Genomic DNA, 241,432 nt, shown 5'->3' on the forward strand with positions numbered 1-241,432 from the left:
CAGGCATCACTGGCACATCTCCTCCCTACTGCTCTAATAGCAGAGGAGAAAACATGTCTGTGATGCCTTGATTTTCAGGACATTAACTACAAATAAAATAGCACATTGCAGCCACTTGCCAAGATAAATCCTTATAAGCAAGTTAAAATAAGATCTTACTCATTGGAGTACAATTTGAAGCTTAAGAAAATGTCATCCGTAAGGCTTCTGTGTAAAATAAACCCAGGTCTAGTTTAAAAAAAAATTACTTCAAATACAAATTAAATACATATTTCACTAGGGATTGAGCTTTTCATAATATGCAGAGGTTACAGGATCAAACCTTAACAAGTTCAAATGTAGAAACTATGACAATATCTCTGATGTCTTTTTGGGTGTAGAGCAGGGAAACAATACGGAGTGAGGGATTTCTGCATTTAGATATCTACAGTAGAAATCCAGTAGCCCAAATATTCTACAATGGGGCTAATTTCTTGTTTCATTTTCCATCTTTACATGCTCACTTGAAGGCTTCCAGCACTGGCTTTTCAAATTGGTCTGAGAGGCAGTCAGCTGAAATGATACATAATTCTAATCACACACAAATAAACTGGGCATAGGAATAGCATCACTCCTAATCAGCACGAGTAAACATTTATCAACACTATAAACAAATGTTTCCAAATCAATTAATTTTCATATTATTTGGAAACGGAAACAGCCTTCCCTTTGGTAAATAGGCAGTGCCTAGAAATTTTGCTGGGTGTTTTCAGAGAAATTCTCTTATTTGAGATGGCACAAGTTTCCTGGTCAGAGAGCCTAATACTGCAAATTTAAGCATGACCAAGAGCTGTCAGAAGAGGGGATGAAGAACCTGGGGGTGGGGACCATGGTGACATTAACTGATATGGGTGGTTGGGAGAAGTGCTTGGTTCCTTCTCAGCCTTCCCCTGTGTTCAGGAACGTGTCCTGTCCCCCCAGCTTGCTCCTTTGGCACCCCACCAGACAAGCACTCAGAGAAAGAGTTAATTCATATTGTAATGTGGCATAAAGCTGAAGCAAATAAATGGGGATTAATGTGTTTGCATTGTGAGCAGGCTGGTGAGAGGGAGTTTGAGGAGGGATTTAAAAGACAAGAGGTGATAAACTGAGCAGAATTAGCAAAACATTTCCTTATGGAGAGGTGGCACAGAAAAAAAGAGAAGAGAACATCAGTCTGTGTGAGCCTGGAAGGAGCACCAGGGGTGTGTGTGTATATATCAGAGATGGTATTGGAGTCTGATGAGGCCAGGGCTGGATTTTCAAAGGAGAAGCAAGAAGCAGATCTGAAGATGGTGAAGGCATTTATACTGAGGTCACAGGGACCTAGGGCAGCTCCCACTGATCTCAGGCTTACTCTGGGAAGCCCAAACCTGCTGAAGGTTGGATGAATCATGAGGAGCTGTGGCTTTGAGGGATCCCAGAGTTGGGCAGTTTGAAAAGAAGCATTACAAGCCAGTGGGGTGGCCCAGAGCAAGGGTGGCAGAAGGGGTTCCATGCTGCAGTCACAACCAGGTCAGCCCAGATTTCTCAGTTGAGTTGTAGAGAAACATTGGAGCCTAGACACATTTTGGGAGGACAAAAAGGGTAAGAAGACATGGAAGTTACCTAATCAGAGAGCTTGAATGGAGGGGAGGTGGTGAGACTACTGGCAGGAATGGAAAGGAAGAAGAGGCAGGTGAGCCAAAGTGCAGTACAAGGCACAGCTGCTTCCCGGTACTGCTTGCATGAGCTTGGAGGACTTTGGTGTCTGTCTGTCATCCCACAGCCTTTCATCAACCTCATTTAAATTTTAAAGTATATTATGGCTCTTGTATAAAAGTAACTCCATGCTACTCTTTCTACATATTTCTAACTCATTTTCATAAAGATAGCAGGTTTCCAGTGAGTACTGGCATTCAGGCACATATGTAAGGGAGTTAGTCCCCACGAAACAGATGTACACAGAACCCAGCTGTGAAGGTGCTGTGACATTTAGAGCAGACATCTGTGCTATTTAACAGGAGATAATCCCATGCACACCCAGCTACCATGCTCACAGCCCTTTCCCAAACTATGCTGGGTGCTCAAATGTTATGATTACTCAACAGAAAATAATCCAACAATTTCTAAGCAGGTCTTGATTCTGGGTTGAGTGAAGGAAGTTCATTTGCATTTAAATACCCTTAAGCCCCTGAAAGAGTTTAAGTTTTTCATTATGTTTGGAAAATAGCTTGTGCTGATTTTTTAGGCCTCAAATGTTATTCTCTTATTTGCAACCAGCCCTGGTCGTTTCTCTGCAAGTCTGCTCATCCACAGGCTGGTCCTTTGCATGCTATTTCTTTCTTAAGGTGGCGCCTGTATACAGATGTCTACATATTCTCAAATTTAGCTGTGTCAGGCATGTCTGTAAACTTCTTCCCTATGGTATGTGAAAAATATCATAGGTTTTTCTAGACCTTTCTAAGACCACCTTCACTTGAAAACTTTTTCTTGTTTTGGTGTAATGCTTGTTGTACACTGCAGAGCAACAGTTTATGGGTGGGGTATTCATCCTGGTGGGTCCTTTGTGATACCTCACTTAAAACTGCTGTTTGTGTTTGCCAGGATGATTTTGTGGTAACAGGTTTTTATTATGAAAAGTACAGCTGACCTTTAAAGTCCAAAGGCCATATTTATGAATGACTCAGCCTGTTCTCAGTGTGGCTGAAGCTTACAGTATGCAAACAAAAGCCAAAGCATACTTCTCCCATGTAACTTTTTGAGAAAGCAGTATTTGCCTCTGGCATTCACCAAGGGAGCTTTCCCTTTGTGTGCAAGAGGAAAATTGGGCAGGCTACAATAAAAGGCATTGTTGGTCCCAGCATGCAAAGAATGATGATCCAAGAACTGAAATAATAGAAAAGTGTCGGGAGGGAATTTATTTCACAAACATGTCAAGATAGCTTCAGGCTTACTCAAGTTTTAATTCAAGCTTCTCATTCTTCTTAAATTCTTTCCAGGCCAAAATGGATTAAGTAGTTGCTAATCTTCAATCATTCAGCATTTCCCTGGGATGGGGGTTTGGGGATGGCATTGGCATGCCGACATTTCAGCCTCCAGTTCTTTAATGACAGCAAACCCCAGGGAATCCCAGAGTATGGGCTCTGCACTGGGATTGGGCTCTGTCTCCTCAAATTCCATTGTCAAGGTCTGGGCAGGAAGGGCCTTCTTGCTTTGTGTCCTGGAGAGTATCTGTCACAATAGTCAGCAAGTATGATCAATATTGCACCCAAAATGTTCATAGGAGGTTATAAGCTATCGTTTTTTATGGAGCTGGTTTCCAGACCCAAATATTGCCTGACAACAGTGCTCACAAATCATTGCAAATAGGAGAAGAAAACTGGTCTTGCTGTGACATATCTCGACAGATACTGCCAGACTTAGACCTTAAAAAAAGAAAAAAAAAGTTGAAATTGTGTCTTTTGGCACACTAGTCCCATTGGGATGTTGTCCAGTTGAACTGACAACAAAACAAAAATAGTAATAATAAAACATTCCTATATAGACATTATTAATTCTTTTTCCTAAACCTCCCTTTTTAAAAATGAAGTTTCTAAGAAATTCAGAACATGTATTTTTCCCCCCTCTTCTTCCTCATCACTGCCAGAAAATCCCTAGGAGCTAATGTCAGTTAAGAATTTGCAGTGGCAGCTAAATGTAAAACTATGTAATTTATGTCCTATGGCCCTATCAAACATAACTACAAACCATGTTCACAGCACTGCAAATTACACAGCACCTCACCAGGGTGAGAGATGGCACGTTGCTATTGTGATAGATGATCCTACACCTAGAACTGACTGGGAGCTTTTATGGAATACCAGGGCATCCCTTTGGTGCCTGACTGATGCAGGACAGCTGGTCTTTTTCTCCTTCAAGGAGGATTCCCCTCAGGCTTTATTTGCAATGGTTTATGTGCATGTGAATTGTTTGTATTAAAAGAGAATTAGTATGGCATTTATTGGTGAACTAAAACACATTGAAATGAAGTGAAATTTTAAACTATTTTTTGCATCAACAATAGAAGCAACTGTTCAATATTTTACCTTTCTCTGGTAGTGGAGACAATTTGCATTAGCTCTAAGGTGCCCCTGTGCTTCTGTGGCAGTATAAATTCATTTATGCCTGCCTTTAAGGCCTCTCTGCCCTTCCAAAGCAGTGCACCAGAGGCTGAGAATAAATTGCAACCAAAATGCTATTAAAGTGGCCAAAAAAAGTGTAACAGAAGCAAATACTTTATAATGTTGACAATACTCCTTTAACCTTCCTCTTCCTTAGATGTAAATGAAAAAGTTATGGGTGGTTCACAGGGACTGATGGGTTCCCTCTGGCCCTTTCTCTTCTCCCTTGATGTTTCCCATAGCTTAGTTGTTACTTGGTGAATATTGTTGAACTCTGTTCAGCTAGTCTTATTTAATAGAATCTAACCATTTTGTGCATAAACAAAGTGATTTATGCAACAGAATGTTTGGGCAATGTGGTCGGGAGCTGTTGGGCTTCGGTTTTTTGGAGCTTTTTAGACCTCTTCCTCTTGAATCCATAGGTACTAAATGGGTTTTCCCAAAATGTAATTCATAATAAAATGTTAATCATCATGATAAAATAAGAGGTCGAAAATTTAGTGGTTCTTTTCATGATCATATTTTGCACAGCTTCACTAATAATATTAGATTCAGACCTGACTTTTTGAAAACTTCTGGAAAAAATGCATATTTTGGTCAAGGACGATCAGGAGGAATTCCTGGAAACTGTTTCCACTGCTCAAACTCAACCCTCCATAAGTTACTTTTATTTATACAGTTCCAAAACCATGCCAGGAAAATTAAAGTAATTATGAAATTCTATCAGAAATTTTTGCTATATTGTTCCTTATGAGGGAAGTAAAATCTGCTCCTTTCTCAGAACCCAGACCTGCTTCAGTTCACAAAAGATGGAGGAGCACTGTAATTAGCAAACACATGAAAGGTTTGGCTTCAGTTCCAAGAGGATCAGACAAGTCCATCCAGGTGCAGTCAGTCTCCAGTGCCTGTGCTGTGTCTGCTGGGGGTTCCCTGCCATGCAGCTGAGTGTCCTGCTGGGTGCCCTGCTGGGTGTCCTGTTTGTCAGCACTGCCCCTCAGACACAGCCCACCCTGGGCAGCAATGCAGCTCCTGTGCAGGCAGGGGATGGCTGGGAAGGACCTGGGGAAGCTCATTGTGAGCAGAATAAACAAATGGCCATGCATGAGTGGTCAGCAGGGGAGTGATGAATGGGAAGTAACCTGAACAAGGGAGGGTGAGCTGAAAAATTCAATGGCGGGTGAAAAACACTGGAAATGCAGTGGATGAGGGAAAACACTGCCCTGAAGGACCTTGTGAAAATCTCTGTGTGGCACAGAGGCTGGTGATCACCACAGAGCATCTGCAGTGCTTCAGGAGGATTCCTCACTGGCAGGGCTGGGTGCAAACAAGGATTTATTTGGGAGTTTTGTGTTAAAATATACATCAGTGCCAGCAACAGCAGGTCTGACTGTAATGAGCCTAATGAATGTGGCACAAGGGATGTTTCAGGTAGAGGCAAAATGTGGGATTTCTTGTTTGTATAATTAGGACACTTGGCAGCTGGGTAGGCTTTAATTGCCATCCAAAGCTCCTGATCTTGCCAAAGAATGAAGAGTGTGAAGAGAGCTATTGATTTCCATCTGGACAAACAATTTACTTTTTAGTGCTCATCAGCCTGATGTGTATCTTCATTCCCTGTCACTGCTGTGATCAAGCTGAAGCTGCTTTTATCGGCAGATTTCAGGTGGGATTTCAGCTGAATATGTGGTTAGAATTGCAAGGCATTAATGGCAAAAACTGTCTCACTCACCACACTGGCAGTGCTCAATGTGCTGTTAGTTTTGAAAATCTCCACCTATCTAGGTCCTCACATAAAGTGTCTCTTTGTTGTAATGTCCAGTTGTGTCCCAAAAATAAAACAGGCACAGAAGGAGCTTTCTTCTCTCCCTGCTCAACAGGAGAAAATTAATGTTGATTTTATATGATGCATGTTTGTTTATAAATGTGGTGTTACTGAGCAGAGGATTAGATCAAAGAAGTGGATTGTGCATTTCTCTTTGAAGACACAGATGTCCATAGTCAACATGAGCATTTCTGGGGGAGGCTTCCAAATTTCACGGGCTAAATGGCACATGTTTTTCCTGTCCTTGACAGTTTCATTGTTCCAGGGGGATGTAGCTGGTGCAGGTCATGATCTTGAAAGAAAGAAACAAAGAGAAAACTATTACATAGTATTATGTAGTAATGCCACTAGGAAAAAAAAAATAAATGGAGTATTTGGAAGAAAAGGTTGAGGAGAGAGAGAGGAGGTAAAATTATTTTTGCAAAGTGATTAAAAACCCACACTTGCTGCAGTTTGCAATATGCAAATAGCATTGTTAGGCACCAACATTTTTATACAGCTACTCAATCTAACTTTGTGCATGTAATGGAGATTGGTGCGCCCATGCAGGGTAGATGTGTGCACAGCTTTTTCTGATTTACCAAGAAAGAGCTCCTTTCCTACAAAGACAGGCTGAGAGAACTGAGGTTGTACAGCCAGCACAAGATAAGGCCCAGGGAGACCTCACTGTGGCCTTCCAGTGCTTACAGGGGGCTTATAAAAAAGAGAAAGAGCAACTTTTTACATAGGTAAGATAGGAGGCAAGAAGGAATAGTTTTAAACTAAAAGCAGAGAGATTTAGAATAGATGTTTGGAAGAAATTCTTTACTGAAGGATGGCTAGTCCCTGGAACAGTTTGTGCAGAGAAGTTGTAGATGTCCCATCCGTGTCAGTGTTTAAAGTTGGCTGGGGCTTTGAGCAGGTGTCCCAAGCCATGGCAGGGGAGTTGGAACTAGAAGATTTTTAAGGTCCCTTCCAGCCAAGGACCTTCTAGATTCAATTCTATGAATCTATAAATGTCTAACATGGATTAATATGGTTATTGACTTGCCATGTCTTGATATATTTTTTTTTCTTTCTTTAGGAAAGATTTAACTTGATGCCTAGGGAAAAAAGAATAAAATTCCAATAGGCCCTATTGGAAAGAGTTGACTTTAGTAACTAATCCTGCAGCCTGTAGTGGAAAGAAAGCCTTATATATGAACAAGAGAATAAAGATTAAAATGGTGAATTTTAGATTCATATTTGCCAAATTTTAAATAGGAAAATGATGTATTTTCAGTTGGCTGATCTTGAATTATGTCTTGCATTTTAGAATATTTTAGAATCACTACGTTACTTTTGTGTGTGTATATTTCTTTCTAATCAGAAGGTGACAATATACACAGCAAAAGTCACCTGGTACCTCAGACAGCTGTTGAAATCAACAGTTATTGATCCTTGTCCCCTTTACTAATCAGGGTTGGGTTATAGTCTCATTTTATAAACAGCAGTCTTATTGTTGGTTACAAAATGCTTGCCACATGACACTGTCTTATCATCTTCACTGTTTCTGGAGAGAATTTGAGAAATGAGTCATGGTGTGGTATGTCCTACTTAGGATACTTCAGATGTTGCTTTTTACAAGTGCTTCTCCAAGCTTTGACTTGCAGGTCTTGAAAGAAGACTACTCAGAAGTGTAATCACCTGAAACCATTAATTATCTTTAAAAATGTGTCTTTCTCCTGTGAAAAATAAATGAAAGAATGCTTTCCCCTATGCTATTAAAAAGCTGATTTATATTATTTGCAACTGAAAAGAATAAGTAAGTATATAGTTCCATTCTTCCTGTTAATGTATCTGTTAAAGTGAGCAGATAATTATACTTTAGACCTATCTATCCATACTCTAAAATTATGATCATAATCATTAAATAATTATATTTTCTATAGATGCACAATAAAATTTCTTCCATCCCCACTTACTGCACTTATTACCATATGGTATTTCTTCCTTGATCCTGAAAGGAATAAGAATATGAGCATTTTGAGGCACTAGTCTATATGTATTTATAGCAGTAAGGAGTGGAACTGCCAAAATGTATGAAATTTTCTGTTACAGCTTTCAGAGAAATCAGTGAGAGGTCTCTGCTTTCAGTGCTGATTTTATCTTTGCAGTTAGATTGTTAAAGGCATAACTGGTCCTCTGCATTTGATTTCACAAGTACATTACAAACAGACCTGAATTTACCTGGTCAGCAAAGTTACTGGCAGACATTCACTGTGTGAACCGACTTCTCCTGGCTGTTTATTGAAACAACACTCATTTCTTTCCAGTAACGTGCTTAGCAGTGTTTGTATGTTGACCTAAAATTAAAGCAGTTGGATTTCCACAAAATATTAAGCTGCTATCAAATGTAGAAGGGCAGAGAAATCTAAGTATCAACATATCAGACAGAAGTGTCAGCACTGGTGCAGAACACCTGCAGCACACAGGAAACAGTAATTTACAGGTCATCACAAGTTCTCAGGATTTCAGGGGGAAAAAGGGCTCATAGCCATCAGTTTCAAGACAGGACAGGAAAAGGTGATTGAGATATTTTATTGGTGTAACTAGACATAGGTCCCTGGAGCTGAATACAGGCATATTTCCATGGAACTAAGAGGAAGCAGCTGATTTTGGCTAGAATTCTTCCTAAACAAGTGAAAAGATGGTAGGGTTAGTATTATGTATAGAAGGTTGCTGTTGAATTCAACAGCAGTAAATCAGTTTAATCTACCTTCTTCTCTTTGTGGTTTGAATATGCTCGATGTGGAAATCTTCATTTTGAGTTGTACTGATTGGTGGAAGAATTCAGATGGACCCTGTGAAAACTGAGCACTGGGCTAACAGCAACTTCAAGAAGGCCAACAAGGAGAACTGCAAAGATTTGCAAATGGATAGATCTGTACACCGTAGGAGCTAACCAGGAGCCGTGCAGAAGAAGACCTGAGGGTTAGTGAGGGCTCCAGACTCAAAGGCTGCAAATAGTGTACTGGGCTGCACCAGGATGATCATGGCCAGTAAGCCAAGAGAAACTGTTATCCCCACCTACTTGATACTGATGAGGCCATATCTGGAATGCTGTCTCTGGTCTGGAGCTGCCCCATGAAAAGAGATTGAGAAACTGGAGGTTGCCCTGCAGAAGACTACCCTGGTAATTAGGGGTCTGAAACATGTGGCATGGAAGGAGATTTGGAGAGCAAGGCTTCTTTGGTTTGGAAATGAGAAGGCTAAAAAAGGAACTAGAAGCAACCTATGGGTACTTGAAAGACAGTTAAAACACAACGGAGAAAAATTCTTCTCAACAGATATTGAGGGTAAATCAGGCAGAAGTTATGCTTTGAGAGGTTCAAATTGGGCATCATGACAAAGCTTTTGCACTACAAGGATACACGATTCTAATACCAAATACACAGACATAAGCTCTGGTCTTCTTGCTGACATTTGGAAAACAGGCTTCAAAGCCCATAGATGCTTCAGCTCAGCAACCCCTCAGAATTAAACATTAGGTCCATCAAGGGAACAGGTTTATCTGCTGAAGGCAGTGCCCTGCAGGTTTATCTGCTGCAGATTTATCTGCTGCAGGCAGTGTCCTCTGTGCTGCCTCCAATCTCTGTCATGTGTGGTGGCACTACTTGCCAGTGACATTGTTGGGAGTAGTTTTGCCCCTTTCTGAACTGCACAATTCTTCCACTCTATTTCAGCTGGTGAGTTATATGCTATGTGTTTGATTAGCTACAAAAGCTAATTCCACTTTAACAAGTTTCATGTAAATTTAAAGATTCATAGTTGAATTTGCAAGTTGTTGACCAAGCCAACACAAAAAATGTACAAAGCTTTTATAAATCAAGGCAAAAGATGCCTAACTGAAAAGAAAGGCGGTGAATTAATTTTCAGGCAGCTGGCTGCTAGAAGGAATGAGAAATGCAAACCATGAAAAGAAAAAAATGCTACAGCCAAATGTCACTGCCTCTTCCTGCTGAGCTTGTGAGGGCTTTTCAGGCAATGTGAGGGAAGGACAGCCTGCCCCACCTGCAGGGTGCTGCCAGCTGGTCAGCTGGCTCTACAACAGGCAAGTGGAGACTTAGGATAAACATTAAAGGGTAACTCAAGTTACATTGCAAAGGGCTTGGATCCTTTCAAAAATACTAACTTGCATCCATCAGCATTTTTAAGCACTTGCTTTTTTAGGCAATGGAGACATAGTTTTGGTGATAGATATGAAGGGAAGACAAGAACACAGCATATGCATTTTTCCTCTTGTATCAGTGCAGCCCAGTTTAGCAGCAGTGATTTAGCAACATGCAAATAGCATCATTAGGCACCAACATTTTTTTACAGCTACTCAATATCCCACCCTTCCCTCAGGAAGCCCCACAGTGGGCACCTACAACTCTTCACAGCTGGTTTTGGATTCATAAGACCCAGTGAACATAAGTATGGGTTATGAACATAACCCAGCTGCATAAGTATGAGTGCCATGAACCATTTCTGCTTCTGTTAGAGCTGATGCTTTCTTGCCAAGCTTATAAAATAGCATACTTTATTAAAAATGCTGTTGATAGCAGAAATATTGTTGTGTTGCAGTCATAACAAGAACCATTTGCAAGGCACTTACCCTAGCTCTGTCTCCTCCTTCTCTTAGCTGAAGTAGCATTTCTGGCATGTTTCTGGGAAGTCTGTCCATCAGGGACACAAATGGTGCATTTCTATCATTTTCTATAAGAGATATGTTAACTTATGTAATTCAGTATAAATTTCCACTGACTACTAATCTCATTTTTCATCTCATACCTGTGATACCTAACCTATGTTTTTTTTAAAAATTCAAGGAGTGACTTTTCTAGCATAGAAAGAAGAGTAAAAGTGGACATAAGGCACAGTGAAGGTGAGGAGATAGGAGCACAGAGGGTAAACAGTCAGAATCCTGCAGCTCTTGCCTCAGTGATCTGTTTGCTCAGCCAAGAAAATCCAGAAGCTGATTCTGGTTGTACACAATAACTGCAACCTATTGTAACACAACACGTGGGAAGACTACAAATGTGAAGAATGCCCCGTGCCTCTGCATGTTGTCCAGGCTGCTTGGTGCCCTGTCACAGCAACAATGCTGCCAAAGCTGACTTGCAAAGAATCACCCTCTGACTGCTTTGTCTCCCAACAACTGGTAGCTGTCAGTTCATGGGAATTCCTCCTTCTCTGCAGGATGCAAAATGCCAGCTGAGGAAACACCCAGATCATTATCCCACAGCAGACAAAATAAATATTGTGTTTCCCCTGAACCAGCTATATATAGAATTTATCTGACCCCAGTAAGACACTGGGATAGCATGGGTTCATCTCAGGCAAGGGAAAATGCTGCTCCCCAAAAGGTTTTCTCTACAGGCTGGCAGATGCACTCTTGATTGATGGCATCCAGAAGAAGTTCTGGACAGCATAAACGGTCTCCTTCCAGAAGTATCTGTTACGGAAAGAAGAGATGGCAAACAAATCTTTTCAGCATTTGGAAAATGTAAAAGCACTTGGGAGCTTGTCCGTGCAGTGGGGTGAAGTGCCTTGTTCAGCTTCTCTAAATGATTATTATCTCTTAATGATTATACTTAATTATTTAGCAGAAATACTGACTCACTGAGTCACTGTGGTTTTTTTACAGTAGAAGAGCAGAAAGAGAAAACTTCTGACAACTATCTGAGTGAAAACCCCTTTGAGTCGCTGCTAGTGTATCTAAGGCATGATTAAAGTAACATTTTTCTCTTCTATGGCTGTGAGTTAAGACCTGTGGTCACGTACCTCTTCTAAAAGCATGATTCATTGATCATAATGGGAGCTTTTCCAGCAGATCAGTGTTAATAATGATGTTTGGCTGTGCAGTGGTTGCACAGTTTTCTATCGAGCTGAAGAAATCACTTCAACTTGTCTTCCTTTTCAAAGTGAAATTCAGTGTCTTTCCGTCTTTCTGGTGCAGATTCCCTTTCTTACAGTGGGATGTGCTGGTGACTAAATGGTTCACTTGCTGTCTTGTCCTAGCTTTTCACTCTCTAGAGTTTCAAGTAGGATTTCATTAATACTGTGAGAGATGTCCATTAAGGTTTTAGGGACAGTGGTAGTGTTCCAGCATTTCCAAGCATTGGGAAATGTTTTCCAACTTTGCAGCTGCCTATCATGCCTGAGCAATTGCCTGTGTGGTATGCATTTGTATTCAGCAGTGATCCTTTGTCATGGTCACACAAACTGTTCAACAGCAGTGGCCATCTCTGACCTTCAGTGAACCAGGTAAAGGTTTGTTCTTTTGTACTAGTCTCTCCAGCAGGACATAGTTGCAGGGAAATACTGGATATTCAACAAGGTAGAGAATATTTAAATACTATGTTGGTGCCTGTAGCTGACCTATTTTGCATTACTGCATATGATGAATTTTAACAGCACTCCCATAAGACTATGTGAACACATTTTATTTTGTAACACTAATTTGTGAGTAAACTGATATTTGGATAATCTTATTATAAATATGCACCATATTGCTCTGAGTGCATCTGTTCCTAGATTGTTAATGATGCCTTTGTATTCACCATAAATAATAGAACAATAATCACAATCAGAAAACAAATCTTAATTTGTATTTAAACTGCACAGTTTTATACATTTTTGGGAATACAGATGACTTTTTTCTGTAGTCATTAGTTCTGAAAACTTGTTTAAACAGCTACGGTATGTATTTCCCCCGGGCTGGGGACAGTGCCTCTGGGGCAAGCCTCACTGTCCCAGGGAGCATGCCACCTGTGTATGAGATCCCAGTGTAGCATCACCTCATAGCCTGTAATTTCAGTGAGATCTAAAAATTGTCACCACTTACAAATACATAAAGTGATTGTGGATGTCAAAAACGTCTGCATTGATTATAACTTTCCAATCCATTAGCTGCAGGAAACCCTAGCAAGTTTTAAAATTACTGGATAGTAGCACTTTTTCTTCTGTCTGAAAGTGATGCCAACTAAAAGAAAGCCAAACTGTGCCAATGGCTATATCCCAAATATGAAATAAGTCCAAATAGGCTTTGACAATGGTGGAAGGATTACATGTTCTACCAGATACAGTACGATACTACTTGTAGAGGTTTTTCAAGAATTTGAAATGTCCTACATGATAGCAACTCAATTACCTGTCCATTTCTTTAAGCAAAATAATATTTGCACATTATTCAGTGAATGACATTTATTCAAATAACTGCACCTATGTGCATTAAGTAAAAGCAGCCTTTACAGAATATTTGGAAAATATTTCTGTGGAAAATGCAGATGAAAATCTAGTGAACTGCCATTTTAGAAACACACTTTGGTATTTCCTTTGTGCTGTTCATTAACCATATTCCCAAATGCTGAACATCTGCAGATATCAGTGACAGCGTGGCCAAGGCAGCTGCCTGGGTTTTGTCTGAGCTCCGAAGGGGGAACACAGAGCTGTGTGCTAGCGGGGTCCCCTCCATGACCAGAGGGACACTTGCAAAAGCCTTGCCAGCAAAAGCAGAGCTGGAAGGAAAATTCATATTCCTTCTTTTTTTCTTGTCTGCTCTGGCGAGGACAAACCTTGGAGGTACCTGGGTGGCTCGGGAGCAGGAGCAGTGCGGCTGAGGACTGGTGCTGTGGATGCTGCCTATGGCGTGAGGTGTGGCACAAAGACAGAGATGTGCTCTGGCAAGGGCTGGCCCTCCTCCGGGATAACCTCCAGTCAGGGTAAAACTAGAGAAAACGAAACCGAGGGAAGTGCTTGTTTAGGGAAAAGTGTGCGAAATCCTGATTGTTTCAGTCCCTGAGGCAGAGGTGGAAAGCACACAGAGGTGGAAACTTTAACAGCATGAAGGAGTGGGAGCAGGTGGACACGCTCTACCCGTGAGTGCCCTGTAGAAAGCCATGACATGAGAGCCGCCTGGGCTTATTTCCTTAGGATTTGTATTTGGAACTGCCTTTGTCATGGGATGTTTTTCCTTTGGTCACCGACATGAACCGCCTGGTCTTCAGCTGTGCCACCAGGGAAGGGGAAGGCAGCGGCAAACGGTTCGCAGGTGGCCAAGCCAAGGCACCCTCGAGCCCGAGGGTCATCAGCCTTCCCCCTGCCCACCGCAGCTGGAACGAATGTAAGAATGCGCCTGGACGCGGGGTTAGAGCGCTGTGAGCACAGCCGTGCCCCTGCACAGACCTTGCGGAACGGGGCCGTGCCGCCCCGCCACCCCTCAGGCCACACGCGGGGCCGGCCGGGCCCGCCCGTACAGGTAAAGCGGCGCCGCGCGGGGAGCGGCCAATGGCGCGGCCCGGCGTCGCCGCCAACCAATGGGGGCGCGGCGGCGGCGGCCCCATGGAAATGTGCCTGGTGGGGAGCCAATGGGGCGCGGCCGGGCCGCGGGCGGCGCTTTATGCGCTGCCAGCGCCGGCGGCGGCCGCGCGTCCCTCGTCCCTCTCCGCCGTTCCCGCTGTACGTCCCCCGCGTCCCTCTCCGCCGTCTCCGCCGCGCAGCATGGCCGGGCTGGGCGGCGGCCTCGCCGCCTTTGGGCGCTGCACGCACGCCGTGGTGCGGGCGCTGCCCGAGTCGCTGTGCCGGCAGGCGCTGCGCAGCGTGGCGGGCCCCGAGGTAGACTTCGCCCGTGCGGAGAGGGAGTATCAGCTGTATGTGGGTGTGCTGCGGGGCAAGCTGGGGCTGCAGGTGCTGGAGCTGCCGGCCGACGAGAGCCTCCCCGACTGCGTCTTCGTGGAGGATGTGGCCGTGGTCTGCGAGGAGACGGCGCTGCTGACACGCCCGGGCGCGCCCAGCCGCCGGAAGGAGGTGAGGTGCGGGGCGGTGAGGTGAGGCGGGCTGCGGTGCGATGAGTGCGGTGCGGGCCGGGGTGCCGGTGCAGGTGAGCTCGGGGCGGCCGCGCCGTCGGGCGTGTCCCCGGGCCCGCCCCAGCCCCGGCGGGAGCGGCGGAGCGGGGACCGCGCTCGCAGCCGCAGCCCTGCCCGGCGGGAGCGGCCCCGCGCCGGGGCTCAGCCCGGTACCCGCGGCCGGCAGCCGAGCTCGCTGTGCGGCGGAGCCCCGCTGTGCTGGGATCACTGGGGAGCGATGCTCCGCTCCCGGAGACAAGTGGATGGGCAGTGTAAACTATGACTCATCCATTCTGGGGCGTGCGGGCTTTCGCTCCGTGTCAGCGTGCCCAATCCGTCCGGCGGGAAGGGTCGCTGGCGGCTTGTGCGGGTTTGTGTCCGCGGTGCAGCCTTGCTCAGTCCACAAACCCCATATTCGGTACACGTTGAACCCGAGCTCAGCCCCAGGCACTGCATCACTGGTGCCTGTGATAATTGTATGTACTGGCCTGTGCACAAGAGCTGGTGTGTGTTTTGCTGTACTTGGTGCCAGCCTTAATGCCCTTGAACCTGATGTTGCCTTCCTTGTACAACCATTGCAGGTTCCCTTCATGTATGTGGGACTCAGGCCATTGAAGAGAGGTGTGGTGGATGCACATCCACAGGAGCCTTACTTTAGGTCTTCTTAGTACTTTCTTAATGTCTTCAGCCCACTCATAAATTAGTTTCATCAGGCAGTGCATGCATTGAAGTGCCACCCAGTTATCTTCTCAATGAGCAGTGACCACCTGCCTTCCTGTAAGCGTCTTTTAATGTAACCCTTCTCATGTCTCTTTCAGTTCCCATCATTGGTACCATAGTGCATTGTGAGATCCACAGGCCTGTGCTGTTCTGCCTGTGGGACAGGCCACTAGCTCTAGTACAGCAATAGCTCACTCCTCTTGGTCTTGGAGTATTTTACATAGTGCCTTTCTCTTATCAATTGCAAAGTTTTCTTAAATTCTCCCCAGCAGTGTAGTATCTGACATACTGTATACAACTTGTACATGTGCACTTCGTGTGCATAACCATGTGTATTTACTCTTTGTAACACTCTGAATGCTCTTTAAGGTGACAGCACAAGAGTGTTTACCACATGCTACTCTCAGAAGCAGCTGTTTCTTAGCCAGAGTCCAAGTGAGTTTTCACTGGTCCTTCCCATGACACACTGATATGTAGCTCTGTGAGTCCTGCTGCCATCTGTACCATTTCCCCTTCAGGAGAAGGGATTTACTTGAGTGACTGGTCCAGGCAGAGTCACAAACGACAGAGACAGAGCTTTCAGGCGTAATTTGAATATTATTAGTGTTCTTGAATGATGGAGCAATCCCTCCCTTGAGTTTTCTATGAAGTAAAACAAACAAAAAAAAATGGAACAAGTATCCTTTTAAAGTTATAACAATGCATGGCACTGTAGTGTAGTGCTTGTCTGAACATTTAACTCTTATTTACAACAATTCTTCCTCCTGGTAACATCATTACAGCCATGTCTTGTGGAAAGGGGGATAAGGGGCTCGTTTGTGCAGGATGCTACCTGACTATTCCTGATCTCTCTCCTCTCCAAGGCATCCTCCCCTTCCCAGGTGGTTATTGTCAGTTTTGTTTTTCTGGAGTGTCTGTGTTGAGTAGTTGGTGACCAGGATGTCATATGAAAACAGTGAAATGGCAAAGGCTTTAGAAGGCAGGAGTGCACACATGCCTACTCAGAGCTCTGTGTGCTGTGGCAGTGTGTGCCTTGGACATCTTTGCAAACATCTGTGATAATGTCACTTTCATAGAGCCCCCAGAAAGAGCTGCATGTTGTAGCTGCATGAGAGTGTATCCAGAGCTTCTCTGCTCTTATTTCCTCCAATTTTGGTTCTGGAGATATCAACCACAGGTGCTCAGGGAGTCCAGGCACTGATGTATGTGGGCACCCTGTGCTGAGGGAGCCCAGCAGCTGCTCCTGACCCTCCTGCTGATCCCAGTGAGTGTCTGTTAGCAGCCTCCCAAGATAATTTTCTGAGGTTTACGTTCAGTCTGAATTCCCCATTGAGATAGTCTCTGGAGTCTGGTGGCAAGTGATGTTGCTGCAGGGTCTGTCCTACCATCTGTCTTGTCAAATCTGCCTTTATCAGTGACCTAGAGGAAATGGAGGCATCTTTATTGAGCTGTGAGTGGCCCCAAACTGGGGCAAGGTGAGAAGTGATACCATTGAGGTCTAGGCTGTGCAGAGGGTCCTTACCAGGCTGAAGGAAGGGGCTGACCCATGGAGACCTCATGGCTGTACAGGGACAGGTGCCAAGTGCTGCTCAGGAAAGGAAGGATCCTACATCTGTTGGCTGTTATGAAAGTGAACCAAGGCTGTTGCAGTGCACTGTCACTTGTACTGGGTGACAGGGAAGGAGGGTGGAGGCAGGCTACGTAAGCACTGGTTTCTCAAACTGCAATCTCTTATTCTTTTTATGTAACATAAGTGCAAACCCATGAATATTTTAGCAGTACAGTTGGTGTATGCTTGGCTTAACCCAGTAAAGCCCAACTCCTGATCATGCACTCCTGAGCTGGCCCTCCCTATAAAGCAGGACTCAGCTGGACTTGCCTTACTGGTCTCTTAACTGTTGGATGTATTTTTGTCCAGGGCAGGCAGGGGCAGAGGCAGAAGGAAAGGATGAGGGTCATAGAGCACCATTTCTGTCAGTAATTAATAGAGGGAGGGTTTGTGTCCAGGAAGGCTGCCAGAGAGGCATTGGTAGGTTGAGCTCTGAAGCCTGGTCAGACCAGTGAAAATTGATGAGCACAGGGATTGCTGAGGTGCATCCCAAACACAACAGCCTGGTTGCATTCACAGCTGAAGCAGTGCTGTTTCAGGTGTGTTGTGCCTTCTGATAAACTGTCTGCCAGATGCATGTACTGAGCAACACTGTCTTAATCTCCTCTGTTTCATGCTATGAAAACCTATAATGCAGTATTCAGGAAGGATCCAGCTTTTTCTTTCACTGACTAGACTCCTTATTCAGAAGGCTTGTCACCAATTACGGTAACACTATGCAGTAGACAAATTTCTGCACTAGTTTGTAATAGCATTGATTGAGCTTTCAGGCTTTACAGATATTATTGCTTATCCCCCCAGCAACACTGGATTCTTTACTGATTGTCTGTCTGGAACAAAACATAATAAAATCTAGGGTTATGTCTGTTCTTGCTCCAAGTTATTGTAAGGAGAAAAAAAAGAATTGAATTAAATTTGGTCATGTTCAGGCAGTGCTGGGAAAGAGCCCAGTATTTTTTTAGTAAAGTAGAAAAATTAGTCATGCATTTAATGATTTGTTTGCAAATCAGACTTATTGCAAGGGATTATGTTTCTGTGTTATAAGCTTCTGAAGTTACTTTAAAATTCATAGTTTCTGTGGAGTTTTTATTTGGCAGAAAGGTAAAGGCTTTTGAAGTAAGCCAAAGGTAGATTGCTAATATGTCTAAACTGGTGTTTTGCTTAGCTCTGTGCAGTGACCAGTGCACTTGATGCTTAAGTTGAGTAAGTCCAGTGGAAATGTTGTGATCATTGATCAGATTGCCAGTTCCAGCACCTTTTGTTCCAGCAGTATGTTCTCAATTGTTTATTCCTCCTGTATAAACTCTCAACGTCACCTTCTGCATACAGCAGGGTTAGTTGCTGTGAAGAGCCCTCATCAGCACATTGCTCTTGCAGCCTAAGTTGTCTTAATGTGCTTGGGATAGCACAAACCAGCATTTCTACCATTTCTGTGCTTATGCAGACTGATGGAAACCCAAAAGCTCAGCAAAATGCACCCACAGTGACCTGGCCTCTTCTCAGCTGCCAAATAGAGAATGGAGAATTAGTTGGTGCTGGGAAAACTACAGGAGCTGCTGCAGAAGAGCTCAGTGTATTTCCTTCCTTGGTTAAGAGGAAACTTCTACCCAAGACTTTTGTTTTTCCCTACACCCCCAAGACACACTGGGAACACTTGTGACTGTATTCATGTAGTGTAGAAAAGCTGATCCTTTAGCAGTGAGGGACAGAATTAGCAGTGAAGAGCTGTGGTTGTCAAATCCCATTCTCTCAACAAGAATTGGAGAAACCACCTAACTGCTTTTTCAACATCTCTTGGTATCTCCTCCCAAATCTACTTGCTGTGTGGCAGGATTTTGTTGACAGCCCATGCTGTGCTGGGCCAGGTAACCTGCTCCTCAGTGCTGAGCACCCTCAGGTGACACCCCCTCCCACCCTGTGGAGCCTCTGCATGGCTGTGTAGCTGTGTATGAGCCATAGCTTGCAGCCTGCACTGGCCCCTGGTCCCAGCTGCAGCTTACTGATTGCAGGGATAGTTCTCACACCAGGAGGTAGAGGTTTCTAAAAAAAACCAGAAGGTTACTAAGTTATTTATGTATTGTATACACTAAGGTAATACAGAATAGCTGCTGCTAAGTACAAGACACTTTTTCCACTCTCTCTGTAGGTATAGATGGTCCTGCAGGTTAATGATGTCTGTTTCAAAGTAATAGAAAAGCTAGGCTCAGGAGAGAGATTTAAGGCTCTGCTGGGCTCCTGAACTTAATTAGGTTATGGGGATTTTGTTTTACAGCATACACACGTGAGCCTTTAGAATCCTTTAAGTTTGAGAAGACCTTTAAGGTTGTGGAGTCCAACTGTTAAGTCAGCACGGCTGAGTCCACCACTAAACCATGTCCCTAAGTGCCCCATCTATGCAACCTCCAAATACCTCCTGGGATGGTTATTCCACTACTTCCCTGGGCAGCCCAAAGCTTGACAACCTTTTCAGTGAAGAAGTTTTCCTAACATCCAATCTAAACATCCCTTGGTGCAAGCTGAGGGCCTTCCCCCTTGTCCTGTTGCTTCTGACCTGGGAGGTGAGACTAATTCCTCCCTCACTACAACCCCTTTCAGGTATTTGTAAAGTGATGAGGTCCCCTCTGAGCCTCCTTTCTTTCAGGCTGAGCCCACCCAGCTCCCTCAGCTGCTCCTCACAGAACCTGTGCTCCAGACCCTTCCCCAGCTCCATGCCCTCCTCTGGGCTCACTCCAGCCCCTCAATGTCTTTCCTGAACTGAGGGCCCCAGAAATGGACACAGCCCTTGGGGTGTGGCCCCACCACTGCTGACACAGGGGGACAATCCCTGCCCTGCTCCTGCTGGCCCCACCACTGCTGACACAGGGGGACAATCCCTGCCCTGCTCCTGCTGGCCCCACCACTGCTGACACAGGCCTGGAGGCCATTGGCCTTTTGGTCACCTGGGCACAGCTGGCTCATGTTCATGTTCAGCTGCTGCCAACCAGGTCCTTCTCCACTGGGCAGCTTTCCAGACATGCTGTCCCAATGTTGTGCTGCATGGAGTTGTTGTGACCCAAATGCAGGATCCAGTACTTTGTATTGGTGAACCTCATAGAAGTGGCCTTGGCTCATTTGGTCCAGACCCCTCTGGAGAGCCTGCCAGCCACAGGCAGTTCAGTAATGCCTCCCAAGGATTCCATCAACCAGTCCCTTAAACAGGCCATTTTCTCCAATAATCAAAAAATATTTCATTATTTCAGTTCCTAGGGTGGCCTTCAGCCTCCAGATCACTCACCAGTCCTTTCTGTTCACAATCACCATATCCAGAGGGACCTAACACATCAGTAACCCTTTGCTGCCACATGGATCTGCATCCCCTGCTTCCACTGAGACAGCAAATGGCTGTCTCAGCAGCTTCACTAAGCACACCATCCCTCAAACATTGGTGTGCTGCCCCTAGGCTTATCTCTAGTTAGCCTGGATTTTATCTCTTTTTCTCTTCAAATCTAGTTTAAAACTCTAGGGCTCAATGAGCCCTGCCAACTCCTCTGCAAGGAGAGAGACAAGTGTCTCCAGCAGGCCTGCTGCTGTGTAAACCTACCCATTATCAAAACCCAAAAATTCTGCTGGTGGCACCAGGCTCAGAGCCAGTATTGATCTGCTGGCTCTCCTGTTTCTGCACTCATCACTCCCTGCAGTTCCAAAGCTTGTGCTCCTGATCCTTTAACCAGTGGTCCCAAGGCTCTGAGCTATTTTGGTTGCCCTGAGACTTATTGTTGGGACTTCATTGCTGCACACCTGAAAAATCAGCAAGGGATAATAGTCTGAGGGCTGTAGCAGGGGAGGAAGCTTTCTCTTCCATCTTTAACCAGGGCCCCAGGGGGACAGCAGGCTTCCCTAACAAGTGAGTCTGGTCTGCATGGGGGGCCTTCTGTTCCCTTCAGAAGGGAGTCTCCTCTCTCATGTCAGTGGCCTGTCGTTTTTCCCTTTATGGTGGCAGATTTGATGCTGGGCACAAGCTGACTAAACCTCAGCAACACCTCCAAGCTGGATGAACCAAGCAGAGGAGCTCCTGTGCTGGGCACCCCTCCCACAGGGATGCTCAGTGCTGAGGCCAGCCTGGGGGAAGAGCAAGGCGCTGCCTGCAGCCCAGCTCAGGGTGACAATGTGCTCCCACTGGGCTCTGTCTGGGCAGCTCTATCAGTCATGTGGGTGCAGAGCTTAGTCAGGCTGTGCCTTTCTGCTCCCTGCTTGATCTGCCACTGTCAGGAATCTCTCTCCTTTCCATGGAGGATTAGCACTGGCTGGTCACTAGAGAAGCAAAAGATTAAATGTTTTATTACCATTTTAAATAATTCATGGTTCTTTAAACTGTCACACAAATTGTGGTAGTCCTTTGTTTTCACTAACCCTTTTGTACATCCTTATCGTGCTTTACCCTTGATAACCCAGACCACCTTGGTGTTCCACCTCGAAAACTTGTGATAGGAAGCACAGAGGGTACCACAGTGTAATTGCTTGGTAGCTAAAACAGCAGGTTAGTAAACTTGGGCAAACACTTTACATGAAGGCTGACAAAAATTGGAGATGTCACTAGGTATCTTTCCACCTTCTTATTAGACTGGGGTTTTTAATACCTTTCCTGTTCTATACTGAGCCATATATACATACTCCTGTAGCCTATCTTTTCATCATATTCTCTAACCTTACAATTAGAGTGAAAGCATGCAAGATACTGTCAGCATTTTTCTGTCATTCTGAAAACAAGTTAAGAAGTACCAGCCAGACTTTGGATAAGATGCATACCTGAGTTTTAATGTGGGATTTGGTTGTTCTTTGGACCTATAATTGGCAAACCCAAATGTAATGATCTTCTACAAACTTAGTGTTACTTGGAGACTTTCTCCAGGATGGTGTGTGATGCCCATCATGGGTTACAGAAGGCAGTGAAGTAACTGATACCAGAATCTGCTTCAGTGTTTTCCTTTATCATATCAATAGCTTTAATTTTCAGTGTATTCTGTATTAGTACATAAATTAAATGAAAAGCATGCAGTTGAGGAGAAAAGTTTCTTAAACAGTACTGAGAAGTTTAAAAAAACCCCACTCATTTAGGTAACATCAGGTAGACCTTTATCAGGAACCAGTGTAATTATCAGTATACATGAGAATGGGTGTTTTAGCCTCCTAAAGCAGACTATTTAAAAAATCATCTGCTTCACAGTTTAAGTGATGCCTTGTGGTTTGGGCATGCAGTTCTTTGGTCTTAAAGATCATGGCTGATGTAGCTCTGACCCTGCATTAATAAGGCTAACACTGTGGGTGAACTGGCTATGCCAAGAACTGCATTTTTTCATTTTCAGTTTTCCTTCTGTGATCCCCTATTTAATGAAAATGTTAGGAAGTAGCTTCTAGTCAGATCAATATAAATGGACTGTATTCATTATAATTGATTTCTATTTATAGAAATGTAAAACAATCTTAAAGAACAGTCCAGGAGCAGCTTGGGTTTCATGCTTTTCTAGTAGAAGCCATATTTAGACCTTGTTATTGAATTGTGATGTCAGGATTCTCAGAAATATCCTGAGTTGCTGACCAGAAGATTAAAAAAAGTCAGAACCCAAATTAAATGCCTGTTTTTTAATCTCTTGTAGACACTTGATTATTATTGTGCAAGCCTGATGTCAGCTTCTGTACTTTGTTAATCACAGTTCCTTTAGCTGTGATAAATAGCCCTTGGTGATCTTATGGTTCAGTAGAAATGCTGAGTGGTTAAAGGTTCCCAATAACCATAAGCATTTCCACCAAGTAAAAAGATCCTGTGCTGCTGCTCTGACTTATACATATGGCTTGGAGCTACCCTGTTCCTTCCCCCAAGAACTTGCTGCTTGGACTTTCAAATTTAACCTAAATAGTTGATGTTTTGTAGTTTTTTGTTTGTGTACTTTGGTTTGTTTTGGGGTTTTTTTGCCTTTTTTTGCGGGGGGGGGGGGGGGGGCGGTTTGTAACTGCCTTACTTAAAAACATTGCAAAAACTAGTTTACCACAGTTACTTCTGGAGTTGTGGTTTCAGGATTCAACGGTGAGTTCATAACATCCCCAGTGTAGTCTGCCTGGTCAGTTGTGTGCTTAAACTTCTTGTGTCCCATCATCCCTCCTGGTGGAGTGACTGGGGCATGCAGCTCTTCAGCAAGCCTGGCTGATCTTAGCATGGGTATTTTTCATTAAAATAAACACATGCAGACTTTAATTTCTACCACTATTACTGGTTATTTTGAAGTGATTCTGGAGCAGGTGCTCTGCCTCTGCTGCAGGCTCAGCATGGCTCTACTGAGGATGCTGTGGGAAGTGACTTCAACAGCAGGTTTTAACTTGCAATACTCTGTTCATGCTGAATATTTAGTGAGCTTAGCTGCTCAGTCTGGGAAAGCAGTGTCTATGCTTGTGTTTGTCAGTTTTCAGAGGCTTTCTTGTCTTTGTCAAAAGTTTCCTAGTAAATAATGCTGGATCAAAAATGTAGATCTGGTCATTAAATGCTGACCTGAAATGAGAGTTATGTATACAAAACAGTGTTCATTAATCATAAGTTCCACCAGTACACACACACATCTGTGTAGAAGTCATTGTTTATGGCAGGCATGCCAACCAGAGGTTGTGACTACAGAAAATATGTTCCTACCAAGAAAGACATTACTGTCAGTAATTACTGATCATTCATCCCTTTGAAAAATAAACCGTTCTGCTTTTTTTTGGTATTTATTATAGAAGCATATCCCTAATCAAGTTTATGGTATAAGAGAGCTTCACTCTTGGTGTCAGATCTGGTCAGTCACAGTTGTAGGGTGAAGATAAATGATGTACCCAGAGCATGAGGTGACAATATCTTTGATTGCTGCCCCTTTTATAGCAGTATCAGGAGTTTGTCTTCCAGAAACAAGAGTGAAATGTCTTATGGCTGAGCTGTACCTGAGTCAGGTCTTGCATTCATCCAAGGCCAATGATCACCTAAACCACTGTGATGTGCTGTTTTTCTGTCTCAGAGTCAATATTAAAACCATGCAAGTAGATAAAAATCAGCTCATTCATGACTTGCAGAACTCATTTTCATGTCAATAGAGATTCAGTACTTGGCAGCATCTTTAAAAAGGGATTGTGATAATTTGTTTCTGGAGGGTTCATTATGTATGTTCACAGCAAAGGATCTGGCTATCCACGCCTGTCTCCGGATGCCAACTGAAGTTCTTTGGCAAGATGAAATCATCTATCTCAGTCCCAGCTGGCCACTGAAGCAAACCAAACCAAAACTGCTACATAATTGGACACTGTTGACAGTGCTGTGATTGATTTTGCATTTCTCTTTGCTTTTTCTGAGGCTTTTAATGTAAGAGCTGTCAGGAAGCTGAATCCTGTATGTCAGAGGGGGTGGTGTTACAGGATAAGAATCCTGCTTGTGCAAATGTCTCTGCATTTCAGTGTGGTTGATGTCCTTTGAGCTGCAGGCCAGCAGCCATGGAGATGGTCATCTCCATGCAAACCCAGGCTAGAAAGACAAGTGGTTTAGAGATAGAGCTAGTTTTTGACCTGCTCTCCAGAAATAGCAAGCTATGTTTTAAAAAATAATTTAAATGTTAGTGGTAAACTGCAGACCATGTCTCTGTGTAGAAGTAGAGACATTTAGCAGCCCTATAGGAGTTAATTTTGCAAATATTAAAAGGACTTTGAAGCATTTCACCTACTGAAGTACTGAGTGTGTCTGTCATCACTGTGCTTAATATAGTAAAAGTGATGAATCTGACATTCTTCTGACATTTTACAGAGGAGAGGTGGCATGGCTATTGCTGGTCACTAGGTATTCACTGAGGTTTAATTCACTTATTCTTTGAACCTGCTAAAAGGCTCTAATGGAAATACTTGTGCCTGTGCTAGCAAGAGCTGGAGCGAGCTCTTGAGAGGCAAAAATGAACTGATAGAAACAATAGATAGTGATGGAGGATGATATGAATGGAATGCATGTATTTTCCAGTAGAAAAGTCTCATTGAGGGCTTCTGCAAAGTTTGCCAGTTTTTTTTGCAAAGTGGTTTTGGGTGACTCCTGTAGCCAGTACTCCTGTATTCAGAAACTTCAAACTATGGTGCTTTCTTGGAGTAGAGGGTGTTGGACAAGAAGGTGGCACAAGGTTGTCATAACCCTTTTCCACATTCCTTCTGGCTGCAGCAGCTTGAGATGTGTGCAGAGAAAGGTGGTTTTGGTGTAGGTTTCCAAAAGAAATCAAGCAGACACTACTCTGGTGTTGCCCTTACTGATATTTGTCCCATAGTTCTCGATCCCTTTGATCTGAAAGGTTGCCCCACCAGCATCAGGGCAAGGAAAAGTCAAGGCAGAAGTCAGTGTAGGAGAGGCTTGCTGTCAAAGGAAGGGGTGGGGAGTGACCTCACTGTCTGTGTGGGGGAGAGCCCTTGCCAGTACATCATCTGTCATACAGGGTGCCATGTCTTCACTGATGATGCCATTCCAGCTGGGGAAATCTAATCCATACAGAATGGAGCTTCTGCATTGCCATACAGAAATCTCTTACCTTTATGACCCTTAAAGCAAATGTTTCTGTTCTGGATTGTGATCTTATTGTCACATAAGATAATGTAAAATTAATAAACCATAATAAGCATATAATAATAAATAATAAGCCAACATATAATAAACACATAATAAAGCAATCAGCTGCCTTGACCAGAGAGCTCTGGCTTAGGACAGTTCCTTCTAGATCAGCACTGTATACCTCCAGTATTGCTGAAAGGCCATTTTCTTGACTTGGCTCAAATGATTATTCATCTGGACCTAAAATGCTGTGTGAGGTTCTGGTTACCCATTTTGGAAATGTAGAGTAAGCAGAAAAGGTGTGTGGATGGATGAGAAGACCTTGCTGCAGTGTAGAACTGTTCCTGGATGAAGCCGCACTAATTAGATGCCTTCAGCTCAAAGTTATTTTGGGGATGGGAGAAATAGGAGAGTTCTACAGTATCTCAGATGGTACAGAGCAAATGAACTGGGAGTGACAGTATGGAAATGACATCCAGAGCAATACCTGGGCAGCAGATTCCAGCAGAAGGAAGTTCTTCATCATGCAGTGCACAACTGAACTGTCAGAGTCATTGCCAGGATGTTGCAAGGTTGGGGGGTGGGGGGACAAAAGTACAGCTGGGTGTCACTATGAAAGAGATCTCCATCAAGAGCTGTTTTAACTCTTTGATCCAGATGCAATAGCTGGCTTTGGAGATATGTGCATTACCTCTTACAATAAGCTGGGGACAATATACTGGGGCCAGCAGCACTCTGTGCTTGTTCTCTGTGCTTGTTCCCTTCAGCTCTCAGTCCTGGCTGCTGCTGGAGTCAGGCTGCTGGGATGTGCAGTTCTGTGAGCCCTAAGCTGTTCATGTATTATGAATAAGCTGTAATACTGATAGCTGCTCAGCACACTCCTAGTGAGTCCCTTGCTGTGATCGTGAAGGTCAGAGCCGTTCCAAGCCTGTTTGGGAGGCAGATGCCCTGCCTTAACCTTGCACAGATCCTGCTGGTGTTTTCCTCCCACCTGGCAAGGGAAAGCTTGTGTTCAGCCTTAATCAGGGTGTCCAGTGGCATAAGATGGGCCATCACTAGCACCAGCAATGGGTGGTTTGTGGCCAGATGTTGATTTATTTTTTCTTCCCTGCCTCAGGATATCCATCCTAGAACTGATAGCAGGAAATGGAACGATTCCACCATGAAGACAGGCCGAGATATTTTATGCCAACAGTATAAAATAATTCTGCAGCCCCCCCTTGCCCTTAGCAAGTCAGATTAAGCCAAAGAAACAGTGCACACTTTGTAAAGCAGAGATTTCTCATTGGGAAATGTTGTTTCTAGCTTTTGCACATCAGCTGTGAAAACATACTGCCATCCAAGCTTTGCAAAATGATTCTTAGAAAGGCCTAGGAGTGAATGCTTGGCAAATAGAGGTTTAATATATTGAGAGTCAGGCTTAAAGGCTTAATGTTATGGAAGAGAGTGTCCTAGAAGAGCCTTTGCAGAAAGCTGCCAGGGGAGAAGAGTCTCCTGTGGACTCCTGGGATCTATTTTGTCATGGGACAGCTGATGGCAGCTGATGATCTGCTGATTTGTGCTGTGGAAATGATCAATGGGTTTTTCCTGAATAGCATTTTATAGACTAAATGAGCCTGAAAACACCAGCATTGGTAATAGGAAGTAGGTATTCATTTTCTGGGTGCAAGGAGCCACTTGGAAACGGTGTCACTTTTTTCTGACCTTATGCTCTGGCTTCAAGGATAACCCAATCACAAAAAATTGCAGACTAGACCTGCTGGTCTTTTTATGCCTGCAAATGGCAGTAGTGGAGCTGTTTCTGGGTGGGTTTGATGAATAGCAGAGTGCCAAGGGTGGCATTTCATTGTATCTGAGATGATGCCATGAGCAGCCTGAAAGCCATTTCTGACAGGAGAGCATCACAGCAGCTGTGCATGGTGCAGGGCTGGCTGGAGAGATATTGCAGGAGCAGGAGTAGAGCTGGCATGGCCAGCATTGGATGGTGAACATTTTTCTGTCCTTCCAAAGTCTTCACAGACACCAGCCTGTTGTGCTGAAGCCTGGTGTGGACCAATGACATCACTGATCAAACTGGGGTCATGAGAGCCTTGGTCTCACAGGGCAGGGAAGATGGGCCCTTGTGTTACCCCTCTGCTTTGGTGCCTGTCACTTGGCTGCAGTAACCCTCCCAATTGTTTTGCCTGACCCAGCAGCTGGAGCCCTAGCTCCCCTGCAGCCCACATTGCTGTGGCTCTGTCCTGGCCATTCAGGCTGAGTGGGGAGTAGCAAAAGTAAATGCAGGGGAAGGTGAAACAAAGAAATCCAGGCACTGAACTAAGGCAGCGGTGTTTGTGGCACTGATGGGAAAATACTCCCATGGCCATGTCCTCTGCTGGCTGCAAGCATGTCCTGTCTCTCCTGGGGCTTGCTGTTTCATGGCCTGACCTTGATTTTTCCTGAGCATGACTTTATCCTTCTCATTTCTCCATCCTTAGGGGAACTTTGGCACAGATGTCAGCAGCCACCAGAAACCGCCAAAAGCTTTTGTACAGTAAAGATGTGCTCTGTCCACGCTTCATCCTAAGGACTAAAGGGACTGCTTATAATTCTGCATCAGGCTTCTCTGAATTTAACCTAGTTTCCACTTTGCTTAGTTTCCTTACCCTCTATACAAGATTGCTGCACACAAACCAGAAGCCTAATGGGAGCTTCTAAAGGCCTGCCAGTCCTCTAACATGCAGCAGGAGTCCTAAAGTTTCTTAAGAGATGGGTTTGTGTTTTTCTGGATGGAATGTAAACCAAGGGCAGCTACTAATACAGTATGTAAGGTCTTATTCAGATTTATGTAAACCCTGAAACTGTGTCTAAGAATAGTGTGTTGTTTTGCATTCTTGAAAGCAGATTCACCACAAACCTGCATATGCCATGAACTGCTGTGCTGGTCACAAACTAGACTTCTCAGGAGTTGTATGAAAAGTACTGAAAACCCATTTTGATTTTATTAGTCCTACAAAATACACATGGACAGTCATGTTAAATATGATAACACTTGGAATGAGCTGCAGCTTGGTTCCAGTAGGAGGCATAGGATATGGGAATCTTCCTAGAGGAGTCCATCGGAGAAGTGCAAGCATTGATTGCCTGGTCTGGAGTAGGAAGGAGTATGGGGCAGCTGGATATAGATTTAGCAAATCCTTTCAGACCAGAAAGAGTGAAAGAATAAAAGCAATTGGTGTGTATTCTATGTGTTATGTTAGGTTCCAAGAGAAGGGACTTTTTCTTTTGACTGTAAGGCTTGTGCTTGTGACGCACATGTGTAAGTAGATGGGGCTTAATCCTGTAAGGTGCCAGTGCTTTATGTAGAGCTTGTAATCAGTCTTACTAGTTTAAAGCACTTAAACTCCTTCCTCCCTTGTGTCTGCTTACTTACTATCTCTCTAAACTGGTCTCATGGTTATGTTTTTCACTGCTGGAAAGTCTGAGGTAGTGTGATGTTTGAGACGTGGCTGTACCTTTAAAGTGTTTCTTAGCCTTAAGTATTGGCTAGGCAATTTTGGGCTGCAGTGTGGTGCCTGTGAAAGCATGTGGTTAATAGCACAATAGCACTCACATCCATAGTAATGCTAAATAGAGCATGTAGCAATGTGAAATATATCCTGCAATTAGTTGTAAGAACAAGCTAAATCCACTTGGAGTGTAGGTCTTTAAAGAATGGATAATCTTTGCCCCTTGCTTTTTGTATTCTCTCCAGGGCTGGGAAAGCTGTCACGTCATTGTTGATACATCAAGCATCTGACATGTCTCCTGTATGTGTTGGCTGGTCTAGTAATGAGATTTTCTGTAGGTTTGCCCCTTTATACCTGGTAGAAAATGGATGCCCTCGTTTGGCTTTTTGGGAAGGCACACCCAGAGGAGATGAGGAGGTGATTGCTGTCAAAATCAGCTTTCCTTGTCTTGCATACTCTGTCTGGTGCAAGGCAGTAACAGACAGAGGCACAAGTGATAACTCCTGTCGATGAGATCGTCAACACAATGGTTTTTAAGTGTTTTAACATGCCTGAATAGCAGCTCACACCGTGGTGGTGTGTGTCCTTTGACCCGTGGCGAGTGCAGGCTCAGCGCTTCTGAAAGTCAGGCTCTTTACTCCTGAGCCCTGTACAGGATTAAGGAGCCCAAACCAGCTATAAAATCTCATATTGGGAAGTTTGGGCTCTGTTTCTAAACTCATTCTAAAAATATGAGCTTCCTATATGCTAGGGGTGTCATTTTCATGTTTCAAAAAAGTGCTCTTGCGCCCACTTCTCCTGTTTTTGCTACTGTAAGAAAGCTAAGCATGAGGCAGAGGAGCATGCAATCACATGCTGGAGGTTGGAAAGGTGTTTGGAAGTATCTTCACTGCTGCTTAGATCAGCACAGTCTGTAGGAAGCTGCATTTTCAGTGAATAACTAGAAGAATGTCTGAGGGTCACCCCTCTTGAAAGGTGCCAGGATCTTCCACGCTTTCCATTGAGGTCTTTGCTTCATGCCAGTGGCATGGGCATACATCCAGACTCTATCTACTGCAAGGTGAGACCTGGGATGAGAAGAAGGTATTTGTTTGAATGTATCTGTATGTGACCCAAATTCTGAATTTTCAGCAAGGCTTTTATCCCAAGCTGATCTGTCAGTGGGAATTACATTGGTCCAGCAGTGACACCTTGAAAAATGTTCTCTGAAGTACAGGTGTGAGCTGTAGCAGCCTACAAGTGTCTGAAATATTTAGTGTGAGACATTAGTCACACTGAGGAATGGCCTTGTCCAGCTGTAGTGCAGGCCTGCATGGTAAGTCAATAGAAGAGACCAGAAAATATGGAAACTCTGGCTGCCTTGGTTCATCATGAGTAGCACTTTGAGGAACATGCATGACAGATCTGTAGATCTTGCCTGAGGCTCCTATGCAGTTTTCCCCAGCTAGGTCATCTTTATTGAAATGCTTACTGGAAGTATTCCAGGGCTCGTGGAAAACCTAATTCAGTGTACTTGGAGGGTCAGGCATTTGTTCTTTCCATAGTGTTTGCTTCTCTGGAGCAAAGTGCTCCCCCGCCCTCCTGTGCTGCTGTCCCAAGCTGTTTTCTGGGAAGCACATTTTTTGGTCATACCTTCAGCACTGTAGTTTCCAAATTCAGTTAATCTCAGTGGAAGCAGTCTTGGAGCATGGAAGCCAACCAGACACCCACGGCAGCATGGGGAAGAGCTATTTTAAAATTCTAAAAATTAAAAAGTGTTTTTTTCACTTGCATTCCTGGGTCTTGGCCTGAACAAGGAGTAGAGGTGCCAGAATACTGCGAGAGTGTCTGTTGTTGCAGTATGTCTGGCTGAACCAGAAGCAGGAAATTCTTGTGAGAGCCTGTCTCATCAGATTGCCAGCCAGCTCTGAGCCTTGCTGCTTGTGAGTGTGAGTTGGTGAGGTGGGAATGTGGTTGAGGGAAATATTTGAAGGTAGGTAAAATGGTTCATTGGTAGTGATAGCACAATATGTGTGTATAGCATGGTGGTGGTTTTCAACATAAAAACAAGAAGTGAATACATGAAGCAAACTTGCATCACCCTCCTTCTTCTGGTGGAGGAGGAAATAGGGAAAACCCTTGTATGGGTTGAGTGCTTCTCTGCCAGAACTGCTCTGCCTCTGAGCTCTGCCTTTGGGTCTCCCTCTGGCTTGAAGGGGACCAAATCCAGCCCTCTGGTTCATAACTTCCTTCTTAAAAGTTGTAGGGCAGGAATTTTTTCTTACCCTAGGCTAGACTCTGCTCTAAAACTTTCCGTGTTGTTGTGTGCAGAGCTGCCTTGGCAGGAGCAGGGATGCAGGCACTGCAGTGAGAGTCCCAGAGTTTAAACCCCCTGACCAGCAGAATTATTCCACCTTGGCTGCATTTCAAGACTATTTAAAAGACTATAGCCAGTCTGTGCTGCCCATTTCAGCATTGCTGCTCCTGGTGGAGCTCTAACAGTGGGAGACTTTAAAGAAAAAGGACATAATGGAAGCTGATTAGAAAAGTGAAGAAAGTCTTGGGATAGAATAAAGCATTGCTTAAGGAAAGGCAGGAGGGTGGGTAAGGTGAGCCCTTAAAAGGTGTGTATTCCATCACAGCAGGGCAGGAAATAGCTTTAGGAGAATTTTTTCTTTGGTCCATTCATAACCTGGTTTGTACCTCATTAACTTTCTGTTAGTGCTTTTTTTCTTCTGAAATCCAGGGTAGTTTATTTCCACTGAAGTCAATGTGAAGAGTCATTCAGCACCGAGCACATGAATCCTTTCGTGCCAATTAAACAAGAGAAGCTCCCAGTGTTGCTTTCATGCTAAAGGATGAGAAGCACATTGAGGATGTGCTGATGATGCATGCTTTATTTACCCCGTTTCCGTGGAGCTACAATGAGCTTCCCAGAGGTGCCTTTCCCAGGGTGCTTGCACCATTTTTCTGTAATTTACTGCATGATCAAATGACAATCCCTGTGAAAGCAGTTCCACTCTTGCCTGTGGTTGCATTAAGCCTGTTAGATTGTTAGAACCTCCTGGTTTATGAAGGAATTGCCATAAAAGCTGCATGGCTTAAAGTGTGCCTGATAGAAAAGTGTCCAAGATCTTAAACACTGTCAGCCATTCCCTGTTTACTTAACAAATGCTGGATTTATGAACTCTTGTTCTGCAGTGCTAAAATTGGATTCCAGGTAGCTGAAACTGTGCTTCATTATATCCTTCAAGAAAGACAGCTGGGGTTTTGTCTTGCTGATGAAGCCTAATTTGAATGACTTTCCTCATCAAGCCCATTTAATTAAAGATTCATTACACTCTGTGTAGTGTAACAGTGAAACACAGAATTGTCCTCTGGGCAGCCAGCTGCCAAAAAGGAGGGATTAACTGTAGCTAAGATAGGGTAAGAAGTTGTGGTATTAAAATGCAGCAACGTGCAGGTTTGAGGCTGGGGCAGAATGGGAGGGACAGTGAAGTGCCACTGTGTGTGTCTGGGGCCCTGGAGAGAGGGTTCTGTGTGATCTGTGGGATGTGCTTTCCCTGCTGTGCCTAAAGGGCAGACCTCATGCTGTCTGCTGCTTTCTAAGGTTTATTGTAGACAGAAGGAAGAGGATGGACTCTAGCAGCCTTTTGCAAAGCCTGTATGCTTTGCAACCCAGAAGATGGACAATGGAAATCCATAAAATGATGCTCTGAGTTTGCAACAGGAGCACTGGTTGTACACCAACTCCTTGGCTTAGTTTTTGTCCCCTGTGTTTGTGAATGGGGAAAAGAATGGTTTGTCTACTTGTTGTTCAGCAACAAACACTTCCAAAACCACTGAAAATGTTTTATGATGGGATCCTTAGTGGTGGTGGGCTCTACACTGGGGAAATTCTTCATACAATTCCTCTGGATGGAGCAGTGGTACCACTGGAGCATCCATCCGTGCTAAGTTGTAGATCCATCTGCTGCCCCAAGAGAGCAATGCACAGTTATGACTTGTTTGGCAGCAGAGGGGCATAGGTTAGGGGGTTTTGTTTGTTTTTCTGGTTTTTTTTTTTCTTTTTCTTGAAAAAGAAGATTGTATGGGTCTTATTTACATCTGAAAAGAGGAACAACTAACTTGGAGAAGAGCATTTTGCTATAAATCTCATGAGCCTGTAAAAAATTCAAGGCTGCAATTAAAAAGCTTGTTTGTACTCTTTCTGAAGTGCCTGTTCATCTTGTTTGCTCTGATCAAGAGGGAAAATCTTATATTACCAAACAAACCATGAGAAGGCCTACCATTGCTGGTGAGAGCTGCCATTCTGTAAGGAACCCACTAAAAACCAACACTTAACTTCTTCTGATCCCAGTTCTTTCTGTCTATTGATGACTTTTGTTGAATTGAATAGCCTTCCATAGTCAGAGCAGCAAAACAGTGGCACAGGTTCTTCTCTAACATGACCTTTATGGCTCTCACTTGGTTCCTTAGCACCTTTGAAGGTGCTTTGGTTCTCTGCCTGCAGAAGCCACCAGCTGGTGGCCAGGCTTCCCCCTGCCAGCTCTCCTTGAGCACAGCTGAGCACCTGTAGCTTCCCTTGACTGAGTCAGCAGGGCAGGGATGCACCATTTCCTATCTATCCTCCCAAGATAATGAAGCTCCTGAGCTGCAGGGCTGGGGAGGAATCATTAATTTCAGTAAGGGCACTTGAAAGCTGTTGTTTTATGTGCCAAGTGTTTGTTGATGTGACACTGGAGTTGAGCTGTAATTGGGAATGGAGAGATGCAGTTATATTTTGGTTCTGTAGTCTGAGCCTTCCACAGCCAGTGTCTCTGGGTGAGCTGAGGGTGTTCACAGTTTCTTTGGGGGCCTTAGCATCTCTTGGATTTTGGTAGGTGACAGTGTGCATGGAGCTCCATGTTACTTTTAATGCTGTAACAGTCAGTATTTGGGGTCTGATTTGGTGTAGCACAAGCCCCCAGTCATTTGGATTAGAGGGCAGAGCATGAGCTTGTCCAAAGATCAGCAGCACTGTTTTTTTCAAGGAAAGATCATGTAGCATTTCATAACCAACACTGAAAGACCTGTTGGAAAGCTTAGCCAATCATACATTTTTTTCTGAGATTTTCTCAATTTTATTTTTAACCAGATGAATGCAAACTACCAGTGTCCCAGGCACAAGTGCTGCTCCAGGTGCCACTCCGTGGAAGAGGGGGCAGCTGGAAAATTACATATCTGAAACTTTTCAGAGCATGATCTGAACATAGAGATTTCAGCTAGAGGTAAAGGAAACACGAAAATAGTGTTTTTCTGTTGAAAGCTCTGGCATAGTACTGTGACAATGACATGTGGTGCATCTCTGCTAGCACGGGGTTGGTTACATCAGTTGTGCTCTGTCTTGGGCAGCTTCTTACAGACTGTCTGTTGTATGCAATGGGAACTTGCTGTTCCAGGTAATATTGAAAATTATGTGACATCTCTTAGCTTGTGAAAGCTCACTTATCATTCCCACCCCCATCTGAAAGGGTCTGCTAGGTACATATGTGTGTGTTGATGTACACATGTGTGCATAGTGTATGTAATTACGTATATGTGGGGCTCTTTTCATTTCATGACACTGCAGGAGCTGCTCATATACGCCAATGTTTGCTGAGAATTAAGCTTGTCTTTGAGAAATAGTTTAGCTCTTGATCTTAGGCAGGTCTTAAACCTGGGACTCAAAGGTAGGAAGAGGAGTGTGCTCAATGATGACTGTAGCTAATTCTCAGAAATAGCATGGTGTTCTTTCTGCCCACCTTTCTCTTTCATCCTTCTCCTTGACTCTATTCCAGGACGTCTTGTGGAAAAAGGAAAAGTCGTTTCCGTTAGAACTGGCTGTTTTCCTTCTTTCCATAGATGTTTTTTTACCCCTCTACTCTCAAGTTAAATGGGAAAACAAAGTATGCAGTATTTCTGCTGCAGAGTTAAATATTGATGAAGATTAAGATGCATTAAAAGACTGAGGAAATTCATGGCTCAGGAATAAAAATAAGCAAAACTCAGAAAATTGAAAAAATGTTCAAGTTTATGAATAGCTCTTTATCTTTCTACCTTCCAGCATTACTTCCAATAAAATGTTTCAGCATCTTGATGCAAACATTCCAGTTTCACTGAGCTGGGGGCAAGAAAGTGCTGTACAGTAACAGTTATGGGGGGAAAATGTTCTGTGCTGTGTTGGTCTTGGACTTCCTTGGAGTATTTTTGTTCCAGATGTTAAAGTGCTGGTTTTTTCAGAAGCCTTGTTAAGTTGCCAGAACATTAGGGGGTTTTTTTTAAAGGATTTTCCGAACCCCAGCTGATTATCACAACACACAAGAATCCAAACTTGGGCTCGGCTTTGCTGAGCTGCAGCAGCTGCAGCAAATCTGTGCAAAGGCGCAGCTTTACAGCGCCATCATGGAATGCCCTTATAGGGTAAAACTGGGAGCGAGGGAATTCTGCTCTGCTGCCTCTGCAGCGCAGGATTTACGTCAGCCACTGAGTAACATCAGGTTCCCCAAAGCACAAACAGCCTCACATACACGCTGGGGCCATGGTGGTAGCAGAGCTCCCAAAAGAGTTACAGCACAACAACTCAGGGATTGAAGGAATTCTATCCCTTCCGCCTCCATCCAGGCAAAGGATGATGGTCTGCTCATAGCAGAGGCAAAATCAGTCCCTGGTGTGTTTTGTTTCCGGCTATTACAGCATTTTTCTGGCTGACAGCACATGATGGTGCTGGTAGTCCATGGCACAGACTGCACATTGCTGCTCTACTGAAGTCAAAATGCCACCAGTGACTCCCTGACCCAGTGCCCCAGCTCCCCCTGGCCCTGTTGCTCACATTCTTTTCAGCCCTTTGATCTAATCCTTATGGAAATAGATGGAAAAATCTCCTAAGCTGTTTTGTCTAGTGAGAGTTGTCAGTAGGAAACTTCTCTTTACAAAAGCAATAAATGGATAAGCGCCTTCTACTTTGCTTCTCTCCTTACCTGCCTAATTTTTGTCTTTGTGCATCTACAGAAACTCTCAGCTATGGTATTTTTGCACTTGATGTGTCTTCCCAAAGCTTACAGTACCTCCCCTGCTGCCTTCATTTTGCTTTTAAAGGATTGTCAGCCCATATGAGCAGAAACCTGTGAATATCCTAGTATTAAAGACAGCATGGAGCTCAATGTGTTCAAATTCTTTTCCCTAACCACAGTCCTCTTTTCAGAGGTGAATTCTGCCAACCAACTTGGGTGACACACTCTACTGTGCCAAAGAAAGCTGCTGACTTAGCCAAGCATATCTGCTGTACCTGGAAAAGGCTGCTTGAGGCTGCTGGAACAAGGCTCCTGCCTTCTGCAGGACAGATCCCCAGTCTGGGGGGGCTGGGGCAGCACTGGGCTGCCAGGGCACATTGCCCAAGGGTGAGCAGATTTAGCACCCAGCAGTGTTTCACTGTCTTGGGTCTCTGCCTGGCCTGTGAGGGCCGTGGCTCTCCTTCCTGGCAGCGAGGTGGGGTCACAGCCCTCGTGTGGTGCCTGGGATGGGGGTATGGCTGGGGCTCCCACTGAATGGCACCAGGCTGTCCCCTGCCTCAAGAGAGAACCACAGAACAAGGCCTGCTGAAAAAACTGGCAGGGAAAAGTGGCTAGAAGTCTGTATTTTGAAATGGGGTTTTGTTTGGTGGGTGTCAAGAGAGTGGCAGCTTGAGGTGGTTAAAGTAGGAAGATAACAGTGTCAGCTCTCTTCTGCTGTCAGTATTGATGTCTCAAGGAAGAGATGATGAAAAATAGAGTCCAAAATATGAGATATGAGCAGATGAAATGGCTCAATCACTATAAAATAGATCTGAAAAGCTTTTCAGATCTCCAGAGCTGAAGTTTGTGCCACAGATCCAAAGGACCCTTTGCTGTAATGGCATTAAGATGAGACTGGGATGTTAGGGGAGGGCTGTCCCCATCTCCTGGGACCAGGCACTGTTACTCACAAGGGGTTTCACCCTGGTGTCTGGTGTGCCACAGGAAAAGCTCTGCTCATGATTCATGCTTGTAACTGAAAGGCAAGAGTCAGTGACTTACCCTGTGTCACTCTGTGCCCTCTCTGTGTGGGCCTAATCCCAGGGAGCTTTTCCAGTTTTGTTTATTTTTTCAATAGTATTTCGTAAAGGATTTGCTTGAGTCTGGTTTTGTGTAGGAAGATAGTCACATGGAGACCAGAGAGGAAATTCTTCCAGAGGAAAATCTGAACCTTGGAGTGAAAACTGGTCAAAGAAGGCAGAAATTTGGCTGTAGAAGTACAAACAATCTTGTCTCTGCTGTGGCAGCCTGATCCTCAACTGGGCTTTGGAGGGTGATAAAGGGAGGATAGCAATGAGTCAGGATAGATAGTTGCACTCTGTCGAGGTCCTTCCTGCTATTCCCCTCTGACTCATGGATTGCACAGAAATCTCTAAATATTTCACATGCCAGTGGCCCCTGCAGCAGTAGGCGTGAGATTAAGCCCATTTTTTAATCACTGTGACTCTGGACAAATTACCCTCACTAGCATCCTCAGACTCTTCCTATTTCAGAGCAATGGAAACAGAAGTCATCCCTCATTTACCCAAACTGATAGATTTGAACAGTTCTTCTTGAAAGGTACAATTTTCATAATTAAGTGAAAACAACCACCAAAAAGTCTCAATTCTCTTAAAATCAAGATGTTGCAGTTCAATTGTATTTCCAGACTCGGGCAAGCTGCTGGAATGCATGCAGTTCAACTTTCCTCTATGATATAATAGTTTAAAAGAGATCAGGGTACATTTTACCATAGTGTCTAGCAATGTGAGTTTATTCAGACTTTTGGCAGGCAGTTCTGCACACTCTTGCTAAAACTGTGAATCATCCATTGTTGGCTGATTGCACTCCAGTTGCTAAGAGATCTGTCAAGTGCATACTGAGGCTTAATTCTACATTTGCTCTAAGAAGGGCTAAATGTATTAAATTGGAGCATGTCACATCCTTCCTAAACAAGTAATTAAGACACTGCTATGAGCCTGTCTGATGGAGAGAAGGAGCTGGGAACAGCTGGAAGATTTAACTTGTGTTGAGGTTGATCTCTCTGTCTGGGAACACTAGACTTATTGCATGTTGGATTTTCACAACCTGATGCATAGTGGAAATAGAAAGGGGAGGGAGACATTAAAAAAATAGAATTTGCAAAAGAACTTGTTTTTCAGTGTCCTTATATAAACCTCTTAAAATGATCTAATGCTTTTTCACAAAGTGTAATTTTTAGTAATGGAAAGACAATACGTCAGTGTTTCCCGAGCTGCCTTGCCCCCCGCCCCTCCCAAGTGAACTCTGCCACTCACACTGCTCCTCCCCAGCTATCCCACCACTGGGATGTGTTTTGCAATGTGTACTGCAGATGCCTGGTGCTTTCACTCAGGAGTGTACTTTAATATTCCTCTTTGCTAAGTACACCTGCAGAAGTGCTGAGTAAATGGTACTGTACGGTATCTTTAACCACCTTGTCTGTCCTAAATAAAGCTTTTCCAGGAGACCTTTTAGTACCTGCAAGAAGAAAGAGGATCCATTTGTAGGCAGTGAGCAGAGCACATTGTCTAGTTCTGTGAACCTACTCCTGCCTGTGCGAGGATTTATAGCAATTATAAAAAAAAAACAAAAGTAAATGAAAAAAAGTTCTTTAGTCAAGATTTTGAGTCCTCTGTTCCTAAAACTCTACATAATTTACACTGACATTAGCCATGTGCAAGTGTCTTAGTTTCTCATCAGGCTCTGTATCTTCTACCCCATCACTGAACAAGAAGAAAAAGTCATGGAGTTGTGGTGTCTGCCAGTCTTCTCTGGTACCCAGACTGGTGATGAGCTCCCAGGTTCAGCACTGCATATATCACCTCCCAGATCTGTGCTGTCATATTGGGATTGGGCTGCTTGCTGCCCATGGGTGGCCCTCTGCTTGGGCTCCAAAGACAGGAGAGAGTTAAACACAATCCTTGCTTAGTTGTCTAAATGATAAATGATCTTCCTTTTAGAAATGAAAGTACTATTCCTGCATCAGCCATGGCTAATGATTTGACTGTGCAGTGCTTCTAGGTGCTGTATTTTGTCAGAGCTTGTTACTGAATTTTGCTTCCTTGTGTAGGTCTTCATAGACATGAATGAAGACCTTTATAATCCTCTCTGTGATCCCCTGAAACAGATTGAGCTCTGTGAATGCTGTTAGATGGGGATTTTGGGAATGATGCATTCTTTCTGGTGGCTGCTCTCCAAGCTGCCTGTGACTGTGGGATGTTCTCCCTGGCTGGATGTGGCACTGAGAGCAGCTGTGGCACTGGGGATCCACATTGGGATGGTGGATCTGTCCCTACAGCAGTGCCCTGCCTGTCTGTCCCGAGGTCCCTTCAGGTGTGGGGCAGTGCTTGGAGCCCACGTGCAGACAGGGATCCTCTGTGGTGGCTTGGCTGACAGACTGAGCAGATGGGCCATCCCTGGCTGTGGCCCCAGGCCCTGGGCCAGCCAGCAGCCTTTGCACTGGCCATATGGCACCCTGGCTTGGTCACTTGTGCCCCCTGGGCTGTCCCTGCCTGTGACCTGGTTTGCTCAGGTTTAACACTGCCTTGGTGGCTGGCCAGTGATCACTGTGTGCCCTCAGGCTACTTCTGTGAAACTTGGGTGACCTTGCACGGAGGGGCTTCTGTTTGAAACACACCTACTCAGCAGTGATTTTCATTCTCATCAGGTCTTGACATGTGTGCAAACATTCTGCTTGTATCCCAGCAGCTTTGTCACTTGTATCCAGCTTAACCTGCTACATCAGTGCTAGTGATGGTCAGCATTTCATCCAAAGCTGTTGTAAACTAGATGAGACTGACTTGTTAGAAACATATGATGATTGGTTGTAATAATTTTTTCCTTCTGTTTCTTAGTACTCCCCTGTCAGTCATTTTGCAGATTTTTCCAGCATCCCCATAAGGATGATGAACACTACAGAGCTCTTACATTGGTAGGAATCATCCTGAGCTGCTGTTTTAAAACTGCTTGTTAATAGCTGCTGTGTCTTCCTGTGTTATGGAAGGCATGGGATGAGAATTACTCTTTCTAATACTCTCTGAATATTTAACTGGCTTTTTACCCATGCAGAGCAGAAATATTTTCCTTTTTGGCGTGAATTTTGAAAGTTTCACCTTTTCCAGGTGAAGGGTAATTTCAGGTAGTAATAAATCAGCATTACTGTTGCTCTTCCTGTTGTTCCTAAAGTAGGGAAATGAAGGAGGGGAAAAGAAGATTCTCATGCATATTGATTCTGATATCCAGAGGTTTTTGCTAGGTCCTTTTGCTTGTATAAATTCTTGTAATTTCTGATACTTTGTGCTAAAACTTGCCATAATTGTTTTGAGGTTTATATCTGATTTAATTTCATCTCTGTACCAATTAACTTAAACTTTATCTCTGATCCTTCATCTAACACAGCATTATTTTTCACATGTGAGAGTGGGTTTTCTGGTCATTTAATGACATTTTCTTAAAACTGCTCCTAGGCATCACATATTTTTAGTGTGCAGATTAGCTGCTCAGTGATTTAGCTCAAGTATTTCAGCTTTGTGAAAATAAGGCTTTTGAAAATTATTAAGTCTGTGTGTTATTAGGTCTGTGTTATGTAACCGCTTTTACTTACTAGGAACATCCATTTTGGCTATGGAATCTGTTACATATTGGGTGTATTTTTCACTTCATCATTTGGTCTGAAAGAGAACGGGTGCAGAGTATCATCTGTGCTCTGAACAGTTTATCATGCCTTTGTAATGTATTGCCCTTCAAACATGGGTTAGGTTTTTCAGGAGCAAAATCTTTGTGGTCATTGTAACAAGAGGTTTCTGAGGGAGCAGCTGAATGTCTTCAATGAGAGCCAAGGGAGTATTGAGAAGTCCTGATGTGTTCCAGTGTGTTGGAGGCTTGCTTCCTATCTTTGCCCTTTTTATCAGCCTGTTACCTGCTGAAGTGGAAGCTGAATGTGAAGCAGACCAAAGAAAATACCACGTTCTTTTTGCTCTGACTTCGCAGACTGTGTTTTTTTCTTCAGCTTCTCTTCAGTGTTGCATAACTGCAGTTATAACTTTATTTTGCCAGCCAAAACAGGTAGGAAAACAAGATTTCTGTATTTGCCTTGAGCTCTTATGACTTGGAGGACATGAAAAGCATTCAGCAGTAGGCAGAGACAGTAGGTAGTACTGACATCTACAAAGAATATAGCAGTCATTATTTTCCCAGGTTTCCACCTCATTGCTTGACCCCCAGATCTGTAAGAGTGCACAGTGTGGAGTCACTCTGGTCAGCAGAAGACTCTTCTTACTGAAGATGCTAAAAAAACTTGCTGTACAGCATATGCTTGTCTCTGGTCTCTGAAGTGTAACTCAGTGAGTGTGAGGAGTGAATGAGGAACTCCTGAGCTGTCTTCCTTACTTGGGGCGGCATAAATAGCAAGTTTTAAAGCTATTTTTAAAAGATTTGTTTTCTTCTCCAGGGTGCTTGCAGGAGATGCACTGAGTGCTCAATGCCACAGTCAGAGGCAGCTGCCCATGGGTCAGGCGCTCATGTTAATGTTCCCCATGCTTGCAACACGGTGCAGGCATTGTTTCCCTCCTAGGTTGGGTGGCAGGGCAGGTACACAACTGAGTCCCTTTGCTGAAGGGCTGGGCCTTGCCTGGCTGGGACTGTGGTCCTCAGGGAGGCTCAGCCACCTTGCACAGCAGTGACAGCTTCCCCAGTGGGGCAGGGAGTAGTCAAAACCAGGAACAGCTGCCAGGTGCTCCTCGTGGCAGGAGTGCACTCAGTGGTTTTCATTTAACTTTTTCATGAGTGACTGTCACTCCAGCCCCAAGCTCACCTTCTGTTTGCAGCAGGTAGCTTGCATCCTCCTTGCCTGAGAATGCTCCAGTTACAAGCTGTCAGGTTTTTTCCAGGCCTCTGATGGTGTTGATAGCATCTGCTTAGGTAATAGTTTCCATTTGGTAACAAATATATAAATTCCAGTGTTTCTCTTTATTTCTGTGTGGTGGTGAAGTTGTGTAGGACTGTGTGGAGAAAGGAAAAGCCATTAGAGTGGCTATAAAGTAAAACTGGAGTTTGATGTATGGTCAGCTCTTGGCTGCTGTTCCAGCAGATGTGCTCCCTGTTCCCACGGGAGTCTGGAAACAGGCTGGTGTTGCGCTGTGTCCGTCAGTCATGGCACTGCTGCTTGCTCTGTGCCATGGGGTTCCTGCTGAGCTCCTGGATGGCAGGGGTCACTCCAGACAGCACACTGGATCATGGCATCACCGTGTCCCCAGAGCAGGGCTGGCAGCAGGAAGGCAGAGCTCGGGGCTGCCCTGTGTAATCCCTTGGGATCATCGCTGCTGCTCAGCAAAGGGCGCCCACTTGGGTGCAGTGAAACCTGGGCATGTTCTGCCTCAGAGAGAGGAGACATAATTAGGAAATGTAGGTCATCAAAGGCAATTAGCCCAGTGCAGTGTAGCTGGGAAGAGTTCTTACTGTATTTACTTCCTCCTCAGGATAGTGCTTAATAAAGAATGCTCCAAGTGAAACCATTGCTTCTAAGATGCACTTTAAAGCCTGCAGAGAGATACTTCCCTCCCAAAATAACTTTGCAAAATGAAGTAGGCAGGTACTGAAGCTGTGTCTATGGTGCCCCAGGAGTGGGATTGGTGAGTGAGTGAAGGAGAGAGGGCTCAGTTGGCAAATACACACCTTTTTAAAGGAGCATGATTGAGTTAGGAGTCTCACGTCTAAAGTGTCTTTCTACTACAAGAGCTATAATTAATTTTCTCCAGGTTATTTTCCCCTACATCTCTGTGCATTACAAGCTTTCCTTTGTTTAAATCCACTTGTATTTTATGCATGAATACTGAAAGATGTTCCTACAGCAGCAAAGTGCGGACTGAGTTCCAAACATGGCAAGGAAATGTAGCTTGTTAAAATGTAACACTGTTTCCACCCCCGATTTCTCGGTACAACCTAAACTGACTGCAATATTTAGCTCAATTGAAAGAATGTGGTCTCAGGATCTGTAAAAGTGTGCAGCAGCTTGTTTGGCAGGGAAAGGAGCAAAACAATGAACCACATTGCACCTGTTAGTGCTCTGCAAGTGCTTTCCTTACAGGCATGCAGACATTTGCATTCTGCATTTATTGTGTTAAATGTAAAGGGGCATCTTGAGTGGGGGGAATTCATCCTCTTCTACCTGCCTAGAGCTCAGGTCCTGTGTTCAGGTTTGGGCCCTCCTAATTCCCACCTGCAAACAAATGTTCTCCTGACAAATCTGTGTGGAATTGCAAGCATCATTAATGCAGGCAATCAAAGTGTCCTCTGAGAGTTGGAATGACACTGACTTGAACTTAGAATGAGCACCTAAGCAATTTCTTTTTGAAAAAGCAAAAAAGTATAGTATCCTAATCTAGGTTTTGGGTTGAAACTTGATCAGTACATATCCGTTGCTATGTATTAAAAGGATGTGTGCTGCATCTTAAAAAGAATATTTCAAGTTCCCTACCCATATGCCTATATTGCAGAAACTGTTTGGGCAAATTGTTTAAATGTCAGTACATTGAAACTCATGTAGACTTAAAGATATTTAAATGCATGGGGGCCTTGAAGGAATTCCTTTGGCTTGTACCTCATCAGTATTTGTGGCACAGCTCAGGGCTGTGTAGGTCAGAGTTTGTGCGTGTGTCCCTTTTTGGCTGAGTGAAATATCACTGTGTCAAGAGCAGGTGGCTGTGTCCCTTTTCCAAGGATTTGGATGTTTGTCATAAATCAGAAATCCACAGTTCTGCAGGACTGCTGCTGGAGTATCACTTACATCCAAAGTGGTTTTCAGGGCAGACACGTCTTTCACAGCCCTTTCAGCGGAACGGTTTTGGAGAGGCTTTGGGAAGGCTCCCGTGCTCCCTCCTCAGGGCTGAGGCCATGCTTCAGCATCTCGAAGGTTGCTGTCCTCTCTTGGGCAGGAGGACTGAACCTTGTCACGTAGGAGCTTTAATCACCATGAACTCCCTGTTCTGTAACTCTCTGGTCTTGTAATTTTTTGAGCAACAGTGTTGCAGTTCCCCTGAGACATTGGTGGGGGAAGGAGGGGAGGCAGGGTCTGAGCAGGCTGGCTGAAAAGCAGGAGCTCACTTTTGTTATTGAGCTGTGTTAATATAATGAAATGTCCATTGCAGTGAAGGTGATCTATGTGCAGTTGTTGATGTTTTTAAATTAATTATTGTCTCTAGTTTTACAGCTTAAAAATGCAAAAGGTGAGGAGGAGGATGAACTGCAGACCTGTCTCCAGACGCACAGGAGGGTGAAGGGTGTCCTGGCAAAACAGCCCAAGAGGTGCCATTGTCCCTCTCTGCATTTGTGGGGTGCACGGGAAGCTTCTGGGGACAGAGGTTTTTCCCAGCCCTGTGCTGTGGGCTGGGCTGAACTTGTGGTGAGCCTGCAAGGAAATGCAGGGCAATACATTGATTAAAGTTCCCATCTCTTAAAAGATACTGCACCAACTGCTGTGCCTTGCATGTGCTCTTCATGTTTTTCTGCTTGCTGTTTTATCCTTGTTCCCTTCTTATGACTGTAAGCCTCAGATGGGAAGCTGGTGCCAAAGCAGGACTTGGAAAATTGTCTCTTTCTTTTCCATAGTCACTGTGAGTTCAAAGAACAATAGCCGTGTTACTTACTGCATAGTTTTCTTTAAGAATTTATTAAAATTGTCAGTATAGTATTAGACTGACAACAGTTATTTTCAGGTTGAAATGTCCCCCCTAGCCCTGTGATAGCAAATTTGATCATTAGATGATTCTTTGTTTCCTTTTTTTATATTGAGGTGTATTATTGACTTTTAAAAACCATTGGTGTGTCTTCAAGGCTTTAACTCCATTTCATGGCTTCCAGCAAACTTCCATAGGCCTGCTGGCATTACACTTTTTTTGCCTGCCGCTGGAAAGCTTACTAGAACTAGCTGGGAGAAGGAAAATGGTCAGAATCTAAATTTACTGCCATTATTGTTGTTATATATGTCTAGACACCTCAGGGCACTCTTGCAGCATGTGTTAGCATCGCTAAAATACGACAGACAGGTCAGCTTCTCTGAAAGCATGAATGAAACCTATTATTAGAGGGGAAAATGCTGGGTTAGTATAACCTCTGCCCGTGGGGCCCTTGTTATAAAATAACATGGGAGCAGCCGGATGCTCCTCGTGAAAGGCTGCCTAGTGAGTGAGTGCAGTGGGAAGAAAAATATTCTTTGTTGCCTCTGAGGATGGCCATTGCTCCTTGAGCTGAATGGTTCCAGAGGGAGCCAGGACAGGCAGGTGCCCTCTGGAGCAATTGCTTCTCCTCCCTGCCCATCCCTGGTGTGTGGCAGATGGGGTGGCAACCACTGGGTCGGGTCTGGAGCTTCCCACCAGAGAGACTGAATAGGGTCAGATGTTTGTGATGATGATTCTTGGCCATTTGTGCAGCTGAAATCTACAGGTTGGGTCCTACATACCTCAGAGAGATGATGGGAGATGTCAGAGCTGGGGTGTGATGATGCTTCCCTGCTGGGATGGAGCTGGATGGGAGCTGCTTTTCAGCAGAGTTGGGTTAGTCAATATAAGATTAAAGCTTTTAAATACCCTCTGAGAATGACACTGATATGCTTTTCAGTGTTAAAAACTACAAAACTTGGAGCCTTGTTGGTACAAGGACATGTGCACACAGCAGATCAGCAGGCAATGGCAGACCTGCCAGCAGCTTGACAACTAACTGTGAGGAATCTAACAAAATCCATTTTAATGCAAAAATGCAAATACTCTTGAAGTTTTTTAAAGAAGTTTTTGGTATTTGATTGATAAAACTAAGATTTAGTGAAGAGAGGATGAAATGAGTTGCTGAACTGCAAACTCAAATGAAAATTCATCGCAGACCGAGCACTTGGCTGAGCACTAGTGAAGCTGGGAGGTGCTCATACCATTTACCACTGTGTTCAAATTGTGGGCACCTTGCTCAAGAAGCTGCAAAGCCCCACTTTTCCCTGTTGAGAGTATTTAATTATTTTTCATTTTTCCTTTGAAAAGACTTCCCTACCTTAAAATAAGCAGAGTATCCTTGCCAAAGATCTTTCAGCCTCTTTAGAATAGGGCATTTAGATTACTGGGGACAAAGTGAGTGTCTTGAATGCTCTGTGTCAAGGCAGGAACAAATGGCACAGAAACAGTAGTACAGTACAGAGTGAAACCTGACAACTTGGTGTTAAAGGAAAGGAATGCTACTGTATGGTTCGATTGTGATCAACTTATCTTCAAGTGGGTTTATTAGCAATTTAATGGAATATTGGTTATTCAAGAGCCATAATAGCCCTGGTTGAAATGTCCCTTCTGCACGGTTTTCCCATACCCTGTGGAATGAGCAGAATGTGACAGTTGAGCTTTCAACAGGCTTCATGAATTTTAAATACTTTTCAGCTGTAAAATGGGGCACATGGCGTTTGGTCAATGATGGACAAGGAGCTGGCAGCCGCTGAGGGTATTATGGGATATTGGGTGTCTGGGAGATAATGAATGCTTGGCTTATCCAGGTGCATTCTTGGCCTGCTGTGCATGTCCAGACAGAATGGAATATATTTCTCTGTCCAACATTTAACAATTGATCATTTTGTAATTGTAAGCAGAAAGTATTTAGAACATTATTTTCTCAGCATGCCTGTGTCCGACTTAAATTTCATGTCATCATCTTTATCCGGCAAAATCTTCTCTATTTTTCTCTAGCATTGCATTCATGCCCCTTAAACTTTGCCACTAACCTGATTTTATGCTTAGTGGATCTCAGAGAGTCTATTCTTCTAGTGACTTTAAATCTCCATCTTTTTAACATCCTTTTTTGTTTCCCAGTGAATTTTTAAAACCTGACTGAAATTATTTTCACTTGTTGTGGGTTGAAATTTCAGCCCAACTTTTTGTAGTCAGCTGGTTGCTGGCTCCTGCTTTATGGGAAATAGTGTTCTTGATTTTAAAGGGTAAATGGTGAAAGAGGGGAAGGAGAAACCCAGGCATGTTTTACTCCTGTAAACACCTCAGTTCTGCTTAGATATTAAAACACAAAATGTTCAAAGGACAACCAGATTAATTATGTTTTAACTGTACATACATGGAAGAGGAGGTTGCTGCTTGAATTCCTGAGATCAGTCAGATTGAAGCTCCCTTCTTGCTTGATCAAGAAGCTTTTCTAGGACGAGGAACCCCTTATTTTGGTTTTCCTGCATGTGCCAGTCCCTCTCTGTGGTGCCCTGGTTTTTCCATGTGCCCCTTTCCCTGTTAGTCCCTGGTATGGGACTGTGCTCAGCCCAGTCTCAGGGTGCTCTCCTGGGGCAATGGCCACTCTGCACCAGGAACATCAGCACATCCCTTGAGACTGGTGCAGGAGTAGGGCACCAAGTGGGTTTGGATCCATAATTAGCAGTGCATGGGCAGTAACAAATGGGATCATTATCTCTGGCCCTTTCTGAACTCCATGGTTCATAAACACCCAAAACTGTGCCAGAAACTGCACCTGCTTTTGGTGCAAGCTTTGATTAAGCATGAGACCATCTTAGAGCTGCAATCTAGAGGCATTAGTGTGGGATCTGTGTATGAGGAGAAACTAACAAGCTGTCATCTCCTTGAGAGTACAGTTCAGGAGTCCCTTGGTGCTCTTCCTTGTCCCTTCTCTGCCCTTGTTTGATGAAAAATGGTTGAGGCTTGAGGACAGGCTGTGCTGGTTGGTATTTTGGCACAGCCCCTGAGCCAGGAGAGACTGATTGATGCTGCTGTGTAACCACCCCACCACCTGGTAAGGGCCTGGCCTTGGACCTCCATGTTGGCAGAGTGGCAGGCTATCATCAGCTGAAAGGCCAAAAAACCCTTTTTCTGGGTATGTGATGTTCAGCCCAGTTTAGTGAGGTCATGCTCAGATTGCTCAGAGCTGAGCAGAGCAGATGTGGTTTGTGTGGGTGTCTTGGAGCAGCATACCCACCCGTGGCATCTGGGAGCACTGCTGAGCAGTGCTGATCCACTTTGGGACCAGGCCACTGCTGGCCTTTTCCTTTTCTCCCCTTCTCAAGAGAGGCAGTGGGGTGGACACAAAGGCCCAGTGTGGATGAAAAGGGAGCTTCATTGCCAAAGGAAGCCTGTCAGCTGGTGGAAGTGGGAATGGCAGGTACAGCATGTCCTTACCAGGGTGTGCTGGTGGCTGTTTGTAGGACAGAGCTACCCTTTTTGTCTTGCTCTTAACACACTCTTACTGCATGACCTTCATTGAATAGCAGTTCTGGAGCATCTTGTTCTTACGCTCTTTTCCTGATGAGCTTTCAAGAGCCAAAGCCCTTTCTGGTATCAACACTGGGAAAATGAGTTGGAAACTCTGCCACAACCAACATCCCACAAATTTCTGAGATCCATATGCACGAGGGTGTGCATCTGACCCACTTAAAGCAAGAAAACAACCAGGAGTGGGTTTTTCTTCTCAAAACCCCTCAAAACTACTGCAGCACTGCTTTATTTTCTTTGAAGCCTGTGCAGGTCCAGAAGGGCAGTGCTTATCATCAGGAGACAGACTTCCCTCATGTCCAAATGGAGCAGATTCAGGCAGGCAAGAACATGGATTATGACCAACATTGGTATCTGGTTTTGCAAAACTGAAGTCTACCCTGTCCTGGCCCCAGATCTGTCCATCTCTGTTTATAGCCTTTATTCAGAACCTTGCTGAAAAATGTACTATATATGGACAGTGGCACTTTGTGAACTCAGAGCTAATGGCTCCAGAAATAATCACCTTTGAGATTATTATAGTCTAACTTTTGCGTATGTTAGGTCTGACATTTGATTTGCACAGCTATGAATGCCTGCTTAAAACACAATGAAGTAAAGTCTGAAATGCAGTATTTGTGATTTAACAAGCTGGAGAAAGGGGTGGTGGATGTAAACTTTCAGGAGACAGTGCAGTAGTGTGTCTTGGACTGAGAGCCCTTTTTGTTGGAGCTGTGGTTGGTCTCTGGAGAGCTGAGCTGTGAGCACAGGGAGCTGAGCTCTGCTAGCTTAGGAACCTCATTTCACCTCTGGATCATGGGATGGTCTTCTGCCCTCTGAATCCCTCTGCATCCTTTTCTTTAAGCCAGAGCTGGAGGCACCTTCCCTCTTTCACCAAGAGCTTGGAGACAAAGGCAGATCGGTCACTGCAGTCATTAGAAGATGCCTGATTTGATACCATCTGCAGCCTCTGCCAAGCCCCAGCTGTGCCCCTGCCCACGGGACATTTTGGGAGCCTGAGTGGCGCCTCACCCATGGCCCCACCACCCAGGGGAAAAGCTGCCCTGCTCTTGGCAGGTGTGAGATGGTGGCTTGCAAAATTATTCCCCTGTTTCCACTGTCTTTTGAAAAGATAATTTCCTTCTTCTGTCAATAACATAAATCCCATAATATGGTTAGTGCACAGGAGACCAGTAAATAATTTAGGAAGCAGCCTATGTTTAGAGTGCATCAAGTACTAATATAGAGAAGGAAAAAGTCCCCACACATTAGTTACAGTAATTGGTGGAAGGCACCAGTCCGAAGGGTAATGAGCTCCATTTTTAAAGCACGAGGAAATTAGATTTTTATAAATGTCAAACACAGTTATTGTCCTCCTTCCTTGAAACAGAGCTGAGCTGGCTGGAGCCCATTGTCTCTCAATCAGCTTTGATATGGATTAGACACATCCCATCTCACACTAGGAATGTGCTTATTAGAAAAATATCACTGCACAAAGCATACAAGCTTTAACACTCAGCCCATGTACTAATGGATACACATACAATGAAACCCAATATCATGTTACAAACCTTAAGCTGACCTGAGATAATAAGGTACAGAAATCTGAAGGGTTGCAGATGAGTGCTCTCTTTGTGTGCAACATTTCTGACTACCTGGGATTTTAGTTTTCAAATAAAGGAGATAAAGTGAGGGAAGGTGACTTTTCCTCTTGGCTGCTTCTAAAAGAGCAAGCAATGTAAGTCTTCTTCATGGTGACAATGCTTGTAATCAGGTAGTGTCCAAATATTTTGTGTATTTTACTGGTGTCTCCTGGGTAACTGTGGTTCCACAGGGGACTTTTCCATTCACTGTTTTTTAGTTCTTTCCCAGAAAAAAGTAAGAGGTGGTTATTTGTTTATACATCAAAGGTTGCTCTGTGAGTTAGTCTTTTTATTCATAATGAATGAAAAACACTTCAAAAAATGGCTATCAGTTATTTGGAGAGCATAAAGTGTGAGCAGAATAGAGGGCTTTGTAAAACCAACCCTCTTTCCTACATCCCTTTTTAAAACATCTTCCTTGAGGATATCAATCATCTGGCCATCTTTAGCTTGAGATTGTATCTTGTTCCCATCTGTGGAAGCTCTGTTAGAAAGTAGCACAGTACTTCATGATGTGGGAAGGTTTAAGGATGGAGCCAAGCTTTAGAGTCCCTTTCGCAGTGATGAGATAAAGACTCAAGCTGCTTGTGTGGACTTTATCCCATGCTAACCCAGCCCTGAATGCTGCATGTGCTGTTTCCAAGGTGGGACTGTGTCAAAGACATTCCATGGACAATGCTGTGTTGGAGACCCAGCTCAGGAATTCTGCAGGATGGCTTTAGAGATCTATGGTGGGGATCATGTGAGTCTGTGCTGTCCCCTCTACAGGAAATTCAGCAGATGGGCTATTCAGCCCTGGTTGTTTTTCTGGAATCCTTTATTTACAAGTGTGCTTCTTTATGGAGTTTTCTTTTCAGTTGTCTTTTTAATAATGTCAAATTTTCTGTTCAGTCTTCTTCATCTCTTGTGCTTTTTTCATCTCTGCTTCAACTGATTGAAGTTTCTGGTGTTGGCCTATAGGAAAAAAAAAAAAGAGTAATTTGAGACTTCTGTTTTACTCAAGCAAGGGATGTTGAATGATATTCCTAACATGTGCCACAGGAACATCCACAGCTCTGCTGATGCTTCTGCTTCTGGAGATGTGGTCAGGGAGGAGGGCAGGAGTGCTGTGGGGAGTGGGGGCATGGCAGGGCAGCACCTGGCTGGATTTTCTCTGGCAGCCCAGACAGCTTCTGCTGGGAGCACCTGCCCAGCAGCACATCTCCTGAAAGGGCTTTCTCTTCCTGGTGTTTTGGCTTTGGAAGCTGCAACAGGTTGTAGATTAATTGGAGATGGGTGACCATGCAACAGGCTGGGTGAAGCTGTTTTTCATTGTCATTTGGCCTTCTGCCTTAAATACTCCCATCTGATGGTTTTATTTCTTTCTTTCTTTATTATTTATTTATTTATTATTTATTTCTATCTGCCTGTGACTGGTGTCCCAATGGGGAGTTTGCCTGTCTGCCTCATGTCAGCACAAAAGAGTGAATCTGTGTTCTTGGAATGGAGCCCTGCTTTTAACATGCTGCATCTCCATTACTCCATATTAAACAATTGTTTTCTTCTTTGGGTTCCATTGACTCTTATGCATGTAGCACCTGCACAGTAAAACTCACTGGGCTTCACAGACAAAAGAAATCTTTCTGCTCTCAGCACAGGGATGTTATGAAATGTTGCCATGTTTGTACAACAGCAGTTTTCCAATATTACCTCAGCTGTTCCCCATTTATTTGTAAAACACCATGTGTGTCCAATCCACATTATAAACCTAATTTTAAAGAATGCTGGAGGTTAAACAACAACACTAAGGAAGATGAAGCCTTTCTGCTAAGCCTGGAGACTCTTGAGTGCCAGGTTTCTGCCTGAAGTCATTTTAACATCAGATGAAAGACAGAGGAGCAAAAGAGAAGTGTTACTTGTAAATGGCATGCTGTAGGCTCATTCCAGGCTGCATGCCAAGGCCTTAGATACTTCTCTGTGCATCCCTTGCTATCAGAATCCCCCTGCATACAGCTCTGAATTGCACTATAACCCATCAGAGTTCTGCAGGTGGCACAAAGATCTGTCTCTGTCCTTCAGAAGTTTTAACTGAGGCACCTACTTTAACAGTGTGCTTGTCCAGGGTTTTTTCTGTCCAGTGACTGGAGAGTGAGAAGATGCTAGAGGAGAAGAGAAACCTCCAGAGAGCAGATGAGGCCTGGATAAAGTGCTGCCCCAAGTGTATCCCACACAGACCCACATCACCTGTCCTGGCAGCCCATGGGCACCTGCCCTTGCCTTTAGGGCTCAGGGTTAATGGGATCACTCACAAATGCCACATTGCCAGGTTATGGAAAATGAGCAGGAAAAGGAAGCTTAGGTGGATCATGTCTGGCTCTTTCCTTATTCCCTGAAGCCAGCACTGCTCTTAGGAAGGTGTCAGCCAAACTGTGTGCTGCTCTTGTGCTGAGGCTGCTACAGTGAGAGTGAAGGACCTGTCACCATCAGGTGTCCTTCCTGCCGTGGCAGGGGTAGTTTGGCAGAGCCCAGGAGCAGGGCTGCTGGGACTGCCTCTGTTGTTGTACAGTGCTGGAAGACTAGTATGGTGTCACTTGTTTTAGCTTCATGTGGTTTTTCTAGAAATGCTTAATTTAGCCCCTTAAATAGAAGAGTGATCTGTGGGACATGCAGAATATAAAAGGAGTTCACTGTGTTTGCCATGTTTATTCATGCTTTCTGGGCACCTCTAGTTAACCATGGTGGGGAAGTTTCACTGAACATGCAGATGCCCCTGTGTGGGATCAAGTTCACATTTCTGTGGATGAGCTCTTATTTTGGACATTCTGCAAGGTATAGGCTTATGCTTTTGGTGAGCCGTTGGTTGTAAGTTCTTCTTTTGCCTTACAAGGCACCACAGTGATGCTGTTTGAGCACAGCCCCTGTTCTGGATGGCAAGTGATATGAGCCTTTATAGAAACAGATTCTGCTTTAGGCATCCTCAGCAGCCCTTAGTGGGAAATAAGGAACCTACTGAAGCTGCATTCCCTGCTCCTGACACAAGCTTCTTTCAGCAGGAAACAGGCTCTGACTTCAGCAAGCAGGAAGCCCCACAATGTATAGGCATGAATTGTCTTGTGATTCTGAAGCAGGGTAGCTCAAACATGCAAGAACTAGTGCCTAGTAAAATTGCAAAGCCATAAGGAATTTGAACATTTACTGACTAGGGGATTTTTTTTCCTTTGGGCTGAAGAGGGCCTTGGGTAGAGCTGGCACCTCTGTGGCTGGCAGAGCCACCTCTTGTGTCTGAGCAGAGTGGAAGGAATGAACCTCACTCCTCTGCTGCTGCTTCTTCTGGCCCAAATCTGAGGGACAAGGTTTGCAAGAGGATATTGCTGTGCAGAGGGACTGGACTTAACATGTGCTTTGGAGCACTTGTCTGTGCCTCCTGAATGCTGCACTGCAAAGACAAGAACCTGATCTGTGCCCCTTGCCAACCCATCCCCCAGACCACAGAGGCCTCTGACCACAGGTGGGGAACTGTGATGGGCAGGGCCACGAAGGACCCTGCCACCCATCTTGCTAAAGGTGCATTAAAAGGCTTTAATTCTTATTAATTATATGTATTTCTGGCAGGTTTAAAATTTTTTTTCAACAGTACAATATGTCCTTAATAACTTTCTTTTAAACAGGTTGAAGCCATGAAGAGAGCACTGGAAAGTCTCAACCTTAATATAGTCGAGATGGTGGATGAAAATGCAACCTTGGATGGTGGAGATGTCTTATTTACAGGTATAATAATCACAGGGAGTGAATTTGCTGTTTACATGTTCTGGCTGCCTTAAAGACTGCATGTTGTCTGATAGCAACATAATAAAATGTCATTCCTGTGGTTTGCTGAATCTGTTGTTTGCTAAATGTCATGAAGGTTGCTGAGAGATGAGTTCTCAGTGCAGCCTTCAATGTCCTGCCTAATACCTGAATAAATGGAGTAGCAGTACACACACTACAAAGAACAGCACTGTGCATACAGATTTTATTTTAGCTTGTAAAGTGCCAATAAGAAAAATGCTTTCAGTAGTCAGCTGTCTGGGGTTGTTTCATATTTCTTATTACAAGCAGCTAACATTCACCAGACTCATTTTCAGGACTTGTAAAAGCTTGATGCAGACAATTGTCACTAGTTCAATGAATTAAATGGAAAAAAAAAATTTACTTTATCAAGGATGTGGTAGAGTTGCCTGTCAGATGTCATGAGCCTTACATGCATGGCTGACTTCAAAGATGAAGATACTGCCTGTGTTTTTTATGTCATTAAACCCATTAGGCATTTTCTCCCATTGGCTGCACACAGCGCTGCTCCCTGCCCGTGCTGAATGAGCCTGTTTGTTTTGATCAGCATCACAGGAGGCTGCCTGCCTGCCTTGGAGCACCACAGGGAAAGAAGCGTCTCCTACAGAGGCAGGCCAGCAAGGGAGGCCTTCCTCAGGCAGTGCAGATCCAGCGCTGATTTTCTCTGGTGCTGGAGGATGCTGATGACTGCAGATCTGCCTTGAGACCAGAGGAAATCTCAAAGGGCGAGGGAAATGGTTAATCAGTGGTGTACTAATCCAGCCCAGCTGTTGTCTTTCCTGACCCAATGACCACTGGAGAGATTTAGAAGAGGAAGCTATTTATGCTTCTGGTTAAATATCTCTTCTGGCAAAGGATTAATTGCTTTAGATTGTCAGCTCACAATTGCAGGTTGCATTCTTTTATGCTGAATTTTCAGTTTAAATACTCATCTTGAGAAGAGAAACATATAACATGAAAATCCTTGAAAGATTGCTTCAGAATGTCTCTAAAGCTAGTCTGATTTTTCATTCCAGGCAGAGAATTTTTCGTAGGTCTCTCCAGGCGGACAAATCAACGTGGTGCAGAAATTCTGGCTGACACATTTAAGGTTTGTAGATTCCTTCATGCCACAGGAAATAGGAGCTGTCATTCACTGAACTAATTGAACAGTTGTACTGGCTAAGATGTTTGTCATACTCGTGTACTTTATTTAAGACCTAATTTAAAGAACCCCAAAGGTCCAAGTTGCTGAAAGGTTTGAGCATCCTGTAAAGTGATAGATGCTGAAGTTGGATCTGAAATGTGAGATTGCTGCATAACAATTAGTTGGATAGTGGGAGGATGTTATTTTTTGAGAGCACATAAACACTCACGTTCTTCATGTTCTCATGTATCAGCCTTGTGTTCTTATTGCTGGTTCCTGGAGAGGTTTTATGTACCTACTGTTTAATTAAGCATTTCAATGTATTTCTTTATGGTTGCAACAATAGAAGTATTTGAAACATGTTCTGGATTTTATGTCAGTCTTCAGACAATACAAGCTGGTCCAGAGGAGAGTGTCATACTTAAACAGTTGACACTGTGCCCCGGGGTAGATAATTTGCAGAGAGTAAAATTAATTATGGAATGTCTCCATATAATTATGGAACTAGGACACTTAAAAATATTTATAGCACCCTTCTTTACTCCCATACAGGATTATGCTGTCTCCACAGTCCCTGTTCATGATTCTTTGCATCTGAAGAGCTTTTGCAGCATGGCTGGACCAAACTTGATTGCTATCGGATCAAGTGAAGCTGCACAGAAAGCCCTCAAGGTAAAGCACCTAAGGAAATATTCTAAACAGCACATCTCTTTCTGCTCTTTTTAAAATATCTGCTTAAGGATGCTGGAATTTTAAAATACACATAGATCAGTGAAAGAGGAAACAACAACTTCATGTTAGGGTCTCCTGTGTGTGCAAACCAAAAAGAATGTCTCTGTCAGGCAAGAGAATTGTGGTGTTGATTTAACTTCATTTATCTTAATGGAAATAAACAGAATATGCAGGTTATTATTTACAGCTTTTTAGACTAAAAATCTGATAATTTGGTGTTAAAAGGGAGGAAGGAGATATAGTCAGACCAGTGGGGATGTTGCCATGAGGAAACTTATCTTTTAGAATTCACAGAGGGGAAGTAAAGGTTCTGTCATGAAAGAAGGAGGAGGAGGCCCTACACTTGTATACAGTGTTTATAAACATGAGCAAAATTCAACTACAATACTGGTTGCTCAGTGCTGCAATTTGAATTTGAGCCAGGGCTAATCTGAGAACTCATCAGTTTGATTAAACCCTTCTGCACTGCTCGGTTAATCATGTTAGCATCAATTTAGCCATTGTAACCAAAAGCATTTTTTGTCTAACTTGATCAAATATTGCTGGTAACTAACCATCAAGTAAACACCAGCATTAATCAAGGTAAAGTAATAAGCAAATACATTTTTAAAAGGACATGATAATTACCAAGATAATCTAGCAGTCTCTGATTATTGGTGGATATATTTTTAAAAATAAATCAACTGTCAGCCTTCAGTATGTTTCTCTGCACTGGACATTTGCATGTGTCTGAGGATAGCGTGTGCTCACACCCTGCCAGCTGAGGTTAGGGATTCTGGGCTGGAGCAGGGTTTTGTCCCCTGGCATGTGCTCTTCTCATGCTCCTAGAGAGCTGACAGGTTACATCAGGCAGCCATGTCACAGCAACATATGGAGTTACCCAGGACATGTTCCAGTGAGTTGGATCTGGCTGTTTGTCCAGGAGTCTAAATCTCCTATGAGAAACTATTGGCAAACAAATGGGTAAATTTTCTGTCTTGGAAATGATGGCATTTGCAGTGCTGCTGATCACCAGCTTCCCCTAACATTTGAATTCTTGCTTTCTGACAATGTATTTGTATTTGTTTACTTGCCACCAAAGCAAAAAAAATTGCAATCAGCTTCTTGCAGTCTTGTGGAAATACAAGTGCAAGAGGATCTTGGAGGAACTGACACTTGGAATTAAAAGCTGTTCCCTGGATTTCAGCAGATGAGCTGAGCTGCAGCAGTGCTGTCAGCTGCTCCTGTCACCCAGCAGAGTCTGTGGCAGTACAGTCCCCTGAGCTCCTGCCGAGTCTGTTGCCTGGCACAGCCCAGCATGCCACTCCTTTATTGTAATAATTTGTTATTTTAAACTCCTCCTTCATGTTGCCATTTTTTGTGACTGGAGATGCACTCATACAAGCAAGATGACTGAGCTGTCTTTAACCATCTCTGGTAACTGAGTTGTTTTCACATGTCATGTTAGGCAACTGCTTCTAGAGAACTGCTATATCGTGCTACTCTAACATTTTACATTTAAATTGGGGTTTATCTGCTTACATTCTTGTTTGAAAGAGAGATTTTTCTTCATTGTTCTTACTGCTGCAACTTATATATCCTTACAGTACTTCAAAAATAGAAAAAGAGATTGCATCTGGTGCTCACATATGGCCAAGTGCAATTGATCTTGAGTTCAGTGCAGTATGTGTAATGTAAAGCTCTGCAAGTGAGCTGGGAAATGAATCCACAGAGTTCAGGATAATAGACCGCATGCTAGAAGCAGATAATAAATCAGAAATGACATTTTAACCATTAAATCCTCTTCAGGTTTTGGCAAGTGTAGTGTATTTATTTGGACTGCAGCTGAAAAGTGGCACTTGAGGAAACTTGGTGAAAGAAAGAGACAGATGAAGTGCAGAAAGTACTGGGGCCTCTGGTGACTATCACATCTGAAACTTTAACTTCCCTCTGCTGTTTTCAGCATGCATTTAATTCCTTCTTGTAGTTAAACCTGTTTATAATTCCATACATGTAATTCCACATTTGAACATCAGCCATGGCTGTTGAGAGGATGAAGCCTGGGATTATTTCTCAGGTCCCTAGGAGAAGGCAGGATTTCCTGTATACATGTCACCTTTGGGCTATGATCAGGCACTGCCAGAGTTGCTGACCTTTCCTGTGAACGTGAATGAGGACGGATTTGGGCTGTGACAGTGCCAGTCCCAGTGTAGGGAGTTGATGTGGCAGTGCTGCAGATGAGCACCCTGCACCACTTTTCCCCAACAAGGGACATAGCCCTGGGGTCTTGTTGGGACAGCAGAATAGCAGGAACTGGCCCAGGACATAATCCAGTTCAGGTTCCAGCAGCAAAGGCAAAAGCTAGGCAAGGTGACAATGGGAGCTGTGACACAGCATCTGTTGCACACCCCTTTCTGCATTCTCTTGCTCTATACCAAATCCAGAAGAGGCACATTTGTGGCTGTTTGTATTGGTTGATACAGAGCACAATTTCCCTCCACTTTGTGATGAGTGAAGATTGGACAGCAGCAGATGATTGTGGACACAGTCCTTGATCAGACCATCTCTGTCACCCTTTGGATAATCCAATAGTAATCCCAAAGCATTTGAGGGTCACACATATTGTTCCTGGCTTTGACAAGCTCAACTATTCCCTTGCAAGCAGTGTGGATTGTATCTGTAGCAAGTTCCTACTAAAAAGGTTGTCATCTCACTGTTGAGAAATGAGTCTGTCCTTTGGGTAGGCTCTGGTAGCAGGCATTGACCAAAGGAGCAGCCCTGGGGTGTCCCCCCAGGACTGGCAGGGAGAGCCTTGGTGTGCATGCACTGCTCTGGGGTGATGCAGGGTGAGGGGGGAATGCTGATGGATCTTGGCAGGGAGGGCACTCATCCCTCCATATGGCCTGGGCTCAGCCCTGCAGTCAGCTGAGTCTGGCCTGTTTCCTCTGAGATCTGGAGTAAGGGAGTGGCATGTGAAACATCTGGGATTTCAGTTGGTCACTTGAGAGAGTGTGTGCTAATTCAGAGGCAGTGTGGCTGTGGCAGATGTCAGGACTGAGCAGCACTGCCAGTCAGGGTGCAAGACAGAGCAGGTGATGCAGCTGATAGAGTAACCCCTCATGTCCCCTCACAGACTTGTCCCAGCAGGACCCAGAGCAGTGGTCACATCTGCACTTTGGTGCTGGTCCTTGGTATCTTGGAGTCCAGCCTCATTATTCAATGGATTTCTTTATGGTCAGGACTCTGTTGGAATATCTGCAGTAGTGCAATGCCATGACTTCAGCAATATACCTCTCTTTGTTCCTCCTACTTTCAAAAAAAGGATTGGACATGATTGTCCTGCCTTGTTCTTGACTCCCTCATTCAGTATCTTCTGTTGGGAGTGGAGCTGCTCATTCTTCCCCTAAATTATTCCCTGGGGGATGCTATTGATAATGCAGTTGTTTTGACAGTGATCAAGAGAGGCTTATCAAAACCACATCTTAAGGATAATATAGAAAGAAATCCCTTTTGGGTAACTGTGCCCTTGGTGTCTGTCCAAGCTGTGATCAGTGCAGAGCTTTTAAAGACTTGAGCACAAGGAGTTGTTCTCACATTGGCAGTTGCCCCCATTCCTTTGATTAAATGCCTTTTGTTCTTACTCCATCTTGTGTAACTGAAGTGTCTGCAATGTGCCAGCTTTTGAAGAGCTGAGGAGTGTTTCCCTGCATGACAGGAGGGTTATAGTGCCTGGATAAAGCAGAGGGGTTCCCAGCTCTGCCGCAGAAATGCCTCCAGACACCTAAGGGACAACTTCATCTCTCTGGTGTTCTTAGAAAACAGTCTGTACTGCCATGCAGCAGGAAAAGGCTCAGCTAAATCTGCTTTTCCTATATTCTGTCTAGCAACTGTCTTTTCTAGTAATGCACAAGTTTGCATGAAAACATTATCTCTTCTTCCTTAAGAATTCATCATTTGTGCCTCTGCTTATTCCCCACATGAAGTCATAATCCTCTATTTATGCTATCACAATGGGTTGCTGTGGAAATCATTACTAATATTAATAACCCAAAGAAGATGACATCAGGTAGGGAATTAGCAGAAAGTGCAGATGAATGCTGACTTTTTTGTAATGTGGGAACAAAGAAAGTTTAGTGAAATACAAAGAAGTGTTGGGAACTTTCCCCTTTAAGTTAAACATTAAAAAATGAGACTTTGGTTCTCTCAGCCTTGTAGACAGTAAAATTAATCAATTTATAATCAATCAATACATGAATCAACTTATAAAATTCTATGTACTTTCCCTTATCTCCTTCGGATTCTTCATTACTTTATTAATTAGGGGTACCTACAATCTCAGAGGATGTAGGTCTTCACTGAGTGCCAGATGACCTCCTACCTTAAAAAGTCAACTCGTTGTCTTTTACTTTGAATTAATTTTAGATGATGTAATAGCCACTGCACTTATCTGAGTGTTAGTGCTGTTCAGTTTGCATATGTGCAGAAGTATCTTTGGAATATAAAGACTCAAAAGTATATATTTATATACTAGAGATTATTTATGAATCAGTTTTGTTTGTTTGTTGGTTTTTAAAGGGTGACAAAGTGTCCCTTTCAGTACATGTTTTTCCTCACCAGTAAGGCACAGGAGCTGGGTCAGAGGCTGACTGAGGAGATGTCACGTGCTGTGCGTAAATGGGGACTCATGTTTCTGTTCTTTGCTAATTTTTTTTCTCTTTGACCATTCTCTCCCTGGGTTCCTGTTCCAAATGACAGGATGTTCATGCTCTTGCCTTCTCCACTGAGAACAGCAGCCCACGTAATCCGCTTCCTTTGCTCCTTCTCAGGCCGTGGTTTCCCTTTGCATGGTCCTTGGCAGAGCTGGCAGGCAGGGGACAGTGTGGCCATGAGGGACGGTGGCTCAGGGGGACACAGCAGTGCAGGTGTGCACGCCAATGACACTCGGTGCCCATCGCATGTGTGGTGACGCAAAAGGTGTCCTGTGCCAGGAAAAGCCGAGGAGCAGGGTGGGAGAGGCTGCTTGTAAGAACTCTTCCTTCTGGAAAACATGACTGGGAGGGTGCAGCAGGGAGGCAAAGCCCAAAGCCCAGCTGCTGGGACCGTGGGTGTTGGGCAGAAATGAAAGCAGCACTCTGGCCGTGGGTGGACTGAGAAATATGGCGTGCTGGCCAAGGCACTGCTGGCTTCACAGAGATCCTCATGTGGTTTGTGTCTGTAGGTCTGGGCTGTCCTGTCCTGGATCCCTATCAGACTTCTCAGTGCCTGACAAGGAGGCTTAGATCATTCTCCTTTGGTTTATGCTGCTCACAGTGGCTGTGATGGCCCCTTCCTACTGAGTCTACTACGCTGTTGTCTCTTCTGCCTGTATGCGTGTCAGGGGAGACACTCCTGATAGATCTTGACATTCCAGCAAGGTTGCTGGCTTTTCCAGCTCTGCTCTTCTGTCCCCTCTGGCCAGCCTAGCCAAGGGTTTCATGGTCACTGCTTTGTTTAAGGAAACTCTGAGAAGCTGCTGAGTCCTGTACGAGGCACCCGGCATTGTGGCACAGCTCATCAGCTCCACTCTGTCCTGCACTTTCTTGTGCTGAACCCAAAGGCTGCTGCTTTCTCTCTCCATGCCAGTTGTTTCTCTAAATATGAAGAAATGAGGAAGAAACTCAAAGGACAGTCAGGGCAATAAATCAGTGAATGAATTTTGGTTTTAGTGTAAAGTGATGTGCAGCTGGTATCACTCTGTATGACAGCTGATGAGTTGAGGTCCTGGAAACCACGCACCAAATCTTGGTCACCTCCACTCCCTATGTTGGGATGCAAAAGTGGGTACCTCTCACCTGAGACTGGAGACACCCTCCCATGCAGCACTAAAAAAGAAGCTCTTCTGGGTGTTGTGAGAATTTTTAAAAAAACAGATTTGGCAATCAGCAGTATTTTCCATTTGCAAGCACTAATTTACCTTTCTCAGCTGTCCCTCCAGATGGCAGTGGACTGGTCAGGTGCCTGTCCTCATCTTTTGCCTTTGCTGCATGATGACATAGCCTGACACTGTTCCCAGACAAGTGAGAAAAGAAACATGTTGACCTTCCAAACTCCCATCCAGCCTATTGCTGTTATTCTTCTCAGCAGTTTTAGTTGCCCTGCACCATAAAAATACTTCATTTTTGTCATTGTAGGTGAAACCTTGACATAGTGTAATCTTTTCTCACACCTTTCATTCTCTTGGATCACAGGCCAAAAGTTGTTTAAGCATCAGTGTCAAATGGGCTGAAGTTTAATGTGCTTAGAAAGAAAGAAAAGAGGTGGGATGCAAGAATTATCTTAAATAGTTTGACATGACTAGTTTTCTTTTAAGAATACTTTGACTTGAAGGATTTAAGAAAAGATAGCTGAAAACTGGTGAGGGAATGATCCCATGGGTGCAGCTCCATTTGGGCTTAGGATTGATTTTTCTTTTAAGTGTTGGCAGTCAGGAAAACAGTGGTTAATCAATACAAACATCAAACCCTGGAAATCTGGGCTTCTCTGTCAGCATCACACAGGCAATTTAAGTGTGGTGCTCAATGCCCTGTTAGCAAGAGGAACATTCAGTGTGTGTTTGGTTCTGCTTGTGGGGAGTTGGGGATAAAAATGTGCATTGCAGGTGGGTTTGGTCGCTCTCTGTCCTGCAGCAATCTGGATGTGAGTAGGTCCCAGAGTGAGCAGGAAGCAGGGCTCAGACTGGGGCCTTCCTCATGGAGGGGGGAACATTTGTAGTTAGGCTTGGCCTCTTTTAAAAGTCCATGCAGTCATCTTAGTTCTGTCAGAGATAATGGACCCAAAACACATACACTTTTTCCTTCATGTATAATGCTGCTTCATAGTTAGGATTATTTAGCTTATCCATTACCTCAGTTGTCTGAGGACACACTGTAAAAAAACTATAGAGAGGCATTTTAGGCTATGTGGATGACTTCAACATAAGGAAAGCATGACTAAGGGCTGAGAGAATGTGCAGTGAAAATTGCCCTCTTTAGGCTGAGGAAAATTCCCAGAAAAACGAGGCACGCGGGAAATGCCTGGCTCTTAACACAGCTGGTTGTACAACGTTTGTGCACAGAGAGCCAGCCCTCTGTATATAAATGCATCATATTTTGGGATGTATCTGATAGAAAATACAATCAAAGGACCTTGCTTTTATCTCCTTTTCTCTGCCCTGGAGTCAATCTGGCCAGGCACATGTACTTAATGACTTCACATAATAGAAATACAGAAAACCACATGGGTCTGCAAAATGCCCTGATTGTGTCGTGTTGATGCATTTCTGCTGCATCCACAGCCTCCCTGTGGGGCACGTTTGGGGTGTTGTTGCCTGGGCACTCTCTCAAGTAAGTGGTTTTTGAAATTTTACTGCAACAGTCAGGCATAGTTATAACAGCGATGAAAGCTTGCAAATATTATTTCCTTTTTATCTTAAGAGCTGAGGAAGAGAGTAATCTTGTGTTGTCAAACCTCCAGTTAGTAATAAAAGCTTTCTTGTGGTGGTGTTCCAGCTAGCTGAGATCCCAGTACCACTATCACAGCTGTGTCCTCAAACTCCTGTGCTACTTTGCCTCACTTTCTCACTCAGGCTTTCTGATTTGTTTCTGAACTGATTCCACCACCGTTTGTGTGCTTTTTAATACTGAAAACAGTCCTTTTAATGTGCCCTTGGCATCATCTCCCAGGATCCCAAAGCTGGTCCTTGAGGCACAGGGGCCCTGCCACTTGTCCTTTATCTGCTTGCTGGTGTATTTCCCACTTCAGCATTTTGCAGAAGCAAATGAATGGGAGACTTGTCTTTACCCTTCTGCTTAAGAATTCTTTCATCATTTCATATGGAAACATTTCACAGAGATTCACAATGTATTTCTGATGTTCCTACAAAAACCTACAATATCAAAATTCTGTTTTCAACAAGGAGTGGAGAGAGAACATCTGCTTGTGAGCTTAGTGAAGTCCAGACATAGTGGCTTTTCTTCTACTGATACATGTATTTTAGTGCAGATTGAATGAATGTTTCCTTAGTCAAGACTTAAAAACATTGTATAGGAAGGAAAAGGGAAGCTGCAGGTGGAGGCTCTGGTTTCCAGGTAGAAGAGCCACACTAGGTGCAGGACATCTGCAACATCAAGGAAACAGAATAAAACTCATCCTGGCAACATAACAGAAACAAAATTATAAAAAAGAAAATCAACTGTGCTAAGCATACAAAAATACAAAATTACATCTGGTGAAGTAAAGGTGCAAGGATTTTTGCCCAGAGAAACACATTAACCTTTTAAGGAGGTAGATGTGTCCTTGGGAACTTGGGAAAGTTTCATAACATGAGAAGGAACAAGAAATGACAATCTGATAACACTTCCTCAAGAATGCATGGCATTCTTTGTTGAGAGTTTCATGTTCTCCACGGGATGTGGATGACTCAGGCTAGAACATGAAAAATGTGGACCTATAAAGGAATTACTTACCATAGGTGTGGGCAAGCATGAGTTCTTTGTTACTTCCCAGTATGTTGTGTAGACCCTGTTCTGAATCAGCTACATTTCCTTAGTAGTATTTCTTTAATGAATGAGAAGTAGTACAGATGAATGACCTTAGAAGCAACTTAATGGCAAACTTAACTGTGCCTAAAATTGAAGTCTGCTTTCTGCTGTGTGATATAAATCTCTGGGTTCTCCCTGAGAAGGGAATTTAGTTGAAAAATGTTGTTAACAAAAGACCAGGTTTTTCTAAAGATACTGTTAATGTGAATATTTTAAGTTGAAAAAAAAGCTTTTTCTTTCTGTTTGCATCTTTGCATGTATGTGGGCACACAGGTGGGCTGGAGGAGAAATGGAAACACTTGCAGTTTGCTTAGGCTTTCAGTAAGACCAAAGTTTTGGACTTTGAGTCTTGTTCAGTTCTGTGTTATTCTTGGTCTCTGTGAGCCTGAAGCTGATGTAAAGCTGGAATGCTACAACTGGGAATCAGGCATCTTGTCTTCAGGCTTTTCCCATCCTTAGTAAAATGGATCTGCTCCAAAACATGGGATTGCATGCTTGTCGTGCCCTGAGTGTCTCTGTCTCTGAAATTCCAGCCAGCCAGGGTCTACATTTGTGTATTTATACCCAAGCCTCTGCAGGCCAGCAGCTCTCCTGTGCAAGGCAGGCATTGTGCTGTCCCCCTGGGAACGAGGATTAGCACAGATGTGCCTGCTCACCCCCCAGCACAGGTGCTTAGTGAAAGAGAAACTGCCTGCAAGGCAGAACAGAGGTCCTTGAAAGGAATTAAGATTGGGCTGATATCCAAGCTGGGAACCATTCCTGTCCTGTTTGGTTTAATTCATACTCATTACATAAATACTGAACAATGGTTGCTTTTTTTAATAGGTGCTGAGCACCTAGAGTCTCAATCAGTGTCAGGAGCAGTTTTGCATACTCAGTGTGCAATCCTCGAGGAAAAGACCCCACAGAGGATGCTTACCAAGTGCCCTGCTTAATCCTGCTGCTTGCAGGAACCATTGCGCAAAGGTTTTTTATGGCTCTTTTCAGTTAGGTTTAGTAGATTCTTCCATAAAGGCAGAGATAAAAGGAAATATCTGTACTTGCTGCACAGCAAAATGGCCCTTGACTGCCCTGGCCATCACAATTAGCTATTTCTGTTCTCCCATTACTTTGGGGTTGCTTGATTTGATGTAAATAGCTGCCCTTTGTCTCCTGGCAGACCATGCAGCAGATGAGCGACCACCGCTACGACAAGCTGACAGTGCCTGACGACGCGGCGGCAAACTGCATCTACCTGAACGTCCCCAGCAAGGGCCACGTGCTGCTGCACCGCGCCCCCGAGGAGTTCCCGGACAGCGCCAAGGTGAGGGCTGCCAGCCAGGGACGGGGTGGTGTGAGTGCCACAGCCAGAGGGCCACGTGTGCCACCCTGATTTTTAAAGATTTTCTAGGCCTTCTGATGTTTACATTCTTGTAGCAAACTTTCTCACACGCTTTCTGTAAATAACTTATTGTTTTGCATTCTTTTATGGAGGAGGAGAAATTTGATGGACTGTTGGTTTGTGCAGTGTCATTGGAGAGGTGGCACTTTCACCCTCCAATCCACTGTCACTTTTGGAAAATTGTAAATGTTGGAGTCAGAAAATAAACTTCCCTTTTCTTCACTTTGAGAGCAGCAGTGTGTGCTCTTGTATTGTTTTGTGTCCTGTAGCGACACATGTGCACCATGGATGTTCCTGCTGATTAACAGTGTTGGGATGGCTTGGTACCTGCTGGCAAATCCATGTTCTGTAAATACTTAGAGAAAGGGGAAAACAGAGGTGTAAATGTAATGATTTTTCCCTTACGTTTTTTTTTTTTCCTGAACAGGTATTTGAAAAGCTGAAGGACCACATGCTGATCCCAATAGCTGCCACAGAACTGGCCAAAGTAGATGGGTCACTCACCTGTTGCTCTGTGCTTATTAACAAAGCTTCAGAATGATGAGTTTACAGAGTCCCTCCCTTGTAACTGGCAATAATGTTACACACAAGGTAGACGAATCTGTATTCACACTTTTATTGTTTTTATTGACAATCTACTGTACCACTGTGCTACTAACCCTTGTTTACAGATTTTTTGCATTGTGATTTTTATTATGTCCTTGCAGATGGTATTTAAGGTGGATGTAGGGTTTGTGGGGAGCACATAACTCTGAAGTAAGTTAGTCCCATGGGCTAGCAGAAGGCAATTATAATGGCTAACCCTTAACTTTAGTGATTTAACATATCTGTGTGAAAATTTCATGAAACCTGGCTAATTCTCAATATTACAAGCACCTCTATTGTCTTTACACTGTTCTCTTCTGTCTTCTTTTCTCTTGCTTCCTTGCTCTACATGTGTTTTTCCTTCCTCAGTCTCCTACTTTCAGTGGTGCAAAGTATTAGGGGGACTGAAGAAAACTCAGTGGGCTCATGAACCTTGTGTGGTAGGGAAGCTTAGCTGGGACACTGGGCAGGGGATTGTGCTCACTGTCCTGGTCACATCACAGTGCTGCTGCTGGGCAGAGTTGTGGCTGGAATCCATTTCAGACACCAGGGACCAGCTTTGGAAAAGCTTCCTCTGATGGGAGCATCCAAGGGCAATGCCTGCCTGGGAAACCTGAATGACAGGAGAGAGTAGTGCAGCCACACAAGTTGTCTCCTGCAATTCAGGTTCCAGTTTCCTGATAAGACCATGACTTTCAATGTGGTGAGAATGGAAGAGGAGGTTTTTTAAAAGGCCAGATCCTAGGAAGCCTCTGGACCACAAAAATTAAATGCAGAGATGCAAAAAAAATCTAAAGTATGGGGGAGTCAAATCTCTTTGTTTACATCTTAAAATTTGTTTCTCCTTTCTGTTTTCTCTTCATTTGGAGGCCACTTACTAGCAAAATTCAAAAGAAAAGGGTGATAGAAGGAGTTGAAGGACAGCTATTCCTGGATTATGCCCATGAATAAGGGAAACTATTTTTTCCTGGAAGATTGTAATTTTTTCTTTATCTGCCCTTGGGACAGTTTTCCTTGGAACAATAACATCTTATATTTTTTTTTAGTGGCATGAATATTCACAGTGGTATTCAGTTAAGACAAATATAATTTTTGTAGCAAATTCCTCAACATGTTTACCCACTGAGTCATGGCTTTTTTTATTTTTTTTTTGCCACTGCAAAGTGAAGCACACACCATTGTATTCACATGCTTCTTATTAAATAATTTGTAAACTAAGGATAGGAGCAATTCCCAAACAGAGGCAGCAGTGGGAACTCTCCAGAGACTGACAAATAGTCTGAACATGTTATCAGCTTCCTAGACATCTCCTCCACCTTTCCTGAACCACTTGTGGTGTGTTGCTGAGGTACAGTAGGAAGTGAGTGAGGGGGCTTGGGCAATGTGGTCTGCAGGAAAGCAAACAGAATTAACCAGATGCCCACTGGGATACCCTTTGGAAACCTGTTTTGTACAGCCATAAGGAAGGAAACACAAGTCCTCATACTTGTAGGTTCTCTCTGGCATATCTCACACTGCATCTCAGTTGTAATGAGATGAAAACCTCCTGGCAGCTGCCAGAGTACACCTGATGCTTCGTGGGTGCTCTGTTTGCTGTGATGACACAAGAGAAGAGAGCAGTGATGAGTGAATATAGTGTATGTGTAAAGAACATGGCCCTAAGGAAGTTCTTCAGGCAGCCAAACAGCAAGTGGGGGGGGTTTCCTATTTATGGCTCTCCTGTCCCAAAGGGTGTTCCTAATGTTCCCTCTTTATCTCTTCCATTCCCATGCACCATCATTTAAACCTGAGCCAGGTGATCAGGCTCTCAGGATGTAAATGTTGCAGTGGGGAATCTTTTTTCTGCCTTCCCTTGGTGCTTTTTAAATATTTGATAAAGTATCACACATTTCAAAATAACCTGACATTAGACAGAGATTTTGTGCCAAAAAGTGGCCCTGCAATATTGAGCTGTGAGCTCCTAAAGGCAAGCTGTGCTCTGTTAAAAACCTGTGCAGCTGTGGGAGCTGTCAAAGCTGAAACAGCCCCCCCATCCTGACTTGTCCATTTGTCCCTGGCCCCCATCCATGTCCTTCAGTCCCTCTACCCTCCTCTTGCTAGGGAGCCAGAGCATCCAGCTACACTGGTAGAGTTAGGCTGTAGGATTTCTATTTTATTTATTGTGAAATATTTCTGTAGTGTTGGTTTTGGTTTTTTCTTCCTCCACCCTCTCTCACCTCTCACCTGTCTCCTTCCTCAGACTCCCATTTCTAGTTTGCTCATCAAGGCATGATGAGCACTTTTCTCGTTTAATCCCAAGTGATTTTACCTTCTTGCCTCAGTTCTTACTTGAGTCTTTTTCTTCACTTCTTCCTCACTGTTCACTCCACAGTATCCCAAGCCATGATGGACTATCCTAAACTCACTCCCTCCTTGAGTAGGTGCCAGGAGAGAGGAAAAACTGAGGGGTCTGCTTTGGGTCTGAGCAACTTCTTTTGAGCTGGAGGGATGACAGTCAGCAGGAGCTGTACCCTTTTATTCAGAGGGTAAAAAGGGTGACTCCTCTTTTTAAGATTTCTCCAGAAAAAAAGAACCATTTCTGGTGACAGTGCTGTCACCCTGTGTCCTTGAAAGCCAAAGAATGTGTGACAGTGAATTCCTCTGATTCCCTAGGGGAGGGAGAGGAGGAGTTGGGATTTCAGAGCTGAGAAACAGCTGTATAGACAGAGAGATTGGTTTTTCACCTTTTGCCATTTAGATTACTTTGGCTTCAGGGCTGCATTTTGGTATACAGAAAGCAAGGGAGCAGCTGAGGGATCTGAATTCCTTTAGTTGTTGTATTCAAACTGTCTAACTTCAGGCACAAAATTGAGGTGCTCTAAAACCACACCTGCTTTCTCTCTCTTGGCCTCAGTAGGAATCACAACCGCTTAACATAGATGCTCTAAATTACATCTTAGTCTGATGCCAAAAGTTACCTAAGCTGGTTAGGGGGATCACCCTCACCTCACAGCTTCTCCTGTTAATCTTTATTCTGGCATTAGAAAAAAAAAATATTATGAACACTTCAGTTTATGTATTTGCAGTATGGTACTAAGAACTAAAATCATGTCAAATGCTTCTTGTTCTTGCTGTTTATTTTTCTGTTGCCCAAACAAAGAATTCAGTTGTGAGGACATTTCTGCAGTGACACATGTGCATCTAATGCATTTCCAGTACATTTTGTCACCAGAAAATTTCTCAGATGCCTGATGTAAATCATCATCCTTGATTAATATAAATAATAAAATAAAATCCCAAACCAAAAAAAGGAGCTGAGACACTGAACACTGATAGCTGCCCACATAAAACTCTTTGATAACAACTGTCAGACTGTATGACAGAGCAGACCCGTACTGAAGTTCTTGTGGTAACAGCTCAGCAATGGGGCTTGAATTACTCATCAAAGGATTTTTCCTTTCAGCAATCAGTTTAGCTCAGTTGAAATGAAAGAGCCAGAATGTGCATTATAGGATGTTATCTTTGCTGAGAGTTTAGGGAGATCTGTGATATGTGGGTTTCTTTCTTCTACAGAATGTGAATACAGTGTCTCTCTCTGTAATGAAAATGTGAATGCATACTGTACCTTATGAGATAAACTTGAATTCTTCCATTTATGTATTCTTGTGTTTACCATGCTAATATTCAGTTTTAAATAGATGCCACTGTGTGAAGCTATGCTCTGATTTTTTTTTTGTGATTTCCATGTGATAGGAATAGAGCTCATAGGCACCACTATGTCCAGTTTTGGAAACAAAAAGCCAGTATACAGAATGCTGTTTGTTCACAGCAAATTGGAAAATATGGGGAAAAAAAGCTTTTGATTTTGTTCAGCTTCATATATGTTTTATCAATGAAGTCAGAGCCAAATTAATAGAAAACATCAACATCCACATGGAACCATTTGAGGAAGATAATTTACTATTTAAGATTGTCTATTTTTGCTTTTATCAATAAGGAAGCTGAAAAGATAAGCCTGCCTAAACAATGGTAATTGTTAAGTGATTGTGAACAAAGTATCAGTGGACCTCATGTATTTCAGAGAAGTTTTAACTGGACTGTGATGTAAATTGTATGGAGTTGTATGTGAATCGTGTTAGTCACTGTTTTACTTTTATTGTTCTGCAGTGCACAAATGTGACTACTGAGCACAGAAGCATTACATTCATTAAACTTAATCTTGTTGCAGTATATAATTCCCCACTTTTTGTGCCAAAAACATCAATACATTCCATAATCAGTTCTAATAGAGGTTTGCACTTTGATTTAATTTTTTTTGTGATTCTTGCAGTTTCAATACTATATATCTCCATCATGAAGGAATAAAGTGTCAGTTGTACCCTACCCTGTGTAGTTCATGCTTCTTCTTTTGGAACTGAAAGTTTATGTATTTAATTTGATAGTGTTTCATGCTGTCTTTTTATTTCCAAGCTTATTTCATACCTAGAAGTAAAGCCAATTATAGACATTAGCACTAAAACCCTTAATTCTGTTAGAGGAAATCTTGACTCTTTAAAAACAAATTACTCTTAAATGTAGAGTCTACAATTATAATGTGTAGAGAGGAGATACAGCCTGTGAGTGGTCATGGTTAATTTTATTGCTGTCCAAGGTAACAAAACAGATGTTAGCATAGTACAGTATGATTCTCTGCAGTGCCTGCCTTTACTGTAACTTACAAAAGGTGAAACTACAAAGGTTTAGTGGCATTCCATTATGGTTCAATTACTCACACAGCTCTTGTGTCTTTTCTCCCCCACAATCTCAGGAGCGGCGATTGCACTGCAGGCATTGCTTTGAGGTAACCTGGCAGAGAACTGCATGTGTTATATCTAAACACTCCCTGTGGTGGGCTGCAGGCTGCTCCTGGGGCTGCTCTCTGCCCTCACCCTGGGGCTGCAATGCCAGCAGGGTACAAAGCTGGGATCCAGAGCAGGGTGACCCTGCAGTGACTCAGGGCTCTGTGTGTGCAAGGGCTCGTGGGCCATCACTGCCATCTCCTGGCAGCCCGGGAATCACTGGTTCAAGGCCTCAGTGTTGTTCTTCCAGCTTTTTAAGAAAACCAAGATAATTTAACAGAGTAGGAATTCCTTAATAAACTGTAGCAAAATAATTACATTACTTTCAAACTGTATTTTGCTAGTATAATAGGACTTTAAATAAACCATCATCTATTATTCTCCTTGCCAGAGAAGTAGGGACAAAGGATCTTAAACACAGCCTTCATACTGATTTTACAACATTGGTTACAAGTATGATTTTTAACTAATGTGTTTAAATCAGTGCTGTGTCTAATGTGAATACATTTAGTGTGATGCAATTAGTATTTTAAACTACTTCATTTACATGTCTACAGAAGAGAGTTGGCACCAATTTACCTGAATTTGTTTCTTAATGGCAATGATTAGATGAGTTTTGTGCAAAGGGAAGCCTTCCTGCTGCCTGCACCATTAAAGCCTGGTAGGGTGTTTTGGCATTAAGTCAGCTAAAATATATTCTGCTCTTGTATTTGCTAACCACATGCTCTCTTCCTGACTGCTGAAGTGAAATCATTCCAGTTTGTCTCCTACACGGCTCAGGAATCAGCAGCCTAACCCTCCAGACATCACATGGCTTTGAACTGCACCTCTTGCTGAGCAAGGTTATTAACAAATACTCGAAATCCAGAATGCATGAGAGATATTTTTATCAGCAGTGTTGTATGGAGCCAGCAAAGTCCACAATATAACTCACCTTGAAGAGGAAGAGCTGAAAGGCATGTGATATAATAAACAGGGGTGGGAGTCAGGGGCTGGGAACACGCCTGGCTCTGTTTCAGAAGTGCCACAATCAGTTCTCTTGGAAGCATCAGAGAAGCTGAAAGCTTTCCATGTATTTTGGGTGCCTAGCACAGATTGGGGAGGATCAATGTAGGCACTTGAACTTGGGAAAAAATGGTCAGCCCTGCATCTCTTTGAGCAGGAAAATGGGAGATGAATAGGCTACTTTGCAGAGATACACAGCTTTGAGAAATTCAAATGCACTACAGAAAGGCTTCTTGGACTGGGAATACCAGGAGGCCATGGGCTGTGAGCAGGTGTGCCCCCAGGTGAGCAGCAGCCAGGGCTGTGAGGGGAGGGTCAGCCTGAGAGTTTGCACTGGCCAGAGGGGCCCTCACAGCAGTGGCGGGGAGTGGAGCTGGCTGGCAGCAGTTTGAGGATTGGCCCTGATTGGAACATCCAGCTCTGCAGAGATCAGCCCTCTCCGCAGGAGCCTAGTCCTTTATTTTTCACGTGTTCTGGGCAGGATCTTCGTGTTTATTTTAAAGCTGGGACTGCTAGCACTGGAAAACAGGTACTGTCATAATTAATAATTAGTATTTCAAGTACTATTGCATTAACAAAGCATGTCAATCAAAGACTTTGCAAATATGTAAAACTACTATAAAACTGGCAGGTTTTCCCTACTGACAGCAAACCTCAGTGTTGATCGCTTCTACTTATGTTCATGTTTATCTGCTGAAAGGACAATTTTAGGAGCGCATAAACAGCCCGAGTTCCACCCGTGCCAGCTGCCAGAGCCCCGATTGCCGCAGTTCAGCGCTCCCTTTCCCTGAGGAGGCGGCGCCGTGTCCCGGCGGGGCCGCGGCTCCCTCTGCTGCTGCCTTGGAGCACGACCCCGTGCACGGAGGGGCTTTGGAACACCGAAACCGGCGGGCACCGCCAGCCGCTGTCATTCGTGCCAGCACGCGCCGCGGGCCCGGCACCGCTCCGCACGCTCCAGCCGCGTTAGCGGAGGGGCTGCCACAGGTCCCGGGAGGCCCGGCGGGGTCAGGGGCGGCTCCAGCCCCAGCCCCAGCCCCAGTCCCAGTCCCAGTCCCGGCCGCGCAGCCCCCGCGCCCAGCGAGCCGCGCCCGCCCTCAGGCACCGGCACGGCCCCGCGCACGCGCCACTGGGCGGGGCCGGGGCGGAGCGCGGCTCCTCAGCGCTCATTGGCCGGGCGGGGCCGAGCTGGGGCGGGGCCGCGGCCGGTACCGGCTGGGGGCGGGGCGGAGCGCCTGCTCTGAGCGCCCATTGGCGGATGCGGGCGGGGGCGGGGCCCGGGCGGAAGCGCCGCCCCGCGCGGGTTTCCCCAGCGGCGCCGCCGAGGGTTCCGCCATGGAGGGCCCGGGGTCGTGGTCGAGCTCGGGCGGCGCGGGGCGGCCGCTGACGGAGGACGAGATGGCGGAGGTGAAGAAGGATGTAAGTGGCGGGCGGGCCCGGGGCTGGGCGCACGGCTCGGGCGCGGAGCGGCGAGCGGGGCCCGGGCGGGGGAGCGGAAGCGCTGTGGGAGCGGGCGGGGGACGCGGCGCGGGGGCGGCGGGAGGCACCGGCCCGGCTCGTGGCGCGTCCGGGAAGGCGGCGGCGAATCTCGAGCGCGGCTCTGCCCCCCGGAGCCAGGCTGATCATGACCCGCGGACCCCGGGCCGTGCCCGGCCGTGCTGTGTGCCGCTGCCGCCCGCTCGCCCTGCCGGGGCGCGCTGCGGGCTCGGGCTGCGGGGCTCGGGCCGCCCGGTGCCTGCGCCGGAGGCAGCAAACGGGGGGAGTAACGTGAAACCCAAAGCTTGGCTGAAAGTGCGTGTGCTGTCCTGGTGCCTGTAAAACTCTTAGTTAGAAAGCGTGGATTTCTACGTTATGTATACTTAGGGATTTTTTATTGAGGCTTATTGTTCTTTATTTTCTTGAGTTTTCCCCTATACTTATTCATTGATGTCTGGAATCTGATGGAAGACTTCATCCTGATTCGTTCTGGATTAATTTATCTCAACGTGAGACTGGGAAGCAATGTACTAACCAACCTCAAAAAGTGATTGCTTAATTAAAAAAAAAAATAAATGTAAAATCGCTGTTTGTCACTTATTTATTGCCTATCCACGGTTCTGTTTATAATTTACAGTCTCTTATGTTTGATTCATTGGGATTTTTTAATACTCTTTTAAAGTACAGTGAATACTGCTTGTAGTTTGGTTTTTGTTTCTTTTTAGTTTTATGCTTAAGTGATTTCCTTTGAATGCTTTGTCATAGTTCTGTGAGACATGTTTTCAAGCCAGTACTCGTTTCCACAGGGTAATACTGCAATAGGTGGCATTGTGTAGTTACACCAAAAAAGGATAAAAGCCACTTGAGTCAGACACTGTAGGTGTAACACGGCAGGTGTGTTAGTGTGGGTCAGTGACTGAACCCAGGGCTGCAGCTCACAGAAATGCACGACTGTCACTTCAGCCCTTAACCTTACACGTCCTGCCACAGTACTTGGAGGGGAAAGGATGGAAATCTTAGGTAGAAACAAATAACATTTTATCATCAAAATGCAGTCCCATAAATCTGACTTTAGAGCTTCTGCAGTCACATTTTAAATGTTGTGGCTTCATGACAGACTCTCAGAGCTGTTCAGGTAACACCGATGGGATCTCTGCAAGCCAGGGTGCTGTGTCAGCATTAGCACTGTGTGTGACAGGGGACAGCACACCTCAGGAAGCTACAGCTGGCAAGGACATCTTGGTCTGGGCAAGCTTGTCTTGAGGAGGAGTTATAAAGTTTGGAGTCTTGCAGTTAAGAGCTGAGAAGGATAAGGGTGAGCCATATAAAATCACTCATACAATGGAATAGGGTTACAAAAGACACAAAGCAGCCACTAATGTTGTTGAGAGTATGTACATTTATGGATGAAAGTGCATGTGTTTTGGATGTCAGTAATTTGTTGAACCTGTCAATAGTATAAATAATTAGGCTTAAATTTTGTAAATAAATATGTTTATTTACAAACATTTTGAACTGTGAGTACATTCATGCTGCTGCTTTGAGACCACTTTTGCTCAATGCACAGAAAACATCAGTAACTGCAGTATTTTGGAGTTGTGTCTCAATGTGGCAATCAGATGATCAGTGAAAATGGGTGTATTTGTAGACAAAGTGAGTAGGTGCTGTTTGCTATAATTTCATTTTTACTTGACTGTTTTGAAATGTGCTAACCTCAGACCTTATGTAATCACATTTTCTATAAGTTGTCACTGTATTTCTTAACAAGCATTGGAGCTCCTGAGTTCAGTCCAAGAGTTAATGAAAGTGATAATTAGGGAACAGTTCTTAAAAAAAACTTTTTACACTCAGAAAAATCTCAACTAAGTAACACAGCAGCAACCTTAAAAAATCTCTTGCTAACCTGCATCAAAATCATATAGGTTCCAACTACAGGCTTCTAAATGATTTGAAATGTTGGTTCATAGCAGTTTGTTTTGCTTTTCAGGCTTTGGAAAGGATGCGTCCTTACCTGTGTGATAAGATCATAGCTGAGAGACACTTTGATTACCTGCGCTCCAAGAAAATACTCACCAGGGAGGACACAGAGGAAATTTCTGCTCGATCTTCCAGCAGGAAAAAAGCTGGGAAGTTGTTGGACTACTTAGCAGAAAATCCAAAGGGACTAGATACTCTGATTGAATCTATCAGGCGAGAAAGAACACAGAACTTCCTGTTACAAAAGATAACTGATGTAGTGCTGAAAGTCAAAAATGAAAAGCTTGAAGCTCTTAAAGGTAACACATTTTTAATAATGTTGTGTAAGACATAGGTTTTATTTGGAGGGTCTGCAAAATTAAAATCCAAAACTAAAATCTTCCTCTGGTATTTGGAACAACATGTTTGGAAATATTACCAGTTTGTGTTTAAGGTCCTAGTGCATGTACCCTGGCTTTATCTGAAACATCCACCATAATAACAAGTAGCAAAAAAATCCCCTATTGTATTGTTATGATGGATGAATCTGTCTCCACATTTCAGTTTTGCTTTTCAAAAATGGGTGGTTATGTTCCATTTTGCATTTCTCTTCAAGCTGTTTGCTGCAGGGGCAGGATGCTCTGGTTTAGTTAAACTGTGTCTCAGCAGATGTGCAAGCAAATGCAGCTTGAGGGGAGTTCCCCTGTATGCCTTCACTGCCACAGCTTTAAGGAGACACTGTAAATACATGTGTGTGTTTTTCCATACAGGCTTAGAGGTTTTGTTGACACCCAAACCTTGAAGTGACTGTGTGCACTCATAGTTTAGGGCAGAGAAAGAAAGTACAGGCTTTCTACACCAAAAGTGTTACTTCCCCTTCCACACCCATCAAAAGGCAAATAAAGAAGGAAGAAGTATGGTCTAACCACAGAGATGAAGGGCCTGAGGTTTGCTCTGGCTTCAGGTAAAATAGCCTTAAATGCTGTCCATGTTGGAGCAGAACCAGCAGGTGAAGCTCTTAAAAGTTTGAAGAACACAGTGAGAAAAATCTAAAAAAAGTTGAGCCAAAGGGCTAAAGTGACTTTCTAAAATGAACTTTTAAGTTACAGTGCATTTTTGTCAAGCACTATCTGGTACTGAGTACAGAGAAACCATTCATATCAGCCTAGATAACCTGCATGTTTGTTTTCTAATTTGTCAGGAATTCTGGATGTCACAGATGAGATGAAGGGTTAATCTGTTGAAAATATGGACAGTTGATTTTTGACAGTCTTACTGATATTAAATCACAGCACAGTTTAAGATGTCCTCATACTGTAATTAAATCCACTATCTGTTTTTTTTGTCTTAGGTTTAAGCTGCAGCACCTGTATGACCTCACTGTATGGAGGAACAAATAATCTTTCTAGATCATTTTCTGATGAATCAAATTTCCTGGATAAAACAAAAGACAAAGAATCTACCCAGATACATCACCCAGAAGAAGATTATAGCACCGCCGCATTTGTGTCTGCTGTGTCTCTTCATTCAATGAATTTGCCAATTGCAGAGATGGGAAGTTCACAGTGCAGTGTTTTCTCAGCCACCCTCCCGGGGCCTGGGGACCCTGGTGCACCCCCGCTGCCCCCAGAGCTGCAGGCAGAGCAGCAGGAGCCATGCACCAGTTCAAGTGACAATTGCTTTTTGCCTTTAAGGTCACGTTCTGTTCAGCCACAGTGAACACAGAGACTTTCCTCTGTTCCTCTGAATGGTACTGAAACTTTGTGGGATGGCTCATAAAGGCTAAAAAATGTTTTCAAACTGTTAGGAAAATTGGAGGAAATAATCTATGCAATTTCTGTTTTAATTTTGTAATTGTGTGATGCTGGTGCTGCTTGACTTTTTTGTTTTGTTTTTAGGGAGCTTTGTACAAAATACTGTGGTGTTACAGCAACAAATGTTTGTTTTTTAAACCAGTGTGTATAAGATTTCACATTTAGTGTATATTGATTTCATACCAGCAGATACTTTAGCTGGAATTACAGAACAAATGGGTTTTTTCTTTCTGCAGAAACTAACAAATCAACTTTTCTTAATGTTTCTAGGAAAGATGGTTAGGAAAAGTCCTGAATATGGAAAAAAATCTGAACTAAAAACTTAAGCTTACTTACCAAAAAGCTTAAAGTCATTTACCAAGTTAAATGTTTCTCACTAGGATAAATTCTGCTCTCCATGTATATGTGTGCTGCTCCACTTGCAAAAATCCTCACAAATCTGGCCAAATCATGCTTATTAGCAAGGAGTTTCTTCCTTGTGTGAGCTTTGTCCTACTGGTACATCAAGAGGCATCAGTATCACAAATACACTTCTGCAGCCCTCAGCCTATTCTTCTTGTGTATTAGTTAAAGATTCCAGATTTGAGATGCACTTTAAATATAATTTCTCTTTAGTACTGGAAAAGGAATGTAAACTGCTCTACTGGCATTGTGAGGGCTGTAAGAACACATTACTGTAGGATGCTATTAAGGAGCAAAGCTTGTATGCTTTGTCCCACTAGGGAAGTGGAGGAGAAGCTGTGTGACACAAAAGTATCTGTACCTGAAGGACTCTTGGAAATGTGGCACTTCAAATACCTCCTCTTCAAAGCAGACAGACAGGTTTACATTTCAAATTGTTTAGAGTCAAATGCATTCTTTTTCAACATGGGAAGGTTCTCATTTCTTGCCACCATGTAACACTGTATTCCTCTCATACTGGAATTGTAGCCTACCTTTTGTGCACGTGCCTACAATAATTTCAAAATGACCTGGTGGATTCTTAATTTGACATGTATACAGCTGTGTTCTGCAGTACTACACTTTAAAGGGATGGGATGTTTTCAGTATATCAAAGGGTAGGTTTGTATTGAAGGTCCTCAGTTATTTTGGCTCTCATAGTGTGTACAGCCATGGAATGTAATGGCACTGCACACCAGGGCAATATAACTAAACTGTTCTCCTTGTGTGGAGACAAGCCACCTGCAGGACCTCATGATAGTCTCTATAAACTGTTCTTCACAATTATTCTGTTTTGAAAGCAGATTAAAATAAAATGCAATGTTCAACTACCCTCCATCCCGAGTGTATGAACATCTTACACGTGAGAAAGATGTGTTTATAAAAATCCTTGTTTTTCTTGTTTCCTTGTTTCTACATCTACAATCATATAGTGTCCAGGCAGTGAAAATGCTTTTCAGTGGAACTGCTTAGATGAGATGGCACTCTGGAAATTAAGTGCCTAAATATGCAAGCCAAACTTTGTTCTTTAACAAGAAATTAAGGATAAGGGTGAACTCCCTCTCCCATTAACTTGAATTGTAGTTGCCTGTACTTGGGATGTCTAGAAAGTGATTTGTCTAAATGTAACCACTTAAAGAGCTCTGCTTAGGCTTGAGTCCCTTCCTGGGTTCTTGTAAAGAGAAGAGAGTGAGCAGGGTTGGCCTTCACAGAGAAAATGCACCAGCTCAGGGTGGAGGCTGCCTTGCTGCTCCCCATCCTGTCCCGTGCAGTGTGCAGGGACCACTCCCAGTGGAGCCTGCAAACCTGAGACCTTGAGTGAATGTATTGTCTTTCCAAATGTCTATAATGTGCCTTTTTAAAACGTATTTTTATCACAACTTTTGGAATAAATTCTTTTCTACAATTGCCTGTTTTTCTGTCCGCCTCTCTCATTTTAAAGATGTACAGGTTGCAAGAGCAATTCATGCCATTACCTTGATGTGTGGTTTTGGTTTTGTGTGTGCGGGAGGCTTTTGTTCTCCTTGTCTTTTTAGAGAAGTCTGGTGGAAAGAGTGACTTGATGTGAAATGCCTGTGCTATGCACTCAAGAGCAGTCTGTAAGGGAAACATGCATGTGAAATGAACAGCTCTGCTGCTTAAGTAGTTTCTGCAGTTCATGACTACTATTACTAACCTGATTCTTGCTTTTTTTCAAATGACTCTATTGCTCAACTTCCTACGGATGTGAGAAGAGTTGCTTCCAACCACGCATACCGATTTCATTCTTAAATTAAGTTTTTTATTAATAGCAGGGGAGAAACAAAAACTTTGAGTGCTGAGAAGCATGACTTGAAAAAGGATTTGCAAATGCTGCAGGCACTGTGGTGTCTCACTTCAGCGACTGTTTTCATTATACTTTGTGTATAGGTCTTACTTCAAAATAATGACATGGTATTGATTATGAGAGATCGGCTGGATATGGCTTAGCATCTTTACAGTTAAGGAAGTGACCTTAGTATAACCAAAACCCCTTCCTCAGATCTTATCCTGCTTCTGGTAGTAGAAGTAATCTGAACATAGAATCATAAAATATGCTGAGTTGGAAGGGACTCATGAAGATCCCGGAGTCCAATTCCCAGCCCTGCACAGGACATCCCCAAGGGTGAGTGGCACCCTGCGCCTGAGAGTGTTGTCCAAGCCCTTCCTGAGCTCCGTCAGGCTGTGCTGTGACCGCTGCCCTGGGGAGCCTGTCCCAAACACGCTCTAGGTGAAAAAGCTTTTCTGAACCTGCCCTGCCCTCCATCCCCTTAGAGCAGCACCAGTGTTTTAGCTGATGCAGTAATGTGTGCATGAGTCAATCACAAGGGAGGTCTAGTACAAACTTGGTCCAACAATTTTGAAAAATCTCTTTTGGTAAAGATACCTCCTGGAGCTGCGCTGATCAGCGCTGTGCCTGCCCTGGGTTAGCCGGTGGTCGGACATTAAGGAAAACGTGTTTTCCCTCCGCTTAGCCTGCAGGTGTGGAAAGGGAGAAATGAAGGTTGGCTCGGTTTCGTGTCAGATTTTCGCTCTCTGGTCACTGGAAGGGAAGCCCCCGGTACGGCGGAGCCCTCAGACCCCGTTTCCCGCTCCGCTCCGCTAGCCCCGCGCAGCCCCGGGCCGGGCTCTGGCAGCCGCGGGCCGGAACCCTCGGCGCGGGCGCGGTTTCCGCGGGCGGTGCGAGGCGCGGCCCCGCCATGGCGGCGGAGGGGGAGGACCCGCTGGGCTATTTCGCGGCCTACGGCAGCTCCAGCTCCGACTCGGAGCCCGAAGAGCCGCAGCCCGACGAGCGCCCGGCGGGAGCCGCCGCGGCCTCGGGGGGCACCCCGGGGCGGCCGCGGCTGCCGCCGCCCGACGAGCTCTTCCGTCGCGTGTCGCAGCCGCCCGCCTTCCTCTACAACCCGCTCAACAAGGAGATCGACTGGGAGAGCCGCGTGCTGCGGGCGCCCGAGGAGGTGCGGGGGGCGCGGGGTGAACTCAGGCGGCGCCGGGGCCGCCACGGGCCCCCCGGGCCGCCGTGACGGGCGCTCTGCTCTCTCCCGCAGCCCCCCAGGGAGTTCAAGGTGTGGAGGAGCAACGCCGTGCCCCCGCCTGAGACCTACAGCCCGCCCGAGAAGCCGCCGCCGCCGGCCCCCACCCTCGACATGGCCATCAAGTGGTCCAACATCTACGAGGACAATGGCGACGACGCGCCCCGCCAGGCCGGCAAAGCCAAGTTCCTGCCGGACGAGGAGCAGGAGCCCCTGGAGTCGGGTGAGCCCCGGCTGAGGCGGCTGTGCCTCACACGGAGGGAGGCTCGGGCGCTGCCGGAGCCCGGCCGGGCGGGCGGGAGGCTGCCCCGGGTCCCGAGGGAGCTCTGCCGGCCTCTCCTGCTCCGCCGCTGCCCACGGCAGAGAGCCTGGCCGCAGGGCTGGGGCACTGCAGGGCCGGTGCTTTGGCTTTGCTGGATCCAACACAGACCCTCGAGCAGCCCCTCTTCTCCTCTCCCCCTCTGTCAGTAGCAGGGAAGCGTTAGAGTCTGTGGCGCTGTAGTTCTGTGAAACCAACAGGTTCACTCATGGTGCTGCTAAAGCAGAAGGTGGTGTAAAAGCTTCAGGTGCTTTACACTAAGGTGTTGGCCTTAGTTGTAGATGTAGGTCAGATTATTTCTATAATGTTTGCAAAACTTGGGGTCCAAAAGAGGAATCAAATGGAAGGTCCGTGGGACAGATTACTGAAGAAAATATTTGCTATCCTGTTCACTTTCTGTGATGGTAAAAGCTGTAATGGTAGTTTAGGTAATAAAGAAATGTTTGATAGGTGGGTGGATTTTTTTGTTTTTAATTGCTGGAGAAAGAGAATAGCAATAACCAAGAGAACAGAACCAGAAGAAGAAATTCTGAGCTTTCAGAACACAATGCTTTAATTCATTGGTAAAGTTGTGAACAAAGCTTTTCCAAAAGAAGGATTTTTTTGCTGTCTTGCCTGATCTTTGGTTCTGGGTGTTCTTTCCCAGTAGCAGTTTTTGTTTTTCTCCGTGTGTTCTATGTTTTCCCTGTCCATGCATTTCTCTTAGTCAGCCTTCATCCAAAGGAAGAAGGTAAAATGTTGATTTTGACATTATTTCCTGCTTCAAAAATGTAATTTTCTAGCTTTTTCTGTTAGCTAGTCAAATAATAATTTTTTTAGAACAGGTACTGTACAGTATCATAAAGCCTCTTTTCAGTTACCTGCAGTGGTTTGTGGCAGTGGTAAGAAGTAACCATTCCTGTTCTGCCCACATATTGTGTGCATTCAAAAAATGAGGATGTTGTCAGTTAATGCTACAGTGTCTTTTTTCAAGCCGTCTCAGATGTGGTTAAGTCAGTTATTCTAAGACAGGGTGGTGTTTAAGACAAAAAACTGGCTTTGCTGATCTTGATTAACTCTTTCTTTTATTTAAAGATGGTGAAAAAGACGAGGAACCAGCTTCTGCTAAGAAACGTAAAGTAGAGTCTGGAGAACAGGCAAAGAAGAAGAAGAAGAAGGTATAAGCAGGATTTGTTTTGGATTTAGACATAATGAGAATTTCAAGGAACTTGGATTCCTCTGCTGAGATGGGAAACAAATACTGTTTACTGCATTTCTCTCTCGGGTAGGGAATTTTATTTCTGTAGTGTGCTTGCCTTTTGGAAAGCACAAAATTAAATGGACAGTGTTGTGGTAGAACTTGTTTACTGAACAAAATTTAAACCTGTTTATTTGAAACAAGGATTTAGATGAAAGATTCATTGCCATGGATACTTGTGCTCATGCAGGTTACAGGGCTTCACAATATTTTGTTTATCAAGAAACCTGGTAACGTGCGTTCTTCTGGACTGACTTTTCCATTGTGTCAAAACCTTTTATAAAGGAGTATATACTAAAGATTTTTTAGGTACTGGTCCGTGATATGTTCACATAATGTTGTTTTTAAATATATGTATAGACTGCAAATAGTCACTGGAATAAAACTACATTTGAAAACATCTGTGGTATAAATATTGCATTGCATGCTTGGTGAATAGGAGCAATGAATTGTGTATTATATGCCATTCACTGATATGTGACTTAACAGATTCCTCAGGGCTTTTTTGTTCAAATAAATACACAACTACACATTGAAAAAAAAATGGACCTAAAACTGAATTTAATATTTTGTAGTTATTTTAATGTTATGGTATGTTCATCAGTGAAACATGAGACTAACTGATGGAGGGAGAATTGAAGCATGTAATGTGTTCTTCCAGAAACAAAAAATAGAATCAAGATATTTATGTGGACAAAAATTATGACAAAGCTGTGATAGAGTCTTTGCTGCCAAATTGTATTTATTTCAGTACAAACAGTTGGTATTCTTCTCAAAGTGCTAGCCAGTGTATGTTTCATTTGTGGTATGCTGCTGAATGGGGTTTTGGGTCTGTATATGACAAGGTACCAGCAGGTACCAGCTTGCACTGGATTGGAGAAAAGGTTGCTGTATATTTTCAGATAAAGATTCTGTGCCTTAGAAAATCTGCAGTGAGATTAGTGCCTGCTAATAGAGATTAATGTAATTAAATTGTTAATGTAAAAATTTTTGTTTTCTATTTTTCTTCTGTCTTGGACTAGCTTTACTTTAGCAGAACAGATTCTGTATACATATGTGCTAATATGATGTTAATATTTTTAAGTGATTTTAAGAGATTTTTTTAAACGTCAATATATAGAAATTGTGGTGTATTAATTTTCAGTGAATATATGAAGTGTTAAGAAGTTATGAGTTATGCAATTCTAGCCTTGGCAGTGTGATAATGCTTTCTCTGGATCCTTGTCTACCTGCAGACTGCATCTGCTCCTTGCCACTTTCACAGGCTGTGGGGCCAAATCTGTGATATTTGACACAGATGAGGGCTCCACCTTTCCTATTGCAACCCAGACACCAGCCACTGTCCTAGCAAGCTGCAGGGTGAGGGATACTGTCATGGCAAAGCTTGTGGAGTGCCAGCTCTCTGTAGGATTTCTCAAAGTACTCCAGCTGCATTTTTGGGTTTTACAGTAGTTGTGTTTGCTAGTGCAATGCTCCTTGAAGAGTGTTACAGCTGAAGGTTAATGTCACCAGCTCTGGAGATAGGATGCATTCCCATGACTGCTGTGACCAAGGAGGCTTTTGTCCATTTATTTTTTGTTATTCCACAGGGCAGCTCAGGACGTTATCCTGCCAATTGCTCCTTTTGTTTTCAGACCATGTGATACATGTAGTATCCGGTTTTCTTGAAGATAACACCATCTGATACTCACTTTCCAAGGAGAAAACCAGCCTGTCTAGCTTGGGAGAAGAACAATTAATTGTATTTTTTGCAGGTTGAGGGAATCTTCATGATAAGCAGAGACCATGGCAGCTTCCCTGTTTAGGAGAAATGGCACAAAAACTCTTTGCCTTTTTCTGAAGTAAGACATCTGAAACAAGGTTGTGAGAGCCTGTGTGAAGCTGAATTATCTGGATAGATTGGTTCTGTAACTGGAAGTTTTTTGGTAGAGATGCTTCAGTGCATCTTCAGAAAGAGATGATGAGAGAAGTGGTACAATGCTGCAGCTTCTGAAGCAACTCAAAAGACTTCAAGAAACAGAATTTTATTCAGTTTAGGACAGCTAATAATGAAAATTTGTCGACACATCAGGCACTGTGAAATGTGAGTAAACACCAGCTTAAACTGATAGCTCAGATGTTCAGAAAATCTCTGACTATAGAACAGTTTATCCTGGATTATCTTTCAAGGGAAGACTGTGATAGTGAACATACACCCTTGCTGACAAATTGGGAAGATTGCCTCTGAAAATTAGTGCTCTATTAACTCATAATTCTACTATGTTTATGATGAATCAAGTATGGTTACAATCATTATGTGTATTGGGGGAAAAAAGGCAGTAAAATTGCATACAGGTTTGATTTGAGGAAATTCTCTTAAAAATTTGTCAAAATCAGAAAAATAGTGTCTGGAATGCAATTAATTTGCAGTGAGCACATTGCATTGCTTCAGATGGTGGCACAATAGCAGCTGCAGTACTTGGCTTTCCTGGAGATGCAGGATGATCTGGAAAAGAAGAATTCATATACTTAGTATAGAAGTAAAGGTAATGGTGAGGGTAATGGCAGGCAGTGCTCCTTCCCAGAAGAGCTGACAGGGAGGTTGTGGAAAAGCATCCCTCTGTTACTGTGCTGTTCCTGTTCTTGATGCAGACCACTGCTCTTGAAGTGCTGATTTGTTAACAGATAGTTTGGGATAAGCTTAGTGCAGCCAATATGAAAGTAAGCCCAGAGAAATGTAGTGTGTTCCATGAAGAGTGATTTATTGTGAACCTGGAGCCAGCACAGGAAGAGGGGTTTTATCATTGGAGAGAAGGAGAAGCTGTGCAGTGCTGGCTCGGTCTGGTGACAGGAAGCTCCTTTGCCAGCTTGCTAATCTTAGAGAATCAGGACAAAAAGATGCAATGTTTTCAGTCTTTGCAGGCTTGAAAGGTTCTTGTTCCTGTTTATGTGTTAGTTTGCTCATTTTATCCAAGCCCCTTTGGCCACTGGGCACAGATGTTTGTGCTTTTGCTTTGGGTGTGGATTGGATGTGAGAACAGTGCAGGTCTGTCTTAAAAGCACGGAGGATGATTACAGCTGAACTCTGTGTTCTTGCAGGATAAATGGTTGTACCAGGTGAAAGGGACCCTGGCAATGGCTACAGCTGTGCAGCATTTCCATTTTGAGAAATGTTGTTTAGGGACAGCCACAATTCCTTGTTAGACTGGAAGAATCTGAAAGGTTGTTTTCCCAATGCTGGACAAACGCCAGGACCTCGGGCCTGGGCACAGCCATGGTGGTACCAGTGCCCTTACAGAGGGGCACTGCTGACAGGCCAGTTGCTCTTGCAGCAGCTGAGTGGGAATGGCTGTCCAGGCATGCTCAGGAGGAGATGCCAACCCCTGTGTAATTCACAAGAGGGCAAATGTTAGAGGAAAAGAATTCTCAAAAACACTAGCACAAGATGTGATTAGAAAACCCTTGAGCAAATGGAGGCACCTTGCTAAGAAATCTGATTCCATTACTGCCAAAGGCATTTTCTGGCTGCACTGACTGAGGTGAAGTCCAACAAATGATGTAGCAAGAGGCAGTTATTAGCTGGGCAGGCTGTGGCTGTCTCAGAATGTCAAGACTGAAGCAGAAGCAGGATTTTTGTCCAACAAAATATTGACAGAAAACTGCTGAGAAGAAATACTGTGTCTTCATTGCACAGGAGGCTTCCTGTGAGACATGGGAGTCTCAGGGAGTAGTTCTGGGACAAATATGTTGGTAGCAGTGGGCTGCTTTCTAACAGTTTAAAAGTCATAATCAGGAACCAATAAATAGCAGGAATAATGGAGGGATAAAGATTGCAGTGAGCTAGTTCTTTATGCTGAGAGTATCAGACCAAAGGAACATCATCTCCAGAGGAGTCCACAGAATTTGTGTCACTGTTAGAAATGTGCAAAGATTGTTTGGGGCTGGAAGGCAGAGTCACAGCAGAGATTGGAATAGGTTTGTGCTGCTGAGTCCTTTGAACTGTTTTCTTCAGGGCACTTCTGAAAAAAGCAGGAATTTTCAGGGAAGCCTGTGCCTGTGGAGCTCAATTGATGTAAGAATGTAATGAATTCAATGAATGGAGATAAGCATTTTTTGTTCTTATCAAATAATTTTATCAAGGCTGTTCATTTAGAAGATGAAGTGGTCTTCATCTTTAGAATGCTTTAGTCTTGGTAGCTTCAGAAGCCAAAGATGTATTTGCTTTGCTGCAGCTGTGAGCAGCAGCACAAGAACTCTGTATTTTCTTGTCTTCTTACAAAGTAAACTTGTTCTAAGGAGCAAACCCTGATTTTCCATCCCTTCCCATAACTTCTCCCACCCTGTGTTTCTTGCTGCAGATGGACTGATACAGAAGCAAATAGAGAATTAATACAGGGTAACACCAGGAAATTGTAATGGGGACTTAAACCTGAACCACAGCACTTCTCAGGGGAGGATTAACACACTGTCCTCAAACCAAACCACCAAACAAACAGCCCTGCCAGCAACAGGCTCACAGCAAAAGTCATTGGGGAGTCTTTCTGTTGGAAGCAGAACATGGTCCAGCTTTGTTAAAAAAGTATCTTCTCTGACACTGGTGAGGGATGTTCTGAGGAACCAGGCCAGGTAATGTGAGAGACTAATTTCACTTGTGTTGCAGAAAGGATCACTGCTATTTAATGAAGAACCTAAAGAAGGGGTTTTTTTACACACACAAAAAAGTTTCTCTGTTAGGCTTCTGATCTAGAAATGTATCACTTTCTGTGGTAATCCCTTCCTTAGGATTCATAAAATTGTATTCTGTGAGACTAAGAGTTTATACATTGTCTGAAATGATTCAGAGTTGCATTATTTAATGCAATTACAAGGTTGGTAATGGCAAGGACTAGTTCAAAACATAATGTTTTAATAGTTAGGGATAGTGGGGTTTGTACAAGATCTAAGGTTTGCTTACATTAGTGGCTTGTTCTCCCAGGAACATTTATGCATGACTCTTGGGTCCTTGTAAAGAACCTGTACCTCTGGCAGCTGTGTCACCATGATCTTTGGCAATAGTAATGAAATACTGCTTCCCCCTTGAAAACCTATTCTTTTTAAAGTATCTCTGTAAAGGCTGTTTGCAGGTTTTCCAGCTGTGCTGCTCCGGCAGAGAGCGCTTCTGTTACTGCTGGCACGGAGCCTGTTGAATCATCTGCAGCTCAGCTCCACTCTACAGAACCCAATTCCCTTCTAATTTTCTTTCTAATGCTTGGTTAAGTGTCTCTTAAAACAGTACGCATCTATTTTGTTTATTTTCTTGATATCTTGCCCTAGACAAAGGCATTTTCAGCAGCTTTTGCACTGTAAATTTCACATGATTTTTGAAGGCTGTGTGGAGAGATTATGGTAATCTTTGCTCTTAAAAAAAATAATTCTTATATTGATGGATCATGGTGAAAAAAGTTATTTGGCACACAATTTTAGTCAGATGTGTTTGTCTCAACCAAGCAGTGAAAATCAATATGAAAATAATGAATGGTTAAATGTCATGCTAAGTGTCTATTTCAGACAAACTACAGAGTTTCAAGGTTTCTAACTTAGAAGAGGAAAGCCCAAAAAGGGGTTTTTGATCTTGTGCTTGAAAAAGGTATAGTTGGTTTAAATTTAAGAATACTCAAGAAAAACTCTTCTTTCTGTAAAATAAGAAAGTGAGGAAGAATTGGCTTTGAAAAATCGCATTTTTCTTATAATAGCATGGACTTCTTCTTTCAGGGAAGGTTACAAAAATAAGGCTGGAATGTGCCTTCCCAAGGTGACCCAGCCCTTGGCTGCCCCAGGCCAGCCAGGCCCACTCCATTCCTGTCAGACCTCCTGGCTTTGAAGCAGTGCTGGAAGGGGAGGCAGTGATGCAGTAACAGTGACTGCTCAGAAGGGCCCCAGCAGCCCTTCTGCCTGTGCTGGCAGCTAGCTGCTTTACTGAATCAGTAGAAACCAGCAAAAACATGCAGTTGAACTCTCTCTAGCAACTCCAAGTTTCCTTGGAACAGATTTTTGCTGAGGATTGTGTTGCTGCTGAACTGGGGTATCTCTGGACAGCATTTAACACTAAGGCCCTGCAGTTCACTCAGAAGTTAAATTTAAAACCAACTTTTTCTTCTCAAGCTTATTCAAAAGGAATGAAAATACCATTATACTTGAGAGAAGCAGTGGGGATTGTAGAGATGAAATAAACCCACTATATGTGTTTAGTGTTTTAATTACAGGACCCAATTTAGTTTTTCACAACATATGGAGCTGAAAGATAATGGTCTTGTTCACTGAAAATACCTAATGTGATTTGCTTATAGGACAAATGCTTCCAGGGCTGGATATGCCATATGGTAGGAAACTTCACCTGATGGCTGCTTTGGCTGCAGCAGGGCAGTAATGCTGGGGGTGATGCAGCTGTTTTCATGGACTGCTCTGAAATTCTGAGTTCAGCCAATAATGTGAAGGGGCTTAGATTAATCAGCTGGTTTATAGTGGGAATATATTGTAGACCCTGATTTTTTCTTTTCCTTCTCATGCTGCAAAAATCCCTTAGATTTTAATAGCATTCTGCTGAAGTTAACCTGAAAAACGATCACATTTAATAACAGCACTAATTCCCATGAAACTCTTGCAGATTTTCTATCAGAACTGTGTTTATATCCCGGATTGTGCATACACACTTGAGCATTAAGAACCAGAAATACTAGCAGCTGGGAAATTTGCTCCCCTGGCACTTGAGAAGTAATCCATTTCAGATGATCAGTTCCATCTTGAACATTTGTTTGTTTTTTCCATTATATTGCTTACAGCTTTTGTTTGCTAAATTAGTAGCTCTTCTGTTTTATAAGAATAAGTTTTACTGACTCTCCTGGTTAATGCTATAGGGTTTGGGGAAGCTCTATGTGAGTGGTTCTGTTTCTGATATCTAAAGGATGCTCTTTAATCTGGGGCTCTATTTCCCTTAGTAAGTCGCTCAGCACAACAGGGGAGTGTCTGTAACGTGACCTCGTCCATGCTGGGGGCTTGCTCAGCTTTGCTCCCACAGGACCAACACCCAGCCGCCATCCAAGTGCATTCAGTGCCCTCCTAGAGTGCATCCTCTGATGGGAGTTTCATCTGAAAGGAATCCAGCTGGTGCACTCTGGAAACCGAAGTGGAGTCTGCCAGGCTGATAGGGAGAGTCACTTCAAAAGCTGCTCCTGCTCCAAAGCGAAATACCTGGGCAGGCACACCCTGCCCGTGCGAGGGCCCCGCTCGCTCGGCACCCAGCCCCTCCAGCACGCACCTCTGCCCCCAGAGTACACCCTGCTGGGAAAACAGCTCTCTTCTATGTTTCTGCTCTTGGTAGCACGCCAATACCGCCCTCTAAAGTCAGCTCTTTCCTCACCTTAGCTTGTCTCTTTCATAGCAATTGATTCACCGGTTCTTATATTACAAAGGGTGGTGGAGGAGAGTAAATTGCAGCACTGCTCATTGCTTGTGGGTTCCCTGAATGGTAACGTTTTCCTTAGAGGTGCTGCATTCATTTCTGCGAGAATCTACACATGTGGCTGCAATTCAGCTATGTATTAATCCCACCACAGGCAGTGGAAATTCTGCTATCTATGAGCTAATTGCACATGAGAATTTACAGTGCTGGGACGATAGCAGTGAGCCTCTGTTTCTTGAGGGGGCTGATGCCTTGTTGTGCACCTTGCAGCAGAGTAAGGAAAGGGATTTGTGCTTTTTTTACTCCTAGAAAGAATGGATTCCTTTACCTTTCTATGCTTTCTTCTCAGGAGAACTTCACTGAATTTTGCAAGCTTACAAATGCATTTTTCAATTTAATATAGATGTCTTAAAAGATTAATTTCTCCCTGAAGACATTTGGGCAAGGTGGAAAGAGAGATTGATCATTTCCAGATGTTCTTCGCTGACAGGCAAGAAAAATTCTGCTTCAGGTTAACGCTTGCGAATGCATTTTAAAAATACACATTTTGTATACAGACCTGCCATGGAGAGCACAAGCCAGTGCAGCAAGGACTGAGATGCACAGATTTGCAGTGTCATAGCTGCATTAATAAGGTAGGGCTTGCCCCTGCTGACTGGGCTAAAAGCCTTGGGAACTTCTCTCCCTGTAATCTCCTGGGGACTGGCAGGGGAGATGCATGTGCTTTTCAGACAGAAACACCACGTGCAGTGTGCTTTGAGGTAGACACTTGGCTCCATGGTATTTGATGAATCAGATATATTAAAATAGATAATTCACTGTTTCTTTGATATTTTAGGAACATTTCATACTAGGATTCCTAAACATGGCACACTACATTCTGGCAAGACTTGGCCCAGTGAATAACAAGTAGTTTGACTTCAGGCTTCTGGGAAGTACCTCAAATTAGCAAAAGCAGGGGGAGCTGGTGTCCTACATGTCCTACATGTCACCTGGGAGGTCAGGCAGGCCCATGGAGCAGCTGGGCCCTGGTGTCCTGCTCCCTGTGTGTCTGTGTGGCTTCCCGAGCAGCACTGCAGCATCACCCCTGCAGTTCCTGCACCATGGAGGCTCACCCTGGCACTGGCTGTCTTGCCTTGCAGTAATCTCCAGTGGCTACAACCTGAGGACTTCTTAGTGGTGAAAGATAAACATCAATCAGTTCTGTAGGAAACGCTGGGAAGCGCAGATTCTTCTTCAGTTTGTTCTGGTCTCTAAGGCAACAGCAGCCTGATCATGAGACATAACGGAGCTCCTGCCTGTCAGCAGCAAAGAAAGTGCCTCCTTGGGAAGCAGTCCTTCCTCACAACTGTTGTCCTTCTCAAATGGTGTGTGGAACCAGAAATGCCACTGGAGATCAGGATGCTTTCATGAGTCACAAGCTGGTTTTCACTGGGTGGGCAGAGGAGGTGGGGGCAGTCAGCAGAACCAGCCCTGCGTGTTGCCTCCATTGAATCCTGAAGGAATAGGTTCCATTGGAAGCTCAGTAAACCTGTCTGCTTTCTGAGGTTGCTGACTGCTAGGACTGTTTTAAGTAACTGACAGACAAAAGACTGATAAACCCATTTTCCTGCCTACAGAGGCCTCTGCCCCTGTGAGGGGCAAAGCTCAGAGCTCTGGGAGCATTACAGGCAAAGCCTCTCTGAAGGCGTAAGGAACAGGAGTGTGAGGACTGCCATGGATGTGAGGTCTAGAGATGGTGAAAGTCCACTTCAGGAAATGAATCTTCTATGGAGATGTGTCATGGCACGTGTCCCAAGCCTCAGATGTGACAGTAAGAGAGAGAAAGGCAGGAAGTAAAACTAAGGGGGGCATGATTCTCTGGGATTTTTCAGGTAAACATCTACGGGTCTTCACTGAGCCCCTATATTCTTTAGAAAGGAAAAATATGCTAGCTTAGGGCATTAATTGATTTCTTGTGTCTCAGGAGCGGGCAAAGTAGATGGGGAAGATGACTTTGAAGTCAAATTTTGGAGTGTTTTCTATAAAAGAAAGATGTTGATAGAAGGGGCAGGACTGGGGAAGTAAAATGAACATTCCAGTTTTTGTCTGTAAAGGACAATGTGCTGTGCAAAAGAGAGCTTTGAATCCTGAGACAAGGTGTTGATGATACTGAGGTGTTAAAGCTCTGAGACTTGATACAGTAGTTAACAGAACATCCATTTTACTGCCTCAGTAGTGTTGCTGAACTGATTTGTCAGTTTTGGGATTGTTCAGAGGGCAGTGCAGGAGGCAGTCTCTGGTGTTTGCTTAGGGTTCTTTTTTTCCCAAAATATGTGTATGAAGATCTGAAGAAGCACATTCAGGGTCTGTTTCCTCAGGGTTTTCCTTTCTCAGCCTGCTGTGCTGCACCAGTAGCTGCCCAGGTGGGGTCCTGCCTGTCACACACATGTGCAAGGTGCCAGCTCAGAAAGGTCAACTGGTGATGGGCTCTCAGTGCATGATTCAGCCTGTGACACCTGATGAACTGGATGCACAACTAGAATGTGCTGTTTGGGGATACATCTTCCAAAATTTGCAGCTTTACAATCGGACCTGATTTTCTTTTGTTGCTGGTCATAAAGACAGAAGGCACTACACAGTTAAAATCTGTTTTGTTGTGTTTGGTTGGGTTTTATTTTGGGAAGAAGTGGGATAATTTTAGTTCTTCAGCACTAAAAATTAGATCAAAATCCTGGCAACTGTACAACATAAATGAGCAACCTTGCAATAAAGGGGTTTTTGTCACCTTGGAAACACAGTTTGAATAAGCTACTTGGAGTAATTTTAGTTTCAGGCTTTCCTCTGCCCTTGTCCCTCCCGTGCAAATTCTGGTTTTACACTCAGTATATCCGGTTTAAATGTGTTTCTTTCATAAATAGACAACAGGGGAATTTGCCAGACAAAAGTGGAAGTACACTGAAAATGACCTTGCACATGATGTTTCAGAGCAGAAACTGGTGTTTGGAAACATACAAAGTTAAACCCATCCAAAAATAGATTTTAAAATCAGTCATTTTAGATCTCAGAGCTCAATGTAAAAAACCCAGAAGCTTAACTTTAAATTATTGTTTTTTATATACAGTGGGTCTTGTTATTCTGGAGAATATGGTATCTAGGAAACAAATTTTAGCACTAAGAAGCAAAGCTGAGGGGTTAAATAAGGAGAAATACACATTGAAAAGTTGATGTAATCTATTAGATATACATTCTTTCAGAATCCCCAATATTGTGATACTGTGATATTGTGAAATTTGTTGTATTAAAATGCTGTGGGTCTCTGTTGTGAACGTTACACAGATTATCCTGGGGCATAGCTGGAAACTCAAGTAATTAGAGAAGAGATTAGGATAAAGTAGTGCTTCTATCCACTAAAGAATGTAAATATTTTGAATATTTTCAATAGCTCCCACTTCTCTAACAGGTCTCACCTGAAGAGTGCCCTTACTGTGAGTGCCCACTAGAGAAAGCATAGAAGCCTTTGTAGCCGTTTCTGAATACTTGATCAGCTGAGACACAGTGACTTTCCTCTCCCATGGAGACAATATTTCAATTTACTCTTTTAAACAATTGATTTTCAATTATTTAAAAGAGTAAATTGCATTTGAATATAGATATTTTTGTCCAGGTGATATCCCCGGAAGCTCAGAGGAACCCATGCAGGGCTGGCTGGTGGTGCCTGTGCCAGTGCCTGGTGTCACCTCTGCCCCCAGCAGAGTGGTTTGCCAGGCTGGGCAGGGAAAGGTGCCACCCAGGACCATGTGCCACGGCCTGAGCAGCCACAAAAGACCAGCAGGAAATTACTCCAGTTCATCATGAGACACGATGAGACAGAACAGCTGACTAACATTGGGTTAAATACTTGGAAATGCTTCCTAACTACATGACCACCGGATGAGGCGAGGTTGTTGGGATAATAATAGGACCACATAACTCGAGATATTTAAACCCAGATTGATTTGAATATGAGCAAATGGAGGAGATGTGTGATTAAGGGAGCACAAATGAGATTCTAAATCTATTTTTCACCTCCATTTCCATGGATTCTGTTTTGTCTTCCAAGAGTGATTGAATGTTATGATGGACATCAATAATGCAAAGAAGCTTGACCATAGCACCTTCCCATGAGCTGCTGGCTTTTACCATTCCTTGTTATCACAGCAGTGAGTGAGTGCTGGGAGCAAGCTGTCAGCAGACAGTAGGCAGCAACTCTGGCAAGTTTGCAAATAAGGGACTTTCCCTGCTGCAGCCAGCTGGCTCAAGTATTAATCTCCTTGCTGCACTGCTCTTTACAAGTCAAAAAAGCTCATCAGGTCAAAACATGTATCCTATACTGGCTGTCCAAAGCAGGAAAACCTTTTCTCTGATGAAACACAGTTTTACTTGATAGGTGCACTCCAGGACATGCAAAAATCCCTCCATGGTTCCTCACCATTAATGTCTCTGATTGCTCCATTTGACACACACACAATAGAGAGAATGAAGAGAATATTTCAGGTATGAAATTCCACAGATCTCTCAGCAGCCTAAGGTGATATGCTGTGTTTCTCTGGCTTTTTCCCCCCCACATTTGTTTTGGCTTTCTAACATACAGGATAACTATAATGAAATTATCTTTATGCACACTTGTAAAGTTTTTTGAGTAATAAAATTATTTAACTTACGTAAAAGAGAAAAATAGACTAGGTCCTTTCACCTTTTAAAAGTCATTGCCAGATTTTGCCTACAGAAACATCTGTTACTTAAGATTTAAGATTATGAAAACACATCTTTAAGGCATCCTTGTGATTATCTTAAGTCAAGTATTTTGAGCACCACACAGTATGTACTGTTCTTTAAAAGGATCAGTCTTTCAACTGAAGGATGTTTCCACTTTTTTTCCTATATATTGCTTTTCCTGATAGCACATTCAGAAGTCTCTTATACTTTGTGAAACTTCGTCTCTTATTCTATGTGAAACTGAGAGTTTGAAAGTTGATTATTTGAAAAATGGCTATTTCTAAAGGTAGAAGTGGAAGAAAGGGGAATCTACTTTCTGACAGTTCCTAAGAAGATGCTCATTAACTGTGTTCCCCCAGTCTGGCATTTTGTTGGCTGATAGTAGGTAATTGGAAGTCATTCAATTCGTACAGGGTTTTAAGTTTTGCAGACTTTTTAATAAATAAATTTTGCATATGCTGCATGCTTTAAGGCCCCATGCATAATGTCATTTATGACAGATGTACCTTGCAACATCCCCTGGGCAGTGTTAGGTGGCCTGGCAGAGCCAGCTGTGCTAAGGGGTCTGCAGGTGTTACAAGCTGCTGTTCAGTATTACAGGGACACAGCTTGAAAACCTTGTAGCTCCAGCTAGATGGGGGATGAGAGTCACAAATATTACATTTAATCTAAATTTGGATTAACAACCAAATTCTCTGAGAGCCTGAATGGTGGTGGAGACTTTGTGAAGGCACAAGGCCAACTAGAATGATGGACCACAGGTGTAGATGGGTGAGAGCTCTACTTCTTCTCTGCCCTCCTAGGGCAGAAATGGCAGGACCATGAATATGACAGACAAATGATTTTTTACTGATTTCATTTCCATCACAGAGAACCTCCTGATGTTTTGAGCAAAAGTTTGGAGCTGTTTTTCTTTTGACCAAATATATTACACTATTTTCTAGTATTTACTTTCACTTCAAGCAAGGTTGAGTGCCACCAATCTGCTGTTTTTGTCTCCATGTTAGGAGAAGGTAATTGTGGTGATGCTCATGATACGGACTATTTTTACTGTGTGGGTCATGCTTTGGCTTCTTTATACCCAAAATACTTTGGTATTTTTAGCATATCTTCAGTGAGACTGACATCCTACCATAGCACTGGCATGTTGTAAGACTGCAGGCAGAGGTGGTAATGACAGCCCTGAAGTTCAATGACGTGTTTTGAAAAAGTCATAGAGATGTAAACTTGCATTTTCTAAAAAGTCAAATGCTAACTTAAAAAAATACATGTAAGATGCTAAAAAGAGCATGAATTACTGTCTTATTTCTGCTTAAGCAAAGCACAGAAGGCAGAGCTGTGAACATTCCAGCTGGTTAAGTTAGCTGATAACTATGAACAGAAGAATTTCCATCACATAGCTCATTTGACTCTAGGTTTACCTTATATGGCTGTTCAAATTCTTTTCTGTTTCATTGTAATTACAGTTTACCAGGACACGTAGACCATGCCTCTGGAAGTGATGGGCTCAGTACTTCATGTAAAGGTAAGGTAGCCATCCTGATGCTGTAGGTCCCATTGCCAGAGCCCAGGTGGCCCATGCCACTGGGGTCAGAGAAGGACTGATGGTGGCAGTGGCTCCTCAGAGATGTGTTACCTCCTGGTGACAAGGCCACCCACGTTTTGTTGGACATGGCCAAGCAACAACAATACACGTGCAGCACACCAGGTGTAAGATCTTGACAGCAGTGCCTCAAAGCTGTTCTGGTTCAGGAAGGTGTCTGGCAAGGATGCTGTCTACAAGGAGGCAGTGGTTTGAGCCAAACACTTCACTGCTCTTGGAGTCTCTGAAATCTGCTTTTCAAAAGGGTACTCCAACTGCAAATACTTCCAGTGACCAGGAAGCAGATGGTGGACCCATTTTGGCAATGAACACCTTCAGCTTTGTCAAGCCTGTTGTCTATCAACCTCCTCAGGTTTAGAATATAAATGTTTTATTCTCCCATTGGTTTGTCTTCCTAAGCTAAGTAGCTGTATTCTGGGCCTCTGGGGTGCCTTGGCTGGCCAGTTCAAAATAGGGTATGGGGGTAACAAAGGTCTGGATGACTGTAGTGGTGTCTAGGTCTGAGAGAGATCAGTCATTTGGCAGGCTGGAGATAAGACACACAGCTATTAGCTGCCTGATAGAGTTTCATGGGACTCTGATTTCAGTCCATTTTGATGTCAGGAAGGCAGACGCTTTCAACAAAAAGAGTGCTCATAGATTTTATTGGGGCATTCAAATGCTTCCAGTTCCCAGCTGTCATCAGCTCCACTTTAGTCATATAGTTGTCACTTTATCCCTCTGTCTGCAACAGGTCTTGAGAGAAGAAAGATACTGATTTGTTAAGCTTTAATGAAAAGGAGACTCATTCATGTTTGCAGACACTTTTAGCTTTACTCACACAAATGAATCCCACTGAAGGAAAATAAAGTACATCTTTCCACAGGTACATCCAAAATTAATAAGAAACTATTATTTCAGATAGATCTGAGGAGATCTTGTATGCTGTGAGGGATGGAATTTTCTGAAGTCAGACCGGAGCAGTTCAAACCCAGTCCCCAAGTGTGTACAGAAATGAAAGCCTGTGTACTTAGGAAAGCACAACTTCTGCTGAGGCAGAGCTTATTTCTGGTGCTGTCAGCAAGGCTGGAAAAGGTTATTTTTCAGTCTTTCATGAGGAAATATTTAGCTGCATAATTTCATTATTCAGCTATATCAGTGCCCAAACATTGCTGCCTATGCACCAGCATCTTCAGCAGGGATATCCTTCTGATAAATGCATTTTTTTTTCAACTTAAGTTGGTCTTTTTGCCTGTTCAGTTATGTACAGTTCTTACATTATCAGCTTGGAAAAAAATAAGTAATTGGTGAAATCTCAATCTGTTAATGAAAAAAACTTTTAAAAAGATTTCTCTTTGTACTATCAGAGGAATACTGTTTTCTCTTTGCTAAAAGTTACACTGTTTAATTGGTCCTAAATATTTGCCCATCTCCTGACAAGAAGCCCCTTCAAGTCTATGCAAGCTCTAGTCCCATTCTCTTAAAGTAACTTTTACTTTTTGCAGAAGGCCAAAGAAAAGGACTCACATTCAGCACTGTGTGCTTTGCAGCTCCTGAACAAAACAGGCTGAGCTGAAAACAAAAGCTCAACTTTGACTCTTACTCCACTGGCTCAAGTTAGCTCCAGCCAGATCCTTAATGTTACTTTATCTGCAGGTTTGGGGTTTTTACGTGTGATCAATGCCAACACTGTTGGACAAATACAGGAAGCATTGGGATGTTAAAAAAATCCAGCTGCCAACAAGAAAAAGTGCTTTGTAACCATAGTTTGGAATGGAAACAATTTTCTAAGATACAGATCAAACTGTGTTTATAGACTCAACTATTGGCAGCTTTTCACCAAGCTATTTCCTGTGTGCCTATTGCATAGAGAAATAATCTAAGTGCTTAAACTAACTTAAAAACCATACAGAACATGAAGGAAATACTGTGTGAAGCAGCATGGAAAGCACAATGGTGTTGAATTTTCTTTTGTTTTCATAGCTAAAACTGATGGGAGAAGGCAGTAAGTACTGCACACCAAATGCCAGTACTCCAATTCTTTACAGGATTTGGTCCTTACTCTGGCCAGTACTTACTTTCTACTAGTGTTTTTGTAGTTTTAATTGCTGAAATATCCAAATAACAAGCATTTTCAAAAATGCTTCTTAAATTAGACAAACTTGCAAAATGTTATATAGTTGCTTTAAGTGCAGTAAGTTATTACTCCTTAGAAAAATAATTCAGACAATCAAATGTACACATGAGCAGAAGGAATCTGATTTCCCATTAGAACGGGTGGAAAATCTGAAGGTCTGAAGATAAGACTCAAGGTATACATAAACTGGTTTGCTCAGTTTGAAATGGTTGCAGCAAAAGTTTCTTGCAGAAAAAGCCCAGAATTCAGCTGGTAGCTGTTTGGAAGCTGTTTGGAAGCTGTTTGGTGTTTTTCAGTGGGGCAGGTTTCCTCTCCCAGATTTCAAATGCATGCCCTTTGCTTCAGGCATGCATGTGCTGGTGGCACATCTCACCTCCTGACAGCACCTGTAAGGTCAGGGCACTCAGGCTGTGGTGCCCATGCAGAATTTTAATGGGGTTTTTGTTGCTGATGTTCTGCTTGGCTGGGCTTCATGCCTTTATCCCAGCCATGTCTCAGCTAGAGAGCATGGCAGCTCCAGCAGAGGGAAGCTTTATGGTTAGGGGAGTAATTTAGGTTGGATGAAACCTCTGGAAGTTGTCTGGTCAGCCCCAACACAGAGCAGGAACCATGCAGGTGACTTTGGCCAGGGCCAGGCAAGTTTCCAATGTCTCCAGGATAGAATTCCCACAGCTTTTCTGGGCAACCTGTTTTGGCATCTAATTATGACATGCACAACAACAACATCAAATTTGTTTATACTTTCTTCTTCCTGTATCCTTACAGATCAGTTCTGGGAGGTATAGTAAAAGGCTTAGCTTTACATACAGATTCCAGCTAGAAATTTTTGTTGGGAAAGAAAACCACCTAAACAGGTAAGATCAATTCAGGTGACGGGGTGCTGGGCTTTTCCTTTACCTGGGCCCTTGTATAATGAAGAAAATATAATTGTGGATGAATTTCTGGGAGACAGATGCATGCTGGAGACAGACATGGACTGTACACAGCAAGTGTGCTGTCAGAAAAGCATTGCCAGTTTTGGCTTTGTGCAGTTCTTGCACTCTGATTTGCCTGAGATGCAGTTCCAAACCCAGTCCATGGGTGCTGCAATGCAGCTGCCAGAAGGAGCAGGATCTGAGGCCACGGGGGCAGATCCATTGGGACTCACAGTTTCCCATCTGCACAGCAGTAAGTATTGGGATCATTCCAACCACCACCATTGCTTCTGGGATTTTTCCCAACCAAAGGCATTCTGGAATGGTTTCACATCTTGCTCTGAAATATGTACACAGTTATTTCACAATATGTGTATTTAAAGGAATGCAAATGGCTTCAAAAGACTGGATGGCAAAATAGCATTTCAAGTTGTTGTGCTGTGATATATGGTAACTACTGTGAGATTTATTTTAGATGAAGAGAAAACACAAGTACTCTGTAATAAGTTGTTTTTACTTTGTAGAAATACAGGTATTACTGGGTTTCTACTGTTGGTGTCTCACATTTAAAGATTCAAAAATTTAATATAATTTGGTTCTTCAGGAAGATTTAGTTTCAGATGAGCAAATTGTTAGACCTTCCTCAAAATCTAGTAAGAGAGGAAATCTATGAATATGTGAAATGCTCTTATGTGGCATGGTGCTTTCTCCAGAACCAAACAAGCACTTCCTTTGGTCCAGGACTTGAGCGCTGTGCTGGGCATGCAGAATGCATGGAATGTCTGGCTGCTCCTGGCTGCCTTCCACAGCGAGGTGACAGCCAACGGGTAGTAGATGGCAGTGGGTCCTGTGCTCTCACCCACCACAAGACAGGTGTACTGCAGATTGTTTGTAAACTAAAAAGCTGCAAAATATAGTCCTGAAGCTGTTTATAATGAAATTTAATGTAGGAGGTGTAGACTCAGGTACACATTAACCAGCAAACCCATCTCAGGACTTTATCTTGGTAAAAAATCAATGCCATATCATCTCCTAAGATCGGTGTTGAAGGGCTGTGCATTTGCTAATGGTACCGATGCAGGATGTAGCTGAGCAGCACGTATACCATAATTGCATTTTTGCCCACTCGAGCAGCCTGAGCACACTATTTGCCCTGTCCTAATGCAGTTTGTCTTCTACCGGCGTGGCATTTGGGCTGGGCCAGTAACAGCTGCTGAGAGCGAGGCCAGCTCCATCCCCACACGCCAGGCCCTGCGATGAACCTGCCGGGAACTGAGACCTGCCACACGCACAGCCTGAGCCCAGGGGCAGAAATGGGCTTTCAGCCCATGGACTTGTTCCTTTGGGGGCAGGGGGAGCCAACAACAAGGGAAAGCACGTATTTAAAATATGCTGCGATTCTTTTGGCCTTGGTCAAGAAACGCCACGCACATGGTGGCCGAAAGAGATGATGACGCTTGGGGCCGCCGTGGGGAACGGGTACCGATGAGGAGTCTGTGCCTGCTCAGCGCCCGGGCCCCTCCGGCGGGCACTCCCGGGCCCGTCTCGGCTCCGGGGGCTCGGCACTCCCCCCGGCGTACACAGCCCGCCCCCCAAGCCAGCCCCCTTCCCCCGGGGCGACCCCGCGCGCAGGCGGGGCGGGGCGCCGGCGCATGCGCGGCGCGGGCGCCCTCTCACCCCGCTGAGCTATGCCAAGTATGTGCGCGGCGGAGCCGAGGCCGGGAGCGCGCGGCGGCGGCGCCATGGGGCGGTCGGGGCCGGGGCTGCCGGCGGGGCGGCCACGGCGCTCGGGGGCTGCGCGCTCCCGCGGGCCGGGGGGCAGCGCCCGCTGAGCGCGGCGCGGAGGCAGCGCCAGGCATGGCCGAACCGCTCCGCAGGACGCTCTCCAAGCTGCGGGGCAGAAGGTCCCAGCGAGGCGCGGCGGCGGGCGCCGGGCACCGCCACGGCGGGGTCTGCGCCCCGCAGGGTAAGTGCTCGGCCGCGAGGCTCCGGCTGCCCGCCCGCGGCCGCTCCTGCTCCTCCACCTGCCGGGCGGGGGCTCCCGCGGCACCGGGATGCTCCGTGCCCGCTGCCCGGGGCCGGCGGGAGCTTGGGTCGCGGATGGCTCCTCGGCCGCGGCTGCGTGCCATCGCTACCTGCGCTGCTTCTGGGAGCGGGAATTCCGTGAAAGCGAGAGCTCCTGGCGCTCCGACCAGCGCTGGGTGCGCGTCCCTGCTCCTTGTCCTGGCTCCCACATCTGCTTGTCACTCCTCGGCTGCTGTTTGCCCGCTGGGCTCGGTTGGTTTGTTCGCTTTTTAAAGATGCACTCGGAATCTTACAGATCAATTTTCAGTTTTGTCGGTGTTCCGTTTGAATATATAGTAGTTGTATCTTATACTTTTGTTAGGAAACTTAGCGAAGGAGAACGTGTTTAAATATCTGCCAGAAGAACTGAGAGTTGTTTGATCCATATATGGAGAGGCTGGATAAAGCTGTTCCCTGCTTCCATGCAATCTGCAAAGCAAGGCATGGGATCGTGGTGAAGTATTTTCTGTGCCCACGGAGTTGGCATAAGGTCAGCTTTGACTGCAGTAAAGTTGAAACATTGTAGCTTTGATTTCTGAGCATACACGTGTTGGTACTATTATAGCTTAACTTGAAGTACTGATATATTTAATTTTTCTGTCAATGGAGTGAAAGGTGAAGGAAATACCTGACTTTTTTTTTTTTTTCTTGAACACCATATTGAAGCCTTTTGAAAAGGAACTGTTGTCATGTTTGGTATTTGTGTGGAGACACGGTCTTAACTATATTAAATGTAATATTAAATAAGTATGGGAAAATGCTAATAGTAGGTAGCATTCTTCTGAATGAAGCATTACTCTAGAACAAAAAGTATGTTCCTGACCTGTATGTCTCTCAGAGCTTTGTATTTATTTAAAATTGACTCACTCCTGTAACAGCTAACAACATTGAAAACTAGCTCTGTGATATTGAACCACTGGTTGTGCAGATACTTGCATGTGAACCAGTTTGTTACTAAAATAAACACAGGCATAAGGGCTTTCAGGATCAGGGCCAAGTTCGAATAAAGGCAAAGCAGTGCTTGCAAATACTGCTAGCAATTGCAGAAACTGCAGCTGGGAGATGTAAGTGTATAATGTGGATAAGTTTCAGTGGGCATTTCCAATTGATGACCTCTGGCAGCATGTGGCTGATGAGTTGGGATCGTCCTGAGTCCTGTGGAAGGTGGAGTGTCCCTGTGGGCAGCCTTGGCGGAGGAGGCTGGAGGCTCTGCATTGATGGCTCTGCACTAAGCTTTTGCAGATGGCTCGTTATGGAGATACCTGGGTGGATGCTGAAAACAAAGTTTTCTGCTGCTCGGGCTGAAGGGCAGCCTGAGGCTCACACCAGATGTGTCCCTGGGTGTGTGTTTAGGCACACTGTGCTGCTCAGGAGCTGTTGTTTTGGGAATTGCAGCCTGCCCTAAGCAGTGCGGAAGGACCCGTGTTTGTGCAGCAGAGCAGGAAGTAGCAGATATTTTTGTTTGTGGAAATACAGCTCTCGGATGCTCCATCTATTTATGTCACCAGAGCAGGGACCAGCCTTGGAATGAAGCAAGGACTTTAGGATATTTGTCACTGGCAGGAAAATGCCTGCCTGAGAAGTCCCTGACCCAAAGAGACTTCTTGGAAACGTAGGCATAGCCCTGTGCCTGTTGCCGATTAGTTTCCTATCCTTTTGGTTAGTTCTTACGTGAAATTGTAGTGTGACAGTGTGTAAGGAGGAACCATTACAACAGCATGCTTCCATTTCCAGGCTGTGGGTGCGGGAAGGAGCATGATTGCTGCCAAATCACTGAAACTTTGACAAGACATCTGCATGCACATTTCCCTCAGATTCTGCTATCTGACTGACTTAGGCCCCAAGTGTAGCAAAGCACTTCAGTGGAGGAGTGCAAAGGCTTCAGAAGGAGCATGATTAATTTTGTTAATTCTTTGAAACAAGTTAGTTCTTCTCATCACAAACAGTGATAACACTGCAGTTGAGCTGAACAAGCAAACTGTATGCTTTTGAAAAATCACCAAATGATGAATCTTTCATCAAATAAAATGGTGGTGTTTCAGATCTTATCAAGGATCTCTTCTATCATTAAAGTACAAACCTAAAAAGAGGGTCAAAGGGAAGGTGTTCAAATGAGTCTTTTTCATGTCTCCCTTTCTACAGCAAACTTGGCTGGATTTACTGAGCTGCTCCATGAGTCCTCCAGAAAGGTGCCCATATTTTAACATCCATTATTGATGTGAAAATAATTCTTTGCTAAGAATAATGTTCAAGCAGTAATGAATAGCTGCTTCTATCTCTAATATCCAGTTGCAGGATGCTTCACATGAAAAGAGGTTGTCTGTTTATGTGAACCCAGTTACCCCCATTCAGCCTCAATGGCTGAGAGAGCCCAGTGTGGGTTGTCCTGGTGTGCAGAGCAGCATGAGGGTTACCTGACCTGCTCCCTGATTTTAATTTGGATGTGTTTGCAGCTTTTCTTCCAGTCCCAGTGCAGGGGTCACAGCTCCCCGATGTGCTGCAGCCAGGGGGGTATGGCACTGCTGCTGAATGGAGCTTGGCTCTGATCTGACAGGGGGCTCAAGTGTGAGCAGCACTTTTCATGGACAATTAAATGTTTGTTGCTTCAATGAAACTCTCAAGTTTTGGGAACAGTCAGTGGAATTTGTTTACTTCTTGCGTGAAATTTTTGTTGTTTAAAAACTTCTCTACATTTCTTCTTTCTCCTTCCTTATTTTCATGATGGTGTGTTTTGTTTTATTCCCCCCAAATCAAGGGATGCTTCTGTCTTAATTGTTGGATAAAGCTGGTAAGGACAGGAGGCTGGAGGTTCTGGTGTAGGACATATCATCACCTTTATACAGAAATCTAGAAATTAATCTATGTGGGGATTTTGTAGCCATTTAAGCAGTACATTGGGACTGTTTCTTCATTGGCATAAGTAAACTGGAGAAGTACTGTGTAGTAACTTTTCAGACCGATTGCACCTGAACTTGGCAGAAAAAAGCAGCCATTTCTGTGGAAGTATGCATGACCTTTCAGCAGAGCTATCTCACTGCCATTTATCTAAATTACGTGGTGTTAAAAATACAGCCAAACATGCCTGGCTTTTTATTAGCTATATTAGTGCACATTCTGCTTTGATGGGCTGAAATCTAATTTTGTGCTCATATCACCTTATCTTTTGTCCTTTCGAATGAGGTCTGATGCAAGTGTTATATGACAGCAAATGTGTTCATCTGTCAAAAGCCAAACGATATTCTAAACATTTGTGTTTCCCTCTCCTTTTGCCTTCAGATTTCATAGAAAATGTTTACATAGCTTCGAGAAGCAGGAAGGAGCCTGAGTGCCCCCAGGCCGGCGAGGTGCCCGAGCACAGGCCGCAGGTGAACAGCATCACCGTTTCCAAGAAACGCAGCTGGCTGCAGCAGAGCACCCACCGGCGGCCCCCTCCTCCCCTGGAAGAAGAAGATGCCTGTCAGGAAGTGCCCGGGGCCGTTGTCCCGGTGCCCAGGTCTCCCGTGCCGCTGCCGGAGCCCGCCGTGCCCTGGGCTCCGTGCAGGCCGGCGCGGAGCTGCGCCCCGCCGGGCCCGGCCGCGCTGGGCAGCGCCGCCCCCGACTGCGGCGAGGACGGCGACGCGGATGATGAAGGAGAAATATGGTACAACCCCATCCCTGAAGACGATGAGCCCGACTTGCCCGGGGTGCACCCTTCTGCTGTGAATAGCCTTGTTGCTGGGGGCTCCCCATCGGTTCGGTACAAAGCCCACACCGGGGGTGACTCTGGGGCGGCCGTGAGTCCCCATGAGGGAGCCGCACGCCCCGCGGAGGGCGCGGGGGGCGGCCGGGCGGCACAGCCCGCTGAGGGCAGCCCGGCGGATGGCGCCCAGCCCGGGGAACACCCGCAGCAGCCCCTGCCAAGGTTTGCCTGCAAGGCTCCCGCTGTGCCAGCAGCAGAGGACAATCCTGCCTTCAAGTGTCCTTCCACAGGTAAGACTGACCAGGAACATAGGTGTTCCTTGGTTATGTCTCTTTTCTCTTTCTCCGCCTCTTACGTTATCAAGTAAACTTCTGGTGGAAGTGCATGTCGAGTGCATTGAAAGTGACTGAGGTTGTGAGGCTGATGCCTGCTAAGTGCAGAGGTGCACAGTTGTTTCCCAGTCAGTTTGTTCGTGGCATCTCCAGGTGTGCTTGGCCTGGGTTCTCTCTGGCCCCCACCTCACTGAAGACAAAGGTTTTACAAAATGAGCCTGGTAATGTGAGGACACACTGGGTTTCCTTTGTCAGCTGGTGTCTAGCCCTGGCCTTGGATTCCTGCCTCAAAGCTACTTAATGTCTGCAGAAGTTTCTTTAACTTGCTGTCTGGGACTTTTTAATAAAGACCTTTTGGTAGACCATGTAAATGCTATTCATCACGTCCCTTTTTGTAATTACTGTCTTGTTGACTGTCTCAGGCTAATCTAATAGACTGCAGAAGAGTGGTTTTCACTTTCAGAAGGCAGTCTCTTTGTTCCTTGTTATCTTTGGCTGAGTGTTTGATAGTCTCGTTCCCATAATTCCATTAGTGTGTGAATTCAGCATCATATTAAGGATTTTTCCCAGTCTGTTAAAGAACCCCAAACAAATATAAAACCACACCAAACAAAAATAGAAAAAACTCTCCCAACCCTTTCCAAAAAGGTATTACTTTTAATTACTTATGTGCCTCATATTATCTCAACCTTAACTCTAGTGTCCTATTCAAAGTTAGAAACAGCATAAGGTTTAGGAGACAGGGAATGCCAGGTTTCTTTCTTTGGAGAAAGGTTACACTTTACACTGACATTTAAGAGCCTGTATTTCTGCCTGGTTCATCAGAAAGGACCTGAAACATTGGTGTGGGAGCCCAGGTGTGCATTGCCTTCTGGAGGAACTTCTTTTTGGGTTGTCCCCATCCTGGCAGTCTCTGGCCCCACGTCCCTGTGTAGTGGGAGCTGCTGTGCCTGGATTCCTGGTGTAGAGATATTCCTTCTGGGAACAGGGTTTGTTTTCAAAGCACCAGAGCAACTGCTGTTAACAGCAGAAGAAAAAACTCTTGGTCTTCTGGGGCTCACATTTTGTTCTTTTCATGGAAATGCTGCAGATACAGGCATATTTTTAGTTGCAAAGTGTGTTAAAGTTTTTGGGCATTTATGACAAATAGCTCACTTTATAGCTGTTTTAAATACCTAGACCAGTTTTATTTGCTTGCAAGACAGATGAGATAATATGTTCTTTGGTAGATTTTTGTCGTTGTTGGGGCTCTAGATGCTTTGCAGAGGTCACTAAGTGTGGTTATTTAGGAAAGCTGTGTGTGTCCTGCAAGCTGCTTGACCTCCACTTAGTTGGTTAATCTCTCCGTACGTGGGTGACTATTTCTTTTTCAAAAGAAGCTAGTCCCTTTCTGTAAGAAGAAAAATGTCAAACTTGTTTTCATACTGCATTTATTTCTGAAAGCAAAGTTGTTGATTTAAAAGTTTCCTGAACCTGGGAGGAAGTAATGAATTTCACCTGATTGTTTGTTATGCATTTAGTTAATTAAGGTACTTCAAATGCAGCTCTCCTTCTCCATGTGTTGGGTGGTGATCACATTGAATAGATTAATTGATGATGAAGTGGATCCCTGCTGCTTGGTAATTGGCTTTATTATGGAGAAGTGGCTTAGTTCTTTTTAATCCAGTTAAAGTATCTACAGTTATTTTCAGTCAAATTTAAAATGACAGCTCATCCATATAAAATTACTACATGAAAGGCACCATGGCCAATTTCACTTTATTTGTGATAGGACCTTGTTTGAATTATAGAGCTGGTATGAAATGGATGTCTCTGTTTGCAGAGAGCTGGTACATTAAGCAGTAACTCCTGTCAAATAAGAAATTAAAGCTTTGGGGAAAAGTCTGCCTACCTTTCTTATTGATGTCATATATAATATGTCAATACTGGTTAGCATTGGAGCCTAAATGTTAGATTTCTGGAAGCACAGACAGAAAAAAGTGGGGCAGTAGAAAATCCAAGAAAATAAATATATTTGTTTATTTTGTCATTTGGTATTTTGCTCTTTGGACAATGGAAACAATTTTACCTTTAAAATTTTTGCCTTACTTGGATTTCCAACTTTGTAGAGTGAAAATAGTAATGCCTTTTTTTTTTTTTCTTTTTGCTTGCTTTTTTGAGTCTTTATTAGACAGGAGATTTCTTTATGAAAAGAATAAATGATAGAATTCTGTTATTGTGGGTCTTTCTAAACAGAGCACCAAATAGGTATTTCCTGTAACTGGAAATACTATTTCCAGTACAATGGATCATAGTTGTAGAGGTGCTAATTTGTCCCATAGTCTTAATTTACATTGCTAGCTCCTGGTATTAATCTGGTTACTTTCTACAGTAAATGCCATTTATGTTAATAGGATTTGTCAGGTAATTCCTTAGTGAATAATTCTAGCCTTGTTGGCTTTAAAAAAGAAACTGACTAGAAATAAGGCACTCTTATAGCAGAGCTTGGGAAAAAAAAAAGTATTTTCTTTATAACATGCATTCAAAAGATAGGAGTAAGAAGGTAACTCGGTTCCAAGTTAATAATGTAGAAACAGCCCAGCTTAGGGTCTTAGGTCTGTGGGAGAAGAATTTAAGTGGAAAGAACCCTGGAGGCTGTTTTTAATTATGTGTCTCTTTGCACAGACAAAATGGTTATGATTGAAAAATAGAATTTTTTTTTTGTTACAAATGCAAGATGAGAATTTTTTCACTGTAAAATGTTGAAGTAAATTTTTTTTATAACTCTTTAGGACTGAGCTCTTAACTGTGTGTTTTTATTGCTGTGTGTATCACCTGCAAATTACTGAAGAAAAGCATCCCTTTGTAATGTTGACTCCTGAGACAGATTTACACCACAGAGCTCTGAATAGTGCCTTCTGTTTCTTACAATATTTACAATATTTTTGCATTTGGGGAGGATAACTGTTGGTGTTAGTGCCTACCTAAGGAGTGGAATCATCTCATGTATCTGAGAGACATCCTGGTAGGATTGGTGCATTGAAGGCTGCCAGGAACTAGATTGTGCTTTTGCTACTAAAAATGTACTTGAGTTAGTTGTCTGGGTGGAAAATCCTGGTAAGAGTCACTGTAAACAATTTCTTTCCAATGTTATGGCAAGTGAAGATGGATCCCATATTCCCACTTAACCCTGATATGTGCCAACTGGAACTTGGCTTAATTCCTGTTAAAACTGCAGGGCTCTTTCTCCACTTAGGCTGTGACCATTATCCTGGTTTCCAAATACATCTTTTGGGGCCAGTGTATGCAAATATTTCGCATGCTTACATGATGCAGGCAAGCTTCCAGCAATATATCTGAGTGTACTGGGCAGCAAATGCTTTCTACACCTTTCCTTCCACATGTTACAAATACTATTTTTGAAATTTAATGCTTATTTCCCAGATGGAAGATGCTTTGTGGTTTACCTGTTTTTCAAGTGCAAGGAGCTTTGGTTTCACAAGACAGAAGTGCATTAATGTGAAATAGTTGCACAATGTGTGAGATACCAGAATGGTTAGGGATTTGGCAGAAAGGTCCCTCTGCTCCCTCTTTTTCCTGCAGAGGTGAAGCCAGTTTTTAGGTGGGTTTTTGGGGAGTTTGTGCACATGCTTTTGGAGGTCAGAGGCTCATTCATGCATTTGTCTTGGCTTCATGGGGTGACAATGCCATAAAGACCTGCTGGTGAGAGAAACAACAGGATGTAACGTGGAGTGGGAGCAGTTCTGTCAAAGTAGTTATTGCCTTTTTCAGTTTCTCATTTGTCTTGAGTAACTGTTAATATCCTCTGATGGGTAAATAGGGGCAGAGCTGCTTTTCATGCTATGAGAGACCCAGTGAGGAGAGGAAATGTTCATGAGAGCAGCCTGAGCAGGCAGTGCCTGGCATCACTGCCATGCTCCAGCCTTGGAGTGCCTTGGTGTGGCTGCAGCGTCTGAGCAGAGCCGCCTGTGGTTCCTGTGCAGGGTCACTGATGTTTCAAACATCTGCAGCAAACTCATGCTGCTTTGGAGATACTGAACTCTTTAAATCTGGTCAGTAAAGCGCTGTTACATGTGCTTGCTCCTGTCTGCAGTGAGATACCCCATGGTGGATGCTCTGAGGATCACCACCAGGATGAGGAGCAGGCACTGGTCACCCCCTTCACCTCTCATGCCTGAGCCTTGGAGGGGCTGTGCTGTAACCACCTCCCATTTCAATTTTAAGCAATGTATTTTCTGTCTTTTGCTCCTATAAAAGTGATCCCTGAGTTGATGAGTTCATCACAACCTTATTAGTATCAGTGTGTATAGTAATCAAAGAAAACAAACTATCTTTACAAAATTCTGAGATTTTTTTTTACCATTTTAATAATTTCTCCATTCCTTGACTCTGAAGCAGTATGTGAGATAGGGACTGCATTGGTCAAAGTAGTCATTTATATAGAGGTTAAAAAGACTTTTCTTTACATGTTAAATGCAGAGATTCTTCTATTCAGTTAGATAAGTAATTAGGATTTACATAGAAATAATTGTTTTTTACACAGTTTTTAAAAGTGCTTTTTAGTTTTTTAATTTTCTTTTGCCCAGTTGCTGATGTAGATAGAGGTGATGCTTACCTTACATCTTAATTGAAGTTGCTTCAACTTGATATATCATGAGTTGTTCTCTCAATGCCATTTACAGTTCTGCTCTGAAGTTTTATATCTTTATGCCTGCACCTGAGAAACAACCTTTGACATCAGTAGAGCTGGTGTGCAGTGTGTCAGCTGAGGATCCACATCAGTATCTCTTGTGGATTCTGCCACAGAAAAACACCCCTCTTTCACCTATTGTTTGCTACAAGAATGGATTTGAGATATTTGGGCTCTTCTATTTTGATTTGCTGCTTTTTCACTTTTAATACATTAACTCAGCATTTTCATTAGGTGTGAGAGTGGCTGTTTGATACTTAATAGCTTGGTGTAGTAAGCAACTGATAGCTTTCTGACCAACTTATTCCCCTCAACTTGTTCCCCAAAAATAAGTTGCAGGTTTTCTGAGTAACTTTAAAATAACTCAGAAACCCTATCTTAAGCAATGGGGAATGTGGCATATATGACAGGGTAGTCAAATGTGCCTGTAAAACGGCATGTGTTGCTGGCAATGGATGTGACAGTGATAAATGTGCCCAGACACATATAAAGTCCATTAAACAGGGACAGACAAGCATGTTTACTGTGCTAAATCACTGCCCATGTCTGGCAGGGCCTGTGTTGGAGGTGCTTGAGTCTGAGCCCTCTCTTCCCTTGGGGCAGTGTTGTGTAGGGGTGTGCTTGGCTGAGGGGACACTGGTGACTGTCCTGTGGACACCTGGATGGATGGGCGGGCAGAGGGGCCTGGTTTGTGAGGCACTGTGGGCTCTTCGTGTTTCTGTGGCCATGGAAAGGCTCTTTGCTTTCACAGAGCCACAGTGCTGAGCAAAGTAAAGGGTGGCTTTCTGCTCAAGCTGAATCCACAGCTGATGTTACACACCGTTGTTTAGGGTGTCTGTTTGTTTTGACTTGGATTGCATTGTCCTGCAAAAGCTTTTTTTTTTTTCTGTATTCATACTGCTGAAGTGTCAGAAGACACAAGGCAAATATATTAAAGCCAGTATAATAGAACAGCCCAGGCTGGAGAGGGATCAGATGATCATCTGGCTCACCCTTCAGAGGAACAAGGAGCCTAAGTGAGACCACCTACCCCACCCTGTGCAGCTGCAGCTTGAAATCCTACAGGAGTGAAGACTCTACTGCGTCCCTGGGTGTTTCCAGGGGTTGAATGTTCTCACTGTAAAATACAAACATTACATACACATGGTCAGCTGTGTATATAAAACTGGCCATCCCTGTGCTGTCCTGGTGCAACAGGTGCCTCTTATGTTTTGTCTTCTGTCACCTCTCTGTAACAATATTTTTAATGTCTGCTGTTTGCAGCACAATCTTATAACTTGGATGAGAAAAGAGGTGCAACTCAGTTTTGCTGTCACCCTTGTGAGAAAGCTGGGTAGGCTGGGCAGTGCAGTGTTACTGGACTGTGCTACAACTCCTCCTGCAGCTTGTTCAGAGCTGTCATGTACACTCTTTTAAAATTGCATGCATACCTCAGCACATTGCTGGCTTTAGTGGAACAACATGTGGCTCAGTGCTGATGGGAATACCATCCTGCATAATGCTCCACTGTTGAGTTTCCTCCAGCCGCATATTTCACTTTAACTGTTTGCTGCTGAACGCAGCACAAGTTGGACACAGAAAAGTCATAGTGTTAGAGTGACTCTTTGGTTTTAATGAGTTGGGGTGAGGAAAGTTTAATTTGCTGGCTTGCTTTTGCAAGCCTGTGCCAGAGAGTTTTGACAGAAAGGGGAGATTAATGTTAGAGGCTGCAGTGTGGCAGTGATTGCTATAGAGCGCTCCACGCCAGCCCACCAGTGGGACCGTGCGGTGATTTGCAGTACAAGGGAAGGCTTTGTCTGCCTTTGTCAAACACCACATTTCTAACTAGCTGCTTGCCAGAAAAGCACAGCAGGCGTGCTAGAAATAGCCCTGCCCCTGCAAGGGAACTACTTCCATGAGATGCAGGATTAAATGAATTTTCTTCTGTTCCTCTGGAAAACAGATTCTATGCATTATTCTTCGTAACTGAAACTTCCTTTTCTAAAGGTACTCTTTTAAGCCACCGTCTGCAAAAGTTACTTAATCCAAACTTCTGTTGAGACTAGAGCTAGCCTTTGTAGGGTTTTTCTTGGAAGGGGGCGAGGGAACCAAAACCACAGCAGATGACTTTGGTCAAAGACCAGATTGCCTGATTTAGCTGTTAAGGCTTGGTGAAGTATAAAAAGTACATTACAGTCCAGTGGTGAAAATTAATTTGAATGCACAAAGCACTTGTAAGAATCACTTGCTGTGGACTTGAAGTGGTTAGTTTAGAATTAAAGTAGTAAGTCTTTGGCAAATCAGAAGGAGAAACTCCTTTAAAGTATGGTTTACTAAGCATCTTGTGAAAACAACCCTTCTTTCTGTCTTTTTATATGCTGTAAGCAATGTCCTTTTCTGTGGCTAGCAAAGGGGAATGATGGATGGATAAAGGTGTTTGAGTCTCTGTGAGCTGCCTGGGCTAATTGCTTCACACAGGGTTGGTGTGTTTAGGGGCTCTGTAGAGCCCCAGCCTGCACAGGCGAGGCTGCCCAGTCCTCTTGGGAGCTGCTAACATTTGAAAATAGTGATTGGGATGGCTGTTGCTAGCAAGAGGCACTCTTTTTTTCTTAAGAGGAGGAAAAGTGACTCTAAGTGAAAGTAATAATGTAATTTTATTAATATCTATCATTTTTCCCTCAGCTTCCCTTCTGCATTGTTTCTTAACTAAGGTAAATTGATCAATTTTCCTACAGTTATTGCTGCCTCATGCTGGTAAAAGTGAGAATGACTTAAGCAAAACTTGGTATTTGCATTTTCTTGGGTATTAGAGCATGAGGTGAGCCACAGGTTCCTGTCTGTGTGCAATACTGACTTATGTCTAATTGTGTTCCTTAATTAACTGTTCTTTGCTGCTAAATTGAGGAAGTGTTGTTGGTTTGGATTTTTTTCTTTTGCTCTTTTTAGCATCAGTGCTTGCTGTTACATATTTTTTTTCCTTTTTGGTACCTTGAAAGGGGGGTGATTTCCTGTGAGGATGTTACTTGGGAGCTGTCTAACTTTAAAAACTCTTGTGGGGTGGTAGTGCCAGGAAACATGGAAGGTTGCTGGCAGGCAGTGAAATGAGGCAGTGCAGGATGCAGCTTTTGGAAGGAATAAATCTTACATCATGCTGTAGAAAGGAGAGGCTGAGAAGAATGAAAGAAAAGGTGTGAGACTGCCTGCATCTACACAGGAGAGATTTAGGGCTCTTTGAGGTAATAGAAGGACTCAAAGAGCCACATTCTTTCCTAGAGACAAGTGTCTTTCCTCTAGACATTAGAGTGACAGTGCTGATGTGTTGGCTGTGTAGCTAACTGCTCTGCAGACAAGGGTGCCTTTGCCATATTTCCAGGATTTTTTCAGTCTGGTTTCCTTGCACTTGTGCCCCAGGAATGTGGCTGTGTGTGCGTGTCTGGGGGATGCAGCACAAGTGGCTCAAGCTGAATGCAGCGGGTGCAATTGCTCATTTGTTTATATGAAGTTTCTGGCCCTTTCATCTCCATAAAGCAGAACAAATCTGGCTTTTGACAGTGAATTGCCAAGTTTGGCTGATTGAGTCAGCAGAGCGCAGCTTTCTGAACACTTGTGAACATCTGAGTGAATGAGTGAAGGGTGTCTGAATGAATTGTACTTACCAGGTTATGACAAATCATACATGTTCTCCCCAAGTTGAAGTTTTATTTTTTCATTGCTGAGAATTGCAGTTTGTAAATGATTATTCCTTTTCTTTCTTTCTAAAGGGTTTGGAGCTGCTCTTGCACGCAAACCTGATATACCCTCCACAGAGGTTTCTCCTCCAAGTCCTAGTCCCCTGAAAAAAAGCGGATCAATCAACTGGCCTTTCCCTGATAGAATTAAATCTCCCAGGACTGTGAGAAAGCTTTCCATGAAAATGAAAAAGCTGCCAGAGCTGAGCAGGAAGCTGAGTGTGAAGGGAAGTTCAAGCCATAGTAGTTCAGATAATCCTCCCTCCCTGCTGAAAAGTAGCTGCCGGGATACAAGCCATACAGTGTCTTTGCCTTCCTCTGGAAACTCCACCACAGCTGCCAGCAGGAATGTCATAAGCCGTTACCATCTTGACAGCAGTGTGTCCTCACAACACACCTACAAAAAGAAGAGCTTGAGGAGCTCCAAATCCTTCAACAAAGGTGGTTACCTCAGTGATGGTGACTCTCCTGAACTTATAACAAAATCAGGTAAACACAGACATGACACCAAGTGTGGGAAAGGAAAGGAGAGCCTTCCAAGTAACAGTGGTAAACCTGAAATAGATATCGATGCCTTCAGACACTACAACTTTTCTGATCAACCCAAGTGCTCTCAGTACATCTCTGGACTCATGAGCATTCACTTTTATGGTGCTGAAGACTTAAAGCCACCACGAATAGACTCAAAAGATGTCTTTTGTGCAATACAGGTTGACTCAGTAAACAAAGCAAGGACTGCCCTGCTCACATGTAGGACAACATTTCTTGACATGGACCACACATTCAACATAGAAATCGAAAATGCTCAGCACTTAAAGCTGGTGGTGTTCAGCTGGGAACCCACCCCACGGAAAAACAGAGTGTGTTGTCATGGAACTGTGGCTCTTCCCACTCTCTTTCGGGTCACCAAAACACATCAGCTGGCTGTCAAGCTGGAGCCCAGGGGGCTTATTTATGTCAAGCTGTCACTCATGGAGCAGTGGGAAAACTCTCTTGATGGCCTTGACACTGACCGTGAGCCTGTGATGTTTGGGGTGGATGCTCGGAAAGTTGTAGAGAAGGAAAATGCAGGCTTGATGGTGCCACTTTTGTTGCAGAAATGCATTCTGGAGATTGAAAAGAGAGGCTGTCAGGTACTGTGCATATTTTTTAATCTCTTTTGTCAATATTTCTGTGTAGAGATAGCTGTTGTTGCAGTGTAAATAGCGAGTGGAAATGGGGGGAATTAAAAACGTCTTTACAAGTCAATTTTTTTTCCTTTGCTCTTGTGTGTACTGGCTATTGTAATGTGGGAAGAATAACAGGACTGTGTGCAGTCAGCACTTCCAGCTTGGCCTTTGTAGAGGAGAAGTACACTTGCTCGCAGGAACTGCTTCCAGCAGAGCTTTAGGAGTGGGGTTTGTGAAACAAATCTGCAGCCCCCAGTGTGTAGAGTCACCCTTGGAAAGCAGAGATCAGCTGAGAACTTGAGATTGTCTGATCCCTGAGACATGGGTCAGTCTGTAGGGACACACATCTAAATGCCAAAATGATATGGTGGAGTGTTTGCTCAGACCCAAAGCTGAGACACTCTGTGCAGGGACACAGTGAGCCCATCTTTGGGTGCAGTCTGAAGCCAGTGTGCCTGAGACCCATCTCTGTCACCACTTTGTACACAGCATTAGGGTGAGTCCCTGAGGGCCTGAATTAGTTCTTTCCTCACACCACTGCTCCTTGTCTTTCTACAGGTTGTCCTCAAAATTGGGAGTGCTGCAAAGCAAAAGTGCCCAGTGGTTTTTTTTTCATCCCATTATTGGTTGATGTAATCTAATGAATAAAAATATGCGTGAGAAATGAGGTATGGAAAAACATCACTGGTTATGGGTGCTAGACAAGAGGTCTGTTAAGAAGGACTATGCAGAGTCTTAGGCTCAGATGTTCCCCATGGCAATTTGTTTGAAGCTGGTGGGAGGACTCTTGCCTGCTGTTCCACAGCATACGTGAGCCCTCCTTGTCTTTTGCACCTGTTCTCACTCAGGTGAAACTGAGAAGTAGTCACACCTACCAGTGTTACTATTTTAAATTGCTGACAGGTTTGGATATGCTTGCAGGTGTGATGAGATTAGCTCTGCTGTTTATAACCCAGGTCATGAACTATAGAGGGAAATGGAACTTCCACGTGGCTCTTTTGCTGAAAGTCATCATTGCTATTAGCTGTGTGATTTTTCTTGTGGGTACTTCTCCTAACATGCAGTTACTGGAAAAGAGAAGTTTTATTCTTTCTAGTATATGTGTCCTATGGTTTCAGCACTTTATTATGGGTTTATTAGCACCTAGTCATGCAAATGATATTGGGTAATCAAGGCAACACTGGTAATGAAGCAATTGGGATTTGAGTTATCTGAATGTACTTGATGCTTTTCACACCGCAACAAGCATGAAATCTATTTTTGTATTTGCACAGAGAGAACCAAAACTGCAAAATATACTGTTAACTTCTTCTTTTAACCACATGCTTGTGTGACATTTTTGACTTTCCTATAGACTAGAAATACTGTCATGGTGCATAATCTCCACCTGAATTTCAGATGTGGCATTAGGAAACTTTAAATTTTTAAAAGAAATTTTCTTAGGCATATACTAGGTCATATTTGGTCTTGAGAATGGGGGATACAAATTCCATTGGGTAACTTTCCAATTAATATATGACCAGAAAAATGCTTTTGCTTTCATACCTTCATTCTCATGGTTTTAATACAGTACAGGTGGGGTTCTTTTGTTTGGCTTGGTTTTGGATAATTTTTTGTATTGAGTCCATGGTACTTTTGAATTAATCTTTTACTGCTCAATACACCTGCCCATAATACTAATTAAAATAAAATTAATATTTCTAAGAATTAGTTTTGTAAGATCATAGTAGTACTTTACATAAATGGTGCTGATGAAAATAATGATAAAATGGAAAATTTCAATACACGAAAGTGCATTATTTAAATGGCCATTTAGTTGAAGAATGGTGCAGGTTTCACTCCTGTCACCTTAAGCATGCTAAATAATAGCTGTTTTGCAGAAAATTTTTAATATAATTTGAAACACATGGAAGTCAGCATCTTATCAACTTTTAAAACAACATCTTATAGGTGTAATAATGGAGTAGTCATAATTTTCTTGAAATTGGTTAAGGGTATAAAACCAAATTTTTTATTTTTTACTATATAATATAATACTGTAGGAAAATGCTTTCACTTATTTTGGGTTTGTGTTGGTATATTAATTGATTTGTAACTTTGCCCATTTTTAGTATGGAGTCAGTTGTGTGACTTTTTCTTCTGCTGATGATTAATGACTGTATTTGTACTGCAATTTTGCTTACATAAAGCTCTAAACACTTCTCACTTCTTTCTGCTGATGTTTGAATTCTATTTTGTATAATCAAACAATTATGCCAGGAAAAATAATGATCTGCATAAGTAGGGTGAGAAGCAAATATATGCTTAATCTGTATTTCTTTCCTGATTCTGCATAAAAGCAAAACATTAAGCCATTCCAATTTAGGACTCGTGTTACATCAAAAAAACACTGCTCAGCACGTTGACTGTTGAGAACACAGGAGCATCCTTCTCTGAGTGCTCCCAGCTCCTGTGTCCTGGGAAGTGTCTGGTCCTGTGTGGGGTGATGGCACAGCCTAACTGTGCAAGCCCAGCTGCATTCCCAAACAGCTGCTGCTGCTGGGCTCCCTTATGGCACAGCACAGGGTGCAGTCACCAGCTGCTGCTGCTGAGCTCTCTGATGGCACAGCACAGGGTGCAGTCACCAGCTGCTGCTGCTGGGCTCCCTGATGGCACAGAACATGATGGCAATACCAGCTGCTGCTGCTGGGCTCCCTGATGGCACAGCACACAGGGCATCACCAGCTGCTGCTGCTGGGCTCCCTGATGGCACAGCACAGGGTGCAGTCACCAGCTGCTGCTGGGCTCTCTGGTGGCCCAGCACAGGGTGCAGTGACTGGTCCCCAGGCAGGCAGGGCTGACATGGCTGTGCTTTGTGCTTGCAGGTGGTGGGGCTGTACCGGCTCTGTGGCTCGGCAGCGGTGAAGAAGGAGCTTCGAGAAGCGTTTGAGAGGGACAGCAAGGCTGTTACTCTCTGTGAGAGCCAGTACCCAGATATTAATGTCATAACAGGTAACACATTGACTTGCTTTTCTTCCAACAGAGTTGTGCCGTGTTCCTCACGTACCTTTAAAAGGGGGAAATTGTGCTTTGAACTCTTTTTCTGTTGTCATTTTAACAAGCTTTTAACTTCTGCTGAAAGCTGGGTGGGAATGAGTGCGGTTACTTTGGGGATGTGTAAGTATGGATGAAGCAGCAGTGATTTTTAGGGAGGGGAAGACATGGAAGGACCTGTTTTCAGTAGCTGTTCCACCAGGTACAGAGGGAAGTGGGAGTCTAAAAGGAGCTGGGGTCCTGGAGTTGGTTAAACCTCTGCCATTGGTTTGTATTGGAGAAGATCTGGAAAAGCTTGGTTGTGATCAGGCCTCTCTGCTCTGCTGGTGGATCCTCACCACGTGACCCAGGGCTGCCTTGGACCAGCTGTTGTCCCCGTTATGTTGGAGACTGCAGGAGATACGGAAGCAGATTTCCCATTGTATTGTGCAGGCTAGTTAGAACTGCAGGAAAGTGCCTTCATTTGATCACTGCTTTTTTAAAACCTTGCTGGGCTTTCTCCTGCTCCCTGGAGTGGCCCTTCACTTGGTGTCACTCAGCAAGCTCCAGGCAGAGGTAAGGCTGCTCCTGGGCAGCCTGTCTGCATCAGCTCCTTACATGGCTCTCTTCACAGGAGTTGCACTGCAGAACTGAACTCAGTTGTTGAGGTTTTTCTGGTTTGCTAAAAACTGGAACAGTTTTATAACTATTGATATTTGATGTAAGCTAAAGTTGATCTAATTTCAGGCATCACTGAGTAAGCCAGTTGCTCTGAGAAATTAGTCAGAAGCATTCACTGCCTGTATATCAAGGGATGGAAATTGTAACAGTAGTTGGGGTGTAAATTTTCTGTGCCAAAACCCTTTCTGTAATAGCCAACATCCAGCTGTATAGAAGAGTTATACCCTGTTTGGAGGTTTATTTCATTTCAATGTACTGGGAATTAATTTTATTCATTACATTTTATAATGATACAACATATCAGAAGATGCTACCCGATGACATTTACTGAGTTCCATAAACCTCTTGGTTCAGGGTGTGCAGCCAGTCAGCTTGCCTTACTTGCCTTGGCTGATTTTGCTGTGGGTTCAGTGTTGTTCATAAGTACCAGCATTGTCAGCATCAGAAACTTGTATTTATAGAATCATAGAATTGTTAAGTTGAAAAGATCTTTAAGATCATCAAGTCCAGCCTTTAACCCACCAGTGTTTCACTCTGATGTTATACAGTTTTTATGAATGGGGTGTCCAGTAAAGGTAAAAAGTATAAATGATCTTTTAAACTGGGTCATTTTCTTCTCTTTACAAATAAATTAATGAGAAAAAATGATGAGAACTTCTAATATCAGATTGTTCCATGAAATCATTTTGCATCCAGAGTTTGCATTGCAAGAGTGAAAAGACCACAGCTTTGTTTTCTGCCTTACAGAAAGTCTATTGGGTGTCCTTTAGTTGGCCTTCTCTTGCAAGAGCTAGCTTACATGCTGCTTTCCTTACAAGGGAAAAGAGTTGTAAGGAATTACACTGAAAAGCAGCTTCTTTGCCCTGGTAGCCCTGCAGCTGTGCTGTGCAGGTGCCTGCAGTGCCTGTGTCAGCGTTGTGCTGCAGGGACTGACTGTGGGGGCTCTGTGGGCTGGGGAGCAGGGAGGGAAGGGCTCTTGGCATCTGTACCTTCCACTGACCAAATGCAGCCACTCCAGTTATGGGAAGCTGCCTGCTGTGGATTGACAGGGGAAACTGCAGTTTAGTGGACAGCTGAGTTAGCCACTGTGCCTAGTGCCAGGAATAAGAGAGCCCACAAAACTCACTGCATGTGCTTAGGGAGTTGGGTTGAGAGGGAATGTTTCCCCTGATTACTTAATGCTGAGGCTGATGCACATGATTCATACTTCTATCAGCCAAAACATGTGTTCCACAGAATATGAATCCTCAGCATAAATCTTGGCTGATTTGAAGAGAAGTGCTGCCTTATGTCCTTTTTGAAATTTGAGTAGCGCTCCTTTCCAAAAAGATGAATAATATTTTTTTTTGACAGCTCTCCAAAGACTAAAGAATGAACATCAATTATTAAATCTTGAGTGAGAAATACTCTTGGGATTGGCACAAGCTGACACACAATGAAGTGGGCTCATGGACCAAACTGAGGCGTGCACGCAGTTCATGGAACTGACCTGTAGCCATGTTGCACCGTGTCTCTTGGCATCCACGTGAATTTATATCTCTGCATAAAGCTTGCAATGCTCTTAACAGTTCAGTGGGTCAGAAAAATGAGGAATTAATGAAGTGGATGGCAATTTCTGCTCTCTGTCTAAATTTGTTGTGTGTGGTTGTGTCAAGAGGAATGTGCTAGTGAGCTGGCAGCAGCAGGAAGCGTAGATTGATGGAAAAAAAATAACAGCAGCCTCTTAGAGGGCTAACTTAGCTGAGTGAATGGCAAAAGGATTTAGAAAGGTCAAGGGGCATTCATGGCTCTCAAACCATCCTGTTATCTGGAGTTGGACAGGAGAAAGTGCTTTGGCAGGTGGCAGTCCTATGATTGTGCATGCTATTGCAGGAATTCCTGCTGAATAATTATTAATAGACAGTTGTGTTTAGTATAAGCTAATTTGATTAGAACATATAATTTCCTACTGTAAGCTGTTTTTGATTTCAGCCTCTGCCTCCAAAAAAAGCACAACTGAAACAGAGATCTTGATAGAAGTCAGCATCTCTTGCTAATATTTTGCTTATGAAAAAAGGAAAATATTCCAGATATGTTGTACAGCATCAGCATCTGCCACATTTGTTTCATAAATATTTTAACCAGCTAAACCACATAGGGAACCTGAGCCTCTAAATTCAGGGAAGAAAAAATATTTGGTGGGAAGGGAGGAATATGAGTAAGTTACTAAACAAAAACTAGCCACTTTAGTGGAGCAGTACCAAAAGTGCATATTCTTTTTAAAGCAAACAAAAAAATCCCACCAAAACACCAGGGGAAATATTTTTTCAGGAAAAATTGGTTGTTGTCATATTTTGTGGTCCTGAGGGGATGTTCCCATTTTGAGCACAGAGTGAGCTCCTGGAGGCCGTGTGGTGTCTGCAGAGCTGCTTTTGCCTGGCTGCCCCATGGCTGTGCTGCAGCAGGAGGTGATTGGGCAGCTCAGGTTCAGGGCACTGCTGCAAGGGCAGGATTCTTTTTTAAATAAAAATATTTATATAGGTAGAAGACAACTCTTGCATGCGTTCTGCATGTGAAGGACAAAATGTTAACTTCTGTTCCGTGTACTTTGTTAGAAACTGCCTTGTAACAAAGCCCACCCTGTACAGTTCATTTTACAGCTCTGTTACACAGACTTGAGTTGATGAAAACTGTTGCTTTATTAAATGGCACAGTGTGATGGTAATTGCTGTGATGTGAGATTTTACGAGGTTGTGAGGAGGGCCTGCTAAAAAAATCTGCCTTTCAAACTTTACCTGTTTGGAGGACAGGCTGCTTTGTTAACTGCAGTACCTACTTTTGAACAGCTTCTTTTAGTCCAGCATTTCTTCCTAACAAAGTATTTAAATGCAGTTGTGATCTAGCTAAAATTAGTAGATATTTATGGCACAGAAAGCAAATTTTTAAGGAAAATGAAAACTGCTGGGAAGCAGACTTGTTTCCTTCAATTTTTTTGTTGTTTGTATTGGATATTGGTCCTCGATAGCAGCCTGCTATGCCCTTTCCAGAGACTGCTGTTAGAAGCCTTAATATTTTGGGTTATTTTATCACTGAAACCCCTCTCAAAATGAAGTGTCAGCCAGGTCCCAAAGCCAGCTTACAAGAATGCAAACCTCAATTCCTCTTTGGAAAGAACAGGTGTTAATGAGGTGCTTGCCTGGTTGTTGCAGTCCCTGAAACAGCCTCTGTCCCAGCAGACCCAGCTGCAGAAACGCTGCAGCATTTCTGTGCCCCAGGGAGGGCTCGGTGCTGGGCACTTGAGGCAGTGCCTCCCGGGGATGTGGATCACATCTGTCACAGCTGGAGGCAGTGGTGTGCTGGGGCAGCAGGGGGCTGGTGGCTCTCTCTGTCGGCTGGGTGAGAAGGCACCATGTGCTTTGCTGTATGTGCCCCTGGCACTGGGATGTTTGCTCATCATTTTATAGCTGAAAATAAACAGAAAATGAAAACTAACTGATAGGCTTGTATAAAAGCTGGACTTTGATGTTTGTAGGAGCTCCTTTCCTTGAATACTCTGCTGGTGGACTGCTCTGAGTCCTTTCCTTGCCTCCTCTCACCCTGAAGGAGGGAAGCTTGGGGAGATGCTCACCTGGTGCCCAGTGTCCTCACTGCTGCACATGCAGCAGCCCTGTGCTCCTGCCCCTCTTTGCTGTGCCCTTTTGGTGCTGTCCTCCCATCCCTCACTCCTGAGTGCCAGGTTTGGCACTGACACAGAAGATTTTCTTGTGTAATGAGTGCAGTTGATGTGCTTTAATGCTCCCAAAAATTGCTGCAAAGGGAATCTGCAGTTTGTTAAAGGCAGCTGTTGTGTCCCATTAGGTGTCCTAAAGGATTATCTGCGAGAGCTGCCCTCTCCCCTGATAACCAAGCAGCTCTATGAAGCAGTGTTGGATGCAATGGTGAAAAATCCCTTGAAAATGACAGCCAGTGGTTGTGAGAATGACCCAAGTGACTCTGAGCACACAGCAGCCCTTCTGGATTGCCTGCCAGATGTTGAGAAGGTGAGTCGTGTTAGCACATTCAGGTAAATCACAAGCTTCAGAAACTAAAGGAACATTTTCACACTGGATATAAAATGTCTCAGAACTATTTATCAGATCAAGTGGTTCACTTGCATTTGTGATGCTCCACATGTGTGAAATAGTTCCATGCTGCAATGAATTGGAGGGTCTGCATTGCTGGACTTGCTCTAGTTTTCGTTTTAAATTGTTTCTTTAAAACTGAATGAATGGCAGTGATCTCTACTTTTACAAGATCAGATAAATGATAATTCTTGTGTGTTGTCCTGCTCCACTTCTGCAGAGCTCTCTGATCTGTGTGTTGGAATTACCTGGGCAAATCCATTCCTGTTTCTTAAGTATGTGCAATAAAGCCTTTGCTTCCCTTGCTGTGCAGTGTGAGAGAGCTGTGCACTGTTACCTGCCAAATTCCTGTGTAGCACCACAAACCACAGCCCCTTCTGAGAGGAGAGAGAGAAGGAGCAAGGGGCCTGCACAGTATCTGGAATTACCTGGAAGCTTGTTCAGATGCTGACATCATCTCAAGGGTTTCTTTATTTTCTAATGTACCTGGATCATCTCTACTGCTTCTGCAGCCTCTCTTCCCTTCCTGATGTATTGTGAGAAAACTCATCCGTGTGAAAATGAGTTTAGATAAGAAACAAACTGAGTCTTACCAGAAATTCTCTCTTAATTGGTCTGCTCTGTCATAGTCAAATACAGCTTTTCTAATTCAGCACTTGGATGTTCTGTTGATGAGTGTTGGTGGTAAAACCAGAGCTATCAGCCTTGATCTTTTCCCTCTAGAGCTGTGACCAGCTCCACTGTTGTCTAGTGTTTGGTTTCCTGAGCAGTATTTTGTTTCTTTAGGCTACCCTGAAGATGCTGTTGGATCACCTGAAGCTGGTGGCTTCTTACCACGAAGTGAATAAGATGACGTGCCAGAATTTAGCTGTGTGCTTTGGCCCTGTGTTACTGAGCCAGAGGCAGGAGACCACCAACCATAACAACAGAGTCTTCACAGACTCAGAGGAGCTTGCTACTGCCCTGGACTTTAAAAAGCACATAGAGGTTCTTCACTATTTACTGCAGCTGTGGCCAGGTACTTTCATCTGATCAAGGAAAAAAAATCAAACCATTGCTGTGTGTTTGCACTGTGTGACACTGTACATTAATTCACAGGATGATTGAGCAGTATCAGAATTCTTAAAATGTGAGGTACTGTGGCATCACTGTTAATCTAAAGAAATGATGACAGTTTCTATTTGGGCACTTTGCTAAATGGGAAGTTTGTTGCTTTAATTACTTTCTTACCATATGGCAGTGTTTGAGTATAATGAAAGAAATAGTGAAGAATTTATGTGAGTAAAGACAGTAGAAAACACTAACTCAGTGACATTAAAGTTTCCACATCTATATTAGAGAGGTGTAGGATTTTTTCCCCTGCTCTTCAGCTTTGACCTGATAGGGTTAATTTATTTCCATTCTTGTAGTTTGGTAGAGTTGAAGATATCCTTAAAGTAAGAGGTCTGCAACTTCTACTTGTTTTTGCAGAGCTTTGAATAAGGAAAAATGTTGCTACTCCATGATGGGTTTGAGGTGACTGAAGGTGCTGCTGGTCACTTGTCAGCTGCAGGTGGGCAGCTCCAAAGCTGCTGATCACCAAAAATGAATAGAAGCTTTCAGTTAGATGAGTGAGTCTGTGCAGGAGAGGTGGGGCATGTAGGTGGAGGAAGAGGGAGACCAAGAGCTGTTTGGGCAGCAAGCACTGTGCAGAAACTAATCCTGAAATCCTGGGGATGGGTTATGGCATGGCTGCTGTGGGCTGCAAAACCAAGTGGATGCAGCTCTGCCCATGGGAGTGTGTATTGCTCTAAGAGGGTAGGAGTAGGGTAAGTAGTAGAGTTTTCCTTCACTTAGAAGAAAAAGCTGAGTCCTATCCCTTGGCTTGCAAGAACTGTGCAGGATGTTGTGTTAAAAGAGAGGTAAAACACAAATGCAGAGACCTGAGTAGGTGAATACCACACAGTGTGAACAGCACACTTGGATTGAATGGAAGGATCACAGTCTGGTCCCTTATATTTAATCTCCTGCAGTTTGAGACAGCTTGATAACCAACGTGTTGTGCAATCCTTCAATTTCCGTATGTTTCCAGGCGAAAACAAATAGGCCTTGTTTGGCCAGCCCGTGTAACACTGGCAAGTTATTGTTAACCCATGGCCCTTCGCTTAATGGAGCATAGTCTAAACAGAAGGGGTTTGTTATAGTAAGGGGGGGAAAGCAGTGAGAGTTATTGCTTGTTACTGTGCAAGACATAAAGCAAAATCCCCTGGAGAGGCCTTACTTTGGGTCCAGAAGGAGAAGGATTGGGCACATTTCAGGACTGAAGCTTTGTGCTTGTGTGTGGGGAGTCTAACAAGGAGGGGCTCACGTGGTGAGCTGCATGGGTTTGTGTGCACTGCCTTTTCAGTGGTCAATGGGAATAGGAAGTCTGTGCTGCTCATTACAAGAAGCAGTGGTGTGTATAAACCAGAAGTTTTGCAGCTCAGATACTTACTAGGCCCAGGGCAGTGAGCAGAGCAGTGCTGTTTGCCTTGGGCAGCAGGTCACAGCAGAGGAGCCTGTCAGGGACTGTGCTGGGCAGTTGTGAACTCAGGTAACCCTGCCAGCAAACCTGTGTGAGTGTTCCTCTGCTTGTGCTGCCCAGAGAAATTACTGCAGGGGAGCTCCTTCAATAGCACAGAGCATCAGGGCACAAGAGAAGCACGAGAGCTCAGCTCAATGTGTTGTCAGCTTCTCTAGGGGTTTCTCAGAGGTGGTTTTTTCTTGTGTTTTAACCTCTTTTGCTGTGCCTGCTTTCTGTTACTCCTTAGCCTGGGTGAAGTGTGTGAACTGAGCAGTTTGCTTTTCTTTGACCAGAGCTGAATGGTGATTAACTCAAAATGAATTTAATTGGTGTTCTGGGAGTTTCTACTTTTAGAAAGGCTTGTCTACTGTAATTTGAATCTGGCATGAATCTTCAAATTAGGAAAAAAGTAGTTTTTCCTAATTATTTTATATCAAACAATGGCAAAAAGTGTGCAATGTGTTGGCTGTAAGATTGCATGTATTCGTGCATGCTTAGTGGGACATTGAGGGATGACAGTGGGCAGCTGCCATGGACTTTTGTCTTGCAGCATGGGTTCAGTTGTGACTGGTTTAACTTCTCTTTTCTAGTTCATCACTCGCCTGCCAAAGAGCCAGCACATCTGAGTGTGTTTCCTGAGCACTCCTCCTGCCTGAATTACCTGAGGCCCAAGAGGCAGAGACCGCAGGTGCTGAATCTGAGCAGTGCCGACATGTCGGGGGTGCTCAGACCGAGGCCAGCCGGCCTCGACAGCCCGTCCAGCAACCGCTATGCTGGGGACTGGAGCAGCTGTGGGGAGAACTACCTGTTAAGCCCCAGGGACTGCCTGGGGGAGGCAGACTATGATGATGTCCCTTCCGAGGGCACGGAGAGCGGGGAGGACAGCGGCAGGGCCGAGGAGCCAGACGGCCCCGCGGGACGCCCGCAGCCCGGCCCCACAGACCTCCCCTGTGGGAGCTGCCTGGCGGTGCCAGCCGTGGACTCTGCAGTGGATCACAGAGCACACCTCAAGGACCTGCAGGAAAGTATTGATACTCTCATAGGAAACCTGGAAAGGGAACTCAATAAAAACAAACTAAATATGAGTTATTAAATCCTGTCCTGCACGTCATCTCCTTGTGCCTCCGTGCCCCTTGTTGGGCTTCCCTGGCTGAGTGAGGAGTGATGGTGCCCCTGAGCACCCCGTGGTAAGGCCATGGCCCACCTTGTGTTAGCACATTTGAAGCCATTCCGTAATGTTTCTGCCTTTCTCCTGGAAGGTGTTGTCCTGATTTGTGTTGGAGCCAAGCTTAGGCTGTAATGTGATTCCACATAGTGACATTTCTCCCCAAAAACACTATGCACTTAGGTGGCCTGGGCAGTACCTGGTAGAAGATAAAGCAACATCTCTGCTGGCAGTGGCAGCAGAATTCCTCATTCCTGAACTCCTGGCTCTGGTACAGATGTTTCTCTCAGAAGAGGATGAACGCTGCTTGGCCTGAGTTTTGCAGCAGGGACTTCAGATAGACTTGTTTTACTATATATGCAATGGCTGCTATGAAAAATGCTTTATATAATATTTATATATAAAGTTTTAATTGTACAAATATTAACGTATTACTGTATTAACACTTTTCAGTAATTATTTAAACAAGCAAAAATAAATATTTTTCTAACCTTGTTTGTATATATCTATGTATAAATGTGCATGTGTCTGTAGCCATCTTTGTAAAGGAAAGGTCTCAGAATTATGAAATGTTCCCATTTCCAGGAAGAATGTTCAGTGATGCCAGGACAAGGTTACCCTTTGGGTAATACATTGCATTTGATTTATGCACAGAAACATGGCCAGAGAGAAGGTAGGGTGAATGATTAATGTAAATGACCTTGTGTATTGCAGGAACAGCCGTTTGCAGGTGTTGACTATTAACTTTCACACACACACACATCACCCTTTCTCTGTTTGTTTGGTTTGGTTTTTTTTTTCTTCATTGTTTGTTTCTTCCTCCATGGTTTTTTTCACATATAAAGAAGGTCTGGAAGGTATTTACTTTTCAAAAATTATTTTTTGTTTTTCCTTTATAACATCTTGCTTTGTTTTTTGATGTTTTGGTACGTTTTTCTCTTTCCAGAGTTTCATGTATTTTTCTTGTGGTACTCTTGGCTGCTGCTGATAGTTAGATGCATTTGAGCCCTCTCTAAAGGGTTGTGGCTCTGGAGATACAAGTTCAGCACCAAGCCAGTTACTTTTTTTTTTTTCTTTTCTTTTTAAATTACTCTCCCAAAAATGGAAGCCAGAATTGTCACATGAGGTTGAAGGGGTGGAATGATAATATTACTCCTGGGGAGTTTGGGTGGGATTGCAGTTCACTGTGACCTTATTAGATTCAGCTATCACCATCTGGTCAGAGCCTCTTTTATCTCTAGTCATTTATGGTGAGCCATTAAACATTTCCTGTTAAGGAAACACATTCTTGATTCAGGTAAAAATAGTCACCAAATTGTATAGAGGTGTTTTGATAGTCCTTCTAACCAAAAGGATGTACAGAGCCATTCCTTGTCCTCTACAGGCCACATACACACCCCCAAGGAAGGGGGGATTTGGGCAGGTGGGGCTGAGAAGGCTTTGGTATTTTCAGAGGTCAGTTGCTGCCAGCTGGCAGGGTAGAAATTAATTCTACATTTTTTTGGTACGATTTTTGACATCCCACCATGGCTTTCCATTCACCCTGTGGGTAAGTGCTTTTCTGCTAACCTGTACTTCCTTATACTCCTTAATTGAAGAGTTATTTATTTACAGTAGCAAGGAATTAAGAATTACTATGGCAAACTTCACCCCTCTTTTCTAAGGAATTATTTTAGCATGGTTCCAATGGGTTATTCAGTCTCACTAATTTATTTTTATAAGTGTTAAAAGATGCAAAACAATTATTGCAATATAATGATATGAATGAAAATGTAAATTTAACCTGAAGCATTTATCAATAAATTGATGTATTTTTTTAAACTTTTATACCTACAGAATGTGCATACTTTTTAAACTATAAATTTAAATTCTAAATAAAATTTGAATTAAGAACAAAATCTGTCTGTACCTAGCTCGTGATTATTTAAACCTGTCCAAACTGATGTCATCCATTTGCACTGGCTGCACATGTGAATTAATTATATAAAGACATTTAGCTTTTCAGATGTTTTGTTCTGTTGTCATGTCCAGATTGACCAAATGTTTGAGTCAGGTAATTAAAAACAAGCCACTACTCCATTAGCACTCTTTGAAAGATGTTTGCATTTAAATTTATTTATTAATCTTTCATTGCCTGTAATAATCCAGATGAGGCAGGTGGTTCTCTCTTGAATGCACGTAAGCTTTTCCTCCAGGAGGGCTCTGTAACTCTGTCAACTTTAGTACTTTAATATTACAACAGTGGAAATTTGTGACTCCATAAATTATATTCATGTTAATATCATGAAGTAATTAAAATACATTAATATATTGCATTACTGTAACATTTCCTGGTAATTTAGTTATAACAATTTGTAAAACACATATCTTAGAAATCCTCCTTTAATGAGATATTTCCCAAGTGGTATTTTGTTATGGTATTCCTTATATATATATATTCTTATAGAGACTGTTATATTTCATATAGTGAGTTATAGAATCTGGTCAAGCTGCATTCTTTTTGTGATTGTTACAGATTCTTAAGGAACAGAATTACTGTGGGAATCACCTTAATCTAGGAACACTAAACTGGGAGATTAAAACAACCTGCTTCTGCCAAAGCAGTAATTAAGTTTTTTACACAAAAGGGCAGCCTCTGGCTGTGTGTGGATGCAGGGCAGAGCTCCTCCAGCCCTGTGGCCACAGCCAGCAGCCTCCTTTGCTGTGCTGACCCGTGCTGTTGTCTGCTGGGTGAGCCTCCTTTGGCACCAGGAGCAGCTCCTGTTCACCAGGACTGGAAGAGTTAACAGCAGAGGGAGAGCCTGCAGTGGAGTTCAGAGAGCAAATTGTCCTTGGAGTCCGTGGACTTCCTTCAGGTGTGACCTCTGCTTCCAGGTAAAGAAAATGGGTGTGGGTGCTTTTACAGAGGCAGTTCCAGGGCTTGCACCAAAATCACAAACAAATGGTTTTACCCAAGCACAAGACACTGATGGCCATGTGCAGGGATGGGTCACAACCAAGAATTGTAGTTTGTAGTCCCCAGGGAAAAGCAGAAATGCAAAGGTAGGTCTGTGCTTTCTTTACTGCCAAGGGTTAGGGATATGATACACTTCAGTGGATTTAGGAGTGAACTAGGGCCATTTGTAGAGTTTTAATCCTTTCCTGATTGTTTAAATAGGATTTTCCACATTCCAAACACTGTTGGTGCTGTGTGGTTGATCCACCTTTTTGCTTTTTCCCCTATTAGCTTCCCAAAGTGCTCATTACAGGAGCATGCAAGAGGGGAGTGGAGATGGTGTGGAGTGTGGGATAGTGGGGTGGCATGACCTCAGGCTGGCTTAAGCCACTGGGGACCTACATGCTCAGAAACTTCAGGTATTTGCATCTGTCTTTTCCAAATGTGTAACCTATGTGTATGTTTGTTAATGCACCAGACAAGAAATGGATCTGCAGCTTAGACACGTTCTAAAAACAGAGGGAAACATCCCCAATGGATATGTAGGATTTTTACAGAATAAATCTATAAATCTGATAAAGCAGAGACGCGTGTGGTATTTCCACTGTCTGATCTCAACCCCTTCCCCTTCATCCCCATCCCAAGGATGGGGATATTGGCATTCTTGACAGGAACTGTATTTTGGTATAGGAAGATGTTGTTTCACATTCTGCAGCTAACACCAGCTGAAAGATGGTTATTTGGGGTGTAGGGGGGACTGATGTTACACTGTCATGTAACTATGATACATTTTTTTAAAATGTTATCCTACATAACGAAATTAACTGTTTTCATTGTGCTTGTCCCTTAGAACCAAGCAGGAAAACCTGTGATGTGCCTTAACATCTTCAGGGCAGAACTGCAACGGCCCGATGGGAGATGATGCAAAGCTGGCCCTGCAGGTATTTGAACATCTAGAATTGTGTTAGATTAAAGGATCCTGGTGGGATGTCTAATCTCATGTCTCCTGTGTTACTTGGGAACAGAGATGAGGAGGAAAATGGCTCTCAGGAAGATGACTCCCTTTCCATTGGTCATTCCTGCAGCTCCCCAAACTGCTGTAGGGAGGGAAGGGATTCTGATAAGCAGAATCCTGATCTGCTGCCTCTTTGGCCTTGCTGTTAGGAAAGCCCATCTGAAATCCCTCTGTCTTTTGGGATATTTTTTAAATCAAAACTCTTAAGAGTGCCTCTGTGGTGGGGAACAAGGCTCCCATTGAGGCTGCTGCCTCTTCTGGGGAGTAGTGACAGAGCTGCAGTGGAGGGGGTTGGCTGGGCTTTCCAGATAAGCCATGGCCATCTGATTGATTTATGTGTAGCTTGCAGCCCTGTTAATCAAAAGAAATCTGTGGAAGATGCTCTGAGGTGGTGTGCTAATGAAGTCCAAGCCTGATAATAGGTGAGCTTTTTAATTAGTCAGTTGTATGATGTTTACATATCTGTGTAGAGCAGGCTGTTTGTTAGTTAAATATTGATTTAGCAGAGGAGCAGTGTTCTCTTCCTGTTTGCACTCTGACTGCAAACACTGTGCTGCAGGTGCTAGGGATGTGCTTGTTGAATTTTCCTTGGTTATAATTTAGAACTAGTTCAATGTGAGGACAAGGAATATTGCTATAATATTTAAACTTCAAAGTAACAAACAAGACCATTTTTCAAACCAAGTCCTATCTACTCGCTCCAAACCTCTCTTAATCTGACCAAAGTTCAATCAAAGTGCTAAAAGTACATGATAGAGAGATCCTGGCTGTAGAAAATTGAAGGGCCATGTCTTTAATACTGCCTAACTCCACTTTGCAGTGTTTATTTTGGGATGCAGGAGCCTCACATTGATCCTGTTTTCTCTTTGGCTGTGCTTTACTCTGACGAAGCAGAGCACTGGGGCTGGCTATTGCTTGTCAGCTGAAGATCCTTTCTGCAAATCCCCTGTGTGTCAGTTGTCTTTTGTGCTTTAGTGTCTACTGTGACCACATGGACATTTGTTTGACAGGAGTCTGTGACCCTCAAACAGTTTGGTGAGTCATGGAAAGAGTGAACTCACCCGTATAGGGTTTAATCTGTCCTCCTCTGATAGATTTAATTTCTGCCTGACAGGCTCTGCTCAGTTACATGGTGTCTGACCTGGCTATTGAAGTAGCAGCAGAAGCACTTACCAGAGAGTCCTCTCTGGATGGAGAGTGGGCATTAATATGCATGAGCTGTTACTTATTTACACTGTTAAATATTAAAACTTCTGTATAACACCATTTGATCTCTCTGAGGGATAATTGTCTTTTGACAGAAATGCACAGCTACAGTGAGCTTACTAAAAGCTGTTTGTTCTAAATAATACTGATTTATTTGAGAGAACAATATATTTTAATGGACTTGGTTTTCTATTTGTAAGGACTTGCCAGGATTAAGTAACAATATGTTTGTAAACTGATGATAGCAAGTAAAAGTAGTTCAGAGTCCTGACAGAGCTTTGAAAACTATTATTTAAAGAGAATATTCATTATAACTGTATTAAGGAAAAATAGTGGGGAAACCAGGTCCAAATCAATTGTTCTTTAACCACACTGAGCAAACAAATAGATAAGGTTAATGAAACAATAATCTCTTGCTGCAAGATTCTTTATTTCCAAAGCTAAACACATTCTGCTGAAATAGAGGTCTTTCAATAAGAAGCTTGCTGGTTCTAATGGGCTCTAAGCATCCAGTCAGGAAAGTACTTCTTGTTTCTAAATCCATTACTATCTGCTTCTCCAGCTCTAGAAACACAGTATAATTTTCTTGATCCTCCATCTCTTCTTCTCTTTTCTGTAGTCATAATCTGAAGGAAAAAAACAAACCAGGCAATAATGCACTGTTAAGCTTTGAAACTGTTTGTGACCCCATTGCTTTCCAGTGGATTGTGCCAGTGCTGTCACAAATTAATGAAAATAGGCATCACCATGGGCTACATCAATCAACCAGAGAAATGGCAGTTTAGTTATTATGACAGTTTAGTTATTTAGTATTAAACCATTTAACAAAAGTGGATAAGCAAAATTCGTATGTAAAGAAGGGAAGGCTGGAATCCATCCTTGCTTGAAGGAGCAATAGGGAAGTTTATAGGGAAGTTGACAAAATGTAATTCTTTGACCAAGCAACTGGTGTAAAATGAAAAGCAAATTTATAGTTGTTAAATGTCCATAGGCTCTAATGCTCTTGCAGGGGGGTTCATTTGACCAAGAAATGCACCACGTGAACTGGGACCATCTTTTCCATTCTTAAGAACCATAGATATGAAATAAAGAGATACTAAACAATTCTGATTATGCCCATCCTGATTTTTTTTGGAAAATCCTGTCTAGCAATACAGATGCATTTTAAAGATAAAAAGAAATACAGAACATTTTCTTAATTCCAAATGTAACATACTGTTTTCTGTCTCTCTGTCTCCAGCTCAATTTCATTTCTGTTTTGGCTTGAAACTTTTGATACTCTTCAAACTCCTCTTCACAGTGCTTCAGATATTTGACTTCTCTTTTGAAGTAATCGAGTACTTTTGCATGCTGTAAACACAGTGACAAACAAGGGTCACTACATGCTGAAAGACACAGATCTCTTGCTGATGATCTGAATGGTATCATCCAAATTGGAAATAGATATATCTCTATTTATCCCAGTAGTCTGCAGAAAAACAATTCAAAGGTGTGACAAACTTCAGGCACAAAGAAACCATCAACTACCATACTTTGGTAGTACATTTTGCATTTATTCTGTCTGGGATTCTGTGTTTTACTTTTTGTTAGTCTCTTCAACAGCCTAGTGGTTTTCAGTGAATACTTCAGTTACAATGAACATAATCTAAATATTAGTGGCCATTCTTTGGTTGATAATTCTGCACCCTAAAGAGTTTGGTTCCAAAGCAAACGTAATCTGTGCAGAAGCAATGTGTTTCCTCAGATCACTCAGCTCCTGCCTTGCTTTGGAGAAGTTGTTTTTACTATAATGAAGCTGCTGATGAGATGTTTTATTGCTGCCTACTGCATCTCTGTGCATGGCAAACCTTTATGGGATGTTTATAAACTATTTAAGTGCCTACATAAACATTACACTGCAGGAGAATGGGAAGATGGTTTTGTGGTGTAAGAGTAACAGACTAGGCAGGAGGCAAGACTGCTAGACTGACACACTAGCTGGATCTTTGGCTGGGAGGTGGAGGAAAAGAAAAACTGAAAACTATGTAGAAAAAAAAAGGGAAATTAAAACTGCTTGCATTGTTCCCATGGCCTTTTGGTACAGATGGTCCTTATTTCAAGAGCGTGAATGAGTGGGAATGTTAGTAACAGCTTTCAAAATGTGCTTTCACTGAACCAGAACCAGATATAAAGACATGTAAATTGAATGTCCAAATTATAAGGAAAAAAAAATTAACACAAATGTGGACAAGAAGGTGTAAAGAAAAAAGAATTCAATATATATACATTGCTATGCACTCTAAAACATTGTTTTACTGCATGAAAGGTGTCATTTTATGGATGTGACAAAAATGCTGGCCTCTTAATTGTGTTTTCATGTAGCCAGGTTGGAACGTGGAATTCTGCTACCTATCACTGATTTCCTTTAGCTGACTCTTACCTAAGCTCAGTACAAAGCCAGCTTGGCTACAGGTGATCTTTGGAGAATATGGCTGTACTGATCTCAAATTAATTGCCATTATTTGAAGATGCAGACTTGTTTCTGTGTTGGAGTTTTCAGGATAAAGTGTCAAAGAGATTTAATAAAAATTCTTACTAACCTCATTACTTGGAGGTTGACATAATGTTTGACAGATTTCCAAAATGTGCAGAACTCCAAGATTGTCAGAAACAGCCAGAAAATGCTGCTCTGCTGAAAGATATTTGACAAAAAAAGTATAAACAATCCAAATTCCAACAGCAACGTGAACCTCCACCCAAAGACAAGCTACAGACAGTTCTTGGTTTTTTTCTGGTCTTTTTAGTTTGTTGTTCACTGCAGCAAAAAAAACAACCTTCTTGCTCTGTTATTTCATTAATCCCTTTCAAGTTTTTCTTTTAAAATACTTTTTTAAAAAATGAAATATTTTTAGTTGCCTTTATGCCATGATAATACACTTAGAACTGAAGTATCCATTTTTGTATGTACAATGTTAAATTTGTGGAAGTATGTACTTATATAAGATCATTTGTAGTAAGATTTGTGTAATTCAGAGTCATGAGCCATTTTGCAAACAGTGTAGCACAATAAAGCACAATCACCACCCACATACCTGAGGCAATGGAGGGGCTGATGCAAGTGATGATTGATTTGGAGATGTTCTGGAAATGAGATGGTTCATGAGTTTTCTTCAGTAAGTCCCAAATATCTATACTTCCATTGTCTCTGCCAAGGAAGAAAACTCCTGGTCTTGTTAAGGACCATTGTCCTGCAGTGTATCTTCCTGCAGAGCAGCTTGACTGAAGTATTGGTCCATTCTTAATTTTTTTTGTAAAACAAAAGATAGACCAGACAATTAAACAGTACTATCAAGTCACTGCTTCAGAGCTTCTGTCTTGGAAAATGCTCACCATTTAAATGGTTCCATTACAAAAATTATATCAATGGCAAAATTCCTGCTACCTGCTGCAGATAAAAAGGATTGTGGGGAAATAAAAACCCTGGTATCTCACTTCCAGTCTCTTCAGGTAATCTGTCTGTCTGCTGTTAAAACCTGTGGTCTGGAGATTTTTTCAGGTGCAGGTAACCTGGGTTCCTGCATGAGAACCTTAAAAAAACCCCACGTTTCTTTGTTTTCATGTGCTGAAATAACCTTGTCCTAAAATACAGCTTCTTCAGATTTGTTCAGCAGGCATTTCCCTAGCAGAAGAAATGAATAGTTGGTAAGCTATGCCTTTTACAAGGTTAGAATTTAAGAAAGTCACTTCATTTTTTCTGTAAAAGGCAAGTCTACTAAGCTCTATCTAAAACAGTTTTCTGATGTGAAGATGGAAAGCTTCTTTTATATCTGTTTGATGATATGAAGCTTCATGACTTACATGTTTCTGAAAATACAGTCTCTGAGCCTGTTATAGCAGGACTGTACTCTTGTACACCTATCACAAATGTTACAGCTGTGTTAAAGTAACTTACTGTAACTCCTTCTTTCCAAATGGCAAACCTCTGGCCTCCAATGCTTAGAAAGATGTCTTTAAAAAATGGAGATTTCTGGAGAGTGTTGATAGTTTCGGTGTGGAGGGAGTATTTCTGGGAGTGCTTCTGACCTATTGGAGGGAAAAGGCAGTTGCTTGTTCCTAGTGCCTTAGGGATCAAGAAACAAGAGTGCAGGACCTACCACAGCCCTGGAAGATATCAGCCTCTTCTTTTTACTCACAAGGTACAGGAATTGGATTTGCCACAAATCTAGTTACTTTCATGATTTGTGCCAATATCTTTGTACTATTTTCTCATGCCAACTAAAGTGCTTGCACTTTTGAGGGTGTACTGTTAAATCCAGGTGTTATCAGTGAGAGAGACTATTAGAGCTATGAGCAAGAACCTTAAAAAGATGAAGTATAGACACAAATATTTTCAAGTTAGTAATATATAAAGGCTTAAACAGGTATTGAGAAGCTTGAACTTACTAACTGGTTTTGCTGTATTAGCATCAATTTTCTTTTTCCATTCAGAATAAACAACTTCTCCATCCTGTAATGTCAAAAAATCAAGCAAATGCTAATGTTAGAGCTTGGTGGTTTATTTCAAAGTGACTTGTTTTTAAGCTGAGACTTTTCTTAATTATAACCATTGATGCCAAGATGATTTTTTTGCTTTTTCTTTTATATACTTTTTATATAACTTTTATGTATCCTCAGTATTCTTAGCATGCAGACTTGTAATTCCTTAAGTCTAATAATTTAGCACAGTCCTAGTGTTCTGTTAGGCCAGGAGACCAAACATCCTAAAGGCCTTGTAGTAGGAGGCTGGAAAAACCCACACTATCCTGGGAAACCAAGGTCCTGTCTAGAACATCTCCTGTAGACTGGAGATTTGGCCCATCCAGGGAGAATTCCTCATATGGGGGAATATAATGCCATTCATCCAGGTCTCCCATTGGGGATAAGCTAATTTGGAAGGTCTATAAATTGTATACAAGATCTGGTGTGTGTGTGCATTGGGTCACATTGGCAAAGTGATGCACCAGTAATGAACCTTATTACATACTGAGGTAAAAACCCCTTATCCCTTAACCTTGTCTGGCTCTCCACTTTTAATACCAGGGAAAGGCATCACCATCATTAAATATGATCTGAGTAAATGAGAACCTGAATTTGCAGCCAGTGACTGAAAACACAATATAGTTTTGCATCACCATTTTTCAGTTATGTATTGCCAAAACAGCTTTACTTGCCATGATGAATGTAAGCAGTCCTTTCTGCAGAATCAGGTGTTTGCTTTTGATAGTTCATACTTTGCTCCAGTATTTGGGGAAAAGCTGACTGGAAGCAAAAAGGAGTCTAATTTTCATTTCCATGTGAACTCAGAACTGGGAAAGACCCATGAATTTTAGTAGCATAGGGTAGGTAGCAGGTTATGAATAGTTGGAATTTCCAAATGGGAAATTAAGTTGGGGGGCAAACTGTAGAATAAACGTTTTCACATGACATGTGGGGAGACACTAGAAAAATTACTAATCTTATGTGTTCTGGAATAAGGAAATAGTCTTTGGATCCTAATAGGTGCTTAAGCTCAACATATTTTGGAAATGTCTTCTAATTCTGCTCTTAAAGTAATGGTTCACAGTCTACTGAATATTGGAGGTTTATTATTTTTAAGCACGTAGCTAACAGTATTAATAATGTATTAATTAATAATATAATATTAATAATGTATAAAGTGGAAGTAAAAGGTGGCATGTTCAGAGAGATCTTTTCAGTTATACCTGAAGAAAACGTGCAAGTCCATACATTTGTGAAAACCCTGTTATTTAACTCTTCAGTCTTTCAGACATCTTGGATTAACATTTTCATTGGTAATACATTATTTTCACTTACTTCTTTTCCAATAAAAAAGTCTGTGGATATATTCTCTAGCAGTTCCAGATTTCTGCTTGAAGAAACATTCATCTCTGCACATGTGCTCTCTTTGACGGATCCTCTTAGTGTGCTCCGAGGTCTTACCCTCCCTGGGAAATGACAGTGGCATCTTTTTGTTACACACTGGAAAGGTGGTTTGTGGACAAGGGGAATTTCAAGAAGAGATATGAAGAAAGACTGCCAAGTAAAGCAGCAGTTCTGTAGGTTTACTGTTTCCTGGTGGAGTCTCCCCATTGCTGCAACTCTGAAGTCAGTGCTTCTTATACCCAGTCAATGCTCAGGGTGTTGCACCATCCTGTTCTGTGCCAGTTTTACACAGCACCAGTGTCTCTGTGGGAGCTGCCCTTACACATCACCCATAGCTGCCACAGCCAGGAGCTAACATCTCTGCTCCAGGGAATGGATTATGTTTCTAAAAATACTTTTCTGTAATGGCTGAAAAGGACATATTGTTTCAGGGATAAAGAGATTGGGTGAGGGATTTGCATAGGCTTTTAAGTGAAGCTGGATAGAGTCACTGTGTATATGGAATTGCTCAGTTTGGATTTTTTTTGTACATCTCTTCCTAGTCAGTGCACGTAGGTTACACACTATACTTAGGAAATCTTCTCCAAATGTGTGTAGCTATACAGTATTTTGTTGCTCAGCTTTTATTATGTATATACTGAAATACAAGCTTATTAAAAACATTTTCCTCTGTAAGCAAGGTGTAATAAAAATGTTACCTGGGGCTTTGAAACGATACTGCAGTTTCCTGAAGCTGATTCTCGTGGGACCATACTCTGTGTCATTATCCCTTTCACGCAGATTGATCTGCTCAGGAAGAAGTGCATTTGCTAAACCATTTTGTCACATCTGTGAGGTACAAGTCTAAATTACTTTCTGCTGTAATGGAACAGAACTTTGCAGTGTGTTTGTAATACTCCACAATCAGTATTTGCTGCCTCACATACAAGCATGGAAAAAATGGTGTTTGTGTTACCTCCTTCCTGTAAGAATTTTGCTTTGTTTCTAGCAAAAAAGCCCAAACAACCCAACTTCTTGCTTGTTCAAAAACTGTATCAGCTGCAGGTATTCTGAGCAGCACAGATCAGCATGTCTAAAATTATAACTTCTTTTTCTTACCTAACATTGTTTCCATCCTCACTTTTTTTTTTTTCACAACCTGCTATGGCTATTTTCATGAGAGTGAATGTTGGTTTGCTGGTAATTATGGTTCTGCTGATCATGACCATGTTGCACTATTTGGAACCCACTGAGATAGACAGTAGAGCATCTGAAAAGGTTGACAGGAACTTACAGTATTTACACAAATACTTTTGCACCTACTGCAGTTTTTTAGAAGCAGTCATGCTGTTTCTCATGAATTAGCTTTTCAAAATGTATTTTATTTAAGTTTCAAAGGAATGTCGAAGTATTTAATTTTATAATCAGAAAGAAAATATGTTCCTATGGAGTTCTGGCCATATCTACAGCTTGGCTCAATCCCTGTGTTTTGTATTTGTGGACACTACCTTTATGAGAGGTTTCCAGGAGAGATCTAAATCCTCATCAGTGTCATCATATGCACCAGGGGGCATCTGAGATCTTTTCTCCTCTATTTTTGCAGATAAAAATTCTTCACGACGTTCCGTGGATGGAATATCCCAAAATAATATTGAGCTGCAAAATAATTGTATAATGTATATTTTAGAGTGTTTTGGTTTGCAGCTACATGCAATTCTCCTTACATTTTAAAGCCTTATATAACAGTAGAGACTGAAAGTCAGACAAAGGCTAGATAATTAATTGCTTCTTTTGCAAATGATGAAATATATTTCTTCATTCACCCTTTCAGTATTCATCCAGTTTGCTTATGGACAGTTGAACTTACTGGCACTGCCTGGGTGAAATTCCTGAAGGCTGTAGCAGGAAATTTAGTAACTCAAACTGAAGTTCAGTCTCAGTTTTTGTGTACCAATTAATTTGCTGATGTTTAAGGCAAATGGTCCCACTCATATTTGTCATCTCATAGGACTCTTCAGCCCTCTGATTATTCCTTTTGGTCTACTCTGGACATTCACTCTCAGGTTTGATATAGCCAATGAAACTTTCCTCATTGCTGATATCTCTTTCCCTTTTCTAACAGGAGCTGCTCAGGGACATGTGCTCTTCAAGTATGACATTACAGTGACTTCCCTGTTCTTAACTTCAAATACTTTCAATTTGGAATCCTGGTGTGTGAGTAGTTAAAATAATTTCTTCTATGTGTATTACTTATATTACACTGCAAACTTATTAAGAACTGCATTTGTAATCTTACTTCTCATTTAATTCTTCAAAGTCTTCTCTGTTATTTGATTAGGAAAAATAACTTAGCAATATTATAAAATTTTGCTCTCTCTGACACTCCCTTTGATGTAACTAACAAATATATGATTGAGCCCACCCATGCAGCCTTGAAGCCTTAAGCCTTCTGACATCATGAAAGGTAAACATTTATTTCCACTTTTTGCATTCTGCCTCCCTTGCTAGTCTTTCATACAGAATAATAATATAACTATCATGACTATTTTGTCCACAAAAGAGGAGATTCACAAAGAGTAATTCTGCTAGCTAAGTCTCCAAATTGATATGTAATTTAAAGTATTTCTGTAGAAATAAGCCTTGGAATCTTTTAACAGCTTTTTGTGCATGTCCTACAAACAAATGCAAGTGTGGGGATGTGGCTTTCCAGGCTAACGTGTGTGATCGACACTATTCTGAAGGGGGTACACAGAATATGAACATATATATGCAAGGGCTTTCAGTTAATAAACTCTTAATGCCTTTACTGTAAAGGGTTTAACTGGGCAAGAATGCAAAGTGCTTGTCTTCTGCATACAGAATTTCAGCCACTCAGGATTTGCTGATAGGAATCCAGAAATGTGCCAGTTAAATTATGCATTATGCCTCATAAAGCTTTTCAAAGGAAACTGGAAGATTTCTTGTAGAGTATGTATTGTACATACCAATCAGGGGAGCATGTTACAAGCTGCAGTTTTTTTTCATCTTTGTTTTCAGAAGTTCCACCCTTTTGGTTTTCCTGAAAATAATGGTAATAATTATTACAGGGGAAGAAGATGATGAAAGACAAAAATCACACTCTGATATGTAAGTACTTCAACACATAAACAGGCTACTAGAAATTAAGTCACTGTTTCTGCTTGGATAAGGTTTGGAAATCAGGGCTCATTAATTTGCAGTTATGAAGTCAAGGTATTTTACAAATATGCTTCAAGTGAACTGATACCAGCTTTGCTTGCTTCACACCTAAAATTCTAAATGAACTTAGCAGGATAAATACTTACCTCTTTAATTTGCCATGTTTGTAACTTCTATTATGCAGTTTAACCAAAGAACCAGTAATTGAGAAATTTATCTCCAACAGTTCAGTGTAGTGGGAGTGATGTGTCTTTGCCAAGTTTATACCATGGGTCACCTATCTTAAATTATCACTTGGCTAGACCTCACTTAGGGATTGTAGTGGTGCCCTCAAATGTTAATTATTAATTGTTTAGTTTTTGTGTGTGGGGTTCTGCAAGTTTTATACTATTTATAATTTACCAAGTAGTTATTGGTTTATAGCAAATGAATTTTAATTACTCAGGAAAATAACTGAAAGGTGTCAGAGGTAACAAGGGATTATAGGCTAATCAAATCTACCTTCCAGTATATAAAACCAAACATATTTTGGGAAAAACTGTACTTACCAAGTATGTGGCAAAATTTCGGCTATTTTTTGTAAGCCAAATTAGGCTTAAAAATCAGTTTGTCTATCTGGAATCACAATGGTAGTAATGCAGGCAGGCAAAGCTGAATTAGATTCTGGATATAACTTTGAATACTTTTTCATTAATATGTAATTATAAAACTGCTGATTTCAGGAACTGTGCCATAAAAGCTGCTGTGTTGTGCAAAGGCTGACAGTACTCCGTGTTTACATAACAAAAGTATGTCCCAGTAATGTTGCTAAATACTGGCAAAGTGACTCCTTTGTCAGTGTTATTTATCAAGCATGGGTCTCCTGTATCTGTTATGCCAGATGAAGACAAAAACAGGCTTCTGAGCCTAAAGTTTGACTAAAAAACCCCACCCAAACAACAAAAACCACAACAATGTTCTGCTATCCAATCCCTTTCTTCATACTTTACATCTGGTACCAGTTAGTATCCATGACTATTACTGTATAAAATAATAATGAACAGAGGGATCAGCTGACATTTGATGATATATGTGTCCCCCTTTTCTCACTTTTCTGGAAATGCCACTAAGGACTGTAGTGTCTGTGAAGTTTTAGATTTTTTTTCAAAAATGTATAGATATATAATTTCCATAAACCTTTTAAAGATTTCAGTTTTCTTCTTCTTGGCCTGCTTTTCCACTGGCATTATTTTGCATTTGACTACATTTGCATTTCAAATGAATTTAGCACCATTTGCAATACTTTGATAGTAAATCAGTGTAAATCAGTATCCAGTGTTCCTATAGACCATAAGCACTTTGGTGCTTTAAAACTATAATGGAAAAAGTAAGGTGACTACAATAATGCCATTCTTCAGGTAATTGAAGTTATTGCTTAGAATTCTTAGTGACAGTCTAGGTTGCTCATAGTAGAAATTCAATACATTTTAAATATGGAAAGCTTACTATAATTTTGAATTATGCTTGTCTGTAAAGTTGTGGAAATTTTTTCCAGTATTAGTAGATTCATATCAGACTGAGAGCACAGCACAGTTGTAAAGCACAATGAACACAACAAGAGGCACCAGATTATTAGTATTTACTAAATGCAGTGAGAAATAATGAATACAAATAATTAACTCTCTAGTATTTTCTCTTGAGTTTACATTAGGATTTCTGAGGTAGTAGATTAGAAAAGCAATAAAAAGAAGAGAAATTAATTTTTAAACTCACCTCAACATTACATGGTAGCCATTGTACATCTGTTACTGGCTGTGTATGACAATATGGTGTGGGAGAGGCTGCACAATTTCTCACTAGAGGTGGCTCTGTGCTACTGTACTGGGCTTGCTTCTTAGGTGATGGCTAGAAATGTTTTAAGAAAAGATATCTTAGTGCATTTTCAAAATAAAATAGTAGATCAAAGAATAAAAGGTTACTTTGCATTCTGTTAACGCTTTTTCATATATTTCAGATCAGTTTATAGCACTTTTTAGGGGTCTAATACCTTCCATTTGAGGAAAAAAAAAGGGAAGTATCGAAAAAGGCCTTTGGATATAAAGTTCTAAAAAGATTTCCAACATGCCTCCACACATATGCAGACATCATTAATGTCTCCACTCCTCTCGGGGCTTTCTTCTGCTTATCCTCCTTACTGTCTTTTTCTACTGAAATCATCTTCTCATCTTCCAAGCTACCTTTTCTATGTTCATAAACATCTAGAATACTTTCAGTATTTTTTTCAGTAGAAACAATATGTGTTTGACAGGCTTTTTAAGGTTAGAGTGGAGGGTATATTGATGCCTATTGAAGAACAGACTCACTAAAACAGAAGTTGCACAAAATGCAGTAAACCTTTTAAGCTGTACTAATCAGGTAGAAATTATACCATGTTAATTGTGATAAAGGTTTGATTTCATGAACTCATCTTCTCCTTTCTAGTGTCTCATTGCAAAGATTATCTACTCCCCTCTTTTGAGTCAGGATACCCTCGCCTGTTTTTTCTCCACAGACATACAGATACACTGCAATATACTTATAACAGAAGTATTTAACATATTAATAGTTGTTATCTTGATTTCATAGAATCACAGAATGTTAAGGGGTTGGAGTGGACCTTATAGATTATCTAGTCCCAGCCCCCAGCCATGGACAGGGACACCTTCCACTAGACCAGGTTGCTCAAGGCCTTTTCCAACCTGGCTTTGAACACTGTCAGGGCTGGGGCATCCACAGCCTCCCTGGGCAAACTGTGCCAGTGTCTCACCGCCCTCACAAAGCAAACAATTTCTTCTGAATATCTAACCTAAATTTCCTCTCTTTTAATTTTTACCCATTACTCATTGTCCTGTCACTACAGTTGCACACCAAGAGTCCTTCTCTGGCTTCCCTCTAGATTCCCTTCAGATCCTGGAAAGTTGCTATGAGCCCTTCATGCAACCTTCTCCAGGCTGAACAGCCCCAACTTTCCCAGCTTGTCTTTGTAGAGGAGGTGCTCCAGTGCTCTTATCAATTGTGTGGCCCTTCTCTGGACTTGCTCCAACAGTTCCATGTCCTCCTTGTGTTGGGGGCACCAGAGCTGGATGCAGTGCTCTGGGTGGGATCTCACCAGAGCAGAGTATGGGCCAGAATCCCTTCCCTTGTCCTGCTGGCCACACTGCTTTGGATGCAGCCCAGGATGCAGCTGGTGTTCTGTGTGCCAGGGCTCACTGCTGGGGAACCCCTGTGCACCATATCCACCCATCAGCACCAGAGTTACCTCAGTCACCACTGCTGCTCTTGGCTCACCCTCTGCAGAGTCAGTGACTTCCTCAACAACAGGCTTTGTACTTTCCAGCCTTTCTTCATGTTTAGAAATATCCCACAATACAACCTACAATGATAAATTAGTATGTTACAAATTATATTTGTATATGTGTATTAATACATTGTGCATTAATACACTTTTTTTTTTTCAAATCATGGTGATTTGGGGAAACAGAAGAAATTCACTTTCTGCACCAGAATTTGTGAAGTCTTTAAAGTATTTTCTCTTCAGCTTGATGCAATCAGAAGAAAGGTTACATATGTCTCTAAAAACAAGTCTTTTATGACTTGACCTATTTATCAGTACGGTAATGGCTCAGCTATGGAATAACCAGACATAGCTTCAGGACTCTGTGACATCTGTCTTCTGTCTGTCACTGTGTTACTATGGATGTTGAGTACATCTCTTCACCCTTATTTTTATACTGGAAGAAAATACAGAAATATGCAATTTTATTTTTAAAGATTGAAAAACCTGTCCATCAACACAGCCACCAGCAATGAAATTTGGACTGCTTGGACTGAACTGAAAGCAGTAAATGTCTTCAGGAGCCTTCAACACCAACTAGAGAGAAGAAAAACAAGATAATTGAGAAATAGTCACACCATTTGTTTGTTCTCATGTTATTTAAATACTTGGCATATTTAAAAGTCATGATTAAATACCTGGAGGCAGGAAGGCTCAAATATACTCCAGAGAAGTATAACTGACTGTAGCAATGATTTATTAGAAAGGTTTACTTGTTCTTCATACGAAGGCTGCTCTCTTGCTGACAGTGCTATAATCCCTAATCAAAAGAGAAAATAAATTTTCTCAAAAGAGACAACTCAAGTTTCAACACATTGATAATTATCCTAAATGACTTATATTTATACCTTCTGAATACAGGGAAAAAACCCCACCAAGCAGGAAAGAAACCCCAAACAAACCAACCATGTATATTTCTTTTTTTTCAGATCAGCTTTGAGGAGACTATTTTCGTTACTTAACATTAGGTTATTTTAAAATGAGTCATAGAACCTATGCATCAGGATAAAACTCTTCTTTTTTCACTCATGCTCCTCAATGATGTAATAGTGCACCTGAAATGATGTGACAGACATGTAGACCTGGCCACCCACCATGAAAACAAATCTTTGTAACCCAATTCATTTTCTTACCCAGGCTGCAGTGTTGGCTAGTAGTATGCTGGGAGCTGGGGCATTTTTATGGAAGTTAACTGTGCCTTTGGGTCTGGCTGTGCAGAGCAGTAATGCACAGCAGGGAGCAGGAGTTGACATTTTGTGTGTCTTGTGATGCTCCCTGGCACTGGCAGAGCCGTGTCCTGCTGAGGCTGTGACATTCCTCACCAGCATGAGGCTGCTGTGAGAGCCAGGCATGGGCACAAGCACAGTGCTATGCAGGGCCATCTGAAGAGTCTGGCACCACAACCCTGCTTAAATGAGCCTCACAGGGGGAAATTTCTCTAACCTATAATCTCCACTTGTACATTAGGGTAAAGGACATGGCATGGCCTATATGAATTCTACAAAGAATTTGTCTCATTTTTCATTTTGCCTCAAATTGGCAATACAAACAGGGATACTAAATCAGTTTTGATTTCTTTTTAAATTTAAAAGTTGATGATTTTATGAAAGACGCCTATTTTATAGCTGTCATATAAATCAGTACTATAAGTGCATTACCATAAATGGTTGGATGCCAGCGAACGCAGCTAATGGTTCTGTTCTTGAGATACTGCACATCTGTAAATGTTTGGTATTCTGTAAAATAAACATCTGGCATGCCTTCTTCTTGGTCTTCTGCGAGGGCCTTCCAGTCATCAAAAAAAACGTTCATAATTTCATTTTGCTGCAGTGCAATTTCCACTCTGTTTTGTGAAAAGAACAGTTAAGACTTCAATAATCCAGATGTGACTACTCAGTAGTAGAATTACAAATATTTCTGTAAAGAGGTAGCTTCTGTTTTTCACAAAATTATGGTCACATTAGTTTAAAAATCAAGTGTTAATTCCTCAGTGCTGTATCACTGCGAGGAAACAATCTTCTATTTAAACAGAAATAGCTACTGTATCAAGAATTTAGCTTCATTTCTTTGTGGGCCAGGTACAGACCAATTGTCCAATTCTTTGTGCAAAAAAATGTCATTAAGTATGATTTGTCCCACTTAATGGGACATGGCTAAGGGCATAATCAGGGGTAGGACAGCACCTTTGCTCACTGCACAACCATCTGATGAGTGGGAAGTTTTGCAGTTTGTTTGAAAACGTGTATCACTATTAACTTTAGCAGTTCTGATATCTATGTAAAGCAACATTCATATCTGTATAGCATAGACATCATGGTTATTTTCACATAAAGAAGTATTAAGTTATTGTTTGTTAATATTATAATAATAAAAAAGGAAAAAAGTATATAGAAACATAAAATAAAATTGGTATTTGACTAGACCAATGATCCATTCAGACAAGAGTTCTTGCTTGTGTTCTGTATTATTTCAGGTAGTCTTCAAATGTACTGCTGCAATAATTTTACCTTAAATGTACTGCTGTAAGAAATTTTTTCAGCCTCTGAGATGACAGACTCTCTGCTTTTGCTTCATTTGACAACTGCCTTGGATAATACTGTGTGGATGCATTTTTTGGATAGGTCCTACCAAGTTGGAATAAATTTGAATGTAAGTATAGAAAACATTTCAAAGACAGAAACCTATTTAATGTGTAAAATTAAAATATATAGTTTTTCTAGACACCAAAAAAAAATATTTAAGAAAAAAGATGCAAACAGAGAATCCAATTTTTTTCTATTAATCAGTTTGTAACTGAGTAAGTCCAGAATTTTAGTTGAGATAAGAAACAGTGCATAGCTTAATAAATCAGCTGATAAATGTTTTCTCATGCTTACCATTTTGTCTGAGTAGTAGCTTCTCTTAGTTTTGGAACCATTTGCACCCCCACATCCCTTTCAAGCAGTTTAATACTGAAAGTATTGTCTTCATAGGCTGTGCATTCAGCATAGCTCTCTTTGTCATCTGCAGCATTCTTGTCAGTAAATGTAATGGGTGCACCAAACTGCCTGCGAACTCGAGAGATCTTGTACTTAATCTGCAAAAGATACATTTCCATAGCTGAAAAGAGAAAGCTTTTGGAAAGCTCATTCTTTAAAATGGCTGCATTCATATAATGGTAGAATTAGTTCCCTTAACAATTTCTGCACTGAGTTTATTAATATTTCTGCATTTTGAAGTTCTGAAGTGCTCTTATAAATAAACTACATATGTAATAGAAGACAGGTTTGTATTTGTAAAACTAGAAGTTGTAGCATTTTTGGATTACTGCTAGGAGGAAACAGAATTACATTTTCTAATTCATCCAGTATCAAAACTGCACATTTAATTAATTGATTTACAGAAAGCCTTATATAATACTGAATTAGGCTTCCAAGACCTAATTTTCAGCTCTTCCCTTTTGGTGGAAGTTCAGAGGAGTTTCCTTATGTTGAGAAGGATGAAGGTTTCCTTATGTTGAGAAGGATGTGTCTTGACTTCTGTCCACAAAGAGAAGTAGGCACTTGATTTCAGGCAGTAGAGGGGTATTGATTTGTCTTGGTTTCACATCCAGGTACTTTTCCCCAGCACCTCCCACAGAATTGGAAAGGAAAGTGAGCTAAAATACTTGTGAGTGGACCTTGCCAGCCATGCAGAATGCAGAATATGGAATTCTTGGACTGTGCATGTATTAAATTAAATTACTGTGAAATAGCTTTAGAGCAATCAGACATTATTTTAGGTGTATGCAATATGTTCAGTTGCTGAGAACTATCAAAACTTAGCCAGTCTTCCCTGAAGAGGGATTTAGGTACCGAGTAAAAATCACTCATGAACAGTTAGATACTTGGAGATGCCCCACACATCACCAATTAGCTGACAGCTGTGAGTGGGTCTAGTTTTTGGACATATAATCTCTCTCTCTCTCTCTCTCTCTATATATATATATGTATAATCTGTAGATGTAATTAATCAAATATGTCCTTCTGTAAAGTCAGCTTATAATACCTATGGATACTTAAAGACTGTTGCATGCTACTTAGAGGCCATTCATATACCAGAACTGTTCCCTGAGCTTCATGGAAACAGAGCAATGACTCCCATTGGCATCTGGCCACTTGGTAAATTGAGCAAAAAGTGGCAGAGCTGCCAGTGATCAAAGATGATCAGGACTTCTGACCTTAAACCTTAAAAAGTGGTTATGTCCAAGGTGGTGATACATGCCTAATTTGCAAGACTTAGGGAATAGAGTTCAAAATAAAAGTTTCTGCAGCACTTTCAGCTTTTGTTAAAAGTTTAGATATGTCTCTATTTCTCTCTGTTAGTTTTCTTGAAAAACCTCAAGAAAAACTAGGATTGCAGCTTCCAACTTCCTGACTTGTTGCTTTTTAAAAATAAACATAGGGGTTTTATATTTATTTCATTGACTAACATCTGTTGATTCTGACCTTTGTCTCCCTTTCTATAAGAGATTCTTCTTCAACTTCCTTTTCGCTGCCAAGGGAAACCCAAGGTTTGCGGGGTTCTGGAGTTTCCTCTATGTTTTCTTCTTCTGTTTCTTCTTTTTCTTCTGCAGCTTCTAAAGACTGTGATATCAAACAGTGAGAAATGGTACTTTTTCAAAAAATTGTTACAGAAATGTAAGTATTAACTAGAAACCCAGGTTTCAGTCTTAATCACACATTCTTTATTTTGTCTCAGAGTAGTGAGTCTGAGTATACTGTGCCTCTGGGCAGGGCTGGCTTAGGTCCTGTTCATTTGTGCATTAGAATTTTCCAATAATATTTAATATTTAATTACTAAAGAGAGACTGTTGTCTTGAAAGCAAATAATTTTTTATAAAAAGAATTTATAGTGATTTTTTCCATTAGACCCTCTAGCCTGGAACTGCATTTTATTTTTCTTAATTTTTTCTTCTCCTCGTTCCCTGATGCTGGATGGCAAACTCATATTCAAAAATTATATAATCTTTCTATAAACATTCTCCTATGATGCAGTGTACAAGTTCTATTTATCTGGAGCTGTTTAGAACTGAAGAACATTTTCATGATTTGAAGAATATATTCATAGATATTATGAAAAATAAGTACAATACTTCTTTGAAAATGCTCTATATGTTTATTTTCTGTTATTTTTATGTCTGAGAAAACTGATTATTGGCAGAGAAAATGAATGCTTATGATAAAAACGTAGCAGTGGGGGTTCTACTGGCCCTCTGAAGTAAAATGCAAAACCTAAATTTAGCCCTTCTCAGAATAAAATATATTTTTACAGTGATACACATATTTTTCCATTATCAGCTTAACCATTAAAGAAATACTGGGTGCTTAAGAATACTATTCCTGACATCTTTGTTTGAGACTAGATTCTAAAATATTTATAGATAGAACAATGCTCTGTTATACTTGGATTTTACCTTTAGAAAGTTTTCCTTGGCTTCTTCAGAAGCAACAATATAAAAGTTCTGTCCATACTGTGAGCTTGGATCAAAAACTACCAAGAGTTCTTCCCCTGGATATTCCTATTTTAATGAAAAAAATTAGTGGAAAACTGAAAACAAATAATACTCAAAATAAACATAAAGTTGTGACTGGAAAAGCTACCACCAATTTAGTGTGTTAGCTTAATTTTGTATTCTTAGTGGAGAATTTAATGTGCCAATTGAAAGGAATAGATGGGGGTTTATTTTGTAATAAAAATAAGTCTGGGACAAAACTAATCTTTTATACAGACAATTAAACAGAAAATAAACTGTTTTAATGATTCTCAATATATAGGCCATGCATAAGGGGAAGCCAAGTATGTGGAGCTCTGTCAGTTCACAGAATCAAAACTAATATATGCTACTTTTAGCATATTTTCAATCTGAAGCTAGTAAAAAAAAAATGCATGGCAAGCCATGAGAAACTTAGAGTCAACAACTGCCATGACCTCTAGCACTCAGATATTACAGCATCAGTGTGTTTACACAGAGCCAAACAAGAACAGACCCATTCTCCAAAAGAATGGACACTCTGAGAGCATGTCTTAAAGAGAGAATGAAATATGCTACATACTAGGATAACTTTTTTGAAAGGGAGGAAATCAGAAGATTTAGCTCTTGTTTTCATGTCTTGAATTATGTCCTCTTTTTTAATACACTTGAAATTATTTTCTTCTGTGACATCTTCGTCGGGTCGGCAATTAAAAATTTCTTGGGTCTTTTCAGTCAAAAGCAAAGGAAAGATTTCTGGGTGGCCTTTGAAAAAAAGCAAAATTACATGAGTGTTGTTTAAACATGCATGTAAACTTTGATAAGTCTATGTCTTTACTGTTTCTAGCATAATGCCTTTGAATCTCTCACCTATGCCTTTGAATCTCTCGGCTTTGTTTTTGCTATTTTGGAAGGCGTGAAATACAAATTATATTTACTTTATTAATCTTTGAAAATACTCTACCCAACATTTTGCACATAATGAATATGATTTCCCTGGTATGGGGAGCTTTTTTTTCTTTTGATGAAGAGGTAATTAACAACTTCAGTGAAAAATCTTTAAGGGGTTGGTTTTAATATATTAAGGGCAAAACTGCACGGTTCTGACTTAAGAAAGCCTTTGAATAAATACCCTGTGGTCCTTCCTTATAGGGCAGCACCATATTAAGCCAAATCTAGGTGAGGATGCTTTTCTGATTTTGGACTTTCATCTTGCTCCCATTGAGTTCAGAGTGCAGGAGAGACTATTCCTCACCAATCAAATGAGACTAAAGCAAGCTCACGGAGATTAAAGTCAGATATTTATTTTCAGTTCTATTGGAGAATGTTGTTTTCTACACACACGATGTCTGTTAGGTTCATTCATATTAACTCAGAATAAGATATTGCTTATCTTTGTGCTAGCATGGATATCTGCATTGTTTTGGGGGAGGCTGGATGCAGTTAGGTGACCTGTCAGCTGTGCTCTGCCAACACTCAGTCTGGGGATAGCATACAGTGCTTCTCACTGTGTGTGCCAGCTGTATGTGAGTAGGGCAATGTGTGTAATGCTGGCCTTTCTTACACCTCACATCTTCTGTCTCCAGCTGCATGACAGCTCTAAGGGGCCAAGATCCCTCTAGGCCCAGCCAGTAGATTCCTGCCCCTGAGACTCCTCTGCTGCACTGCCCTGCTAGCAGGCTCATGCTCTGTCTCAGCTGCCCAGAAAGGGCATTCCTCATGAAGGCCGCTACATTTTTGTCTGGGCAGGTTAGGAGATGTTCATCTTTTTGGTGAACTGGAAACGAAAAGACTTAGGGATGTGTATACTGTTTTACTGAACTGAAATGTGCTGGCTGTGATAATAGGTGATACTTTCTCTCTTTGTTTCAGTCTCTTAGTTTAAATCACTTAGTATTTTATCTTAATTCCCGGCACCTGTGGGGCTTTTCCTCTTTGTGCATGCCTTGAAGAGAAGTTGACATACCTCAAATGATGATTGTGACCAGCTGTGTCAGCATGTTTTGAGAAGTCATCTCTAATCTAAGCCAACAAGGACTCACAAAATGGTAAATCCTCCTTAATCTCTGCATAATCCTATCACATAATACATTATGTTTGATGAATCTGACATTTATCCTTTAAAATCTTTCAGCACTGCTACTCCACTGCATCTGCTCTGCCACAGTCATCACTAAAATTAAGGGCATGCCTGATGTTTCTGGTGCATGCTACACTGTTCCAAGTATGGATTACTTAGTGTCCACTACTTATTTCATAGCACATACAATCTGTAGCATGCACAGGCCATTAGTTCACTCTCATCACAAGCTGTAATCAATATTGCATGATTTTCCTTTTTGATATCTTGGAGATTTCCAGGATTTCTGTGTGGATGCTTCCAAAAAATACAGAATCATAGGGATGTTGATTGCAAAGACCTCCAAGTCATCTGGTCCAAACTCACTGTTGGTAACACCAGACCTCAAAAATCCCAGCCAGGAGGAATGTTTGGTTTAGACATTATTGTTTGCTACAATAAGCTTTTATGGTGCTGTTCTTTAAATGCTGAATCATGTGTAAGCTTTGTGCACAAATGCTAATGCTGAAAAAATCCTTTTAAAGAGCTGTAGGTTTCATTGCCAAATGAAACAATACAAGCATGCATCAAAGTTAAGCAAGAATACAATGGACATCACTACAAGAGGAAACAGAGTAATACAGATACTCTAAGTACATTTTTTTCAACTCCCTATTGCTATAAGCCCAAACTAAAAACAAAGAAATGATCAGAATTAAAATTATACCTTTCAGTCTAAAGAATTAAAATTCTATATTGTGGAATATTGTTTTTAACAGAGTCTATAACATAAGGAGCTGACACTGGAGTTCTTACATTATAAATATTATTATTGAATGCTCTTTTCCAGTAAAAAGTGTGTAACATCTGATCATAGGCTTCACATTGTTTTTCTATTTGTAAATTGTACCTGTATAATTTGTAACAGTCAGCAGCTCTTAGTGCTAGGAGATCTCCATAAAAGACCAAGAAACTCTAAGGAAGAAGTAAAGAACACTTGCAGGCCTAAGGAGTGTGTGCTCAGTGTTTAAATCTTGCACAGGCAGAGTTTGCTTACACCCGTGTTGTTTTCCTGCTTTCAGCACCAGGTTCCTGGCACTGGTTTAGCTCTTAGAGCTCTAACCTTATTTGCCAGCAGGTGGAGGTACAATTCTCTCTTACTAACTATCTCCTGCAACACGGAAAGCACATTTTTAAAGTGGTACATTTTTAAAGTACCACTTTAATCATCAGAGGGATCACTTTTTGTGCATTTTCATAAACTGCAGCTTAGCCATTTTGGTGATGCTAACCAGAGAACAATTTTCACGCAGTGCTCATAGGATTATGGAGGAAAACAAGTGATTTACAGTTTCTTTTAGAATTACCAAGTTTGTGTACCCCTTGTTTGCCACTCTGTTTTAGCTTTTAACAATAAAAGCTGTATTGTTACAAGCCAATTAATAAGATAACCCTTTGGACTGTTCCTGTAAACCACAGATAAATTTTACTTTGGTATCAATTTAAGTTATATCTGAGGGATAATTGCACAAATTGGGTCAGAAGAAAAATACAACCAGAAATATGGAAAATAAGAAAACATTGGAAATCATTTGGTGTCTAAGAAAAAGGAATATATTTAAATTTGGATAATTGCATACTTTTAGCCCTTAATTATGGCCATGCTTAAAACCTAACTTTACTTGAACATAAACCTAATTGTGACTTTTAAATGGTTATTTTTTTTCCCTTACAAAGAAAAAAAAGATGCTAATCGATGTCTATTGGTATCTATGATTAAGAACCACAAGTGGTATGCTAAAATAATATTTTCATGAAATTTAATAATGGTTCAAAAAAGATCAAAGATTAATGAATTATTAAAATAATCATGTTTTTCCTTCAATTGCTAAACTATTTCTAAATGCAAAGATTTTGCACCCTATAATTCTGTTAGGATGCCTATTTCCCTCTATCCCAACTCCTCTCAAACCAAGAAAAAAACCTCTTCTAAACCCCATACCTGTTTCCTGCTGCACTGCCTGCTACTCAGAGAGCCACTGTAATTACTGTGATAACTGCATTTCTAAATAGTTTCTATTTTTCCCCATTCATTAAAAAACATTTTCTTTTTATTCTCTGCATTAGTAACACTGAAACTTCAAACTGCTTTGAGTATTTCAGAACTACTGCTTTAAAGCTCAGTCATCATAGCACTTACCTATACTGCCCATAGAAAGATCAACTTCATCTTGTTTACCTGAAATATAAGGACATGATGTTATCACTGTTGGTTACAGAACTATAATGAGTAATTTTACCTCTCTCAGTTATTTATATAAAATAGCATATTCTAATTGATCTCACGTTTTTTTAATGCACAGGGCCAAAATAATTAAGGTAGATCTCATGTGAGCCCAGATTGCTGCTTGTTTCATTTTTGCTGTACCTTACCAAGATGTGTTTCTTTTTCCTTTTCATGATTCCTTAGCTTTGTTTTACCTTTTTGTTTCTTTGCTGCTGGTTTTGAATCTTTCAAGGTGCTCTGGCTGGATTTGACACTTTTTGACATTTTTTCAGATTTCTCTAGAGAAAGATAAATATCATTAATAATTTTAAGTAGACAACAGAATGCACCATGTATGAGTGAAAATTTTGTCCATGACTTTATGTAGCTTATCATTATAATAATATTTTCATATGCAGCTAAAGGTATGTTTCATAGTTTTAAATCATAAGCTGTATTTTCATATCATGTGTAATAGATGGAAAAACTTCTTTTGCCCAGGGTGTTCAAGAATGAACACTGATTGTCCAAAATACTAGCAGGTTAAATGAGGATAGAGGTTTCCCTTACTGAAAGCTAAGGATCTGAGATAAAGTGGGAAAAGCAGTTATAAATGTTTGTCCCAATGTTTGTAAGCATCAACCATTACTCAGCTGCACAAAGCATTTCTATTTGCAGTTTATTTTTCAGTGCAGCTCTGCAGAGGACAAACTCGGGAAGATGTATGCCTGATTAAATGTAGCAACTACACGGCAGGAGATTATATTGTATAGAAGGCTTGTTGTTTCATTTGCTCTCCTTCATCCCAATGTCTGGAGAAAGGATTAGAACAGAAGGGCAGGAAAGACTCAGTTCCACGGCAAGAAGAAACGCGGTTCAGCCTCCCGCTGCCCAGGCTGGACAGCACCATCGTGTGGGAGGTGCTCACACAGCAGCCGATGGAACAACTAAATCAGGCTGGCCCAATTCTCTTAGCAGTGTTAAAATTGTTTGGTGTTAATATTGAACTGCCAGAGGTGTTCAGATGGGATGAGGACAATGGGGCTTTCACTTTGCTTGTATCCTCCCTCTCCATGTTCACACTTTTAAGACTGGAAACTGACTGGGAGAGGAATCATTTTTTAAATGGTTTGGGTGCTATTACAATTTTACCACTAACAAGAGGAAAGTAGATGCAGACAGGACAGAAAGAGATGGCACCTCCTGGAACATTATTTGGGTGCTATTAAAATTTTACCACAAATGAAAGGAAAGTAGATGCAGACAGGACAGAAAGAGATGGCACCTCCAGGAACACTGGCATGACATAACTATTTCTGGTGATCTCTTACAGGAGCTACAGCCTGTCTGCCTGTGCACATGAACAGCACATTTTCTGTCAAGATGCTTAAGGTGAAAAGGTGAGTTTATAAAATAAATGTTCTATCTTGAGGGTTTCCTTATGAACAGCCTAAAATAGTGAGTGCTAAAACAAACATGCTGTGGCCTGTGCATTTGCAATTTCAGTGGCATACCAAGACTGAGAAACAGTGCTTTACTCTTTTGTAACACAGTTCTCAAATACTCCAGAAGCAAGCAATATAATCTTAGCTTCTGATCTCAGTTTTAGCATGGAGATGGCCACTGATGACAACATACAGGTCATGGATTATAGCCTGATGGAATAGCTGAGGTTTGGGATACATGTTGGCCTCCCGTGAACTCAAGGTAAATTTCAGTGTTTGCTTTAATGTGAGCAGTCTGACACTCATATAACAGTTATGCCTTTTTCTTTTTCACTCCAATCAGAGTAGAAAAATATACTCTATAAATCTTCAAACTCTTTCCTGTGCCATACTGGGTCTTGCAGATCACAGGGGCCATCCATGGCATGTTAGTGTATTTCTCTCTTGTTTAATCTCTCTTGATTATGGCAAATGCAGTCCCCTTCATTAATCTGTCTGAAGAACAGTAGCAATTTAATCTTCTGCTTCTTACAAAAAGCAATGATGATACCAATGCAAAGAAAATTAATGTTTCAGAATTCTGAAACTTTTGCTATATGTGGGATGATGTTTTTTAACCCCTGCCCCTGCAAAAATTAAATATAATTAATCTAAGGAGAAAGTTGGGCATTTTTTCTACCCTCCTTCTCAGAGTGTTTTTCTCAAATACAGGAGTTGAAACACTATTAATATAGTTCTGTGTAAGCCTATATATATATATATATATATATATATATGTATTTTTAATATATTTTCATAGATATGTATAATCTTTCAAAGGAGTCTATACAATGTGCTTAGCTTATAGCTCTGAAACACTCACTGAGAGTGCACATCAACTCAGATGGTCAAAAGAGACTAATTTTTCCTTATTTAAAAAGGAAAGCTGTGCAAAGCTGTTTCTTATCTAGCTTCTTGCATACTTTATGTATAAAAATTGTGACCCATTTTGTAAATAGTTCTGTGACTATTCTAGTTTGAAACCAACATTTATGCTTCTGTGTAAAAGAGACAGCCCTCCAGGATCCCCGCCAGGAGGGGAGGCAGCTGTTGTAGAAATTAGTTGAAGGACAATATACACCATCTCATATATATATTCCAGTCACAATGTCTTAATTCACCATTTCATAATTATGCACTGCAACAAAGCTAGTTTGGAAATTTTGAGTGAGTTCCTCTGAGTATCCTAATCTCTAAGTCACATGAATGGAGGAAACACTGAGAAGGCTGACAGAAGTCACATCCTGTGTTTAGTAAAATAACTCACCCTTTCAATGGATTTCAAGCATATTTCAAGCAAAATCCCCTTCCTTTCAATGGATTTCAAGCATATTTTCCCTATAAAAAGAGTTAAAACTCTTGAAAATGGTGTCCCAGTACTCAGTTCCTCCTCCATCACTGAAAGGAGGAGGTACAGAGGTAGTTGCAGCAGCACAGAGAGCAGGGCCGTGGTGTTGGTGTCAGTGCCTGGTGCATGTATTTGCATTTGTTAATACAGAAGTGCTCTGTTTAAGGGCTGCAGGTGAGCATTGCAGCCAGTGGCACTGCTGGTGCTTCCCTCTGGCATGCTCAGGGCCTCCCAGCCAGAGAGCAGATAGGAAATTGCAGACTGCTTATCCTCCTCTGCAGCATCCCCAGAACCCTATCGCCCTGCCCCTCCCTCCTCCTGTGGCCATGTGAGCGGCAGTGCTCAGGAAACAGGGAAGGCCTGCAGGGAAAGCAAAGGCAGAGCTTCCAGAAGCTTCTCTGGAAGCATTACCAGGCCCACAGCCTCGATGCAAAGTTGGTTTTTACACAGGAATGTGGTAACCTCCAGGTGCTCCCTTCAGGAAACACACACACCAAACTTCCAAATATGTATTGGGGAGAAGCCTTTTGTACCTCCCCTCTTCCAAAAAAGGATAATAGAACAAAAGTCCCAATGTGTAAGTTAAAAGCTACTATTTTCCGTAGTTAGCTCTTAGTTTGGGGGTTTGCTTTTTTCCCCCTAAGTTTTTATACAAAATACTAAATGCTGTCAAGAAAGCCATGAAAAAAATAATTCTATATTAATGGACTGTCTAAAAATGTCACCAAAACAATTAATTTTTTAATCTATGGTTAGTTCCTGTTCTCTTAGGGGTATTTCTATACTGCTAGTTTAAAAAGAGCTGGTTAATGCACACACAAATGTATTATGCCTTTCCATTATGTTTATAAAAATGTATGATTCTATGATTGAGAAGAGGTTGGAAACAACATGTAAATTAACATCATTTGTAAATTTTAAGAGTGCAAAATCTATATAAAATTATAGCTTTTGAAAATCAATCGTCATAAATATTGCCATGTATTTTATTTTTAGAAAGTAAGTAATATTTAGATTTCATTAATTATGTTGTCTAGTTTTTCAGCAGTTTTTCAGTGGAACACAGTGTTACGTTATGTAATTGCTAAAGTCTGGGTAAATATTTGACAACTTTGTTTGACATTTAATGGCCTAGTTTGTTTACAGATGGCTCTAATATTTTGAACATTAGGCTTAAGAGGAAAAAATAAGATCAGTGTTCTCCTAATAATTTAATGTACTGAAACATTTACAGCTAAAAACAAATCCGTGAAGTTGCTAGGTTCTGCAAAAGGCAAAAACTAATTAGCTATCTGTTCTGCAAAAGATGCTGCCTGATTTTAGGACACAGAATGATTCATTAGTTGCCTAATTGAATGATTTAAGGTCAAGTGTGTGTGCATTACTATTTCAGGACTGTAATTTACTATAATTTGGAATGACAGAAGAATTGGATGCATGTCCATTTTACAAAAGCAATACAAGGAAAGGATCAAAACCATGTGCTAATTGCTTTTTTTGTTGCATCACTAACAAGCTAAAAACCACATTTCTGTTGGCAAACATTTAGGAACCTGTTAAAAATATCATTTTGAAAATTACTTTGTCTCTCCAGAGATTCACATGTAATGCTGCCTTTAATTAAGTTTGTTCTATTTTGCTCTACACAAAGAGCAAATAATACAAAATTATTTTAAAAATATTAATAATCTTGTGCATATTTGGACACAGCTTCACTGTATAAGTTGTAGGGAGTAAAGCTGAAGTTTTGGCAACTGCCAAATCATTTCAGCATATAAATAGTTCAATTTGAATGTACCTGGTTTCACACTTACAACTTTTCATTAAATCAGGCTTACTTGAATCTGTTGATTTTGTTATTTGATAGAAACCAGCAGGTGTAGTTACAGTATCTGGGATGATAAGTACAAAATGTGTAAAATTAGGTTAAGAACTAATAAGAAAGCCATAAGAGAACAAAATGGAAAACTTCATTAGAATGTTGGCTAATACTGTGTTCTGATTGTCTTCTTTCTCTTACTCAAAGAGAAATAGATTAAAATTGAAAAAGGTATAACAAGGATGACTGAAGACATAGAACATATTTTGTACTGGGAGTAAACTAGGATTATTTTTAGCCTGAAAATGGTATGATAGAAGTCAGTGAAATCACAAGAGACACAGAGAAAGTGACCAGGAGATGCTGATTCATGGTCCTAACACGAGATCCAGCTGGCATCACATGAGCTTGCAGATGTGGAACAAACAACTGGGAACAAACAGGACTGCAGAAGTGTTTCATTGCACAGTAAGTGTGTGAATTTGAAAATATACTGCCTGTGGACAGGACAGCTGCCAGAAGCACACAATTTCACAATGTAACAGGGCAAACTGACAGATGAAAAAATTGAGGGCTACTAAAAATTATGATAATACATCTGGCTGTAGAAATTGAACCACAAAACCAAAAAAAAAAAAAAAAACCAAAAACAAAAAACAAAAACAAACAAAAAAAAAGCCACACAAAAAATAAAAAGGGTGCAAAAAGTGGAAATATGGCTTTGCTGTTATCTTACCCGGACAGAACTTCTGGTATGAGCCAGTACAGCTGGTTTAGGTCATTAAAATATTGTAACAATTTGGTTGGTACTTAAAAAGTTACTAAGTATGACATAGAAGCTGTCATAACATGGTGCTGCCGGGATCCAAACAGTAACATTTGTTGCACTGTCGGGACTTTTGAAACAGAAATGCTATATTGTAAAAATTTACTTTAGATAAGACTTCTTTAAACAGAGGTAAGAAAAATGACCATCTCATCTATGAACTGTGAGCTGGGTCGCTGTGCAAGATCCCGTGCAGGGTGTGGGTTTGCGGGGGTTTGCGGAGTTTGCAGCAGCCGCGGTCTATGCGGGCCGGGCAGCGCTCGCAGCCCCAGCGCCCCTCAGGGCAGCGGGGAAGGCGCCGCCTGGGGCCCGCTGGCCGAGCCGCGGGAAGGGGCGGCTGGGCCGCACGGGGCAGTGGCGGGTTCCCCACCAGCGGCTGTGCCCTGCCGGCTGCTGCCCGGACCTCGGGCATTTCATCGCTGCCGCTGCCACTGCCACAGGCCGGGTCCCCTCCGTGCCCTTTGTCCCCTACCTGCGCGGGAACCCCGAACTCGGCCCCGGCCCGGCGCGTCCCCGGCAGCGCGCGGTTGTCATGGCGACGGGGCAGCCGTGATTGACGGCTCGAACAGGCAATCAGCGCCCTGCTCTGCAAACCCGCCCCCGCGGCTGCTGCTTGAAGGGACGCGCCAGGCAAGAACTACTTGTCCCAGCATGCTGTACGCGGGAGACCCACCACCGGCGGGGCTTTGGGGCGCGGGGCATGATGGGGTCTGTAGGCGCCAGGCGGCGGCTGTCCCCTCTGCAGCCAGGCCACCCGCGCACCCCAACCCAGGCAGCGCCTCGGTGCTTGCCGGGCAGTGCTGAGGCCGTCTGCCGCTGGGATTGTGGCGATTCGATGCGGTTTGCTAATATGACGATTTGTAATCTATATATTTTGTATTTTGGATGCATAAAAATAATTTAGTTTTCCTTGCTGCAATGTAAAACGCAAGGAGCCCCGGAGTATCTTCCTCCCTGTGCGGAGCACCTGATGCTGGTCCTTGGTGCCACTCCGAGGTCCATGCACCCCTTCTTATGGTAAGCAGGAGGATCCCTTCTGTCTTCCTTGTCAACCTGTACAGCCAGGAAGTTCCCTTTCTCAAAATGCCCGCTACTCTCCTTGTTTTGGTCTTGGCCCTATTTTATACCAGTGGCAGAAATTAGGCAGCTGAAGACTATGCACAGTTACAACCCGAGGTTTATCCTCTTGTCAGGCAGCCATGCCAAAAGGATCATTTCCGCAGTGCAGTGGGACTGGCACAGACCCGAGGCTGGAGTCCATTCTCTTTGAAGTTCAGTTAATAACTTTAATAGCTTAATTGTGTAATGAGTGGAATGACTTCAGTATATCCACTGTACCACTAGCTGCCCTTCATAACTACAGTTCTGTGACCTGAAAGCGATTTTGGGGGCTTTTTTTATTTGTTTGTGTGGTTTTTTTTTTTTTTTATGACGGGTGCGACACAGCTGTTTTTAACATTACTTCCCCTTGTGGAGAAGCCTAGGTCAGTAAATCTGGAGCCGGCATTCCCATCCTATAGGGAGTATAGTACAGTGTGGAGAGCCGCCCGTCACGTGCGGCAGGAGGGAGATGTGCGGCACAAGGTGTCAGAGGCCGCGGGTGCCGGTGTGCACGGCACGGCACAGCCGAGCCTAGCCCGGCACAGCACGGCACGACACAGCCGAGCCTAGCCCGGCACGGCACGGCCCCTCACAGCCGAGCCCGGCACGGCGCTGCCCGGGGGCCGGGGCGGGCTGGCGGAGGCCGCGGCTCTCCCGCCCAGCCGAGCGGAGCCGGGAGGCAGCGGCAGCGGGGGCGGCAGCGGGCACAGCGCTCCCTCGGCCGCCCCCGCGGTGGCGGCGGCCCCCGGAGGCCGGGGAGCGGCAGGAGCGGTGCCGGTGCAGGTACGCGGGGGCCTTTAGCAGCGGGGAGAGGGGCGGGGGTGCGCCCTGGCCCCGGCTTCTCCTTTGGGTGCGGCGGGGAAGGGGTGCCCAGCCCTGAGGGGCAGCGGCTGCCGCGCTCCGGCCTGGCCGGGGACGGCAATGCGGGTGCGTATGGGGATGGCTCCCGCCCCGGCCCTGTGCCATCCGCAAGGCTGCGGCAGCCCGCGGGGCTGGGAGCTGCCGGCAGCGCTGGCAAGGGGAGAGCGGCTGAGGGAAGGGCCCGGCCCGCTGTGACCGCCCCGGCTGCCGAGACCCCGGCCGGGCTGTGGGGGAGCAGGGGGCTGCCCTGTGGGAACGGCGCCTCGAGCCCACCGCGAGGACCAGAAATGCATTTGGGTTTGTTGGTGTTTGGTTTTGGTTTTTTTTGTTTTTTTTTTTTTTTTTTTTTTTTTTTTAATCTAGCACTGATATTGACAGGACTGTTGCAGGGGCAGAGTAGGGCTTTATTTTAGAAATGCTGGATCAGCTGTCAGTAAGGTGAGTGGAAAGCACAGCAGGCTGTACTCTATCCTGCAGGACAGTGGAAGCCTGATAAAATAGGAGCTGAACTTTTCTGGCCTCTGCATGGGCCTGTTCTTAGCGCTGCACTGCTGACTGCTAACTTTTGTTGCGTTCCTGACAGCTGGGGAAATTGAAGGTCTCGAATCATGTCTGAAACAGACTGTTGTTCTTCTGTGTGCAGGGGCTGCTGGAGGAGACTGGATGTGACTGGACATTTGTCTTTGATCAATATCTTGATGATGATTTTTTGTTTGAGATATATACAAAACTATTCTTATAGGATTCAAAAATAAGCTGTCCAATAAGGCACACCTTTATTCACAGCCCAGGCAGTCTTCTCTGTTCTTAATGTCATCTGAAAAAAAAAAATTCCTGGCTAGTTCTTTAATATTTTATAAAGCATTTATAAAATGTTTGGGAGTCTTTATAAAGCATTTATAAAATGTTGAATTTAGTACCAGATCAAAATGTAAACATGCTGAATACTATGCAGAGTAATGTCTTTAAACACATTTATAAGGTTCTCATCTAATCTTTTCCCCTCACACTGAGCTCAGATGTGAGCCTCTGGCTAATCATGATTCAATTACCTCTTCTGGTTCATTATCACTGGTGGTTTGCACTGGGTCTTTTATGGCAAAAGAAAAAGACATAATCCTGCCAAATGACAAGTTAATGCTCTCAGGTGATTTATCTGAATTGCAATTTGTCATGCTCCATTTCCCAGAGTAAACCATGCTAATAGTAATGTATAAGAAAACCTCTGCCTCTCTTGAAAATTCCATTTCTTCCACGGATGGGACATAGGCTTGTAGGTGTGGGGGAAAATACTGGCTCCAGCAGTAGATAATTTTTCCAGAAGAGTGCATGGTCATGAGAGGCTTTTAGTGCTCCTCTTGAGTCAGGATATCTAGCACATATGCTGTGTTGTCAAGTGAGAGAGGAAGAAGTTTTCAGGAAGTGATCCTGTAAGTCCAAATGGACAGAAATTCCACTATTAAATAAGTGTCCTGGCAGCCTAGCTGTAAGTTTAAGAACTTGGCCATATTTTTCTTGAAATTCTGCAGAAAGTGTGCGCTAATATGTGAAAGGTCTGAAATTCAGTGTAAAGTGTGAGTGCCTTTCACAGAAGATAACACCTGGAGTCCAGGTTGTTAGTGCAGACTGATCTGCTGCTACTCTATTGATGCTAGCAGGCTTTTCAATGGACAAGGGCTGCTTTTCTTTTCAGAAATGGAGAATCCTGAGGTGGCTGTGAGCAGCTGCAGTGCACATGATGATGAAAACCTTTGCAGCTACAAACGACACTCATCGGTATCACAGGAGGCACTTTTGGAAGACCAGCTTAGAAGGAAGTTAAAATTTTTCTTCATGAACCCGTGTGAGAAATTTTGGGCCCGGGGCAGAAAGCCTTGGAAACTTGGGATTCAGCTACTCAAAATAGTAATGGTTACAGTCCAGGTGAGTACCTATGGAAGCAGGGACTCAGCTTATGGGAAGTCAGATGAATGCAGGTGATGTGCAATTCATGGTGTGGTGCAGAGAAAGGGAAAGGATAGATTGCAAAATTATCTTATTTGCATATATGTGGCTAAGATCTCAGGTGGCCTAATTTTCTCATAAAATTATGGACTGAAAAAACAGCCTTCCAGTACAGATGAAAGGAGCTGTGTTTAAAGGCTCAACTTGACCTTTTAGTTTACTTTCTTTTTCTTTGCCATTTCTCCCCCAAAGGATGATGCATCTGTTACCCCAATACCCACTTCACTGTTGTGTTTGAGGGAAGGAGAAGGCGTTTCTGTTTCAATATCACAGTGATAAGAACTGAAATTGGTGACTTTTTTTCTTTTTTTTTTTGTTTCTCTTTTAACTTGCATATGGCATACAAACTCTTGCATTGAAAAAACCCTCAGAAATTCTTCCTCTCACCCAGCCTTGCACCAGAGATTCCATATAACTCATGTATCTACTGCTCAAAACACAATTGTTTGTCTCAAAGTTCTGTGATTAAGGCAGAAGAAAGTTTTCACAAAACCTTTCTAAGTCCTCAGATGATCCTTCAGAGTTGCCCACATGTGATTTCCCTTTATGGTCATGCCAGTGCTATGGCAATGCATGTATAGAAAAAAATGTTTTCTTTCCATTTGCATGAATGATGGCACAAACTGCAGAAAAGTTCTCCTGCTGTGCATCTGGCAGCATGTTTGTGTCCCTTACTGTTTCATTTTTAAATGTGTCATCATTTTCTGATTGTCATCTCTCCCATTTTGCAACTAAAAGTAAAATTTCATGATGGAAGAATCCAGTAAGAAAGGAACTAATGCTGATTTCACATTTTCAGAGAAAATCTGCCTTGTGGTAATGCAGTCTGTGCACTGTTGGTTTGCTGGTGTATTCCTGTGGGCTGAGCTTGCCTACAGAGCATTTCAGTATCTCTGTAACTGAGTTACCCTTATCAAAACCTGCATATCCAGTTTGCACCATGGCCATAAATCTGCAGAGTACTGATTCAGACTTATCTCTGATGAGTTTCTTCACAATACACCTGACCCCAGATTTGAAACAACAGTCAAGCAATTGTGAGCTCCCAGAAACAATACATCTTGTACTTCTAGAAACCTTTTCCAGTCTGGATAGTAGCTAAGAGTTTTGTGCTCACTTTCCATGAACGGTTGCAATATATATTTTTAACCAGCTTCAGGTGTTACTCTGTTACAAGCACAGCTTTGGTGAATTATTCTCAAAGCACTTTTCACTGAAACTTGATTGAGAGATGTTTGTTTTCCTGAGTTGTCCTCAATTTCCCTTTTGTGGACTGGAATAAGGACTTCAAAGTGGGGTCTTGTTAAGTCTGGTCCTGCCTTTTTGGCTGAGGAACAATGATATTCCCCCAGGGCAAGTCAATTGAGCCAGGCCGAGCTAACAAAGCATTTGTAACAGTATACAGGGAGCTCAAATCTGAGATGGTATCATTTTCTTTGTGAAAATTCAAGTCCTTGGCCAAGATGCTGTAAACATGTTAGAGACACATTGTGAAACCCACTGTTTCCTTAAAGTCAAGCTTTCATTTCAGCAGCTGTGGGATGGAGCAGCCTGCATGTAACTGCTGTGTCTACCAGTGAGGCAAAAGGCTGGCTGTTCATAGAACAGGTTCATGTGTTAATCCAGAAGCCAACTCTGTCTTTGAACAGGAAATATATGTCTTTTTCAGCTGGTGGTTTTTGGACTGAGCAACCAAATGGTGGTTGCCTTCAAAGAAGAGAACACTGTTGCATTCAAACACCTGTTCTTGAAAGGATACATGGACAGAATGGATGATACCTATGCTGTATACACACAAACAGATGTCTATGACCAGATATTCTTTGCAATAAACCAGGTAGGAATTGCTGCTGCAATATGTACAATATATATGATCTTTGCCTGGGCACCTCTTTTTGAATTGAACTTCTGTGCCAATTCCTTAAGACTAAAACATCAACTCATTTAGGTTTTCTGTCATTGCTAGAGCACTGTAGTGTGGTAACATCCTTAAAGCTAATCGGTGTACTGGTTCTACACTAAAAACACTCCTTGGATTTTAGCCAGAATCATTTGCAGGTAACAAATTAGGCTTTCTAGTAAAGATTGGAAGGAGAAAAACATAATATGCAAAAAGGTATTTAGATCCAAATCCTGTACTTAGTGTTTTTGTCAAATAACTTAAGATATTTGAGGACTCTGCTGTTGTGTGGTTTAGGTTTCACAGTTCTTTAAATGATGTTTTAAATAAAAGAGATGGGTTATAACCAATCCAAACACTTCTGCTTTGCTTTGTTTCATTGTTTTGTTTTGCTTTTTTCTCAGAGACTAACAGTTTTGTTGCTATTTAAATGGGTTTGTTTGTTTTGGACTTTAGTACCTCCAGCTGCCCAACATCTCTGTTGGAAATCATGCTTATGAGAAGAGGGGAGCAGAGGAGACCCCTCTGGCTGTTTGTCAGCAGTTCTACAAGCGAGGAATCATCTGTCCTGGAAACGACACCTTTGATATAGACCCAGAGATTGTGACTGGTGATGAACCTGATCTATTTTATCAGTTCTTTGGGAGGATGGGACCTACATTTTTGATAAATTCTTTTAAAAACTTTACAGTATGATATAGTCTTATCACATAATCTGTATTGAACTTACTACCAGCCAAAACTGGTAAGAAAAGTTCTGTTTAACTAACCCTCACCTCCAATGTCTAATGCCACAAAGAAGTGATGGGCCTTTGGCACTGGTGACCATGTAATACAAGTGTTTGGGGCTAATTTTCAGGAGTGATCCCTGTGAATTCATGATGAGTAGCTTGGCTGGTGTTGAAGGAAGCCAGTGTATTTGTCAGTTGGCTTCTCAGATGACTCCTCACTCAAGTGTGCTGTCTTGTCTGGTGTAGCCAACAGCTCATAACAGCCTCGGGAGTGGGACAGGCAGATTACAGTTAAAGAGCCTGATAATCCATGAGATATTGTTGTGAGTCCTTATCCATTCCAGACTGCTTGTACATTGAGCCAACGACTTCTCTGCACAACGCCACGATGGGAAAGCACAATTTGAATTTCACTCTGGATTTCCCCAGGTGAGGAGCAAAGAGCACCCCCTGTGTGGGGGTTTTGGTGCATTCTCCCTGTGCAGGGCTAAGCTGAAGCTCTGTTGCAGGCTGGTGGCAGTGCAGCTCATGTTCAATCTGAAGGCAATCAACCTCCAGACCGTTCGTCACCACGAGCTCCCCGACTGCTACGATTTCACTCTGCGGGTATGTGGAAGCCTGCCACGTGTGCTTCTGTTCAAAACCAGAAAATGACTTCCTGCTTTACTGCACACAGTCAGCACAGGCATTTTCTGAAGAGTGTTGAGTACCACTGGGTCAGTGGTGCCTGGATTACTCTGGTATGGCTTAGTGTACCCTGTAAATAACCAGCAGTTGTCACTGTGGGAGGTTAAGCTTTGAGTGCTCCTGATGTGGTCCTGAAGTACTTGCTTGGCTTACAGCCACTTGTGCTCTAATCCATCTGAAGTATAATGGAAGTGTAAATCTCTTCTCTTTAGAGATGCTTCTGGGAAAGGTTGTTTTCAGATCATAGAGGAATGAGAATGCAGTTAAAAAAAAATTCACTAGTAAAACTAGTTGATCAAACAATTTGTGGGAAATACATGGTTCAGCAGATTTGTCTTTCATTTTGACACCACTTATTTGAAGATACTTGAATTAGTTTAAGCTTAGAAATGTTTTGTCACTTCTCCCCTAGGAGAGTTATTCTGCATCATTATGCAGGCTTAGCAATACAGTGGGCTAATATGTAATTGTTTAACTTTATGAAGACATGCATATTTTCTTTATTTGTTGTTTTTAATACAGATCGTGTTTGATAATAAAGCACACAGTGGAAGAATTAAAATAAGTCTAGACAATGACATAGCAATCAGGGAATGTAAAGACTGGCATGTTTCTGGATCAAGTAAGTGACATAAATGTGTTCAAATTTTCATGCTGAAATTTTGTCCATTAGCACAATGTTTGTTAACCTTTTTCTTTATGGAAATGTGAGATACCATCTCTAGTATGTGCACTCTATATCTGATTTTCTAAAAATTTGTTGTTCTTCAACTCCTGATCTGAAAACCTGGGAATCCAGTCACACCATTACTTTCTGTAGCAATTCTCAAGGCTTGCACCACTGATAATGTCAAACCAAACTTTGTCAATGCCTCACTGTGCATCCTTCTCTCTTTTGCTACTGAACACTCTGCTCATTTCTTAAGGCAGAGTTGTGAAATGTTCTAGCACCAGGCAACAGGACACATGATAGTGGTTGAAAGTTGAAGCTGATTTACTCCTATTTCAGGACTTAGCACCAGGAAAGACAAGGAAGCATTGTTGGTAAAACTTGCTGAAGTGGAATGGCTAGAAACTCTTCTTATTGTTGCTTAAATGCCATTTGCTGTGTATTTGGCTGTAACTGAGGTACACAGGATAGTTAAATTTCTTATACAATCACTCACAAGAATGAGCCACCTTTGTTGGCAGATATTTGGCCCCGGTCAAAACATCATCTTTTTCCATTAGCGAAAAGAATCTCTTTGGCAGTCACAGCCCCGGTACCGGGCTGGCGGCTGCCGTGCCAGCAGTGCCCAGCGGGCGGCGCTGCCGCGCCCGCGCTGGTGCCGCGAACACGGGGCCGCTCCCGGAGCCCCTCGCTGACCTCCTGAAATCTTTCAGCATTAAACATCTCATCTTTCTGCTGTCTCACCTCTTTTCAGCTGTATGGTAGGTATTAAAAACAAACAAACAGAAATATTTGGTGCAATATTTAACATTAGATGATCAAGAATGTAAATTTTAGTAATGTAAGGGATGGAGAACTCATGTCTAACTCAATGCTGATCTTGACTAGCTGAGCAATAGTACAAGTTATCTGCACTGCCCTAGGACAGAAAAAGCTGATTATCAAATACTGATCTGAGAGGGAAGATACATATAATAATGTTCCTAGGATTTAAAAAAAAAAATCTGAACAGCTCTATGACTCCAAAGGCCATTCCAGTCCCTGTAAAATGATTAACTTTCACCTGTAATCCTGCAGGGCTGTAAGAAGCACTCACACTTTGGTATATTTTTGATGTGGTATCAACCCTCCTAAATTTATTGAAGTGGTATCTGTAGTGCAGATGCACTTCTGTCTCTCATAAAATATGTCAGATGAACTTTTGTTGGAAAAAATACTACAATTTTTCTTAATTCAGTTGTATAAATACAGTTAACATCAAAACTTGATTTTTACTTCAGTTATGATCAACAAGAATAAAGGCACTGTAAACATGTACATTTTTGTTCTTGCAGTACAGAAGAACACTCATTACATGATGATCTTCGATGCTTTTGTCATATTGACTTGTCTGACTTCATTGATCCTTTGCACACGATCAGTGATTAAAGGAATTTGGCTCCAAAGGGTGGGTACAGCTCCTTCTTTGGAAAGGCTTGTCTTGTGTAAGCCTGATTAACTGTTTTCTTTCCTACTTTCCCCTAGGAATTTGTAAGCTTTTTCCTGTATTATTATAAGAAAGAAGTATCTTTCAGTGATCAAATGGAATTTGTCAATGGATGGTACATCCTGATTATAGTTAGTGATGTCCTAACTATTGTTGGATCAACTCTAAAGATGGAGATACAAGCTAAGGTAGGAAAACTGTTTCTGTCCAGCCTAGGTTTAAATCTCTCAGAGGACTTTAGGCTGGCTGTAATTGCTTCTGAGTGGCATGATATTTTAAAACTCTACCTTCTCCTCCAGAATTGCAACTCATGCATGTTGTTTCTAGTAGCAAGATTTAAAAACTCCAAATATCACTCTATATTATAGTGCTGAATTATTTTTGCTCCCTGTGACTCTGAGGAATAAAATATAATTTGTCTCTGACTTCCTCCCTTTCTCACTTATATTTGCTCATTTGATAAATTTCTTCAAATTTAGGATTTAACTTTTGGAACTCTGTTTACAAGTGTTTAACAGAGTCTCTCTCCTTAAATATCACTTTGCTGCTTTCCCAGCTTCTGTTTTCCAGCATGTATGTAACAGTCAGCCACAGCAGGGTCTGGGCTTTCACTTTCTAAAAGAGACTTGATATGGACAAAACTCAAAACTTGTAAAACATTATGTTCTACAGAATTAAGAAAGAAAAATTATTATAATATGCTATCCTGAGGCACTTTGATATTCAGATAATACTGGTCTTCACAAAGTCTGTAGCAGACTTTGAAGTGTGACATTGCAACATAGTGAACTTTGGACACTCGTGATGAGAGGATGGGTCTGAAATCCATCTGCTGACAGCTTGGCTATCACAAACAGCCTGTACAAATTGCCCTTCTCACCACAGCACCTATAAACTCACTGAGAGTAGAAAGAAGCTGTGAGGAAGCTGGCCAAGACAAGACATAGCTCCATCCTGCTTTGGGAAAAGCAAAAAAGAGAACAAGATTGGAATAAGACCTTGCCTTTGGGATTCCTATATCTTATATTATACATACACCTATTTATATATGCAAGAGTATTTTACTAAAACTCCTCTCTACAGGTACATTTTGGTCCATTTGTGCAAGCTTTGTGGACCATAATGACAAGATCCTGTTCCATGTTACTGTATGAAACTGGTTGAATCACAAGTTCACATTAAAGTAGCCTAAATTTGTTTCTTGTTAAGTTCTAAATGAATTATGCTGATAGGAAAGATTAGCATTAATATCCATTGCCAATATCTATTATTTTTGTTTTATTCTTAGGAGAATAGAAACAGAAATGAATGAAAACTTCTTTTCAAATAAGCTGTCACGATCCATGTCAGAGTAGAGCTGCAGTTCAGGAACAGAGTACATGCTAATTTGGATGAAAACAGGCCAGTATCTATAGGTGGAAAAACCAGCTAAATAGAATTCAGATAGAATTCATTAGAAGCTAATTAGTCTTCTCCTTGATAGCTTTATATAGCTCATAGTTCCCAACTACATAACAAGAGCCTCCTGAGTTTTTATCTGAGCAATGCTGACAAGTCATGCTAGTTTTTACAAAGAGCTTTTCCTATCTAGTGGAAGAACTTTATTTGTTCTTTGTCATGTTCATACTGTCCATTGGGTTGCAGTGCAGAGATTCCTAAGATGCTCTGAGGAATCTGTCAATGCAGGTTCTAGAAGCTGTTGCTGCAAGTCTGGAAGCAGCATGAAAATGTTTGCAGTGCCACTGCGGATCTTGGTGAGCTGGGTACAGAGGAGGTGTCTGTGCTTCTGCAGTGCACCTGCACTCTTGGCCTTGCAAATGAAGCTCATCTTGTTAGAATCTGTTTTACAAACAGCCATGTGTAAAGGCATGAGCAACTCATTAAATGAGTTGCACTTCAAAGTGCCCCTGCTCTTTCATGGAACCTCTCTCTAATGTATATTGCCTCAAACTAATTTCTAATTGGAGAGAGTTTGCCAAAGGAAAAATGTTTCTAAACAAATTTTTGTGATAATGAGAGTCATTATTTAGAATCTGTCAGTTGTTACAATAATTAATTATTTCCTTTTTTTTTTTTTTTGCTTCTTCTCTTGCTTTTTTTCAGAGTCTGACAAGTTATGATGTCTGCAGCATACTCTTAGGAATATCTACCATGCTTGTGTGGCTTGGAGTCATTCGCTACCTAGGTTTCTTTCAGAAGTATAATGTAAGGATCTCCTGGGATCTTCATATTGTTGGTATTTATTCTGTTTGTTGCTATAAGAGGACTGGAGGAAATTTCTGGTTGAATTCTAACTGTTTGCATTGCTTTGTGCAGCTTCTCATCCTAACACTGCGAGCAGCATTACCCAATGTAATGAGGTTCTGCTGCTGTGCTGCTATGATCTACCTGGGCTATTGCTTCTGTGGATGGATTGTACTGGGACCATACCACGTGAAGGTAATGTTCTGACCATGAGAAAAGATAGCTTGAATAACAGAATGAGAGGTGACTACTGCTGTTTTCTAGTTCTCCATGTCAAGGCTTCCCTTAATGTAAAAATAGTGCATCTTCAACATGATGCTGCTCTGTTTGAGGAGTCTGACTTCCATGACTCAATCAGACTTTCCTCAAGTTATGAAAGCTCCAAGTCAGAAGTGGAAGCTGCCGTGACTCCCAATCACATGCTGATATTTTAAGAAATAATTTCCATTTTGCAGAACACGAGTATCAGACTAAAACTTAGGAGACTTTATGCTTATCCCTCTTATGAGAGAAGTTTGCTTATCTGAATTGAATGTGCATGCATATAGGAGGTGCCAAGCTGTTTGTTCCTCAGATGTTTTACTGTTTGCACCTTGTCATCCCCTGGGTGTAGGAAGAGATCTGAGGCAGCCGGTCATCTCAGTGAATGTTCTTCATGTTATGTACAGTCTTTGTGTCCAAATAAAGCAGTGACAAAGCCTTGTCTTCCCTCCTCTAGTTTCGCACTCTGAACATGGTTTCTGAATGCCTTTTTTCATTGATCAATGGAGATGACATGTTTGCCACCTTTGCACAAATGCAGCAGAAAAGTTACTTGGTTTGGTTATTCAGTAGGATCTACCTCTACTCCTTCATCAGTCTGTTCATCTACATGGTGCTGAGTCTCTTCATTGCACTCATTACAGATACGTATGAAACAGTCAAGGTAAGCACAGACTCTTCATTTGGAATAACAGTGCAAGATTGGTGCTATCAAACTGTCATCTCCCTCAATCTTTTAACTTTCAGTGCATGCCAATCTAAAGAATAAATATAATTGCTACTTCTGAGGGTGCAAATTGATGATGGGAGGGTTTTCAATCTCTCTCTACTTTGTTTTTCTTAAAAAGTCGGTTTTTCTGCTCCAATGGAAGCTAAATATCAACTAAACAACACTATTTTCACATTAGGTTCTGTGAATCTTCTAATTTCAGACTTGAGCAGTGTCAAAAGTGGTCTGGAGAGAATTTGGGTTGGTGTAGGTTTTAGCCTTGTTAAAAGTTTAATGAATTATCAATTTTTAGCACTATCAGCAAGATGGCTTTCCAGAGACAGAACTTCAGAAATTTATATCACAGTGCAAAGACTCACCAAACTCTGGAAAATACAGGTTAGAGGAGGAAAGTTCTGCATCACTCTTCTGCTGTTGTAATGGTATGTATCTATATTAAAATTACCTATTAAGGTATATACAAAAACAACGTGCTAAAAAATGTCCCTGGTACAATGTTTATGAAAAGTACTTAAATTTTGGGGGAAGTTGTATATGTGGGAGAAACCCACACAAAAATCCCAAACTATTTCTAATGAACAGAGAACTTCAGCAAAATGTCTACAGCCAACAATTTTCTTAGAAAATGTGAGGGAACTTCCAAATTAAGAAGCACTTAATGCAAAAAATTATACAGAAAGTAAGATAAGACATACAGTAACTTGGGAACACCATAAGTGTAATGTGTAGGCATTAACATTTCCTGTAGTCACTGTGACAGGCAGGACTAAGAGAACTCCTTTAGTGTCCTCTTATCCACTTTGTAATCACACCTTGTGCAGGTCACAGGCCTGAAACTTGGGGAGAAAATCAGCTTGTCAAGGTTTTCAGACAGCATGCAGTTTAAGATACTACCACAGCACTTGGAAAACATTGCCTAACTCCCATTATGGAGGGAAAATGCTTCAGTTATTTGAAGTTGTGTTTCTTCAGGAATACTGATTGCAGGATATATGGTTTATATTTAACCTGCCTGGCAACAAGTCTGAGTCTTCCTTGCTGAAGAGGCTTTTGGTGGGGGAGCTGGAAAATATTTGCCTCTTGATTAAAAAGATCTGAGGTGCAACTCCTTGTATTGGGCTTTTCTGGTGGGCAGTGTTGTTCTATGCCTGATAGAACATGTTTATGAGAGGGAGGAGATGGGGATGTATTTTGGAGCAAGGAGATGACAGAGCCTGCTGTGAGCCAGCCCCTGTTCTGAGCAAGTGTTTTGCTGGAGATAAAAGTGTGGGATGAAGCAGAGCAGGGCATCTTGCTCCTGGGTGAAGGGCATGGACACATTAATATTTCCTTTTCTGCACACACCTCTCAGTTTAACCAGACAAGAAAGCCAGCAGAAGATGGGTCAGGGTGGGGATGTAATAATCTTCCAACTGACTGTGCAGTGGGGATCAGGCATCTAGGAGAGCAGTCTCATATTCAGAATGTTTTCTGGTGGTTCCTAGCAGTTTCTTGTCAATGGATGTCAAATTATTAATAGTTCAGTTGCATTTTTAAGGCTCCTTGTACGGTGAAACTATTATTTTGATGCATGTACCTGACAACTTCCCTCTCCTCTCTTGTACAGGTTGTAGTGGCCATATTTAATGGATTGTGGGAGTGTATCATGGAGGCTTTGAAGCAGCACACATTGCAAGAACTTGACAATGGAGCTGGTGGAAAACCTTATTTCTGAAGACTTAATTTGCTTTTCTCAAAAAACAGTGTAAGCCTATGGCAGAAGTTTATGCTAAACTTACAGACTTTTGATTGGACACACTGCTATTTCAGGGGGTTTGGGGATGGTTTTTAGTAGTTTTATTCTATTTGATTCCTTAGTTAAATTATGCTAGAATGCAAATGGCATAAAAACCTGTTTGTGTTCAGAGGCTTGGCTAGATTATAGAAGTAGAATATAAATGTAGTAACTTCAACTCTAAGTAGAGCTAGTGTCAGACATCTTCAGCTTTGAACACCAACCTAGCCCTCAGAACTGCAGGCATTATCTGTCTGTGGCTGACCTGTTACTGAAGGAATGAAAGCTCACTAGAGCCCTCAGCATTTTTTGGTTTTTTGCACTCACATAGTAAAAATAAATACTATGAAATTTAGTGTAATTTGTTTCTGGAGTCATTACACTGAGTTGATACACAAACCACTCAAATATAGCTGAAAGCACAAAATAAATATTTCTTTTAACACAAGTACCACTGGTTGTAAGTGGCAATCTATTCTCAGAGAGGCTGGGATGTGCCAGGCTGAACTGAAGTTCCAGGGATGAGCTGAGTGGGAAAAGTTCTCATGTATCAAGCACTGGGCAGAGTCAGTTACAGTCTTCAGCTTAACAGTGTTTGGATCTTACATTTTTAGAGGGAAAATCAGACAAAAACACTTTCAAAATACCTATTTTTTTAAAAAAATTTGAAATCTTCCTCTGGCATACAGGTCTGTAAACCTGAAGTGTAAACTGATTTAAAGACACAGGGTATATGTTTGAGTCTAATCTCTCCACACTTTAGAAACTGGATGTTTCCTAGCAACCTAATAATCTGCTACTGTCAGTGGCTGGATGAAACATTAGTTTGTACGGAAGTTCAGTTTTGACAACTTAGTTTATATTCTTTGTTGATTGTGATACTATTTAATGGATGCCTTATTTTATAAAGTCTATTCACTCTGGGAGCAGAATAGAAAACTAAAGGGAAGCATATTTTAGAGAATTTGTATTTGTGAGCAGCATTGCTGCAGCTGTGTGTGACAATGCATCATGCTGTAGAGGACACTAAACATGTTCTCAATGCTTACACATTTTAAATGTGCTACAATAAACACTTACAGCTGCAGTAATTATTGAGTGTGTCAGAATTCATTCTAAGAGTAAATATGTTGCCAGGTTAATATAGGAGTTTTGTTTTTTAATAATGCTATGCAATTTCTGGCATGAAATGGAGAGTGGAGTGTGTGAACTTGGATTTCCTATGGCCATGCCAGTTCCTGTGGACCCTGGTGAAGACGTGCTTCCAGCTGATGTTTAACAGCATTTCAGAATTTGCCATAGAAACAAATATTCAAGTATTTAACCTTACACTAAAAACACTCCTCAAATTCAGCAAAGGCAAATCAAAGGCATAGGCAGAACAGATTATTCACAGTATCTGAAAGTTTTGTGTACTGAGGTCCTTCTCTTTCAAAACCTAAAACTGAAGACTTTTCAAGAAGACACAAGGCAGTCTTGCCTCAAAAAGCAAATATGAAGTGACCATGTCTTCTCTTGACACGATTAACTCCTTATGGATCTTTGACAATGCACAAAATATAATGTGCACATCTCTATTGTGTACAGTGATTGATGTAAGGAGCTCTGGCAAGGCTGGCAAGCACTTTAAGATCAATGAAATGCAGAAGGCAGACTTGCATGGCTTTTTCATACAGAGTTAAGAGAAAGCAAAGATTAATAATTCACTTAAAATGCAGGTACATTTTGTAAAGAGCTATGGAATACTTTGCCAATACAATTATAAAGCAAAAAATGGTCTGATTTCATTTAGAAATGGGATAGAACATGTGCTTTGTCACCATTAACTTAGTGACTTGGCAGCAAGTTTCAAGAAAATTTGACAGAGCTCTAAAGTATCAAATTCTTACAGAGTTTTAGAATAACAGAGAGAAAGCATGTTAATAGAAGCCTGCAGCATGAGCATAAGGCATGGAAATCAACAGGTGACCACAAAGCAGGAAAATACACTGTATACAGAGTCTTTCTATTACTAATACAAGTGGTGAAGCCTTCCACTGAAGATTGGTTTCTGTTGCCTGAAGTGAAGCACTGGAAATCCCTGGTAGATCTTTAAGTGATGACAGGTGCTTGTGCTACAGCTAAAAAGTCAATAAACTGAGATGCAGAAATTACTTGGAAAACCAAGGTCTGTGTTACTGCTGCTGGATTCCATAACTTTTAATTTAGCATTGCTGGGAGTTGTGTGGGTTTGGGGAGGAAAGAGTTGATAAATTACAAGTTGCCTTCAGACAGTAATGGGCAGGGGCAGACTGTGAGGCCAGAGGGGAGGGCTAGCTAAAAGAAGGAGAAGGATGTTTAAAGCAAGGATGGGATGGGGTGAGGGGAAAGAAAGGGACTGCTTATAAATTTAGCAGGGCAGCAATCGTGTATTTCTGGCTATGGGTGCAGGCTGTTACACTGGGAAAGAAGAACAGTACCCTGAAAGGTTACAGGCTTCCAACTGCTCAAAATGTCCAGTTCTGACTGGGAAAATAAATGCTGCTTGTATTATATATATGATACTTACATTCTGGGTTTTTTTAAAGAAAGAAGCAGACACTCAGACTTGCATTGTTCACCTTGGTGCTACTGCTGCAGTCTAAGTGCTTACTTGTCCAGGTTTCTGACCTGTGTGATCCTTGGTGCTAAAGATATTCATCTGCCTGACTATTTTGCTCACCTGAGAAGAAGCCAGTCAATGCTGTGTTTTCTAGCCTGCTGGCTGCTTTTGAGATGAAGTACAGCTCAGCCAGATCTGTGGCTGCTGCTGTTGTGTGTGGTGAGGCTTTCTAATCTTATTAACATATGATGTGCTGGTTATGGCCTTGCAGAGCCAAGATGTGTGACAATGACTTTATTCTAAAAATCCCTTGTGACTTGATTATCAGTGATTTCAGCACTAGCAATGCTGGTAGCACATGTAAAGCTGCATCCTGGAGACATGGGTATCTTTATGCTGATACAATCAACCAGGCACAGACAGAGCTGTAAAATGCAGCTGGGGAAAACAAGGAAGCAGATAAAGCATCTGATAAACTCATGCTTAAATATGCCCTCCTGACCAAGAAGCTGTGGAGGGGTAAGAGATTTTCTTTGTTCTGATTCTCAGTGGGCTCTGGAAAGTCCAATAGTCAGTATTTCCTCATGAAAGTAAGTCACAGAGTGCTGTACTGGGCAGCAGCTGTTCTCCTACCAAGGCTCATTTCAATGCCAATGTTTTGCATATACAGTTAGGGAGAACTTCTTGTTTTCAGCGAGCCCAGATCTTCTAACATAATGAAGTTACACTGAGAGGAAGAGGTGGAGGGCTTACTTGTTTCTAAGTACCAGTTTCCATGTTGGATTGAAGCACATTCTCAAGAGAAGGTAAACAGTGTGTATACAAAAGAGTAAGAAATCAAATTCAGAGGTATGAGCATCTATCCAGTATTAAAATGTGTAAAGGCATAATTTATCTGGCACATGGGGAGACAGGAATGGAAACAGAGGTAGGACAACACACAGACACTGCTGTATAAAACAAAACCTGTGGCTGCACCTGTGAGGAGCATCCTCCTGCCTCAAGCAGTAGCTAATGCCAGAAGAAGCCTTAAGAAAACCTTCATGCACTAGCTGACACAATGCTCTTGCAGCTAATGTTGAGAAACTGCATATGGATGTTTGTCTGGGCTTTTGTTCCTTCTTCTCCCTTACAGTGTGACCACAACCAAATACAGCGTGATCTGAGAGCATTGTGTAAGAATCCTGTGCTGCCCATGTCCCCTGTGTGGGCAGGTAGAGAGCTCAGCTGCTGCAATGATGCCTTTTACGAGCCTACATTCTGTTTGGAACACCCTAGTTTGGAGTAACTGCATTAAACCACATCCTTTGAGGAACTAAATACCTCTTGACCCGCAAAGACAGCTAACTCTGTAGCAGCTAATCTCACCTGCAGTCTTCCCTGCATGCTACAGGGAAGACTGCAGGTGAGGCTAGCTGCTACACCTGCAGACTACAACTACTACCGTGTCTACAACTACTACTTGGCAGTAAGGCAACTCCTGTTACGACAGAGATTATGCTGAGTTGCAGGGGACCCACAAGAAGGAGTCAGCCCAACTCCCAGCCCTGCACAGGACATCCCCAGGAGTCACACCAGCCCTGCACAGGACATCCCCAGGAGTCACACGGTGTGTGTGAGAGCACCGCGCTCGGGCCGGGGCAGTGGGGCCGGGCGGGCTCAGGGCACGTGTGCGGCGGGGCTCCCTCCTCCGCCGGACCCATAAAGGCGGCGCGGCAGGAGCGGGGCCCGGGCTGCTCCGCCGCAGTCGTGCCCCGGCCGGGCAGCGGCCGGACCCCGCGGCCCATGGAGATCCCCCTCAAGTCCCTCCCCGGCGGGCGGGCCGCCGTTAGCGGGTGAGGGAAGCGGGCCGGGCCGGGCTGGGCTGGGCGCGGTGCCGAGCCCTCGGGCCAGCCCGCCCGGCGGCCAGCGGGGTCAGGGCGCGCCTTCGCCAGCGGCTGCGGACCGGACCGGGCCGGGCCGGGCCGGGCCGGGCCGGGCCGGGCCGGGCCATCCCATCCCATCCCATCCCATCCCATCCCATCCCATCCCATCCCATCCCATCCCATCCCATCCCATCCCATCCCATCCCATCCCATCCCATCCCATCCCGGCGGTCGGGGCCGCGGTAGCGCCGGGGCACGGGGACGGCAGGAGCCGCTCGGGAGGCACAGGGGGGCGGCGGGCGCGGGTGCCTCGGGCTGCACAAGGTAGGTGCGTGGGACGGTGGGTGCTGCCCGCCGCCGGGACGCTGCTCGCAGCGCAGAGCTCCCTGCAGGGCTCACACCGTCGCTGGCCCGGCTGCGGCCGCTCCGCCCGCGGCTGCCGGGCGCGTTTAGCGGGGCAGTGACGGTGTGAGCCCCGCACGGGAGCGCTTTCCCCTCCTTTTCTGAGAGGGCAGTGACAGTGTGAGCCCCGCACGGGAGCGCTTTCCCCTCCGTTTCTGAGAGGGCAGTGACAGTGTGAGCCCCGCACAGGAGCGCTTTCCCCTCCGTTTCTGAGAAGAACGAAGCGGTGCCGTCCTCTGGCAGAGTGCTGAGAGCTTAGTACAGATCGGGAAGGTGAAGCTGGGGGTGCCCAGGCTGACGTGTAGAACTCAATTCAGTGATGGCTTTTTTCCCCGTTTTTTTTTTTCTCCTTCTTGCCCCCTTAGAACCGCAGGGCTCTCGTTAATAGCTCTCCAAGATACAGAGCTCAAGCAGATAAATGTTGCTGATACGGAGCTCTGATGGGCACTGTTCGTGTCGCTGCTCTAGTGAGTTACTCATTAACGAAAGTGACTGCGATCACTTACTAAGCGCATTTTAGCTCCTGATTCAATGGTTCTTTTTCTGCCGGGTGAAGAGCTAACTACTACACGTGTATTTCAGGAGTACGTAGCTGTAAATTGTTGTCCTTACTGTTGAAACCTCTTTGTTAAGTGGAATGCTGAGCTCTAAAATGCCTCGCTACAGAACAGCTGAACAGCAGACTGTCCTACCAGGTACAGCAGTGCAGTGCTGGTTACAGCAACGCAGCTGCTAGAACTGAGTTAGTGCCAGTTTAATATATGAGACACATGGCACCTGGATGTGCACCTCAGCGTGCATTATACTGTTAGTCTTCATTCACAAAAAAAATTTGAATGTGTCGGTGCTTCACAAAGCACGCGGTGGAAACTCATTGAGTGGTGTAATTACACTACTGTGTCAGGATTTAATTGCTTCATTGCTCTGTGCTGAGCTGGGTACTGTGTTTCAATTAGGTTTAGTTTATTAGGCTAATGACCATGTGGTAGAATTAGATGGTTTGTTTTAAATATGGTAAATAAGTGGTAATCTCTTGGAGCTTTTAAACTTCTTCAGTGCTTTGGTTGAAGGTTCTAGTTCTGCTGATTTAATGTCGTCTATTTGGATGTAATTTTTAATCTGGCCTAGAAATGAATGAATTCAAAACCGGTTGATCTATTTCACCTGTTGCCCTGTTACCTGTTTCACCTGTTTAAAAATGAATTCTTAAATACTACACCAGAGAATGCCTATTTTTTAATTGAAAGACAAAGTCCAACAGTGATACAAGCTTGAATCTTTGATCTCTCTTAAGCAAAAAAAAAAAAAAAAAGTGCTGCTTTCTTTGACAAATTTCCTGCTCATAATTGCTACAGTTAATTAATAAAGGGAGCTAAAGACATCAATGAAAATAATCCCTAGCCACAAGTGAGAGTTGTGTAAAGGTGAAAGTGCTGTTATTAGTCAACATCAAGTTTTTGGAATATCTGTAAAGTCTTGACACATCTTTGGAGTCTTGACACATCTTTGGAGTAAGCATTATGTTTTTCATGCTATGTATTTGAATATTTTTTTAAAAAGTTTATTATAAAGTTTGCTGTTTGATTTGTGAGGGTTTTGACCTATGTTTGTTCACTTTTTTTAAAGATTTGTCACTTCTGATATGCTTTTACTGGAAGATTAGGGAAGGATTTTGCTGAAGTCTTGGCGTGGCTCTTATGTCATACCTTCATGCTTTAAAATGTGGCCAGATTTGTCTTAACCCTGTTCTGTTTCCTCTTTCCTGCCCGCCTCCGGCTGTCAGTTTCACTCTGGGTTGGCTCTTGTTCACTGTGTGCCAACACAGACACTGCTGCCTGTGGGAGAGGCTGGTACAGAGCAGTGATGCCTTTGGGGGTCAGTGTAGGACTGAAGCATCTTTGTACCCGAGTCCTTGGTCAGTGCTCACAGCTGTAACTATCACATCCTCTTCTGGCCGGTGTGTTTGCATCTTTCAAAGTTTTTGTATCTTAGACGTTACTGAAGCCAGTCCAGTATGTTTTTATTATAAATTTAAACAGGGATATGCTGCCCATAGTTTCTTTTTCTTGGAAGCTTCCCATGTTTTTCCTGTTTCAAAAACCAAAATGGTCCTGCCTCTCATCATCTTCATGGAAGATTGATTTAAGGCTGTGTAGGAAAGATAGCTCTAGAGCTTTTAATATTAAAATAGATTTTTTTGTTGTTTTCGCTTCCTCTTCTGAGGAAACCCCACAGTGTCAGCTTTACTCTGCTTCTTTAACTGAAGTTTCTCTTCTTGTGGGACAGCTGATTCTAGCAAACCAAATGTGCTTTGTGATCTACAGTTTGAGCTTAAATATCTGTGCACTTCAGACTGGTGAGGACACAAAAAGTAAAAATGAAAAAGTATTCCAAGTACCTGAAAACTTGGAATCAATGCTTTTGGTTTTGAGCCTCAGACAAAATGTTATCCTTTATAAAATTCAGAACATTGGGAACAACATTCTGAATGGTAAATGTGCCTGATGATCAGCTGGTGTCAGATATGATCCTCTTAACATGTAAAGAGAGAAAAAAATTACAAGTTGTGTTCTGATCTGTGTGTGAAGTAGGAAAGTTCCGAAAGTTTATGGCACTGGAAAACAGGGTTAAAATGATCAGGAGATGGGTAAAGTTTTTTTCAATGTCCCAGTCAGTTGAAAAGGAGAAACCCAAGGTGATTTAAAAGACAACAGTCCTTTGTACTTGGTCCTCTGATTTTTACATGTCCAGCTATTTAAATAAATAAATGCCCGTTAATTTAGGCATTGAAGCTGCACGTTCATAACAGAAGTGTGTGTAAAGCCTGCTCTGGTATAATCTTTAAGACACCTTTTGCTTCTGCTAGAATGTAGGTTATTCGGAAAAATATGGTAACAGTGGTCTCTCTTTGTATCAAATGCAATTTTTTACTAGCAAGTCTACATTTCTTTCTATTACAGACCATCTTATTTAATGCCTGTTAAATGTTTGTCTAAATGGTGTGTTTTAATGATCAGATGTGTTTGAATGCTTCTCAATGATGTGATCACAGGAAAATATTTTTGCATTTCCATAAGATAACCCAAAAAACTATTTTGGACCTTTTATGTCATATGGTGATCTGAGGTGATACTGCAATGAGGAAATTGTCTGCCAAAATATTCTGTTGGTTTCTAATTAATTTTTTTTTTTTTGTGGCAGAAATATGATGACTCAGTCAGATTTAGATCTAAAAGAGACGGCTTTGAAAGAGGATTTGAAGTTTTACTTCATGAACCCATGTGAAAAATACAGAGCAAGAGGTCAGATACCATGGAAATTGGCTTTGCAGATTTTGAAGATACTTATGGTTACAACACAGGTGAGCCTCTGGTTCTACTCTTAGGGTAGCAGTGATGTGCAAGAGAGGCAGGTCTGTGCTCCTGGGCCTTGGCCATCCCTGGGTACATGCTACTGGCTTGAACCTCCCACTTCAGTCCATAAAGGAAAAATACTATGAAAGGTGTTTCTAGTGGGAAGAATAACATAAATTATAAAAGCCTCCTGGAGGTTTTTAGGGCAGTCATTACTTTAAAGTATTTTTTTAGGGCAGTAATTTGCCTTAAACTATTATGTCAAATTTTTGCCATTTCTGCCTTACTTTAAAGCAAATTACTCTTGCTGTGAAATTCAACACTGTCTTCAGGCTCATTGTCACAGTACTGCTTTTTGTTCCATTCTTGGATTACAGTTCACTGGACTATTTAAAAAGTGATATTTCCTGATATCTAATCAGGAAATTAAGTTGTCCACATTCAATGTGAAGATGCTCTGGTTTCTGATGATGATGGGATGGCTGGGCTACAGAAACTGGATGTGCCTCTTGCTTTTGTCATCAAATAATGCACTTGAAAAGTCATTATTGTTTGAGATACTACATGGAGGCAAAGAAGAGGGTGTTTGTAAACTGCACTGGTATCACAGTGCAGTTGGTTATGTTACAGTCCTCTAACAGTGACTGCATGTGGAGGGAAGCAAAATGGGACACACACATAGGTAGAAATTGCTTTTTCTGAACCTTTGAAATGCAAGACTGACATCTGATGGTTTGCAAGAACAGCTAAATATACATGCTGGGTTGTTCCTCTTCCCTCAAAGACAGGACAGCAGACTTTGCATGTGAATGATGACACAAAATACAACTTCACCTGTCTCTGGAAATGTTCAGTACTGCCACCTGTACTAACCTGACTTCCATTTCTGGGGCTATCACTGAACATGTAATATTTCTGTCTGCTGCCCCAGTCTCCCACTGTCCTTTGTGAGCAGAAGGAGTGCTCTTCTGCTTGGTTTTCAAAGGCCACAAGATTTTTCTGGACTGCTGCTTGAGACTTTTCTTGTCAGCCCTTGGTTTTGCTCAGATGTCAGGCTTGGGGATATCCTCCTGCTACTGTGCCTATGAAGAAGCTTTTGTGGAAAACCAAGCAGTTCCTAGGCTCTGTTTATGTTTTCCTTGGTGGTGGTGGTGGAAATGGGAACATCCATATGGCAGGGGAACACAAGTCTTCAGTGGTAACTCTGCTGTTTGCTGTCCCTGCTTGTTACAGCTCCCTTAAGCAGCACCTGGGTCAGGCAGGTGAGGCTCTTTATTGCTCTAATCCTGTGCCATGGCAGGGGTAGGAAAGGAGCAGGAGTTTGTCCATAGCAAAGCAGAGCCTTTCAGGGGTAGCAGGGTGTGCTGTTAAGTTGGCTTCTCTGCCATTTGCATCCTCCACAGAGGTTTTGCAAATCCCAGCTGGAGTTGTTGATCCATGAGGTGTAAAAGCTGCAAGTGATGGAGCTGTCTGCTCAGCTGCTGCAGTTAGAGTCTGTTTCACTTACCCTGCATGTGATAACCTTGCCTTTGGGAATCTTGTGCATTGGTTAAAGGGTGCTCTGCTCCTGCCAGAGTTACAGCAACAGGCACCTGTCTGGTTTGTGTTTATTGTAATTTAAAGCGGTTTCCAAAATGCTGGTGCTTGACCACTGTTCAAAATTCAAATCTATTTCTTTCTTTTTCTCTTGTTAGCTTGTTTTTTTTGGTTTGAGTAACCAGCTGGTGGTCTCATTCAAAGAGGAAAACACTGTTGCTTTCAAACACCTATTCCTGAAAGGCTATTCTGGAACTGATGAAGATGACTACAGCTGCAGTATATATACACAACAGGATGCTTATGATAGCATTTTTTATGTTATTAATCAGGTAGGTGTGAGTTTTAATTTAAAAACCTGTATTGATACATATAACCTTGAGGTTTCAGTTTGCTTTCTAATGCAAAAAAAAGATTACTTTCTCTAACTTCTATTTCTGTTTTTGTTTTTAAACTAGTACAGGAACTTAAAGAACATATCCCTGGGGACCCTTGGTTATGAACATGAAGAATCAGGTCTAAAAATCTGTAAACAGCAGTACAAGAGAGGCACCATGCTCCCTTCCAATGATACTCTGAACATAGATGTTTCTACTGAAACAGGTACAGTACTGTTGTACTTAAAATGTCTTGCTGTGGAGTATTTGAATTCTAGTTTTGAAGCTTAAAACAAATAGCTTTTTGTGTGGCAATCACAGGAACATTACCATGCTTCTTGCCTATTTCCCTCTTGGCTTTTAGCACCTGTCTAGAAAAGACTGCTGTGATTATAAGGAGCTCTCTTCAACCACCTACAAATCCTTGCAGTTGATGCTGAGGTGGTGTTTTGTTGTTCCTTTTCTTGAACACACCTGTTCCCCTCCGTGCAGGAGGTTCAAATAGGGAATTCTGGATGCTGGGCAGTCTGTACCTTCCTTGGCTGGGTGCCCTTTCTGCCTCTCAGAGCTGAGTCCTGGCTGCTCACGAGCTGGTACACAAACCTGCTTCTGACCCCACTAGCTGGGCCTCTGAATAGGTTTGCTCAAAATTCATGTTTTGCCTCATTAGGACTTGCTGTACACACTGATCATCTCAGTTTAATGCCACTTTCACTGTGAAGTTTTTATGCTAACATATTTTCCTCTTGTTTTTCCAGAATGTATCCTTTTAAAGCCAAAGGAACTAACTGGTAAGAAGGCAGAACTGAAGCTGAACTCTTCTTTTTTCAGTCTTGAATTTTACAGGTAAAGTCATGGGGTTTTTTAAATTATTCCAACTTGTTCTTTCATGTTAATATGATGGATTCTGATTTGTGCAGTCTGTGTATATCTCTGTGATATTTAAATATCTTTGTGCACTTTTTCAAATATGCAGGCTTATACAGGTTGAAATCTCCTTCAAGCTGAAAGGCATTGCTCTTCAGACAATCCATGCCCGTGAATTGCCTGACTGCTATGCATTTCAGAACACTGTAAGTGAAAGTTTGGCCTCTTGGAATACTGCTCTGTAGGCAGTACATGTCATCTACTCAAATTATGTCTACACCATCCTTTATGGTGGCAACTTTCTTAAAGCCTCTCTGATCAACAATATTAATACATGCTGTGTCCAAGGCACTTAGCAGGATTTATTTTTCTGGGATGCAATCTTGCTACTCCTGTTTCTCATGTAGCTCTGTATTTTCAGATAACTTTCAACAATAGAGCCCACAGCGGAAAAATCAAGGTCTATTTTGATAGTGACACTGAAATTCAGGAGTGCAAAGACTGGCACATATTTAACTCAGGTAAGTGTGGTGCATTTGTGTTTGCAGAGCAGCACTTATGGGTGTCCCTTTGCTTTCCCTGGTCTGTGGCAGTCTGTCCAGCAGGACATTCCCCAGCCTGTTCATCCCCCTGCCTGTAAAACAATGCAACTTGCCTAATGCAATTCATCACCTCTTGCTAATCAAGAGCTGGGAAATAATCCCTTTTGTGAGTGTGTTGTGAGATGACATGATCACCTCTCCATGCCAGTGTGTGTTACCAGTGAGTTCCATCTGCAAGGAGGGTGAATGTTTCTTCCATAGATTTGTAATTGTTGTGCTGCTCTGAGACAACTCAATTTAACCCACTAACACTGGATAGATTTCCAACTGAAGCCTCCTACAGCTTTCAATTTTGTTTTTTTCTAACTGATTGAAGCATACTATTTCTGAAAGCTTGCTTTTCCTGTTGGTGCTTTTTTTGCCCCTGCTGGTAGATTAATGACATGTATGAGCAAAGGCTGGCACCTGCCATGTATTTCCAGTGTTAGGGCTTGGTCTGACAGCTCAGAAATGTGCACTAAAGGGCCCTTAAAGAAACAGCAGCTGTGGTAGACTGTGCAACTGCTTCTCCTGTGTGGTGACTTTCTGTAAAGGACTGTGATGGAACAATATCTTTCAGTGTGCTATATAGTATGATGGATTAATAAATACATCAAGTGGCCTGCCTTTTGCCTTGGCAAAGGCAGCTTTTCTCTGATAACACTGTGTTGTACCCCTATTAAAGTGGTAATTTATAGAATATTCTGAATAACCTCAAAGTGCCTTGCCTCAACTACCTGTTCCCGAGTACTTTATTTTGTGTCTAATCACCAGCTGAGGGAGCATGCATATTTCAGTAATAAAGGTAAGCTGAAGGGCTATTGCAATTATTAAAAATGAGTGTTGGCCTCTTTCATATAGTTAAAAATGTATGCTATGGAAAAGATAGGGACTGTTGATGTGAGAAAGCCAAGGACCTAATTTATGTTCACATTATGGGTTTTAAATTTTAAGGTGGATAAAAAGAAAACAGTACAGAAAGTCCAACAAGTTTATTGCAGACTAAGGTGGAATTTTTTTAAAAATTTAATGGTGTTGATACAGACCAAATCTGCATTTCTTTTGCCTCATGTAGTTGTAACACTGTGGAAGCACAGATGGACAGGTAAAAAGGAGGATACCTGTATTAATGTACCCATTTTTGGGTTTATTTTGAAGAACTTGAACATATTTTTCATTCTTGAGGTCCAGTCTCCATGACTGTCTTGATGTAATTCTCTGCTGAGCTGTGTTCAAGATATACTTGCAGGAAGAATATAGCTTGTAACCCATCTGCTTTGGGGCGAGAGTATTTGAATTGTTGCAAAATGTCACATGACTTGCATTAAAAGAGATGTGGAAAGATTTAACCTTATTGCCTTGTCTCTTTACAGTTCTCCAGAAGAACACTCAGTATATTCTAGTCTTTGATGGGTTTGTCATATTGAGTTGCTTGGCCTCTCTCATCCTGTGCACACGATCCATCGTTCTTGCCTGGAGGCTGCAGAAGGTGAGCACAGGGCTCGTGGCCCTAATGCTGGATTGGTCTCTGCTGCTTTGCTGCTGGCCTTGTGAGGGGAACCTTCTGAAACAGGGGGTGTTAAAGTGAGAAAATCTCCTGCAAGATGTCCCTCTTACTGTTACCTCTAGGAAGGATGTGCAGGTATCTTGGTGGACAATTGTTAACAGTATCTTGGTGGACAATTGCTAACTGTGAGTGGATTTTATTTCTGTTTGTGTAGTACTGTAATTTGAAGTATTTTGTTGTATCTGTCCATGGGCAAAAGAAGCATACTTTTTTCCCCTCTTTCTTACAGAATTTTAGACAAAATGATTCTGAGTCTTTGTGCTGCAAACAGGCAATGTGTCCTGCACCTCCAAACCACAAATCTTTCTTCCTTGGCTTCAGAGTAGAATTCCCATGGAGGTCTAGTTATAAATTAATGCCTTAGTGAATATCCCTCAAAGCCAGCTCTAACTCTAGAAAATGTAAAGCACAGCACATAATCTAACTCTGGCTGGTTTTTTTGTAAGCATGTGGCTCATGAGAGTTAGAAGAGTCCATGGTAGGTAGGCTATGAAAACACAAATACTTGTTTATCTAGCTCAATGTATCCTTTTTGTAGCTTGGAAACAAGACCAAGAATCAGGAGGACATGATTCAACAGAGGCATTGTCAAACTGCTCTCAGGAATAGGCACTTCACATTTATTCCTGAGCAAAAAGAGCAAGTGAAAGCAGATGGGCTGTGCTGGGCAGAGGTGATATTGTTTGCTCTATTGGAAATGAGAGCTCTTGCCCTGTAGTTGCCTTTGAGTTCTTTTCCACTTCTTTAGTTGGGTGCCTTGCTCTGTTAGAGGTGGATAGAACCTATGGTAAAGGGGATAACAGGCCATGGTTACGTTGGTGGGAATGGATTATGAAATCAAGTGTTCTGTGGAAAGTTCATTTTCACTGGCCTAAATCCATCTTTTTTCCTATTTATTTCTGTTGCCATTGAGAATCAGCTTTAAATTACTATTCCAGTGAATACTATAGGAAAATGGGTTGTGTGGAACTTGAACATTGCCTTGTTTTTCATCCAAGGTGACCTGTAATTAATGATCTTAATGCTTGTCAACAGAGATTTGTGAATTTCTTCCTGGAGAAGCACAAGCGGCGTGTGTGCTACGCTGACCGCCTGGAGTTCCTGAACGGCTGGTACGTCCTGGTCATTATCAGTGATGTCATGACAATCATTGGGTCAATCCTAAAAATGGAGATAAAAGCCAAGGTAAGGATCTCATACTTCAGCTAAAACATTGCTAATCTTGCTGCAACCATGTGTAATGTGCTTTAATTTGGGGACAGGTGGAAGTGAGCTATAACAGTCAATAGTCATCTGTTTGCTTATTTCAGTCAATTTCCTAGTTTATCTAATAACTACCTTTAGTCTCTCTTCCCCAGAGTCTTTCAGTAATACCACGTAGGCCATTTAAACATCTTATTTCCAGTACTAAGACCCCCAATCCCTGGTATGGGACCTGTGGTAGGCAGTTCCCAACAGAAAGACTCAAAAATTTGAGTTGTTCATTCTGTAGAAGTAGCACATACAGGACTGGGGAGCCACGAGACCTCCCCTTGAATGACACAGGGCTCTTGATGGCTTGTGGGGCTGGACACACAGCTGTCACAGCTTGCTTTCCTGGCCAGCATTGGCACAGACAGTGTGTGACCTGCTCATCCTTGACCTCCCTGCCTGGGCTTGCTGTAATCAATGTGCTTTGTCCAGCTGGCAGGAGGATTTTGGGGTTGGTTTTGTGTTTTTTTCTATTTTTTTTTTTTTTTTTTTTATCTCCAATAGATGTGTGTCAACAATTCATGTGTTCACAAAACTTTGTATTCTGGGAAAAGCAGAGTAGGTGCTGTGCTGCTCCTGCTTCATGTGTACTGAGGCTCAAAGGGCAGATCCCAGAGTGGCCTTCAGAGGAAGCACTTGGGAATCACTGGCTGTAGATTGAGGGTAGGAAAACTTGAGCTAGATGGCTCTCTTGTGCCTACTGCAACCAGTTCCAGCCTTCTAAAGTAAAGTGCAAGTAGATTTAGTTGTAGTAGAAACAATGCTGAGGTTCTGATCTGCTGGCAGAGAACCTGTTCAGAGATGTAAATGCATGGGAGCATGGAAAGAGCTGTAGTCCCAAGGGTCACTTTTCATGTAAATGATGGCTCCTGTGTTCTAAATAGTGAATGAGAGCTTCTTTGCCCAACAGCAAATAGTAACCTTCTTTTTAAAAGTTTTGAGTTATCCAGTCTAATTTTGAAATGGTGTTGTAACCAAACGAAGGGCTTTTCTTCTTCCAGACTTTGCACTTCATGTAAAATTTCAAGAATATCAGCATAGGTGTACTTTCATTTGCAGCACTGTTGTGTTTGAATGATCTCAGTAAATAACTGCAGCTCACATTGATCTGATTTTTGTGATGTAGCAACAGGCTTTCAGTATTAGACTGTCCTGCTTTGTTTGTTTGAACTGCTGGAACTTGAATAGCTGTCAAGCTGACATATCTACTGCTTTGTAACTTGACCACCTGCTCTCTTTGGATCCCTCAGAACCTCACAAGTTATGATGTCTGCAGCATTTTACTTGGGACATCAACTCTGTTTGTCTGGGTTGGAGTCATCCGATACCTGGGATATTTTCAAACCTACAATGTAAGGAGAGAATCAAATGTCTAACAATTAAAGCATGTATATATGCTTTTTTCCAGATCTCTCTAATTTTTTTTGCTTTTTTCCCCCCCATCTTTTCTTCCCTCTGACTTTGTAGGTGCTCATTTTGACTATGCAGGCCTCGCTGCCGAAAGTGCTGCGGTTCTGTTGTTGTGCTGGGATGATCTATCTTGGCTATACTTTCTGTGGTTGGATTGTCCTGGGGCCTTATCATGAAAAGGTACATCAGCAGTATCCCTCCTTTTGTGGTGCAATGATGGGAATATCTGTGTATGTGTGTATAGCTCCTAGCCAAACCAACAGAAATGTGTCTTAAATGGAAATGTCTGTTTAATAGCTGTAATGTGAACATGGAAGTCATTCCATCTGTACTTCCTTCTACCTGCTCCTTTTAACAAAATAACTATTCTTGCTTTTACTGAGTGCTCTCCAGCACCAGGCTGTTTTGGTGAGGGGATAGTTTGCCCAGGCTATGACCATTGGTCTGTCTCTTCTGCCCTCTTCTGGCAATCCCACTTCAGCTGGGTTACAGAGGCACTAAATAGTTCACTGGAACTTACTTTTTTTTTTAGTCTCCTTGGCTCTGGCCTTGTTTTTCCAAATCTTTCCCGTGCCATGTAACTTCAGCTCCTAAATTGTGACTCATAGAGGGATGGATGAATGCTTGTCTTGTTTGCTTTGCTTCCTGTGTGGGGGCGTGCTGTTGGTTTGTTTGTTTGTTTTCTTAAGGTTCGTATCAAAGTGTATGCCTGGTATGTCTTGTCTGCAACCTGGGTGCAGGAGTAAGGCTTTATATATTCTAGAGCACAAACCAAAACAACCCCGAAGCTTGTTTGCTTTTTCTCTTGGCAGATGCTCTGTGTGACAGTTTGAACAGAGGCAGATTCTTGTTGTGGCAAACTCTAAATGTCTGTTAATGACTAACAAATGTCTGACTCCTCGTTCTGGATCTCTGGGTGCACACAGTGTGTGTGTGATGGGGACATGTACAGTGCTTTTCCAGCTTGCTCTGCCCCCAGAGCTTGCATTGCTCTAGCTTACTGTAATTCCCCCTTTGGGCAATGCAGGTGTTCAGCCTGCATGTTCCCCCCAGAAATGACAATCCATTTCTCTCCAGAGTGGGATGCTGGATGCAGAGGGATCTTCTGCCACATTGGAGGCTCAATTGTTTATAACATTATAAGGCACAGCATAATTACTGTTGTAACCTCCCTGCAACAAGAACCTTATCTGAGCCAAAGGAGGAGCAATCAACAGCATGCTTATCTATGAAAATGTTACCTCCTCCCTAAATGTCATGGATCAATGTCAAGGGAAGCAGCTGGAGCTATGGAGGATTCCCACTCCTGCCAGTTCCCCAGTGTCCCACAGGAAGGCAATGTGGCACTGTGCAAGGCAGCCCAGCCCAGGGCTGCCTTCCCGGGCTCTCCAGCACTGAGCCCTCCTGGAAGAGAGGGGAAGAGTCTCCTCCGATGTGCAGAAACACTGGAGAGCTCCTTATGCTCAAAAATATGGAAATACACCCTCTGCTAGAGTCAGAGAGAGGGAGTGGGTGTCCTGCATTTTGTGCTAAGTCAGTCCAGGGGATTCCAGGTGAGCAGCCCTTGGGGATTCCAGGTGAGCAGCCCTTAGCAATGTCCCTGTGTCAGTGCGTCAAAACTTGAGCTGCTCAAAAATTACCTGTGCCATGCCTCCTTTCTTCCCAGATAATGTACTGCTGAGTTGCACAATGGCTTTAAAATTCAACTCAAAAAATAATGATAAAATAAGCCATAGGTGTGAACCAGACCTGCTGTTCCTGTGCACCAATATATTCTCCTTACAAGCATATACCTCTTGACATCTTGTTTTCATTGTGGGGCCACAGTTGTGTTAGTTCATTGATAATGCACAATGTTTTAATGTGGCTAATTATTCATATTGTCCATTAAATTAGAGTTAAGAAATCCAGTTATTTGGAAGGGCAGAGCAAAAGGGGAAGTGGGCTTACCTGGTAGCTTCAGGACACATTCCAGTTTGGGGAAATGGAGTTTGGAGTTTGAGACTGTCCTTGAAATTAAACCATGGTTTTTGTACAGAGTGTGCTCCAGTAGCTTCATAATAAAGCTGTAGCTTGTACTTACAGCTCATAGAGGTCTTCCTGAGTGACAGATTGTTAATTCAGCTTGGACCATTTGAGTTCTGAAGGCTGTGCTGACTCTGGCCCCTGAACACAGTATTGATTTATTACCCATACTCCAGTAATGCTGCAAAGCTGGGAAGCAGAGAATGTGGGTGTGTTCTCAGCATACTACCACTAATTTACTGTATAGGTTCTGTGAAATCACTTCAGCTGTGCTTTGGGAAATGGAATGATACTTTTCTGCAGGTCCAAAATTGTCTATAATTCAGTAGCTTGCTGTGGTGGTCAGTTATTGACTGTTCTGCCTGTTGAACATCACAAGTTTGATTTCTTGATAATAAATTTTCTTATATTTGATCTCAACACATCGTGCTTAGTCAAGATGATAATTCTACATGTTTCTATTACTGATGTATATTTTGGGCTGAATGGAAAGTGTGGTAGCATTTAATTGCCTGAGTTGGCTTTTTTGTCTGCTTTGAGTAAAACTCAGTCTTTGAGTCTTGATTGATCTTCACATTCTGCTAATAATTTGTACTTATTTTCTAGTTTGAGGATCTGAACACAGTGGCTGAATGTCTGTTTTCTTTGGTCAATGGTGATGATATGTTTGCAACATTTGCTCAAATCCAAGAGAAGAGTTCCCTGGTGTGGATGTTCAGCCGACTGTATCTGTACTCTTTCATCAGTCTGTTTATATACATGATCCTCAGCCTTTTCATTGCACTCATTACTGACTCCTATGACACCATAAAGGTAAAGCATTTGTTTTCTGTTACACTTCTATTCAGTTTTGCATTCATTTTTGTTAATCACTCAACACCATACCATCTACCATTGCTTCTGATGTGTGATGAGATTATTAAAAATATTTTCCTTTAGTCTGTGGCAAAATTGGAAGGGTGGCTGGGTTTGCTGACATCTCAGAGATGTGCCTTTGGCAGGAGTTTGGAAAGGTTCAGGCAGATAACTCTAAAGTAATTTAGGTGTCCAGGCCTCCTTAATGTGCTGCTTAGAAATGTGTGGTTAAAAGGAAATGTCTTCTGAGAGGTGCACTGCTTCTCATTCCAGTTAGAACTGTGCCATCCATTTCCAGTATGGACTGCCTGAAAGTGAACCTCAGTTCTCAGTAATTACCTTCTGTTCTGACCTCAGGTGCTCTCTGCCCTCTGTGCTGCTGGTGGCCTCAGTGGCCAGTGGGGAGGGAATGTGGATCCCACCCTCCAGCCCTCATCTCTTGCTTGTCTTGGTGTCACACACAGGCCAGCAAAATAATGCTGGTCTGACATGAACTACAACTTCCAGGCCAGGCAAGAGATTTACTTTTGAAGCACCTCAAAATATAGCTCAATTGTCTGTGCTTCTTAGTTTACTGGATGATCTGATCTGCAAAATGGTGTTTTACTGACTCTTCCCTCTGAGCACTTTACACAGATCAATTGGGAGCTGTTTCAGTATGCTGAACTTGTTTTTTCATAGCATTTCTTCAGCATGGCAATATTGAATAGTCACACTGGAACCCTTCAAATCCAGAATTAAAGGTTTTAGGGAAAAGGAGCCCAGGGCACTTGCAGTGAGAACAGCAGCTCACTGTGAACAAGGGAGAATTCAATACCATCATGGCCTGAGATCACTTGCTTGGCCTTATGGGCAGCAAACAAAACATAAGAATCAGTGAACAATGTGAATTTACACTGTTGGTGGAGCAAAGCAAGCTATGTAGTGTTTCTAGGATGGAATGGATTCTTTCCTTCCTACAGACATATTGAATTATTGAACCAAATAATCTGGTTTAACTGTCACACTCTAGAGGAAATTTTAGAACATTTCATGACCAGTAACTTCTCATGTGTTGTAATTGAAATGCTTTTTCTTTCAGAAATACCAACAAAGTGGTTTTCCAGCAACAGATTTACATGAATTTCTAAAAGACCATAGCAGTGCTGGCTACAGAAAAGACAGAACTTCTTTTCCACTCATCTGCTGCTGCAGGAGGTCAGTAGGGTGTTTTTAATGTGTGTTTTCCTGAGAAGCACTACAGTTAGCTTCTCACTGCAAAATGCTGCTTCACGAATGCTGGAGTATCCAGAATTCAGCCTGGAAATATTTGGGTGCTGCTGTTCCTCCTGCACTTTACTTCATGTTAGATCTTTAGTCAGCTGCTGATGCAAAGGAAGCAGTTCTGAGCTTAAACATGTTTTAACTGTTGTATTCTTATGAAAAATGCTATGCAGGAACTGATGAGAGGACTGTGGAGAACAGCATAAACTACCAAGGGTTCTGGAGCAAACCAAGTCTTTGCTTCAAGCTGTCTGTTTCTAAAAAGCTTTGCTACTAAGCTTGGAGAAGTTGCAGAAAGTGAGAGGGTGATTCAGCCACAGGTGCTTGATCCCAAAACTGTGCAGTGTCAGAGGCACACTGTTGGAATACCATTTGCCAGAATATCGGAAACTCACTGGTAAATGTCTTGTTGTAGGCATTGTGGCAGGGGTCCTTTTTAAGGTGGTGGTGAGAGACAAATGTCTCATCTGGTGCTTGCTGGTCTGCTTTGAATTGTGTTTCTGAGGCAGCATAACATAGCTGTGAAACTTGTTAGAGACAGGAGGGGCCTTGTCACTGTCCCTAGGCAGTCCAGGATAATCCATTCATGTGCACAGAATGGTTGTGGGCACTGTGCAAGGAAGGCAGGCTATGAGAGAATGAGCAGACTAAAATGTGAACACTTAATCACAATTGGTGTAAGAAATCCTCTTTTAGCAGTAGGATTGTTGTCTAATGGTATACTGATGCTTTTGTGAAATGCAATTTTATGCTTTTGGTGTACCCTTGCAGAAGGGGACCCATAGCCACAAAAGGAACATGTGAGATGATGATGATGGGCAGGTATCCTGCTGGGGGCACGCAATGAAAACCAACTAATTAACAAGAATTTCAGCTTCAGGTTTCACCTGCAAGTCACTGTGCAGAGTAAGAGATTTGTGTGCTTGAGCATAATAAACATAGACCATAATATGCTGTACAGTACTGAGGGCACAAGCCTGGTGATGGAGTGATAATCTAAAGCTTTTGCTACTGTGGGAGGTTTTGCATCATTGTCCAGTGCAGGAGTCAGAGTTGTATGTGGAAATGGGAGAGCAGAGAACAGAAGAATCAAAACTGAGCTCATATGGGTAGGTGCTTCCTGTTGCATTTCTTGCTGATTGGAGAATTGTGAATTTTTTCTTTGCAGACAACAGAGTGATGACAACTTGATACTCATTAATTGATGGCTGCACATTGAAATTCACTACATACATGCAAAGAAAACATAGTGGTGTGGAGAAGGATAATTCTCCAAATTGCAGTGGAACCTGCCATCTGGATCTGCCTCATGAACAGACTTGTCTTAGCTAATTCAGGTTTTGGGGGGAGAAATCTATTGATGTGACAGCAGCTGGCTGACCAACAGGAGACCCAGAAGCTGTGTCTGGAGGAGAGCTGTGAAGAATTCTTTATTCTTGCCTCAAGTTCTGTCATGTTAGAGAAGACTGATCCTTAAGCATTGTCTGTGGAAGCTCTGCTGGCTAATGACATTGGGGAGGAAGGAAAATGGCCTTGAATCAACTGCTGTTAATAAGAAAAAGAATTATGCAAAAATAATTTTTAAAAAATAATCCTGTGTTTAAAAGTATTAAATAAAAAGAAGTCATGAAGGGAGGAGTTTATCACTTAACTTGATGCATTCAGCCTGTCATTTCTACTTGGCACATTTCATTTTTTGGGATTAAATTTATGTAAAACAAAAAAGCTGCACAAAAGTGGAAAATAACTGTTGTTTTCCCTCATGTATATAATTTTACCACAAACCACTTATAGGTCACAGTCTTTTTTTTAACAGCTTTACTAAAAAGCAGTTTGTTATCCTTTTATCTTTTTTGGCTGTCCTTTCTGTTATACCCACAGTATTGATTTATACTGTGTCCAGATTCAACTTACCGCTTTAGCTATAATTAAATACTTTTACAGGGTAGAAAACTTTCATGGTAAGCATTATCTGAAGACTGCTGGGAATATTTTTTTTCCTTCTTTTGGTTTTTTTTTTTTTTTTTTTTTTGGTAACATTATACTGTTGTACTGTCATAATCCAGAGGACAAATTCAGACAAAAACAGTGCCATTGAATTTTGCTTCTATTTCAAGCACATGTTAATTGGAAGAAAATATGTGGCAACTGAGCCTTGCAGTTGGTTTGTTCAGGTGACTTTCTAGCTGTCTTTGGGATGGGCAGCTATAAAGACTGTACTTTCCTTTTGCCTCCTTATAAGCTTTATTCAATGAGAACAGACGACTTTGGGGAACTTTAAAAGGACTTTGAGGATAGTAGTGCATAAATGTTAACCAGGTACTTCTGGAAACTTCCAGGGATGCTGGCAGTTCCTGGGCTGGGTGTACTATTATATGAGATGCTCCACTTGTGTCTCTGCACTATTTGCTCTCTAAAAAAGCCACTCTTCAGTAGGTGATGTCAGTGTGTTGGTTTGGACTCAGTCTTGCTGTGTGTTCTTAACTACTAATGGTGCTCTCTGCAGCTTCTGCCTTGTCAGTGTTTCAAATGGCAAAGGCAATTCAAAATGCTGCCCTGATAAGAGTGAGATGAGTGGCAGCTTTTTTTTTTTCCCCTTTTCTTTTGTTTATTTTAATCTCCTGCCTAGTGATTACATTTGTAACAATTATACTTTTATTGTTGTTGAAAGTGAATGACATTACTTTGGCTGCAGCTAGGTGTCTAGAACAGATTTTTGGTGTCAGGATTTTGATGTGTCCAGGTTCTGCACATTTTAATGCTTCTATTGCTGAGATGTATTTGGGACAGTGAATTTTCTTCCCATCCCAGCTGTGCAACGTCTTGCTGTGGCCATAACTGAAATTGCTACCAATAACCAAGACATTGTGCTCTTAGCAAAGATTTTCTCTAACAGTCTTTTCATAAACTGTGTGATCTAGAACAGAGCATTGCTGTCTTCCACTGTTGACAGAAGAGCCAACCTTTCTCCTGGTGTTTATTTGCAGAACTTGTTTGGGGCAATGTTAGTATTTTGGTGTGTGCTCTGGGGCCCTGGATAAGCCAAAAACTCTTCTGCAGACTGCAGGAGGGTCAGCATTAACTGGCTGCCAAGGTCCCCCTGTCCCTTACAATGTGCAGTCTATTTGGTGATGTACAAGATGCTGGTGTTTTCTGAATTTGCAGCTATTTTACTGGTTAGCTTTCTGGAGTGCATCTTTCTAAATCAGACATTTTAAATCCATCATGTCTGAAAATGAGCTGAGTTTTCCTTACTGCTGTGCCCTCTGCCAGTTCTAGCAGAAATCTTGGGTTAGAGACTGGAACCTAGCAGAAGCAGATGGTAAAGCAAGTGTGTGGGTAATTAGTGGTGTAAGGCATGAACAATGTAAGAGGTTCATCCCCTCCAGAGGCTGGTGCCTATTCTCTGGAGCAGCTGAGGTGCCTCCCATGCCCCTGACACCGAGCCATGGTGCAGGAGCTGTGGCTCTTTCTTAATGTGACCTGCCAAAATCACTGCTCAGATAAATACTTGTTTGTGAGAGAATCCCTCAGGGAATGAGGGAAAGCATTATCAACAAAAGAAATGCAAAGAAGACCTAATAATTCTTAACTGTTTTTAAGACTTGATTTCTGTAATGGAATCATAAGGCTTTCTTGTCCAGTATTGATTTTTTATTATTTGAATCATATGAAATGCTTGCTAGCTAGGTTGCTGCTTCAGCCCTACCATATTAGAGCAGGTCACTAATGTGCTGTAGAAACCACTTTTTATCTTCACCATCTGGTGTTCTGGTTTTTCCCTCGTGAAAAAGAAGATAAGACACACTTGCTGGAGGCTATTACTGTCTCTCTGTTCCACAGAGGTGAAACTTAACAGGAAATCTGGCATATGTTGACTCTGAATTCTGCACATTAATACAGATTTGAACACAGTTGCTGGCTAATAGGTGGTCCCACTCCAGCTGCTAAGGAGGTAATGCACAATAATGGAAGCAGAACTGAAACATAAACTTTTGCAAAGTGCTCTGAAAAAGGGATGTTGCCTTTCAAAGTCTTGTTCTTTGGGAATAGGAAGCTTTTGCTAATTGCTTATAGGACTTAACAAAAGGAGGATAGAAATGGATGAGACAATAAGAAGCTTGATGCGACTTGGACAGGAAAGAAGAGAAGAAAATTTCCTAAGCCATCTTCAAGGTGAGCATTCAAGTGAGGGGAATAGAGTCAATAAGATTTTGGGCTCTTATTCTGAGGTTTTGCTTTTCTTTTTTGTTTAAAACAGAAAAAAAAAATTGACACGGGGTCTGTTTGGCATTTCATATATTATGTTCACATGCAAGGTTGTACCTAGGCTTCAGCACCTAAGTTTCATGCTGTAGTTGTTACCAGGATTTCTGAGAAGTGGGACAGAGATCTTCTGCTGAGATTTTGTTTAGTCAGTTCAGCTCTGAGCAGAGCTGTGCCTAGGTCTGCACTATTGGGCATATGCTTGCCCTCAGTGAGTGATTGAGGTGGGTAACAACGGGTCGGATCTGCTTGATCAGAGGCATCAGATAAATGTGATTCTGTACTACCGTCTACTTTTGAGTTTGGCTTGTCTTTGATTGCAAAGCTGTGTGTGCTCACTCCGGCCCCTTGGAGGTGGCATGAGCCGCCAAGTTTCTGTATCACACTGCTGGGTGTGAAATGGTTCTTGTTTGCTTTTTACACTGTGTTTCAAAGAACAGCTACGTGTGGTGCTCTGCTGTCTGTACTGTCCGGATCTATTCGCAGAAGTTATTGCAGTTTTATCTGGGTTTTGCATTTGTTTCCTAATGTGTGAATGATCATGGACCTTCTGACGGGCTTTTCGGGCGGCACAGCCCTTTGGGCTTGTGCAGCTCGGGGGTCTCGCTAGCGTTCTCTACAGCCGCTCGTGCCGGGGGAGAGCCAAACCCTGGTCCCGGGGAGGGAACGAAGTCCTGGGCGAGTTCTGCCGTTCTCGGGCTGGGGGCAGGTGCGGGCGGGGCCGGACGGGTTAAGGCGGCGGGGCGGGCCGGGGAGGGGAGCGGAGCGGAGCGGGGCGGGCGGGCCCGCGCTGGCGGCGGCGCTGGCGCTGCTCCGCTAGGACCGGGGCTGCCGCTGGGCGAGTGGGGCCGGGGTTACCGGTGAGTGGGGCCGGGGCTGCCAGTGAGTGAGTGAATGAGTGGGGCCGGGGCGGGCAGGCTCAGCCCCTGCCACCGACCGGACCGCGGGGCCGGGGCGGTGGCTCGGTGAGGGGGCAGCGGCGGGAAGGAGCGCTGTTACTGCGAGCGGGACGAGCTCCGCGAGCAATGCGCCTTTGCTCTACGAGTCGGGCTGGTAAAACTTCTTCACTTCTGTAAAACTCTCCGCGGTGGTAGCGGAGCCCCGGGCCGTGCCGGGGAGCGGAGCGGGCAGTGCCCGAAACGCAGCCCGAGCCCGGCGGGGCAGAGCCCGGAGCCAGCCCGAGCCCGGCGGGGCAGTGCCCAGAGCCCGGAGCGCAGCCCGAGCCGGGCGGGGCAGTGCCCAGTGTCCGGAGCCAGCCCGAGCCCGGCGGGGCAGTGCCCGAAACGCAGCCCGAGCCCAGCGGGGCAGAGCCCGGAGCCAGCCCGAGCCCGGCGGGGCAGAGCCCAGTGTCCGGAGCCGGGCAGAGCCCGGAACGCAGCCCGAGCCCAGCGGGGCAGTGCCCAGTGTCCGGAGCCAGGCAGAGCCCAGTGCCCGGAGCGCAGCCCGAGCCCGGCGGGCACAGCCGGGGCTCTCTCTCTGTCCCGGACAGACGCCGCGGTGTGTGCGGACACGGACACGCATTCAGGAGCACACACGTGAGTTTCCAAGCATTGGAGACGCCGCTCGCACGGCCCTGGGCGCAGGGTCCTGCCCTGCTGGGGCGCGGGCAGCTCGGACGGACTGCGGGCGCCGGCAAAGGTCTCGTGTTAAGAGGTTTTTTAATACGGTGTTATCTTATTCCATGCAATACACCGAAAAAATACACTGCGTTATTTTGCATGATACGTTCTTTCCCTTAAGGAAACAAAGTCGGGGCCGCGGGAGAGGGAGAGGAAGCAGTTTTGTACCCTTGTGTTTCCAGAGATCATGTACTTGGGTCTGCTCTCCTATCTGTGATATGAGTTTAGAAAAAGACATTTCTTGTTGCAGACTGGTAAGCTGCATTGCTGTAGCTTTGTTCTTTAAGCTATTCTCTGTGTGTGGTTTCTTGCATACTCTTAAGGTCTTCAAAAAGTGCAGTAGAAAGCATAGCTCAAATCCAGTTATACAGTGAAAAATCTGATTTCACTAAGCTTATCTCTGTACTGAAAATTAAACTAAAAGGAAACAAATCAAACAGCCCCACAAACCAAGTCTGCATAATCAGTAAAGAAGCAGCAGTTCTTACCACCATGCAAAGCTGAGAGATGTATTTAGCTTTTTTTCCAGAATGCTAGGTAAAAGTTTCAGACAAGTTAGACTGGCTGTGTCCTTATCCTCCAGTGCTACACTGACCTTTTAGGAATGTCTTACAGCATAGGCTTTATGCTATCAGATAATGCAATAAAATCTCTGCAGTATATGATTTGATGCTCTAGAGAATGTATTTATCTTGGGTGTTAAAGACTGACATACCTGAATTCTACTATTATGCCATTAGGCCAACTTCTATGTCTTGAGCAAAAAGGTCTTGGAGTGTGCCATTTATAACAGCTCCACTGACACATTTGCTTGTGAACCCAGGCTCTGAATCTCTTCACAGATCAGATGCAGTCAAGTGACTTGTTTTAATCAGCAGTGGTGTGATTTAGGTCCTCATCAGTATGTCCTGAAAATAAACAGTTAAATTGACTTGTTTGGGACTGTGCTGAAATAGTATCTATTGGATTCTGTAGGCTTTGTAAAGAAAGCTGATTTGTTGAATGGTAAAATGGAGCTGGTAGTGATCAGTGAGAGGACCTGTAAGTTCTGCAGAAATAGGAAACTTACTTTAGAAGCAGAACAGGTATTTTCTTCTAGGCATGTTTCACAATGTATAGGCTGTTTGAATGACTTTTAAATACTTTAAATGCTGTGTCTGTTTCCGCATTATAGGATGACCTGCCAGCTCCTTCCAGAACCACACTTAAAGGAGACTAAATGAAGGCTTTGCAGCAAAGTTTTTAGTTTGAACTCCATATATAGATCTAGTAAACCATAATTTCAGAAAGTCTTAAATTACCAAAGTCTGAAGTCTAAACTTGTGGTAACTAGTGAGTTACTTGCTATCTGTCCCTTACAAATTCCTGCAGTGTATCAGAGCTTTCAGACAATTTAGTGCATTAGAGCAGCTTTGTGCTAGAGAGATTTCAGGAGCTGGAGCCTGAGCTTTGTAATACCTAGGTGGAGGTGCCCCTGTATCTCTGTGTCACAGTTGAACTGTCAGTGTCAGCCTGCAGCAGTCTGCAGAGGAACAGCACTGTCACTGACATGCACAGGATGACTCTTGTGTGACAGTGATTTTAAAGCCTCTTATCAGACTGTGTGTACAGAGCACTGTGGTTCGTGGCTGGTGGTGCTACTTCCTCTCTCTGCAACTCTAAATATTTAGTCTTGAGAGTTTGGTAGGTTTAATACTTTTCTCGAGGCTCTCTATTTGTACCATATTGCATTGGTATGCTATATGGTATCTTTTATGCAGGATGTATGGTAAATAAAAACCTTAGTGTTTCCACCACAGATACTTAAGAGTTGCCAAAGAGTAATCTCCATTCCTTTTGCCCCACTCCCTTCCCAGTCCAAAAGATGACACCACAGAAATGGACTATTACTGGAAATATCCAGAACCGTGGTGGAAATATGAGTGCTGCTGTACTTTCCATAAGTTACCATTATGTAAGCGAAACAGGCTTGGAGAGAAAATGGATGTGGCACTTTGCTCTCCTTAGTCTAAAAGATATTGAAGACCAAGGTAGTGGGATAATGCTTGGGAGTGATTGGTTTGAGTTCAGCAAGTTATCTGAACTTGGAGATACTACAGTTAAAGAAAAAAATAGAGCCAAACAAAACCACAAGTAGATTCCCTTACTTATAAGTAAGTTCTCTGGTTGAAAAACTTATTCATTTGACCTCATGGTTTTTTAGTAATAACTTTTTTTTTTTTTAATTTGTAAAGCTGCATTTTAAAAATGTGTTTGAAAAATGACCTTCTCAGGTCCTTGAAGTGTACTGTGTACCATGCTGTTTCAAGTACAGGCAGTGCCTGTACAATTTCTGTAATAAACAAAATGTAAAACAGTTGCATTTCTGAGATAATTTGTCTCTGTAGGATCTGTTAAATGAATGTTGGCTTCAATAACGTCCTCTAGTAGTACCAGATGAAAAAAAAAATCTTTAGTTTAGATATATTTGTATGAATAATTTTGTGTTCTTTATGTGCTTCCTTTCAGTTTGTTTCTCTAAATTGATTTTGGTTATAATATCAATAAACTATTAAAGGCAATTAAAAGTGAGCCAGAGCACTTACCTCACAAAACTCTTCCTTACAGTTACATATTAACATTTTTGGCTGCTGCTATGTTCCACACCCTTTTCTGCACTGGTATTTCTTTCTAAGCTGAGGTAACCTGGATGGGTTTCTTGGGTTACTGTGCAATCATTGGGTTGTGTTTTCCTCCCTGGCCATACATGTAGCAGGGTGTGGAGGGGAACAAGGAACCAATTCCCATTGTGAGCTGGTGCTGCTGCTGTGGCTGCCCAGCACCTGCCTTCCTCCTGCCTGTGCCTTCCTCTGGGGAACGAGGTGAGCGAGGGCTTTTCAGTAGTGAGAAAAACAAAAGCATCAGGGGTGGTTCATCCAAAAGAAGAGGGCAGGACAGAGGGTGTCTGTGTCTGCCTGTGGCACAGGGTGAGGGCAGGCAAACGTGTGCTCTGGGGAGCCCTGGCTGCAAACCTCCAGACACTCCTTTTGTGGGGCTCTGCAAGAGCCATCTGCTGCTTGAAGGGTAGATTTAAACAGCTGAAGGAATGTGTGCAAGTAGGCAATTGCTGCTGATGTTTCTCTGCAGTGACAGTCTGTGCAGAGAGTATTTCACAGTGTGCCACCCGTGCCTGTGATCAGTCATTGTGATAAACTCAGAGCAACTTTTGTGATAAGTTTCAAAGTCTCTCAGAGATGTGTATTTAATGCCTGGTGTGTGCTGATGGAGAAGGGGAGCCAGGAGGCCCAGTGCTCGGGCAGGGCTGGCAGGCTGCCTGCTTGGCAGGCTGAGCGTGGGCACAGCTCTCTGCTCTGCCATCTCACAGAGCTGCCCTCACAGGGCTGTGCTCCCTCTGGGATCTCTCCTGCTCCCCTGTGGCTCCTTTGGCTGTTGAGCTACCCTGAAATTCTGTACAGAAATTGCTGTGCCAGCTCAGTGAGCCAGGCTGCAGTTCTGCCTGGGTGCACACGCTCCCTCTCCTCTGGGATGGCTTTCTGCCCTGCTAAAGGGCTAAACCACTTTTGTCCTCTTTGTAGGCTCAGTTTTGCTCTCAGGACCTTTCAGTCCATCGCCAAAGCCGGCTTGAACCCTCTCACTGTGACTTTCTGTCTGCTCCCTCCCTCTTGCATTTATGCAGAAACAGGGCAGAAGCCATCAAAATCCCCCAAACTGAAGCCAGCCCTTCAATTAAGTTGTAGCCAATGTATTGAAACATCTTGGTTTTTAATGGACAGGGAAGAAAACCATGGGAGTGTGCCTTGAATTACATTATGGCTTGCAGGCTAAATTTTATAATGACTTTATCATTAAAATATTATTTGTTTTTTTCCTTCAGAAATGTTTGCATTAATAATGAGGAGCTCAACTTAGAGCTGATTTACAGGCGAGATTTAATTTTTAATCAAAATTACTTAAAGCTAATTTTAATCACAGTTTCAATCAGCAAAATCCTTGACTTAAACAGCTGATATTAAATCTCATTATAAATATACAGGTTTTCAGTGAATTTATTGAAGCAAACAAGATTCCAATTGAATAACAACCATTAAAGCATGCTAGCTTGCAACTAGCCAAACCTTTTGTCAAAAACATAATTTAGGTGTTGTTTTATTTCACTAACTCTTTATTCAGGTAGCTAGTGTAATATATTCATACACAATCATGCAAATTCTTGACTTTTATTTAAAGAACAGTGAAGAACATATCCTGACTTGGTAAGAGTTATACTGTCATAGAGGAATTTATAAGCAATTAAAATATATACATCTGTCATTAAGACAAATAATGCTTAAGATGTTATATATTGGGAAGAATTCTTGAAGTGTGCTTTTAAGTTTGAAAACAGTTTAGCTAAAATGCCAAATCCTTTGAGATTTTTGGAACAGAGGATTTTTCCCACTCAAAAAAGAGAAAAAGCTTGAATGTTTACTCAAGAGCGGTATTGGAAAATGCAGTACATAGTCCATCAGTTTGTGGTCTTTGTGGCTACTATTGGTTGAAATGAGGTAATTAAATAAGTTGAAATGAGAGAAAGAACCTTTTAGACAAGGGTATGCTTTTGGCACTTGACAAGTTTTGATGTATTTGCCTGCGAGTAAAAGAGCAAGCTGTTAGCTCAACTGCCCTGCAGAATATGCAGTATGTGATAACTGCTGGAGATCTGCAGAGGGGATAGGAAACACCAAGTGGTGTAGAACAGGTGAATAGAGATTATCTGCTGTCCTTTCTCATAAAAACCCAAGAACTCTCAAACTTGGGAGAGCCAATTTCAAATCAAAATAAGGCAATTCTTCTTTAAGTGAGTAGCACAACAGGAGAGCTCTCTGCTGCAAACTCTGGATGACTCTCCTGCCTTTTTAAGTCTGGCCTAACAAGTTTAGCTGTTTTTTTACTAACTGAACAGTATTTTGCCTGAATACTCAAATTCTTGTGTACTTAATAAGCAGATATGAAATATGTAATATTTTAGGATTATTTTAAATAAAGGGTTATATTTAAGGGTTATTTTTTTCTTCTTAAGTTTAAACCTGTCCTGATTAAGGTAAACATCTCTGATCTGACTGCAGAAGAGAAGACCTGGAGAAGAAAGCCCTGCCAGGACGTGTCACATGCCAGGAACTATGGAATATCCCATCCCTGTGCCTGCTGTGGACTGGGGCAGGACCACTGAGGATCCAGCTGCATAGCTCTGTCCCAGCTGTACCAGGCTCATTCTGCTGGGAGGGCTTCAGATGAAGGTGTGAAGAAAACCTTGCACTGTCTGCAAGGCCTTGGTGTGTAAGTGCTTTTTGCACCCAGGCTGGTGCAAACATCCACGTGCTGCATCTCCACTTCGAAGGACTGGGATGTGAACTTGCTCCAGTTCAGCTTCTGCTTTGGTGCAGCTTCCATTTGGAAATCTCCAGAGTCTGCCCTGTGACTCTGAGACCTCAGCTGGATGCTTTTCTGCTTCTTCTCATCTCACCTCAATACCTCAAGACATCTCTTTCAAAATAATTTGTCGTTTGAGCTCTGCTGTGTGACAGTAAGTGTTTGTAGTGTAATTATTTCAGTGGAGAATTATGGATGTGTGAATGTGTCTTTTTCTTTGGTTACTACTTCATAAGGATGGGACCTCATTAAGCTGAAGTATTTAGAATAAATTCATAGCTGATATTTTGGATTTCTTTAAGCTTTTAAACAGATGAGATGCAGAAAGCATCTGTAGATTTCTTTATTCTCCTGTCACTGCAAGCAAGGGATTCATCTGTTGAGATGATTACACAGTAAGATACAACATGTTCAGAAAACCTTCCCTATAATTTTCACAGTTTTGGCTTTTTGGGATTTTTTTTTTCTTTTCCCTGCCATTCTTGCCCAAAATGCTGCTTCTATTTGCAGGCATTTGGGCTGCTCTGTAAAAGCTTAATGTCAAGCTTAGTAAGTCCTTTGGTGCCTTGATGTGTTAGAGCAGAGGCTTCTCTGCTGGCAGGGTCCCCAGCACTGGGCTACTCCAGTAGCTGTTGTCTGCAGCTCCTCAGGGACTTGTGGTCCCTTACAGAGTGGATTTGATTTTTGAGTAGCTCCTAGGTGAGAATGGGGAATGTGCTGACTGCCCAACTCCCCCTTGTTCCCTGAACAGGGAGCAGTGGGCGTTGAGTTCCTGTTGACTCATTGCAGTGGATCTGCATTGCTGAGGCTTTTTTATTTTTAGATGGATGCTCTGTAATATTTCAGCACAAGGGATGATTTACTTGTTTCCTTCCACTTCTTGTCCTTAAGTAGCAGTTCTTAGTTCTGACTATGTGTTTAAATTTGATGCTATAAGTAATAGTCTTTGTTAAAAAAAGTGGCTGGCCAGGTTCTTGAGGGTAATAAAATGGACAACAATGTCAAGTGGCCTGCTTTCATGTTGACTACTAGGTGAGAATTAAGAAAAATCAAGGAAAAAGGCTAAGGAGCTAGTTCAGAAAAATGGAATATTAAAAAAAGATAAATTTCCTGAAAATATTCATTATGGAATAGTGTCATTTGATTTAATATTACTGTAAATATTGCATGAAATAACACAGGTAGCATAATGTAAATGACAAATGATGGACCATTTTCGTTCAAAGCTTGGAAGGAGCCTTTAATATAACAGTGGTGCATTAACAAGCCTGCTGGGGATTGTTTAATTTTCTACCCAGTCCCTGGGGAGATGAGATTTAACTGTAAAATAACCACAGGGTAATAATAGGCTAAGTGAACCTGATGTTTATCTGTTAACAATTTTAGCTGCAGAGGTAGCAGGCCTATGCTTTTAAAATCTTTCTGCCTGTAACCACCTCATCTAGGTTTTTTGTTGGTGCCACTCTGTATAATAGCTAGCATTTTGTGCCATGGCTGTGTTCCTGGGTTTTGCTAAAACTATACAATATCTCTTAATGAACTGTTAAAACCTTTCTTCAGAAACTGACAGTGAATGTGAGGGATGGTGATGGTCAGACACAAACTCTCCCTTCTGAGCTATGAGACCCTGCATGGGCTCCAGCAGCCATGAGTGATTGCTGTCAGATGTCCTGTGTGAATTAGTGCAGGTTCAGTTTGGTTCATAAAAAAGGCAGGGACGTTGCCAAAGCAGCTGACATTGACCTCACCAGAGCAGCACAAGTGTGATGTAAGCTGGAACTTGGACTCCCTCTCCATCATCAGATTTAATAGCCCTGTGTCCAAAATAGTGCTGAGTGGCTATGAGAAGTAAACCCCAGCACTACTGCTGCTCCTGGGGCTTGCTTTAACCTGTGGTTGTGTAGGGAACTGGATTTTGGTTTTAAAGATAACTGGGCTGTGTGGTGCTTGAGAGCCCAGTAAAATAATTCCTGGCTTTAGACTAGTCAAAGATCTAGAAAATATTTTTCTCTTTTCAGCACATATACTGAAGTTCTCTAGTAGTAAATAACAGATATGCACTCAGAATATATATATGCCTGTAGTATCTTATGTACATACCTTTTTACATTTATTAATATATAATTGAATTCATATTTTTCTGCAATGGGTCTTTTATTAATTAGTCAGTAGAGTAGAAGGGTTATGATTTATGCTTCCCTATCCCAACTGGCTACACTGAGAAATGGAAATAATGATGGGGCTGTGGCTCAAACATGGGATTTCACAGCAAAAATGGCTTGGCTGTTGCTCAGATTTTCTCCATGACCTCCAGAAAGTAATTTTTTTAACTTCTACTTTGTTGCTTGTACAGTATGATTGCTTGTGCAAAAGAACTGTGCTGGAATTTTTTAAGTAGGAAAATCTTTTAAAGTTCCTTAGTCATCCAAGCATCATGCACTGTGGTCCTCCAGAGTATCTTCTGTATCCACCCTGTACAGCTTGAATTTTTACTTCTGGCATCCCGTGTCAAGGACCCTCTCATGTCCCTGTCACAACCCCTTGTCCCCAAAAAGGAAGGTATGGTGGTTGAAGCAAGGACTATTAGCTGATTAACAATCTTCCCCCTTTTCCCCTCCCACCCTCCCTAGGATGCAGGGCCTTTAATCCAGGATGAACGAATGCTACTATGACAAGCGCATGGACTTTTTCTACAACAGGACAAAGGCGGACACGGCGGATGAGTGGAAAGGGCCACAGCTCATCGGCGTTCTGTGCTTTGGCACCTTCTTCTGCCTCTTCATTTTTATCTCAAATTCCTTGGTCATAGCAGCTGTGGTGAAGAACAAGAGATTTCACTTTCCCTTTTACTATCTTCTGGCCAACCTAGCAGCTGCAGACTTTTTTGCTGGAATCGCCTACGTGTTCTTGATGTTCAACACAGGCCCGGTGTCGAAGACGCTGACGGTGAACCGCTGGTTCCTGCGCCAGGGTCTGCTGGACACCAGCCTGACGGCGTCCCTGGTGAACCTGCTGGTCATCGCCGTGGAGCGCCACATGTCCATCATGCGCATGAAGATCCACAGCAACCTCACCAAGAAGAGAGTCACCTTCCTCATCATATCCATCTGGGCCATTGCCATTTTCATGGGCGCCGTTCCGACCCTGGGCTGGAACTGCCTCTGTGACATTACTGTCTGCTCGTCCCTGGCACCCATTTACAGCAGAAGCTACCTGGTGTTCTGGAGTGTCTTAAACCTGGTTGTCTTCTTCATTATGGTGGTGGTTTACATAAGAATCTACATGTATGTCCAGAGGAAAACCAACGTCTTGTCCTCACATACCAGCGGGTCCATCAGCCGGAGGAGAACCCCAGTGAAGCTGATGAAGACTGTCATGACTGTCTTAGGTAAGAGACCACAAACCATGCTGGGCAAGGCTGGCAGTGCCAGTGAATTGCTTTGTGTTGGTTTGGTTTAGTTTTTATTTGAAACAAACCAACAAAAAACTCCACAAAAATTGCTCAGCCCTCCTAACACAAAGAAACATCACTGAACTTTTAAGTGCTGGAGGCATTTAGGCTTCTGTTTACTTTAGACACTTGAAGAGCTGTTGCACTGTGCAGAAACTTGAGACAGAGGACTCAAAACACAAATTTGAAGGTAAAGGTTTTTGGCTGATTTTTTTTTTTTGCTTTTTTTAAAGTGGGAAGATACAAAATCACTATAGAGAAAGGCATATGATGTAGAACATTTTCAAAGTAATATTTTTTAGTATTTGCAGAAGGCCATGAGCGCTAATGTTGGATGTTGATAGTTTTCTTTGCACATCTTCCTCTTGGCTGTTTCCTGGGCGTAGAAACTTCTTCCCCCTGGAAATGCACCTTCCCTGGGGAAGGGAGAGAATGTCTGGTGGGTCTGTGACTTTAACAGAGGTTTGCTTTTCAAGGGAAGGATGCACGTTCATTCTGTGGATATTGCATGGTGCAACGTACTTTTAGATAATGATGGTACAGTCTAGCATTAGATCTCTAAATCATAGCATGAGATTTGCCCTGGGTTCTAGCCTAAAGGCACTGTTGATACTTGAGCAGCTCAGATCACTTCATCAGGGAATTGTGATGTAGTGCACATTAAATTAGAGATGAAAGGATCAGGTGACTGATCCTTGGAACAAATACCAGCTGTGGCAGTAAATTTTCTCCAGAATGACTTGAATCTGAACAAGATGTGTCCTGGAAACCAAATATCATGTCAGCAGGGCTCCAGGTGGAGCTGGGGATACGCTGAGACGTTTGTGAAGATGGGCTCAGGTGCTGGTGGACTCTTAACCCACAAATATGGCTTTACTGCTCGGACAGCTGTTCTGAGGTTGGATGAGCCAGTGCAGCAGAGCTGGAACTTTTGGGAAAGGTGATGGTCATGTGTGCCTGGTGTGTCATACTGCAGCACGGTAGTATTAGAGAGCTCTGGGACAAAAGTGTAATTTTTCATGGAGGGAGGACTTGCCAGGGTAAGAAGTTCAAGTTGAGGACATTTTATTTCCCTTGCAGTTTTTGGAGGCTCTTTGAACCGTTTGGTATCTGATTTTATTGGTTTATTTCTGAAATAATATTGCTGTGCTGCTTAACACCTTTGTCTCTTAAAGAGCTTCAGAAGCTGAAATCCATTAAACTTCACATTGCCTGACCTTGTAAAAGAAAGTATGTACAAGGTTCTCACTTATTCTTCTGTGTCTTCCGGAGTTGGCTTGTTCACTGCCAAAGCCTTTTCCTTCTAAATCATCCCCCAACTGTTCTTTTTTGAGAGTCAATTTGGTGATTGTTCCTGTTCCTCTGCCCTTGACTTGCAGGAGCAAGATTTCATCTTTTGTCCCACCTAAGCTCCCATGCAGTGAAACCTAAACCATCCATCTGGAAGGAGAAAATCCCTGCAGGAAAACTCTGAATTGCTCCAAATATGATCCTGCCCTAATGCATAGGGATGATTAGACTGTAGTTAACTGCTGCACTGGAAAGAGACAGAAACCAGAGCACTTTTAAAAAGCAGTTTTCTGAGCATTTCTGTTGAAGCAGGACTGCACCCTGCAGCCAGTGTGGGAGCTGGAGGGACAGGGCTGGTGGCTGCCATTCCCTCATCCCTCAAGGTCCTTCAGCCTGGGCAAGCCTTCAGTGTTCTCTGTGCTGCTATGTGGAAACAAACCCCTTAAAATCTCATTTTGAACTTGGTTTTTCTTTTCCTAGGGAGTGGGGCCTTAGGACTATGGGTTGATCAGAAGTTCAGCATTATCTTCCTCTGTCTCACAACATATGGCTTTTCAGCCATGAAATTGAACTACAATTCAGGCAGAACATTTAATGCTATTGTGTGCTGGACTAGGCAAATTTAACTTAGCCTGCATGCTGCTTTAGAGATCCTAATTTTGTATATGTACTTTGTCAGTCAGAAACAAAACTGAAACAGAGCCTGCTTCCAAAGAAGTTAAATTAGTGCTGGTGTTGCTGGGTGTACAGTCTACTGCAAGCTCATGGTCAGAGGAAATATATCTTGGCATGTTCCTTCATATCAGTTCTCCAAATTTTGACTCTGAGTGGCATTTTATAACCATTTATTTCCAAAAATGAGAACTTATTTTTTTGGAACAGTTTGAAATGTGATCTCCTGGCCAAGTCATTCAAGCACTGTGTGCAAAATGCATTAAAAGCCAAATGGCTTTTTTCTGGACTTTCCAATTACCAGGAATCACCAAAAGTTATTCTTCCAAAATTCTGCTCATAACCACTGATGCAAGAGCCTGGAGCTATATGCAGCTCGTGGGTTTTGCCCAAAGCAGTTATTTTAAATGCTTTTTTCTGAAATATCTGAAAATGCTTTGGAGTACACACCTGACACCATTTTAACTAAAAGCCCAATCCAAGATGCTGTGCTGGATAATGCATAATAATCCCCAATATTCTTGTTACCGCATGGCTCTATTGCTTTCATGGGAGATTCAGCACCAAATCCCTCTGCTGTGCTGCTGTGTGGAAGCAGGCTGTGTGTGCTGGGTACTGCTGCTCCTGCCAGCTTCCTCCTGCTCCCTCCTTGGGAAGGCTGGGCTGTGCTGGCTGCCCCTCCAGCCAAACATCCCTGTCCTCCCTGGGTGCTCCCCTCCTGTGGCCCTACAGCTGAGACCCGGGGGAATTGAGATTTTAGTGTCATTTCATGGATTCCTGGTGACCACAGCTTGTGGTCCCTTAGGCTTGGAGGGTCCCTTTCAGAGGCTGGGAGCCAGGTCTCTGTCACCTGCATATTCCTGCCATGACCCCTGAAATAGTCCATCATGGCATGGGAGTGAGGCTTTCCCCTTGGCATGCTGAAACACAGGGTGTTATCTAGGTGAAACTGGAAGATGTGGAACCAGGAAAAAGGGGCTACAATCCTCTTGGGCTGACCTTGTGGCACAGTCCCAGCGCAGCCTGTGGCTGCAGCTCTGAAGAAGAGAGGCTGCAGGTGTGTGGGTGTGGGATTTTCAGGTGGTTGTGTATGTGGTAGCTCCTCTGAACCTGGCAGTGAGATTCCTGCTTAAATAGCAGCTTTGGAGGGGATGATTTTCAGTTTCAGTGAATTTATAGTTTAATTGGTAACTTGCTGTTTTAACTTGGTCGCACATGTGGCATTGTCATCTGGAACCTACTGTGCTTTTTTTTTAATCTCAGTTTTGGCATGCTCAGGGACAGCCTTGATGTGCAGGAGTTTATGAAATGATGCTGTTGAAGCATCAGTAGTGCTTCTGGATCCACAGGAATTAATTTTTAAACAGAGATGATGTAATATACAAGAAATTCCATGGTTAAATATAATGGAAAATCCTCAAACTAACCTTGAGGCATGGTGAACTCTCTCTTTGGTGAAGAGACTTGGAGTTGTTCCAATCTATGTGGCAGTCAGGCTGTATTTCATGTCACTTTTGTGAATTTTAATGAGTCCCAGAAGTCAAATTATTTTTAGAGTGTGTCACTTTGTCAGGGAGGGGAGCTCCTATGGGATAAATATTCTGCAAACAAGAAAATTGCTGAAGGGCTGAGACTAAGGTGTATTTTTATGCTTAACCATGGCTCCCTCTGAAAGCTTGGTGGTAAAAATAAAAAAATCTGAGCAAGGCTGTGAGTCTGAGACGTGCCTCACTTTCATCTCTAAGCGGTGCTAAGAGCAAAATGTGTTTTTGATGGAGTCAAAGCAACCCCAAGAAAGCATTATCCAGTAACTTGGACACTGCATTGCCCTGTCGTTGTTTTTGGTTGTGGGAAATGTGTGGAGACATGCCTGAAGGTGTCTTTTATCTTCCCTTACTTTTGAAACCTTTTAGGGTTTACTTGTATAGATAGACAGGAATACATCCTATGAGTTTGTGGCCACTCTTGCCTGCAGTTTTGGGTTCTGTTTAAAGGAGAGATTTCTGTGTCTTTTGTTAAATGTGCCTTTTGGGGTCTCTTTCCTCTCCTGCTGGCTTCCATACAAGCGTGGTTGCACCTTGCACTCTTTATGGTACAATGGTCAAAATGCTTTCAGTGTCTGTTCTTAAGGAAGGTTTGTTACCATCTCAGTTTCTGCATGGAGCTGGTGGATTGGCAGCTTTGCCAGTGACCCTTTTTAGTGAAACTTCTGTGTCTGAACACTCACTGAGACTCTTAACCAGGCACAGTATTGTCTGGGTGGTTGGTTGGGTTACAGAACTTGTTAAAGCTGATGGGATTTGCTGGTGAACCCCAGGACAGCCATTCTGTGCAGTGTTTTGTCCATTGTAGATGATAAGAGAGAGCTGCTCTCAACTGCTTACTCAGCATGCAGGAGCCAAACCAGTGTGTAGTACAGAGACTGACCAGGGAAAACAAGTGTTGTGGTAGCAGCATGCAGCTCCCAATGCCAGTGGGCAATGGAGGAATGTTACTGATGTTAACCAGTATCTCAAAACTAACACCATGAAATTAGCACTTAGCATCACAAAAATCTTGGTACAGCAGAGGAGAAAATTCAGTTTCTGAACAAAGTGGTCTCTTGCCTTTCTGTTCAGCATTGCCTAGAACAGAGTAAATCAGCTGGATTTTGTCTGCAGTCCAGGAGCAAAAGGTTGCAGCAAGATCCACAATACCTTGTCTGATACATTTTTCAGCAACCCTAGCGCTTGCTAAATCCACAAATCCCCTTAGCATGCCATTATGGCCTGCCTGTCACATGGGCATTGCCCACCCCAGTCCTCAATGGGGAGCAGTCTCAGTGCTGCTGACCCCAGCCAGTGTGTGCAGCACTGCTGGTGGGTGCCTGGCTGCTCCTGGGCATTGCCAGGCTCCCTCCCTCTGCTGCCTTCCACAGATTGGAGATGGGAATATCCAGCTTTGAAAGGATGAGGTGGACTTGCTTGTTCTACCAAAATTGTTGAACAGATATCCACATCCCCAGAGAGCTTTTAGGCATGTAGATGCTATTATTTGTTGAATTTTTTTTGTTTTTTTTTTGTTTTCTAAGCTCCAAAATGGGGAAACTCTGCTGTGATAAGTGGTTGGAATTTCCTTGGTACATTGTTCAAACTGTGACTGCTGGGCAGAGTTGTAATTTTCTATTTCTGAATGTCAGACAGCAATTGTGGCTTGTGCTAAGTTAGTATTATCATGCATATGGCCACTCCTTCCCTGGGCTTGGGCAAGGGATCACAGGGTGCAGTGCAGGGGGAGACCAAGGGGCAGATGGGGCAGGACAGGGCCCCTCTCCAGCTGGTGCCTGAGGCTGCATTTGCTAGCAATGTTACCCCTGCTCACCCTCATTTATGGTGTGGGTGTGCAGGAACACGGGAAGGTGCAAATGCAATATTTAACTGCCTTCTAAGCTGTGGTTTTAATGCTTTCTTTGTGCTGTGTTCAGTCCAATATCTACCTCATTCTCCCTTTAATTTTTTTTTTGCCTCTCAGAGTTTTCTCTTCCCCCACCACTAAGCACTTACTTCCTCATACTTTTTCTGTTTTGCTTTTGGTTTTTTTTTCCTACCCCTTCATTTCCCTTCACTTCACCTTCACCAATTCATCTGTTTGTTCCTCCTCTCTTTTCCTGTGTAGCTAATTTTTTTTCCTGCAGCTGAATTACTGTGTCTGAGCATGCAGAGCCTGGAAGGGAGCAGAGGCAGGAGGTGGGCTCAGCTCTGACAGGGGAGCCCACGGTGCTGGTGTACTGTAGGGAGAGACACATCCTACACTAGCTGTGGGTTTCCCTGCCAGGACATGTGGAAATTATGCGATACCTGTCTTATTAATTGGCACTGCAGAGTCAGCTGTGGGGTGGCTTGTCTCTTTAGATCATATTATGGCAGTGGTGGAAGTGAACCACTTGATATCTTCTCCTCCAGTACATGAAAGAGATGAACAGAGGAAATGTGTTCCAGTGTCAGTTCTCTGCTTTTAAATGCTCCAGAGCTCTTGTTTATTTATCAGCATGGATAAATCATTGTTGTGATGACCTTTTCCCATGTGTGTTTGAGTTGATGCTGTCAGCAGCTCAGATTCTTGCTCCCTGCAGTCTTCTGAGAGCTGCCTGGCCTCCTGCTCAGAGAAGCTGTAACAGACATAATCTTGCTACTGTCGTTAGAATTTTGTCCTCGCCTGCTTTTCTCATTTTTGTGTAGAATTTTGACAAAATCAATAATCTTGTAAGATATTAAACATTCCAAAACCAACACTAGAAGTTTGAAGTCAGATTTGGTTTTCTTTTTATTGTTTCCTATATTTCTAGGTGCCTTTGTTGTCTGCTGGACCCCTGGCCTGGTCGTCTTGTTGCTTGATGGGCTGAACTGTACTGACTGTGGGATTCAGCATGTTAAAAGGTGGTTTCTTCTCCTGGCCCTGTTGAACTCTGTCATGAATCCAATAATTTATTCATACAAAGATGATGAGATGTGGGCTACCATGAAAAGGATGATTTGCTGCTCCTCTGAGGACAGGAGCCAGGACAGACGCTCGTCCCGGATCCCCTCGACAGTTCTCTGCAGGAGCACGGATATCTCGGGCCACTACATTGAAGATGGCATTATTCAAGGGACAATTTGTGGCAAAGGAGATCTTGGTGACAAAGGAAACTCCTGAGCTATGCAAGGGACTGACTTGGCTGGAAAAGGAGAGGGGGGAGGGAGAGGTTTTGTAAGAGGAGATCGACTGGCAAAGCTAGTAAACAATATATCCACTTTGTTCCAGAGCCTCAACTCCAGTGTTAACAAAAGTTCTTATAAATAATTGCCTGATGGAAAAACACTTTGTAATGAAGAAAACTTTCTGTACTGCCATCCTTTTTGTCTTTCAAGTACATGAAATTGTTTTTTCATGTGAATGGAATAAATACCTCTCAGAGACATCTTGTGCATGGAAACAAAGTGTAAGCAATGTAAGGAGACCTTCCTTAAGCTCCTACAGAGAGAAGAAACTTGCCTGACTGTGCAGGTTTGGCATTCATTGAGTATTTATGCTTTGAGTAGTTTCTGTGCATCTTGAGGAGGATTGCCAGCTTGGTTGGACAGAATTGTGACCTGTTTTCTTGGTTTGTGAATTTCATGAAAAAGTTCATGCTTACCTCTTCTCTTCCTCCTCCTTATCTTGCTTTCAAAATTGGTAGTTTGATAGTTTATTAAAGCTATGCCAGAAACCTGGCTGTGATGGGAGAGCCAGAGCAGGTGTCAGTGTGTGTGAGTGTCTGACCATGGACTGCCAGGATCTGAGAGTACAGAAAGCACAAAAGCCATTTTTCTTCCACAGAAAAGCCATTTTTCTTCCACTCACAGAGGGGTGAGTGCTGCAGGCAGACAGTGCACTCTCTGCTGCTGTTGTGCAGGCAGGCACGGAGGGTGGATTGACAGAAAAGCAGCGAGGCTGTGCTCATTGTGCTCATTTTTTACTTCCCTAGACAACATCAAATGGGTGCGCTCGCTCTTCTTTACCTGCTGTGCCGCTGAGAGAAATGAGATCCAAAGCTCTGGTTTACAAGGGAACTTCGAAGGGAAGTTTAAATTAAAATAGAAATTAATTTACAGGCAAAAAAAGCCTGAAATCAATGTAAGCACCTACCACAGTACAGTATGCATTGATTGTCAGGCCTTGTCTGGACCACATTTAACCTCTGGTTTGCAAGCAGATCTTACTGGAACAGGTACTTGGGGAAGGGGCCATGAAGCAGCGAGCCACGGAGGGCTTTCAGCATTGTGACTGACCAAATCTAGTGCTGATGCAGCCACAGCCCAAACAGCTGGAGTTTGACTCATGGACTACGCTGTAACAGAGGATCCAGCATACAGAGCTCTATGGTAAACTTCTATTTAAACTTTCAAATTAAGAACTGGATTGTAATTTCTCAGCACTCTGAAAGGCTGGTTCATTCTGCCTGGTTTCAACAGCAGTGAAGTCCCTGTTGCCATTTTAACTTCAAGAGGAGTTTCCTGTGTTGTCTCCTAGGGAAAGTCTGATCCCTAGTATCAAGGCAGGTTACCACAACCAGAGGTCACTTTGAAAAGTTTTGGAAGTTTTGGCCACTTGGAATTATCAGAGAACAACATGAAGAGCCAACAGCAAGAATATACTTTATGAAGCTGGAAGATAAAGTTCAGCTGTGGTTGGGACAAATCCTTCCTTGGGTGCCACTTGCGCATGGATATCTGGACTGTGTTGGTCAAAACAGAGCCAGCCCTTGGCTCAAAGGCTGAGCAGGGGGTTTGCAGAATGCACTGGGGACCTCACAGCAGCCTTAGCATATCTTGCAAGCACAGTAAGGCCCTGTTCAGAGAGCTCTCCCACAGCATGCTCATCCCATCCCATCTGGTAGGGATGTGCCCAGTATTCAAGGTAGATGCTGTATTTGAGCAACGCTAAAAATGTTTACACATTTTTTTGCTATTATAATGCAATTTTTTGTGCAAATACTACTTCACTGCTCTGGTGTTCTGAAAAGCATGTAAAGTGGTGCTTTTAGAGACAGTGGTGTGGTGGGCTGAGCCTGGCTGGAGACCAGGTGCCTACCAAAGCTGCTCCATCACTCCTCTCCTCAGCTGGACAGGGGAGAGAAAATAAAACAAAAGGCTCAAGATAAGGACAGGGAGAGATTGATCACCAATTATAGACTTGACTTGGATAAAAATTAAGTTATTACCAATCACATCAGGGTAGGATAATGGGAAATAAACCCAGATCTTAATACTTTCCTCCCATCCTCTGTTTTTCTTGGGCTTAGCTTTACTCCTGATTTTCTCTATCTCCATTCCACAGTGGTGCAGGGGGACAGAGAATGGGTTGGTTCATCAGTTGTTGCCACTCCTTCCTCCTCATGGTGAGGTTTCCTCAAACCCTTTCCCTCTCCTTTATGGGGTCCCTCCCACAGGAGACAGTTCTCCTCAAATTTCTCCAAGAGAATGGGTCCCCATGGAGTCACTAGCCAGCAAACCTGCTCCAGCATGGCCTTTCCAGTGCTCACAGCCTCCTTTGGGCATTCCCTTCTCCTGCATGAGAACCTCCACAGGCTGCAGGTAGATCTTTGCTCACCATGGGCCTCCATGGGCTGCAGGAGAAGCTCAGCTCTGGTGCCTGGGGTGCCTCCTGCCCACCTTGGTGTTGGCACAGTTGTTTCTCTCACAAATTCTCACTCTCCACTTCAGCTGCAGTTGCACAGGTTTTTTCCATCCATCTTATTAAGTTATCCCAGATCTGCTGCCACTGTTGCTGATGGACTCAGCTTTGGACAGGGTGAGTCTGTCTTGGAGCCAGCTGGCATTGGGTCTGGCAGACACAGGGAATTTCTGGTGTCCTCTCACCAAAGCCACCCCTGTTTCCCTCCCCATGCCTCTGGGGAAACCTTGCCCTGTAAAGCCAGCCCAGGTGGCCTTGCCAAGGCACCCCTGTCCCTACACCCCTACAGCTACTGCAGTGCACAGTTGGTCTGAGCTAGGCTGAGGCTCTGTATGCAAACCTAATAGAAAATAAAATGGTACTTCAAAATGCAAGTCTTGTTTTGCCTCCTGTTTGAATGGTGATGGAGCAACAATGGGGAAATATTGTTTCATGTTACTGGGGGTCCAGGTGGGAGTGGGGGTTGTGTTAATAAAATTTTCCTATTTACTAGCAGTACTGGCCAGTGTATTGCTTGATTGAATCAGGCCCTGAATAGAGCTTGGATGAAGATCTTGAGCATCTGCAGCAGGGGAAAAAACATTAGGTCTCTCCTGCAGAGCTTGGGATTTAGGGTGTAAAATAACTACCTGTGGCTGATGTTTCCAGGTAAGCAGGAAAAGGTGACTTCTGTGAAGGTAAAGGACTTAGGTTTTTTTTACAGCACTTCATCCAGTGGACTCCTCATCTGGGTTAAGGTCTGAGAGGTGTTACCAATCATTCAGCTGCAAGTAAGTAGGAGGGTTTGAGGTCTCTTATCCTTTCTGTTGTGTAATTAAAGAGAAAAAAAAAATCCCAAAGCCTGCAAACTGGTACTTGGAGAATGGTACTATTTGCAGTGACATGCCCTTTGTTGCAGCAGAATGCTTTCCTTGGAGCTGCTACATTCATGGTCTACTGCTATAAATTGCAATGTGACATGAGTGGAAAAGGAAACTGATGTTGCATCAAACTTTCCTATGAACTGCTACAGCACAGGCTGTGTAATGTTTCCAGTATCAAACTGTCTAAACAACTACCTACTCACAGAGTAGGGAATTCCTTATTAACTCCATAAACATTTGTCAGAATAGTTTGTCTCAAGGAAACCATTAAAGCACTATTTACGCTTGAGTAGGAAAAAAAAAATAAAAGAACGTAGGGCAGTTGGTGAAGGCAAGTTCTGCAGGGCTCCTTTGTTCCCTTTTCCACTAATATCCCCAAATATCTGTGTCAGTTGACTTGGCATATGCCTGCTCCTATTTGTATAAGCACGTTCTGCTGGGGAGGGCTTTAGGGTGAACACTCACAGAATCCCCAGGACATTGGTTCATGGGAGGCAGTGGAAGGAAAGGGAAGAGTTACCATTAGGTCAGAGAGTTATGAGATTCTGCATGTTCCTGGTAGTGCTGGAGGTCTTTCTGCTTTTGAGAGCTGCTGTATTGCAGGAAGCAGCAAGCAGATCCTTCTAAGACAACATTTTCATAGCAATTATGGTTTGAAAACCTTTGTGATATTCTCCTCTTCTCTCTTCAGCTGCTCCCAAACCAAAGTTGCTTTTCCAGTTGATCATAGGGTCCAGGAAGAAACGCTCCATGGCTTTTCCCAGGCAAAGATGTATGGTCTGTCCTCTGTGATTTGCTCTCCCATAAAGCCTGTGTGGTCACAATCATTAGAGATGCTTTTCAGAGAACTGTTATTAAAAGCTGGGAACAATGAGGTTTTACTTTACACGAGAGATCTTTTGGATCTTTCTGGATAAGCAGCTATACTGATCCTTGTTTAATAGCTGTGTGCGTGGGAGAGAAGTTTCCCTGATATCTGTGCTGTCAGTCTGACCTAGGTGGTGTGGGTGATGAGTCCCTCTGGGACAGCAGCCAGATTGCCAAAGCTTGAGTGCCTCTAGAGCACGACCCTTCCACTGCTTTGGGGCTGCTCTGCCATGACCATAATTCCCTCTGTATAGGTTTTTTGTGAGCTTTTATTTTCAGTACTTCCTGCAGACTGGCGAAATACATCTGTATTTGTGCATATGACAGCTTGTGCGTGTATTTGAACTGCAATAATTACTGCAGCTCTTTGATGGTGCCTTTCTCTGATCAGATCTTTATTTTATACATATTTATATTTTTTCCCTTAAAAAAGAGGAATTTGCATATCTATATATATTCTTCCCTTAAAACTCTCTCCCAAGTAGCAGTGAACTATAGGAGCAATACTTCTGATACGATTCTTTCACAGTTTTAGTGAGCTCTGAAGATGCATGAAGATTCTAAACTACTGGTTAATGGAAGACGACAGAGAAAGGGTCCTTTTAAGCTTGACATATTTCTTATGCTTTTCCCTATGGTTCTGGCTACAGGTCACCATCCAAGCAGATGCAGGGCAGGATCAGCCTTTGGTCCTGCCCAAAGCAATGGCTTGCAAGACTAGAGCCAAAAAAAGAAAATATATGGAAATGTTAAAAAGAAGAAGGCAGGGACCTTCTGTTATTTACCCCTATAATTCTAATTAAATCGCTTAAAAGAAGTGATCCCATTTTCCCCCTTGCTCCCACTCATGCTGGCACAGCCATTTGTGAGATCATATTGTGAACTGTAGTAGGTCTGAAAAATAACCCTGAATGTCATATTTTGCTAGTAACTGCAGAAGATTTTTTCATTTGTCATGAACCAGCAGCTGCATTATTTCCTCTGCTTGCTTTTTGGAGTCACACAGATAATTTTTTTTCTAGAAATCTTTGTGAAACACAGTCTCCCTTAAATGCTATACTTCATAGTGACTAGGCATGCTTCTATCAGGGAAAAATAAATCCATCTGGAAATGAGGAATTAGGTCATGATAGTTCCTCCCCACCCACAAGATCTTTTGGAAGACAGGGAATTTAGACTCATTTGCTTTAAGCCATGACTCAAAACATCCTGCTTATCTTTCAAGTACCATTTGGTCTCTGGCTTCTTTTGTACACATTTTTATAGTATTGAGAGTGTTTTTTCACTGCAGCAGGCAGAAGCATCTGTTTTCTTCCAGCCCACTTAGAAGTGCTATTTTGCAGCTCACAGGTATGCTGCTGTGAATTGTCTTGTACGTGCATCCACGCATCTCCTCCTGTGGGAGCTGAGAGAACCAACATTTAAACCACCCTCTGCTGTACTTATCACAGACAACTGTGCCACAGGCACAGCTTTCTTCTCTGAGCTAGCCTTCACTAAAATCCCATTTGTGCACTTCTGATTCTGATATATGGCACTCTAAGAAAGTCAACATGCAGAATAAGAAAAGCACAAATGACTTGTTAATCTGTTCTCAACAATAGCTGTATGTTAAATGTTAATTTCATGGAAATCATAGATATGGCCTAACTTCTCTAAAAAAATCCCAAAATAAATAAACAAAAACTCCCATTAAAAAGGCTATGGCAAGCAAAAATCCACACCAAACCCAACATTATGCATATCTGTAGGCCAGGAGTAAGTCAGCACACTTACCATCCCTTTAGTTTCCCTGACTTGCTCTGAGATATATGAAAATCAGGAATTCTTATTTCTGAACACAAGTAATTGCTTAGGGGTTTGGTATGTGATCTCCTGGGGATGTGCTTCTTATCTAGGCAGGTTCTTTAGCTTTCCTGCTAGAGCTTCTGTGGAAGGTGGTGGGATACTGGACTGGGAGCATCATTGTTCTCCCATTACTGCATTTCACATGTGCAATTGGTAAGAATATATTATCTACCATATTGTCCCTAAATGTTAAGATTCTTTTGCTTATGCTGAAGACTCTCACAGTTCTGTAGCACTAATTTTATCCCCAGGTTCCATTTGTATTTATGCAAACAACTGCTTGGTGTGTTTGCTTTACTTAGGTTTTTGTTAGCAATATGCTCAGTTGCTAAAAGATGTCAAAATGCACAGAAGTGGAAAGGCTTGATCTCCAGAGATGGAAATATTATTAATGCTTAAATGACTCTATTCAAATCCCAGTTAACACATCAGTTGTTATGAATGTTAGTGTATTGGCTTGTGCAGTGCACTCTGTGATGCTGGGCTGGGATTTTCCCACAGGTACAAACGAGTTAATTTAATTAGAAATGGAAGGGTTTGTGCCTGTAGGGCTGGTGAATGGTGAACTTGCAGTTGCTCACCCCCATGCTCTAACTCAGTGCCCCTTTCTGTGAAAGGAGCCCTGTGAGTGTCAGCAGCTGTGGGGTGAAGACATTTAATGGTGTGGTTAGATGGAAAGTCCCTGCTGTATGGGAAACTGTCCCTATAGCAAGAGGCTGGCTGACAAACACACCAGCCCCTCTCAGACACAATCACTGATGTTAAAGAGGAGACATTTGTGCTCATACCCACAAATTTACAGTATTGGATCATGTCCCAGATTTGACTTACATTGTTGTGTCCTGTTTTCTCCTTTATAATCTCTTTGCATGTAATTTTTTGTGTGTTCTGCTTTGTTCTTCAAAGCACAAACTAAAGCACATTTCTCTCTAAACAGATAAATTCCAGCAGTATTGGGTCCTATAGCAACCCTTCAATTTTACAGACCAGAGAGCCACAAAAAGAAATAAAGACGGTTGAGCAGAGATTTTAGTCTTGAGTTTTTGCAAGGTCAGAATACCAAAAATAACAAAAATAGTTATGCTTGCATGCATTAGTTAAAGATTTTGGAGAAAAATTCTTTGTCAAAAAAAAAAGGAAACCCTGAGCTCATGGCTGATTTTTTGTAGTTAAAATATGAGTAGGAAGTTCTAAACTTTTAAATTGTGAGTTTTCTCAACAGAAGCAAAGAAATCTGTTTCCTGATTGGTTTCTTTGAACTGGATAGAAGCTGCCATGTGCATTTATCTCCTTCCCAGCACGAGGGGATCCAGGCAGGAGGGAGATCTCCTGAACCCCTTCCCCCACCCAGGCCCGTGTTTCTGTCTCCAGGGGCTCCAGGAGCCTTTGCTGATTTACAGAAACAAGACCAAGGCCAAGGATGGAGGAACCTCTGCAGAATACAGTGTGAGCTCTGCCTGGAGACTTTCTGTTGAGTGCTTGTGCCTCCTGTCCCCAGTGGTGGCTGAGATTGCTCCGTGGTCCTTGCTTCTCTGGAGCAGACTCTCTGCCCAACTGGTTATTTTCCCAAAACCTGTTGGTTTTACTGAAAGTAAGTGATGATTTCAAAAATTTCAAGGACTAGTCAGGCAAAAAGTGGCACACTGCCCATGCCTCATTCCATTCAGAAATCAGGATACAAGTGTTTTATGGATGTAATTTTATGCTTGCCTATGCATAGGTGAGGACTTGCAGGAAAATTATGAAGGCCATCTCCAAAGGGGCTTACCAGCAAGTCTCCAGCACCCTGATATCCCATCACTGCTGTGCCTCTAATCTTTGCCCCCAGCCAATGCCAAGAAAATGCCAGTCTGCCATCTTTATCCAATTTGTAGTCAGCAAAATTGTTAAAGAATTATTGAGGTGAAGTAGTCTTGGCTCCTTCTCTTTGCAGGAGTATGAATATGGCTTGTCCAAAAGGTGGCAGGATGACTTGCAAAGAGCTGTGAGTCCATCTGTGAACACAGACCTGTATGTGAAAGAAAATCAGGCTTCTGTGGTTGCTCACCTTGTGTATGGTGTGCTTACTTTGTGATGCCTGAGGTTCAGAGGTTTTGCAAAGTGACTTGAGGATTTACCTCTGTGTGAGTCCTGAGACCTTTCATTTGGTGGAAGTGGTTCAAATGAGTCAGAATCACAGAGGGATTGGCATGAGGGGGCTCAGGGGACGCAGATGGTCACAGGAGATGCCCAGTGCAGAAACTCTCCTTGTTAACGAAATCTGCTGCTACTGACTCTTCATTGCACTGCTTGTGTACCAGCTGGGGTTGTAAGTTGTGATTGTGGTTGTTTTTGTCTGAATGGTACAGGGGTAGCAGGACCAGGTGCTGGTGTTCAGTGTCCTGACACAAGGGTAGGAAGCTGGAAGGAATATTGGGAGGTGACATCTCAGTATCTCAAGGGATTGAAGCCCAAATAGCTCACTGAGGGTTTCTAGAAAGGAATCCCTGGTGGATGACAATTCACTTCTCTCTCTATCCCCTCCTGTCTTGCCTCCTGTCCTTTCTCACCCTTTGCAGCAGCAGTTCAAGCTTCAGAGTTGAAGTACAAAACCTTTTGGCCAGTCAAGCCAAACGTTGATTGGAAGAGGTGCCAGGGATGAGATAACACTCGGATTTGGTATGAGCAGTTCATCCTCCCCTGAGGCAGTCAGACTGAATATTTTGACTTGCTACAATAATTTCCTGTGCACTGATAACCACTGATTCAGTACAAATGGTGGTAACAGGCTCCATCAGGAGCTGTCCTGAAGGGCTGTTGATTCATTTAATCCCACAATGAAGATTGAGTGAGCCATTATTTTGAAAGGCAAGCTGGATCCAGCGTGTATTTGTATCAACATGCCAGAGATGACACAACCAGTGCCTCACCCAGCCCAGCAAAGTGGGGTTTTGCTAATGTTTTATTTGGTCTCCATGTTTGGCTGGGAGACAAGCAACGCTCTTTTGATGTGTTGTTTCTATGAACAGCACACTGGAAACGTTCTCTGTGAGAGGGTGGCACTGCTGTGCTCTGCTCACTCATTTCTGTGCACCTCCCTCCTGCATGGGTTCCAGTGGGAGACGTCACTGTGAGAGTAAGGACCCGGGGCTCCTGGAGTTGCCACAGAGGCTGGCACTGCTTGCCCCCCAAATGGGGTTGGGAGCTCCTTACAGCTCCTGGCACACTTTGGGAGCAGGAGGAGCCTGCGGGTGGCCTTGCAGCCCTGGTGGTCCTGGTCAGACACGGTGTTGTAGCTGCCTCCCTCCTGCATGGGGGCTCCTCGCAGGCTCCTCGTGACTGCTGTCCTGGGACAGCCCACAGGCACTCAGGCACCTTTCCAGCTATGAGGTTTAAATTTTTACCCTTTAGCTTTTAAGGAACTTTTTTGACATTGTCAAAGTTGAAGCAACTGGAGCTTTCTCTGATCCAGGAGTGAAGTTGACTCAGCTCTGCTTTGCCCAGTTTTATTTAAAGACCATGACTCCTACTTCTGAAACATTACTCATGAATGCTGTTATTGCATTATCTGCTTTTCCATCTGTTAGATGCCATGGCCCCAGCAGCACAAATACCATAACAGTAGCAGCTGTCAAAGGTCTATTTAGGCATCTTCAAAAAGTAGTAAAACCTGATACCACTGAAGATAAGCCAAGTTTTATTACAATAAAGTTTTCTTAGGGTCTGATTTTAAAAATGTTACTACTTTGAGCACCTCTGAAATTTTATTTTTGGTAGGAGGGAGGTTGTACTAATCTATTATTTTAAGAAAAATTATTTGCTTATTCCTGGTTTAAACAATGTTGTGTTATTGTCTATAACCCATGTACAAATATATAACCCTCTGTTATATCTGCCTGCAGTGTTCTGTTTGGTTGCTTCCCAACTCAGGGAGTTCACATAGGATAAAAAAGGATCACTTGGGCCAAACCCACGTCTCATCTTCTGGGTAACCCCCATGACTTCATGACAAATCAAAAGTCTAATCATAAGCATAGCTCATGAGGCAGGAGATGCCCTGAACCAAGTCCTGTGTATCACTCAGAAATGTAAAATTACAATTCTGTAGTGAATAGTGCATTTAAATATGAATGATAATTGCAGCAACAAATTAACCTTGTTTATGCTAATTGAGTGGATCTGAAGACTCCTCGAGGACAGGTGTGCCATTAATAAGCATTGCCTAATGGACTGCAGTTCCTTCAGAGGCCTCACAGTCTTGACCAGGCACATGGAAACATCCAAGGAATTCTGCAACACTACAGCTCCATGATGCTGCACACAGACCAGCTGCGTGTCTGCAGGAGGCCTGGGCACCCTGCTCCTGCTCCTGGCTGCTCTTACAGCCCTGTCCCCACGGGCTCAGCCCCTGCTGGTCCTTCAGCCAAGCTGGAAAACTGCAGGAGAGCGCAGTTCTTCCAGTCACAGCCCAGGAGGGACAGGGGTGATGGTGTAATGGCCACCAGCTGCTCTTGGGGTTTGGTCTGCCCCACAAGTAGTCCCAGAGGCGAGTGGTGCCCTGTGGCAGCTGCACATTCCCTGAGAGCTGAAGGACACAGAGGCAGCACCAGCAGCTTCCCCAGCATTTCCTGGGCATCTCCCTGCTCACAGCTGTGGGTGTCTGAAAAGCACATCGGAGAAATGCATGTTTTAGGGCTAAAACCAGAAATGGGAAGCAGTTGTGCTGGGACCCAGGCTCTTCCTGGTGATGACAACTGCAATCTGTCAGGTAAGGAGTGCTTTTGGTGTGGCTGGTTTTTCCCTGACAGAGCACCCTTGGTGCTGCCGTGGGGCAGCCGGCAGGAGCCGCTCTGGGAGGTGGCACGGCACGTTCCCTGCAAGGTACACGGCACTCCTGTCCCCTCCTCCCCGCTGCCTGCAGCCTGCCAGGACAGCCAGCCCCTCGGTGGCACTGCTGTGCGGTGCCTGCTGGCCGTGTGCCACCCCCAGGGCTCCTCCCCACCTTGGGGACTTTGCACAGGGCGCTGATCCTGCCCAGCCCTCGGAAACCCCTCAGCAGGGACTGGGCAGGGGTGGTGGGTGCTCTGGGGAGAGGGCAGGCAGAGCAGTGTAAAGATGGGGTTGTTGATAAGGCTCCAACCACCAAACCGGTCTGGAACCGTGTGATTTGGCACAGGGCGCAGAGCTGTAGCTAACAACACAAAAGATGAATGATTGCAGGTCATGGCATTCATTCTCCGAATTTAAAAATGATTAAGCTCGGTGAGGGCAGGCAGCTGCAGGTTTGGGCTGCCCTTGTCCCCCCAGCCATGGCTACCATGGCCCTGACGTCCTCTCTCCTCCTCCAGCTGTGCCCTTTGCCAGAGCAGGGCTGCTGCAGGGCCCGGCTGTGCCCCTCCTGCCCCGGGCTAAGGGAGGATTGTGCATGGTGTGAATGCCAAGGGAGGTTCTGCTGCCCCCTGAAGTTGTAGAAAATACGACCAGTGAGGAAAGTCTGCAATAATCGAGCTGGACCCTAGGCCTTTCTCATTAGAGAGGATAAGCATCATTAATGGGTGTTTCAAAAAGAGATGGGTGTGCATGTTGGAGCCTCAGGTGTGGTTAGGTGCATCTTAAACAGAACAACCTTAGGTTCCATCCAGTACTGTGTTCTGGGGTCTTCCTGTGTTATTGCAGATGCTGAACTGGGGTTTTAAACTTTTCACCCTTCTTGTTTTGCAGGATGGAGTGGGAGGAAGGCAGGCTGGCAGCACAAGACCTCACAACCACAGCTCCCAGACCCCACTACTGGTTTCACTGCAGCATTATCTGCAGGTAATAATCTTACAATCCCTGGACTTCTCAAAGGGGTTAAACAGCTAAACTCTTTCCTGAACTGGACTGAGGTCTCTGTGAGTGGAACTAAAGATCTGCTAAGTAATATCATGTTGCTGTTAAGGCGGCAGGAGGGATAAACTATCCTGGCTCATATATAAATATTTGCACTTACAAACAGGAGCAAGGGTAACTGAAGAAAAATGTGAAAGACTCATGTTATTGTTTTTCGAAGTTTTCTGTCCTGCAATGAAATACCTTTTAAGTAATTCTATGGCAACCACAGCATAACAAACCCCCCATGGCCTTCTGCTCAGTTACTTTGACCAGCACCAGAATGCAGGTTGGAACCTTGATAGCTGCTGGTGTTTTAGCCAAAGCACAAGTCTGCAGGAGCTGGCTGGGTCCTGCTTCTTTCTTTGCCCTGTTTAAGAAAATAAAATTAAAATAAAAGATGTTATACAGCAGGCAGTTACAGCAGGAGAGATACAGAAATAACCTGTTTTATTAGTGAAAGATAGCTCTGAGCATTCGAGTGCTAGGCTCAGTAATTAAAAATCATCTTAGAACCATGAACCAAGCGGTGCCTTACACACTCCCATTTCAGACCTAACAATTCTAGAAAACAGCTTAAAAGAGACACTAAAAGCAGCAGACATCCAGTTAATAACCATAGGGTACATTAGGCACATTAGGGTACATTAGAGGTTTGCCTGTTTACTTGCATTTTTTCTGGCATAAAGAAATAACATACTTCATGAGCCTTCCTCTCCAGGCTGACCGTGCTGCACACATCCGGTTAATAGCCATGGGGTACGTTAGGCACATTAGGGAACATTAGGAAATAAGAGGTTTGCCTGTTTATTTGCATTTTTTTGGCATAAAGAAATAACATTGCTCATGAGCCTCTCCTCTTCAGGGCTGAACATGCTGCTGGTGGAAGGCTGAGATGGGAGATCAGCAGAGGGTCATGACTGCCAGTAACAAATCCTGTAGAAAAACCAAAGACAGAGCTGTTAAGGATCATCTTCTCAGAACCAGGACTGGGAGTGGTGAGCCCTGGAGATTCTTCCTCCTTTACAAGCACCTTGTAGGTGGGTGAGATGGGGTTCAGTGCAATGAATCTACACAGAACATTCTGGAAGGAGAGGCTATTAGGGCAGGAAACCCCTCCTGCCCAGCAGAAGAATGAGGCTGTGGCTCAGGTGGGGCAGAGCTGTCCTCCTGCTGCTCTCCACAATCATGGTTGAGGTGGGTCTGGTTTTGCCAGCCAAGGCAAATGCAACTGCTCTTGGGGATTAAAACAGGTAGAGGGTGAGCAGGACCAACGAAACAGCACCAACTCTGAGGCAGAACTGTTCCTGGCAGTGTATTCCCAAGCACTTGATCAGATTTAATTTTAAATGCCCGTCTAACTGTGATGTTCTCTGCTTCCTCCAAGAGGCTTGGTTCATTAGGTCCATTAGTGCAATTAGGGACTCAACAAGTCTGGCCACTTGAAAAATATCAGTCCAAAGGTCATCTCACTGACAGCTGATGTAGCTTCTCTCTTACTGCACCAGAAAAGCAGCAGGAAAAAGTCTGAGTGTGTCCTTTCCATGAGAAACTTCCTTAGCCATGAAAAAGCAAGGGTGTTCATGTGGTGCTGCAGTCTGATGGCAAAGCAGAGCTTACAAGGCTGGGCTGTGTGGCAGAGCATCCTGGGGCCCAACCACTGCTGGGTCCCCCAGCCCTCACATCCTGGTGAGACCACCATGCAGGAGGAGCTAGGACGGTCTCTTAGCTGGAAGCAGAACATGAATAGCTGGAGGAAATGCTGATCACATAATGGGGGTCACCATGGCCTTGTATTCACTAAAATGTGCTTGTGGGTCAGTGGCAGCACACGCAGCTGTCTGCTGGAGATGGTGGATGTCCGTCATGATCTGCATCCTAACCATGGCTGCTCTTGGAGAGCAGGGGGCCTGGGAGTGAATCAGGAGTCGAGTTCTAGCCTCCCTTATGCATCTCTTTTCTTCTCTCACACCTGGAATGGAGCTGGTCAGGTGTGAGGCAGCTCTGGCACCATTTCAACCAAGCTGCAAGCGAGAACTGAGTTATTTCTTGCTGTGTGCATTTGGAAGAAGCCCATTCTCCATATTGTCCTGCTAGTAATCTGCTGAATCAGAGGACAGTCAGTGCAATGAGAGGAAAATCACTTGTCAGGGAAAGAGTGGTGGCATATGCTAAAGCTGTTATGAGAATTTTGCCTGGTTTTGGACAGCTAGTTTCTGTTTGATAATGTGGGAGATCATCAAGATCCACTTTTAGATTTCAGTACAGAATAATCTAAGACAGCAACTCTTGATGTCAGTGGGAAATGAGCCTATTTGTGCTAGACAGAATTTGGGCATGGCAGACCAGAACAGCCATATGTTGCACAGTATTATGCCACGCTCCATGTACGTGTCTAGTTAGTTCCCTACAATTCAATATGCTCACAGTAGAAGCAGGCTGTGCTGTGTTTCAGGAACTTGTGCAAGCAGCAAATCCTGTTAGGAGAATAAAGCTGCCTAACCCATGGATTGCTTGTTGCACGCTCAGCACCATCAATCACAGCAGCTGGGGAAGGTGCCAGAAGCGTTCTGGCAAAGGGCAATGCCAGCAGTGCTCATGGCCACCCCTCAGAGTGCTGCAGCCACAGCCCCTGGGGGACGCCTGGCCCCTGCCATGGACAGATGCTTTGGTGGGAGATGTGGCTGAAGGGAATGTTCAGCTCCCCTGAGCCACCACATTTACAGCTTGGTGTGCTAAGCTAGAGCTTGGCAGGTTTCCTCTTGTGTGAATATGCAGGGCAGTCAGCTAGGGCAGCTGTTTGGCTTCCAGGAAGGGCAGGACATTCTCCTGCATCTGGAATGGCTCCAAGGGCCACAGCTACATCCAGCTGCTGTTCAGCCTGCAAAGAGTGTGTGCAGGGCATGCACCTTTCAAAAGGCTGTCCTGGCTTTTCCATTAGTTGAACCCTTAGGAATCTTCCAGAGGTTTGAGTATTTTTCTCATACAAACCTTATTAAATTGCACAAATTCTTCCTGAGACCATTTGTCCCATCACTCTATTCAACCTACTGTCAGTCACCACATTCCAGCTTATAAACCTGGCCAAACAGCTACCCCTGGCACTCTGCATGCACAGTGTTGCATGGGCTGTCATCCCCTGCCAAAGGCTGTGAGCAAGTCAGAGCTGAAGAGAAGCAGAAAAAGCACTTCCTTTAAACAAACAAACAGGCAAACCAAAGAAAGAAAGAAGAATCAGGTCAAGTTTCTCCTGCAAAGGCTTGGGCTATAACTAAAGTGCAGGTATTGGAACTTTCTAGACAATAAACACTCCTACGAAGACTTATTTTATTAAATCTTTGAAAAGCTAAATTGTACAGTAACACGCCCAGCCAATTAATATAATATTTATTTTTCTATTCCATTTACTTAAAAGCTAATTTGGAGTGGAGACTAATTCCTACAGCTGTGTGGATTGTTATCAGCCATGCCCTGCACAGGAGCCAAACATTACAGCCCTCTGTAAGACAACTTTTCAGACAGCTGCATCTCATGTTGCCATGGAAATGGACCTGATCTCACTGAAAGCTGGGTAATGGGCTCTAAAATCATCATTTCTTATATTGAAAAATTGCTGGGGGGACCTTAAGTAGTAGTACTAATACCAATAATGTCTTGGCTTGTGGAACATTGGTCTTTGTTGGTTTTATTTTGTAGAAGTGTTGTATTTATGTCTCTATTTAAATTCTCTGGTCAAGTACAACCCTTCCCTTTGCATTGACTGACTGACTACAGTGCTGCAGCAGTCAGATGCCATTCAGACCCAGCAGCAGGGAGAGCATCACTGAGAAAATGGAATTGAGAAGGAGGATTGTTTGTTTTAACTAACCAGGCATATGGACACTACTGACCTTTCCTTTTATCATGTCTGTCCTGTTGCACAACCATTTTCCATTAATCCAGAAGTGTTTGCTTGATCCACTGCCATTACAATATATGATAAAGTTCAATAGTGTTATGTCCCACATTAATGTCCTTTCACTTTGCTGTGCTCAGCAATCTTCAGCTTTGCCCTAGTTTCACAGTGTTCTTAATTGTACTGGAAATGTTTGCCTCTAGCATCACAGTAACATCTTACTAATCAAACAATACTGGCAAGGAAAATTTTGCTATGCAGATAAACTTGACCATGAGAATTTAAACTGTAAAACATTTAAAGCATTTAGGGGAAAATTGTTCTTGTAGTCACAGGATGAAATGCAGGGCTGCAAACAAAGAAAGAAAGAGTTGGAAGCCATCTTCTCAGCCTCTGGTTTTGTGGCGAAACCTGCTACATTTACAGGAGTCCTGCAAAAACAAAGCGCTTATATGCCAGTCTTAATTTTGAGATATTTTAATAGGTTGCTTTCAAGTTATTTAACTTTATTGAATTAGCACAAGAGTAATTTTTTTACTTTTATATTTGCTCTAGAGAAACAGCATTGTCCACCAGAAGCTAGCTTTTTTTTTTTAATTACTGTAGCATATCAAGATATGATGTTGAAATTATTTTAAATCTGGGCCTTGAGCATATCAATATATTCTAGCAAATTGAAGTATACACTTTAAATTCCTGGAAAAATCCCTTGATCTGCAATCACCATACACTGAAATACTGCTTAAATTAAGAGCATGTATGTACTCTCCACCTTAATTTGTGGCATGCTCATTTTTATTTACTGATCAGCTGATTTGTGGGTAGATTCATGGCATTTCAGGCTATTTTCTTTCAATGTGTCCTTTGCCAATCCTCTGTCAAATTAAAGAGAAAATTTTGTAACCATTTCAATGCATTTCCCAAATCTGACTTGCCTCCTTCTGGTGCCTAACAGCATTTCTCAGCAGTATTTCCAGGCCTGTGCAGTGTTCCTGCTGTATCTGTTTAGGAAGATGCCTGAACTTGGTCTGTTATAGTCAGAAGAGCTCTGTGGCAGAGATGGGGTTTGCACATTCAGAGGGGAGGCTGCTGATGAAGAAAGCTAACACTTCTGCAGTAAAAGTCATTCGGCATGCAGCCAAATTCACATCTTATAATCTTCCTCTAGGCCATGCTTGTGAGATTCAGGGTTGTTTTAATTATATTGTTTCCTTCATGTAGATTTTATAGGAAGAGGATTGCTCTGTTTTCCTTCAGTGACTACTTTTTTTCAGGGGCTCAGAGGTCAAGTATAAGATCTCTGGTGGTTAATTAATTTCTGCATAACCTTCTCACACCCATTATTGTATGGGGTTCATGTTCTAGAGTCAGATTGTGACAGGGAGAGCTGAGCTGGTGCAGGCTGCCACTTGCAGAAGAGGAAGTTCTCTGAGCCACTCTCCAATCATCACAGTCACTGTTCACAGCCCCTGCCAAACCAAAACAAGGCCCCTTGATGCTCAGGAGATGGGGAGGCCTGTCCACAGGGCAAGGGTGGTCTCCAGAACAGACAGTCAGCACAGAGGTCTAGGAAGAGTGTTTCACAAAATTTGTCTGTCTTTCAGCATGGTCTGAAAACTGCGTCCCCCTTTCCTCACATTAGCCCCCAGTTTCAGTTTGGATGAAGGCAGGGGCAGATCTCCCACTGACTTCAAAGCAGCAAAGTCTAGGCATTTAGAGGGAAATCAATATGAAGAATAATGATGCAATATAAACACTTCTGTTATAAATGCATAATGTAAATAACACTCTTTTATAGCATTTATTTAAATCCCCAGGCACTGGTAGAAAATAGGTCTCCAAATAACCTAAATAGTTTGGTACATTAAGCCCTCAGCCCTTACAAATATTGGTAGTGTTTCAAAGAATGCATTTTTAAGTGAGCAATAAAAAGCAATTAGGCATGTAATTGTTGTTTTAGAGATTTAATCCAATTCCCACTGCAGTCAGTGGGAGTCTACAATCACTTCAATGGGGACTGAGTTGGGACCTTACACGTATCAGGGCAGGAAGGGAAAAAGAAGGGAATAGGCAAACCTGAACAAAATCAGAATTGGGAATTTCATAAGCCTAAATAAAATGCTAAAAACATTTGACATAGAAGACATCCTTTTGTTGGGCAGAAAGCATCCACTAACCACAACTGAAGATTTCTCCCCTCCCCTCCATACAATGCCCCTCCTATCACATGACAGCCGCATGATTAAATTATGGGATAGAAAACTTTTCTGAACTTCTCAAAGAAGACAACTCAGTTTTTCTCTGTCAGATGTCACACCAGCTAATTATAATTAATTGTATTTCTGTATTTGTCAAGTAGCACAAATGCTGTTAAGAAAATGTATAAACCTGAAATGGGTAAACACTTATATTTAAAACTTATATTTGACATATTTAGGATAGACATGAATGCTATGAACACAGGAGGATTGAAAGGTTCAGCACATTTTATGTTATTATTTTCAATTAAAGTAAAAACTGTATTTAGGTTTTAAGGTGGAAATTGGAAAGATAGACTGTTCAGAACATTCACAATTACTTGTGTGGGTCGTATATCAATATATCAATATCTACACTGCAGAGATGTGAATCCAGGTTGTTAAGTATTCTGTTTTCCCCTTGGCTCATGTGCAAATATATTATGACTATCAAGTCAGATAATTCAAAACCAAGTTCCCTGTTTGAATCTTTAAACTTTTGTCAGGACTATATCTGATGGGAAAAAATATTATGCTTGTTACAAGACTTTAGAGTAATTTTTTTGCGTTTTTCCCCTAGGTATCACAGGATCTCATTTACAGCTTTTTGTTTCCTGCAGGACTGAGACTGCAGGCAAATATTTTGTCATTACTGAGTCAGGGTTAGGTTCATTGCTTTGGCTGAAATCTGAATGGGGTAAACAGAAGGTGGATGTAAATGGGTTACTGGGAGAGAACTCCCCCTTTCTTTTGGGGCAGCAACAGAGGCAATGGGCATTGAGATAATCAGCCTGATGTGAATGGAAGCTTTCCATCCACAGTTCAAAGATAAAGCTCTAAAACCAAAGAGGGCAGATCATATTATCTTTAAACATGATTTTGGTCTAGGAAGAAATGCTATAAAGCTACACGACACATTTTCCTAATAGTGAAATGGCCAGTAAGGAGACATGATGCAACTGACTTCAGTGACATGACAAAATGAGTTTCCAAGGATTTATAGCAACCTAAGTATTACTTCTGGTGATTTATAAAGCTGCACACAGATCTTCCTCCAGACAGCCAGAGGAACCAAACACAGAAGACAGCTGCAATGATGTATTACTGTTTGTTTGACCTCATTTGTCACAAGAACAGGGCCTTTAGAGCAAATGTATTTGCATCAAGGCCAACTCTGCCCTCCCTACAGCTACTTGCCAACTGGAATAGGACCTTGGAGAATTAACATTTTAACTATTGGACTTTAGAAAATGTATTTTACTCTTTCTACATCAATGCAAACGCACTCAATTTTCAAGGAAAAGTACTATCTACCACCATTCAAAAAAAAAAAAAAAAAAAAGGCAATCAAGGACAGACTATGAGCATTTCACAGTATCTCAGTGAAACCCTGGAGAAGCAGGGCTTTGAATTTGCTAATTGACCACTGGATGCCACTATTGTTCCACTGAAAGGAAGTGCAGTGTTTTCACATTCTGACTGGCTTACTATCCCAAAGAGGAGAGTTCAAATAGCACTGGTATGTGCAATTTTCTGTAGAAAACAAGCAATTAGTTTTGAAATTATTAATGCCTTTCAGTGTGTTTAGAAATTAGATTTTTCTCCAGGCTCAGAGCCCTTTCCCTGCGGGAATCTCAGCACCAGTCTCTCCCTTTGAAGGCCCTGGCAGACTACCTCCAGGTTTTGACTGAAGAGAAGCATTTACAAATCCATGCTCTCTTCATGCAGAATATTTAGGCATTATTCAGGAAAAGAGGAAGAGATGAATGACCTAACATTAGCCTCCAGAAATTCAGAGACCTGAACTGGGGAGATGGTCATGGTACTGTGCTCCCCAGCTGGCGGAGCCTCTGTCTGTGATAAGCTCAGCATTGGATGTCACAGAGACATTAAGATTAGAAGACAACAATGTTACAACCTTGTGAAATTTTCTCTCAATGAGTGGGTCTGGGTTATCTTGCTTTTAAAATCTCTGTCCTGTTTTTACCATTTTAAACTGTATATATATGCATTTGAAGCCAGACCAGTTCTGCCTGTCTGCAGAATCACGGGACATGGGTTGCTGTATTTCTCGCCATCCTCAGGCCTGTGTGTGCAGCTTGTGAAGATCTCTGGAAGCCCACAGGGAAGCCCTGTGCCCTCAGGACAAGGAGCAGTGCTGAGGTGTTGCCATGACTGCTCTGCAGCCTTCCCCCCTGAGAGGGCTTTCCTTTCACCCTTGAGATAAACACAGGGCATAGCACTGGACCCCACGACACTGGATCTGTGCACTGTCTCATGCTGATGTTTTCCATGATTAAATTCACATTTGGAGCTGGCACTGAGCCCTGCTCTAGTAACAGAAAGCGTGAGCAGCAACGCTGCTTGTGAGCCCCTCTGCTCTCAGCTTTTCCTCATTTTCCTGTGCAAGTTCTCCACACATCAGCCATTAATCCCTCACTGTCTGTGCCATGGAGCCATGGTGCAGGTTTTTCTCATTTCCAGGAGATAACTCTGTCAGGAAGGAATAGACATTCTGTTCTACTTGATATTCCAGAGGCAGTCACCCCCAGCAAGAGGTGAAGAAAACAACTGCAGGTAGTAATGTCTTAAATCCTCTGCTCTAAAACTTTGCACTAAATCAGGGAATTATGTTATATGTTGGCACCTCACTGTACAAATAAAAAGAAGTTTTTCCCTTTCCTCCCTTTCCTCCAGATAGTATAAGAGGAAAATATAGGAGCTTTTTTCCGTCATGAAACCCATACACATTCCTTCTATTGTCAATTTCACGCACAAAAAATACTGGATTTTGAAATGAAAATCAAGATTGCTTTATTCTAGCTGTGGACTCCCTAACCTCATTTTTCAATTGCCTTTCAAAATCCAGCAAGTGTACTCGAGTCACCAGGGAAAGATAACTGCCAGCTATGTGGATATGGAGCCAGAAATAACAGCATAATTTATGATTGAACATAAAACAAATCACCCTGATTTTTTTCTTTTGCAGTTTTCAGCAGTTCAAGTGATTTCAATATGACAACAAACCTTCCCCACCATGTTTTGTGATCAGTTTTATTTAAAAAAAACCCCATTTTTATTAATTGCGGATTCCTTTTATGCTCCAGTGCAGATGTTTAAAAAGATTTAGTTGGTCTCATTTCAAAAGGGCACTGTTTAAATTTTTGTAAGTCAAATTTTACATTGCAGAGCACCAGATTTCAGTCAAAAGGAATCTGATATAATAATAATAATCACCATCATCATCTAAGTGTTCTAGAGCACATCACAGTCTGGATAATGAGTGCAGAAGTGCATAAAGGACTTGTTGCCACTCCCACAGCATACAAGATTAGATGTTATTTCTGCAGCTATTCAAAGAAATAACCTAAGCTTATGGAGTGGAATATTCAGGTGTTTCCTGGAATGCAATTCCTGATAACAATTTTGCAAAAATTATTTCACTCAAGGACATTTTTAAACATCCATTTGTTGGCCTCAATCTGTTTTTTTTTAAGCAGTTCACATTATTTCTTCAAATAACAGAAAACTTTTCTTAAAATATTACCTTAGAGATTGGTAAGAACAAGTTACTCATCACTGTCTCACCAGTTCTGGACAGAGTTATTGTACCAGCTGTATTTATTGTGTCTGGACTGTATGTGCTGGTGAATGAGAAGTTTGTGCAGGCTTCAGATCAAGAACTAAGAAGAAAACAACCCACATTACCAAGACTTTCTTATTATCTTTAAACCCTTAGATGTAAAAATATTTTCTTCAGTTTTTGGCCTTTGCATTTCTGCTGCAGGCACAGCGTGCAAGAGGCAGGCCAGCTCTCAGCAGAGACAGCATGTCTGGGCAAAGATACCTGAGAGACACTGCTCTCCCCCTTCTTGTTGTCCCTCAAATTTATTTTAAACCATGTTTGATTATATTTTAAGATATTAACTTGAATATTGCATCTTTTCTAAACAGTTAAAGAGCCTTTCAGCTGGTAATTGGTCTTGAAATTTCCTTTTTTCCTTTTTTCTTGAAATTTTCTTTTTTTTTTCCTAGTGCAGGTGATGGCACTTGTGCACATGAAGTTGTACATGGGCATCTGAGCATCAGCACTTGCCAGACTGAAAAGTGATAGAGAATCACATATACAATTGTTTCCTAAATTTTTGTTGAGCTCAAAAAGAAAGGATTTTGATTTAAGTGCCTTTAACTCACCCTAGCTCAGCCACTCCAGCAGAGTGACATGAAGCACCTCTCTTGAGAGAGGCATAGTTCAGAACTAGTTGCAGCTGAGAATGCTTAAAAACTGGAGTATCAGCTGTGTTCTGTGTGGACAACTGCAGTTTAATGGCTCTGCAAGCTAATCAGAGATCAGCTCTAAAGAGAGACAGGATTGAAATGATTACTTTATGCTGCTTTTCTAACGCTTTGTGCTGCTTTGTGGGCATCAGACTGAAAGGACAGTGCTGTGGTGAAATATGAGTCTAGAAATTTTATTTTCTTTAAAATTTCACTGTATGGTTGATTGTTGCACTGGGTGAAAGCTTTTAATTTTTGTCAACAAATTATGCTACAGTAAATTTTCTCAAGGAAGCAGAAGATTTGTATTTACGTGCAGTGTCCTGGTAGCTCTGAGGCCTGTGCTGCTTCATTGGACTGAAAAATGAATGGTAAACTCAACTGAGTGTGTCAGGAGCACATTTTTATTGAAATTTAATGTTCTAATGATCTGAAATTGGAACTAAGAAAATAAATTGCAGCCCTTGGTTATGGAATAGGTTTCTTTAAAGATATGCTTAATACTTTGGTACTTAATTTCCCACATGTTTAAAATTGACACCACTCCTGCTCCCTTTTCTCTGTTAACTCTACAGAGTTTGGGGTCATGTGTTTATTTTGGGGTGCTGAATTATGACATAGATTTATTTGGTGACAGTAAAAAAGGCTTGTTTTTGTGACTGGTGAGAGATCAGATAAACCACATATTGTTCCTGCAGACACCAAACTAACACACTTCATTTATTGCTTTCCCCTGAAATGTTATTTGGCTGCTTTTCACAAGCTGTGGGAGCTTCTCTTCATTTTCCTTGTGCTACCATTGGCTCTTCCTCCTTTACAAATACACTACAACAATTTCAAACACTTTTGAGTGCCCTAGTGTTTGGTAATGGCACTTGCACAACTATTTCAGCAGCTGGTCTAATGAAGGAGAGCAGTTAGATGCACAAGATTCAGTGACATTTGACCCTGCCTATAGTGATATTTCACAAGTGTGAGATGCTGAACAAATTTTTGTCAAGCTTTTTCAGATGGAGATTGAAGCAGACATGCAAAATATTGCACATACTGTCCAAAGATGATGTATGTGTAGTACAGGATAGGGTGGGAAGGAGAACAGCTGTTTCATGGCATGAGTTGCTATAGCTACTAACATCAAAATTTGTCATGAAATATCTGCATCACTGAAACTCTTCAAAACAGTTAAACTAAATGGCATTGTCTGTGCTGCTCCTTACTTCATGGAAAAGGTCCCTTGAATTGCTGTCTGGACAATTTCAGAAGGGAACCTGAGTTCCTGCAAGCATTGTAGCCAGTTGATGTTTTATCCTCCTCCATAGGTCTTTGGGGTAAATTCAGTGACAGCTTACCTAGTGCCTGCCTCCCAAAATGGAAGAAAAACTTGAGTGCCTATGGTATCCTTATCATGTGTGGATGTAGTTAAATGAGGGAAATATCTGCTCCCATCTTTAATCATAAATAAGGTTGCAGAGAGAGAAAGTGTGGTTGTGGTTCCCTGAAAGCGATTAGCATCTAATGCCTCGTTGACACTAAAACTGTGGAGTCCCATTCCTCTCCCTGTTCTTTCTTTTTCTTTCTTCTCTCCTAGATTGTTTTGTACTTGCTCTAGCATATTTGGAACACCCTGTGAGCCAATTCTCTTGCTAAGCTGCTGGAACTCTAGTCCAACAAAAAATTAAAATAAATAGAATTAATGAGCTGAACTGACTCAGATGAGGGTGCAATAAAAACCAGGGCCTGTGCAAAAGCATAACTATGTAGACAATTTTGGGGAGGAGCAGTGAAATAGTTGCAGTCCATGTTTTAGTTGGCATCTTGTCACTCACCCTGAGGCAGTCTTGTTCAAAGGTTTTGGCTGTGGTTTCTTTTCTGTGGAGTCAGCATCCTTTTTGTGTCACACCCACTTGGATTCCTGAAGCTTAGTTTGTTTTCCATGGCTTTGGCTTGGCACAAAGACTTGTTACTCTGACAGGTAAGAGCACCATCTCATCTGTGGATATTTTTGTGACTGTTGGTGTCCTTGGTCAAACTCCTGAGGAAAGACAGGCATCTTTCTCTCTGCTTTTTTTGACCTAACAGGGATTAGTCTGAAATTTCACTGCCCAAATGCAAAAGCAGAGGAAACTTTCAGCCAGAAGTTGAATGCCTTTTAAACACTGAGCCACGGGACTCTCATGTAGTGGGACACTGGGGGAGAGGAGGGAATGGATCACACAGGTGGGCTTAAGAATATAAAGTCCTGTAACCTGCTGTAGGTCTCTCCATCTTTGGAGCCACCAATGGGCTCCAGAGACATCTTTTAAGATCACTGCATGACAGGAGCTTCTGCTGTGTGAGCTGGAGCTGAGAGCAGACCTTAAAGCTCTTACCAGAGCAGAGCACAGCCCACAGACTGGCTTATGAGGTTATTTTTACACATCTCCACAAAGAGACACCAAAGCCCTGGGAGCTGGGCTTTGTTGAGATGCAGCTCTTACACCAAGGGACAATGAAGGAGTCACAGGCTGCCACTGGTCTATTGCATAACCGGATCAGACATTTTAATGAGCTTCTGCTCGCCCAGGTTCCGTCAGCCCTGCTGATTGGTAATCAAGCAGGACACTGCTATAGAAACCACTCCAGCAAACAGCAGTTCTGAATGTACTTAAGAAGATGAGTTGGAATTGAAATGCAAACAAACTGTGGATCAGCCCCTCACTTTCTGAGTTGTAGGAGCCTGTTGTCTTACTGTTCATGTTACAGTTTAATCCAGCTTGAATTTAAGTTTTGAGATGTATTTTGTACATTTCACTCCATAAAGCAGTCTCCTCTAGTTCTTTAATTTTCTTCCCTTTATAATTCTTCATCCCAATTCTTAGCAAATAGCTACAAAGAAGCAATTATAAATACATCTTCAAGATTTCTCTAATAATTTATTCTATAAAGTATGTTTATAAAAGAAATTGAACTACAATCAATTTTTAGGATAAGAGTATATATGACAGAGTGGAACAGCTATGAAATAACACAAATTGTTTGTTTATTTTAAAACTGAATTGTAAAGCAAAATAAAAGGAGACTCCAGATAATTCTGTTGATTAGACTCAAAGAAGACCAAGTAAAGAAGGAAAAAACTGTTTAAGGAGTTACTCTTAAAATTTGGGTTGTTGTCAAAGACCTGACATCCACTACAGGATATTTATGATATTACTCAAGAGAATACAGGAAATATTTGATGTTATCCTTTACTGTATCCCTTAGGACCCCAAGCTTCTAAAGATACCAGCCTCTCTCTGTACCAAAATCCTCCTCATGTCACTCTGTTAAGAATCACTTTAGAAAGCTGTGTTTTACTTCTCACCTCAGTTTACAAAGGCTATGTTATACCAAATTGCTGCATTATCAGTGAAGGATTGTGTTGGACTACAGTTTTTCATAAACTAAAATTTTCTCATTCTTTTGCTTGAATGCATCTCACAAAGACTTTTCCTTTCCTGGCCAGCCTTTTAAAAAAACATAAACCAAACCTGATCCATGATGCACAGCAGAGTGCTTGGGGAGGTCTCCTTTGAATAGCATCAACTTCAGGAACAGCTGCTAAGATCAAATGGACAAAGGGAATTCGGCACCACCCATGCCTGTATTATGTTTTAAAGCTCCAGGAGCTTAATCCTTCCTGTGAACAAGGTCTTGTCCCCCTTGCCATTCCCACTAACATATTCTGTGTAAGTCTGCTTCCTCCTCGCAGTGCACCTGTGGCAAAGCTGCAGAATAAAGATCCAAAGTGTCTGCATTAACCAGAGTGATAAAATGGAAGTTTTCTTCTGCACTGTAAGGAATGATTTCCTACAACCCAAATAACACAAAAAGAACTTCCAGTTATTAGAAAAAAATTTAATGCTTTTGCAAAGGTACCAAAAGCCAAAACAATAATTAGTGTTTCTGCAAGTTAACAGAATGTCCTTGTCATCTTACTTGCCCCTATTCTTTTCCACCTGCCTGGAGAGGTAGTTATGGTCTGCTCATAAATGGAAGAAATAGCTTTATTTCCAATATGTGTGGCAGGAGTATACTTTGCCCCTGAAAGTTAATTTTTTTTTTTGCTTTTGAAAGGCTGATTTTGACCT

The 241,432-nt window shown here is 42.8% G+C and overlaps 8 protein-coding genes across 11 annotated transcripts; 7 read left to right on the forward strand and 1 right to left on the reverse strand.

Annotated features, from left to right (window-relative positions):
* The first annotated feature begins 14,448 nt into the window (after positions 1-14,448).
* Positions 14,449-70,672, forward strand: DDAH1 (dimethylarginine dimethylaminohydrolase 1). Its single transcript, XM_059477947.1, has 6 exons — positions 14,449-14,793; positions 53,790-53,889; positions 54,966-55,039; positions 55,628-55,747; positions 65,504-65,647; positions 66,153-70,672. The coding sequence occupies exons 1-6, from the start codon at positions 14,488-14,490 to the stop codon at positions 66,264-66,266; spliced, it is 858 nt and encodes a 285-aa protein (XP_059333930.1). The 5' UTR covers positions 14,449-14,487; the 3' UTR covers positions 66,267-70,672.
* Positions 70,673-73,420: 2,748 nt separating this feature from the next.
* BCL10 (BCL10 immune signaling adaptor) lies at positions 73,421-79,226 on the forward strand. Its single transcript, XM_059478658.1, has 3 exons — positions 73,421-73,548; positions 75,593-75,881; positions 76,913-79,226. The coding sequence occupies exons 1-3, from the start codon at positions 73,465-73,467 to the stop codon at positions 77,278-77,280; spliced, it is 741 nt and encodes a 246-aa protein (XP_059334641.1). The 5' UTR covers positions 73,421-73,464; the 3' UTR covers positions 77,281-79,226.
* A 1,307-nt stretch (positions 79,227-80,533) lies between these two features.
* On the forward strand, positions 80,534-83,409 carry C9H1orf52 (chromosome 9 C1orf52 homolog). The gene is made up of 3 exons (XM_059478760.1): positions 80,534-80,791; positions 80,882-81,089; positions 82,260-83,409. Exons 1-3 carry the CDS (start codon positions 80,534-80,536, stop codon positions 82,346-82,348), a joined length of 555 nt encoding a protein of 184 aa, XP_059334743.1. The 3' UTR covers positions 82,349-83,409.
* A 17,571-nt stretch (positions 83,410-100,980) lies between these two features.
* On the forward strand, positions 100,981-128,248 carry SYDE2 (synapse defective Rho GTPase homolog 2). Its single transcript, XM_059478631.1, has 7 exons — positions 100,981-101,175; positions 104,550-105,242; positions 113,715-114,814; positions 117,715-117,841; positions 122,381-122,562; positions 123,430-123,661; positions 125,776-128,248. The coding sequence occupies exons 1-7, from the start codon at positions 101,067-101,069 to the stop codon at positions 126,276-126,278; spliced, it is 2,946 nt and encodes a 981-aa protein (XP_059334614.1). The 5' UTR covers positions 100,981-101,066; the 3' UTR covers positions 126,279-128,248.
* A 3,671-nt stretch (positions 128,249-131,919) lies between these two features.
* DNAI3 (dynein axonemal intermediate chain 3) lies at positions 131,920-153,955 on the reverse strand. The gene is made up of 22 exons (XM_059478472.1): positions 153,947-153,955; positions 153,666-153,704; positions 149,990-150,171; positions 149,350-149,454; positions 148,382-148,519; positions 146,792-146,991; positions 146,423-146,539; positions 145,574-145,758; positions 144,554-144,675; positions 144,363-144,452; positions 143,841-143,954; positions 142,316-142,447; positions 140,371-140,444; positions 138,895-139,042; positions 138,106-138,193; positions 137,339-137,469; positions 135,929-135,992; positions 135,438-135,568; positions 134,578-134,782; positions 134,086-134,177; positions 132,723-132,856; positions 131,920-132,132 (listed from the first exon to the last, which is right to left on the reverse strand). Exons 2-22 carry the CDS (start codon positions 153,676-153,678, stop codon positions 132,126-132,128), a joined length of 2,472 nt encoding a protein of 823 aa, XP_059334455.1. The 5' UTR covers positions 153,679-153,704; positions 153,947-153,955; the 3' UTR covers positions 131,920-132,125.
* A 6,111-nt stretch (positions 153,956-160,066) lies between these two features.
* On the forward strand, positions 160,067-174,012 carry MCOLN3 (mucolipin TRP cation channel 3). Of its 2 annotated transcripts, none has more exons than XM_059478544.1 (14): positions 160,067-160,225; positions 162,864-163,093; positions 164,844-165,011; positions 165,531-165,684; positions 166,150-166,234; positions 166,315-166,411; positions 167,015-167,114; positions 168,497-168,609; positions 168,687-168,836; positions 170,752-170,853; positions 170,965-171,087; positions 171,611-171,817; positions 172,176-172,305; positions 173,490-174,012. In XM_059478544.1, the coding sequence occupies exons 2-14, from the start codon at positions 162,866-162,868 to the stop codon at positions 173,507-173,509; spliced, it is 1,677 nt and encodes a 558-aa protein (XP_059334527.1). In that variant the 5' UTR covers positions 160,067-160,225; positions 162,864-162,865; the 3' UTR covers positions 173,510-174,012. The 2 variants fall into 2 exon arrangements, with proteins under 2 accessions (XP_059334527.1, XP_059334528.1); XM_059478545.1 differs by lacking the exon at positions 160,067-160,225 and adding an exon at positions 160,832-161,092.
* Positions 174,013-177,694: 3,682 nt separating this feature from the next.
* Positions 177,695-195,241, forward strand: MCOLN2 (mucolipin TRP cation channel 2). Of its 3 annotated transcripts, none has more exons than XM_059478179.1 (14): positions 177,695-177,847; positions 181,707-181,866; positions 183,553-183,726; positions 183,853-183,997; positions 184,530-184,617; positions 184,748-184,844; positions 185,060-185,159; positions 186,593-186,708; positions 187,822-187,971; positions 189,288-189,389; positions 189,505-189,627; positions 192,079-192,285; positions 193,409-193,524; positions 194,759-195,241. In XM_059478179.1, exons 2-14 carry the CDS (start codon positions 181,711-181,713, stop codon positions 194,793-194,795), a joined length of 1,611 nt encoding a protein of 536 aa, XP_059334162.1. In that variant the 5' UTR covers positions 177,695-177,847; positions 181,707-181,710; the 3' UTR covers positions 194,796-195,241. The 3 variants fall into 3 exon arrangements, with proteins under 3 accessions (XP_059334162.1, XP_059334161.1, XP_059334163.1); XM_059478178.1 differs by lacking the exon at positions 177,695-177,847 and adding an exon at positions 177,945-178,073; XM_059478180.1 differs by lacking the exons at positions 177,695-177,847; positions 181,707-181,866 and having other exon boundaries at positions 183,572-183,726; positions 183,858-183,997.
* A 9,575-nt stretch (positions 195,242-204,816) lies between these two features.
* Positions 204,817-215,403, forward strand: LPAR3 (lysophosphatidic acid receptor 3). The gene is made up of 3 exons (XM_059478515.1): positions 204,817-205,038; positions 207,515-208,272; positions 214,622-215,403. Exons 2-3 carry the CDS (start codon positions 207,537-207,539, stop codon positions 214,969-214,971), a joined length of 1,086 nt encoding a protein of 361 aa, XP_059334498.1. The 5' UTR covers positions 204,817-205,038; positions 207,515-207,536; the 3' UTR covers positions 214,972-215,403.
* The last annotated feature ends 26,029 nt before the right edge of the window (positions 215,404-241,432 follow it).

The sequence above is a fragment of the Ammospiza nelsoni genome, chromosome 9 (assembly GCF_027579445.1).
Source record: "Ammospiza nelsoni isolate bAmmNel1 chromosome 9, bAmmNel1.pri, whole genome shotgun sequence".
Taxonomy (NCBI): Eukaryota; Metazoa; Chordata; class Aves; order Passeriformes; family Passerellidae; genus Ammospiza; species Ammospiza nelsoni.

Excerpts from the sequence above, each read along its gene's own strand:
- DDAH1 (XM_059477947.1), top strand. The coding sequence starts at position 14,488 with ATGGCCGGGCTGGGCGGCGGCCTCGCCGCCTTTGGGCGCTGCACGCAC. Across the intron at positions 53,890-54,965 it reads TGGAGATGTCTTATTTACAG|GCAGAGAATTTTTCGTAGGT; the intron begins GTATAATAATCA and ends TTTTCATTCCAG. Across the intron at positions 55,748-65,503 it reads CTGCACAGAAAGCCCTCAAG|ACCATGCAGCAGATGAGCGA; the intron begins GTAAAGCACCTA and ends GTCTCCTGGCAG.
- BCL10 (XM_059478658.1), top strand. The coding sequence starts at position 73,465 with ATGGAGGGCCCGGGGTCGTGGTCGAGCTCGGGCGGCGCGGGGCGGCCG. Across the intron at positions 73,549-75,592 it reads TGGCGGAGGTGAAGAAGGAT|GCTTTGGAAAGGATGCGTCC; the intron begins GTAAGTGGCGGG and ends TTTGCTTTTCAG. Across the intron at positions 75,882-76,912 it reads AAAGCTTGAAGCTCTTAAAG|GTTTAAGCTGCAGCACCTGT; the intron begins GTAACACATTTT and ends TTTTTGTCTTAG.
- C9H1orf52 (XM_059478760.1), top strand. The coding sequence starts at position 80,534 with ATGGCGGCGGAGGGGGAGGACCCGCTGGGCTATTTCGCGGCCTACGGC. Across the intron at positions 80,792-80,881 it reads TGCTGCGGGCGCCCGAGGAG|CCCCCCAGGGAGTTCAAGGT; the intron begins GTGCGGGGGGCG and ends TCTCTCCCGCAG. Across the intron at positions 81,090-82,259 it reads GCAGGAGCCCCTGGAGTCGG|ATGGTGAAAAAGACGAGGAA; the intron begins GTGAGCCCCGGC and ends TTTTATTTAAAG.
- SYDE2 (XM_059478631.1), top strand. The coding sequence starts at position 101,067 with ATGGCCGAACCGCTCCGCAGGACGCTCTCCAAGCTGCGGGGCAGAAGG. Across the intron at positions 105,243-113,714 it reads CTTCAAGTGTCCTTCCACAG|GGTTTGGAGCTGCTCTTGCA; the intron begins GTAAGACTGACC and ends TTCTTTCTAAAG. Across the intron at positions 114,815-117,714 it reads TTGAAAAGAGAGGCTGTCAG|GTGGTGGGGCTGTACCGGCT; the intron begins GTACTGTGCATA and ends TTGTGCTTGCAG.
- DNAI3 (XM_059478472.1), bottom strand. Across the intron at positions 142,448-143,840 it reads GAGCAGCAGTGGTGACTGAG|CCATCACCTAAGAAGCAAGC; the intron begins GTAACTCTGGTG and ends AAACATTTCTAG. Across the intron at positions 137,470-138,105 it reads GTATCGTTTCAAAGCCCCAG|GGAGGGTAAGACCTCGGAGC; the intron begins GTAACATTTTTA and ends GTCATTTCCCAG.
- MCOLN3 (XM_059478544.1), top strand. The coding sequence starts at position 162,866 with ATGGAGAATCCTGAGGTGGCTGTGAGCAGCTGCAGTGCACATGATGAT. Across the intron at positions 170,854-170,964 it reads GTTTCTTTCAGAAGTATAAT|CTTCTCATCCTAACACTGCG; the intron begins GTAAGGATCTCC and ends TGCTTTGTGCAG. Across the intron at positions 171,818-172,175 it reads ATACGTATGAAACAGTCAAG|CACTATCAGCAAGATGGCTT; the intron begins GTAAGCACAGAC and ends ATCAATTTTTAG.
- MCOLN2 (XM_059478178.1), top strand. The coding sequence starts at position 178,024 with ATGGAGATCCCCCTCAAGTCCCTCCCCGGCGGGCGGGCCGCCGTTAGC. Across the intron at positions 178,074-181,706 it reads GGGCGGGCCGCCGTTAGCGG|AAATATGATGACTCAGTCAG; the intron begins GTGAGGGAAGCG and ends TTTTTGTGGCAG. Across the intron at positions 189,390-189,504 it reads GATATTTTCAAACCTACAAT|GTGCTCATTTTGACTATGCA; the intron begins GTAAGGAGAGAA and ends CTGACTTTGTAG.
- LPAR3 (XM_059478515.1), top strand. The coding sequence starts at position 207,537 with ATGAACGAATGCTACTATGACAAGCGCATGGACTTTTTCTACAACAGG. Across the intron at positions 208,273-214,621 it reads GACTGTCATGACTGTCTTAG|GTGCCTTTGTTGTCTGCTGG; the intron begins GTAAGAGACCAC and ends CTATATTTCTAG.